Source organism: Nycticebus coucang, chromosome 4 (assembly GCF_027406575.1).
Source record: "Nycticebus coucang isolate mNycCou1 chromosome 4, mNycCou1.pri, whole genome shotgun sequence".
NCBI lineage: Eukaryota > Metazoa > Chordata > Mammalia > Primates > Lorisidae > Nycticebus > Nycticebus coucang.
The window spans coordinates 129,053,316-129,341,673 of NC_069783.1; the positions used below are offsets into that span (position 1 = coordinate 129,053,316).

Genomic DNA, 288,358 nt, shown 5'->3' on the forward strand with positions numbered 1-288,358 from the left:
GGTATACATATATCCCAACTTATTAATCCATTCATGGGTTCATGGGCACTTGGGGTTCTTCCATGACTTGGCAATTATGAACTGAGCTACAATGAACAATCTGGTACAATTATCTTTGTTGCAAAGTGATTTTTGATCTTTTGGATATTCACTTAGTAGAGGAATTGCAGGATCAAACAGTAGGTCTACTTTTAGATCCATGAGTAATCTCTAAACTTCTTTCTAAAAGGAACGTATTAGCTTGCATTCCCACCAGCAGTGCAGAAGTGTTCAACTATAGCCCAGGATGAAGGAGAGAAGTGTAGGGGGAGGACAGAGGAGGTGAGAGGTTTTATAGAGGGAAGGTAAATGGTAGGACCACACCTATGGAGTATATTGCAAGGATACAAGTCAAATCTATCAAGTATAGTACATAAACGTCTTAACACAATAATTAAGTAAATGAGGTGAAAGCTATATTAATTAGTTTGATGTAGGCACTCAAAATTGTATAAAAAATCAACACATTTTGCCCCATAAATACATAAGTGTGTTCATTACCTATGTGTATATGACTTAATAAAAGTAAAAAAATAAATAAATAAAAAATAAATGATCAATGTAACTCTCCACTTGGAGGCCCCATGATTCTCTTTAGGCTGTGTGATGTTCCTGATAGGTGAAGCAGAGAGATAACTCAAGTCTTTCAGAATACCCTGTCTGTCAGAAAATAATAAAATAAAAAATCAATAAAAATAAAATATAAATAATAAAATTATAAATCAATACAGTGTACCTCACAAATGCATAAATTTATAATTCATTACCTATGTGTATATGACTTAATAAAAGGGAAAAATAAATAAATAAAAAAGAAATGATCAATGTAACCCTCCACTTCGAGGCCCCATGATTCTCTCTACTTAGGCTGTGTGATGTTCCTGATAGGGTGAAGCAGAGAGATAACCTAAGTCTGTCAGAATAACCTGATGATTGAGGGGCAGAGCAAGATGGCAGACTGGAAGGATCATTGGACGGAGCTCTTTTAGTACAACTGGGGATTCAAAGAAAGCCACGCTGTAGCTGGCCTGAGATCCTTCTTGAAGCTTTGGCTCAGGGTATGTGCTGAGCTGTTGATGTACTGGATATAGTGCATGAACTGCAGCGGTGGAGTTCTGACATACTAGGCAAGTTTTTGCAGGTTGGTGGCAACAACCACCCCCTCTGCTGATGTTCAGGACATGAGGAAACCTTTTTGGAGTTTGCAGTTTTCAGGGGAAATCTTGTGTTTAATGGACAGCTTGGAAGAATGGGTACATCCTCAGAGTGTACAGTAGCCATATTTCAGCATTGGTTGGAGTGGACTTGCCATCAGTTTGGCAGCGGTGGAGACAGCCGTACTGGGAAGGTCTCAGAAGCCAGTGGCCATTGTGGGAAGGCTGGGAGAAGGTCTTGAGGGTGGGCCTCTTACTAGGGCCCTAAGACATGACCTTCTTAGTTCCACCTGCTGTGATCAGAACTCCACTAATGACAGGTCTCAGGGACTCCTGCACCCCACAGGAGCTGTTGGCAGTGGACACGGTGAGACTTGCCTCTGTAGGATTCCAGAGAGCTTTAAGATCCCAACTTGGTGAGATCGGAATGCTCAGGAGATGATCAGGTGATCATGGTGAAAAATTAAGGTGGGAAACTGGTCTATGCCTGGGAATTAGAGGGAGCTGACCAGTGGCGTTGTCCATCCCCTGAAGGTACAGCGCCACCTGGTGTCATTGCAGTCAATTCTAACACATACATAGTCCGACTAAAGTAGGACCCTTCTGCTATATGTATATACTTTTATATACGTACATTTATAATTATTTTTAATTATTTTTAATGTCTTCTTTTTTCTTGTCGTTATTAGTGTTGTTTTCTTTATTTTTCTTCTTATATTTGTTGCTGAGGTTGCTTATTATTGGTTATCAGAGCTTTCTTTTTAATTTTTATTTATTTATTTATTTATTTATTTTGCTAATTTCTTTGGTTGGATCTTTTCTAAACTTTCATTTTTTCTCTTGTCAAGAGCAAGGGATCCTGCTTTTTGTGCTTACAGTATTTTAGCCTTATCTATTGTCTGTCCCTATATCACTCCAGTACATTTTCTCTTTGGATAGAGATTCTTCTACCTTTCTCATCTCTCCCACATAAGTCGCTTCTGCAACAGTTACAAAATCCCCTCCATTTTTTTTGTCTTTCTCATTTCTTTCTTTATTCCTCTTCCTTTTCTCTCTTTTATTTGATGTAACAGTATTTTTAATTTCCTTTACCTATTCTTATTTTATGATTATTTATTTCTTATTTTGCTGAGAGCTGGAGTAACAAAGCTATGGTTTGGCAGGTAGGCCACAGCAGTAGTCTGGCTCAAGGAGGCCAAGATACTCTTCTATTTTGGCCCTAGGATGAAAGTATTGGCAAGATCACTCTGCAGAATTTTTTATTTCTTTTTCATCCTTACTCAATTTTTTCCTTCTTTTTTTTGCTCTTTTTATTTTATTTATTTTGGCAGAGTCTGGCTCTGCTTGGGCTGGTAGGGAGCACCTTATTTTGAGGAACCCACCCAGCACAGCTTCGCCTCTCAAAAAGCCTTGAGTTACCTCTGTTTTCAAAGAACAGTGCTGATGAATACCATTTTTTCAATCAAGCTGATACTCTCTTCCTATCCTCCTCTCTTCTTATTCAGTATTTTTCTGTTATTACCCTTAACTTTTTTCTTTTTCTTTTACTTTACTATTTCCTTCTTTTTTTGCTTATTCTTTCTTTTCCTCTTCTTTTTCCCTGCTCACTCTTTACCCTTCTCCTCCTTTTGTCCTCATATCAAGTAGCCTCTTCATCACCTAACCTTTGAGGCAAGGTAATTTGAATCCAAGGAGGAAGGGAGAAATAAAAAGGAGAATCAGGAGGTGAACAAGAAGGAAGAATATATGAGGAAGCACCAACATGAAAAGCCAACATAAACCACCTTTTTCAAAGGATCATGAGGCAGGTTTTACAGAAGACTCCTCCTACAAAGAATTAATGGAGATGATCAAAGGGGATTTAAAACATGGATGATGAAGACAATAAAAGGAATGGATTTGAAAATAGAAAGAACCAAAAGTCAGGTGAGACAAATGTAGAATATAGTACAAATAGGGCAGACTTTAGGGAAATGAATGAGACAATCAAAGAATGCAAATATTCAATAGAAAGTATCAAAAATAGATTAGGCCATGCAGAAGAAAGAACATCAGAGCTAGAGGATAAAGCATTCAAGTTAGCCCAGATAGTTACAGAGGCAGAAAAGAAGAGCGAGAAAGCAGAGCAGGCACTTTGAGAACCATGAGAATCCAGGAAGTGTTCAAACATATGAGTAATAGGAATCCCTGAAAGGGAAGAAGATCGTCCCAGAGATTGTCCCAAAGTATGGAAGCCCTACTGGAGACTATCAAAAATGAAAACAAGTTTTCTAAAGATACTGACAGACTTCTTTCAGATGGATATCAAACCGTGGGTCATCTCAACTCAAACAGAGCCTCTCCAGGACACATTATAATGATATTGTCCAAAGTCAAGAAGCTAGACAAATTTCTGCAAGCAGCCAGGAGTGTCAACTGATGTACAGGGCCAGAGCCATTAGGTAGACTGCAGACGTTTCACCTGAAACTTTCCAAGGCAGAAGAGTATGGTCATCCACCTTCAACATTCTTAAACACAACAGTTTACAGCATATAATTCTGTATCCTGCAAAAGTAAACTGGAAAATTGAAGACAGATCAAATCTTTTGCATATATAGAAACACTGAGGAAATTCAACACAACAAGGAAATTATTAGACCCTTTCTCAACACTGAACACCAAAACTGCCCACCACCAAAGTAAACACAGGGAAGCTAAAGGCCACAACGTAACTTCCACAATGGCACCAGGGATAAAACTACACAATAGAAGTTCTCATAACGAGATGAATAAAATTCTAAGACACATCAATACTCTCAATAAATGTGAGTGGATTGAATTCACCCACTGAAGAGGCCCAGGCTGGCTATTGGATAACAAAATCATAAGACATCCATATGCCGTCTCCATGAGACACACCTACCCTTGGGGGAAAAATCAAGACTCAGGGTCAAGGTATAGAAAATAGTAATTTAAGCAAATGGAAATCAGAAGAAAGGTGGGGTTGCAGTATTGTTCTCAGATACAAGTGGATTCAAAACAACTGTAGTTAAGAAAGACAAAGTTGGCACTTCATACTGATCAAAGGAACAATACAAAAGACATTTCAATTTTAAAATTTATGTACCTAACTTAAATGCTTCCAGATCTATGAAATGGACCTTGAAGGGTATGAGCAATATGATATCCCATAACCCCACAACAGCTGGGGACTTTAACACCCCTGTGACAGAAGGGGACTGGTCCTCTAAAAAGAAAGTAAACAAAGATACAAAGGAATTAAACATGACCCTAGAACAAATGAAATATTAGAAATATATAGAATATACCATCCCAAAGCAAAAGAATATCAATTTTTCTTATCAGCCCATGGCACATACTCCAAAAATAGATCACATCTTATAAATCAAACCTCAGCAAAATTAAAGGAATATAAATTATACCTTGTCACTTCTCAAAGCAAAAACTCAACTCCAATAAAAATGGTAATCCACATACAAAGGCATGGAAATTAAACAACCTTATGCTAAATGATAGTTGGATTCAAGAAGAGAGTAAATAAGAAATTGTCAAATTCCTGAAACACAACAACAATGAAGATACAAGTTACCAAAGCCAATAACTGCAAAAGCAGTCTTGAGAGCAAAATTTATCCCAGTAGATGCCTACATTTGAAAAACTGAGACTACATCAACATACTTACAAACCATCTTATGGAATAGGAAAAAGAACAGTCTAATCCTAATCTCAAGAGAAGAAAAGAAATAACCAGAATTAAATCAGAGATTAATAAAATGGAACACACAGACACACAAAAAAATCACAAAACTTATGAAACCAAAAGTTGTTTTTTTTTTTGAAGACATAAATAAAATAGATTAGCCAGACTAACTAGAAACAGAAAGTAAAATCTCTAGTAATCTATTTCAGAAAGAATAAAGGGGAAATAACAAATGCAACAAATTCTTCTCTGAATACTAGAAGAAAATCTATGTGCAGAAATTTTATAATGCAGAGGAAATGAATCAATACTTGGAATCACACCCTCTCCCTAGACTTAATCACGAAGAACTAGATCTCTAGAACAGACCAATTTCAAGCACTGACATCAAAGAAACAATAAAACCTCCCAAGAAAGAAATGCACTGGTCCAGATGGCTTCACACCAGAATCCTATCAAAGTTTCAAAGAAAAGCTTATACCCATACTGCAGAAGCCATTCCAAAAATTGACAAAGAAAAAAATCTTCCCCAAGATGTTCTACAAAGGAAACATCTCCCTGATGCCCAAACCAGGAAAAGCCCCAACTAAAAAGGAGAACTTCAGAACAATTTCACTCATGGATATAGATGCAAAAATTCTAGAAATGAAATCCTAGACAATAGATTCTAGCTTCTCATTAAAAAAGCCATACAACATGATTACATAGGTTTCATCCTAGGGATGCAAGGCTGGTTTAACGTATGCAAGTCCAGAAATGTAATTCACCATATCCGTAAAAGCAAAAATAAAGACTATATGACCCTTTCAATAGATGCAGAGAAAGCATTTAATAAAATTCAGCATGTTTTACTAATTAGAACTCTGAAAAATACAGGCATAGCTGGCACATTTCTTAAACTGATCGAAGTCATCTATAACAAACCCATAGCTAATATTATACTGAATGGAATACAAATGAAAACTTTTCCACTTAAGAACTGGAAAAAGACAAGGCCTCTTCTATCACTATTACTGTTCAACATAGTGTTGGAAGTTTTATCTGATAAAATGAGGCAAGAGAAGGAAATAAAGGGCATCCAAATGGGGGGCAGAAGAAGTCAAACTCTTCCTTTTTGCCAATGATATTATCTTATAATTAGAGAAACCCAAAGACTCAACCCCATGACCCCTGGAGGTAATAAAAATAAATAAAGTAAAATCTCAGGATATAAAATTGATGTCCACAAATCAGTAGCCTTTGTATACACCAATAACAGCCAAGATGAGAAGCTAATTAAGGACAAAATTCCCTTTATAGTAGCTTCAAAGAAAATGAGATACCTGGTCATACACATGACAAAACAGGTGAAGGACCTCTATAAAGAATATTATGAAATCCTAAGAACATAAATAGAAGAAGATACTAACAATTGCAAAAACATATCATGCTCCTAGCTGGGAAGATTCAAATTGTTAAAATGTCTATACTTCTCAAAGCAATCTACAGGGGCAATGAAATTCCCATTACAACTTCAACATCATACTTTCAAGATTTGGAAAAAGTAATTCTTCAGTTTGAACAGAACCAGAAAAAATCCCAATAGCTAAGGCAATTTTTAGTAAGAAAAACAAAGCTGGGGGCATCAGCCTTCTAGACTTTAGGCTGTACTATAAAGCCATAGTGATCAAAAGAGCATGGTACTAGCACAAAAATAGAGACATAGACATCTGGAACAGAGTAGAAAATCTTGAGATGTAAGTATCATCTTACTGCCACCTAATGTTTGATAAACCAAACAAGAACATACACTAGGGGAAAGAATCTCTATTCAACAAATGGTACTGAGTGAACTGGATAACCACATGTAAAAGAATGAAACTGGACCCGCAAGTTTCTCTACTCATGAAAATTGATTCAAGATGGATAAAAGATTTAAATCCAAGGCATGCAACAAAAATTCTTGAAGGAAGTATAGGCAAAACACTTAAAGTTATGGACCTGGGGAAAGGCTTCATGAAGAAGACCTCAGTGGTAAATGCAACTACAACAAAAATAAACGAGTGGGACTTAACTAAACTGAATAGCTTCTGTACAGCTAAGTAGACAATAACCAAAGCAAACAGACAACCATCAGAAGGGGAAAAGATACTTGCACACTATGAATCGGACAAAAGCTTGATAACTAGGGTCTATAGAGAACTCATATTAATCAATATATAAAGAGCCATCAATCCTCTAAGTCAATGGGCAAGAGAGATGAATAGAACCTTCTCTAAAGAAGATAGATGAATGGCTAACAGACATAAAAAAATGCTCATCATTCCTAGTCATAAAGCACAAGCAAATGAAAACTACCCAAGGATGTCAAGTAACCCTAGTTAGAAGGGCCCACGTCACAAAATCTCAAAGCTGCCAATGCTGGCATGGAAGTGGAGAGAAGGGAACCCTTTTACATTGCTGGTGGGACTGCAAACTAATACAACCTTTTTGGAAGGAAATATAGAGAATCCTCAAAGAACTCAAGCTAGACCTCCCATTTGATCCTGCAATCCATTACTGGGCATCTACACAGAAGGAAAAAATCATTTTATCATAAGGACATTTGCAGTAGACTGTTTATTGCAGTTCAGTTTACAATTAACAAATTGTCCAAACAGTCTAAATTTCCACCAACCCAGGAATGGATTAACAAGCTGTGGCATATGTATACCATGAAATACTCTTCAGCCACTAAAAAAGATGGGAGACTTCACATCGTTTATGTTAACCTGGATGGAGGTGGAACACATTCTTCTTAGTAAAGCATCAGAGCAATGGAGAAGCAAGAATCCTATGCACTCAATTCTGATCTGAGGACAAATGATGACCTAATACAATGTGGGGGGTGGAGTAATGGGGGAACAGAGAGTGGGAAGGAGGGAGGGTGATGGGGGGTCACAGTATATGACACATCTCTTGGGGGAAGTACACAATTATAAAAGGGACTTTACCTAACAAATGCAATCACTATAGCCTGGTTCTTTGTACCCTCAATGAATCCTCCACAATAAAAAATAATAATAATCTGATGATCTCAAATAGTGAAAAGCTTCCAGTCAAGACATTTCACAAAGACACCTGTCTAATTACTTCTACTCCTTACCATCATAATTACTATGTACTAAAAAACTTCCTTCTGTTTTTGTATAGACATGGTTAATGTCTATTCATTTGGACTTTATTTCCTTTCTTATTTCAAAGTATGAGTGGGTACAAATGTGTTTGTTTACATGGACTGCTTTTGTAAAGATTGAGTCCTGGCTATAGGTGTGCCCATCACCCAAATAGTGTTTACTGTACCCATTAGGTAGTTCTTTTACTTCCCCACTTACAGTCTCCCTTCTTGTTGATTTTACCTCAATTTTACGTTCTTTCAGATGTATTTTGCTTGTTCACATATTTAGCCACAGCCACATTCTAAGTTAACATGCCCTTTATATACACTTATGTCAGTAATCCTTTTAAATATTTTTATATTTACATCATGTAATACTTATTGTATTTCCAACTGTTAAGTGACACCTTAAGCACACTGAAGGTATAAGAAGGCTAAGGTAGTTGTCTGTAGAATCACTATCATTCTTTAAAAAAAAAAAAGGTACAAGACATTTTTGACATCCTTTGCTACTCTGACACTGCAAGTATATAAAAAATAATTGAGTGAGGAAATTGGAAGTATAATCATGAGTTGGAAAGATCAGCATATATGTAAAACATTGTATAGAATAGATATTACAATATAGAGGAAACGATAAAACCTTTATGTATAACTAGTTCAATAAACTAGCTTTAGCTTATTTTAGTTTTGCAAATGAGAAAAAATAGCTTTAATGCATGAACAACTCTAATCAAATTGTTTAAAAATTTCTGAGTCCAGTTTGGGGCCTTGCTCTTGAGACAGTCATTATTATGCCTAAATATATATATATATATATATATATGTATGTATATATATATATATTTTTTTTTTTTTTTGCAGTTTTTGGCCGGGGCTGGGTTTGAATCCACCACCTCTGGCATATGGGGCCGGCATCCTACTCCTCCGAGCCACAGGCATCACCCCATGCTGATTATTTTTAAGTATGTATTTAAGAACCTACCTTTAGGGATTTTTTACTTGAGATAAGGTAGCAATAGCAATTTCCCAAGTGGCAGTAAGGGTAACACAATGAAAATTTTTTCCTTCCATCATATAGCTCTGTTAGCTTTTTTATAGGCATTTTTTCTTTGTATTTCACTACATAACTACCCAAATTAAAATGTAACGCTATTCCACTTCTAGGTACACTGTTGACATTATGTGAACATAATGTTTTATAGTTGGGAGAAATCAAGAACCTAGAAAAGGAAAAACTCTTGATCTTTAATGTAGGTTTATGCTCTATGTAGTAATTTGTTGGGACTTGACCTTCCTCAGTAGTCTGAATGTTACCTCATCTGCCGTGGTCACATCTGAACCCTTCAGTTTATTAGTGACATAAAGGATCGCCACTAATAAAAATTTGTAACTGCACACATTAAGTCACAAACGGATGCTGCAGGAGTTTTTAGAGGCCACAGATGACATGGAGATAATGATTTACCGCCGAGTATGTAACTTCTTGGGTGCTTAACTAGGTTAAGGTATGTACAAACAATTGCAGATTAATCTCTATGTAAATAAAACAGCCTACTAGCAGAAGTTAGGGCAGGTATTGCAATGCTAAACTGGTATTAGTAGGTTTTCCTTATGCAGCTTTCAGTGTACCTGGGCAGTTCCCTCTTAAATGCTCAGTATACCACATCTGGAAAATCGCACTGAAATTTCTCTTTCAAAAAGGCCATCAGAAGATGTTACTGAGAGGTGTCCTGCGACCCCCTTGTACAGGTGCATGTCACTGCGCCTTGGGGGTGGTTACCTGGCCCCACCTGGCGCCGGGGACAATTTGTTCCAGGCGCAGGTGCATGCTGCTGCAACCACGCAGGCCCACTGTGGAGGGGACCAGCGCGCTGCCACCCCCACCTCGCCCAACGGCAGGGCGAGCCTGCTGGTTAGAGCCGCTCGGTGGGGTAGAAACCCTCACCTCAGCCTCAAGCTGTGGTCCTCGCATCTGGCGAACTCAAACTCGTTTACCCACCCCCTGTAAAAAGTATATATTAGTACCCTGTGTGGGGCCTCTTCATCTCCGCCATTTCCAAGAGTCTCCAGTCACAACCACTGCTATGGTAGCCGCAAAAAGCTACTGCACAACTCCTTTGGTTGGCAGTGTCAGCCTCATCATTTTCTGTGCTGCCTCATCCTTTTCGCGGTGAGTGACAACAGAGGAGAGGCGGTGACAGCCGGGTGGGGGGGGGAGACTGAGCATTGCGAAGGGAGGAGTTCCGACTTGCACGCCCCCCTGCCACCGCCCACTTGGTAGTTCCTCCTCCTCTGCCCTGCTGCTTGAGATGCGGAGGGGCAGGCGCTGGGGTGGGGGCAGGGCGGTCACGCTGCCCTTCGCATGCTCCCGGGAGTCACGTGCCCACGCCACAGCCAATGGCCTGGCAGCACTGTCCTGGGAGCCAGGAGGCTGTGGTGAGGGACAGACCGAGACCGGAGGTGTTTTCAGAGCCCCGCCCCATCAGCGTTACTGGCGGTTGCAGCGGCTAGGAAGACAAGGACGGCACTCTTCATGGGGTAAACCCTCCTCAGCTGGCTGCGCCTCGGGTCTGTGCGGGCGAGGGGGCTGTGGCGACAGGAGAGGAGGAAGGAGGGGCGTGGTTTGGAGCCTGTCCCCAGCGCCTGTGAGTAAACCCCCCCCCCACAGTTCTGCGCTGCTCCTGTTTCCCTCCCCAGAGCAAGGTAGGGGACACGCCTTAGCCACCCAGTCTGTCTGGCCAGCCTCGTGCTGAGGCGCCATCGGCCTGACGGTGACAGGCCTTAGTGGCCCCCCACGCGGGTCTGCCACGGCCCCGCTTGCAGCTGCCTCCTTCCCTGTGTTGGGAGGAGCTGGGGCTCAGGTGGGAGCCGCCAGCTGGGCGGGGGCGCGGGGCGGGCCCAAGCACCCTCGCAGCCGCTCGGGGGCTGAGCTGCTGCCGCCTCCCGGAACATGGCGCGGCTGGAGGAGGGTGTGCCTGCGAGTGTGCGCAGCCAGAGAGGGCGCCTACGGCGTGCGGGGCCGGACCGGCGAGGCGGGGGCGGGGGTGCGCTCCCGCCGCCAGTCTAGGTGCTGGCTAAGACGCCAGAGATTCAGCTGTGGCAGCTGGGAGGAGAGTGTGGTGGTAGCCGGGCTCCCGGGAGAGTCGCGGTTTCGAGCCTGTCCCCGGGCCTGGGAGGAGACCTCCGCAGTTCTGCGCTGCTCCAGTTTCCCTCCCCAGAGCAAAGTAGGGGAAGCGCCTTAGCCACCCAGCCCGGCCCTGGACGCGCCGTCTGGCCAGCCTCGTGCTGAGGCGCCGCTGGCCTGACAGTGACAGGCGTTAGTAGCCCCCAGTGCGGGTCTGCCACAGCCCGCCCACCGCCACCTCCTTCCGGGAGTCTGGAGCAGCCGCGGCTCAGGTGGGAGCCGCCAGCTGGGCGGGGGCGCTGGGCGGGGGGCGAGCGCCCCTCGTCGCCGCTCCGGGGGCTGAGCTGTTGCCGCCTCCCGGAACATGGCACTGCTGGAGGAGCGTGTGCCTGCGAGTGTGCGCGGCTGTTGAGGGCGCCTAGGGAGTGCGGCAGCCAGACCCAGCAAGGCGGGGCGCGCTCCCGCCGCCAGTCTAGGTGTCGGCGAGAATGCCGGAGACTCACCTGCGGCTGCTCAGGTCGGGAGTGTTGGAGGTAGCCGGGATCCAGGGATAGGCTTATGAAAGGGAGAAGAAATTGTTGCCTTACTAGTCTCACATCAAAAGGAGAGTGGCCGCGCTGTCTTAAATGCGGATGTGAGCTAACAATGCTGCATTGGGCAATCAGCTCTCCGCAGTGGTTTTTCTCCTGCCCCTGCAAGTGATGATGAGGCGTCAGGTTCTTAGATCTCATTTTGAGGAGTGATGTGGAATGACCCGTCCTTGAGAATCCCAAAGCGTTGAATAAAGGGTTGTACAAAGAGGTTACCGAAGCCCAGCAGCTGAAAGATGTTTTAATAATAACAGTAGGAAACTGTTTAGGATGGGAAGTTAACAATATTGGACTAGTTGGAATCGTAGGAAACAGTTAAAGCAGTGTAGTCACCAGGTTTGTAATTTCCACTGGGCAACCATGGCTAAACTGCTAACTGGAGTGAAACGTTTTGTAGATCCAGTGATATGTAACTCTTTGGGATTATCTCTAATATTGAAGTTGGAATGAACATGTTTTCTCAGTCTGTATTCCTTTTTTATTTTAAATTATGAAGGAAGGCTAATGAGTGAAATAGGTCTTTTAAGGTAAATAAACTGCTTATTTAAAACCTACTCAAGTAGGCCATTAAAAATCTCGGGCACCCATCTGTTTCAGTTTCTCAAATCATACAAAGGTTTTCTGGAGATTAGCTGAGAACTAGGAAAGCATGTACTCTATTGGTGCCAAATGACATAAAAGCAAAATGAGATAGTGTCAACTGTCTAAAATGAAATCCTTATATTTGTTGAGAAAAATCTTTAATTTGGGTTAAAAGAAAAAACATTTAAAGATTATAAATGTTTCCTGGGAGATTAAGACAGGGGAGGAAAGGTTTTACCTCTTAAGGATCTTGTATAGTTGACAGAAAGCACTGACGAAATTTCTAAAGCTCTACCGGCAGCTTGACTTAGGTCAGGCTTAACCATTTAAAGTTAATGTGTTCTATTTTAGAGACAGGCAAGATGTTAGGATGAAGGAAAACCAGAATGTTGAGTGTATTCGTGGAATGAAAATTAAACTACAGGATACCTTTAATATTCTCTATCCCATATAGTTTTTATAGTAGTTGTTAAGAATTAGTTTTTGTTGGACAGTTTCATGAACTAAGCAGAGCTGGGAAAGGAGAAATATCTGGTGTATTCCATACACACGCTATTCCATGAAGAATATTTGAGCAGAAGTAAAGAGAGCAAAAATCTTTAAATGGGGAAGGAACTTGGAGCTAAAAATATATTATGCAGTCTCTGGCATTGGTTCTTTATTATCTGAGGAAAAAAGCCTCAGTTTATTTGGAGCTGTGTCCAACTTGTGGAATGAATTTGAAAGGAAGATGTTTTTATTAAGTTGTCGATTTTACCCATTTTTCTGTAGAAGTAGGTCAGAAACATAACATTCTTCTGAGGTAGATTGGAGAACTGGTAGTTGAGATATTTGGAAAACACTTTGTTGGAACACATTTTGAAGAATAATGGTAAAAATATTTGTTTTTTTTTGGTATTAGTTGACCCATAAATTTTCTTTAAACTGTTATGTTTTAAGAGCACTTTTTCAAACTAAAAAGAATGGTTAGCGAGATTAGTCATTTCCATTATAGTCCCTATGAGATTTAGACTGTTTTCTGTGTATAAACTTAATAATATTGAGGTAACATCTGTTAGGTGTGAAGAATATATTTGATAATTAATTTTTTTTTTTTTTTTTATAAAGACAGAGTCTCACTGTACCGCCCTCGGTAGAGTGCCGTGGTGTCACACGGCTCACAGCAACCTTACAATAGGTTGCTTAGGAGAGCTATTAACACTGTTGTCTGACTTGGAATTTGTTACCAACAATAACTGGCAAAGTAGCCTATGTGCTTGTAATGGGTGCAATCTTGTAGATTTAGCCTTAGGCTGGAAGGGGCCTCTTATTTGCTAATCCATTTCCTTCATTTTACAGATGAGAAAATAAAGGCCTGATAAAGTGAAATCACTTACAGCTAGTATGTAGCGAAAGCAGTCTGTAGTTTAGCCTAGAGATTTCTTTTTGGGAAGATGCTTATTTGTTCCTTTCCTTAGAAGTAGCTTTATGGAGTTGTGGAAAGAACCCTGAAATATCAGTGTAAGTGAGAAGGCCAGGTTTTAAATTCTTGATTTGTCACTTCCTAACAGTAGTTTTTGGCATAACATGTTAACTTTCAGAACCTTGCTGCCTTTATCAACAAAAGAAATTTTCCTACATAATTTATAGTGTTGTTGGTTGGAACAAATGAGAAATCACACTGTAAACTGTAAACTTTTATGTAGATTAAAAAGCAGTGATATTTTAAAAATACAATTCTTATAACAGGGTGTGTAGATTCCTAAGTTTTTGCTTAGCCCTAGCTTTATTGTTTTCAGCATCTGCTATTTTAGCAGATAACTCCCTATAGATACATTTTCTGATCCCTACTTAGTTCTAATTTGAGTAAAGCTGCTTATGAACATTTTAAATATTGCAGTTAGAGCCTGACTTCCCCTGGAGAATATGAAGTTTCTTCATCTAGCATTTGAAAGCATTCTAGTATATATTTATGCATAATCTTCTTCTTTAACAGACAGTGGCTTTTTTGAAAGTAATAGTGAAAGTACCTTGGTAGCAATGTTAATTTGTCTCTTGTTAGTTTCCAGATATGGCAATAGCAGGAGGTAATTTCCTTTATAAAGTCAGCTTTGAATAGTTCATATTAAGGTTATCTGGTAGATCTAAAATATATAGAAATGTAAAATAGGGGTTGTGTTTGCTTTTGCTGTTTTAGAATCTTTTACGGCTTTAAATTGATAATACTAGAAACCAATATATCAATATTTTAGTATTGCATAGATTATCAGAGTTTATCTTTAAAAACAAAGGTCATGATAATCATAGATACTTGCTGAGTACTTAGAATATGCAGTACTCTGTTTTAAGTGAATTATTTTAGATAATTTTTTCTAACAATCCTGTAAAACAGATCAAATTATTCTAACATGGCAAAGGAGACACAGGCTGAACAGTTATGTGATGTGTACATATCAACATATTCATACAGCTAAATAAGTAACAGATGTAATTTCTCTTCTTAACCACTGCTGTGTTAAGCTAAACAGCTGGTTTTAAAGAGTTTTAAGGCAGTGTTTCTTAAATTTCAGACTTCATGAAAATATTTGCAGGCCAGCTATTCTACTTCATATGGGTGGTCAAAAAAGAAAAAGGAAAAGACCTTACGAGAGTCATGGAAGATAGACCAGCAAGGCTTTTTATGAGATGCTTATATATTTGTTGTGTTATTGTTTTTATATCATCAAAAGCAAATTATTTTCAGCAGCTAAAGAGTTATAGTTGTTAATATTGTAAGAGGCTATGCTAACATCACTTTGATATTCATGTCATTGTTCTAAAGAGACATACTTTGGGCGGCACCTGTGGCTCAAAGGAGTAGGGCACCGGCCCCATATGCCATAGGTGACGGGTTCAAATCCAGCCCTGCCAAAGACTGCAGAAAAGGAAATAAATAAATAAAAAATAAAGAGACGTACTTTAATTATAGGGGCTAAAGAAAAAAAGATAACTAACCAAAGTGATTTAGGACTTTATAAAGTAATAGATCCCAGCAATAAAACATTTGAGTTTGTTCAGGTTAGACAATATCATCCAAGACCAGCTTTTCTGATTAGTGAGACCCCCTAAAATTCTAAGAAATTTGAATTCAAACTGAAATTCTTTTTTTTTTTTTTTTTTTTTTTTGGCCGGGGCTGGGTTTGAACCCGCCACCTCTGGCATATGGGACCGGCACCCTACCAGCTGAGCCACAGGTGCCGCCCCCAAACTGAAATTCTTAGAAAATTTAGTTTAAACGTGGAAATGTTTCCAAATCGAGGCACATAAAGGAGGTAAATTATGAAGCTACAAACTTATAGGGTAGAAGTCACTTCTTTGTCTTTGTCTTGTAAAAATTCTAAAAATTGTGTTTTCTTTAGCCAATTCTTTAACATCTTTATTGCATTAAAATTGTTTCACAATATGTAGTAGTATACCTTTCTGGATATTGGTTTGTATTTAGTCCATAATTAAAGAAAATATGACAAATATTAGTACCCAACTATATTTCTGTTCTGTTTACCTCTTCTGTAACAAAGTAAGGTAGAAGTAAACATTAAAAACATTCTTCATACAGCCTTACTAATTAGTAGTAATGGGGAATGATGGTAAAGACAGTGACATGAGGAAGTTAAAATTTCACAGAATATTTTCTATCATAATTTGCACAAGAATATCAGAATTAATAATAGAACTTTGACTGGAATTCCAGTGTTCTATACTTACGTCTTGCAATCTTTCATTTAGAATAAATTCTTTCTACCAGAATTTAATTTTCATTACTTGGAAGTGACTTGGTGATCAAGGAAGAGAACTTCAGTTGAGCTTCTGTACACTAGGTACTGTTAGATACTTTAATATGTATCATTTTAATATATGATAAGAGCGTGTTACGTATCTAGTTAAGAAGGCACCGGCCCCATATGCCGAGGGTGGCGGGTTCAGACCCAGCCCCGGCCAAACTGCAACAGAAAAATAGCCGGGCGTTGTGGTGGGCGCCTGTAGTCCCAGCAGCTCGGGAGGCTGAGGCAAGAGAATCGCGTAAGCCCAAGAGTTAGAGGTTTCTGTGAGCCGTGTGACGCCACGGCACTCTACCCGAGGGCGGTACAGTGAGACTCTGTCTCTACAAAAAAAAAAAAAAAAAAGAAATACTTTAAAAATTGTCATCAGAATATTTCCAATGCTAGATGTTATTATTCAAGAACTAATTTTAAATTTATATATTATATAAACATTAAGTTGATTATGTTCAGAAATTTTTTCTCAAGATCAGCCCAGAGTTTAGCCTTCAGAAATTATCCTGTCTTCCAGTATTTATGAAAACATCTCAAGAAGGTAGCCGGGCATTGTGGCATGCGCCTGTAGTACCAGCTACTTGGGGGGCTGAGGCAAGAGAATTGCTTAAGCCCAAGAGTTTGAGGTTGCTGTGAGATGTGACGCCATGGTACTCTACCGAAGGCAACATGGTTGAGACTCTGTCTGTCGCAAAAAAAAAAAAAAAAAAAAAAAAAAACCTCAAGAATGAAGAATAGTATTCTTTAAACTGCAGTTGAACAGGAGCAAAAAAAAATACCTTTTTATCATGTTTCTATTATATTTGTCTTCATGTTATTGAAAGTAAACAAGAATTATTGACAGCAAATTGTCTTACTCATCATTCTTCCTTTTTTTTGTCATTTTTTTCTCCCTCATAACTCCTCCTACTCCTCCTCTTTCAGGTCTTAATGTTTTAGTGCTTCACAAACCCCCAGTCAAAATAGATCTGTGCTTACACATTTGTGTTAATTAAATTTAAATTTTGCCATTTTTATTTCACATTTTAGGGCTTTTACCTTTAATTGTCATATAAAGGTATGTGACTGTAGCTATAGAAATTTGAGTCATTTGCTAATATATGGGAAATAATTATTTGCATTTTCTCTTCTATGAATTGACACTTCATATCCTTTGGTCATTTTTTTCTCTTTGTTCCTTCTTACTCAAAATATCTAAAAGTAGCAATGAAGAATTTGAACAAATAACATTTTACGGTTTTTACATCGCAAAATTAATTATGCTATTGTTACAATAAAAAACATAAGTTAAAAAATAAATTTAATACTCCAGCTTCTTTTTGCATAATCCTTAGCGATTATTAATCTTTGCATGTTGCAAGTATTTTTTCTTACCTTTTTCTTTTGAATGACAACTTTTATAGCACCATTGCCACTTCACAAACCCTCGAAGGATTTGACTCTCTCCATGTACTACCTTATTGGGGTGATTGTTCTTTTAAATTCTTTCATAATTCCATTCACACTTACAGTCCAAGAGTTTCCCCTGCCTATTGCTTTTGTTGTATACTTAGATATTAGGGAGGAGGCAGCAGAAAACACTGAAAATCCTTTGAGCATAGAAGGAAACATGTAGTCTCACACTTTGAGTTAGTCATTATGAAGTCCTAATAGATGGTAGAGGCATAATTACAAATATTCTGTAGTAGATAATAGTTTTTCCACATAAATTTTCATTGGCTCCTTGCAGTTATCTTTGTAAAGTTTACCTTATTCTTGTTTTGCAGATGAGATTCCAGTTAAATAATTTAAAATTACACATACCTAGTGAGTGGTGTTTACTTGGGTCCTTTCCAAACTGAATCTTCAAAGGTGATTAAGAGAAGAAAGGATTAAATCGTGAGCAAATTTAAAACTTTTAGGGAACAATACATACATCATTATGATTATGAATTTTTATAGAAAGTGAGATATCTTGAATTGTCCAGTCTGAAAATATGATGGTGGCTAGGGCGTCAGCCACATACATCAGAGCTGGCGGCTTCAGACCTGGCCTGGCCCTGCCAAACAACAATGACAACTACAACAACAAAATAGCTGGTGTTGTGGTGGGCACCTGCAGTCCCAGCTACTTGGAAGGCTAAGGCAAGAGAATCGCTTAAGGCCACGAGTTGGAGGTTGCTGGAGCTGTGACACCATGGCACTCTACCGAGGGCGACATAAGAAGACTCTGTCTCAAAAAAAAAAAAAGTGATGGGCTTTTTTGAATTCAAAAGTAATTAGAATTTTTTGTCTTTTAATTTCTGAATTTTCCAGTTTTGCCACAATGCACAAGTATTATGTATATAATAAAGTTTTAAACACCTCATAATTAGCCATTGTTAAGGAATGTTCTGCACCCAGCACTGCATTTAGTTTTGTTGAGGCAGGTATGTGGGAAGGTATCAACAAAGACAATATTATAGTTTGTCTTATTAAGGTTTCATATTCAGGGTACAAAATATAGACATATAAGAGGGTAATAGTATTTTTTAATCATCCAAATTGCTTTTTAGTTGATATAGAAGGGAACCATGGTAAGCCCTGTGAAGACATGGATCATGTCTGTCTTTTTCTCTATTCCATCACATTGTGGATGGTCAGCACGGATTTATTAAATGAGAATGAGAATCATCTTGATGCCTATGACAGGAGAATGGTCTGTCATAGAGGATGAACTGGGAGAAGAGAAGGGTAGCAATTGAGAAGGGCCAGAATTACTAGGGTGCGGGACTTATGATGTAAATGAATTTCAAAGGTGGGAAATGATGTATTACAAATTTTCTTAGAAACTAATTCTGGAAGTTATATGGACTTTAAATTTCGAGATCATTGGTTCTTTGATTTTAAGGTTTTAGTGTCCAATTCCTTTTATTTTATTTTATTTTCGGAGACAGTTTTATGTTGTTGCCCTCGGTAGAGTGCTATGGCTCACAGCAACCTCCAGTTCTTGGGCTTGGGTGATTCTTTTACCTCAGCCTCCCAAGTAGCTGGAACTACAGGTGCCCACCACAATGCCCAGCTATTTTTTTTTGTTGTTGTTGTTGCAGTTTGGCTGGGGCTGAGTTTGAACCCACCACCCTCGGTATATGGGGCCAGTGCCCTACTCACTAAGCCATGGGTGTCGCCCTAGTTCCCAATTCTAAGCACATATCTGAAGAAGACTTCTCTTCTTGAATGCAGCTTAAAATCTGTTAGGAAGAGGTAATTTATTTATTTATTTATTTATTTATTTTTGAGTCTCAGGCTATCATCCTGGGTAGAGTGCTGTGGCATCACAGCTCACAGCAACCTCAGACTCTGGGGCTTAAGCGATTCTCTTGCCTCAGCCTCCCAAGTAACTGGGACTACAGGCACCTGCCACAATGCCTATTTTTTTGTTGCAGTTGTCATTGTTGTTTAGGAGGCCCGGGCCGGGTTCGAACCCACCAGCCTCAGTGTATGTGGGGCAGCGCCCATGGCTAAGTTGGTAGGGTGCCAGCCTCCCGAGCAGCTGGGACTACAGGCGCCCGCCACAACGCCTGGCTATTTTTTTTGTTGTTGCAGTTTGGCCGGGGCTGGGCTTGAACCTGCCACCCTCGGCATATGGGTCCAGCGCCCTACTCACTGAGCCACAGGCGCCGCCGGTAATTTCTTAAAACAAAGATCCATGAACTTCTGTGAATATTTTGAAGTAATACTGAAGATTTTAGGGGGTAAATATATATTCAGGGCAAAGGGCCTACATGTTTTGTGCTCTAAAAAATAGGTCTTTCCAAAAAAAAAGGATAAGAATCACTCACTAATTTGGAAATTTAAGTTCAGTTTTTGATGTAGAATTCTTGCAATCTTAAATTTCTTATAGCAGAAACAGTCATTTTCCTTTATCTATCTTATGTAAGGGAAATACATACATAGATTAAGCTGTTTTATATTTGCCTCCTCAGTCAGATTTGCTTTTCTTTCCCTAATTAAAAACAGTTTTGTGCTTATAAATCTGGAATTATTTTAAATATAAAACCAAATATACATTTAACTCTTTTAAGTTGGTGTTGGAGATTTCAGAATACTGACCTTTTCATGCTGCTCTGATCTGGTCCCTCACCTCTTAACCATATTTCTGCTTTGGCAGGAAAACAGTCTATAATTCAAAATTGCTCTGGCAGACAAGCGATCTGTGGCACATACTGCTTAAAACCACTTTAGAATGGAATGCCTTGGAATATACAGTTGTCATTAAATCTTGTGTGTATAGTAGGAAGTAGATTTACATTGGGGAATGGAGATACAAAAGTGACACAGCAGATCAAAAAAGTACTAAAGACCTGGTAGGAAGTCTGGTAGTGACTGTAATTGTAGGCCCTAATTGAAGCAGTGTTATAACTTACATGACAACATTGTTGGGTCCGGGTGGAAAAGGTGTGGTATACAAGTTAGAAACAGCTTAATACTTTCTTTATCATTGCTTTCTTGTAGGGTACTGAATTCAGCTGATTTAAAGAGTTAGGTAGAGTTTTTAGTTCATAGAGTTATTGTAGAGGCAGTGACTGTCATAAACTATGCTGGTTTTTAAAGAAAATTCATGATCTGTCCCAATATGGGTTATTTTATGTATCACTTTTAAAATTACTCCCATTATCTAAGCAATTACATATCCTTTCATTTAAGGCTAAATAGTGTGTTACTTATTTTTAAAGAAACCAGCCCAAGTGAAATAGGGCTCTGTTTCTTTCTTTTTTCTTTTTAATTTTTTTTTTTTTTTTTTTGTTAAATCACAGCTGTGTACATTAGTGCAATCAAGGGGTTCAATGTGCTGGTTTCATATACAATCTGAGATATTCTCATCAAACTGTTCAACATAGCCTTCATGGTCTTTTCTTAGTTATTGTATGTAGACATTTGTATTCTGCCATTCTAAGATGCACGGTAGGTGTGCCCCACCCATTAACCTCCTTGCACCCTAACCTCCCCCCTCTGTTCCCCTTCCTTGGCCCCTTTCCTCATAGTTTTGTGCTATACTTGGATTATAGCCTTCATGTGAAAGCTAGAATTTAGCTTCATAGTACGGCTGAGTAAACTGGATACTTTTTCTTCCGTTTCTGAGATGCTTTGCTAAGAAGAATATGTTCCAGCTCCATCATTGTAAACATGAAAGAGGTAAAGTCTCCATCTTTCTTTAAGGCTGCATGATATTCCATGGTATACATGTACCACAATTTGCTAGTCCGTTCGTGGGTCGATGGACACTTGGGCTTCTTCCATGACTTAGCAATTATGAATTGGGCTGCAATAAACTTTCTGGTATAGATGTCTTTGTTATATTGTGATTTTTGGTCTTCTGGGTATAAACCTAGTAAAGGAATTATAGGATCGAATGGCAGGTCTATTTTAGGTCTCTAAGTATTCTCCAAACATCCGTCCAGAGGGAGTATATTAGTGTGCATTCCCACCAGCAGTGTAGAAGTGTGCCCTTTTTTCCACATCCATGCCAACATCTCTGGTTTGGGGAATTTTGTTATGTGGGCTACTCTTACTGGGGTTAGGTGATATCTCAAAGTAGTTTTGATTTGCATTTCTCTGATGATTAAGGATGATGAGCTTTTTTTCATGTGTTTCTAGATTGTGCATCTGTCTTCTTTAGAGAAGTTTCTCTTCAAGTCCCTTGCCCACCCTGAGATGGGATCAGGTGTTCTTTTATTGCTAATATGTTTGAGTTCTCTGTGGATTCTGGTTATTAGACCTTTATCAGAGGTAGAACCTGCAAATGTTTTCTCCCATTCTGAGGCCTGTCTGCTTGCTTTACTCACTATGTTCTTGGCTGTGCAGAAGCTTTTTAGTTTGATCAGGTCCCAGTAGTGTATTTTTGATACTGCTTCAATTGCCTGGGGAGTCCTCCTCATAAAATATTCACCCAGGCCAATTCCTTCAAGAGTTTTCCCTGCACTTTCTTCAACTATTTTTATAGCTCCATGTCTTAAGTTTAAATCTTTTATCCAGTGAGAGTCTATCTTAGTTAATGGTGAAAGGTGTGGGTCCAGTTTCAATCTTCTACAGGTTTCCAGCCAGTTTACCCAGCACCATTTGTTAAATAGGAAATCTTTTCCCCATTGAGTGTTTTTAATTGGCTTGTCAAAGGTCAAATAATGGTAAGTAGCTGGATTCATCTCTTGGTTATCTATTCTGTTCCAGACATCTACTTCTCTGTTTTTGTGCCAGTACCATGCTGTTTTGATCACTATCGATTTATACTACAGTCTCGGGTCTGAAAGTGTGATTCGTCCTGCTTTATTTTTATTGCTGAGTAATGTTTTGATTATTCGAGGTTTTTTCAGATTCCATATAAAATGAAGTATTATTTTTTCAAGATCTTTAAAATATGACAATGGAGCTTTAATAGGAATTGCATTAAAATTGTATATTGCTTTGGGTAGTATGGACATTTTAACAACGTTGATTCTTCCCAGCCATGAGCATGGTATGATTTTCCATTTGTTAACATTTTCAGCTATTTCTTTTTTTAAAGTTTCATAGTTCTCTTTGTAGAGATCTTTCACATCATTTGTTAGCTATACTCCCAAATATTTCATCTTCTTTGGCACTACTGTGAAAGGAATAGAGACCTTAACTGTTTTTTCAGCTTGGTTATTGTTGGTATATATAAAAGCTACAGATTTATGGGTGTTGATTTTGTAGCCTGAGACATTGCTGTATTCCTTGATCACTTCTAAAAGTTTTGTAGTAGAATCCCTAGTGTTTTCCAGATATACGATCATATCATCTGCGAAGAGTGAAAGTTTGATCTCTTCTGACCCTATGTGGATACCCTTGATCGCCTTTTCTTCCCTAATTGCAATGTCTAAAACTTCCATTACAATGTTAAAGAGCAATGGAGACAATGGGCAACCTGGCCTGGTTCCTGATTTAAGTGGAAATTCTTTTAATTTAACTCCATTCAGTATGATATGGGCTGTGGGTTTGCTGTAGATGGCCTCTATTCGTTTAAGAAATGTCCCTTCTATACCAATTTTCTTAAGTGTTCTGATCATGAAGGGATGCTGGGTATTATCAAAAGCTTTTTCTGCATCAATTGAAAGAATCTTATGGTCCTTATTTTGTAGTTTGTTTATGTACTGAATTGCATTTGTAGATTTACGTATATTGAACCAGCCTTGAGATCCCGGGATAAATCCCACTTGGTCATGGTATGTAATTTTTTGATGTGTTGTTGGATTCTGTTAGGATCTTATGGAGTATTTTTGCATCAATATTCATTAGTGATTTTGGTCTATAATTTTCTTTTCTTGTTGGGTCTTTCCCCAGTTTGGGGATCAAGGTGATGTTTGCTTTGTAGAATGTGTTGGGTAATATTTTTTCTTCTTCTATATTTTGGAAGAGGTTCATATAGGTACTAGTTCTTCTTTAAAGGTTAGGTAGAATTCTGATGTAAAGCCATCTGGTCCTGGGCTTTTCTTTTTAGGGAGATTTTTGTTTAGTTATGCTGTTTCAGAACTTGATATAGGCCTGTTCAACATTTCCACTTCGTTCTGGCTAAGTCTTGGTAGGTGGCGTGCTTCCAGGTATTGGTTGATTTCTTTCAGATTTTCATATTTCTGAGAGTAGAGTTTCTTGTAGTATTCATTAAGGATTCTTGAATTTCTGGGGGTCTGTTATTATTTCATCATTACCATTTCTGATTGATGAAATTAGAGATTTTACTATTTTTTCCTGGTTAGGTTGGCCAAAGGTTTATCTATTTTATTGATCTTTTCAAAACACGAACTTTTGGATTTGTTGATGTGTTGTATAAATCTTTTGTTTTCAATTTCATTTAATTATGCTCTGATTATGGTTATTTCTGTTCTTCTGCTGGGTTTGGGGTTAGTGTTCTTCCTTCTCCAGTTGCTTGAGATGTCCCATTAAGTTATTAACTTCCTCTCTTTCCGTTTTCTTGAGGAAGGCTTGCAGTGCTATAAATTTCCCTCTTAGGACTGCCTTTGCAGTATCCCAGAGTTTCTGGTAATTTGTGTCTTGATTGTTGTTTTGTTCCAAAAATTTGGTGATTTCCTTCTTAATCTTGCCTATAACCCATCTGTCTTTCAGCATAAGGTTGTTTAGCTTTCATGTTGTTGTATGGGTATGCAGGTTCCTGTTGTTATTGAGTTCAACTTTTATTCCATGATGGTCTGAGAAGATGCAAAGCATAATTTCTATATTTTAGAATTTGCTGAGGTTAGATTTGTGGCCTAGGATGTGGTCGATTTTGGAGTATGTTCCGTGGGCTGATGAGAAGTATGTGTATTCAGTTTTGTTGGGATGAAATGGTCTGTAGATGTCTGTTAAGTCCAGATGTTGAATGGTTAAGTTTAAATCTAAGATTTCTCTGCTTAGCTTCTTTTTGGAGGATCTATCTAGCACTGCTAAAGGGGTGTTCAAATCTCCAACTACTGTGGAACTGCAGGAAATCAAGTTGCTCATGTCAGAGTTTCTCTTATAAATTGAGGTGCGTTCTGGTTGGGTGCATAAATATTAATAATTGAAATCTCATATTTAGTGTTACCTTTAACAAATATGAAGTGTTCTTCCTTATTCTTCCTTATTTTGGTTGGTTCAAAGCCTGTTGCATCTGCGAATAGGATTGCAACGCCTGCTTTTTTCTGCTTCCATTTGCCTGGAGTATAGATGACCATCCCTTCACCTTGAGTCTATATTTGTGTTTTAATGTAAGATGCAATTCTCATATGCAGCAGATATCTGGCTTGAGTTTTTGTATCCAGTCAGACAACCTGTGCCTCTTTAGAGGGCAATTTAAACCATTCACATTAATTGAGAATATTGATAAGCCTTTTGAGAGTCTGTGGACATTTTTAATCCTTTTGAGACTGTGGAAGTTGGAATTTGATCAAAATTTTCTGGGTGGGTTTACTTTTGTGGTGAAGGATTATGCTGGTCTTTATGGAAGATAGGTCTGAGAATATCCTGGAAAGCTGGTTTAGTTATGGCAAATTTCTTCAATATGTGAATGTCAATGAAGTATTTAATATGTCCGTCATAAATGAAACTCAGTTTAGCTGGGTATAGGATCCTGGGTTGAAAGTTATTTTGTTTTAGGAGATTAAAAATCAATGACCATCTTCTTCTAGCTTGAAAGTTTTCAGCAGAGAAATCTGCATTTATTCTAATATTCTTGCCCTTGTAGGTGATGGTTTTCTTTCGTCTGGCTGCTTTCAGAATTTTCTCCTTCATCTTAACTTCAGTGAAATTGAGTATGATGTGTCTGGGGGATGTCTTATTTGGGTTGAGTCGTGCTGGAGTTCTGGAACTGTCTGCTATCTGAATTTCAGAATTTCTTGGTATGTCTGAAAAGTTATCCTTCATAATCTCATGGAGAAGAGACTCTGTGCCTCGTGAAGCCACTTCGTTGCTTTCAGAGATCCCTATAAGGCGAATATTGGTTTTCTTCTAATTATCCCAGAGCTCTCTGAGACAGTGATCTGTTTTTGCCTTCCATTTCTTTTCCTCTTTGAGAGTTTGGGAGCATTCAAAAATTTTGTCTTCCATGTCAGAAATCCTTTCTTCTGCTTGTTCTATTCTGTTACTGAGGGATTGTACTGTGTTTCTCAGATCTTTGAGGGCTGCAACTTCCTGTCTCAATGTGTCAAAATCTTTGGTCATTTTTTCTTTGAGTTGGTTGAATTCTTGAGATATCTTTTTGGTTACTGCTTGGAATTCTAATTCGATCTTATTTGCTCTCCAGATTCTGAATTCGATTTCTGACATCTCATAACCCAATTTTTTTTTTTTGAGACAATCTTATTTTGTCATCTCTGGTTAAGTATCCTGGAGTCATTGCTGACAGCAACCTCAAACGCTTGGGCTCAAGTGATCATCTTACATCATCCTCCCAAGTAGCTGGGCTACAGGTGTCCAGCTATTTTTAGAGATAGGGTCTCACTCTTGCTCAGGGTAGTCTTGAACACCTGACTCAAGCAGTCCACCTGCCTCTGACTCCCGGAGTGCTAGGATTGCAGGCGTTGAGCCACCGTGCCTGGCCCACTATAACCCTATTTTATCATATAGGTTCACTTTTGTGGAATGTTGAATGTGATATACACATGCAAGGTCAGACAATTAAGTTTGCAAACTCGCCCACATATCTAATTGCTGAATGTCACTATTGTCACCAGGTAGCCAAAGGGAGTATTTTGACAATAGCACTTTTTCTAGGACAAGTTCACGAACTTAATTGTCTGATCCCATATAAGTAAAGCACATTGACCATTTATAAAATGTTTTTACCTAGTATAGTCTTTTGAATTATTTGCCATGCTCGTGTGGAACTTTTAAAATACATAAAAATTCCTTAAAGACTTTTAAAGAGCATTGTTTTAAGGATGTTGTTGAGGACAGCTTATTGTAAAGGATTGTGGATGCTTATGCTTTTGTCTACCTCTTTTGCATGCTGTTGGTTAAATTTTGTGATTTTTTTTTTTTTTTTTGTATAGTGCTCATTTCTTGGTGTAGAATGCAAACAATAGATTCTTGTGGGAAATTGTTACCAAATTGCTGCCAGAAGACACTGTTATGAAAATTAACCATTACTTTGGGAAAATATAATAAAGGAAGCATGTTCCCTTTTCATAGACTGAATTCTCAGTTGAATGTTTTTAAGTAGTTGGTGGGCGTTTTCATTTAATATTTCAGAAGCATGGCCATTTTGAAGCCTTTTTCACTATTTTTTCAAAGGCACTTTTAAAACGTGAAAGAATGAAACTGGCCTGTTTAAGTAGGAAATACATAACTGTTTATATCTGATGGTTCTTTTTTGCATGTGGGGAAATTGCAATAAATAAGTCTGTAATAAGTAAAGCTTTCATTTTTGCTTTCATAGAAAAGTATTTGGAGTGAAATTATTCTAAACTTCCTAGATTAGAATCAGAATTTTAGAAGGAGAGGAGATCTTAAATGTCATCTAATATAATTTTACTTTCAAGAAGAAGAAACACATAATGAGAACTGATGCAGGTCAACCGAATAGTCAGTGATAGATCTCAAAATAGAGTCTTAGATTTCAAGCTCCCAGATCAAATCACAGAGAAAAGTTATGGTTACTTTCCTAACTGAATGACCCTTATGGACCATTGAAATTGATTATTGTGATTTGGTATTTTATTCTAGTTGCCTTTTTTTGGCATATCAATTTTGGTAGAAGCATTTTTGCCCCTAAAATAGCTGCAACTGAGTGGAAGCTTGAACCAAAATAAAAGTTAGGAACTCCCATTCTTTGCTCACAGTTATCTCTTTAAGATGTAAAATTGTTTGGCAAAGTAGAGGGCAAAATTTGAATATTTTATATGCACCAGATACTCTGCTATGATTTCAGTTACTTCTCATAGCATTATGTGTTGAACTTTTATCATTTCATTACACAGGTATAATGAAATTAAGTAATATGGTGTTTACTGTGAAATACAGTTAACCTGAAGTGCATTTTTTTGTGGACTTCTGAACAAAATGGCAGACTGGAAAAGCTCCCTTCTTTTTCAAATACAGTAGAAACTCTGTAAGTTGACCGCCCAAGGGACTATAACAAACTGGTCAAGATAGGGAACTTCCATTGAGTACACATGGTGCATTTCTGTGTATGAAAATTAGGGTCAACTTAAGGAAGTAGTTAGTGTAGACAGTGATCAGCTGCAGAGAGAGGTTCTACCATATATGGAAATACTAGATAAAAATAAAGCTAAATGAGGGGCGGCGCCTGTGGCTCAAGGAGTAGGGTGCCGGTCTCATATGCCAGAGGTGGCAGGTTCAAACCTAGCCCCGGCCAAAAACCACAAAAACAAAACAAAAACAAAAAAAATAAAGCTAAATGTAATAAAAGAGTGATCTGCAGGTGTATGAAATGAGAAAGAACTCCTAGCAGAAAACAGAAATTGAGACTTTGTCCTGTAGGGAAAATACACACATTACTCCTAATTGTGTGAGTTTTCCTGTAGTGATGGCATCCACAGGCCCAGAAATGGCAGGGAGCTGAGACTGGTCTCCTTGAATGAAAACCCAGACCAGGAAGAGTGAATTATTCATATAAAGGCCATCTACCAGCCTTTGTTTATGTTCCCTGGATATATCTTCTTTCTTTTTGTTTTTAACGTTCTTTGTGTCTTTTTTAGGTCTCTTTTTTAAAAGAAGTATACTGCTGAATTCTGTTATCCACCCTCAGAGACTTTCTTAATTAGTGAGTTTTATTTATTGCTATAACACATGGAAATTGTTGACATTCTACTTAATACCTTTTAAAAATATTTTTTCTGCCTTTTGTAACATTGATTTTTTTTGTTTTCAAAGGCATATGTTTGATATATTGAATTGAGACCTATATTTCTATTAATTCTCCATAATCAGTTTCTTATGTGTATCTTTCCTATAAACCAGGTAAATCCTTTAAAGGACTTATTTTCCTCTGATCTCTACAATAGCCATGTACTGTAGAATTTAGTTCTGTATTGTTAGGGGTGTTCTTTTATCCATTTATCCTTTTTCTGTGTGTGTGAAATATACTTTGTGAGGTTACTTTACACTTAAATTTCACATATCACATAGTGTCCTTGCAGATTTCTTTCTTTTTTTTTTTTTCTTTTGCAGTTTTTGGCTGGGGTTGGGTTTGAACCTGCCACCTCTGGCATATGGGGCTGGTGCCCCACTCCTTTGAGCCACAGGCGCTGCTCAGATTTATTTCTATTCATATTGGAGTGTCTAGTCAAAAACAATTTTCAAACCTCCCAAGGCCTTTTCAATATCTTTAGTTAACCCTCCCTTTTAAAAAACTAATTAATTTTTATATTTTTTTTAGAAATTCTTGCTCTTCACCCAGGCTAGAGGGTAGTGGCCTGATCATAGTTCACTGTAACCTGAAACTCCCGGACTCAAGGGATCTACTCACCTCTGCCTCCCAAAGCACTGGGATTGCAGATGTGGGCCCACTATGCCTGGCAGCCTAGCTTAGTTTGGTTAATGATTTTGGTTTGAAATACTTTAACATTTTGAAAATGTTACTACATTGTTTTCTTTGGTGTTGCTTTGGGGAAATTTTAATGTCAGTTTGATTGCTTAGCCTATGTGTGTGACCTTATTTCCTCTCTAGAAGATTTTGAAATTTTTGTCTTTTTGAGTTTGACTGTAATATGTCTAAGTGTAGTTAATTTTTCACCTTGTTTGGCCCTTGGATTCATATTTATTCATTCCATAAATACTTAATTTATGAGAAACCTACTGTGTGCCAGGATGTTTTCGAGACATTTTGATCTGAGGACTTTAATCCTTCTTAACTTGTGGAAAGTTACTGATCATTTTTTCAAATTTTGTTTTCTCCGTTTTTTCTTTTTTCTTTCTTTCTTTCTTTTTTTTTTTTTTTAAGAGACAGAGTCTCACTCTGGTGTCCTCTGTAGAGTGCTGTGATGTCAAAACTCACAGCAGCCTCCAGCTCTTGGGCTTAGGTGATTCTCTTGCCTCAGCCTCCCGAGTAGCTGGGACTACAGGTGCCTGCCACAAAGCCTGGCTATTTTTTGTTGTGGTTTGGCCAGGGCAGGGTTCGAACCCGCCACCCTTGATATATGGGGCCAGTGCCCTACTCACTGAGCCATAGGTGCCACCCTATATTTTATCTTTTTGTGGGAATTCTTTTAAAATTTGTCATGTATAAGTTCTGTCTGTCTCCTTAATACAGGATGGACATAAAGTTCATGTGCAATTTAAATTGTAAACTACTAATTAGTAGAACTTTATGTCTACCTTGTATGTCTCCTTTTTAAAAAAATCCCTTCCTGATGCCTTCTGGGACTTTACTATTTGATCTTCTGGCTCACTATTTCATTCTTTGGTTTATTCTTTTATTTATCTAATCTGAAGAGTCTTTTATTTCAACCCTTATATGTTCACCCCTGTATTTCTTCTTCGTTCTTCTTTATAACTGTTTAGGCCTGCTGCATGCTACCAACCTTCTCTTTCTTTGATGATTTTATCCTAAGTGTTTTAAAAAAATTCTTCATGTGTCTATTCTGTTAAATTCTGCTTTGTATCATAGAGAGAATTTAGTTTGAGTTTTGATTTCATTCTCATTTCAGTGGGAAACCAATAAAAAAAATTTTAGGCAAGGCAGTGATACCATTGGATTTTTAGTTTTGAAGGACCATTCAGAGGCATGGTACCACAAGCATGTAGGCCCAGCTACTCAGGAGACTAAGGCAAAAGGATAGCTTTTGGACCCAGAAATTCAAGACCAACCTCAGCAACATAATTTGACCCTATTATAAAAATCACTCTGGCTGCTTCCTAAAAATGATGGAGTGTGTGTAAGAAGGAGGAGGGTAAGAATGTAAGTAGGGAGATCATTCGAGAATTGTTTGCAGTTGTCTAGTCAAGAGGTGATGTGATATGGATTAGGATAGTAGCAATTGAGGTAGGAGAATGTGAATTTAATTTGGAATACATTTTAGAGCTGGAATCACCATTTTTTTAATTCTTAAGTGATGGCTGGATGAAGGTGGTGCCATTTATTGAAATGGAAAAGATGGATGTGTGGATGTGGAGGAAAGGTTTGATGAGGAAAATCAAGAATTCTCTGTAGTCTTTTTTTTGGCTTGGTATGCCAGTAGACATCCCTGTGAAGATGTCAAGTAGGCATTTGAATATACAAATCTGGATTTATACATAAGGTCTAGGTCTAGAGACCACAGATTTATAAGTCAATAGCATGTTAAGTATTTCACACATTATTAACTGTCACGTGAGTTGTATATAAGTCATATGTGTCACCTCTCAAACACTGATCTCAAGGGAATTTTTTTTTTTTTTTTTTTTTTTAGTTTGGCAGTGTGTTAAACCCATGAGACCAGATTAGGTTTTCTAACTCACACATTTAGATAATATAAGTTAGGGAATAGAAAGGGGCCCATAAATAGTGCTGAGACGCTCCTAACATTTACAAGTTCTAAAGAAAAGAAGAGGTTAAAAAAAAAATGAAGCTGCTTTTTTCTTATTCTTTCTGTCATCTGCATAATTTTCAGCATACAAATGTACCATAATTTGTTTAACTATGCATAAATAAATATGTAGATTTCTCCAGTGTTTTGGACACATTAACAATACTTTCTTTGAATGTCTTTGAATATTATGTTTACATATCTGTACAAGTACACTTACGGGATAAATTTCTAGAGATTGAATTACTAGGGAAAAAGGCCGTGCATTTATATTTTGATGTTTCTTGTCAAATTTCTCTCTTAAGAGGATGTCCCAGTTGTCTTCCTGATGGGCAATATGTATAGGAAAACTCTTAATCTTTGTAATATTTTTTTTCTTTTCATCATAGCTCACAGCAACCTTGAACCTGGGCTCAAGTGATCCTCCTGGCTAAGTTTTTCTTTTTTTAGTAGAGGTAGGGTCTTGCTCTTGGTTCAGCTGATCTTGATTGAACTCCTGAGCTCAAGCAATCCACCCACCTCAGCCTCCCGGAGTTGCTAGCATTACAGACGTGAGCCACTGTGCCTGACATTTTGTCAGGCTTTTAAGTGAGAAGTCATGTTATAGTTTTAAAATTATAAATGATTGTGAATACTTCTATATGTTTACTCAGAATTTACATTTATTCTTTGAACTGCTTCTTTTCTACTAAGTTCTTTTTTTATTGGTTTATTATAACTCTGATTATTTTTCATATGTGTTGTAAGTATTTTCACTTTTAAATTCTGTTTATGATATTTGCATTATAGAAATTTTAGATTTTTTTCAAACTTAAAAAAATTGCAAGTAAGCATTTATATCACATTTTGGAATGTCCTTCAACATCTAAGTATTTTTTTCCCCAAGGACTTCCATAGTTTAATTTTTATTTATGTCTTTGACATAAAATAACAGATATCGCCATTGGTAGAGTGCAGTGGCATCACAACTCACAGCAACCTCAAAGTCTTGGGCACAAGTGATCCTCTTGCCTCAGCCTCCCAAGTAGCCTGGGACCACAGCCCCTGTCTCTAAAAATAAACTCTTGCTCAGGCAGGTATCTAACTCTTGATCTCAGGTGACCTACCGGTGTTAGCCTCTCACAGTGCTCTTTTACAGGCGTGAGCCACCATGCCTGCCCCTAACTTGTCAGAACTCTTAAATTAATTTGGTGAGAATTGTCAAGGTAATTTTGAAAAAGAAAAATGATGAAGAGGGTCTAAAATTAGTATTAGAAAATTGTATGATAAAAATATTGTAGTATTGTTGCAAGAATGGAAAGAAGAGTATAGTGGAATGAACTAGAAAGCCCAGAAAGAAATTTAGTTAGATAAAGGAGTAGGATTCTTTTTCTGATAAATGAATGAGAAGAATTAAACATTAGAAGAAGTTAAAAAAAGATTTAATATGTTTTTTGGAGAAGCTTTAAATGTAAAAGCAAAGGAAGGATTTGTAAAGAAAATTACAAGCATCCAAAATGTATTTGCATTATACACCCATATTCATAGCAGTATTCACAATAGCCAAAAGGGACCAATAACCCATTGTCCATCATGGATGAATAGAACAACAAAATGTGTTGTGTACATACAATGTAATATTACCCAGCTTTATAAAGGAAGGAAATTATGACACTTGCTACAACATGAGTCAAAACTTTGAAGTCCGTACGCTAAGTAAAATTAACCCAGTTACAAAAAGACAAATGTGGTGTGAATCCATTTAATATGTAGAACTTGTAGCTGTTTGGCTTAAAAAAAAGAGCCCTTAGCAAGTATTGATCCATGTAGCTCTTAGGGCACAGGTTGACATACAAGCAGCTTTTGTAGTAGCCATCAAGAGTGTTACACAAAGAATGGAAGAATATGAATAATTCTTAGTCACATGAAGATAATACCCAACTGTTTTCCATTTACAAAGTAGCTGTACCATTATGTATTTCCCCGCCAACCCCCCCTCCCCCGCACTACAGGAGAGCTCCAATTTTTCCACATTCTCACCAACACTTGGTCTTCTTAGTCCTTAATTCTGGTGGGTATATATAATAGCATGTCATTTTTTATTCTTTTTTTAAATTTATTTTTTACTGATGCATAATATTCATATATATTTGTGGGGTATGTGTGATATTTTCTTACATGAATAGAATGTATAATGATCAAGTCAGTGTATATAGTTATCGATTACCTCAAATATTTATCATTGCAATGTTTTTGGAGCATTTCAAGTCCTATCTCCTAGCTACATTGACATATACAATATATTGTTGTTAAACTATAGTCATTCTCTGCTAGAGAACATAAGAGTTCATTTCTTCTATCTAAGTGTATCAGTTAATCTCTCTTCATGGCTCCCTCGTCACCCCAGCCCCTCTTCACCACCTCTGGTATCTGTCCTGTCTTTCTACCCTTTCTCCCCATGAGATCAGCTTAATTTAGGTCTTACACACGAGTGAGTAAGCATCTCATTAGTTTTCCTGGTGACTGAAGGAGGATGAGCATCTTTTCCTGTACTTATTTGCCATTCACTATGTGTTCTTTGATGAACTGTTAAAATCTCTTACTCATTTTAAAATTGGATATCTTACTGGTTCATAAGAGTTATTTATATATTTGGGGCATAAATCCTTTATAAAGATATAATTTGCAAATATTTTCTCCTAGTATGGCTTGTTTTTCATTTTCTTTTTTTTTTTCTTTTAGAGACAGAGTATCACTTTATCGCCCTTGGTAGAGTGCTGTGGCGCCACAGCTCAGAGCAACCTCAAACTCTGGGGCTTTAAGCGATTCTCTTGTCTCAGCCTCCCAAGTAACTGGGACTACAGGCGCCCACCACAATGCCCAGCAATTTTTTGTTGCTGTTTGGCCGGGGCCGGGTTTGAACCTGCTACCCTTGGTATATGGGGCCCGTGCCCTATTTCCTGAGCAACAGGCACCGTCTTGCTTTTCATTTTTTTAACAGGGTCGTTTAAAGAGCAGAAGTTTTTATGAAGTCTTAATTTATCTATTTTTTTCCTTTTGTTCATAACCTACTTAAGAAATCTTTGGTTCAAGGCCCACTAAAATATTTTGTTTTCTGATAGAACTTGTATTGTTTTAGCTCTTATGTTTAGATGTATGATGTATTTTAAGATAATTTTTGTCCTTTTCTGTCTGGAATGAGGTAGAGGTCAAAGCTCCTGGGTTTTCTTTGTTTGTTTGTTTGTTTGTTTTGACATATGGATATATAGTTGTTAAAACAGCATTTGTTGAAAGGAGTATATGTATATCCTTTCCCCAATGAATTGTATTGACAGCTTTTTTGAAAATTAGGAATATATTGTGGATCCATTTCTGGACTTTTCATTTTGTTCCTTTAATCTGTAAGTCTTACTGCTAGTATATAGTGTCTTGCTCACTATATCTTCTAATTTGAGAGGAAATGATATTTTAATAACAGTGAGTATTCTGATCCAGGAAGATGGCTTATCTTTCCATATGGTTAGGTCATCTTTAATTTCCTTCAGTAGTGTTTTATATAGTCTAACATACATTTTGTTATAGTTAATCCCTAGTAATTTCTTATTTATGATGTTATTATAAGTCATTGGGGTTTTTTTGCGTTTATTTTGGTTTGTTTGTTTGTTTGTCTTTGAGACAAGAGTCTTTCTCCGTTTTCTGGGCTGAAATACAGTGGCATCATCATAGCTCACTACAACCTCAAACTGCTGGGCTCAAAGATCCTCTTTCATCAGCTTGTCAAATAGCTGGAACTGCAGGCACGTGTCATGAATCATGACCTTGGCTAAGTTTTCTATTTTTTTTTGTAGTGACGGAGGTCTCACAATGTTGCTCAGGCTGTTCTCAAACTCCTAGTGTCGGTCTTCCCACCTAGCCTCCAAAAGTGTTCGGATTAGAGGTGTGAAATAGTATTTTGTTGAGGTATTCTTTTTTAAAAAAATCATTATGAGGTACATTGGTCTTTAATTTCTTATAAAAGGCTTGCTCTGGGTATCAGGGTAAGATGGCCTCATTAAATGTGTTCTATCTTTTAGGGGAGGGTCGGGGAGAGTTTGTGTAGAATTGGCATTACTTCTTCCTTAAATACTTTGTAGCATTCACCTTGAAGCCATTTGGGCCCAAAGTTTTGTTTTTAAGTATGAATTTAATTTCTTTAATGAACAGGGCTATTGAGGTTTTCTTTTCTGTGAGCTTATGTTTTTATAGGATCTGTTGTGATGTTCCTCTTTCATTGCCAACATTCATAATGTAGGTCTTCTCATTTCTAATTGGCATGGCTAGAGATCTATCAATTTTGTTGACCTTTTTGAAGACCTGGTTTTTAGTTTCATTGAATTTTATTTTTTAGTTTAGAGATACTCTTGTTATCTTTTTATAATTGATTTTGTTTTAGTTTCTTTATTGTCAGAGGACAAACTTAGTTAAGTTTGTTTTATGACACAGGAAGTGGCCTATGTTGGGGAATATTCTTGTGTGCCCTTGATAAGAATGAGAATTGTGCTATTGCTGGATAGATTTTTCTGTAAATGTCAATTAGATCCAGTTGGTTGATATCATTTTTCAGTTCTTCTATGGCCTTGCTGATTTTCTGTCTTAACACGTAAGTAGTTGAAGTGAATAGATCCTTTTATCAGTGTCCCTCTTTGCTCTGAGGTCTGTTTCATCTGCATTAATGTAGCTACTCAAGTTTTTTTTTTTTTTTTTTTTTTTTTGTAGAGGCAGAGTCTCATTTTATAGCCCTCAGCAGAGTGCTGTGGCATCACATCTCACAGCAACCTCCAACTCCTGGATTTAGGCAATTCTCTTGCCTCAGCCTCCCGAGTAGCTGTGACTATAAGCACCCATGACAATGCTTGGCTATTTTCTGTTTGCAGTTTGGTTGGGGCTGGGTTTGAACCCGCCACCCTTGGTATGTGGGGTCAGCATCCTACCCACTGAACCACCGGCACTGCTCAAGATGTTTTTTTGATTAGTGCTTGCATAACATATTTTTTCAGTATTTTATTTTGACCTACCTATTATTATATTTGTATTATGTTTTATTTTTGGTCTTAATTTTTAAAACAGTCTTGACTCTTCTTTCATTTAAATATTCTTATTTTCCCCAATGCATAAGAGTGCAATAGTAAACCTACCTATTACTATATTTGAAGTGAATTTCTTGTTGGTATTTTTTTCCTCTTTTTGGCAATCTCTGTCTTTTGATTGGTGTATTTAAACCATTTGTATTTTATATAATTATTACTATCTTTAGGTTAGGCCTGTCATTTTGTTTTTATTCTTTCTGTTTTTCATTCCTCAGGTTTTCCTTTTTGCTTTCTATTTGTTTTTTTGTACATTTTAAAATACGAATTTAGGTAGTATAATTTTTATTATTTCTTTGTATAGTTAGTATAGTGGTTGCTATAGTGATTGTAGTATCCATCTTGGACCCAGAATAATTAAATGTTTATAATTGTTGATCAAAGTAGTATTTTTAGATTATAATTGTGGTTTTTATTATGTTAGTACTGAATGTTTTCTAGATAAAGTTACTGAAATATAAGGTCAGTTTTTCCTAACATAGTCTATTTTAACATAATACTCCCTTATAGTTTTCTCCCAGAATGTTATATGACACTCATTTAGTTCAGTAATTTGCTTTATCTGCAAAGGAGGTAATGTTTTATCTTCATAGTCTCACTTAGGCTGATGGCTATAGATAGGTAGCATACAGCTCACTTTTGCTTTTGATTCACTTTTTTAAATATATGACTTGTAACTTTAATAACTCTGCAAGCACTACACATGGCTAACTTTGAGGACAAATGCTGTGTTTAAATGATTCTGCTTTTATAGTACTAGTTGAAATAGTTGAATGGTCTCAAGGTAAGCTCTGCCCATTGGGTATGATATCAAAAATGTTTCTTAATTTCTTCAAGTCTATTTCCTCCTTAATGAAAAATTTTAATTATTAGAACTTTGGCATTTTTTTGTGTGTGTTACACATGTATTCTAATTTGGCTATATCCAGATTAATATAGTTTTGACAATTTACAAATTAGTTCAGTTCATTTAAAGGATTTTTGTTTTTGTTTCTATCAAAACCAAACAAATTTTAAAGCACTGGTAGAACAATTTGAAAAGCATGGCAAATTTTACTAATATACTGTTCCAGGTATCTGAGTTTTAATAATTCACATAGATACTAGAATGACTGCTTATTTAGATCTATGATAATCTGTTTTTAGGAAGTGTATAGTGTAAACTTGACATGCTTGTTGTGGCCCAAGTAATGCTCCCTTTGGCCAGCATCTTTAATCTTATTCAGCGGTATGCAGTAGAACTTTCTGAGATGACATAAAATGTGTATCTGCACTGTATAATATAGTAGCTACTTTAATTTTAATTAGTGTTTATGTTTAAATAGTCACATGTAGCTAATAGTCATCAGATAGCAACACAGGTCTAGCCTCACAATTTTCTCCTTTATGTCTAAAACCCCATCTTGGAATTTTTTCTGAATCTTTCAAGCATAAGCTTAATAATAATCATAAGCTTCTGAGAGAGTCCTTGACCTTTTTGTTTGTTTGTTTGTTTGTTTTTTTATTAAATCATAACTGTATACATTGATATGATCATGGGGCAAATGGTCTATGAAGCGAGTGTGTGAGTCCTTGACCTGTTAAGTCAGCTTGCAGAGTAGTAGAGAGAAGGTGAACACATTGGTAGGAAAATGGCACATGCAGTGGTAATTACAGTATGATATAAGTATTATATCAATGAATACGTACAGGAAGTGACTAATACCTGGAGATTTTCAGTGAAGGAAAAGAAACTACTCCGGGAATTTTAAGTAGGTAGTGTTTAAATACAGGGAATTAGGCCGGACTCTATGCCTCACGCCTGTAATCCTAGCACTTGGGAGGCCGAGGCAGGTGGATTGCCTGAGCTCACGGGTTCGAGACAAGCCAGAGTGAGACCCCATCTCTAAAAATAGCTGGGTGTTGTGGTGGGCACCTGTAGTTCCAGCTAACTTGGGAGGCTGAGATTAGGGAATCGCTTGAGCCTAAGAGTTTGAGGTTGCTGTGAGCTATGATGCTCAACAAAGTGAGGGCAACAAAGTGAGACTCTGTCTCAAGAAAAATAAATACAGGGAATTAGATGTTGTAAAATTACTATTCAGATCAAACAAGTACTTGGTTGAGTCTTCGGAAATGACTTCTAGACCAACATAGAACTACCAGTCAGTCTGTTAGGAACTCCCACCTCTGTATTTGTGCTGGAGAAAGAAACACTGTCACTGCATCCACTTCTACTGCTTTTGGATACCCAGAAAGCTGGAGATAATTACTAGTTTAGAGAGAGAAATAATTGAACTAATTGTGCTGTGTAAACTTAAGTAGAATCTATTGTATATATGTATATATGTGTGTGTATATATATATATACATACAAATACCCTTATATATGTGTTATGTGTATATACACACAAATAACCCTTATATATCCATTCTTTACAGATCCAGGATGAGAAGACTGATAAAAGAAGCAGCTAGCTGAACAGCTATAAGATGCCCAAATCTGTGTTCACAAAACCAATTCAGAGTGAAAATTCTGTCAGTGACAGCAATATGGGAGAGAAACCATATGGAAGAAAGGTATATGATTACACCAAAGATTTGTTGACTCTTTTTAAACTGGAAAAAGATTTTCAATTAAGTATTTTTTAGTAATTCCTCATAAAATAAAAAGCAGTATGGATGCCAGGTAAACTCAAATCATTTATCTAAGCCTTTTAGAAATAAATTAGATTCTGGGGATGTGATTGTTTTTTATTTCCTAAGGTGAGCACAATTAAGTAAACACAATTGTTAAGATTTCATAGTTATATAAGAAATAATGATGGCAGGGGTCAGGAGGGAACCAAAGACCTCATAGTCATTTGACATTTCTTTCCATTACAATTAGTGGCAAAATCCTATACACACTAGATACTCCATTTTCCCAGTCTGTAACATTGGATAAATTTATGTATGGTCTTCAACCTCAGTGTTTCCCTTTCTCTGCAGTAGAAGACAATATGCCTTCCAGAATAGAATTGTTGTGACAGTAAATTGGCTTATAATTGCACTTAATAACAATACTTGGCACATAGTAAATGCTCAGTAAATGTTAACAGTTTTTGTTACTGTTAGTCATTGCCAGTGACCTGTGATTCCGTCTTTTTATATCCTTCCTCATTCCTATTTAATTTAAATCTTCAAAATCTTTGTTTGGACTTTACTTTTTCCTTATCTAGTTAGTTTTATACATTATCTTTGGATTTTTCCCTTTGGTTTACTTTTTGTGAAGTCTTTTTTTAAAAGTCATATTCTTACTGAAGGAGGTGTGAGATGTTTCTGGTTTTATAACCATCATCACAATCCAGTTTTACAACAAGTAAGTCATCACTCCCAACCCAACTCCCTAAATCTGCTTTCAAAATCAAGAACTACTAGTTTTCTTTTCACAATGGGAAATTCTGTGTTCTTTTCAAAATTGGAAATTTTAGGATCACCGTGTAGTTTCTACAAAAATATCCTACTGTGATTTTAATAGGAAAAATCTTACTGAGTTTGTACCTTAAATCTGTAGATTATTTTGAGTAGTATTGCCATCTTATTATTGTCTTCCAATCCATGAACACAGAATATCTCTCCATTTATTTAGCTCTTTCATTTCCCTTAGCAATGCTCTGTAGTTTCCAGTGTACCAGTCTTATACTTCTATTGTTAAATTATTCAAAAGTATTTTATTCTTTTTAGTGCTATTCAGTAGTTTTTGGTATATTTACAAAATGATACGATCATAACCACAATTGATTCTAGACCATTTTCAACCCAGTATAAATGAATGAGAGAATATACAAGAATATGAAAGAAAGATACAGATAACACCTTAGTGTGATTCCCTCGGATGATCACAGGGAGTGTAATTCCAAAACTTCTATACCAGTGTAATAAACATATTAATGAAACTGTTGAGTACAGAGATGGTAGAAAGAAGAGAAGCAATTAATTCTACTTAAGAGGTTGAAGGATGACCTCAAAGTAGAATACTTAATCTGACTTTTCAAGAAAGAAGTATTTGACCATCAGGAAAGTAAAAGTAAAGGATAGTCTAAAGAAAAGAAACAGCAAATGAAAAACAGATGTGAGTCTGTTACAGTAGTGCCTGTGAAGTCAGGATGTGGCCTATAAAGGATGGAAACTAGGTAATGAGTCTGTGATATTATACATCATACGGGGCCAGTTCACCAGTACATTATGGCCTTGTGTGTTTTGCCAAGGATCTTGGAATTTATTCTGTGGTCAGTGAGGCAGAAGAGACAGACCATAGAAGAGACTAGTCAGAGTGACTTTTTTTTTTTTTTTTTTTTGGAGACAGAGTTTCTGTCATCCTGGGTAGAGTGCTGTGTTGTCAAAGGATGTGTATATATAGAGAGATCAGGATAAAGGTTTATTAAAACAAAGAGTAACAGAGAATTTCTAATGTACAGAAAGACATGAATATTCAGGTACAAGAAAGTCAAAGAATACCAAACAGATTCAGCCCAAATAAAACTACCTCAAGGCATATAATAGAAAAAAAAAAAATCTCACAATAACCCCAAACTCTTAGGATTGAGCAATCTTCTTGTCCGAGCCTCCCAAGTAGCTGGGACTACAGGCACCTACCACACTGCCTGGCTAGTTTTTCTATTTCTAATAGAGACAGGGTGTCCCTATTGTTCAGGCTGGGACTTTCTTTTTTTTCTTTTTTTTTTTTAATTTTAGCTTTTTTATTATTATTGGGGATTCATTGAGGGTACAATAAGCCAGGTTACACTGATTGCATTTGTTAGGTAAAGTCCCCCTTGCAATCATGTCTTCCCCCCAGAAGGTGTGGCACACACCAAGGCCCCACACACCTCCCTCTTTCCCTCTTTCTGCTTTTCCTCCCCTCCCCCCATAACCTTAATTGTCATTAATTGTCCTCATATCAAAATTGAGTACATAGGATTTATGCTTCTCCATTCTTGTGATGCTTTACTAAGAATAATGTCTTCCACTTCCATCCAGGTTAATACGAAGGATGTAAAGTCTCCATTTTTTTAAATAGCTGAATAGTATTCCATGGTATACATATACCACAGCTTGTTAATCCATTCCTGCGTTGGTGGGCATTTAGGCTGTTTCCACATTTTGGTGATTGTAAATTGAGCTGCAATAAACAGTCTAGTACAAGTGTCCTTATGATAAAAGGATTTTTTTCCTTCTGGGTAGATGCCCAGTAATGGGATTGCAGGATCAAATGGGAGGTCTAGCTTGAGTGCTTTGAGGTTTCTCTATACTTCCTTCCAGAAAGGTTGTACTAGTTTGCAGTCCCACCAGCAGTGTAAAAGTGTTCCTGTCTCTCCACATCCACGTCAGCATCTGCAGTTTTGAGATTTTGTGATGTGGGCCATTCTCACTGGGTTTAGATGGTATCTTAGGGTGGTTTTGATTTGCATTTCTTTAATATATAGGCATGATGAACATTTTTTCATATGTTTGTTAGCCATTCGTCTCTCGTCTTTAGAGAAAGTTCTATTCATGTCTCTTGCCCATTGATATATGGGATTGTTGGCTTTTTTCATGTGGATTAATTTGAGTTCTCTATAGATATTGAATAGGGAGTCTTTCTCCCAAGGTATGTTCTTGTTTGTTTTATTGAAGATTAGATGGTTGTAAGATGTTAGTTTCATTTCTTGGTTTTCTATTCGATTCCAAGTGTCTATGTCTCTATTTTAGTGCCAGTACCATGCTGTCTTGACCACTATGGCTTGGTAGTACAGACTAAAATCTGGTATGCTGATGACCCCAGCTTTATTTTTATTACTAAGAACTGCCTTAGGTATACAGGGTTTTTTTCTGGTTCCATACAAAACACAAAATCATTTTTTCCGAATCTTGAAAGTACTGTGTTGGTATTTTGATAGGAATGGCATTGAATAGGTAGATTGCTTTGGGAAGTATAGACATTTTAACAATGTTGATTCTTCCCATCCTTGAACATGGTATGTTCTTTCATTTGTTAATATCCTCTGCTATTTCCTTTCTGAGGATTTCATAATTTTCTTTTTTTTTTTCCTTTTTTTTTTTTTATTTTTTTGTTGCCGTTTGGCTGGGACTAGGTTTGAATCCGCCACCTTCGTTATATGGGGCCGGTGTCCTACTCACTCAGCCACAAGTGCCGCCCTACTTTTGGAATTCTTTTTTTTTTGGCTGGGGCTGGGTTTGAACCCGCCACCTCTGGCATATGGGACTGGCGCCCTACTCCTTGAGCCACAGGCACAGCCCCAACATAATTTTCTTTATAGAGGTCCTTCACCTCTCCTTCGTTAGGTATATTCCTAGGTATTTCATTTTCTTTGAAACTATGGTGAAGAGAGTTGTGTCCTTAATTAGCTTCTCATCTTCACTGTTATTGGCGTATACAAAGGCTACTTACTTGTGGACATTGATTTTATATCCTGAAACATTACTGTATTTTTTGATGACTTCTAGAAGTCTTGTGGTTGAGTGTTCGGGATTATCTAAGTATAAGATCATGTCGTCAGCAAGGAGGGAGAGTTTGACCTCCTCTGCTCCCACTTTGATGCCCTTTATTTCCTTGTCTTGCCTGAATGTATTGGCTAGAACTTCCAAGACAGTCTCACTCTGTCACCCATACTGGAGTGAAGTAGCATCATCATCACTACTACATCTCAAACACCTGTGCACAAGTGATCCTTCTAATAACTTACAGTTTTGTGTATTAAACTTATATTTTAGTTAACGTATTACATTGTAATTCTTTATCCAATTTAGGTTCTATTCTAGGTGATTTTGAGTGATATAATGTTTTCAAAGTAATTAATTCATTCGTAATTCTGTTAAGAATATTTACTAACTTGCAAATGAGGACTGTGAGAGAATGGTATTGTTATTTTTATTTTCATTACTCAAGTAGTATACCAGTACATTCTTACTGTAAAGAGTATTAACAGTAAAAGTATGCCAGGAACAATATAGAAATTCCCTTTAATTTCACATACGACAGTACCCTATCCCCAGTTTCTTTCTCTTCCCCAGAAATGTTAACAATTAGAGGTTATGCTTTCACTGCATTTTCATCATCCTATATATAAAATGAAGATATATTTAGATAACAGACTTTTCAAAAATGAAATTACTCACTTCTGTATTAGTCTGTAGTTCTGCAACTTTAGCTATTGATATCTTATAGATGTTCCTCCTATCTATAGGCAACATGGTAGTAAAAATCCATATAGAAACATCTTTGTATATAGATAATGAAAACCGTTACATAGAAGTGAAATTGCTAAATCAAAAGAGATGTATATTTAAATTTTTGAAATAGTGGCTGATGGCCAACCAAAAACCCTGTATAAACTCATACTATCATTAATAGTATATGAAAGAGCCGTTTTCCTCATACCTTCACTAAAACTAGGTATTATCAACTTATTAGTCTGAAAAGTATAAAAAGAAAAATCTTAATTTTGGATTTTTGTAATCAGTAGTGACAGTAAACATTTTTCTTGTGTTGATTATAAATTTATGCATATATTGTGAATTGTCAAATCCACTATTTTGCCTGTTTTCTTTTGGTTTGGTACAGTTTTTAACATGAGAGCCCTTCTTCATTTAGACTGTTTTATTTCTCTGTCAGATATGTAAAGATTTTCACTGTGGATTATTTTAAACTCTCGCTATAATATTATACTGTTGTTTTATATAATCATATCAATTGCTCTTTTCATTTGTGGGTTTTTGTTTGATATTTAAGAAAGCGTTCTATTGTAGCACTATATTTTTATATTTCTACTTTACAGATTTTATTTTTACATGTAGCCCTATTATACTATACCTGGAATTTATGTCTCTGGTATGAGGGGGGAAGGTGTGATAAATAAGACCTACTTTAAAGACAGATTAAGGGCTGGGCACATTGTGGCTCGTGCCTGAAATTACCCGCACTCTGGGAAGCCCATGTGGGTGGATCACTTGAACTCAGGAGTTTCTATTTCATTCCTCTTTTTTTTTTAGACAAGAGTCTCACTGTGGTGTCCTCAGTAGAGTGCTGAGGCATCAGTAGCTCACAACAACCTCAAAATCTTAAGCTTAAGCGACTCTTGCCTCAGCCTTCCAAGTAGCTGGGACTACAGGCAGCCACAGTTCAGGTCATTTTTGTCTGTTGCCTGCAGCCTTTTCAGCATTTTCAAATAGACTTGATGAGCTGTCCCACTGATACAAATTCATAATGAGCAATCCCTCTGGTATTAGTAAAGGTTAGCAACATAATTTTGACTCTTTATTTGGATTGACAGAACATCTGTGGTTGTGGTGAATTGGCTGATTTCTATTTTGCATTTGGACCCTTTGTTTTAGGATTGTTATTGGTACACCCATGTTTCATCACCTGTGATACCGTGGCCCAAAACATCATCTTGCCTCTCCAAAAGGTCTTGGTACACTTTGATTCTCTTTTGCTTTTGTTCATTGGTGAGCTCCTTCAGAACCATTTTTATACACCTCTTTCTCATGCCAAGAGTTTTGGTTAACATTTTCCTATTTCTCTGTCAATGTTTACTTGGTATCCTGTGCTTCTCACAGTCAGCTGATGATTTTGATCCACAATTGAACAGATTTTTGCAATGTTTTCATCAGTTCTCATCACTGGCCACCCTGACCTCTCTTCATCAGTGATGTTTTCTCTCCCCTCAGAAAAATGTTTAATCCATTTGTACACTGCTGTTTTCTATATGGCATTATTCCCATAAACTCAGACTAACATGTCCCTGATTTCATTTCTGCTCTTGCCAAGTTTAACAAATTTAATGTTTGTTCATTGTTCTAATTGAAGCTCTGACATTCTCACAATGCACAAACACACAAAAGCAATAATGAATACCACTCAGTGAGTCACCACCGCATATCAACACAGACACAGCTGTAAGATGTTGATGTACCAAGGTTATGTATGAAACTTTACTGAGCTATTTAATAACAGTACTGCCAACTGTAAGCTCACAGTCCCAGGTTCCCAAACTTAATTGTCAGACCTAGTATTTTCTTCTTTGTATTTTTTAATGTTTTCTAATATTTCTTTTGTGAACATGGTACCTTTTATTACAAAAGTAATTGAAATGATAATTTTTTTTTAGTTAAAATAAGTATTAAATTCAGAAAATATTGTATCAACAAAACAAAGACTTTAAAACAGAAGGGGTTTGTTTCCTGAAAGACTAATCAAGCTTATTAGTATTTCACCTCCTTTTACCAGTCTTTTTCATAGTTTAAATGATTATAAATTGTTGAGTTTATGTTTATTGGATAAACTTAAGTCGTTAATACTTCTGTCACATAATTTAGCCCAGTTGAAATACACTTGACCCTTGAACAACACAGGTTTGAACGGTGTGAATCCATTTATATGAAGAATTTTTTCAGTAAATATATGGAATTCTTTGAGATTTCCAACAATTTTTAAAAATTCAAACTATGTAGCCTAGAACTATTGAAAAAAAAGGAAGAGATATGTCATGAATGTATAAAATATGTGTAGATACTAGTCTATTTTATCATTTACTGCCATAAAATATACACAAATATATTATTAAAAAGTTAAAATTTATACAAATTTGAAGAGAAAGGATGTCTGCCTGAACAGGGTTTTTAATGTACATTAAAAGGGCCTTTTTCTGGAAAAAGTATTCCAGAAAGGACATTTATTAGTAAGGAAGGGAAGTGAGCGCCATTATTTGGGACATTAACGTATGAGCTAATTCTGCTGTTTCATGCAAATGCAATTAGGTTAATGATCAATATTTATCTATAAAGTATTTGCTAACTCCTCCTGACCTTGAAAGGACAAGGTGAACACCAGGGTCAGTCAGGAAGGCCTGAACAAGAACTCTTTTCTAGATTGGTTCCATCAGTGATTTGTCCCTGAAGTCAAAAAGTACCTTGCCAACAAGGAACTGTCTTTTAAAGTTCTTTTAATATTAGACAATGCCTGTGGCTAACCAGGATCACTTGATTGTAACACCAAAAGCATTAAAGTAGTCTACTTGCCCCCAAATACAATGTGTCTAAATCTGCTTCAAGATCAGAAGATAGAAGATCATTAGGATCTTTAAGGCTCATTACACATGATATTCCATGGAAAAGAAAACACTGATAGAACATTAGGAAAAGCCTGGAAAGATTATACCATTGAAAAGATGGTATTGTAATAGAAAAGGCTGTGAGAGGCCAGCATTGTGGGTAGTTCTAACACTTCAGGAGGCCATGGCAGGAGGATTGCTTGAGGCCAGAAGTTTGAGAAAATTCTGAGCAAGAGCAAGACCCTATCTTTACGAAAAAATAGAAAAATTAGCCAGATGTGGTAGTACCCATATGTAGTCTAGCTACTTGACTGGAGCCTGAGCCAGGAGGATCACTTGTGCACAAAAGTTTGAGGTTGCAGTGAGTTATGATAATGCCACTGTACTCTAGCCCAGGTGACAGAGCAAAAGCCTGTCTCAAAAGAAAAAAAAACAGGCTCAACACCTGTAGCTCAGTGGCTAGGATGCCAGCCACATACACCAGAGCTGTCGGGTTTGAATCCAGCCCAGGCCTGCCACACAACAATGACAACCACAAGCAAAAGAGCCGGGCGTTGTGGTGGGTGCCTGTAGTTCTAACTACTTGGGAGGCTGATGCAAGAGAATTGCTTAAGCCCAAGAGTTTGAGGTTGCTGTGAGCTGTGACACCACGGCACTCTACCAAAGGCAACATAGTGAGACTCTGTCTCAAAAACAAATAATAAAACCCCAAAACTTTGAAAGCCATCAAGTCCCAAACAGTAAATACCTGCTGAAGAAAACTGTATCTGAATGTTATGTATGACTTTCACAGTATTTACCTCAGAGCCTATCAAGGAAATCATGAGATGACAAAAAAGGTGGTGGGTCAAGGGTTTCAAGATGCGGATTTTGAGGAAATTTAAGAGTTAATGGACATAACAGAAGTATTAACAGAAGATGACTTGATGAGTGCTTCTGAACCATTACCAGGTGATGAGGAGGATTTAGAATAACAGTTCCGGAAACAAGTTGACAGTCTGGCAGAAGGGTTCCTCAAAATTTTTTTGACCTTTTTTTTTTTCTTAATGACATGGACCTTCCTATTTTACAGGCACTGGACTAAGGTAAATGGTGGAAGGAGGGTTGGTATCATATAGAAACAAACATTTTTAGAGATTGGAAAAGCAAAAAAGTGAAATTACCATGTATCTTTTGTAAAGTTACGCCAACTGTGCCTGTCTCACCCACCTTTTCTTCTAACTCCACCTCTTTCACCTCTGCTACCCCTGAGACAGCAAGACCAGCCCCTCTTCTCTCCTCATCCTACTGTGAAAATGTCAGGGATGAAGATCTGTGTGATGATCCATTTCCACTTAATGAATAGTAAACATACTTTTGGTTTCTTATGATTTTCTTGGTAACATTCTTTATCTTTATTGTAAGAATACAATATATAATACATATGAAATACAAGATATGTGTTAATCAACTGTTACTGGTTAAGCTTCTAGTCAGCATTTGGCTATTAGTAAAGCTTTGGGGGAGGCAAAGTTACATGTGGATTTTGAATTGCGTGAGGGTTGGTGCCCCTAACCCTCATGTTTTTCAAGGGTCAACTATAATACTATCTTGAACAATCCTTCAGTAAAGTTAATGTTTTTCTTAGATAACTTATTTTCAGTGGCTGCTGCTTTACTTATTTTTCCTCTTATATCATGTGAAATTTAGAATTCACATGTCACACGTAGGTTTGTATATGAAAAGCATGTAGCTTGAATTAGTGCAAGTGAATCATATGTCAAATTAATATTCTAACTTCAGGTTGGACACCACTGCATGAAGCTTGTAATGTTGGATATTACGATGTTGCTAAGATACTTATAGCTGCTGGAGCAGATGTTAACACACAGGGGTTAGATGATGACACTCCACTCCATGATTCTCCCAGTAGTGGGCACAGAGATACAAGTAGGATAGAAAAAACAGTATTTCACATTTTTTAAATAAAAATTCAACCCGTAGTTATTTTGTTCATTTTTTAGTCATATGATCTATGTCATAATTTCATTCATTGCTTAATCAACTCATCTATATTTTTTCTTCTACTTTCTAACTTATAACTCATAGTCAGATTTAGCCTTTTCATAAAATAATCTACTTAATTTGCTAATTGATTAAATATTTTGGAAAATTTTTCATTTCAAGACATTCCACTATCAGAGATACTGGTTAAAGTGTACTTTACATAAAATACACATTTAATGTCATGTTGCCTGTCTTTTAAAAGGCATTTTACTTTAATTGAGACAAAAATGGAATTTGGAGGGAAAATAGATAGAAGTTCAGTTCCGACCTGGCCAGTTTACTAGGGTGTGATCTTTTCTGAATCTCCATTGCCTCATCTTTAAATTAGATAATAAATAATACCTGTCAAAAGGGGATATTTTAAAGGGAAAAAAAAAAAGACACTCTACACATAAGCACATGTTGAAATCTAAAATGTTACAGCAGTGTCAAAGGTAAAATATCAAAAAGCTGCCTTTCTATTGCTGCATTTCAAATATACCAAAATATTTTTGAACTAAAATTTAGATAAAAATGCTTTATTTTTCCATGTTTGTCAATAAAAACGTTTTTATTTTGAGGGAAGAAAAATGTAATCTGTAGCTATTAATTTTCTGAAGTTGGTCCTTGCTTTCTATTGGACTGTCCTTTCGGCTTCCTGGGCAATTTATACAAGCCTACATGATAGCATATGCCCTGTCATTGTCTACTGATGCTCTTGTCTAGAGCCATGTTTCCTGCACTAGACTGCAAAAACCAGGCATATGGGCATTTTGTGTTGTACTGTGTTATTGACTCTGGAACTACTTGTCCCATAAGAAATGCTCAATAAATTTAGCATTACTATATGTGTTAGTAGTTGGAAAGATACATAGGTGGATGGATGAATGGATGACTGAGATGAATGTTAAAACTTAATCCATAAGGCTTGACAGCATACAGGGTACATTGCCGGTTTGTCTTAGTTTATCAGAAACTGATATATTTTCTGGCTATGATATTTTAAATACTATACCTTTTGCCCTCCCTTTTTATTTAACATTATTGATTATTTACCAAAGATGAGTCATTTTCTGTAAGTGTGATATATAAAGGTTTCCCGATTTTTCAGTATAATTTTAAGAATTATGCTTGTGACTAAGACATGGTTTCTATGAGTACATGTTTCTAAATATGCACATAATTGCAAAATATTTCCAGAAGCTGACCTTTGAGCTCATGCCTTTATAAGGACTCCATACTATTTCCAATCTCTTTCCAGAGGGAGAGTGGCATGCTGTTTTCAAGGGGCCTTTCCTTTTCCTCCTCCAGCATGCCTAGGATAGTAGGAGTCACAATTCACGAGCTTTGAGAGCTATTTTCTCCTTGTTCTTTTACATGTGCCTACAGAGGAGGGAAATGAGAGCTACCAAAAACTCATTTCTGCACACGTATGTCTGTTGTGTCTATTACATGGGTCACTACAAAAGTTTCCAGACACTGTTTTGTGGTCCTTATTTCACTACCAAGGAGCACTATTGACAGCATCCTTTCTGATTCATCTGTGTAAGTTTCAACTTGCTTGGATAACTGATACTGCTGACAGAGCTTCATTTGTTTGTGTCCATGTGAATTTTACATTTTTTAATTTTTATTGTATCTCAAAACTTTTGTAATGACTCATGGAAGAGCATCTGCCAGGATTTTTTCTCTTAGTAATAATCATGACAGCTTTATCCATAAAGTGTTTCTCAGATAGAAGAAGCAGAACGATAACAAATTTATCAGCTCTAAATTGTTTATACGATAAGAAGGGATCAACATAGCTCATTAAGAACCTAATTTTTGATCCACCATTTCCACATGCATAGTAGTAATTAATCATACACATGTTTATACTACCCTTATTCCTAATTCTATTTTAGATATCTTTTTGTCTTACTATTTTACCTAGTTTTAATTTATTGCCTGTTAAATTTTAAGCAACTTTTAAGTTGCCTTAAATCTTTTTTAGAATAATTGTTTGTATGTGTAAATAATCTGTAAAATGGTATATATTTTTTGCTAACATGTTTGAATCAACTGTACCTGACTTTTCATAGGCATGTAATATTAATTGATGACTTCCTGACGAGTGTAGAAAGCTATTAGCAATATCAAGATCCTTCATTTTGTTTTCTCATTTTAAGGCTAATGGAATGAGCCCCAAAATTTAGAAGTTGAACTCACAAAGATGTTCGGTATAGTATTATTTATAATGACTTAAAAGATTTTTGCCTTGGTTACTTCTCAAACCCCCTAAAATGACAGTAGGGGAAAATTTTAAAGGACATAGACTCACAAGGACAAGAAACAGAAAAAACATAAAACGATATCGGGTATCATCAGGGAAGGCTTCCTCCTTAGCACAGTGTCCCCAGGGCCTCATAATGGGGCCAGCTGTACAAAAGATGAGGCAGCCCAGAAAGAGCAAGGATCTCCTCTCAGCAGCCCTCTCAGTCCTGGGTCCCTCACACCAACTTCCCAGGAAATAAGCTGGCCAACATTCTCAGCAGAGAGGCTGTGGCCATGTTCCCAGTGTTACGTATGGGTGGGAGTAGGAAATGAGAGGATGTGGAGATGAAGGTGGGCCGGGAGGGGGAAGTTGGGAAGGTCGGGTATTCAAGTCATCTGGACCACTCTCACCTGCACCTGGACTCACTCCTGGCTTCTCTGCGGTAGCCATCTCCACTAATAAACGCCTTGCACCTCTCACAAGAGAATGAGGTGACACTGTATGGCTATTTCCACCATCCTTTAAAAAATTAAAACTCGGCAGCACCCATAGCTCAGTGGGTAGGTCAGCCACATACACCGAGGCTCACGGGTTCAAACCAATCCAGGGCCAGCTAAAATCAACAATGACAACTGCAACGAAAAATAGCCGGGCGTTATGGTGGCCTGGGTCCCAGCTACTTGGAAGGCTAAGGCAAGAGAATCGCTTAAGCCCAAGAGTTTGAGGTTGCTGTGAGCTGTGATGCCATGACACTCCACTGACAGTGACATAGTGAGACTCTGTCTCAAAAAAAAAAAAAAAAAATCAAAACTAAAAATTTTTTTCCTGAAAGTTTGGGCCAAAAACTTAGGTATGTGGTATATATGCAGGAGCACATTATACATCCAAAATACAGTAATTTGTTTTCTTTACACATTCTTACATTTTGAACTTTTCTATAATGATGGTCTAGAAAAAATCTTTATTATTCATTGTGAATCTTCACTCTTAAATACTTTGATTTGTTAGAAATTCCTGATTTATAGCATTGTGTTTTAAATGCATTTAACCCTTAATGGCCAATGCAATTAATATTCATCTATTTCATGTTACTCATTTAAAAGACATAACAAATGTATTTTCTAAGTACCAGAAAACACCAGAATTATGTATGAGGAATATGCAGATGAATAAAAACTTGATGCCATATGAATGTTACTGTATAGAATAAGGAAGGAAATGAGTTGTAATATGAATTTGTTTGATAGAACTCATCAGTGTCAATGGAAATAGACTAAAGATCAAAAACAAGAATAGATGGTTGGAAGGCAGAATCAGTAATGCTTGGCCACCTCTTTGATGTAGAGTATGAGTGAAAAGGAAGAATTGGTGATGACTCCCAGCTTTTTGGCTTTAGTGACAAGGCCAATTTTGATGCTAGTCATTGAGAATAGAAACAGATAAAATGTCAGGGTACACGTTTAATGAACTCTGTGTCCTATTGGCTTTAGGTTTTTTTATTAAAATACACATATAATCAATTGCTTATATCTAATGATCATTTGTTTGGATTTGGAGTTGAAGAGAGCTGAGAGCATAAGCAAGAGAATAAAAATGAATGAATGAGTTGCATAATTGTCAGTTCAGACAGAGTGTTTGCTCCAAAGAGATGCTGTATACCTCGGTGTGAGAAAATAAGAACAGTGCTATAGGGAAACCATCATTGAGTTAGATATGTATAGCTCTTAGAACCATTTCATAGGATTGTTGGTAGCAGAATTGGAGGTAGAAGAGTGAAGTGTCAATAGAAAATCACAGCTGCAAGGACAAACATCTTTTCAGGAGGTTGACTACGAAGAAAGGAAAGTTTAGCTAGCAGAGGGGGCTGTAAGTTTGAACACATTTTCTTGTTTTACCTATGTTTTATTTCTCTATCGCTATTATTTGTTTTAAGAAAAAAAGAGACATGAACCAGAAAGAATGGCTTCTTTATAGAATCAAAAATAATTAAAAAAAAAGGAAAATTTAAAATATGTTTAAAAATGTAGAAAGGAAGAAGATTAAAAAAAAAAACATACACAAAAAAAAACGGTGACCAACTAGGTAGATCCTGATTATGTAGAGTGAGAAGTGTGTATTATTTGGTGGGGAGGCTGAGTAATGGTTCACCCCTATAATTGCAGTACTTTGGGAGTTTGAGGCAGGAGGATCACTTTGAGACCAGGAGTTCAAGACCATCCTGGGCAGCATAGACCCCCATCTCCCATAAATTTTTAAAAATCATTTTGGCATGGTGGTGCACACCAGTATTCTCAGCCACTCAGGAGGCTGAGGTCAGAGTATCAGTTGAGCCCAGGAGTTCAAGGTTGCAGTGAGCTATAATGATGCCACTGTATTTCAGCCTGGGCAATAGAGCATAACTCCATCTCTAAAAACAAAAACAAATTAAATAATTTGGAGAAGGAAAGATGGCCTCTTTAAGAAAAATTTTGACATCTTGGATACAAAATTAGAGACCTATACAGGGCCAGTGAAAGTAAAGGGCCTTGAAGTTTACGTTTCATTATTTTTTATTTATTTATTATTATTATTATTTTTTTTTTTTTGTGAGAGATAGGGTTTCACTGTGTTGCCTAGGCTGATCTCAGACTTCTGGCCTCAACAATCCACCCACCTCGGGCTTCCAAAGTGCTGTGATTAGAGACGTGAGCAGCCTTGGCTGGCACTAAGCTTCATTAGTTCAAAGTAAATTCATACAAGTCAAAGATAGTTAAAATTCTGTGGGATGGAAAAGAGTAAAATTAAGAGCATTAGGAGTGATATTATCCTTAAGTAGACTAGAAATACTTCCTTTGATAGTCCTTTGAGAATATACATTTCAACAGCCCAGGGAGCTTTTTGCTATTGTTCATGGATTTATCAGAAGAACTTGGAACAGTACTTACTAATAGATACTCAGTAAATAATTGTTGATTTCTTTTTTTTTTTTTTTTTTGTGGTTTTTGGCCGGGGCTGGGTTTGAACCCGGCACCTCCGGCATATGGGACTGGCACCCTACTCCTTGAGCTACAGGCGCCGCCAATTGTTGATTTCTTGATGAAAGAAGAAGAGAAACAATGAGATTAACTGCTAAAATAGCCTAGTGTAAATTTTTATTTATTTATTTATTAAGATAGAATATTAACTCTCTCACCCTAGGTAAAGTGCCATAAGCATTATCGTAGCTTAGAGGAACCTCAAATTCCTGGGCCCAACCAATCATTCTGCCTCAGTTTCTCTACTTTTAGTAGAGCCAGAGTCTTGATCTTGCTTAGGCTGGTCTCCAACTCCTGAGTTCAAGCAGTCCACCCTCCTCAGCCTTCAAGAGTGCTAGAATTAACAGGTATGAGCCACCATACCTGGGCAGCCCAGTTTAAATTTTAAGAAAGAAATTCTTTGTAGTTTATAAGATTATCAGATTAGGGAATGTATGTCATTGAAAAGGGAATTTGAAAAGAATAGTAATGATTTAGACTAGACGCTACAAGGAATGGGCACAGAGTAGTTGAGAGTAGGAGGGTATTAGGAATGTTATTAAGAGAATGGTCAAAATGATACAATCTATGAAGAAACTAAATGTTCCTACTGTTTAATGTTTCAGATAGTGAAACTATTACTCCTTCACGGTGGAAATCCATTTCAAGCTAACAAACATGGGGAGCATCCACTGGATGTAGCAGAAACAGACGAGTTGGAGTGGCTTCTAAAAAGAGAGGTGCCTTTGTCTGATGATGATGAAAGTGACACAGGTTTGTTTCAGATAATCAACATTCAGCTGTTTGACATAGTAATTTATAGATTATTCCAGATTGGTTTAGGATAAATGAAATGTGTGAGGACGTTAGAATAATGCTGCTATTAGAGTAATACTTACCACATAGCCAAGAATGATGAAGTTATGTGTATTTATTTGCTACACATAACCTGTGTGAATGGAGTTACCAGGTCTGTCCTCTTCTTGTACTTTTCCCTATATATTTCTGAGCTATTGCTACATTCAAGCCCACTGTAGAGTCTTTCCCCATGCATCACTGTCATAGCTGCTACTCTGACTTCTTTATGGAGCTACTTACTAAACGCTTTATAACTTTTCTTGGCATTCGTGAGTCACCTTTGCAATTTTACTTTTGTGATTTAGGTGGTTGAATTCTAGTCATTGTTGTAGGATGGGGATAATTTTTTAAAAAAGAAAAATCTAAAACAATATTTTAGAAAGCTTTCAGTGTATTTGGATTTAAAGAAACATAAAAATACAACAGAAAAAAACTTCCTTGTGTTGAAGAAAGTCTTATTTATACAGATTGGAGTAGTTAACCATATTTTAGGCAAAAAATCAATGAAAAAGAATTTTATCAATCTTATAAATAGCCATGTCCTCACAAAATCTTAAAAATTCCTGTAGGTAGTTAGGAAATATTACTTTCATATTACATTATACATCAGAGAAAAAACAAACTATATTCATTTAAACTCAACCATTTCCATAAGACAACAGAACAACAACATGTTTAGTTTTGAGGTAGAAAGTTCTGGCCTTTAATTTTATTTTATATAGTACAGTTGAATTATCTTTGCATGTAAAGAACACACCTCCTGAATAAAAAACATCCTTATTGCCTTATTGAACAAAATGTTTGTTAATGTACTTTAACTGATTAAGAAATGATGCTAAATTATTAAACATGAATAAAGAAGCCATGGAATAAAAGTTCTGGCAGTGATCACTGACTGCAAGAGAGATGTCTAAAGAACTGGTAAATATTGTCAAATTGACTATAAATATTAGATGTTACATTAAAAGGGAAAAGTGAAAAAAGTAATAACCTGGAATTTAAATACCAAATGACACTAACAACATTTGAAGAGAGGTGGCAAGTATAGTAAAGTCATCTTTCAAATTGGGAAGGTTATATGGTAATGATTTTTCTGTGATAGTTGAAAAAATACCAATTAAAAATGCTTTAAGAAAGAAAAAGGTACCCATTTTGTTAACATTAGACAAAAAATTAAATCCAAAAAATATTCCATGGCAAAAGGATGATTTTATGATAATAAAGGTGATATAATACAAAACAAAGATAAAATTTTATTGTCTTATTTAACATCAGATAACACTGTCAAAATATGTAGAGCAAAATTTGTTAGAAATGTAAGGCAAAATTGACAAACACAATACTAATTGAAAACTTTTAATGGATTTTCCAGCATATATGATTCCTTATTAAACAGAAAGTCTCAAAATTGCAGACATTATCAGCATAACCATTAGTACTTATGATATGAAGCCAGAGTTTTGCCTTATTCAGTAAAAGCACATAGTTGTCATAAACTAATTAAGTAGGAATGAAAATGTACTGAGAAAATCAGGAGGAAAAAGCAAGAAAAGAAGAAAAGAGAAAAGTAAGATGTTAATAAAGAGTAAACTTTAATGATTTAGAAAAAATTTTTTCTAATATTTCTAAACAAAACAGCAGAATGAAAGCTCGAATCACTTGTCTGACAAGATTGAATAGACAGATGGCTAGCATATCTGATCAAGGAAAAAAGAATACAAATTCACAAACATCATTAGAGAGTAAGAAAATTGATAAAGCCACAAAATGTAAAAGATTCTGTTCTATTTCATTAGCACTGAAGAGCGAAACCACATCCCAAAACTATCCTAGCTTATTTGTTGTGAAGAAGAAAGTAGTGGACATTTGAAATCTCTTAACTTTTAGTGGGGACAAAATGTGTACTGATGCCGTGAAAATTCTTTTGACAGCATCCCCTTTAAAAACAGTCCTTCCTTTTAAAAACACAGGCGTTGGCTTCTATTGGGAACAGTAAGGAAGTATTTTGCTTTGGAAACAAATATGTTTTAGACTGTGCAGTATATTTATTTTTGAAATGAGTTATGTTGTCCTAAAATTAAGTTATATTTTCTTATACATCTTTTCATTTTTATAATTTCAAATTTAGTTTGTCTTATTTATTAAAGAAAAATCTAAAAGTGGGTGTTTAACTGGCTATTTTAAGAGTCTATGCTGTTTAAAGCAAAGTATAAATCAATGCTTTTCCAAATTAAAAGAAAATCTATATTAAGACAATTGCCATTCCTAATTTCCTTTGTATACTTAAATTTTCTTAAAGAGAAATTCATGTTAACTCAGAGGTTATCTAGCTGAATTATTTTCCAGATAATTGTAAGTATACTAGAATGCAATCATTAATAATAGTGGGTAATAAAGTGATGGTACTTCCTTGTTGGATTTGCTCTGCAGAGAACATTAAATTAGGGGAAAAAGAAAGATGCATTCCATGGACCAAGGAACAAGAGTGCTTGCTGATTCTGTCTATCTTCTGAACAGAAAGCCATTTGAATATAACTATAGCATAGAATGTGGAAGGTAGGGAACTTCTTTCTTTTGTTAAAAATTATTTTAATTTTACTAAAAGTTAGTAAATACAATAATAATTTGTAGGAAAATGTTACATACATGCTTTTTGTCCCATACTTCATATATAGTAGCATCTTAAATAAGTGATGAATTCTGAAGTGACCAGTGTAGTCCAGGAGTATACTATAAACCAGTATGCCTCCTAGATAGTATCATATTGTTTTGGTGTTTATTATTATTATTATTATTTGAGATAGAGCCTCAAGCTGTGGTGTCACAACTCAGCAACCTCCAACTCCTGGGTTTAAGCCGTTCTCTTACGTCAGCCTCCCAAGTAGCTGGGACTACAGGTGCCCGCCACAATGCCTGGCTATTTGTTGGTTGTAGTTGTCATTGTTGTTTAGCAGGCCTGAGCTGGATTTGAACCCGCCAGCTCTGGTGTATGTGGCTGGCGCCTTAGTGGCTTAAGCTACAGGTGCCGAGCCTGTTTTGTTGTTTAAAGTAAATGGTTGAGTAATTCATCTAGCCCCAAATTGGACTATTCATTAACTAATTTGATCCTCAAAATAAAGCTATAAATTTAAACTTACAGAAATGAAAATTTTCAAGCTTGAAAATCTTAGTAAATGTGGAATGTACAGGTCTTAGCAAAATAACTAAGAAAATGCCAGGAAGGCTATGTTAACTAGTGTGATAAAAATGTGTCAAACGGTCTATGAACCAAGTGTATGGTGCCCCATGATCATACTAATGTACACAGCTATGATTTAATAAAAAAAATAAAAAAATAAGAAAAAATACTTTACCAGGGAATGAATTGTGAGACTTTTTCCTAGTAAATCATAAGAATTAGAACTTATTTTCATCTTGAATTTATTCCTTAATCATAAATTTAGTGATTACTTATGAGTATTTTAGAAGCATCTTATTATACTTATGCAATGAACATTATTTTCTTTTTAAACCACTAATTAAAACTTATACATTAAAAAAAAATTGATGTATATCATAAATGTGAAGCAGTAAATTTAAATTTTTTTCTTGTGCCTCAGTTCCTAATTAAATACAGTTAATAGTGCTAACATCCACATTGTGACTTTCATTATGGTAAACTAGCATAAAATATATTTTCTTTCATTTGGTTTCAAAGTATTTTACAGGAAAAAATATAATTGAGATAATGTGAGGAGATTATCATTTTCTTGCACTCTCAAAGGTTTCTTTAATGTTATTATTATTATTATTATTATTTTGTAGAGACAGAGTCTCACCCTATCACCCTTGGTAGAGTGCCGTGGCATCACACAGCTCACAGCAACCTCCAAATCCTGGCCCTAGGTGATTCTCTTGCCTCAGCCTCTCAAGCAGCCAGGACTACAGGTGCCCGCCACAACACCCGGCTATTTTTTTGTTGCAGTTTGGCTGGGGCTGGGTTTGAACCCACCAACCTTGGTATATGGGGTCAGCTCCCTATCCACTGAGCCACAGGCAATGCCCTTATGTTAACTTTTTTATAAGTAATAAATTTGTGTGTATGTAGAGCCAGTATAATGTATATACCACACTTTGTAACAGGATAGAAAAATGGTTTTGAATTTGATATGGTTCAGAGTACTGTTCTCAAAGTAGGTATAAAATGAGAAAGAATTCTTAAGATGTATAAACGTTTCAGATTTTTATAATTACTGTTCCTACATTTTGTTCCATGTTTTTATTTTTCAAGTATGAAACAGTGAAAACTTTCTGAGTAATTGAAACCATTCTCTCAGGAATCTGATCCAGGCCTGAGCCTCCTTTCCTCCCCCTTCCTAGCAATCTTTCAGCTCCCAGGCAGGAGTTGAGAATCCCTTGGCTTTGCTTTAATGGCCAGGTTGCAGACCTGGCCTCTGATGTGTTTTAACATTACCTTTTGAATTCAAGGATTCTCCCCAGCCCTTCATAATTTCTTGTTTCCTATCAGATATTGGAATGATGGGAAATGGAAGCAGCAAATATGTATTATTTCCTAAAGTAATAATTAAGACAGGGTAATAGAGTGGAATTCAGGGTCAAAATAATTTCTTTTTATTAAGTCATAGACACATAGATCATGAATACATTTATGCTTTGTGGGGTACAATGTGTTGATTTTTTAATACAATTTGGAGTGCTTACATTAAACTAATTAATATAGTTTTCGCCTCGTTTACTTGACTATTGTGTTAAGACATTTGTGTTCTATATTTGATAGATTTGACTTGTATCCTGGCAATATGTTCCATAGTCAAAGGAAGTTTTGTTAATACATAGTATGTAAGACATATGTCAATATGTTTATAAACTGAATGGAAGTTGGGATTTGAGAGAAGTTATCAAGTAAGGACCTTTTGAGGTTTTAGAGTACGAACTTGTATTGGAAAGAAGTAGTCATCTTATCTCATCCATCTTTAAACAAATACTTCACATTGAGTATCCACCATGTGCAGGGTGTGAAGATGGAAAAGACACACCCTAGCCCAGGGTCTAGTGGTATGTATGTGTGTGTGTGTGTGTGTGTGGATGTTCAAGATTTATTATTAGTAAATCACAAGACACAATAAAAGTTGGAAAAGCAAGAAAGGAAGTTGGTTGTGCTCATCATTATGTTTCTGGTGGCTGGTAGGCATATGGTAATTCTATTTGAAGGAGAGGTGCTGCCTCCCAGCAGATCCTGCATAGTACAGGGTGTCCATAAAGTTTGTGTGCAATTAAAAATTTCCGACTATTTTAAATTGCACATGAACTTTATGGAAACCCTGTATTTTGCAAAAATATCCTCAGTAAACATTAATTCTCTCAGATATGTTTTTTTAGATTCCATAGATATTGTCAACTCCATTAGATAACATCTAATGAGTTTCCTTGAAAAATGTGCTTCATATATTTAATTAATGAAAGAAAAAACTGATTTTTTTCAAGATACTGTAAGTTCACATGAATTTTTAAGTTGTTTATTTGGAATATTAAAGCAGAGGAAAGGTAGGGAGGTAGAGAAAAAAGTAATTGTAGATTTTATTTTCCCAGAGGTAGAATGTCTCTGTTTTTTATAATTACATCCTCTGGGTTTTTAGAAGTTAATATTCCTTAAATTTTGATTATGTGTTCAAATTGCTTCACTGTACCCTTAGAGGTAGGAGATAAGGAAGTATAACTGTTACTTTATGTTTTTCTGAGTTAGGCATATGGGATCTGAGAGTCCTGTTAGTGTAAAGGTAAAAGATTAGGATATTATACTGTGTAGACCATGCATAATGCCCTAGGGCAGTGGTTCTCAATCTTCCTAATGCCACAAAGTGTTTTCATTGTTAAAAAGGGGTCGTGACCTGCAGGTTGAGAACCCCTGCCCTAGGGTAATGTGTGCTGCATTTTGAAGTTAATAAGACAGCAGTTTCTTGGTTTACATCAAGGTGGTGAGCAAGGTGATGCCTGGGGACAGATCCTGCCTGGCCAGCTGAGACTTGGAAGGCTCTGTCCCTCAACCCCCACACCACAGATCGTGAAGCATCTCACAGGTGTCCCTGTGGCTCAGATTTCTGCAGGAGAAGCCCAAAGCATGGCCTGACCCATCTCTGCAAACATTTACTCATGGGGAAAAAACAAATTTGGACAACTAGGCCTAGGATCACACTGAGAGTATGGAATGTATTCCCAGACTCATATTATCAACAAACAAGATTAGCAAAGATACATTATAATCAAACTGTCAAAAATAAAAGACAAAGAGAGGATCTTGAAAACGGCAAAAGAAAAGAAAGATTTCATGTATAAGCAAGTTCCAAAAATGCCAGCAACAGATTTCTCAGGAGGAAACTTACAGGCCAAGAGTGGTATATATCAAAGTGCTGAAAGAAAAAACCTGCCAAATGATACTTTACCTGGTAAAGCTGTCCTTCAGAAATGAAGGCGTAATAAAGACTTTCCCAAACAAAGTCTGAGGGAGTTCATCACCACCATATCTGCCTTACAAGATACGCTAAAGGGAGTTCTTCAAGTTGATAGAAATGGACGATACTTAGTTACATCAAAACATAAAGCTATATCCCAGTTATAACCTAAGAATAGGGAGAAAGGGGAAAGGGAGGGGAGGGAGCGGGAAGGAGGGGGATTAAGGGGATTACACCTGTGGTGCATCTTACAAGGGTATATGTGAATCCTAGTAAATGTGGAATGTAAAGGTCTTAGCAAAATAACTAAGAAAAATGCTACAAAAGCTATGTTAACTAATATGATGAAAATGTGTCAAACGATCTATGAACCAAGTGTATGGTGCCCCACGATCATACTAATGTACACAGCTATGGTTTAATAAAAATAAAAAATAATAATAATAAAAAAATAAAAAAAAACAAAAAAAAACTAAACAGTATACTGAAATTCAATCTGAATTATACACTTTGAAATGGTTAGTTTATGTTACGTGAATTATGTCTTAAAAATAAAAACTAGAATGCACCTATGGAAAAAAAAACATGAAAGTATAAAACTCACTGATAAAAGTGCACAAATTTAGAATACTTTAATCAACATAATCTAACGAATTTAATGCATTATTTATCAAAATTACAATGTCATTTTTCACAGAGCAAAAAGAAAAAAAAATCCGAAAAATCATATAAAACCACAAAAAAATAAAAAAAAAACCAAAGAGGCAAAACAATGTTGGCAATGGAACAAAACTGGAGACATCACACTACTTGACTTTAAAATACTATATATACCACAAACGTACAGTAATCAAAAGAATGGTACTGGCATAAAAATAGACACATAAACATATAAAGCCTAGAAATAAACCCTTGTATTTATAGTTAATTAATTTTTGAGAAAGATGTCAAGAACGTACAGTAAGAAATGGACAGCTTCTTCAATAAATGGTGTTGTGAACCCTGGATATCCAAATTCAGGAAAATGAAACTAGACACTTCTCCAACATCATATAAAAAAATCTGACCAGGCATGATGCTTCATGCTTATAATGCTAGCACTTAGGCAGGGGGTTGGGGGAGGGGGCAGAGAATCAGTTGAGCACAGGAATTCAAGACTGGCCTGAGCAAAACCAAGACTCAGTCTCTACAAAAAAAATAGAAAAATAGGCAGGCGTAGTAGCACATGCCTTTAGTCCTAGTTTCTTGGGAGGCTGAGGCAGGAGGATTGCTCAAGCCCAGGAGTTCCAGGTTGCAGTGAGCTGTGATGGTGGCACTCTAGCCCAGGAGTCAGAGCAAGACCCTCTTCCAGAAAAGAAAAAAAAATTGATCCTAGTATTCAACTCTGAGATCTTTCAGACAACACAGGTCATTTTAGGCTCAAATTCTGTAAACAGCATATGGTATCTTAAAATTTTATTTTAAATGCATTAAACTTAAATATCTTGAATTTATCAATACAACATTCAACTTTTATTATTCTGTTGTACTTTCTTAAACATATTGTAAGTCTAATGCTGAGTTTATCTAAAAATGTTTAACTGGATGTTTATGTTTTACAATTTTGAAAGACGACTTCTACCATCCAGTTCTGTGTGGTTTGAGAAGCCTGATGTTCTTCTATTTCCTATCCATTAGACATGATGTTTTCTCCCTCTTTGGAAACCTTTAGGTTCTTCCTTTCAAACTTGATGTTTTGAAATTTCTCAATATGATTTTGAGTGAGTCTATTTTTATTCATTGTAGTAAGAACCTGATGAGCTATTTCAGTATGGTGACCCATATTTTGCATTAGTTATTTTTGGTTAGTATTTTAAAACATTATGGAGATACAAATATTTTTGGTTACGTGGATCACTTTTGCCTGAGTCATGGTCATAAGTGTGCCACCATGTAGCTAGTGCTCACTGTTCCTGTTAGGTAGGTTTTTGTTCATCCCCTCATCCCCCAATCCTTGATTTCCATCAAGTTTTACTACCTCTAAGCCAGTGGTTCTCAACCTTCCTAATACCACGACCCTTTAATACAGTCCCTCATAGCCGGGCATTGTGGCGGGCACCTGTAGTCCCAGCTGCTCAGGAGGCTGAGGCGAGAGAATCGCGTAAGCCCAAGAGCTGGAGGTTGCTGTGAGCCGTGTGACGCCACGGCACTCTCCCTCGGGCGGTACAATGAGACTCTGTCTCTACAAAAAAAAATAAATAAATAAATAATACAGTCCCTCATGTTGTGGTGACCCAAAAACCATAAAATTATTTTTGTTGCTACTTCATTTCTGTAATTTTGCTACTGTTATGAATCGTAATGTAAAAATCTGATATGCAGGGTGTATTTTCATTGTTACAAAGGGGTCATGACCCACAGGTTGAGAACCGCTGCTCTAAGCACATTAGTGCTCTTCAGTTAGTTCCAATTTAATAGTGAGTACACATAGGTCTGTTTTTAAATCCTACATCCAATATATGACACTCAGGAGAAAGCATCCTAATTTTTCTAAAGCTCCCTCTGAGGCAGTGAGGTTACTACAACACTAAATTTGGTTTGTGTGAGAAGTTAAATGAAAAAAAAAAAAAAAAGTCTATGGATGGCAGCATTTGTCATGTGAAATGCTCCCCATATGGCCAATATTATTATTTGCACATTCACAATGTACAACTCGTTGTGTTGACATCTGTACATGTTATGGTATTGTCAAATCTAGCTATTTAAACATGTACTATCTCACACAAGTTGTGTGGAGAAAATACATAAAATCTACTCCCAGCAATTTTAAGTGTGAGATACATAGTTACTAATCATAATTCCCCTGAAATAAGTTGGAGAGATGTATAGAGGGGATGCTATCAGGAAGGCCACCAAGTACTTTGAGTGCTCCAGTTTTGCTAGACCAGGATCCCACATTGCAGGTGGTCCTTACGTCCCTCAGTGCCCTCCAATATGTGGCTGTTCCACATTTTCTCCTTGTCTTCTGTGACAATGCTGGTACTCATCCATGCCTCCCTCCCAGCCCTATTCTCTGACAGGTGTCCCATCAACTGACAAACAGGAAGTTTTTATGGATCTAGCTGAGGCTTAGCAATTAGGCCTAAGTAACGTTGCTAAGTACAGTGGCCTGTGACTTTATAGTAATTTTTTTCAAAAAGTCAGAAATGAGGTGTTGCCATGTAGCCAATCTTTTTATTGATTTATTTAACTCGCATAGATACAAAAAATTTAATATTTTGACAAAAAAGTTTCAAAAATTTAAGGGGGTACAAGTGTTTGTCTTACGTGGATACCTTGTATAAGTTTGAGTCAGAACATTTGGTATTCCCATCACCAGAATGTGTTCATTGTACCCAACAAGTTGTTTTTATCCCTCATTCTCCTACCCCTTCTTAGTTACCAATGTCCGTTACATTTTTTTATGGCCATGTGTACCCATCGTTTAGCTCTCACTTACATCACGCCCCTGTCAGAATGCCCACTATTAAAAATTCAAAAAAACAATAGATTCTAGTATGTATTCAAAGAGAAAGGAATGCTTATATACTGTTAGTAAGGCTGCAAATCAGTAAAACCTCTAAGGAAAACAGTGTGGAGAATCCTCAAAGAAATAAATGTAGACCTACCATTGGATCCAGCAATCCCACACTGCTGGGTATCTACCCAAAGGAAAAGAAGTCATTTTATAAAACAGACTCTGCACTTGAATGTTGATCACAGTTCAATCCAACATAGTCCCTGAGTACTAAGCACTTGCAGCTGCAGCCCTTCCTACACGGAAGAGAACTTGCCGGCTGGCACCGTCAGTCCAGCCTGCAGGCTGAGGTCAGCACCCTTGGCGACCCTGAGGCATTGCGGGGAGAACTAGGTCTGGCCACTGGCATGAGAGCTGCAGCTACCAGGTTCTCACCATGGGCATCCTGCAGAACTTCCAACGGTCTCTGCACTCCACCCCCTGTGAACACGTGCTGGGACGTGGTCCTGCCTTGCATACTTGTGCTCAATGGCTTTCTTGGCCATACTTGGTCTGAGGTGGGATCCGTGAGGTTGACTGACCATGTGGGCTTCCTGGATTGAGCACAGACTCCGAGGAGGTAAGGAGGCGGTGGAAAGCCAAGAGGCCAGGTGATACGCTGGCTTCTGCAGTGAAGAAAATTTGGGGGTTGGAGAGTAAGAAGATCTAGGAGTCTACAGGGAGACTCCACTCCCTGTGTCTTCTCTAGTCCCTATTACTGCGTCCACAAAATTATCTTAGAAAAATCCACGAAGCTGCCTTTGCTGGTGACGCAAAAAAAGTGGAGCAGATTCTTTCCTCTGTGAAAAAATGGTGTGGATGATACAGACAAGAAGAACAGGTACTAGAAAGGGAGAGGCTGATGCTGTGACTGGGCCAGCTGGGAGGTGGGGTACGGGGTATCCCCCTTCCCAGGGCAGCCTCCCTCCTGTCTCCCCTCATTCCTGGGCCAGCCCTCCCTCCTGGCTCCCCCCATTCCCAGGCCAGCCCTCCCTCCTGTCCCCTAGGGGACTGGGCTTTCCTCTCTCCCCAGGCACCTGGGACGGGGAAACTTTGGAGGGGGTTTTTTTATGAGCAAGAACTCAAAAGCAAAACTTAAAGCAGGTTTACAATCCATGCATCATTCCCCTTCTAGAGATTTTATTGACAATTGTAAAATGATACCACTAACAAAATTAAGTATATGCAGTGGTGGTGTTTTTTTTTTTTTTTTGTATTATTTATTCTTTTGTTTGTTCGTTCATCTGTTTGAGATAGAGTCTCACTTTGTCGCCCTGGGGTTGAGTACTGGGGCGTTATAGTTCACAGCAACTTCAAACTCCTGGGCTCCAGCAATCCTCTTGCCTCAGCCTCCTAAGTAGCTGGGACTACAGGTGGCTGCAACAATGCCCGGCTATTTTTAGAGATGGAGTCTTGCACTTGCTTAGGCTGGTCTCAAACTCCTGAGTTCAAGTGATCCACCTGCCTATGCTCCTGGAGTGCTAGGATTACAGGCATGAGCCATCGCACCGGACGCTTCAAAACACTATATTACAGAAAGACGAATAAAGAGAGATAATTTGGCCCAACTTCTGGGCTAAAACTTCTTCAGATAAAATTCAGTATCCATTTTATATCCATTTATGGCTGTGTATATAAACTCTTTATTGGCCTTATAAGGAAACTGAAGTGGGGAAGATGGTTTCATGTTTTTAAGTAGGAAGATTTGCTTTTTCTCAAAATGTGAACTTGTTTCTTTTACATAGACTAAATAAAACCCCAAAGTTTTAAAACTTTCTCAAAATGTGAACTTGTTTCTTTTACATAGACTAAATAAAACCCCAAAGTTTTAAAACTTTTGAGTCAACAGTTGTGAGGTCAATGAGAAAATTTTTGTAATGAAGTGAACAAATAGATGCCCTTCTAGATATCAAAATAGATTATTCACTCCCCAAAATTAATCATTTATTAACAGAGAAAAAAGATAAGTGAATGGAACAGAATAGAAAATCCAGAAACACCCAGATATATGTAAAAATGTAGAACTTGTTAATGATGACATTTCATGTTTGTAGGAAAAGATGAATTATTTGTAAATGAAATGCCTATTAACTGTTTAGAGAAAACCTAGATTTTTATATCACAAAATAAGTTCTTGATGAAATATAGATTAAAAATTTTCAACATACAAAATGACAAATGTACCAGAAGAAAACACAAATGCCTGTTTATACAGGTACATTTTTACAGTGACAAAGACCTTCCTAAGGATGATGTCAAAATCATTTCAAAAGATGTTTTAGCAAGATAAAAATGAAAACATCCCATGTGTAGAAAGAATTATTAAAAGAAAAGCCAACATCATTGCAAAATTCTTACAATGATATTTATGCACAATATATATCAGATAAAAACTCATTTTTACAGAGAATTCTTTGGAATTGGTAAGACAAGAGATCTAAAATTAGGCAAAGTACTTTTTTGCAGTTCTACAAGACATGTATGCACATAGAAAAAAAAATTATTCCTGGTTAGTGAAATAATTTAAATTAAAAGGAATAGAACTGTTTTCTCTCCACAGAGTTTGTGAGGATAAAGAGCAGTGGCATTAGGACTATTGCTTCAAGTTTAAGGTGTCGATAACTTTCCAAATAGATAATTTGGTGGCCAGCACCACATTACAAAAATATGTATATATGTATGTCCTTTACTCATCAGTTCAATTGTACTAAAATAGCTTTAGTAACTAATTAATGATACATACAATTTGTTTTTGTCAGCACTCCTTAAAATAGCAATGTATAAGAATCCATATAGTTGATTTTGTAGCTAAATTTCAGTGCATCCATTGGATGGAATAATAATAGGTAAACATCAAAGGGGGAAATAGACACAATATGATGTTGGTATGTGACAGTGTACTTTTGTATATCCAGTGAGAAAAGATCAATTTGATTAAACATAGACACAGACTGGTCTGGTGTTAGCCGAAAATATGTAAAAATGGGATCAAACTTTGTTACTTCCAGTCGTTTGTATTATAAGTGAATGTTTTTTCTTTTCTTTATATGATTTCTGCAATGAACATGTATAAAACGTCTAGTAAAAGTTTATTATTTATGAAATAATCCTTGGGGAGAGCAGAAATGTGATCTTGCACAGATAAAAATTTCTTTGTATTTAAATGTTTTTCTTTTTTTTTTTTTATTAAATCATAGCTGTGTACATTGATATAATCATGGGGCATCATTCACTAGTTTCACAGACCGTTTACCAAGTTTCACATATACCCTTGGAAGATGCACCACTGGTGTAATCCCACCAATCCCCTTCCCTCTTCCCACCTCCCACCTCCCTCCCCTCTCTTTCCCCCTTCCCCCTATTCTTAGGTTGTAACTGGGTTATAGCTTTCATGTGAAAACCCTAAATTATTTTCATAGTAGGGCTGAGTACATTGGGTACTTTTTGATCCATTCTTGAGATACTTTATTAAGAAGAATATGTTCCAGCACCATCTATGTAAACATGAAAGAGGTAAAGTCTCCATCTTTCTTTAAGGCTGCATGATATTCCATGGCTTTATATATACCACAATTTATTAATCCATTCGTGGATCGATGGGCACTTGGGCTTCTTCCATGACTTAGCAATTATGAATTGGACTGCAATAAACATTCTGGTACAAATATCTTTGTTATGATGTGATTTTTGGTCTTCTGGGTATATGCCCAGCAGAGGGATTACAGGATTGAATGGCAGATCTATTTTTAGATCTCTAAGTGTTCTCCATATCTCTTTCCAAAAGGAATGTATTAATTTGCATTCCCACCAGCAGTGCAAAAGTGTTCCCTTTTCTCCTCATCGGCGCCAACATCTCTGGTCTTGGGATTTTGTGATATAGGCTAGTCTCACTGGAGTTAGATGGTATCTCAAAGTACTTTTTGTGTGTGTGTGTGTTTTTTTTTTTGGCCGGGGCTGGGTTTGAACCCGCCACCTCTGGCATATGGGACTGGAGCCCTACTCCTTGAGCCACAGGCGCCACCCTCAAAGTAGTTTTGATTTGCATTTCTATGATGATTAAAGATGATGAGCATTTTTTCATATGTCTGAAGGCCACGCACCTGTCTTCTTCAGAGAAGTTTCTCTTCAAATACCTTGCCCAGCCTGCGATGGGATCCCTTGTTCTATTCTTGCTAATACATTTGAGTTCTCTGTGGATTCTGGTTATTAAACCTTTGTCAGAGACATAACCTGCAAATATCTTCTCCCATTCTGAGGGCTGTTTGCTTGCTTTACTTACTGTCTTCCTGGCTGTGCAGAAGCTTTTTCGTTTGATCAAGTCCCAGTAGTGTATTTTTGAAGCTGCTTCAATTGCCTGGGGGGGTCCTCCTCATAAAATACTCACCCAGACCGATTTCTTCAAGGGTTTTCCCTGCACTCTCTTCTAGTATTTTTATAGTTTCATGTCTTAAGTTTAAATCTTTGATCCAGTGAGAGTCTATCTTAGTTAATAGTGAAAGGTGTGGCTCCAGTTTCAGTCATCTACAGGTTGCCAGCCAGTTCACCCAGCACCATTTGTTAAATAGGGAATCTTTTCCCTACTGAATGTTTTTAATTGGCTTGTCAAAGATTAAATAACGGTAAGTAGCTGGATTGATCTCTTGGTTCTATATTCTGTTCCAGACATCTATCTCTCTGTTTTTGTGCCAATACCATGCTGTTTTGATCACTATCGATTTGTAGTATAGTCTGAGGTCTGGTAGCGTGATTCCTCCTGCTTTGTTTTTATTTCTGAGTAATGTCTTGGCTATTCGAGGTTTTTCCTGATTCCATATAAAACGAAGTATTTTTTTTCAAGATCTTTAAAGTATGACAGCAGAGCTTTAATGGGTATTGCATTGAAATTATATATTGCTTTGGGTAGTATGGACATTTTAACAATGTTGATTCTTCCCAGCCATGAGCATGGTATGTTTTTCCATTTGTTAATATTTTCAGCTATTTGTTTCCTTAGAGTTTCACTCTTTATAGAGATATTTCATGTCCTTTGTTAGATAAATTCCCAAATATTTCATCTTCTTTGGCACTACTGTGAATGGTATAGAGTTCTTAACTGTTTCTTCAACTTGACTATTGTTGGTATATATAAAGGCTACCGATTTATGAATGTTGATTTTGTAACCTGAGACAATGCTGTATTCCTTGATCACTTTTATGAGTTTTGTAGTAGAGTCCCTAGTGTTTTCCAGATATACTATCATATCATCTGCGAAGAGTGAAAGTTCGATCTCTTCTGACCCTATATGGATACCCTTGATCACCTTTTCTTCCCTAATTGTGGTGGCTAAAACTTCCATTACCATTTTAAAAAGCAATGGAGACAATGGCTGAAGAAGACAAGTGCGCGGCCTTCAGACATATGAGAAAATGATCATCATATTTAATCATCAGAGAAATGCAAATCAAAACTACTTTGAGATATCATCTAACTCCAGTGAGACTAGCCGATATCACAAAATCCCAAGACCAGAGATATTGGCATGGATGTGGAGAAAAGGGAACACTTTTGCACTGCTGGTGGGAATGCAAATTAATACATTCCTTTGGGAATTAGATATGGAGAATACTTGGAGATCTAAAAATAGATCTGCCATTCCATCCTGTAATTCCCCTACTGGGCATATACCCAGAAGACCAAAAATCACACCATAACAAAGATATTTGTACCAGAATGTTTATTGCAGCCCACTTCATAATTGCTAAGTCATGGAAAAAGCCCAAGTGCCCATTGATCTGCGAATGGATTAATAAATTGTGGTATATGCATACCATGGAATATTATGGAGCCTTAAAGAAAGATGGAGACTACCTCTTTCATGTTTACATGGATGAAGCTGGAACATATTCTTCTTAGTAAAGTATCTCAAGAATAGAAGAAAAAGTACACAGTGTACTCAGCCCTACTATGAAACTAATTTAGGGCTTTCACATGAAAGCTATAACCCAGTTACAACCTAAGAATAGTGGGAAAGGGGAAAGGGAGGGCAGGGAGGGGGAAGGTGGGTAGTGGGAGGGGGATTGGTGGGATTACAAGTGAAGCGCATCTTACAAGGCTATATGTGAAACTTGGTAAATGTGGAATGTAAGTGTCTTGGCACAGTAACTGAGAGAATGCCGGGAAGGCTATGTTAACCAGTGTGATGAAAGTGTTTCAAATGGTCTATGAAGCCTAGTGTATGATGCCCCATGATCATATCAATGTACACAGCTATGATTTAATAACAAAATAATAATAATAAATAACTAAATTTGACATGTACTCTTGCATTAGAGAGCTCTATATGGTACTTTTCGCCCTAAGAGTAAACATACATACAAGAGTGTCACAAGTAAGTTTGTAAACTCATCCTAGAAAAAGTGCTACATAACTTATTGTAATGAATATTGTTACAGTCATCTCCCCTTGGGAAGCTAGGCACGTATGTAGTACCTAGACCACGCTTCTAAGCAATTCTAGAACTTTTTCTGGAATGGCCATCAGAATTGGTTTCCTATGAGGTCTGATGATAAAGTTCACAAAATCATCCTAGAAAAAGTGCTACAGACCTCATTGATGAATTTCACTATGGTGACCTTTGTGGTACTTCACTTGCCCATATGGTAACCATAATGATATACAGCAATGAGGCATGTAGCATTTATTTTTTTTTTTATTACATCATAGCTGTGTACATTAATGCAATCATGGGCTACAATGTGCTGGTTTTATATACAATTTGAAACATTTTCATCAAACTGGTTAACATAGCCTTCATGGCATTTTCTTAGTTATTGTGTTCATTTATATTCTGCATTTAGTAAGTTTCACCTGTACCCATCTAAGATGCACCATAGGTGTGGTCCCACCAATTACTCTCCCTCCGCCCATTCTCCCCCGTCATTTCCCCTCCCTTGCCACTTTCCCCATATTCTTGTGCTGTAATAGGTTTATAGCTTTCATATAAAAGCTATAAATTAGTTCACAATAGGGCTGAGTACATTGGATACTTTCTCTTCCATTCTTGATATAATTTTCTAAGAAGAATATCTTTCAGCTCAATCCATGTAAACATGAAAGAGGTACAGTCTCTATCTTTCTTTAGGGTTCATAATATTCCATGGTGTACATATACCACAATTTATTGATCCATTCGAGGTTCGGTGGGCACTTGGGCTTCTTCCATGACTTAGCAATTATGAAGTGGGCTGCAATAAACATTCTGGTACAAATATCTTTGTTATAATGTGATTTTTGGTCTTCTGGGTATATGTCTAGTAGAGGAATTATAGGATTGAATGGCAGGTCTATTTTTACATCTCTAAGTGTGGCTAAAACTTTTATTACAATGTTAAAGAGCAATGAAGACAATGGGCAGCCTTGCCTGGTTCCTGATCTGAGTGGAAATTATTTCAATTTAACTGTATTCAATGCTATATTGGCTGTGGGTTTGCTGTCAATGGCCTCTGTCAGTTTAAGAAATGTCCCTTCTAAACCCATTTTCTTAAGTGTTCTGATCATGAAGGGATGATAGATATTATCAAAAGCTTTTTGTCCATCAATTTAGATAATGATATGGTCTTTGTTATTTAATTTGTTTATGTGCTGAATTATATTTATAGTTTTACGTATATTGAACCAGCTTTGACACACTGGGATAAAACTGACTTGGTCATGATGTATAACTTGTTTGATGTGTTGCTGGATTCTGTTTGCTAGGATCTTGTTGAATATTTTTACATCAATATTCATTAGTGATATTGGTCTATAAGTTGCTTTTCTTCTTTGGTCTTCTCCTGGTGTGGGGATCAAGGTGATGTTTGCTTCATAGACTGTGTTGGGTAGTATTCCTTGTTTTTCTATATTTTGGAAAAGGTTGAGTAATATAGCTACTAGTTACTTTTTAAAGGTTTGGTAGAATTCTGATGTAAGCCATCTGGTCCCAGGCTTTTCTGTTTTGGGAGATTTTTGTTTTTGTTTTTGTTTGTTTTGTTTGTTTTGTTTTTATTTATTTATTTATTTATTTTTATTAAATCATAGCTGTGTACATTAATGTGATCATAGGGCACCATACACTAGTTTCATAGACTGTTTGACACATTTTCATCACACTGGTTAACATAGCCTTCCTGGCATTTTCTTAGTTATTGTGCTAAGACATTTACATTCCACATGTACTAAGTTTCATATATAGCCTTGTTAGATGCACTGCAGAGATTTTGTATGGTTGATGCTATTTCAGAACTTGATATAGGCCTGTTGAACATTTCCACCTGATTCTGGCTAAGTCTTGGAAGGTGACGTAGTATTCCAAGCTTCCAAGTATTGGTCCATTTTCTTCAGATTTTCATGTTTCTGAGAATAAGGGGATTTTTTGAATTTCTGAGAAATTTTACTCTTTGTTTCCTGGTTAGGTTAGCCAAAGGTTTATCTATTTTATGACCTCTTCAAAAAACCAACTTTTTGATGTATTGATTTGTTGTATAATTCTTCTGGTTTCAATTTCATTTAATTCTGCTCTAACTTTGGTTAATTCTTTTCTTCTACTGGGTTTGGGGTTGGAATGTTCTTCATTTTCCAGTTGCTTGAGATGTCCCATTAAGTTGTTAACTTCCTCTCTTTTCATTCTCTTGAGGAAGGCTCACAGTGCTATATATTTTGCTCTTAGGACTGCATTTGCGGTATCCCAGAGGTTCTGATATTCGTGTCTTCATTGTCATTTTTTTCCTAAAATTTGGAAATTTCCTTCTTAATCTGATCTCTGATCCAGCTATCATTCAGCATAAGGTTATTTAACTTCCATGCTTTTGTATGAGTATGCAGATTCCTGTTGTTACTGTGTTCAACTTTTATTCCATGGTGTTCTGAGAAGATGCAAGGAATAATTTATATTCCTTTAAATTTACTGAGGTTAGACTTGTGACCTAAGATGTAATTGATTTCGGAGTATGTTCCGTGGGCTGATGAGAAGTATGTGTATTCAGTTTTGTTGGGATGAAATATTCTGTACATGTCTGCTAAATCCAAATGTTGGATGATTAGGTTTAAGTCTAAAATTTCTTTGCTCAGCTTCTTATTGGAGAATTTATCCAACACTGCCAAAGGAGTGTTGAAATCTCTGACAATTATGGAGCTGGAGAAAATCAAGTTGCTCATGTCTGTTAGAGTTTCTCTTATAAATTGAGGCACATTCTGGTTGGGTGCATAAATATTCATAATTGAAATATCATCATATTGAGTATTACTCTTAACAAATATGAAGTAACCATTCTCATCCTTCCTTACTTTTTATGGTTTAAAGCCTGTTGTGTCTGCAAATAGAATTACAACACCTGCTTTTTTCTGATTACCATTTGCCTGAATTATGGACAACTATCCATTCACCCTGAGTCTATATTTATCTTTTAAGTTAAGATGTGACACTTTTATGCAGCAAATATCTGAACTGAGTTTTTGTATCCAGTCAGCCACCATGTGCCTCTTTAGAGGACAGTTTAAGCCATTCACATTAATGGAGAATATTGATAAGTCTGTTAAAATTTTGAGTATCAAGTTTTATGAAAGTCCAGTGGACATTTTTAATCTTTTTGCCACCGTGGAAGTTGGAGTTTGATCAAAAGTTTCTGAGTGAGTTTACTTTTGTGGTAGAGGATTGGGCTTGTCATTATGAAGGATATATCTGAGAATATACTGAAGAGCTGGTTTGGTTATCACAAATTTCTTCAACATATGAATGTTGTTAAAGTATTTAATTTCTCCATCATAAATGAAATTCAGTTCACATGAATACAGGATATGGGGTTGAAAGTTATTTTGTTTTAGAAGATTAAAAGATGATGACCACTCTCTTCTGGCTTGAAAAGTTTCAGCAGGGAGATCTGCAGTCATTCTAATATTCTTCCCTTTTTTAGGTAGTGGCTTTTTTACATCTGGCTGCTTTCAGAATTTTCTTCTTCATATTAACTTTAGTGAAGTTTATTATGATGTTCCTGGTGGATGTCTTATTTGGGTTGAATCGTGCTGGGGTTCTGAAACTGTCTGCTCTCCGAATTTCAGAATCTCTTGGCATGTCTGGAAAAGTCTCTTTCATAATTTCATGGAGAAGGGCCTCTGTGTCTTGCAAAGGCACTCCATCGCTTTTAGGGATTCCAATGAGATGGATATTGACCTTCGTCTGATTATTCCAGAGGTCTTTGAGAGAATGATCCGTTTTTGCTCTCCATTTCTCTTTTTTAGAGTTTGGAACATTCAAATGCTTTGTCTTCAATTTCAGAAATCCTTTCTTCTGCTTGCTCCACTCTGTTACTGAGGGATTCTACTGTATTGTTCAGATCTTTGAGGACTGCAAATTGTTGCTTCAGTGCATCAAAATATTTGCTGGTTTTGTCTTTAAATTCATTCAATTCTTGAGACAACTTTAGAATCTCTCCTAGAATTTCTAATTCCAAATTTTGAATTGTTCCTCGATTTTCTAATTCCAAATTTTCCTTTATGCTATTAATCTTGTTTGCAATCCAAATTCTGAATTCAATTTCTGACATCTCAGCCAGCTGTTTATGAGTGGGATCTTCATTTACATCTGCCATATCTTTCCTTGGAGGGGGGTTGATCTATTCTGGTTATTCATGTTACCAGAGTTTTTCCACTGATTTCACCCCATGATTATTTTATACCGTTTGATTTCTTCTCTGGAACTTTGCCGAGGACCTGTACAGTTCTATGGCCTGAGAAACTGGGAACCTTTTTGGTGTGGTGGAACTAAGTCTCTCTGTCTTGTATTCACCTGGTCTCTGTCTGACATTAGTGAAACAGTTACTCTAGGTGGAAGTATCAGCTGTGGAGAAATACCAGCAATTAAGTCTCTCCACCCCCCACAGGCAACAATTGGAAAAGGAAAATCAAACCTTCCTACAACTGCACACCCAGGGCACCACTTGGATAGTCCTCAGGCGATTGGCTCAGTTCAAAAGGTCCAAGTAAATTGTCTTAATCAGCACCTTTCTCAGGTGGGAGAGTTTAAAAAGTCTCTGGCAACTAGATTGCAGGGGTTTGCTGACAACTCAAATATGACTTGCTCCAGTGCTCCATGACATCAGGAAGACCCATCCAGCAAATAGATTATTCAGACAAGGTTGATGCCTCCTTCCCCACCTTGCACCTCTGTCACATCCAGTCCCTGATAACCCCGCAGGGCTGTGACTTCGTTGCCTCCAGTGAGCATATACCCCAAGGGGGTGCACCTGCATGAATCCCAAGGATATCTATATCCAGCAGGGGGAGGTGAGGCCTGACAGCCTCGAGAGGCTGGGACTGTTCACTCAGTTTCAGCCCCACCCCTGATTGATGTTACTGACAGAACAGAACAGAACAACTTTGTGGGAATTTGTTTTTGTCCCTGCTAAATTCCCCTGCAGAAGAGAAGCTGTTTTGAGTTCCTCAGAACCTGGGCCTGAGGCCCTATCTGTGCCACCTTACAGTCTCAGCTGTAGTTTGTATTCGTAGCGCAGTTACCTGTCAGTTCCAGCCTCTGCTTGCTGTCCTTTGTTTAGGCTAAAGATCCCCTGGGGCCCAGGTGCATTTTAGGCTCATTAAAGCAGTCCTTTGGGTCAGCCCTTCCCTGGGAATCTCCTGGCTCTGCGCATGTGTTTTCAGTGTCCCCTCACTCCACCCATGCTGGTACCACCTCAGGCAAATCTGTTCCATGGTGGTTTCCACCTGAGAAGATGCCCAGCCTCCTCTGGTTGCCCAGAGAGACAGGGGGTGTGACTCCAGAATATCCAGGGCTGAGCCCTATTGTTGCCAAAAACGGCTGTTGCTGTGCACCTCGGGGCACTGCCATACCAGGATGGTTCCCTCTCAGCTAACCATCATCTCCTCACTTATATGCTGCAGAATCAGCACTGACCAGCTGCAGTCCTGGTCCTGTCCACACCCCTCAAGAAATCACTCAAGAATCTGGACTCCTAGGGGACAGGCCTCCAGACCTCAGAGTGAGAGTGGAGGGAAGTGCTGGGAGCTCAGAATTGCAGGTAGAGAATATGTACAATTTTATACAGTTTTGTGCCTGGCAGGAGATCACCATGGCACCCTAGTAGGGGAAGTAGGTTCAGTTTTTAGAGGGTCTCTCCCGTGGAGTATAATGGGAAGACTTTTAACTCTGCTTATTTGTTTGTGGGGTACTTTGAGCCATTCTCATGGGGGAGGGGACTCCCATCCACTTGGTGATATATTTTGTACCTTTGTTTGTATCCTCGGGGTCGCAGATCACCCAAGCAGGGTTGATGTGCATTCTTCAACCTTCTTTCTTGGCACAACTTCAATCCACCAGGTTACTTGCTAAATTCCTGGCCTTTAACTCTCCTTCTGGACTGGAGCCTCTGTGGAAAGCTGGCCTCTCTGTCAGCCGTCTTGTCTCTGCCCCCACATAAGCTCTTTTTTAGTGGCATTCTTTTCAGTTATAACTGACATACGATAACACACACCCATTTAAAGCATACTCTTCAATGGTTGCTTGTCTATTTAGAAAACTGTGCAGTCTGGGCGGCGCCTGTGGCTCAGTCAGTAAGGCGCCAGCCCCATATACTGAGGGTGACGGGTTCAAACCCGGCCCCGGCCAAACTGCAACCAAAAAATAGCCGGGCGTTGTGGCGGGCGCCTGTAGTCCCAGCTGCTCGGGAGGCTGAGGCAAGAGAATCGCTTAAGCCCAGGAGCTGGAGGTTGCTGTGAGCTGTGTGAGGCCACGGCACTCTACCGAGGGCCATAAAGTGAGACCCTGTCTCTACAAAAAAAAAAAAAAAAAAAGAAAGAAAACTGTGCAGTCATCATCTAAATAAAATTTTGGAATATTTTTATCATTGCTGAGGAAATATTGCACCCATTGAAAATCACATTTCATTTTCTCCTTTTTGCCCTTCCTTAGACAACTAATCTATTTTATGCCTCTATTTTTTATGCCTCTTTGTCTATTTTGGACAATTCTTACAAATGAAATCATATAATCATATGGTATGCTATCTTTTTTTACTTCCTTCTGTTAGTGTGTTTTAAAGGTATATTTATGTTGTCTCCAGGGTGATGAAACATCCTGTGAATGGGGTTTTGTATTTGCAAAGCATGCATCAAATAAGGGAGAAATATACAAAATGTATGAAACTCAAGTAACTCAATAGTGAGAAAACCAAATAACTCAATTAAACAATAGGCAAACAACCTAAAGAGACATTATTCAAAAGAAGACATACATTTATATACATTCCTGGAGCAAAAAAGGAAAAAAAAAAACAGTTCGGATGAAAGTCAAATCAAAAACTCATACCTAGAAATATACTTAATTGAGGAGATGAAAAATTTCTACAAAGAGAACTATAAAACAAGAAAAACATACCATGCCCATGGATTGATAGAATCAACATTGTTAAAATGTTCATATTACCCAAAGTGATTTAAGGATTCAATGCAATCTCCATGCAAATACCAATGTCATGTTTCACAGATCTAGAGAAAATAACTTCACACTTCATCTGGAACAAGAAAAAATCCTGAATAGCCAAATCATAAGCTAAAAAAACAAATCTGGAGGCATCAAGTTACCAGACTTCAAACTTTTCTGCAAGGCTCTAGTACCCCCCAAAACATGATAATGGTACAAAAATAGAGACATAGGCAATGGAACCAAATAGAGAGCCAAGATATAAAAGCTCTACCTACACCCAACCAATCTTTGATGTATACTAAAGAATAGAAGCCTTATTCAATAAATGGTGCTGGGAAAATTGAATAGCCCTGTGAACAATAATTAGCAGAACTTTGTCTCTCACAATTCACAAAAATTAATTGAAGTTGAGTAAAAGACCTAGATCTAAGACATGAAACTAAGAATTCTAGAAGAAAATGTAGAAAAAACTCTTCTAGATATCAGCCTAGGAAAATAATTTATAATTAAGACCCCAGTGACAATTACAACAACAACAAAAAACAAATATATGGGATTTGATTAAGTTAAAAAGCTTCCACACAGATAAGGAAATAAACACAGTACATAGACAACCTACAGAATGGGAGAAAATATTAGTAAACTATACATCCAATTAAGAGCTAATATCCAGAATCAACGAAGAACTCAAACAAATAATCAAGAAAAAAATAAAACTCCCATTACAAAGGGTGCAAAAGACATGAACAGTGGTTTTACAAAGAACATAGACATATGGCAAATAAACATGCAAAAGTGCTCAGTGTTACTTATCACCAGGGAAATGCAAATTAAAACCACATTGAGACATCACCTTATGCCTGTTGGTGGCTTTCCTTTTGAAGTCCAAAAACAATATATGATGCTGTGGATGCAGAGAGAAAGGAATGCTTATATGCTGTTGGTTGTTCTGGAAATTAGTACACTCTCCATGGAAAATAGTATGGATATTTCTCAAACAACTAAAAGTAGACCTTTCGTTTAATCCAGCAATCCAACTGTTGGGTATGTATGCAAAGGAAAACAAGTCAATTTATCACTCAAATTTTTATTGCAGCACAATTTACACAACAAAGATTTGGAATCAATCCAAATGCCCACTAATTCATGAGTGGATTAAACAAATATGGTATATGTATACAATTGAGTACTACTCAGCCACAAAAGTGGATGAATTAGTGCCTTTTTCAAAAATCTGGAAAGAATTGGAAATCATTCTCCTAAGTGATATATCTCAAGAATGGAATAACTAATACCATATGTATTCTCCAATAAATTGAAAGTAATGGATAGGCACACATATGCACAGAGCAATTAAAAGTCACTGGAAATTAAGCAAAGGGAAGGGGGAAAAGTAGGGGCAAAAAACTACCTAAAGGGTACAATGAACATTATTTTGTTGATGGGCACACTTACAGCTCTGAATCATGCCAGCTAACAAAAATACTTAACATTTTGAGATATTAAAAATATACATTTTAAAGTTTAAAAAATCACAAAGAGACAACAGGTATATGTGAAAAATCTCAGCATAAGTAATCATCCATGTGATAGAATGGCTATCACAAAAAAGAAAAGGGCAGCAATTATTGGTGTATTTGTGTGGTGGACAGATACTTGGATACTTGAAAACTGTTGGTACATTAGTGTGACCTTTATGAAAAAACAATACAGAGGTTGCACAAAAAATTAAAAAATAAATAAAAATAGAATAGCCATGTATTCCAGAAATCAAACTACGGACTATGACTCCCGATATGTTGGGAGATAATGTGCATTCCAATTTCCATGGCAGCATTAATCACAACATCCATGATATGGAAGGGAACTTTGTTCCATCATCTAGTAGAATAGCTGAAGAATATGTGGTATATACACAGTGGAATATTGTTCAGCCTTTTAGAAGAAAGAAAGCCTGTTTTTCCTACCACATTGATCAAGCTGGAGGACTATATGTAAAGTGAAATCAGGAAGTCATAGCCAACAATTACAACATGAAGTCTCCTTTACATGGAATCTGAAAGTGTCTAGCTCATAGAAGCAGACAGAAGAATGGTAGGTACTGTGGGGTTGTGAAATAGGAAATAAGAAATAAATTCAGGGGTGGTGCCTGTGTCTCAAAGGAGTAGGGTGCCAGCCCCATAAACCAGAGGTGGTGGGTTCAAACCCAGCCCTAGCCAAAAATGAGAGAGAGAGAGAGAGAATTTCAGGATATCTATTTTCCATTCTGATGAGTACAGTTGAAAACAATAAAATTTATTCTTGAAAGATAACATGAAAGGGGAAATATTAGCAAAACATATATCTGATAAGGGTCAAATTATCCAGAATATATGAAGAACTAATATAAGAAACTAATATAAGAAACAAAAATACAAAGAAGACAATTAAAATTGAACAGACTTGAAAAGCCATTTCTCCACAGAAGATACACAAACTGCTAATAAGCACTCTAACAGATGGTCAATTTTCCATTAGCAAAACACAACTCAAAAGGACAAATAGATGTTACTTCAAATCTACTAGGAAGATGTAGTCATTTTTTAAGAAAGAAAATAATAAGTATTGGAAAGAATATGAAGACATAAGCATGTTCCTAGCAGAACTATTCACAAGAATCTAGAGATGGAAATTACCTGACTATCCATTAATGAATAAATGGATAAACAACTTGGGTTTACTATATAGAGGAATATTACTCAGCCGTAAAATGGAATGTACCATGCTAACATTACCCAGTAAAACAGGCAAGAGGAAGGAAGAAAAGAAGGAAGGACAGTAAAGAATAAAGAAGGAAGGAGAGAAAGACAAAAATCACAAGAGTTGAAGCAACATCTCAGAGTTATCATAGGAATCAAATACATGTACTTACTGTAAAATCTAAATTCTAGCATTTATGTTGAAAATTCCATCACTTTCCCTTTATTTACATGGAAATGCAAAGACTTAGGAGTGCCAAATAACTTTAAAAAAGAAAAACAAAGTTGGAGAGTTATTGCTTCCTTATTTCATAAATACATGAAAGGGATACATGAAGCTTCATAAATCAAGACAGTGGATATTGACATACACTAAAGATAGACAAACAGATAAATTGAACAGAATAGAGAATCTAGACATATACCCATATTATAGAACTAATTAAATTTATTTTAATTATTTTTACATTTTTATTGTTTGGGATTCATTGAGGGTAAAAAGAAATAGATTACACTGATTGCATTTGTTAGATAAAGTCCCTCTTATAATTGTGACCCATCCCCAAGAGGTGTGCCATACACTGTGACCCCTCACATCTTGCTGTCCTCCCCTCTCCACACTTACTCATTCCCCTATCCCTCCCCTGTATTGGCTCATCTACTGCCTTCATATTAGAATTGAGTACATTGGATTCTTGCTTCTCCATTCTTATGATGCTTTACTAAGAATGTGTTACAACCCCTTCCAGGTTAATACAAAAACTGTAGTCTCAATCTCTTTTAGTGGCTGAATAGTATTCTATGGTATACATATACCACAGCTTGTCAATCTTTTTCTGGATTGGTAGACATTTAGTGTATTTTCACATTTTAGCGATTATAAATTGAGCTGTGATAAACAGTTAGGGCAAATGTCCTTATGATAGAAGGATTTCTTTTCTTCTCAGTAGATGGACTAGTAATGGGATTACAGGATCAAATGGGAGGCCTAGTTTGAGTTCTCTGAGGATTCTCCATACTTGGTTCCAAAAAGATTGTATTAGTTTGCAGTCCCACTAGCAGTGTAAAAGTATTTCCTTCTCTCCACATCTGCACCAGCATCTGCAGCTTTGAAACTGTGATGTGAAACATTCTCACTGGGGTTAGGTGATATATCAGAGTAGTTTTGATTTGTATTTCTCTGATCATTAGGAATGAAGAGCATTTTTCATGTGTTTATTAGCCATTCATCTGCCTTCTTTTGAAAAGGTTCTATTGATCTCTCTTGCCCAGTGATATATGAGATTGTTGGGTCTATTTTTGTTAATTAACTAGAGTTCTCTATAGATCCTAGTTATCAAGCTTTTGTTCAACACATAATATGCAAATATCTTTTCCCCTTATGAAGGAAGGTTATCAGTTTGCTTCGGTTGTAGTCTCCCTAGCTGTACAGAAGCTTTTCAGTATACTTAAATCCTTTTTTTTTTTAATTATTTTTGTTGTTGCAGTTGCAATGGAAGTCCTCATAAAATCTTTTCCCAGGCTGATATCTCCAAGTGTGCTCACCACACTTTTTCCAAATATTTTTATTGTTTCATGCCTTAGATTTAAATATTTTATGCATCTTGAATCAATTTTTGTAAGTGGTGAGAAGTGCAGGTCCAGTTTCAGTCTTTTACATGTGGTTATCCAGTTCTCCCAACACCATTTATTGAATAGGGATTCTTTCCCCCAGAGTATGTTCTTGCTTGGTTTACCAAAAACCTGGTGGCTGTAAAATTTTAGTTTCATCTCATGGCTTTCTATTGGGTTTCAAATGTCAATATCTCTATTTTTGTGCCAATACCATGCTACTTTGATCACTATGGACTTGTAATGTAGCCAAAAATCTGATAGTGTGATACTCCCAGCTTTGTTTTTATTATTAAGAGTTCCTTGGCTATATGAGGTTCCTTTTGGTTCCATACAAAACAAAGAATTGTTTTTCCAAATCTTGAAAATATGATGATGGAATTTTAGGGGATTGCATTGACTTGGTAGATTGTTTTTGGAAGTATAGACTTTTTTTTTTTTTTTTTTTTTTGTAGAGACAGAGTCTCACTTTATGGCCCTCCATAGAGTGCTGTGGCCTCACACAGCTCACAGCAACCTCCAACTCCTGGGCTCAAGCGATTCTCCTGCCTCAGCCTCCCAAGTAGCTGGGACTACAGGTGCCTGCCACAACACCCGGCTGTTTTTGGTTGCAGTTTGGCTGGGGCTGGGTTTGAACCCGCCACCCTCGGTATATGCCGGCGCCTTACCGACTGAGCCACAGGCGCTGCCCTGGAAGTATAGACATTGTAAATATGTTGACTCTTCCCAGCCATGACCATGGTATGGTCTTCCATTTGTTATTATTTTCTGCCATTTATTTTCTTAAGATTTTGTAATTTTCTTTGTAGAGGTCTTTCACCTCTTTTTTTAGGTATATTCCTGGGTATTTCATTTTCATTGTAGCTACTGTGAATGGAATTGTGCCCTTCCATTCACAGTAGCTTCTCATCTTGGCTGCTATTGGCATATACAAATGCTACTGATTTGCAAACATTGATTTTATATCCTGTGACATTGCTGTATTTTTTTCTCACTTGCAGAAGTCTTGTGTTTGAGTCTTTGGAGGTCTCTAAGTATAAGATCATCTCAGCAAACAGTGAGAATCTGATCCTCTGTACCATTTGGACACCCTTTATTTCTTCTCTTGCCTGATTGTATTGGCTAGAACTTCCCACACTATATTGAACAGTAGTTGCGATAGAGGACAACCTTGTCTGCTTCCAGTTCTAAGTGGAAAAGCTTTCAGTTTTACTCCATTCAGTAAAAGTTTAGCTGTAGGAGTGTCATAGATAGCCTTAATTAGTTTAAGAAATGTGCCTCCTATGCCTGTACTCTTCAGTGTTCTGATTAGAAAAGGTTGCTGGATTTTATTGAATGCTTTTTCTGCATCTATTGAGAAGATCATATCATCTTTGTTTTTGCTTCTGTTGATATGATGAATTACGTTTATGGACTTGCTTATGTTAAACCAGCCTTGCATCCCTGGGATAAAACCTACTTGACTGTGATGAATGATTTTTTTTAATGGGTAGCTTAATATGTTAGTTAGGATTTTATTGAGAATTTTTGCATCTTTATTCATTAGTAAAATTGGTCTGAAATTGTCCTTTTTAGTTGGATCTTTTCCTAGTTTTGGCATCAGGATGTTCGTTTCACAGAACATGTTGAGGACGATTCTTTTCTTCTCAATTTTTTGGAATAATTTTTGCAGTATGGGTATGAACTCTCCCTTGAAGGTTTGATAGAATTCTGATGTGAAGCCATCTGGACCAAGGAATTTATTTGTTGGGAGCTTTTTCTTGTTTCTTTGATCTCAGTTCTTGAAATTCATTTGTTCAAGAATGCCATTTCTTCTTGGTTAAGTCTAGGAAGAGGGTGTGATTCTAGGTATTAATTCATTTCCTCCAGATTGTCAAATTTCTGGGCATAGAGGTTTTTGTACTACTCAGAGACGATCTCTTGTATCTCTGTGGCATTGGCTGTTATTTCCCCTTTATCGTTTCTGATTGAGGTTATTTGAGATTTTACTTTTCTGTTTCTAGCTAATTTGGCCAGAGGTTTATCAATTTTATTTATTTTTTTCAAAAAACAACTATTTTTTTATTAAATCATAGCTGTGTACAATAATGCAATCATGAGGTACAATGTGCTGGTTCCATATACAGTCTGAAATATTTTCACAGAACTGGTTAACATAGCCTTCATGGCATTTTCTTAATTATTGTGTTCAAACCCTTATACTCTACACTTAGTAAACTTCACTTGCACCCTTCCAAGATGCAACTTTTTGTTTCATTAATTTTCTGAGTGATACTTTTGTTTTCAATTTCATGAATCTGATTTAATTTTGGCTGGCTCTTTCTTGCTTCTGCTGGGTCTGTAATTAGATTGTTCTTCTTTTTCCAATTCCATTAGAAGGTCCATGAGTTTGTTGATGCACTCTCTTTTTGCTTTTCCAATATAGGTATCTAATGCAATACATTTCCTCTTCTTTCTGTGGGGATAAACATTTTTGTTGGAGTTGAGTACCACCTTTATTGCCTTGTGTTCTGAGAAGATACATGGTATTATTTATATTCCTTTAATTTTGCTGAGATTTGATTTGTATCCTAGGATGTTGTTGATTTTGGAGGATGTACCATGGGCTGATGAGAAAAATGCGTATTTTTTATCTTTGGGATGGTGTGTTCTGTATATTTCTATTAATCACTTTTGTTCTAGGATCACATTTAAGTCCTTTGTTTCTTTGTTTAGTTCCTGTTTAGAATGTCTGTCCAGATCTGTGAGAGGGGTGTTAAAGTCCCCAGCTATTATGGTATTGTGGGATGTCATATTGCTCAGACTCTTCAAGATCTGTTTCATAAATGTGATAGCATTTAAGTTGGGTGCCTAAATATCTAAAATTGAAATGTCTTCTTGTCTCCTTTTACCACTATAAAGTGTCCAATTTTATCTTTCTTTAGTTGCTTTCATCCACTTGTATCTGAAAAGAAGATTACAGCCCCTCCTTTCTTCTGATTTCCATTTACTTGAAACACTGTTTTCCATTTCTGAACCCTGAGCCTTGATTTGTCCTTCAGGGAAAAGTGTGTCTCCTGGAGGCATATGGATTTTTTTTTTTTTTAATCCAGTCAGCCAGCCTGTGTCTCTTCAGTGGTGAATTCAGTCCACTGACATTTATGGAGAGAATTGATAAGTGTGATGGAATTTTATTCATCTTGTTATGAGAAAGTGTGTTGTGTATTTTATCTTTGTGTCACTGTGAAAAATATGTTTTCTCCTTTAGCTTCTGGGTGTTTACTTTGTTGGTGGTCCATTGTGATTGTCAATGTTGAGAATAGGTCTAAGTATTTCCTGTAGAGCTGGTCTTGTTGTGGCAAATTTCCTCAGAGCTTGTACATCATCAAAAGATTTGATTTCTCCATCAATTTTGCAGCTTAGTTTAGCAAGGTACAGAATTCTGGGCTGAAAAAAAATGTTTTAAGAATGGTAAAGGTGGATTATCATGCTCTTCTGGCTTGGAAGTTTTCCATTGAAAAGTCTTTTGTCACCCTATTGGCTCTGCCTCTGTAGGTCAGTTGACACTTACTGTTGGATGCTTGCAGATTTTTTTCTTTCATCTTGACTTTGGATAGGTTGACTACAGTGTGTTTTGGAGAGGCTCTGTTTAAGCTGAGACAAACTGGGGTTCGATATCCATTTGAAAGGAGTGTGTCAGTGTCTTTAGTAAAACTTGGTAAGTTTTCATTTAGGATAGTCTCCAGTAGGGATTCCATTCCTTTGGGACAATCTTCTGTCCCTTCAGGAATCACTATTATTCATATGTTTGAGTGCTTCCTGGAGTCTTGTAGTTCTCTAAGTGACTGTTCTGCTTTATCACTCTTCTTTTCTGCCTCTATAACTAATAGGTTAACTCAAAAACTTTGTCCTCTAGCTCTGAGGTTCTTTCTTCTCCATGGTCTAACCTGTTTTTGATACTTTCTACCACATCTTTACATTCCCTGATTGTCTCCTTCCTTAAACTCTGCCATATCCTTTCTGTATTGTACATATCTCTCATTCAACTTTTGGTTCTGTCTTTCCATTTTCTCATCCATTCCTTTTATTGTCTATATTTTAAATTCCCTTTCTGTAAAGTCCATTATTAATAGGTGGAGTCTTCTGCAGTAGATACCTCTCCAAGAACTCCCATTAGGGAGTTCCTCTGTTTTGCATTTTTATGTTGCACCAATTTTCTGTTGGTTCCTCCTCATGTGTTCTTTCTTCTTGTTCACTTTCTTGTCCTCCTTTTCCCTTCTCACTGCCTCCCTTCTTTCAAGTCCCCTTGTCTCAGAGCTTTGATCTTGAAATGGCCTCAGCCTGAGAAAACCCAAATTTTTCTCATGGCCAAATAAACAGAAATCCTTGTTCTTGATGATGATATTTTGCAATATGTCACCAGGACACCAGGTGATGCTATGGTTTTCTTAGGAGACAGAGAGCACCACCAGCAACCCCTATGTTCTTTATTCCAAACTTAGTTGCCTTCATTGATCGCCTGATTGTTTCTTCAGCATTCTCATCCTGCAAGGCTGGGATTTTAAAGCTCACAAGAACCTTTCAGGGGAGGTCTCACTGTGCCCCCTGACTTCAGTTCCTAAGGGGTACAGAGAGTCCCTTAGCCTGTCCCAGGAGTGGATTTATAATCCTTCCAGGTGGAATTAAGATGGCTGTACTTTAGGCACTTTCTAAGACCTTCTCATGACCTTCCCACAATGGGAGACCACTGGCCACTGAGACCTTCTCATTATGGCTGCCTCACCAGCCATCAAACCTATGGCAGATCCACTCCAATCAGTGTTCAAATGTAGTTACTATATGTTCAAGTCCCCCACCCTTCCAAGATTTCCACTCAATGCATAGTTCCCCCAACAATTGAAAAACCCTGAAAGTCTTCTTCCCTTCCACACCTTTGTGGGAGTCCAGCCGATCCAAGCTGATAGAAATCACCTGCCTAATTTATAACATTTCCACCACTTGGGATCATATGCTGTATCCAGCTCACTCCCTCCTGGCTGTGCTCCCTGAGCTATGACTCTGGATAATTTCCCCCACGCCAAGTATGGTTGGGTTTTCTCTTTTTCCCCAGTCATTTTCGTACAGCTCAGTTGAACAATTCTTTGGGTTCACTATCTTGCTCCACACCCATCATCACTGTTTTTATGAAAAGCAGTGCAGCAAACAAGAGTATGGACTCAGTGCAAGGTCATAGTCCATCTTAACTGAGGCTCTTTCTTGGAGAAATTGAAGAATGTGTGAAAACTCTCAAAGGCATTTTTTTTTTGTCTGTTTGTTTTTTGTTATTTTTTAAGGGAGAATATTTCTATTAGATGCAATAGAAATTGCATACTCAGCATACTTATTGATGGCTCTCATATTTATTATTTTTCTTATTTTTTTTTCCCCAGTGATGGAGGCCAGCAACATCTACCAAAAATGTTTATTAGGAATTGAAGGGGAAAGGTGATTAGAATAGAAATGATTGCCAGTTATACAGTTGGCTATGCCACTGACCATTTTTTCTCTTTTCTTTTATTATTTATTAAGTCATATACACATAGATCATTTACACATTAATCCATTTATGGAGTACAATGTTCTGCTTTTATATACAATTTGGAATGCTTAGATCAAATTTGTTAATATAGGGATTCACTTCAATTAATTATTATGTTAAGACATCTATATTCTATACTTAGATATGTAGGTATGTATTAGGTATGTATTCTATACATACCCTTGAAATATGCTCCATAGGTGTGGCCCCAACATTTACCCTTCCTCCATCAACCCTCCTCACTCCCCTCCCATCCCCCCATCTTCCCTTCTACATCCTGGTCTGTAGTTGTGATTTATCTTTCATACGAAAGTGCGAATGATTATAAATTGGTTTCATAAAAGTACTGAGAACATTGGATACTTTTTCTTCCATTCTTGAGATGCTTTACTAGGAACAATATGTTACAGCTCCATCCATGTAAATAAAAAGGAGGTAAAGTCTCCATCTTTTTTAAGGCTACGTAGTATTCCATGGTATACATATACCACAGTTTATTAATCAATTCATGGGTGGATTGACACTTGGTCTTCTTCCATGACTTGGCAATTATTAATTGAACTGCAGTGAACAATCTGGTGCAAATATCTTTGTTACATAGTGATTTTTTGTCTTTTGGATATACACCTAGTATAGGAATTGCAGGGTCAAATGGCAGGTCTACTTTTAGATCCCTAAGTGTTCTCCAATCTTCTTTCCAAAAGGAATGTATTAGCTTGCATTTCCCCCAAAAGTGCAGAAGTGTTCCCTTTTATCTAAATCCATATGTTTCTGACAAAGGTTTGATAACCAGAATCGATGGAGAAATCAAACTTATTAATAAGAAAAGAACAAATGATCCCATTTCATTGTGGGCAAGAGACTTGAACAGAATCTTCACTAAAGAAGAAAAGTGCATGGCCTACAGACATATAAAAACTGCTCATCATCTTTAATCATCAGTGAAATGCAAATCAAAACCACTTTGAGATATCATCTAATTCCAGTAAGAGCAGCCCACATAACAAAATCTCAAAGGCATGCTTTTAGAATTATTTTCATACATGTAAAGCAACAAGCAGAATTCTGATAGAGGAAGACTACAGCTTTCAGTATTGTCATTTTTATTACATTTATTTCATAAATAGCAAGAGCACATATAAATTAAAGAAGAATAGTAACAGGAAAGAGGATAATTTTTCAGAAAACTGCACCAGTATCCAATATGAAATCCTTTTGTCAAGTTATAAATCTCAGGAATGGCTCTATGAAAACTTACTAAAATTAGCACTTTAAGGCCCAGTTATAGAGGAGAGATATTAAATTACTGAGTCATTTGTTTAACAAAAACAAAAATGTAAAAAAGCAGAGAACTGGTTGCTTTGGCAAAAAAACAAAAGAACCATATCATTAAAAGGAGAAACACAACAAGGATATGGAAATTCACATTTGCTTTTGAGGACCACAATGTCCACTGAGTTCTGGACCAGTGATCTGTGTGTCACAGGCAAGAGGCTGTTCTGATGAGAAGTCTTCCCAGGGCCCCCTTCACATGCTTATTTCTCAGGCTGTAGATGAAGGGATTCAGCATGGGGGTGACCACTGTGTACATCACTGAGGCAATAGAAGTTCTCTGGGAAGAATTTGTCCCAGAAGAACTCAGGTAGACCCCAAGTCCTGTTCCATAGAGCAAGCAGACCACACAGAGGTGAGACCCACAGGTGGAAAATGCTTTATACTTGCCTGCCATGGATGACAACCTCATTAAGGAGGAGAATATCTGAGAATAAGAGAATAGGATCCTCACGACAGGAAACACACCCAGAAACACATTTGACACATACAATATGATGGTATCAACGAGGGGATCAGAGCAGGTCATCTTGAGGAGATGAGCCATTTCACAGACGAAATGTGGAATTTCAGTGCCTACAGAGGTCAGTCTTGTGATCAGTAGAACATGAACCATGGCAACCAGAGACATGATGAAAAAAGGCATCAGAACCAGGAGGCCACAGAGCTAGGGGTTCATGATGACCGTATAGTGAAGAGGGTGGCAGATGGCTACAAACCAGTCATAGACCATCACAGTCAGCAGGAAATTATCCAGTCCACCAAACATCATTACAAAATACATCTGAGTGAGGCATCCTATGTAGTAGATGTCTTTGCTTTACATTTGGATGTTCACTAACATCTTTGGAATCGTGGTGGAGGTAAAACAGATGTCAGCCAAGGAAAGGATGGAAAGGAATAAGTACATGGGGGTGTGCAGGTGAGAGTCAGAGCATATGGGCAGGATTACAAGCAGATTCCCGAGCATTGTGACCAGGTACATGGATTGGAACAGCCCAGAGGGAAGGGGCTGCAGTTCAGGATCTTCTGAGAGGCCCATGAGGAGGAATTGTGATACTTCTGTGTGTTTTTCTGCTTCCATGTAGCTAGTAGTGTGTCTGTCAGGGAGGAAGATAAATGGAACATTTTATAAAATGCCAGGTTACACCTTGGCTACTTATCACAGTATAATGATTCTTCACAGTCAGAAGAGTCTTTTCAAAGACTGTATTCACTTTGTTGAGCAGGCGGCCACTTGTATTTGAAATGTGAAGAATTGCTCAGACTTCCTTCCAATTAGCAGCAATCCCTCTATTTTCTCATCTATTCACTAGATTTGATTCTCATATTAAACCTCTTGTCATTAACCGATTTCTTCCTTGATAGAATCTTTCAAGTTATTGCAGACATAGCCCATCTTTTTTTTTTTTTTTCATAATCCATTTTTTCAGAATCCTTTTATTCTACTGGGTCTCCAGTAGTGATTATCACATGGATTTTCAACTCACTCCTTTTTCTGTGATGTGACATTTCCTATTGATATGAAAGTAACCTCTTAGGATCTTGTTATTTTTCTAAATATATGATCATTAGTATACCTCATGTGTGAGGTTTAAGACTAGTTTTTTGTACAAATAATCTCAATAAATAATACTTGTCATTGTCATTATTAAAGTTTTCTTTTTAGTAAAATTATTTTAGATATGTTAAGTTTTCCATCATACAGGATAATAATAATGAACAAAAAGTTTTAATTAGTCAGTCTTTCTAGAGATAAATATTTATACAACAGTATACTAAGGAGTGACCTGAGAAAGTTATTTAAACTATTATCTGCAGGTACCTCACCTCTATAGTAGGAGCAGTAAATATATCCAATATCCATCAAAGAATGAAATTAAACACGGTGGGATAGTTATCATTTTTCTATTCTGGTTACTGAATCTTACATTATTAACATAACAATAAATCTGCTGTTCATGCCTATGTTTTATATCAAGACCCCATATACAAGAATCAACCATCAGGATGTATTTCCTCACTGTTCCAATGCCTTCAGGATGTAATTCTGATCATTCTGAAAATATCAGGTCAGGTCTCTTACCTGTTTTGATTGCCATATAGTACTTGTAAGTAGTGAAGATCCTTATATCTCCTTCTTTCAGAATATGCACACCAAGTGAATTCTCCAAAGAAGAAAAAATGAGTAGACCATATACATAAAAGGAGGGAATTAAAGCACACAAACAAATTGAAATAAAATACAAGGTATATGTCAGAAGTTTTGCTCATATGGATATTCTCTCAGTAGGATATGTATTAGAATCAGCAAAGTTAGTCACCAACATATATAACTGATAGATTCAATTGAAGGTTTCCAAAATGTGTATAAATTTAATCATCTAGAAAAACCAAAAGCCAAATTTGATATTTTAAAGTAATTTTTACATCTTGATGATAGAACAATATTCTGTGTTACATGTTATGACTCATAGAGTGGGTCACTAAATTAAAAGCAGAAAAAAAATCATGAAGAAAAATTTAGATGGGAATGTTGTGAAGGCAGGAATTCTCTGATATATGTATATATGATCTGAAAGAGGAAGTGTGGGTCAGAGTTAATCAAGGGAGTAAGGACAGAATAAACTTTCTAGGCAAGAGAACAGGATGCTACACACATATGGTTCAGTGAGTATTGTAGTGGGAATTTGAGGGTGAGTGAAATGGAGAGCAAAGGATGAGTGTCATGAGGGCAGAGGTGTGAGGCCCACAGCAGAGTATCCTGTGATATCTCTTAAAGTTAATTTCATGTTGATAATTTTATGTTTCTTTGAAGTCTGAGGCTGTGACAGTTTTTTCTCATTATTTTTCTTTCCAGGCATGTTGATACACTTTGTGCCTGTCATGTTGTCAGGGCTCAACAAATACAAATCTTGCATGTGTAATAATGAGTGAGACCAAATGTGTAAAAACAACATGAACAGAAATCTTGAACCTCATTACATGCCTGAATATAGATTCAAAGTGGAGTTTTAAGGTTAAATAAAATACATTCATTTTCATTTTATAGGACTAATAAATAATGAGCAGGTAACACTTTAGTAAGGGGAACGAAGTTTGTCTTATAATGTTTGTTAACATAGAATAGCACACATTTTCATCACAATGGTTAACATGGCCTTCTCAAATGGTCTATGAAGCGAGTGTATGATGCCCCATGTTCATATCAATGTATACAGTTATGATTTAATAAAAAAAATAAAATAAAATAAAGAATAGCACACATACAGGTTCATAAGTAGATTCACAATCACAAGGAAAAAAATGTGTTTGAGTATATGGAATAACCATTTCTGCAGTTAGCAGGAAGGGCAGAGAATCTTCAGACATACACAAAAGTACACAGGCAACTTCTGAACCAAGTAAAGAATGGTGATTTAAAACCCACAGGTAACATTATATCCTACATTAACAGAACAATTGTGCAACATTTATGATTAGGGAAACGCGGACTACTTTAAATTATATTACTCAGTATTCTCCCAGACATTTAAAGAGATTGGTGAATGGTCAAAGGAAAGTGGCCTGAGTGCCAAGTGTCAAAAATAAGTATATTATTTCCATCATATTTTGCACACTTTAATAAAAACTGATGATGACAACATATAGGAACTATTCAGTGATTTTAGTAATAGGGAAGTAAATTTAAAAATGTGATCAAATTAAAAACAGCACATCCAATACCTGGTGAATAAGAGATCCTTAAACAGTAGTTAATGAATGAATGTTTGGATCAAGGAAATCTAGCAGGAACCTACAATGTTTAGGAGACAGGAGAAGCTCTAAAGACTGTCCAGGAAATGATACATTCTAGAAATGGCCATTTCTAGCTCTTACTAGAAAGAGATTCTATTATCAATTCCATAAAGAAAGAACAGGAAACTGAAGAAGAGTGGGAAAAGACCAGTCTCAAAGTATCTTATCTTCTAAGGATAGAGATTGTACCCTCATAGATTAAATACCTGCAGAACTGTCCCCATCTCATTGCTGTAAAGGCAAAGCCTGTGCCCACTTTTCTTTCGTTTTTCTCCACCAGCCCCCCTGCTCACACTGACTCTCTCTGCTGGTGTCACTGAAGATTTATTTTTCTCTAAAGTCTTTCCCTGGGAAGCCCTCCTGAGTTTTCACAAAATCAGAAATCAAAGAATTACAGGTGGGGGCCAGCAGGGGCATGTTTAACATTTCTTGTGTCTCAAGAGTTGCATTCCCAGAGTGACTCATTAAATGAATTGTTCTATTGTCTCTGCACTCTGCAAACCGTTTGGCTCCCTTAGGATACAAAGGTGACAGCAGAATTCAAAGTTTCCAGTCAATTTTGTGTCTACAAAGACTGTAATAGAGAAAGCTGGATGTATTTCCCCTAAGGAGTAACTCTTCTTCCTTTGGTTTTATTTAAAAGTCACAAGGTTTCCCCTAAGAAAAGTTTAATTTCTATAAGCAACAAAACTCAGGAATCATCTCTCTGTTATGCTATGCTTTGGAAAAGGTTATGTAATATAGGTACTGGTTCCTCTTTGAAGGTTTGGTAGAATTGTGATCTGAAATCATCTGGTCCCGGACTTTTATTTTTTGAGAGATTTTGTATTCTTGATGTTATTTCAGCACTGGATATAGGTCTATTCCAAATTTGTAATTTTTTCTACTTGAATGTAGGAAGGTGGCAGATTTCCTTCAGATTTTCATATTTCTGAGAATGGAGTTTTTTGTCATGAACATTGAGGATTTTTTAATTTCTGTGGTATCTATTCTTATGTCCCATTTATCATTTCTGATTGACATTATTAGAGACTTTACTTTTCTATTTCTGGTCAGGCTAGCCAAGGATTTATGAATTTAATTAATCGTTCCTAAAAGCAGCTTTCCATTTCATTGATCTTCTGAATGATTCTTTTGTTTTCAATTTCATTTAACACAGCTCTAATTTTCATTATTTCTTTTCTTCTGCTGGATTTTGGCTTGGATTTTTCTTCCTTTTCCTGTTGCTTGAAATGACCCTTTATGTTGTTGAATTTCTCACTTTCTGTTTTCTTGATGAAGGCTTCTAAGTTATAAATTACTCCTCTAAGACCTGTCTTTGCAGTATCTCACAGGTTTTGCTATTTTGTGTCTCCATTATTATTTTGTTTCAAAACTCTGATGATTTCCTTCTTTGTCTCATGTTTGACTCAGGTATCATTCATCCTAAATTATTTTCTATTTTGTTTGAGTATAAAGACTTCTGCTGTTGAGTTCAATTTTTATTCTGCAGTGGTCTGAGAAGACACAAGGAATAATTTCTATTCTTTCAAATACGTTGAAGTTAGATTTTTGTCCTAAAATATGATCAGTTTTGGAGGATGATCTGTGGGCTGAGGAGAAGAATGTATATTCAGTTTTATTAGAATGAAATGTTCTCTAAATGTCTGTTAAGTCCATTTGTTCTAATGTCAAGTTTAAGTCCATTATTTCTTTGATAAATTTCTTCTTGGAGAATTTATCCAGAACTGCCAAACGAGTGTTAAAATCTCCAACTATTATAATGCAGGAAAATATCAAAATTTTCATATCTGTTTTATAAATTGAAGAGCATTTAGGTAGAACACACAAATGTTAATTATTCAAATCGCTTCATGTTGCTTGTTTCCCTTGACAAATACACAGTGACAAATACATAGTGCTTGTCTTTCCTTATCTTTGTTTGTTTAAATCCTATTATATCTGCAAATAAAATTTCTATCCCTGTTTCATTCTGATTTCCATTTACTTGTATTAGAGATGCTTATCCCTTCACCCTGGATCTTGTTTTATACTGTAAGGTAAGATGAGTCTCTTGTAGGAAACAGATACCTGGCTTGAGTTTTTTTATCCTTTAGACAACCTGTGTCTCTCAGAGGAGAATATAAGCCATTCACATTAATTGACAGAATTTGTAAGTGTTGTAGTGTTTTGGCTGTCCTGTTTTTCGAAGGTCCACTGCATATTTTTTAACACTTTCACCAATGTAGAATTAAGGTTTTTTGTTTAAATTCTCAGTGACTTTACTTTGCTGGTAAACCTTTGTGCCTGTAATTGTGGGAAATGGGTCTGAGTATTTCCTGGGGACTTGGTTTAGTTTTGGCAAATTTCTCAAAATGTTGATGTGTCAGATATTTGATTTATCCATCACAAATAAATCTCAGTTTAGCTAGATACAGGATCCTAGGCTGAAAGTTGTATTTTTTTAGAAGGTTGAAGAAGATGACCATCCTCTTCTAGCCCGAGATATTTCAGCTAAAATATATGTGGACATCCTAATATTTCTCCCTTTGTAGGTAATGTTTTTCTTATGTCTGGCTGCTTGCAGGATTTTCTTCTTCATATTAACTCTGGCAACCTTGATTACAATGTGTCTAGGAGATATTTTGTTTGAATTGAGTTGTGCTGGGGGTTGTGAAACTATCTACTATCTGATTTTCTGTAGGTCTTATAATGCTTCAGAAATTCTCCTCCATAATATCTTGGAGTAGAACATCTGTGCCTTTAGGACCATCCTCTTCTCTTTCAGGAATCCCTACAATTCAGATGTTTGAACTTTTGGAATGATCCTACAACTCTCACAGTTAATGTTCTGCTCTTGTTTTCCTTTTTTCTGCCTCTTTTAATGCTTGGTATTATTTAAAACCCTTGTATTCAATTTCAGAAATTCTTTCTTCTGCTTGCTCAACTCTACTGTATTTTGAAGCTCCTTGAATAACTTTTTCACTTCCTTGAGCTCTGCTATCTCTTTCACCACAGCCACACGGTTAATTGTCCATCCTTCCATCAGGTGGCTGATGCAACCTTACATGGCTCAAGAAGTGCTTACCTGTTTTTCCAATCATCTTCTATGACTTAGGAAACCAAAAAAAAATTCATGTTTCTTGTTTTTTTCCTCCATGTCCTCCCATGCCTGTCTCCACTCTTCTTTTCATTTATGTTCAAAGCCCTTGACCAGATGGCCTTGCCACCTTAACCCACTTTTTCTTGTACACAAATTGGATGACCAGATCTCCTGCTTGCAATTCCAGTCATATTAGATACAGTTCATGTGTCTTTCATTCCAAGGATACCAAGGATGTTTATAATGAATATGTGGTTCAATTTTGGCTTTATCAACACTCCATACCAATCTATCTATAAGTCAAAGTCAAAAATTTTTATCCTCTGTATTACTGGTACAGGATACCTCTTGACCCCAACAGAAAATAGGTTCAGACTAAAATAGCAATGTTGATTTAGTAATAGTGGATGATTCTAACATCTGCACTATCTGGTCATGTGGCTCACACACACCTCAGTTTGATATCTAATGGACCATTAACTCCATATAACAGTACTATATATATCTGAATTTATGACTTAGTAAAATCAGTCATTAGTGCATAAGTGCACTAATTAGTGCATAGTCCACTAATTCATTTCAGAATTAGAATGGGCAGTATGGCCATGAAACCAGTCTTGTAATGGTATGTTTTGGAAATGAGGTTACTGGGTACCCTGTGGTTAAACACCTCACATCTATATGACTCAGTAACAAACCAGGAACTAGTTCTCCATGACATATGAGCATTCTTTTTTTTTTCATTATTATTATTTTTTTATTGTTGGGGATTCATTGAGGGTACAATAAGCCAGGTTACACTGATTGCAATTGTTAGGTAAAGTCCCTCTTGCAATCATGTCTTGCCCCCATAAAGTGTGACACACACTAAGGCCCCACCCCCCCATTCTTTATGGAGAGAATAGCCTTGTTATAGAATCCCTGGAGTCTGTATTGTGATTCTTCTCCTAAGACATTCCATAGATATACATTGAAGGTGTTTTCTCCCATGTCATTTAATATCATAGATCTGGAATTTAATATGACCCATGCAATAGGGGTGTATCACAGCAGAAGTGGAGACAGTTCTGGCATGCAGTTGATTCATCTAGGCACTGATGATAGTCTGTTTCTCAATTTTGACAATAAATGGTGAAATGTGGCAGCCATAATATGAAAAGAAAATGATGTAATGACCAGGATCAGAACACTGAGGGATGAAGAACAAGCTCCACCTACTGTGTCAATCATACCCACTAGCAGAGGTTATGCAGGGCTGAGTGGCATTGAGAGCAGACAGTGGAGGATGAAGACCATATTTCAGTGTGATCTTGAGATGATCTTCAGGAGAAGAGGCTAAATTCTGACCTATTGTCAGTGCTCTAAGAAGTATTTCATCCTATTGACCTTTCTTCCCTAAATAATGACCATGAAGTTGCCACTCCCTGAACTTACATGAAGAAGTACATCCAAATGGCCAAAGGGGTGGAGTGTAATGAATGCTGTGCTGCATAGTCCACTAATCCATCTCAGAATTAGAATGGGTGGTATGGTCATCTGACAGCCTTCAGCCTTTACCTTCTTAGAGAATATACTTCAGCTAAAGGAGACTGCTTCACCCAGGGTCACAACACTCAGAGGTCTGTGGGAACTGTTACACCCCACACTGTATTGTCACTTCTGCAAACACCAGGCTAGCAGAGACCCGAAGCACTAAGTTCCCATGTGGCTTTCTGGAACTAACATTATGCAAGGACCCTTCTACTTCCAACCTTTTTTGTGTGTGTGTGGAACTATGTATTCTGTATAACCAATTTGCACTATATTATGATATTTATTTGATTCACAGTATATATAATTTTTTGAAAAACGTGGGCCTGGTATTTCCTCACTGTTCCAGTGCCTTCATTTATTATACACATTCTCTTTGAAATTAATCACGTCTCCATGTATTCAATTTAAACACTTTCTGTAAAGCCATTCAATGTATTTTATAATGTGTTTACAGTATGCTTTATCTTTCCTCTTTCCATCTCTGAAAAACTATATAGTTTGTTTATATTTCTATTCTATATTTCATTAGTATTCACTATTCAACTCACTCTAGCTAAATTATTATTTCCCATCTTTCTCATTAGAGGTGATAAATGAAGCCCTAATATCAACAAATGTTCCTCTGTCTCCAGCAAATGTCAAAGATTTTCCTGTGCACCTTTTGTTAGTCATTTCAACAGAAGAAAAAGCTATCCAATTTGCTTCCCTCAAGAAGAACTTCTTTTAAAAATTTATGTCAGATTATTATGAGGGTATGAATGATTATGTTATATTTTTTAGATGTTATGTAAAGTTCAAGTTATAGTTGAGACTTTCACCCAGGCTACAGTATATCCTTCAGTTATCTCTCAACACATCAGTCCTCCTCCCTCCTCTCTCCCCCGACCCTTCTCTCCCTTATCCCTCCATTTGAGTTTAATTGTGTTTTTCTCTTCTAAAGGTATGCAGTTGTTTATCTATTGATTTCATATTAGTATTGAATACAATAGAAATAGATGCTCTAGTCCAGAGTCTATTGGGCAAGAGACCAGAAACTCCATTTTTTGTAGTTGTTCTTACTCCTCAGCAAGCATTAGAACCTGCAGGACTTGTTAAAGACCAATGCATGGATGCCCATCCAATGCAGTTTCTGATGCAGTAGATCTGGGTCAGGGCCAAGGCTTGCTTTCCTAACAAGTTCCTGCTGCTGCTCAGGCAGAGACCATATTTAGAGAATCATTTTTGTAGAATTCATGTGTATTTCAGGGCTTGTACTCTTTTTATTTTTAAATCATAGCTGTGTACATTAGTGTAATCAAGGGGTAAAATGTGCTGGTTTCATATACAATCTGAAATATTCTCATCAAACTGTTCAACATAGCCTTCATGGCATTTTATTAGTTATTGTATGCAGACATTTGTATTCTGCATTTAGTAAGTTTCACCTGTACCCATTCTAAGATGCACGGCAGGTGTAGCCCCACCCAATACCCTCCCTCCACCCAACCTCCCCCCTCCCTTCCCCTCCCTTAGCCCTTCCCCATATTCTTGTGCTATAGTTGGGTTATAGCCTTCATGTAAAAGCTATAAATTAGCTTCATAGTAGGGCTGAGTACATTGGATACTTTTTCTTCCATTCCTGAGATACTTTGCTAAGAAGAATAAGTTCCATCTCCATCCAGGTAAACATGAAAGAGGTAAAGTCTCCATCTTTCTTTAAGGCTGCGTAATATTCCATAGTATACATGTACCACAATTTGCTAGTCCATTCATGGATTGATGGGCTCTTGGGCTTCTTCCATGACTTAGCAATTATGAATTGGGCTACAATAAACATTCTGGTACAGATGTCTCTGTTATATTGTGATTTTTGGTCTTCTGGGTATAAACCTAGTAAAGGAATTATAGGATCAAATGGCAGGTCTATTTTTAGGTCTCTAAGTATTCTCCAAACATCCTTCCAGAAGGAACGTATTAGTGTGCATTCCCACCAGCATGTAGAAGTGTGCCCTTTTCTCCACATCCACGCCATACACACCCTGCCAGTCTGGTGTCCTGTGGCCTGGTCAGTCTCTCTGCACACACCCTGCCTGTCCGGCTTCCTGTGGCCTGGTCAGTCCCTCTGTATACACCCTGCCTGTCTGGTGTCCTGTGGCCTGGTCAGTCCCTCTGTACACACACTGCCTGTCTGGTGTTTCATGGCCTGATCAGTCCCTCTGTAGACACCCTGCCTGTCTGGTGTCCTGTGGCCTGGTCAGTCCCTCTGTAGACAACCTGCCTGTCTGGCATCTTGTGTCCTGGTCAGTCCCTCTGTAGACACTCCACCTGTCTGGTGTCCTGTGGCCTGATCAGTCCCTCTGTACACACCCTGCCTGTCTGGCATCTTGTGGCCTGGTCAGTCCCTCTGTAGACACTCCACCTGTCTGGTGTCCTGTGGCCTGATCAGTCCCTCTGTGCACACCCTGCCTGTCTGGCATCTTGTGGCCTGGTCAGTCCCTCTGTAGACACTCCACCTGTCTGGTGTCCTGTGGCCTGATCAGTCCCTCTGTACACACCCTGCCTGTCTGGCATCTTGTGTCCTGGTCAGTCCCTCTGTAGACACTCCACCTGTCTGGTGTCCTGTGGCCTGATCAGTCCCTCTGTACACACCCTGCCTGTCTGGCATCTTGTGTCCTGGTCAGTCCCTCTGTAGACACTCCACCTGTCTGGTGTCCTGTGGCCTGATCAGTCCCTCTGTACACACCCTGCCTGTCTGGCATCTTGTGTCCTGGTCAGTCCCTCTGTAGACACTCCACCTGTCTGGTGTCCTGTGGCCTGATCAGTCCCTCTGTACACACCCTGCCTGTCTGGCATCTTGTGGCCTGGTCAGTCCCTCTGTAGACACTCCACCTGTCTGGTGTCCTGTGGCCTGATCAGTCCCTCTGTACACACCCTGCCTGTCTGGCATCTTGTGGCCTGGTCAGTCTCTCTGTAGATACCTCATCTGTCTGCTGTCATATGGCACTGCTACTTTTTGTTGCTGTCGCTGTTCTTGGTTTTTAGCTTGCATTTACCTGATACCTTTCTTGCCCTTTCATTTTAAGTGTTCTTGTAAATCATATTTTTGAGTTTTGCTTTTTTTAACCCTGTTGTCTGGTCTATTTCTAATGTGAGCATTCAGCCTGTCTTGATTCAGTGACATGTGAAGCGCTTGATCTGCTCCTGTGCTTGTTGCTTCCTGGTTGCTGCGTGTCACTTGTGCTGCCGTCCATGCCGTCCCTGCAGCTGTCCCTGCTGCGTGTCCTGGTGCTGCCGTCCCTGCTGCTGTCCCTTCTGCATGTGACTTGTGCTGCTGTCCTGCCGTCCCTGCTGAGTGTCCCTGTGCTGCTGTCCCTGACGTGTGAAGCGCTTGATCTGCTCCTGTGCTTGTTGCTTCCTGGTTGCTGCATGCCATCCCTGCTCCCATCCCTGTTGAGTGTCCCGGTGCTGCTGTTCCTGCCTTTCAGCTTCACTTGTTCTGCTCTGATCAGCCTATTACTCATCATTTCTCTCTCACTCTCCTGTTCCACAAAGGGTTATCTTCCCTTCCCCATTCTCATAATTAGGAACATTTTCCTTCAGTATTTATTTGTTTCTTTACCATCTTTATCACCAAGATGCACTATTTCCATCACTAATTTGCTCTATTTCCCCTTCTTCTGCCCCTACCCCCAATCCAGTAAGATATGATCTTTGTAATACTCTATCCCCTCTCTTGGTTTGGGCCAGTTTAGTGTTTTTAGTTCTAGACTCTTACTAGTACCTTAGAGTGGCCACACCCTCCCCCCAAGTGCAAGAGCCCTTAACAGCCATCAGGGTGCAATTTGCCTTCACGTTTTCTCTCCACTCCAACCATGCTCAGTGGGAGTCAGTTCCTCTGTAGACTGGCATCCTGTGGCCTGGTCAGTCCCTTCCTCACATCTGTCACTGGATGGACTACACCAGTAGTGGACTTTTAGCTTCTGGCTTATGCTCAAGCATCCCTCCTCGGTCCTTACTGTGGAGCGAGATCCTGGCACATCTCAGTGCCGTAAACATTACCCTGTCTCTGTTCCCCGTTGCAAACGAGGTGCTAGGGGCTGCCAGACTCTTCTCCCTCCTGGGGAGGTTGTTCTGTGCCTGCTGCAGAGCCCAGGGCCTCATCTGTGGGTACAGCCCCTCCTCAGAGCCCCCTTCTTCCATCTGTCCATTGCTTTCATCTCCTCTCCTTGGTCTTCTGCTCATCCGCTTGGTCTGGCCTTGTCCTTGTGAGTTCTCCCTCATGGTCTCCTATAGACTTGAGATGTTCTTGTGCTTCATCTTCCAGGCTTCTAGCTTGGGTTTTAAGAGTGACCTTCCTATTCTTTTATCTGCTGAATGGTTTTAGAAGGGAATTTATTTTTTTTCTCAAAAGCACCTTTCTCATTCTCTCTTTTAGTTAGTTTCACTTTGATCTGTTTGGTGCTATACCTAAATTCCTGGGACCTTGTCAACTTTCCCTCCTGGATTTCCAGTAGAGCTCCAGCCTTCACCTCTGGCTGGACTCAGAAGTTGTCAGATCAAGATGGGCTTGGGGCTCAGAGGGAGGAAAGGAAGCCATACTTGGGTTTTCAGGTGCTCAGAGCTGCATGGTGACTTTGGCTGCCCTCCCTTGGTGCCAAGGACTGCTATGTCCCAGGCGCAGGCCACATGTCAAGTGGGTTGAGCCCTAATGAACTAGGCCCTTTGTTGTTTCACTCAATCTTCATAGTCCTGTGAGGTTAGGGTTTTCTGCGTGAAATCTCCAGGCTGTGTGCTGTGTGCAGGGTCACATACCCAGGTGAGGGGTTCCTTGGTGTCCTCTGCTGGTGAGTCAAAGCTGGGCTTGAAGGAAAGCACATTTTTCTGGTCTGTCGTCTCACTGGCCTCTGGAACGGCTGCTGAGGGCAGGGATGGTCTTGGCCACTCTGTTTCTGTTCCCCGTCCAGGCCTGGCATGGAATGCCTATGTAGGGGGCAGAATAGAAAGAACTCAAATGTTTGCATGCAGTCATGCCTTGTTCTCATGAAAGCTCAATTCATTGTCATTCATAGGTTAGTTTCAGTCTTGATTTTCCCCTACCTGGAAAATATTTTTTTTCTTGAAATAATGTTGTTTTTTTTTTTTCATTAAAAAATATGTGCTGATTAAACTAAACTTGGAAAATGCAAAAGACTGAAAAGCAGAAGTGCGGTCCCTTTGTGATTTCCCCACCTGAACATGGCTCTGGACATAGACGTCTCCCCACTTGCTACAGAGGGTAATAGCAAAGAGCTGAGCCGGGGCCGCTGTCCACGGCAGACTCAGCCACACAGGGGCTGCCTACTGGGAAATGCTGTCCTGGGTATCTGCACCCAGCCCAGAATGCACTAGTGGCCCAGGATATACTGGCAGGATGCTGGCCTGACTTTCCCCATTTCCTCAACAAATGGCCCATGCCACATGGCTCTGTGGCTCTGAGGACACTGGCTGGTCTGCCTGTGAGTTTGCTGGGTCTGTCCCAGAGTGTGAGTGTGAGTTGAGTGGTTATGCTGGCTCCCTGCAGGCAGGACAGAATAGTCCTGCTATCTGGTGCCCCTGCACTGGTGCTCCATCGCACGTGGTCACACCAAGGAACTTCTGTGGCTCAGGGACCCCATGGAAGGTGTGGTTTTGTGCAAATATGGTGACAAGGGAGGGTGTGTGCTATGTGGGTACAGGCAGATGAGTGCGTGGGACATAGCTGGCCAGACACAGAAGGCAGCATTCTCACTAGGCCTTTGTTGTGGCAGGCACCGACTAGCTCTTACTGTACAGCTGGGGACTCCCTTGGAGGACTTGCTGCCTCCTCACTGCCAGGTGCAGTGGCCATGGGGGTCTGCATGCTCCTTTCCCCCTTCCATGGGTGGCTATGCATGTGCTGAGGACATGTCATGTGGCTTCTGGCTGGCCTTCAGAGTGAGCTGAGTCAGGGCTGAGCATGAGTGTAACTTTGATGTTCCAAGTCACTGCAAGTGTCGGGGGCTATGAGTGCATGGCTCAGTCTGTGGCCCTGTGTGGCTTTGTCCCACATGGCCTGCTCTGTGCGTCTGCCCCCTCTGCACCCTGCTCTGCTCCTCTGAGGATGAGTGCATATGCATGGCCGTGGTGGGTCACCTCTGACTAAGTGACTACTTCCAGTGAGGTCTGGATGTGGATGGCGTGAGGCTCTGTCTTGGCTTTACAGAAAGAGGGCTGTGGGGATGGCGTTCTGTGCATTTGCATCCCAAGCACTAAGAATCCACCCTTAGGGCCCTGCAAGGACACCCACAACTGGCTTGTGGTCTCCTTTGGACCCTCTTGCTGGGCCCGAGGCCACCTATGACAGTGTCTCCCTGTGTGTCTGACACAGCTGCTCAGCTTGTGGACGTGTCCCCCTGAAGGCCTCAGAGTCTGTCTTCTCCAGCCCGCTGATTCTCCATTGTGCTGAGTGCCTGGGTGTGCACACGCACACATGACATGCGCAGAGATTCTCACAGCGATACACTCACACACCCTGTGTCTTCACACAGGGTTTGCACCCCGAGAGGCCCTTGGCTGGGCACAGCTGTCTGTGTCATGGACACAGTGGCCAGCCCATGCTGCACACGTCGGGCAGTTCCTGCACAGGCTGCTGCAGGGACATGGCCAGCCCTAGAGGCACACACAGCATCCCAGGCACGATGGAGGCCCTGTCCCACTCACCATGCTTTGCCAGAAGCCTTGCCATCACATGGTAACACAGGCATGTGGCCCCTGTCCTCTCAGAGCTCAGGGGCTTTTACGGGAGCTGGGCACAGAGTGGGTCAGTAAGCAGACACAGTGACAGGGGCAGTTTAGTGAAGACCACTGCGAGTGGAGCCAAGGACCCACTTTTGAATGAAGCTCCTGGAGCAGGAGTTCAGTGAGGATGCTGGACCAGCTGTGACAAGAGGGAGCTAAGGGAGACATCCCCCTCCCAGGCAGCCATGAGGGGCTGGGCAGAGCAGAAGGGAGAGTGTGTGGAAATGCAAGGAGGCCACATGGTTGGATGTGAGGAGGGGAGAGCTGCAGGCATTGGATCAGAGTAGGGCTTGAGGCTTGGTGGGCAGAAGGCATGGGCCACATGTGCACAGTGAACTTGGCTGTGCCCTAGGAAATTGGGTAAGAACAGGTGGCCCCTAGCTGTGAACCCTGAGCCACTGGGAGAGAGGGAGGGCCAGGTGCTGCAGAATTCCTCAGCCAAACTGATGAGGTGGGATTTGGGGAGATTTATGTCTTGGAGGTGCAGAAAGCTCGGGATACCTGCAGACAGTGGCAGGGTGCTGGGACCAGAGACAGTGGCAGTGGATCATCTAGGCCCAGTCCAACACTCCCATCTGGCACCCAGTAACCGTGGAGATCACTGAGGCCTTCGGCTCCCTCACTAGCAAGATGGGGGCCACAGAGATAATCAGCATAAGTATCTGTGACTGGCTGGGCTAGGGGCCAGTGTCCTCAAGCGTGTGTCTGTGAGAGTGTGCCATGGGAGTGTCAGGTGTGTGTCCTGAGGCCTGCTGGTCCCCCACACCCTCAGCAAGTCCCCTGTCCCCCAGGATCTCCCTTCGCCCGTGCCAGCCTCAAGAGTGGGAAGACGGAGAGCTCATCATACTTCCGGAGGAAGGAGAAGCTGTTCCGGTTCTTCATCCAGCGTGTGGTGAAGGCTCAGAGCTTCTACTGGGCGGTGCTGTGTGTGGTGGCCCTGAACACGCTGTGTGTGGCCATGGTGCACTACAACCAGCCACAGCGTCTCACCACGGCACTGTGTATGTATCTGGCTGGGCCCCTTCTGCTCATGGGCAACTTGGACGTCTCCTGCCCCTTTCTACCTGGGATCCCTCACAGGATCCCTGTGTTGCCCAGACTGTCCCACAGACATGGGCAGCCCCCTGGGGCTCTGCTGGAGGCTAGAATGTGTCTGGGACCTGAGGTGGCCTCCCCATCCCTGGGCTGCCCAGGTCCTGTGAACCTCTATTCCTCAGCATACTGTGAAATGGGACGAGAGGCCTGGGCCCCCAGGGGAGAAGGTATATGGGGTGGCCAGGGCCAGGCCAGAGAGACCTTTATCCTCCTTTGGAGGGCTTAGACCTACAGATTAGGGCCTCAGTGCCATGCTCCTTCCTGCCACAAGGCTGTTGCCCCTGCCCTGGGCACCTGTTCTGGTTGCTGTCTTTGGGGTTATTTCCATTTTCTTATGTGATTGGTTGGCCCTGGATGCATCCCTGCCCCCTGTGACTGGAGCCTTGCAATGGGTAACAGGGATTGAAGTCATGACCTGTCTTGGCCCTGGCCATAGCCCCAGGGATGAGAGAGGAAGATGACTGGGGGGTGGGGACCTTGGTCCCAGTGCCAGCCCTCCACACGTGGGACTCTGTGGCCTGTAGAGTCGTCCAGCTCTGTTGTCTTCCTCACAAAGAGGATTAAAGACAAAAAACTCACCTGAGGCTGTGGCTCACACCTGTAATCCTAGTGCTCTGGGAGGCTAAGGTGGGAGGATCATCTGAGCTCAAGGATTCGAGATCAGCCTGAGCAAAAGCGAGACCCCATCTCTACTAAAAAGAGAAAAACTAGCTGGTTGTTATGTCAGGCACCTGTAATCTCATCTACTCAGGAGGCTGAGGCTGTAGAATCACTTGGGCCCCAGAGTTTGAGGTTGCTGTGAGCTGTGATGATGCCATGGCACTCTACCCAGGGCGACAGAGTGAGACCACAAAACACAAAGAACCCACTGATGTCTTCTGTCCTGTGGTTAGTGCTTCAGTCTCTCCATTCTCCAGGGGTCAGCTGTGCTCACCCTGCTTGGCGTCTGCAGCTGAGCTGGGGATGGGGCACTACTGGGACTCCCACATGGGCCTTGCTCTCTCTTGAGGGCCCTGTGTGCCTGAAGCCACCTAGGCTGCCCCAGGAGAGCCTATTCTGACTTCAGAGAAGAATGGTCCTGGCCTCCAGCCCTGTCTGAGTGTTCTGCTGTGTTGATGGGCTGGCCCAGACTCTCTCCAGGGGCCACTGACCCAGCCTCCACCTGCAGGGTTTTCACAAACTAGAGAGACAAGGCTTATAGGCCTAGGAAGACATGGGTAGGATCCTAGGCCACAGTTCCCCAGACTTGGTACTGAAATCTCTTCCTGCTCTAATAGGAAAAGGGGACAGAAGGATCCAGGGAGCTTCTGGAAGGCACCCTGGCTCCCATTCCCAGGAGGGTGATGTCCAAGGAGGGATGTATGCTGAATACCTTCTCTGGCTCCTAATTCAGGAGTCCTGGGGCCCATAGTTTGCTATCTTGGAACTTTGCTTAGCACTGGGTTCAGGGTTTTGCTTGAGTTCTCAGCTCAAGCAAAGGTGAATGTGGTGGGGCTTCCTCCCAACCCAGCTAGCCAGGCCCATCCTTCTGTGAGAGGACCCCAGCAGTGCCCAGGTTTGGGAGCAGGTGGCTGCACAGTCTGGCCACACATCCCACATGCAGAGAACAGGCTGGAAGTGCCGAGTGCTGGAACCTGCACTTACTGCTCGGTCATCTCCATGGTTTCCAGCTTCACTTGTATTACAGGGGGACAGTGGCTGGAGGTGGGTGGGCATTTGCTGTGACTGAGCGTCTCTGTCCTTCACCACACATGAGCCTAAAGGAGGCTGACTCAAAGGGCAGGGTGTATTGGCCTGAGGCGGGTTTCCTGCGGTGCCTGTCCCAAGGCTGCAACTTTGTAGGTGTGGACCCTGGCTGCCTGTCCTCTAGGACCCACCCTCGGTGCATTACCAGTGTTTCAAAACCAAGGTGTAAATGGTGAGGCAGGAGAGCTATTGGCCCAGCTGCCTCATGAGCTCCCTGAGGCCTCACACAGCTCATGAGATAGACCTGGCACAGCACCTGTTGTTTTGGAGCTAAGCCCTGTTCTGGTGATCTGCCTGAGGGTCTGCGGGTGTCCTTGCCTCTGATATCAGCCCCTTCCTTGGCTTCTTCAGGGAGGCTATTGGCCTTGGTATCCTTGCATGCCTGGCTGGGGTGCCTGGTGATTTCTGGCTCAGGGGCTAGGCTGGCTGTGGGCAACTTGTTCCTGGTAGCCCGGCTGTCCATGTTCTCGGCCACAGTGAGGGGAGTCTGTGTGCATGGTGCTCCTGACTGAAGCCACCAGGCTGATACAGCCCTCAAAACAGCTGTGGGTGCAGGCGGGCTTCAGGGTGCTCCTCCACTGGTTGTTTCACGAGCAGCTTTATTTGCTTACAGTCCTCTCTTGACAGAGACCCTGGCATTCGGAGCTCTGGGCAGGTTGGGATGGCATGTACCAGATGACAGGACCTCAGCTTGCCCTTTGCGCCCTCCCATGGCCTTGTTCTCTATGGGGCCTTGCCCTAGGTTTTGGCTCCTCTCCTGGCCTCTGCCACCTAGCCCCAGGCCATGGCGCCTTTGGCCTCTTGTATGCAGTACCTGGCTCCTGGTGTGGCCAGTGATGAGCCTGGCTGTCCTCTGCCATCTATGGCCTTGTATATCTTCTGGAGTAACTGCTTTCTCTCTCTCTCTGCCTCCCTCCTCCTACATGGGCTGGGCTGGAGTGTCTATGTGCCTTGAAGTCCCCACACAGCCCCTGGTCCCAGAGTGGCTTCTCCCAAAGCCTAAGGAGGGCTGCAGGTGAACTCCTGGGACGAGGCTACCCCCACTTTTGACATACTTGCAGGAGCCCCTTGTCTCACTGGCGTTGCGAAGGACAGTGTCCCTGAGCCCCCAGTGGGTGCTACCTTCTGGGATCATGGCAACGAACAGGCCTAGGGTGCCTAAGTGGCAAGGAGCTCCACCAAGCAGGCAGATGCACAAACAAAGTGAAATTCAGAATGCTGCAGTGGGCCAGAGGGGCCTCCGAATGTCCCAATGGGCAGACAGAAAATGTGGCCCAGTTTCTCCTCCTTGGATTAGGCCTTTGCCCCACAGCCCCAGAACCTCTTGTGAGGGAAGGAGAACCCTCCCAGAGCTTGTCTCTGAGCCTGTCTCAGGAGCCTCCTTCCAAGCCCGCCCTCTGAGTCCCCAGCATAGGAAGCTTACCCCCACTCTGCGCCAGGCATCTCTCCAGCCCCTCTCAATCTGTCCTTCTTGTCCTGGGCTGAGATTTCAGAGCATGGGGGCTGCAGACCAGACCTGGCAGGCCCAGAGCTCTGGTGTTCTGCAGTCTGGGCTGCATCCAGGCTGGGAGGAGGCCTTGCAGTAATCCTCTCTTGTCTGACTTCCCCTAGACTTTGCGGAGTTTGTTTTCCTGGGTCTCTTCCTCACAGAGATGTCCCTGAAGATGTACGGCCTGGGACCCAGAAGCTACTTCCGGTCCTCCTTCAACTGCTTTGACTTTGGGGTGAGTAAGATGCTCATTAGGGACACCTTCTGGGGCCCTGGTGTATGAGCCCATCCTTACTGAGTGCCCAGATCCATCACATGACACAGCCCACCTCACATACCCAGGGAGGGCTGGGGTCTGTGGTCCCATGAGTCAGGAAGGCCTAATTAAAGACAGAGCAGTCCATGGAGGTGACAGAGGGAGGTCTGGCCTGGCCTGACTGGGTGGGGGGGGGGGTGCTGGCTGCAGCTGCTGTTCATGTCAGAGGTTGCCCTCTTCCCTCCGACCTGTCTTTAGATGTTCAGAGTAGCGGCAGTCTCTGCACTCCTTCCGTGCCTGGGGTGTAGGTAACCTGCGGAGGCCTCAATCTCTCTATGGTAGAGCCCAGTGGGGCTGTGCTTTTGGCCTGTGGCTGTGGCCCTGGGCAGGCTGGGCACATGCACGGACCCTTCTGGGAGAGGAAGATTGGGCCATGGTGGCTGTGTCCTACTTGGGGTAGGTATAGGGTGAGCCTGGCCTACATTTCGTTGCCAGCCCATGGACAAGGAGCTGACACAACTTGCTAAGCTGAGACCAGGGTGCAGGGCCTGGCAATCCTGAGCTGGGGGCCATGGGATGCAGCAGGGTTGACATCTGCCAGGGCTGCATTCTAACCTGTGGGAGGCGCTGAGTGGCAAGTAGAGGTGCCAACCCCAAGGAAGGACTTAGTGCTCTACAGAGTCTGCAGTAACCGGGGGATAGGGGGGAGGACCTGGACCCACATAGAAGTAAAACTTCAGCTTGGAAATTCAGTTTAACTTAAACTTCTTTCTCGTGGGCACCCACATTCCTACAATAGAGAGGACGTTGTCCATGACTGTTACATCCTCACGACTCTCATGGTATATATGACTGGCCCAGGGCTGTCCATCTGGTCTGCCTGGGTGCCTGTGCTCAGCCCTGCTCTCTGCCCTCAGGGACTGGGCTGTGCACCATGCAATGTGTCCGATTTCTGGGAAGGACTGGGTGGTGGCAGCTAAGGGTGAGCTCTGGGGTGAGCATGTCTGTGACTTTGACAGTTGGCTGGGAAAACACCAGCTCTTCTTACCCTTTGCCTTGGTCACAAAGAAAAGCTAAGTAAGTGCCACAGGCAGAGGGAACCCAAGAGATGGAGAGGTTTCAGGACACGTTAATATTTTATTTTTTTAATTTAATTTTATTTTTTGAGACAGAGTCTCAAGCTGTTGCCCTGGGTAGAGTGCCATGGCATCACAGCTCACAGCAACTTCAAACTCTTGGGCCCAAGCAATTCTTCTGCCTCAGCCTCCCTAGTAGCTGGGAGCACAGGCGCCTGCCACAAGGCCCAGCGATTTTTTGGTTGTAGTTGTCATTGTTGTTTGGCGGGCCCAGGCTGGATTAGAACCTACCAGCTCCAATGTATGTGGCTGGCATCCTAACTGCTTGAGCTACAGGCACCGAGCCAGGGCATGTTAATATTTTAAATGCATTTTGATTTGATCTGAACTAATCGGTCCCAGGACATGGAGATAATTTGCACATGTGCTAACACAGTATTTTAAAACTTAGCAGCTTAAACTATGAAAATCTATTATCCCATGTTTCTATGGATTAGGAACCTAGTCATGATGGAACTGGGTACCTGGGGCTCAGGGTCCCTCAGGAGGTTTTGGTGTAATTGAAGGCCAGGGAGGCCATCAACCTGAGGCTGGATGTGGGCTGCAGAGTTTGCTTTCATGCTCATGCATGTGGCTGCCTTGGCCCTGGCCCGGGGCCTCTCACAGCATGTGAGCTTGTGGTTGGAGAGGGAACTGGGAGTGCTCAGGACAGGAGCAATATGAGCCCAGTTTCAGAAGTGGTGCCTGTTTTGCTATATTCTCTTTGTTAGGAGCGAGCCACAGGGCCCAGTAGCAATGGAGGTACTTAGGAACGTGACTCACACAGGGCATGAGCACAGAGGGGAGGGTCTCTGGGGACTCTTCTAGGGCCTGCCTGCCTCAGCCTGCTGTCTGGTCCCTAATGGACATGCCTCCCAGATTCCCCAGGTTCTCATCATATCAGCTCCAGGCCTAGAATCTCGTCAGCCAGGCCCTGGTGTGGTGAGGCTCCATGGGCCTAGCTCCCTAAGTGCAATGCCTCCAACTCTGCCAACCTGTGTGGCTAAAGAGGTGAGTTCTCTGCCTCCCATGCCCATGGCACAGCAGTAGGCACAAGGTACCTGCTGTAGATGTTCCTGTTTGAAAAGGGGACAAGGGGAGGCACAGCTGGTCCACAGCAATGCTGAAACCCAGCTGGCCGGTGCTGGGAGTTCTGAGAAGCCCTCTGGGCCCTTGTTTCTACCCTCCCAGGCCAGTTAAATTATACCCTAATGTTATAGTAGTCATCCCAAGCTAGAGAATTCAAGGTCATGCTTGTGGCTGTTGACAGGCCTCAAAAGATCAGCTTTCAGGCTCATAGACGAGGTTATTGGCAGGGCTCAGGTCCAAGTCACTGGTCCTCTCCAGAGTTTGCTGGGCATGCTCATAACACAGCTCTTTCCCAATCTGGGAGTCAGGAAAGAGACCTGGGCAGGAACCACAGCTCTTTGTGACCTAATCTCAGATGTGGGATCTAATTACTTTTGCTGTATTCTCTTTGGCACTGCCCTCAAGGGGTGGGATGGCACATGGGTGTGAGCATGGTGCTGGGTTGCTGGGGGCCATCTCTGAGGCCACGCCCTGTGTAAATCAGTGGGTCCAATTTTGAGGAATAGTGAAAAACAGGAGCTGCTGGAAGACTGAAGACAAGAAGGAAGGATATTTAGAGAACTCCAGTCTTAAACCCTGGGTAAGCTACTAGATAATTTGCTGGTGTTGAAAAAAGTTGGTGTGATCACCAAGAACAAATTTTGGCCAGTTTGCCCAGGTTGTTGTGTGGGTAGGGTTATCACAGGTGCTGTAGTATTGGCACACCTGGATGTTGGCAGGACATGTGATATTCTCTGAATGGTGTGTTTTGGGGCAAGATAGAGGTGTGTAGCAGATGCCTATGCATTTGGGGTGACTGGCACAGATGGTGCACCTGCCATTCCTAGACATCGGGCAGTGGATTAGTGCTATCCTGCCCACATCCAGTTACCATTGTCTTGGTGACTTGGCAAGAAAATTGATGTTAGGAGGCAGAGCAAGATGGCGGCCGAGTAACAGCTTCCTTGCATCTGGGCACCGTAAGTCTGGAGAGATAGTATTCCAGGCATCTCTGGCTGGTGGGATCTGCCTATCATCACCCCTGCGAGGATACAGGGAGTCAGCGAGAGACTTCTGGACCCCAAGAGGAGGACTAAAACAGGGGAAAAAACGTCTAAACCCGCCCGCAACTTCCACAGGCACGAGAACTTAAAGAGCAAGAGGAAATGAAAGGAAAATTAGGGCAAGGAAACAGATAAAAGAAATCACTCATGAGGAAGAATCAGCAGAAAACTCCAGGCAACATGAAGAACCAGTCCAGAACAACCCCGCCAAGGGACCATGAGGAAGCTACTGCAGAGGATTCCACCTATACAGAAATGTTAGGAATGACAGAAAGGGAATTTAGAATACACATGTTGAAAACAATGAAAGAAATGATGGAAACAATGAAGGAAACTGCTAATAAAGTGGAAAATAACCAAAAGGAAATTCAAAAACAGAATCAAATAAGAGATGAACGATATGAAGAATATAAAAAGGATACAGCAGAGCTGAAGGAACTGAAACAGTCAATTAGGGAACTTAAAGATGCAATGGAAAGTATCAGCAACAGGTTAGACCATGCAGAAGAAAGAATTTCAGAGGTAGAAGACAAAGTTCTTGAGATAACTCAGATAGTAAAAGAGGCAGAAAAGAAGAGAGAGAAAGCAGAATGTTCACTGTCAGAATTATGGGACTTTATGAAGCGTTCCAACATACGAGTTATAGGAATTCCAGAAGGGGAAGAAGAATGCCCCAGAGGAATGGAAGCCATACTAGAGAATATTATAAAAGAAAATTTCCCAAATATCACCAAAGATTCTGACACACTGCTTTCAGAGGGCTATCGGACCCCAGCTCGCCTCAACTCTAACCGAGTTTCTCCAAGACACATTGTGATGAACCTGTCCAAAGTCAAGCAAAAGAAAAGATTCTGCAAGCTGCCAGGAGTAAGCGCCAATTGACCTACAGGGGCAAATGCATCAGAGTGACCACAGACTTCTCTAATGAAACTTTCTAAGCAAGAAGACAATGGTCATCTACCTTTAATCTACTTAAACAGAACAATTTCCAGTCCAGAATTCTGTACCCAGCTAAGCTAAGCTTAAAAATTGACAGAGAAGGGTGGCGCCTGTGGCTCAAGGAGTAGGGCGCCGGTCCCACATGCCAGAGGTGGCGGGTTCAAACCCAGCCCGGCCAAAAAAAAAAAAAAATTGACGGAGAAATCAAATCATTTATGGATATACAAACATTGAGGAAATTCGCCACAACAAGACCAGCTCTACAGGAAGTACTTCAACCTGTTCTGCACACTGACCACCACAATGAATCAGCAGCAACATAAGAACTCAGAAATTAAAGGAAAGAACCTAACCTCCACACTGATGCAAAAGATAAAACTAAGCAATGGACTCTCAACAAATAAGATGAATAGAATACTACCACACTTATCAGTTATCTCAATAAATGTTAATGGCTTTCATTCGCCACCGAAGAGTCATAGATTGGTTGACTGGATTAAAAAACACAAGCCATCCATTTGCTGTCTGCAAGAAACACACCTGGCTTCAAAACACAAATTAAAGCTCCGAGTCAAGGGTTGGAAGACAAATTTTCAGGCAAATGGCATTCAGAAGAAAAGAGGAGTACAATCTTATTTTCAGGTACATGTGGATTTAAAGCAACTAAAGTCGAAAGAGACAAAGATAGTCACTTTATATTGGTCAAGGGAAAAATACAACAAGAAAACATTTCAATTCTAAATATTTATGCACCCAATTTAAATGCTCCCAGATTCTTGAAACAGACCTTACTCAGTCTGAGCAATATGATATCTGATAATACCATAATAAGAGGGGACTTTAACACTCCTCTTACAGAACTGGACAGATCCTCTAAACAGAAATTAAACAAAGATATAAGAGATTTAAATGAGACCCTAGAACAACTGTGCTTGATAGACGCATATAGAACACTCCATCCCAAAGATAAAGAATATACATTCTTGTCATCACCCCATGGAATATTCTCCAAAATTGATCATATCCTGTGACACAAAACAAATCTCAACAGAATCAAAGGAATTGAAATTTTACCTTGTATCTTCTCAGACCATAAGGCACTAAAGGTGGAACTCAACTCTAACAAAAATGCTTGACTCCACCCAAAGGCATGGAAATTAAAAATCTTCTGTTGAATAACAGATGGGTGCAGGAAGAAATAAAACAGGAAATCATTAACTTCCTTGAGCATAACAACAATGAAGACACAAGCTACCAAAACCTGTAGGATACTGCAAAAGCAGTTTTGAGAGGAAAATTCATTGCTTTAGATGCATACATTCGAAAAACAGAAAGAGAGCACATCAACGACCTCAGAAGAGATCTTACGGAATTGGAAAAAGAAGAACAATCTAAGCCTAAACTCAGTAAAAGAAAAGAAATATCGAAAATCAAATCAGAGATCAATGAAATTGAAAACAAACGAATCATTCAGAAAATTAATGAAATAAGGAGTTGGTTTTTTGAAAAAATAAATAAAATAGATAAACCATTGGCCAGACTGATGAGGAATAGAAAAGTAAAATCTCTAGTAACCTCAATCAGAAATGATAAAGGGGAAATAACAACTGATCCCACAGAGATACAAGAGATCATCTCTGAATACTACCAGAAACTCTATGCCCAGAAATTTGACAATGTGAAGGAAATGGATCAATATTTGGAATCACACCCTCTCCTTAGACTCAACCAGGAAGAAATAGAGCTCCTGAACACCAATTTCAAGCACTGAGATCAAAGAAACAATAAAAAATCTTCCAACCAAAAAATGCCCTGGTCCAGATGGCTTCACTCCAGAATTCTATCAAACCTTCAAGGAAGAGCTTATTCCTGTACTGCAGAAATTATTCCAAAAAATTGAGGAAGAAGGACTCTTCCCCCAACACATTCTATGAAGCAAACATCACCCTGATACCAAAACCAGAGGAGAATTTCAGACCAATCTCACTCATGAATATAGATGCAAAAATTCTCAACAAAATCCTAGCCAATAGATTACAGCTTATCATCAAAAAAGTCATTCATCATGATCAAGTAGGCTTCATCCCAGGGATGCAAGGCTGGTTTAACATACGCAAGTCCATAAACGTTATCCACCATATTAACAGAGACAAAAATAAAGACCACATGATCCTCTCAATAGATGCAGAAAAAGCATTTGATAAAATGCAGCATCCTTTTCTAATTAGAGCACTGAAGAGTGTAGGCATAGGTGGCACATTTCTAAAACTGATTGAAGCTATCTATGACAAACCCACAGCCAATATTTTACTGAATGGAGTAAAAGTGAAAGATTTTCCTCTTAGAACTGGAACCAGACAAGGTTGTCCTCTGTCACCTTTACTATTCAACGTAGTGCTGGAAGTTCTAGCCAATACAATTAGGCAAGACAAGGAAATAAAGGGAATCCAAATGGGAGCAGAGGAGGTCAAACTCTCCCTCTTTGCTGAGGACATGATCTTATACTTAGAGAACCCCAAAGACTCAACCACAAGACTCCTAGAAGTCATCAAAAAATACAGTAATGTTTCAGGATATAAAATCAATGTCCACAAGTCAGTAGCCTTTGTGTACACCAATAACAGTCAAGATGAGAAGCTAATTAAGGACACAACTCCCTTCACCATAGTTTCAAAGAAAATGAAATACCTAGGAATATACCTAACGAAGGAGGTGAAGGACCTCTATAAAGAAAACTATGAAATCCTCAGAAAGGAAGTAGCAGAGGATATTAACAAATGGAAGAACACACCATGCTCATGGACGGGAAGAATCAACATTGTTAAAATGTCTACACTTCCCAAAGGAATCTACCTATTCAATGCCATTCCTATCAAAATACCAACATTGTACTTTCAAGATTTGGAAAAAGTGATTCTGCGTTTTGTATGGAAACAGAAAAAACCCCATATAGCTAAGGCAGTTCTTAGTAACAAAAATAAAGCTGGGGGCATCAGCCTACCAGATTTTAGTCTGTACTACAAAGCCATAGTGCTCAAGACAGCATGGTACTGGCACAAAAACAGAGACATAGACACTTGGAATCAAATTGAAAACCAAGAAATGAAACTAACATCTTACAACCACCTAATCTTTGATAAACCAAACAAGAACATACCTTGGGGGAAAGATTCCCTATTCAATAAATGGTGTTGGGAGAACTGGATGTCTACATGTAAAAGACTGAAACTGGACCCACACCTTTCCGCACTCACAAAAATTGATTCAAGATAGATAAAGGACTTTCATTTAAGGCATGAAACAATAAAAATCCTCCAAGAAAGCATAAGAAAAACACTTTAAGATATTGGCCTGGGGAAATACTTCATGAAGAAGACTGCCATGGCAATTGCAACAACAAAAAGAAACAAATGGGACTTCATTAAACTGAAAAGCTTCTGTACAGGTAAGGAGACAATAACCAAAGCAAAGAGACAGCCTACACAATGGGAAAGGATATTTGCATATTTTCAATCAGACAAAAACTTGATAACTAGGATCTATAGAGAACTCAAATTAATCCGCATGAAAAAAACCAATAATCCCGTATATCAATGGGCAAGAGACATGAATAGAACTTTCTCTAAAGATGACAGATGAATGGCTAACAAACACATGAAAAAATGTTCATCATCTCTATATATTAGAGAAATGCAAATCAAGACAACCCTGAGATATCATCTAACCCCAGTGAGAATGGCCCACATCACAAAATCTCAAAACTGCAGATGCTGGCGTGGATGTGGAGAGAAGGGAACACTTTTACACTGCTGGTGGGACTGCAAACTAGTACAACCTTTCTGGAAGGAAGTATGGAGAAACCTCAAAGCACTCAAGCTAGACCTCCCATTTGATCCTGCAATCCCATTACTGGGCATCTACCCAGAAGGAAAGAAATCCTTTTATCATAAGGACACTTGTACTAGACTGTTTATTGCAGCTCAATTTACAATCGCCAAAATGTGGAAACAGCCTAAATGCCCACCAACCCAGGAATGGATTAACAAGCTGTGGTATATGTATACCATGGAATACTATTCAGCCATTAAAAAAAATGGAGACTTTACATCCTTCGTATTAACCTGGATGGAAGTGGAAGACATTATTCTTAGTAAAGCATCACAAGAATGGAGAAGCATGAATCCTATGTACTCAATTTTGATATGAGGACAATTAATGACAATTAAGGTTATGGGGGGGGAAGCAGATGGAGGGAGGGGGGTGGGGCCTTGGTGTTTGTCACACTTTAAGGGGGCAAGACATGATTGCAAGAGGGACTTTACCTAATAATTACAATCAGTGTAACCTGGCTTATTGTACCCTCAATGAATCCCCAACAATAAAAAAAAAAAAACAGAAACTTACCAGGGAAAGTAGATGTGAACAGACAAATCATAGTGTATGAACCCCCAGGAGAAATATAAGGAATTGTTATCACAATCAAAAAAAAAAAAAAAGAATATTGATGTTAGGCTTACCGGATTTCCAGTTGATGTGAAATTGGTAGAAGTGACTGAAATTTTAGAAAATATGTGCACCAAATGTGGAGACAGAATTCAAGAAGTTTGTGCTTAACACTGATTGCAGGAGCGTGAGTAAAAGGAAACGAGTCACACTACAAAGTGGACATGGGTCCTCAGTGCTGACCTTGAGCCACGGGGTGCAATGCCCTCGGGAGTGACCTGTTTGAGTCCCTTGTGTGGCCCATACAAAAGGAAAGTGATGAGGGTCTGCTGTGTTCCAGCCCCCTGATCTGCCCCGAGTCCTTTGCAATAGGCATGATAGGACAGCCCTTCTCCCAGTCCATTCATGGCCAATGGGGGAGGCTTCCCCCTGCTCACAGACCCCAGCACTACCAGTCCCTGTGGTGCCCTGTCCACCACCCAGATGTCAGGCTTATCGTAACCAGCTCCAGGGGCACATGTGGCTCCTGGTCATTGGGACAAGGAAGAACTCACGATGTAGTTTATGAAACTGAATATTTTAGAAGTCTTGGGGAAACAGACTGCCAGTCTATGAGGAATGGCCTGATGGGCCTGTCTGGAATGATTTGCTGGCTACAGAGCTGTGATGAGGCACAGAGCTCAGAGGTGCCAGGAAACCACAGGTGGCCTTGGTCCATGTCTGTCTCCCTGGTGGGTCTGGGAGGAGTGGGAGGGTAGGTCCTGGGGCTGGGGCCTCCTGGAGGCAGGCTGAGCATGAGGCTGCGCCTCCTCTGGCCTGGTGTGGGGGAGTGTGCAGGTGAGTGTATGGCTGTGTTCAGGCGAGTGTGCAGGGGAATATGCGGCTGAGTGCAGCTGAGTTTGAAGCCAAGTGTGCAGGTGAGTGTGTGGCCGAGTGTGCAGCTGGGTGTGTGGCTGAGTGGTCGAGTGTGCAGGTGAGTGTGTGAGTGAGTGTACAGCAAAGTATGCAGCTGAGTGCTGAGTGAATGAGTGTACAAGTGAGTGTTTGGCCGAGTGTGGCTGAGTGTATAGCGAGTGTGCAGTTGAGTGTGCAAATGTGTGGTCAAGTGTACAGGTGAGTGTGCAGATTGTGTGGCTGAGTACAGCCAAATGTGTAGCTGATTGTGCAGACAGTGTGTGAATGTGCAGATGAGTGTGTGGCCGAGTGTGTAGCTGAGTGTGCGAGTGAGCGTGCGAGTGAGTGTGCAGGCCCTGGAGGCACTGAGGTGACCCCATGCTGTTGTAGGTGATTGTGGGCAGCATCTTTGAGGTGGTCTGGGCGGCCATCAAGCCAGGAGCCTCCTTCGGCATCAGCGTGCTGCGGGCGCTGCACCTGCTGCGGATCTTCAAAGTCACCAAGTATGTCTGTGCTCCTGCCGTGAGGCTGGCCCCCTGTGGTGTGTTTTTGGGCGTTCATGGTACCTAGAGCACTTTGGGGGGCTTCCACTGGTTTCCAGACAAAGGCTGGTTGTAGAGCAGTCCCCGTTGGGCACCTTGCACCGTTGGGGCCTCCTGGATGGGTCTCCTTGCTACCTGCTCTTTTCTCAGCCCTTGTCAGCCTGCTTGCCCCCTGCAGTCTGTATCCTGTGCCCTCCTGATGCAGCCAGACCCTTCCTCCCAGCCCTCAAAAGTGACTTTGCTTTGCAGTCAGTAGAGCCAGTGTCCTTGTCATTGTGCTTGTGTCCTTCCCTGCAGCCCACCCCTGGGGAGGGCAGGGAGTTTTCACCATAACCTCTGACCCAACATGGTCTTTTCTGTCGAGCCAATCTGGCACACCCCAGCCCAGTGACGAGACAGTGACAAGACCATGTCTTCATTCGTATCCTGCTTCATCTGTTCTGCACCAATGCCCAGGTTCCAGCCTCTCACAGAGAACAGGCCCAGCCGCCTGGACCCAGCTTCTCTGGCAGCCTCAACTCCTCCCCTCACAGCCTTTCTGCCAGGACCCTCTCATCCAGAGCTACCAAAGCTGCTGAGGGTATGGATGCTGATAGCAGCTGAGGGACAGTGCTTGCCAGCGGCTGTGGCCAGTTTCTAGCTCTGCCCACACGTTCTCACAGGGCATGGCTGCCCTCCAGGTGCCCAGTGTCGCCCCTGCTCCCTAGGGAGATGCACCTCTGCATGTGCCCTGGAGTCTGTGGCCCAGGGCAGGATGCGATTCTGCCAGGGAGGGGCTGGGGCTTCCACAGTGCTGGTGGGAAGAGTCTCATCAGAAGCAAGGGCTGCTGTGGACTCAGCATTTTGGCCACAGCAGGGCCCCATGCTGCTATGGGGTCACTACCCACTGCATTTCTGGGGCCTGCACCCCACACAGCCAGACCACAGCAGAGTTGCAGCAGTTGGCACAGTTGTGTATAGCCTGAGACAGTGTCCTCCTGGGCTAGACCAAAATCCTGGTGGTATTTTCCTGTCCATTAAAAACCCAAGCACAGGCCCATCTGAGGGTGTGAAGGTGTAACACAGAGAGCCCATCTAGCTGTGTCTGCAGACTCCTACAGAGTCTTTTGGGCCATGTGTCCAGGCCTCCTTCCCTGCCATGTGCTGCTGATGGGACCTCCAGGGAGTGAACGTAGGCCTGCCTCCACCCAGCCTTGGGGCCTGGCATCTTGGGCTCTGTTTTCTCACAGGAGCGGTGACTAACCCTTATCCTGGGGCAGGTAGGCCTAGACCCCTGCCAGTCCCAGACTTTTCCAGGCCATCTTCCCTTAACCCTCAGGTGCCTTCTAAGAGAATCCATAGGGAAGGGCTGGATGTCTGGGGTGGGCCCAGCAGTGCTCAAAGACAGTGTGAGCACAGGGGGCAATGGTGTCTGTCCTGTAGGCTTTCCATTCCAGAGTGATTGGGTGGCACATGCAGAGGTGGGTCTCCCTGGGGAGCAGGGGCAACACGGGGCACCTGGAGGGCAGCCGTGCCCTGTGAGCACGTGTGGGCAGTACTAGAGACTGACCACAGCCATTGACAGGCACAGTCCCTCAGCTGCTGTCAGCATCCAGACCCTCAGCAGCCTTGGTGGCGCTGGATGAGAGCAAGGATGTCAGAGAGGAGCTGAGGCTGTCAGAGAAGCAGGGTCCAGGTGGCCGGGCCTGTTCTCTGTGAGAGGCTGGAGCCTGGGCATTGATGCTGATCCCAGGGCTTGCAAAAGACTTCGCTGAGAGACCATGCCAACTCTCATCTGGTCCTACTGCGGTTCTCATGCGCTGGCCTGGGCACTTGGCAGCTGGCTGGTGTTGGCATTGAGGAGAGGAGGGCAGGGTGGGTATCTGGGACTGCACTTGGCCTTGGCTGCCTGATGAGTGGTGCGATCACTCTCTAAACTGCATGACAGTGGAGGGCATTGGGAGAATGAAGATGAGTCCAGCACTCGACATGTTTACTCTGCCAGCCCTGGGGGCCCTAGCAGTGAAGTTGGAGTAGCAGGTCTGGGACCCCAGAGGGAGCCTTCGCTGTCTATCTAGGTGTGGGGCCCTCAGGTTTGCAGTTTGCAGAAGCCATGGGTGTAATGCCAAAAGCCCAGCTATGCGTGGGCCAGGAGGCCGAGCTGGGCACAGCATAGGACTCAGACACAGCCTGCCGCAGGTACTGGAGCTCGCTGCGCAACCTGGTGGTGTCCCTGCTCAACTCCATGAAGTCCATCGTCAGCCTCCTCTTCTTACTCTTCCTGTTCATCGTGGTCTTCGCTCTGCTGGGGATGCAGCTATTTGGGGGACAGTAAGTGGGTGCAGGAGGGGAGCAACACTCTTGGGGTCCCCCTGGGGAGGCAGTGCTCAGAGCAGACAGTGCTGCCCAGGCCTCTTCCACCTGCCTGCCTCTCCTGGAGAGCAGCCCTGGTGCCTGGGATGAGCACGTCGCCACCACTGCTCCTAGCTCCTGATGGGCCGTGCTTCCTAACACTGCTTGTTTTTCTCAGGTTCAACTTTCAAGATGAGACTCCAACAACCAACTTTGACACGTTCCCTGCAGCCATCCTCACTGTCTTCCAGGTATGGCCCCGTGCACTCCTACCATGCTCAGCCCTCACTCTGTAGTCTTCCTCTGCTCCCCATAAAGCCCAGACAGAACCTTCCACAAGCAGAAGACGAGTGTGGGCAGGTCTCAGTGTGTGGGTCTCCAGTCCCCAAGACCTGGCCCTCATGGTGAGAGTGCCGGCACTGTGCTGTTGTCCTATGGGGCAAGTGTAATTCCCTGGGGACTCACCTGGGCTTTAAGAGACTAATTTTCCTCTTGACCCCTGTGAAACACTCCCAATGTCTCAGGCCCTAGGACATCCCCAGTTCTCTTTTGTGTCTGGAAACGTGCCCACCACAGCTCCTGGGGAAAAGGGCCAATCTCCTGTATGACTAAGCTTCGATGGCCCAAACAACCTCTGCTCTCTTGGAGGGTTCCCTTTTGAGGACTTTCGGACTGTGGCCCCCAAAATACTCCCAGTGTTGGCCTCACTGATAGGACCATTGCATGCCTTTCTGTTTCATGAAACCTACTTGACAAGGCAGGCTGTGCTCTTGTCCACAAATACTCCCAGCAGGCCTTGCATGCTCCAGGCTGGAGGCTTAGCTTGGTGCCCAGTCTCTGGGGCTGCTGGCCCCAATCCTGGCCAAAGCTGGTACCCATAACGTGTGAGAGAAGGGTGGGAGTCTTCCCAGAAAATGGTTCAGACTGAGCTGGGTGATTGGCTGCCAGAGCAGCTCAGGCCTAGGGATTTTCACCTGCAGTCCCTACCATGTGCCCTAGGGTTGGGCCCTGTGGCCTTAGCTCTGAGTCATGGTCCAGCAGACTTTTGTGCGACAGCCCTCTTAGCCCCTCATGTCCATCCTTCCTCGCTGCCCTTCCCCGTCCTCTGACCTTCTTCCCCAACTGACGCATTGGAAGCCTGGACTTGCTCACAGGCCAGCAACTTACAAACTTTGGTCTCCCAGATGTTTCTGAGCACTTAGTGGGTGACAGCATCTATGTTGGCCTCTGGGGACCGTGGTCTCCAAGCCGGAGCCTCCAGCGGGTATGGCCATAGCCTTTCCTGAGAGCATGGTCTGCTCAGTGATGGGAAGGGCCCAGGCCGAGTGCCAGGCAGGAGAGATGGGAAAGTGCACGTCCAGACAAGGCAGCATGGTAGGAGTGAGTCTGGTATGGATGGGTGTGTGGGGGCTCCAGGCTGGGGGCCAAGGTGTCCAACCCAGAGACTGTGCCTAGCAGGAGCTGCCACAGGTGTCCTAAGCAGGGAGGTAGCAGGGTGGTGGTCAGAGCCCTATTTGTGTTTGCTACAAGAAGGGACCTGAGCACGGTGAGGAGAGGCCAGCAGTAGGAGAAAGGAAGGTTCTTCTAATCAGACGATTCTTTGAAAACAGCAACAAGATAATAAATACGTAGAAAGTGAAAGGACCTAGCCAAGCAAAAAACAGTCTCTGTGGATTAGAAACGGAGCAGAAATGTACCATGGTGAGAGGTGGCAGAGACCCAGGCACTGGGATGCGGCATGGGAAGAGGCAGGTGGGCCGGTGTGTGCACCCAGCCTCAGAGGCTTGTGAGTGGCTCAGCCTTCTTGAGCCCTGGGGAAGGTGCTCACCCTTGTAAGGAGGCTGAGGAGACAGGACGACTGTGGAGCAGGCAGGGTGGGCTGCTGGGATGCGCCCTGCTTCTGCTGGCTTGGAGTAGGGGTGAGGAGTGTGGGGAGGAGCAACTTAAACTCTGCAGCTGGGAACCTGCAGACAACAGCAGGGTAGGAACTGACACCACAGAGGGGACCAACAACATCCCCCATCAGAAGTTGAGACCATGCCCAGAGAGAAGGAAATAACAGCAAATATAGCTTTAAACTGAATATGCTTCAGATTCTCCAAGGGGTAAAAGGAGAACCCATATAACATACACACTTGAGAAAAAAAGGCAGTTAAGAGCACAGAATAGGTTAATTTAAAAAAGAACTAACTAGAGAACCTAGAAATGAAAAATAGAGCTATTTAAATTAAGAAACAAAAGGCGGAGTGGACACTGGATGTGATCTGAGTAGGGGAGTTAGAGCTAAGCCAGCTGCAGGCTGGGTGCTAGGAGGAAGCAGGAGACAGCCCAGGGCACAGGGCAGGGGTGGGCGCCTTTCAGGGCAAGCCCTGGTGTAATCTCTCAGAAGGTCATTTAAGGCAAACAGAAATAACTCTAGACCAGTGGTTCTTAACCTTCCTGATACCGCAATGTATTTTCATTGTTAAAAAGGGGTTGTGACCCACAGGTTGAGAACCGCTGTTCTAGACCCAGATACATTATGATAAACAGATGGTCTTAAAAGCTACCTTCAACGAACAGATTACCTACAAAAAAATGACTTCTTGTGAGCAAGCAATGCCGGAGGTCTTGAGAAATCACCTTGAAATGTCAGGTGTAGCCACTGTTAGCCTGGAACTCTGAACCCAGTAAGCCATCAATTGTGAAGCATGACCCCCAGATCAGGGGTCCTCAAACTATGACCCGTGGGCCACATGTGGCAGTGTGATTGTATTTGTTTCTGTTTTGTTTTTTTACTTCAAAATAAGATATGTGCGGTGTGCATAGGAATTTGTTCATAGTCTTTTGTTTAAAACTATAGTCCGGCCCTCCAATGGTCTGAGGGACAGTGAACTGGCCCCCTGTTTAAAAAGTTTGCAGACCCCTGTTCCAGATTATTGCTGAAAACACTACAAATGTTCATATAATTGGTAAGGTAGATGACTTAGAAGAAAGAAATATGTTAAATTAACTAAAAAAGAAATAGGGAACCTGAACCATTTCAGAAATTGAATAATTTAAAAGTCTTCTACCTAAGCTACTAATTTCAGATCGTTTTATAGATGAAGTCTATTAAATGTTTAAGAAGTTATTCCAATTTTATTTAAAGCACTCCAGAAAATATAAAAAGGAAGCACCCCACTTAATTTTTTTAGAGTCCCACTTATTTTATGAGGCTAGAATATCATTGATATGTTAAAAACAAGTAAGGATAATACCAGAAAAGAAGAATATAGATCCCTGTCACAAATATAGAGGCAAAAACATCCAGAGGAAATCATCCCTGCTCAAGTTAACTTAGGTAACTTAATTATCCACTAATTTAATTTATCATATTCACAGATTAAGGTAGAAAACACCCTGGATGACAGAAAAAGCAAAAGGTCAGTGAACAACGTTAATGATTTGAGGGATGAAGCAAGAGTGGCAGTTTGTTAACTGCTGAAACTGGGTGATGGACATGTAGGGTTCCCTGTACGCTGGACTTTGTGTGTGTCTCAAATGTCCACAATAACTTTTTTGTAAAAAAAAAATATATATATATGATAAAAAATAACACTTCTTCCAAATAAAAACTCTTAGCAGATTATGCTAGTATCAATGGTCTTTTGTGCAGTAGAATAAGAAAAAATAAAATAAAAATTCTCGAAATTAGCAAAGAGGAAAGAATGTCATTATTTACAGATGAAATCTTTATATATGCTGAAAACCCAAAGTGCTATCCTTGCAGATGGTGTGGGACAGTGTGTTTATCCATATAGAAAAGCATGAAGTTGGCTTCTTACCTTGTGCCAGATACGACAATCAGTTCTAGCTGGATTAAGAGTGAGCATGAAGAGAAACGTAAATTTTTAGAAGTACTCTGTTATTAATTCAGAGCAGAAAAGCTCTTTTTAAAGAAAACAAAAACACAGGTCATAAAGGAAATAATAATCATAATAATAATTTAGTAACAAATATGATACTAAAATAATTTCTGTCCATCAAAAGACACCATAAAAAGGTTTAAAAAAATAGAGAAGACATTTCCAGTGTTAGTGAATTAGCAACACATGGTCAATTTCCAGAATGTATCAAAAAATTTCACAAATTAAGACAAAAAGACAATGTAGTAGGAAAAGGCAAAGGGTGCAAACCAGCAACTCCAGGGAGAGGAGGTGGAGTGGAAACCCACAGAACTGTGCTCGCCTTTCTTGTAGTCAAGAAAGTGCAAATTAACACACAATGAGATAGCCTTTCCACTGGTCAGCTTAGCCACATTTAAGGGTTTAAAAATGTCAAATTTTACAGAAGATGTGGAGAAATGGCGATTCTGTTATGCTGTTGGTGGGTTCGTACAAACAGTCTGGAAAGTAATTTCATAATATCCAATCCACTGGAATCTGTACATAGGCAGTTCCTGTTCTTTGCTCTAGATACAGGGGTCCTCAAACTTTTTAAACAGGGGGCCAATTCACTGTCCCTCAGACTGTTGGAGGGCTGGACTACATAAAAAAAAAAAAAAACTGGGCGGCACCTGTGGCTCAGTGAGTAGGGCACCGGCCCCACATACCGAGGGTGGAGGGTTCGAACCCAGCCCCGGCCAAACTGCAACAGCCGGGCGTTGTGGTGGGTGCCTGTAGTCCCAGCTACTCGGGAGGCTGAGACAAGAGAATCACGTAAGCCCAAGAGCTGGAGGTTGCTGTGAGCCATGTGACGCCACGGCACTCTAATGAGGGCAGTAAAGTGAGACTCTGTCTCTACAAAAAAAAAAAAAAAAAACTATGAAGAAATTCCTATGCACACTGCACATATCTTATTTTGAAGTAAAAAAATGAAATGGGAACAAATACAATCACACTGCCTCATGTGGCCCACGGGACGCAGTTTGAGGACCCCTGCCAAAGTTTCTTGCCCAGGTGCACAAAGAAACTTGTGAAGGCCATAGCAGCAGCATTATCTGTAGTAACAAAGGTCTGGAAAGCATCTGACTATTCGTCATTGGGGATGGATGAGAGGCATGTCATCTTTGGGCAGCATAGAGTTATAACTAGCTCAGAGCTGTGTGGACTAGTGTGGACACATCTTACAAGGGCCATGACCGGCCCAGAGCTGCGTGGAAAAGCATGGATGCATCTCACAAGGGCAATGACTGGCACAGAGCTGTGTGGAAAAGCGTGGATGCATCTCACAAGGGGAATGACTTGGCCAAGAGCTTTGTGGAAAAGCATGGATGCATCTCACAAGGGCAACGACTGGCCCAGAGCTGTGTGGAAAAGCGTGGACACATCTCACAAGAGTAATGACCCACCTAGAGCTGCATGGACCAGCGTGGACACATGTCCCAAGGGCAATGACTGCCCCAGAGCTATGTAGACCAGCATGGATGTGTCTCACAGGAGTAATGACCAGCCCAGAGCTTCATGGACCAGCATGGACACATCTCACAAGGGCAGTGACCAGCCCAGAGCTGTGTGGACTAGGGTGGATGCATCGCAGAAGGCTAATGCCTGGCCCAAAGCTGTGTGTACCAGCGTGGACGCATCTCACAAGAGTAATGACCTGCCTAGAGCTGCGTGGACCAGTGTGGACAGGTCTCACATGGGCAATGACTGGCCCAGAGATGGGTGGAAAAGCGTGGATGCATCTCACAAGGGCAATGACTGGCCCAGAGCTGCATGGACACATCTCACAAGGGCAATGACCAGCCCAGAGCTGTGTGGACCAAGGTGGATGCATCGCTTAAGGCTAATGACTGGCCGAGAGCTGCATGGACCAGTGTGGATGCATCTCACAAGGCTAGTGACTGGCCCAGAGCTGTGTGGACCAGCATGGACACATTTCATAAATAATGTTGGACAAAACAATGCAAGTTTCAGAATAATGTATAGCATATGTTACTGTTAAAATAAGGACGAGAACCATGCAAAACATTATTATGTGTTTATGGTGTATATGCAGTAATAGTCTAAAAACTTGCATGGGAGTGATAAACATGAAATTCAGGACACTGTTTACACAGGGCAGGTGTTGTGGGAGATGGGGAGAATGAGAGGAATGGGATTGGGAAGTTTTAGGTAAGGAAATTCAGCAATATTTTGATCTTTTATTTTTTAAGCTGGATAGTGAGTATACAAATGTTTCTTAAATTATTCATTGTACTTTTCTAAGTGTTTAAAATATTACGCAATTAAAAATAGAGGGTGTCATGGCTTGGCACTTGTAGCTGCTCCAGGTGTCTGGAGCATAAACCAGAGCTGGTGGGTTCTAATCCAGCACAGGCCTGCTAAACAACAATGACAACTACAACCAAAAAATAGCTGGGCATTGTGATGGGCGCCTATAGTCCCAGCTCTGGGTAGGCTGAGGCAGGAGAATTGCTTGAGCGCAGGAGTTGGAAGTTACTGTGAGCTATGATACCACTGCACTCTACCCAGGGCAACAGCTTGAGGCTCTGTCTCAAAAAAAAAAAAAAAAAAGGTGGGGTGGGGGCAGGTGTTGTGGCTCATTCTTGTAATCCTAGCACTTTGGGAGGCTGAGGTGAAGGATTACTTGAGGCTAGGAGTTTGAGGTTGCAGTGAGCTGTGATGATTCCACTGTACTATAGCCAGGGTAACAGGTTGAGACCTTGTCTCAAAAAAATAAATAAGGAGCCGGGCATTGTGGTGGGCACCTGTAGTCCCAGCTACTCGGGAGGCTGAGGCAGGAGAATCGCCTAAGCCCAGGAGTTGGAGATTGCTGTGAGCTGTGTGATGCCATGGCACTCTACCGAGGGCAATAAAGTGAAACTCTGTCTCTACAAAAATAAATAAATAAATAAGGAATACAAGAAAATAAACTAAGTAAACACTGACCAAAAGAAAGCTTGTGTATTAATATCATCCAAAATAGGAGTTAAGGTTAAAAAAAAATTAGGAAAAATAAAGAGGCTTATTATGTAATGGTAAAAGGAAGATTCTATCAAGAATGTAGTGCAGGCATGAATTCGCATGACTGAACAACATAGTCTTAAAATATATTGAATAAAATCTGACAGACTTAAAAGGAGAAAGAAGCACTTTACCATTTGTAAGAAATTTATAACATATCTGTAGAACTGGAGGATAAACTGAGAGGGTGTGAATGCATCAACACAGTGAGTGTGAACCTGCTGGTACTTATCAACCTGAAACCAATAGCAAGCAGAGGAGTCGTTATTAAGGACACCTGGAGCAGACACAGAACTCGACCATTTGTTAGTTCATCCAGGAAATTTCTACAAATATTAAATAATTGCTATCCTGCACAGTGTATCCTTGGTATAATTTAAATAGACACAGTCAGTGAAGTCATTTAAAATCTTCGATATTTATGGGAAGATTGGGTAGGTCAGTGGGGTAATCGTAATGGCCAATACAAAATATTTACAACTAAATAATATTGAAACAACAGGATGGGCCGGGCACGGTGGCTCACACCTGTAATCCCACCTCTCTGGGAGGCCGAGGCCAGCAGATCGCTTGAGCTAGAAGTTTGAGACCAGCTTGAGCAAGAGTGAGACCCTGTCTCTACTAGAAATAGAAAAACCAGGCTTGGCGCTCGTAGTATAGTGGTTACGGAGCTGGCCACATGCACCGAGGCTGGTGAGTTCGAACCTGACCTGGTGCTGCTAAAGAACAATGACAACTGCAACAACAACAACAAAAAAAAATAGCTGGGTGTCATGGCAGGTGTCTGTAGTCCCAGCTACTTGGGAGGCTGAGGCAGAAGGATTGCTTGAGCCAGAGTCTGAGGTTGTTGTGATCTACGATGATGCCACTCTACCGAGGATGACAAAGTGAGACTCTGTCTCAAACCAAAAAGTATAGGATGAACCTGAAACAGTATTTAGAAGAAAATTTATAATCTTAATTGTAATTATCAAAAATAGAAGAAAAAACAAAACAAGTACTCATTTAAAGAAACTAGAAAAAAGGATAACAAACCAAAGAAACATTGAAATTAGAAAATAATGAAGGTAAAGCAGACATTTATGGCACAGATAACTAAAACAGCAAGATAACAAAACCATAAAAATCATATTCTTACGAAGACGAATGAAGTAGATAATTTTATAGCAAGGGTGACCAAGAAAGAAAATACATAAAAATAATCCCAAAGAAAGTCATAACTATAGAAAAAGAAGATATTTTTCAAAATTCCATTGTCAGAATACTTTGTCAACTTTCTGCCAATGCATTTGCGAACTTTGTTAAAAAATACATTTTATAGCTCAGTGAGGCGCTCCTCCAGCAGGCAGGCAGCATGGTGGCTGTGGAGACGCGGATGTGCGAAACAGACGGCTGCAGCAGTGAGGCCAAGCTCCAGTGTCCCAATTGCATCAAGCTGGGCATCTAGGGCTCGTACTTCTGCTCGCAGGAATGTTGTAAAGGAAGTTGGGCTACTCACAAGTTACTACATAAGAAAGCAAAAGATGAAAAGGCAAAGAGAGAAGTACCTTCCTGGACTGTAGAAGGTGATATTAACAGTGACCCATGGGCAGGTTATCGGTATATTGGTAAACTCAGACCACATTATCCACTGATTCCAACAAGGCCAGTGCCAAGTTATATACAAAGACCAGATTATGCTGATCATCCCTTAGGAATGTCTGAATCTGAACAGGCACATAAAGGTACTTCGCAAATTACTCTCATCTGAAGATATAGAAGGGATGAGACTTGTATGTAAGCTCACTAGAGAAGTTTTGGATATTGCTGCTGGGATGATTAAACCAGGTGTAACTACTGAAGAAATAGATCATGCTGTACATTTAGCATGCATCGCAAGAAATTGCAATCCTTCTCCCCTGAATTATTATGATTTCCCAAAATCTTGTTGTACCTCAGTAAATGAAGTCATCTGCGATGGAATTCCAGACAGACGGCCCTTGCAAGAAGGTGATATTGTTAATGTGGACATTACTCTTTATCGCAATGGTTATCATGGAGACCTGAATGAGACATTTTTTGTTGGAGACGTGGTTGAGCGCAGAAACTCGTTCAGACCATGTATGAGTGCCTGATGCAAGCCATTGATGCAGTCAAACCTGGTGTTTGATACAGAGAATTGGGAAACATTATTCAGAAGTATGCCCAAGCAAATGGGTTTTCAGTTGTTCAAAGCTATTGTGGGCATGGAATCCACAAACTTTTTCGTACAGCCCCCAATGTACCCCACTATGCCAAAAATAAAGCAGTTGGAGTGATGAAGTCAGGCCATGTGTTTACAATTGAGCCAATGATTTGTGAAGGTGGATGGCAGGGTGAAACCTGGCCAGATGGTTGGACTGCGGTGACAAGGGATGGAAAGCGGTCTGCTCAGTTTGAGCACACCCTGTTGGTCATGGACACTGGCTGTGAAATCCTAACCCAGCGACTTAATAACGCGCGGCTTCACTTCATGTCCCAATTTTAATTTCTCACAAGATGGCACATCTAAATGATATCGTCTTCCTGTACTATGCATTTTGTTGCGATTACAGAGAAGTGGAATCTTTTTTATCACTTGTTTTGTTTTGACTATAGATAAGGAAGGACTACAGCATTTGATGTGTGTCCTCAAGAACTTGTCTTGGGTCTGAAAAAGCTGAGAAGAATAAAGGACACATTGCTCAACTCTTCAATGCCTACCCTCCTCCCCACCTCCCCTTCTCTTTCTGTGCACCGCTTTTCTCATTGGCCCTTTGAGCACTTTTACTTAAATCTGCTTCTAGTTGCTTTTATCACTGCCTACGAACCGGCTGTCAAGAGCCAGCTGCTTTTCAGGTGATTGATGGAGATGAGAATCCTTAAACCTTTAGCAATATGTGTTGCACCAGATTTTTAAAATTATCTGTATGGAAATATATATGTATATGTTTTAAATTCCATATACATAATCAACCAAACATGATGTGACCTGGGGTTTGTGTTTGGTTCTGCTCTGACAGGGTTATGTGCTGTCATACATGGACCCCTAGTTTGTAGTGATTTAATTCCTGGTTGGGAATTGGCTTCTCCCCTACCCCAAACTGATTATTTACACTTGTTAATTGTGAGTAGGTAAGACTCACTCAGTGAGACTTTCTCTAGTGTGCGTTCGTGTGTGTCAGTGAATGAATGTGATAAAATTCACTTTGGAAAAGGTTATTAGGCTTTTTAAAGTCTAGTTTTTGGCGAAAGCATAAAAAAAGAAAAAACACAGCTATGTTCCATGTGGTGGCTGGCTGTTGTAGGACATGAGAATTTTGTAATACATTGCTATTTCAGACCTCTGCTTGGTCAGAAATGGGAGGGGGAAAGACCCTCTTCCCTTCTCTATTTTATTTCAAGGACATACCTTGGAGGTACTCAGAGAAGGGTGAGGTCACTCTGTGGAGGATGCTAGGGAGCAAGTTCTACGGGATCTCCAGCTTTGAACACAGTGTGTCAAGTGGGCTGTCAGATTCTAACCTGTAGTAGACCTGACAGTGATGAGAAAGGAACTTCTTTGTACTGTAACTTTGCAGCAGAGATGCAGCTGTCCCTTGGTGTGCTGAAAACACACCTCATCTTTATGCAGTTGGGAGCCACATTACATGTAGAAATGACCTCAGCTGCCCAATATCTGTGTTCCTTTCAACCATTGTCCAAATAGGAGTGTATCCTATGAAAACATATCAGATCATAAAGTCATTGTTATTAGAGTGTACTTGATTACTTAAATCTGATGACTTTCTTGTAATATAATTTGATACCACTGACATTAAACTTATAAGAGACCATCTTTCCCAGAGTGCCTCAGACCATATTGCTTTAAAGTAATTATAATAATGTTTTCATTACTTTTATTATTTTAATGATTTAGTAAAGTGACCGAATCTGGTATAGACTTTTGGGAGTATGTGTGTGAAGTTTTTATCAAACTGTAATATTTGTGAATGGAATGCCTTGCAATATGAATGTTAATATAATGTGTAAAGGGAGATTAAAAAGTTTGAATGATTATCCTAAAAAAATAAATTTTATAGGAAAATATATTAAATTAGCTCAAGAAGAATAAAAACCCTAGACATCTCATAGCCTTTAAAGCAGTGGCTCTCAACCCGTGGGTCACGACCCCTTTGGGGGTCGAACAACCCTTTCACAGGGTTCGCCTAAGACCATCCTGCATATCAGATATTTACATTACGATTCATAACAGTAGCAAAATTACAGTTATGAAGTAGCAACGAAAATAATTTTATGGTTGGGGATCACAATGACATGAAGAACTGTATTAAAAGGTTGCAGCATTAGGAAGGTTGAGAACCACTGCTTTGAAGAAACTGAATCAATAGTCCACACTGTCTTTCTGGCTGTCTTTTTGCCTCCTGCCCTGAGCGTAGTCAGTTGTAAAGTAACTGTTACCAAACCTTTAATGAACAGATTACTATTTCACTCAAACAATTTTAGGGAATGGAATAAATTATTTCATGATTCTAGTAGAACCTTGACACCAAGGCCATGCAAGGGCAACATAAAGCAAGTCAAACGCAGACCAGAACATGAGCTCTGTGAGGCAAGGTCTTTGTCTGTTTTGTCCACTGACCATCTTAAGCACCTGAATGCTGGCTGACACAGCAGGTATTTTAAATATCAGCTCAGTGAAAAAATAGGTAATACAAATAATCCAAAATAAAATATTTAGAAATCAAATTCAACTGTATGTAGTATGTATGTATGGGTATGAGTATAAAGAAGGTACCAAAAAATGGATGCACATTCTAAGAAAGGAAAAAACTATTAAAATAATAATATATGTGAATAACCAAAGATGAATACAATTCACATTTGAGTACCTCTCAAAATTGCAGAAGTCAAATGTGACTTGAGTATTACAATTTTAATACAGTATTTTTCTTAAAATATGTGTACACATTTTTGGTACTGTCTGTAAACATACATACAGAACTACATACCTAAACTGTGTTCATCCCAGTAATATAAGAATTATTGAAGTAATTCCTTATTTCTAAGGAATTCCTTATTTCTACAGGTTAAAGGAGAAAAATAATCATGTCATTAGATGTAGTAAGGTGACAAATTGGTAAAAGTCAACTTTTATTTTTTTTTTTTTGATTCTTAAGGTTTTTTTATTAAATCATAATTGTATACATTGATATGATCATGGGGCATCATACACTCGCTTCATAAACCATTTGACACATTTTTATCACAGTGGTTAACATAGCCTTTCCGGCGTTATCTCAGTTACTGTGCCAAAACATTTACATTCTACATTTACCAAGTTTCGCAAATACCCCTGTAAGATGCACCACAGGTGTGATCCCACCGATCCCCCTCCCTCTACCCACCCCCCCCTTTCCCACTATAACCCAGATTCTTAAGGTTTTTACCCTGGTTTAGCCACTCCAGACACACTCTCTTTTAATAAAATTGTTAGAGTCAACAAAAATTATTAGGTATCTTCGTGTGAGACGGCCCTGAGAACACAACATTGTTCAGGACTGGGAAGCCTGAAGTTGTTTGTGATTTGCGGCAACTCTCCCTTCTCCAGTCCCTACAGTGCAGGTGTCTACTTCCTCCCCAGGAGCTAAGGACCCAGCACTACAGCTCCTGAATTTGACCATCCAATAGATGGGGACAAAAGAGGGAAGAGAGCAGCCAATGGGCACCCGTGACAAGCGGATGAAATTAGGTGTTAGAAGTAACATATGTTTCTGATGCGTACTGATTTTACTGTCATCACCTAGGATAAGAGTTCTACGTAGGAAACCAGTCCTTCTAACCACACGCTTAACCCAGGGAACAGAGAAGTGAATCTATTTATGGATGTGAAAGACCTCTGCAGTCTTACTGGGTTTTGCTCATCCCTCTCAAAAAAACACAACCTCTTCTAAGTAAGACTTCTCTTTCAAAGACATCCATCACTTGTTTCTTGGTTGATTTTTTTTTTTAATGTCATAAATGTTTATTCTAACTGAAGGAATTACCCATGTAACTGCCACTATCAATTCTGACTTACTAGCAAAATCTCACTTAAATTGATAAAGTTCTTCAACCCCAAGGTTTTTAAGGAGCATGAATCTTTTAAAAATAGTATTTAAAGTTATTGTTTCACGTTTGGTCTAACGAGGCATAAGCTGAGATGGCTTAAGTATCTCTTACAGACGTCCAAGCCAACTTTCCTTTTCCATTACAGGTCATGGGCTTCATCAACCTAGTCCTTGACTTGCAGCTAAAAAAGGTAAAAAGTCTGTGTGAAGTGACAGAAAGGCACACCTATTGATGCCACAGGCAAGGAATCAAAGCTGAGGAACAGTAACGGTCTCCACAGGAGTACTGTAAAAGTGATCCTGCAGTCAGGACACTCCAGGGAATGAGCGCTGAATTAGCTGAGCACATTCTGGCCGTAACGCTGACAGATTCAGTCTGAGGAACTCTGTTGGCAGAGATGTCATTCTCCAATTCTCTTTTACAGAAAAGAAAGCAGAATTCAAGTCTTCATAAAAGCGATTAGCGGCCTTTCCGTTTCTTCATTTTTCCTCCAGCCACCTTGTTCCTGACACCTAGAGCACCCTCTGTGTCATCATTGTCCCCAGCATCCTCTCGCGTGCGTTTCTTCTTTTCTCCATGTTCCCTTAACTCCATTCGGGCAAATCTTTGGGCTTCAGTCACACGTTCTGTCAACATCATAACCTCATCATCCTGTGTTGGAAAGACAGGAAGTTTCTTCCCAATTAAGTGTTCTATGCGTTGGAAGAGCTCCACATCATACTGTGTGACAAAAGTAATAGCCTTTCCAGAGCGCCCAGCTCTAGCTGTTCAACCTACTCAATGGATATAATCTTTGGAATGTGTAGGAATGTCAAAGTTGACAACTACATCCACGTGGGGTATGTCCAAACCTCGGCTTGCAACGTCGGTCGCTAGAAGAATGGAACGAGCCTTTGCCTTAAATTTATTAAGGGATCCCAAGCGCTTACTCTGACTCATCTGTCCATGGAGGGGGATGGCAGTGAATCCAAGATTTCGGAGTAGCAAAGCTGTTCTCTGAGTATTGTTACAGGTGCTACAGAATATCATAAAGGAGTTTCCAGCCAATTCATTTAAAATATAGACCAGGTAGGTATCCTTGAATTTAGAAGGAATAAAAAGATAGTATTGCTGTAATTTCTCAACTGTCTGGTATTTAGAGGAAACAGCACATTTCACAGGATTCTTCAGAGCTGCTCGCTGAAGCTTTTGCACCTTCTTGGTCATGGTAGCAGAGTAGAGAAATGTTTTCCGATCTCGGGGAATCACTTTGAGGATCTTGTCAACCTCTGTCTCAAAATCCATGTTCAATATTCGATCAGCTTCATCCATGACCAAGTATTTGAGAGCTCTTAAGTTGAAGCCTTTTGTATTTTCCAGATGGTCAATTAGTCGACCAGGAGTTGCTATTATTATATGTGGTTTTTTTGCCAGGGCCAGAGATTGAGACATTGAATCAATTCCACCCACAATCACAGCACACTGCACTCCAATAGAGGACCCCAGGGCTTCAAACTGCTCTGAGATCTGAAAAGCCAGCTCGCGAGTGGGAGTGAGAACGAGAGCAAATAAACGCTGGGGTGTCTCCAGCAGCGCATTCAGAATGGGCAAAGCAAAAGCCCCTGTTTTTCCAGAGCCGGTTTCTGCTAGCCCAATGATATCACGACCTTGTAAGGCCAAAGGAATAGCTTTGATCTGTATCTTGGTGGGCTTTGCCCATCCCAACTGGTCACAAGCTTCACACAATACATCTGTTACACCCAATTCTTTAAATGTTTTAATTTCCTCCTCCTCCACTGCCGGCTGGGGGTCTCCATGCTCCTCGGGGGCAGCCATCTTGTCCGTGGGTGTCCGGAAGTGCGTCACCCAAAGTCAACTTTTATTTATGGTAAAAATAGCATATTAAGAATTAATAGAACTGTTCTTTAATTTGATGAAGAGTATCTACAAAAATCCACAGCTAGGGTGGATGAGAGCCGGTGGGAATGGGTTTCTTTTTTGAGGGGATGAAAATTGTTCTGAGATTGAGTGTGATAATGGTGGCACATATTTGAGGATTTACTAAGAAACCATTAAGGGGCGGTGCCTGTGGCTCAAGAGGTAGGGCACTGGCCCCATATACCACCGGTGGTGGGTTCAAACCTGGCCTGACCAGAAAAAAACAACATTAAGTTATACACTTTAAATGGGTGATTTATATTTCAATAAAGCTATTATTTAAAGGAGACTATCACAAGCATAATAGATAGTAGTAAAATACTAGAAGTATTATTGAAAGGAAAACAAGGATGTTCAGTCCTCAGACAATTGAAACAATCAATGTAGGTAAGAAAAAGAAAGAGGTAGAAAGCCGGGAAAGGAATAGAAAAAATTGTCGTTATTTGCAAATGATGTGCTTATTTACACAGAAAATCCAAGAAAACGTATTAGAAATAATAGAATTCAGCAGTGTGGCTGGACACATGATCACTGTATAAAAATTCCATTTTTAAACCTGAAAACCACTAAAAGTGCCTATCAGAAGGAAAATGGATAAGTGTGGCTGGGCCTGGTGGCTCACACCTGTAACCCTAGCACTCTGGGAGGCTGAGGTGAGTGGATTGCTTGGGCTCAGGAGTTTGAGACCAGCCTGAGCACAAAAAGTGAGACCCCATCTCTAAAAATATCCAGGCGTTGTGGGGGGAAACGGTAGTTCCAGCTACTAGAGAGGCTCAGGCAAGAGAATTACTTGACCCTTAGAGTTTGAGATTGCTGTGAGCTATGATGCCATGACATTCTACCCAGGGTGTTAAAGTAGGAGTCTGTCTCAAAAAAAAAAAAAAGGGAGAGAGATAAGTGAATTTGCAGTGGTTTACACAAATAAGTAGATTTAATGCACGTTGACACGGATACACTTTAAAGAAATAATATTGAATAGAAATAGCAAGATGAGGAATAACGTATACTTGTGTCCTTGCAGTGTGTGCCTGCCACACACTGTACTCTGTCTGTTAGATGTGTGTGTATGTGCGTGTGTGGTGTATTATGGAGCTATGAAGACTTGGGCCCATTCATCCAACAAAGGACATATATCCAGAATATACAAGGAACTCAAACAACTCAACAGCAAAACCCCAAATAATACCAGTAAAAAGTGGGCAAAGGACCTAAACAGATATTTCCCAGAAGATAACGTACAAATGGCCAACAAGTACATAAAAAAAAACCTTTCAACATCACTAATCATCAGGAAAATGGAAATCAAAACCACAATCAGATGTTAAATCACCCCAATTATTAATAGAACAGATATTACCAAAAAGACAAAAAATAACAAATGCTGGCAAGGATGCAGAAAAAAGGGAACTCTTACCTGTTGTTGGGAATGTAAAGAAGTGATAGTGTTTCAGGTAATGGGTACCCTAAGTGCCCTGATTTGATCATTACACATACATGCACCAAAATGTCACATGTGCCCCATGAATATGCACAAATATTACATAACCATGGAAACAAAACCAAGTTGAAAGTGGGGAGGGGGGAGAAGTGTCTGACCCAATGTATGACTGAAGTCGCCTGTAGGGCCATAGGAATGCAGCAGAATGTTAAGTTTCATTTGTGATTTTATTCTCTTGTACGTCTCCGAAGACAAAAGAGACATGGGTTTGCGGATGGGGCAAGGATGGCATTTAGTTAGGCTGTGAGGGCGGGGCTGCTAGGCGCAGGTGGCCCAAGCTGGAGGGTCACAGGCCCTGCTTCTGTCATGGGGCTTTGAGGAGGCCACTCCCCATGCTGAACCTTAGACTCAGCTATGGGCAGTGACCAGGGCAGCTCTGCTTCCTCCCTTTGCTGTCCTCCTTGCTTTTGCCCTTTCATTTCTGGCAGAAAACCTAGTGTGTTTTCATCTTTTACAACCCAACTCAGCAACAAGGCTCCTCTGGAAGTTTTTCTGGAGGACACTGGGCTGCCCAGACCTTTGGCAGCACCATCTTGTAGAGGCCTGTGGGTGTGTGGGGAGGCCACAGGTGCAGGGGTGCATGCGGGGGGTGCGTGAGGGGTGCAGTACATGGGGCATGTGGCTGTATGGGGCCGAGCTGCTCTCTGCCCACAGATCCTGACTGGAGAGGACTGGAATGCAGTGATGTATTTGAATCGCAAGGTGAGGTCAGCAAAGGCATGTTCTCGTCCTTTTACTTCATCGTCCTGACACTGTTTGGAAACTGTGTCCTTCTGTGGGGCTCGGCACAGGTGGGCTGGACATGGGTGGCTCACTGGGCAGGTAAGGCTTTGAGGAAGGGGGGTTGTGGCCAGTTTCCTGATCACCCTTATTTAATCAAGTAATTAAGTTTTATCACTGGGCTTAAGAAAGAAAATATTCTCCTGCTGAAATGTAACCCTTGCTGGGAAGTATCAGAAGTTTCTTGTTGAGGACAATATGGGGCTGTTTCAGGAACTCATGTTGGAGGTTAGGTCAGGGGTCTGGGAGCCCAGCAGCTGGGAAGCTGCTTCTGGGGCAGGGCCCTGCTGGGCAAAGGGTCAGGCAGGAACAGTCCAGGAGGAGGGACTGCAGGGCTCATAAGGCCGGTGCAAGTGTAGCCACAGGGCAGCTGAGGTGGGACATGGAGGTAGAGGAGGCCTGTCTCTGGTTCTCAAACATACCTGGGCATCAGAGTCCCCAGATCCAATGGGGCCAGCCACCTGGGCCTGAGGACATTCATGTTCTAACGGGCTCCTGATCTGGGGACCCCACTTTGAGAACTGCTGTGAGAGAATGTCCTTTGGAGCCCTAAAGAAAGGTCTGAGCTAAAGACAAATGTCTGTGAGTTGTGCTCTCACAGCTGCCCCCCATCTTCTCGAACACACTTGGCCACTTTATCCTGTAAGGAGCTTCCATCCTTTAGACCCTGTTTCTCTTTGTTTCTGTCTCCCAACTCCTCATCCCTTGTTCCATCTCCTTGGATTGACTTAGCAGGGACGAGTGTAGCCATAGGGTGTTCCTTCAGGTCACAGGACAAGTCCTGAGCCTTCTAGCCTTCCAAGAAGCTGAGCCCAGGCTAGGAAGCGGGGGCAGGTGTGGAGCTCGAGGGCAGCATTAGCTCTGGAAGTGGGAAGCCTGGGGGGCTGGTGTGGCAGGGATCAAGGAAATGATGCCACAGCTGTCAGAGAGAGACAGAGGCTGCAGTGCTAGCCTCAGCCTGGGAATGGTTGGTGTCCAGAGGAAGTGCCACTGCCTGAGACAGAGCCAGCCCAGCTGCTCACCACAGCTGAGTTTGACCTTGACACCCAGGCCAGGCACGCTGGCTATAGGATGTGCCACTGCCCCCATCTAATTGGAGTTTTTCCTGCTGTGCCATTGTGTCCCTCTGGCTGGGTCTCAAGGACCACAGCCCATAGTCCTGCATTCTGGGCATGGAAAGGGCTTGGAGGGTGGCCATGGCTGTGGTCTGTGCCTATAGGTGACATGCTTGGGGTTGCCCTGGCCTCACTGTCCTGTTCTGTGGACTCTGCAGGACACTTAGAAGTTGTGCCTGTGAGGCTGTGCTTGGGGATGTGGGCTCCCCTGAGGGCCTGCCCTTCAGGGATCATTGCTGCAGGCCTCATGCAGAGCCATCTGTCACTCAGGCCTGGCACACGAGGCTCTTTCATAGGGCAGAGCCACTGAGAAAACAACCACAGCCTGGGCAGGAGTGAGTCCCTAGGCCTGTAGTGAAACAGACTCACTTATAGGGAGTACAGGGTCCTGGTGGGGGCTCTGGCTGTGTCTGAGTCATTGTGGTTGTCAGGACTGGGAGAGGGGCTGCTGTCATCAGCTGGGTGGAGTCCAGGGACAAGGGATGTTCAGCTTATACATCAGCAATGGTAACATAGGAGGGCACCCCGAGATGCCCGGGATTGGTAGGAGCTATGTCCAGTTGTCAGAGAGGCTGGGCTATATCACAGGGGATGTTTCTGAAGAATTGCTTCTGGCAGTGAGTGAGCTTGTGTGAGAAGGGGGCTTCTGAGAGGAATGTCAGCAAGATGGCTGGCTAAATAACACCTGCAGCCATCCTTGTGTCAAAAAAGGACCAAGGCAATGAATAAACTGCTAAGATTATTTGACTGGAGTGTGTAAGGGAAGATGTTGGAGTGCTATGAAGTCCAGGAGGATAGCATGGAGGTACCCAGCCTTTGCAGCACTGTTTCCCCAGCTGGAGGAGAAAAGATGAGCTGAGGATACCCACTAGCCCCACTGCCACTGCAAACACCTGCAGTCCTTACTGCTGGACAACCCTGCAGTCTTTATGAGCTCCCAGCCCAATGTGGGGAGCTGCCAGGAATTCACATAGCTATTTTGCCTGTGATTAGGAGCTAAAGTGTACACTCCCTACCCTGTGCATCTGCTGGGAGCCAAGCTGCTGTAGCACTGTACCCTCGTGAGACCAGAGCCCTCCTTGTAGCACACCCTGCTCTGGGGGCCAATAGTCACTGAACCTGTACAGCATTGGGGCTCTATCTTCATTATGCCAAGCACATGTGGGTGACTGAACACCACTACCCCAACTGCATGGAGCTTGGGTCCAAGATGAGCTGAGACTCTGATCTTGCACAGAAAACCAACCTTCACCACTGCACTTACAGTCAAAGGGATAGTTAGTCCTGCCCAGGCTGAACCTGTTCTTGAGCCTGCCAAATGACTTTGTGCCCTCCAATAAGCAGGAGAGGCACCTCACCTGTCCAGTAACCGTGAGCTCTCAGTATGGGCCTTAGAAACAGTCCCACAGGCTGTCCCTGGCAAGTGCACCCAAGACCAGCCAAGCAGCCAGGAGCCCATTTCCTGGACCTGCCTCTGGTAGGCATGTTTCCAGGCCAACTGAGTATTCTTGAGAAAACAGCCCACAGGTCACTCCCCACAGAAAAGCTTCGAGGACAGCCAGAGAGCTATATGTCTACATCCTGAGCATAAGAAGCAGCCTTGTGGGCCTCCCCTGGCAGATGTGACCTCAAGCTGGCTGAGCAGCTGTGTGCTTGTTTCCTGAGCCAGAATAGTAGTTCCATAGGCCACCCACAGCAGACATGTGCCTAGGCCAGCTAAGAAGCCATGTGATCATGTCCTGGGCCCTGTTCTCATACCAAAAACCAGATAAGGACACAACAAAATTACTACAGCCTGGTAGCCCTAGTGAACATAGTTGCAAAGATCTTCAATAAAACTCTAGCAAACTGAATCCAAGAATACATAAAAGAGGTAATAACAACAATGAAGTGGGATTTATCCCAGGACTGCAAGGATGGTTCAACACACACAAATGAATAAATGCTGTACTTCACATCAATAAGAGGAAGGACAAAAACCATCTCATAATCTCAATAGATACAGAAAAAGCTTTTGATAAAATTTGGCATCCCTTCATGATGAATTAGGTATAGAAGGAAAGTGTCTTAACCAGGTCATGTATGACAAACCACAAGACAAGGATGCCCACTCTCAGCACTCTCAGTCAACATAGTACTGGAAGTCCTAGGCAGAGCAATTAGGAAAGAGAGAAAGGGCATCCAAATTGTAAAGGAGGGAATCAACTTGTCCCTCTTTGTAGATGGCATGATCTTATATGTAGAAAAACCTAAAGACTGCCAAAATGCTCTTAGAACTGATGAATTCAGTAATGTTGCTAGATATGAAATTAATATACAAAAATCAGTATTTCTATATATAAACAATGAACTAGCTGAAAAAGAAAATAGGCATTCCCATTTACAAAAGCTACAAAAAATGTAAAATACCTAGGAGGAATTTAACTAAGGAAGTGTCAGGTCTCTTAAAGGAAAACTACTAAACACCAATGAAAGAAATTGAAGAGGACACAAACTTTGGAAAGACGTGCTATGTTCATGGAGCAGAAGAATGAATATTCTTGAAGTGGAAATACTACCCAAAGCAATCTAGAGTCAATGCAGTCCCTATCAAAATACCAATGACATTCTTCACATAGAAATAGAAATAAGATCCTAAAATTTCTATGAAACCATGAAAGACCCTAAATATCCAAAGTAGTCATGAGCAAAAAGAACAAAACTGGAGCATCACACTCTGAGACCATGTAGTAACCAAAACAGCATGGTACTAGCATAAAAACAGATGCATAGACCAATGAAACAAAATCAAGAATCCAGCAATCCATGTACCTATGCCAACCGATTTTTACAGAGATGCTAGGAGCACTGAGTGGGGAAAGGACAGTCTCTTCAACAAGTGGTTCTGGAGAAACTGGACATACACATGCAGAAGAATGAAATTAGACTCCTAACTCTCACCCTATACAAAAACTAAAATAGATGAAAGACCTGAATAGAAGAGTCCAAATTATAAAATACCAGAAGAAAATGTAGGGGAAACATCTCAGGATGTTGGTCTGGGAAAAGATTTTATGAATAAGACCTCAAAAGCACAGGCAAAAAAGCAAAAATATACAAATTAGATTATTTTGAACTAGAAAGCTTTTGCACAGCAAAGGAAACAATCAACAGTGAAAATCTACAGAGTGAGAGAAAATACAAAGTATTTCTCTAACAAGGGATTAATATTCAGAATACATAAAGAAAAAAAAATCTCCAAACTCCAGCAGGGATGTCCTAACTTTTGTTTTTTAACACACATTGGAAAAAGAGTTGTCTTGGGCCACATATTAAAAACACAAACACTAATGAAAGCTGATGAACAAAACAAGTTGTGCATAAATTTGCAATACCCAACATCACAGATTAGCAAAACAGCCCTCAAATAATCTGCATGTGGACTACAGGCCATAGGCTGGACACCCCTGCAAAACTTTTTTTTATCATTTTTTTCAAATGACTAATGGCAGACTAAAACGAGTTAAAAATGATTGAATCAGAACATCTAATAAATGGCAGTTTATTACTCCAACAGTTATTTTTGCCATACTGATAAAGACTTTCATGGAATCCTTCATTTTCAGCCATTTAAAACAAGTTATTTTCTCTTCCTTTGGAGAAAATAAAGCTTTGGCCACAAGATCTGAAAACCACACACTTACTTGAATATTGTTAATCACCTGGGCTTAAAACATTACTCCAGCAACATTGTTTTTCCTTTTTGTTGCTCTTGCCATTGGTATTGTTAAGGCCACACAGAATGGCTGCTGAAAGAAAACCCCACTCTTTGGCACCACAGGTGGGAATCTGTTAATCCTTAGTCAGTTTGATCCAAACTAAAAAGTTCAAAGCAAAATAGTTTCACAGATAAACCTGATAGAACAGTAGTTTCCATCTCAGTGTTAAAATGCATGGTGATGCCTGTTGAAATGGTCTTTTTGTAAACCATTTTGGTTTACACTCACCTTTATTATGTATTCTTGTAATCTCCCACAAACAATTTTCCCAAAGGAATTAATTTCTTCATTTTCCATGTAATGATTCATTATTCATGCCATCTTTTCTCTTCAAAGAACATAAACTGGCCAAATTGGGGGAAAAGGAGGCCAGGCTAGAAAGGCTAGTGTCATCTTTCAAAAAAACGTCACAGACAGATAGATCCTCACTCCAAGATCTGTGCAGTTGGTTCAACTCTCTCTTCCTCTCCTCCCTATGAAATCCATCTCTGTGTTACCCTCTTGAAGGACAGAGCCCATGCAACTTCAGAAAAACATTTCAGATTGTTTAGAGTGCAAACCCTTTTCTATTTTGGGGCAAAAGAGGAAAGGCTGGTATGCCAGCCATGTATCTGATTCTGTGACCCACCCACACTTATGTCAGGGGCAGTCTAGTTTCAGGACAGTGGCTGTGATCACAACTCAGCAGATGGAGATCAGCTAAGAGGACTTGTGAGTAGGGAGACCGTTCAGCACTGGCATTGTAGCGCAGCCCCAATTTTAGAAAGTGTTATGCTTTTTCAATAAAAAAAGAATTATTAAACATAAACAAAGAAGGTGGCTTCAAGCAATAGAAGAGTTACTTTTGCAAAGAAAACACAGTAACTCAGCTCAGTGACTGAATAAAGGCTTTGTCCCAGAGGGGTCCAAGAAAGAGGTAGCCCACTCCAGGCCTGTGCTGTGCAGGACTTACCTCTGTAACTTCTCATTTCTAAAGGGTTGTGCAGCAACGCCAGCTCTTGGGGGTCAGTTTTAGGTGGGATGTGGTACTGGCCACTCAGATTGTGTTGTCTCCCATCCTCTGGGTTTCAGATGTTATTCCTGGTGCTCTAGAAGAGGGCACTTCAGGAAACAGAAAAGGAAAAGAGAAGACAAAATTGAGCAGGTAGGTGTCTCTGAACCTAGGAGCAGGAGCTGGGGATGTGCTGGTCACAGATGCATTTTCATGTTTATATCCTGTCTTAGGTGGTCTCTGCTCACGGGGCCTACAAGGTGGTGGAGCCCTATCTCGAGCCTGTGAGAGCAACTCTTTGTTGGTAAGGCTTCTCACACTGACCAGGAAGTGGTGGGGGCTGCATGCCCTCTTAGGAGGCAAAGGCAGCATGGCCCCGGAGTCAGCCCTGACACACTGGTTTGTGGGGAGGGGCCTTAGAGGAGGCTGGGTGACAGGAGGCTGTGTGAGGGAGGAATGGGCAGAGAAGCTAGTGCTGAGGAGAGGCCAGGGAGCTGGAGGAACGATAGGGCCTGAGGGGGCTTGTGGGTTTATGGAATGGAGGCTGGAGCTGGTTAGGATCTGGGGGGGATGTGGGCTCTTGTTTTTCATGGGTAGCCATAGTATGACTGTGGGGTGGTGTGGAGACAGAGGCCCCTTCCTTAGCTGGAACCAACCAGACACTCTGCTGAATGTCTTCCTGGCCATTGCTGTGGACAACCTTACCAATGCCCAGGAGCTGACCAAGGTAGGCAGGGACACCTGCAGACTGTATGCAGGGAGGTCTGGGGGTCAGCACATGCCACTGTGGATGAGGGGGCCAGGTTGTGTCCAGGAGCATTTCCTTGATTTCCTGGGCAGGCAGACCTAGGCTGCTCAGAGGGGAGGGGATTTGAGCTAAGGAAGCATGGACTGACATCGGGCCTGGAGGGCAGATGAGTTTCTTACACAGGAAGAGTGGCTGGAGCAGTCAGGGTGGGGTGTTGGGAGCCTGACGGGGGTGCGGCCTGAAGAGACCCACACTACATCCATCAGTGTGGGTGTGTGAGTTGGGGGCATCCCCTGAAGAAGAGATGATCCAAGAGGTGGGTCCTAGGGAGTTCCCTGCTCAGAGGACCCCAAAGTACAGAGTGGGGTCACCTGTTGTCCTCAAAGCTGAGCCTGGCTGGGGGCCCCGTGTCAGTGCCTGTGCCCAGTGGGACAGCTGCTGCCTCAGGCAAAGCCCAGTGGGTGCCATTTGGTATTAATCTCTCAGCCCTTAGCCTGCTGGGATGTACTTGTACACATTTCCCTCTGTGATTTCTCTCCAGATGATAGCCCCCTACCTGGCCACCTGCCCTGCCCAGCCCTAGACACTGTGGCCCGGCTACCTTCTGTCTTAGCCTCAAGCTTGTGCTTTCACTTGAGCCCTGGCTCCCAGAGGGAGGCTGCTGCTGTCTGGCTTGGCACATACCCATTGCAGACATCTGTGTGCATGTAGGTCAAACACGCACCTGTTTGTGTGTGTGTTTACCTTCTGTGAGTGTAGCATCCCTAGAGGGATGTCTGCATTTGCTTGCACAGGGGCACATCTTTGTGTCTGACACTGTGCACGTGCTCGATCCAATGCTTCCCAAATCTCAATGCCCTCTTCTCTGGGGCTGAGGGAGGCAGCTGTTTCACTGCTTCCCAAAGTGTGTGCTGTGCAGTGTCTGCTCCACCCCAGCTCTGGGAGCTGCCTGCCACCACCCTGTGCCTCCCTTTGCTTCTGTTCAGGCTTCCTGCCCACGCCCAAAACTGGCCCATGGCTGTGCCTGTGGATGTAAACTTCTCCCTGGCTCTGGCCTCTTACTTCCACCCATTTCTGTCATCAGCGTAGGCCAGGGCTGAGGCTCGCCATCCAGGCGTGATCAGAGAAGGGCTTAAGCCCCAAGTTGTCTTGGAGCAGGGCCCTGCTGCAATGCTGAAGCTCCAGTCTTCTCCAATTCTACTGTGAATGAGGACACATGAGTGAGCCTGCGCTCACACACAGCCCTCAGTGGTGGTCCCCTTTGGAGAACCACCCTAATTTAGATTGCTGGGGTTTGTGTTTGTCTAGGGGTGTTCTCTGGGCTGATCAAGAGCCCCAGAGGACAGGAGTTGGCTCTTTCTTTCCTTTGTCGGCTCACAAATGGTTATTTATTTTTTGAAGGGGGAATAAATTCAAGTCAAATTTATGTGTAGACCTTTCAGGGGAGTTGGGAATACTCCTTGGACTGACTAGCTATATCCCTTGCCCTGCGAGCTGTGAACTAGGAGGAAGCCAGATCTTAGGGGGTGGCCTGGAGGTGGATGCTCTGTGGTTTAGACCTGCCTGGAGTTTGAAAGTCCCTTTATGGCAGGAAGTGCAGAGGCAGCTAACAGGGTATTTAATTTTGCCATTATTGTGCCCCTAAAAGCAAATTCAAGGACATTTTGAGGAATGTGTGGAATGTTAACCCTCAACGGAGCCAGGAGGGCATCCAGACAGATGACATGGAGGTCTTAGCTTCCCTTCCAGGGCCTGTGGACTCAGCTCTGAGCTCTTTCTCTAGAACCCAGGACAGAGCATGTTGGTTTTGTTCAGGGATGTGGCTCAGGGTCAGTGAGTCTGTCTAGCTAGTTGTCCACTGCCCTTCCCAGGAAGGGGCAGAGACAGGGCAGCATGTCTGTGCATGTCTGCATCCGTCTGCACACACATGCGTGTGCCTGACCCCATGGTATAAGCCAGGTGGCCCTCAGGTGTTGGGGAGAGAGGAAGAGTCTCTCACAGTAAAAACTGGGGCAAATACACAGATATGACTGATACATCTAGGCAGGAGAGTTCAAAGGTGGCACATGGTCCTGTTGGACATATTCCTGATAATGGCTCTTATGGGCTTTACTGGGCCCATACCCAGCCACAGGCAAAGCTCTGCCCCTTGTCCTTGCTCACAGCTTTTTAGGAGAGGACGACTCTGTTCAAGTGTGACAGGTGCTCCTGGAAGGGCAGGTGGGACAAAAGGAGGGACATATTTGCATTTGTTAGGTTGAGGTGCTGTGGTGCAAACAAGCAGAAATGTCCTAGCAGCAGGTGGGTACCTGGGCTGGAATGCAGGAGTCAGGCTGGGTATGGGGACACCTACGTGTCAGCACCCTGGGAGCTAGTACTGAGGCAAAAATCTGGGGTCGCAGGTCACAGACGTAGAAAGAGGAGGCCCTTAGCATGCCAGAGCATGTGTGGAAGGGGCACTCAGTACAGAGTTGCTGGTGGGCCAGAGGAACACGGGCTGGCTAGGCTGCCCCACAGTACAGAGGGCGGGAACACTATGGTGGCTTCAGGAGGAAGAGCTGACAACACTGGGGTGGCTGCAACACTCCGGGGGGACCTGGAAATTTCTCTTTATTCAAACAGGATGAAGAGGAGATGGAAGAAGCAGCCAACCACAAGCTTGCTCTTCAAAAGGCCAAAGAAGTGGCCGAAGTCAGCCCCATGTCTGCTGCAAACATCTCCATTGCCGAATAAGGCTCTCAGGAGTGGATAGTAGGGGCGGCTGTCATTGCTGCAGGGCCTCCTGGCTGGGCACCAGGGCAACCCATCTAGAGGCATATGAGAGCCTCGGAGCTGCAGTGAGAGGGAATGGTCCCTCCCTTGTAGCATCCCCAGAGCAAAGGAGGCACCCATGGAGCCTCTGGGGCCTTCTCTCCACTTGGGCAGGGGCAGGGTGTGGCTAGGTACAGCCCTCCTGCAGTGGATGGGATTGTCTCAGCCATGGGCTCTTCTCCCTGACAGTCTCAGGGTGCTCCAGGGCCCCTTCCTGTTTGGAGCCTGAGAGTCAGTCAAAGGTAGGAGTCAACATGCTGATTTATACACAGCTTTTCAGAAATGTATCCTGTGAGCTGAGAGATTCTAGGTGGTATCTTAGCCCAGGATACTTCATGCACTTTCCAAAAATGTCTCTGTAAATGTTTGGTATTGGGACAGAGGTCAAGGATGCTCCTGTGGGGAAAACTGGTCATCCTGCAGTTTGGCTGAATCTTAGGCACATTGCAGAAGGTACTTGGGGCTTTGGAGTTTGGGCAAAGTGACCAGACCAGGGCTAGAGCTTGGGAACAGAGGCAGGAAAGTCAGGTCCATGTCTTAGTCATACTGTGGGCCACAGGAGAGTAGAAATGCTCCCCAGCAGCTTGCTCTCTGGGCTAGGCTGGGTCTAACCCGGCAGTGGCTAGCTTGGTCTGGAGCACACCCACCCCACCACACCCCCTGTTGCCCATGCTGGTCAGCGGGCCCCTGCTTTTTAGCTGACCACTCTCCCTGGCTGTGGCACTATGGCCACAGACGAGGAGGTAACGTGGGTGTCTGCACTGCTAAGTAAGCAAGTTGGCGCGTGGACAAGTGCGTGAGAGTGTAAGCCTGTATGAGAGTTGCACAATGAACATGTGTGCATGCGTACACCCATAGCAACCCTATTCCTGCCTGGAGGTCACCAGGGAGATAACATTTGCAGAGGACCCGTCTCTGGCCTTTGGGGGAGAAGCAGCTAGAAGAGGTTGTAGCCCCTTGGGGGACTGAGAAGGGATGGGAGAGGCCCACAGTGGAGCAGGGCAGGCATGGACATGGTGGGCATCACGCAGGCATTGCTGGGGGCTCACAGCTCAGCTGTCTAGTTGTTGTGATGTTTCATTGTCTGGCCAATTCATTTATCTGGTCAGTTAGTGGATTTAACTTGGTTACTTGGTCCTAGAGTTGCTGTGAGGAGGCTTCCAAAGCTCAGCAGACCTCTCTGTCCCCTCCCATGCTGTGAGCCTTGCACACTGGGGTGTCTGCTGTCAACAGGGCAGCAGATGCTTGGCTTGTCCAGCTCATGGTGCTCCTGTTGGCACTGGCCTTTTCTGCTGTTCCTTGTCCCTGGCTCTACCTCCTGCCTCCTCCTTCTGTCTCCTCTGTGGAGAGTCCACTCCTGACTGAAGTCAGAAAAGAGGATATTGTGGTTCGGGGCACAGCCATGGAGAGTGCGTCAGCCTGCCAAAAAAGGAGGTCTGGACACTCCTCCTCTGCCACCCCCGTCCTCATTTGGAGATACAACTATGTGGGAACGAGGCTGTTGTCTGACATCCTCACATGCAAGGTACAGGCAACACCAGTTGTTGGCCCAAGTGCCATGCTGATTCCTAAGTGGGAAAAGGGCTTCTTTTCTCCTGAGGGGCATATGGGTCCAGAGCTGGGTGTCACTGTGTCCCAGCCTTCACAGTCAGGAGGGTGTGGCCGGCCCAGGGCAGCCTGGGGTGTGTCCAGACATCAGCCCTGTGTTTCCCATTCTTGGGTCAACATGGTTTCCTCAGGCTCTTCCTGGGTGGGATGCAGCTGTGGGCCTTCATCCCTAAAGCTGGATCCTCAGTATACTGTCCATGACTGTCAGTCTGGTTCAACCACAAGGGACCCTGTAAGGTCCTCCCTCTGGGGATGAGGAGGACCCCTGTACGGGCATGGTGTGGCCCTGGGCAGGCAGGTGGGGGTGAGAGGGTGCTGCTCTTGCTTGCTCCGAGAGCGGAGAGCAGTGTCACCGATTGCTCCCACTCCTGCTGTCTCTCGTTACGGAGGGACAGTGGGACAGGCAGTGGCCGCTACTCCCTGTGTTCCTTTCTACGCCTTGGAGCTATCAGGCTGATGTGGGAGCAGCACCCCTGAACTGGCCCTTGCTCTGTGCCTGCTACCAAGCTGTGTATGTAGCTGTGGCAGGGCTGTGGGGTGTTCTGAGAGGTGCCATGGGTGCTGAGAGGACCCACAGTGTCCTTGGGGTTTGACATTTCTGGGTGATGCACTGTCTAGCTTGACACAGATGGTGTCAGAGTCCTGCCATGGACAGTGCTGGAGGTCAGGTGCGGCTATGAGTGCCTTTGGCCTCAGGTGACAACTGCGCCAGACTCCTGGGAAGGAGGGGACACTAAGCTCCTTGTCACCTCCTGGTTCCCTCTGGTGTTACCCTTCCTCACTCAGGTTTCTGAACACTTTCTCTCATCACTGATGCACACAGACTCACTTTCAGACATACACACACAGAAGCACACAGAGACACACACTCAGACTCACACTCAAATATGCACACATAGACACACACACTCTCAGACTCACACACGGACACACACATAGACACATTGACTCACTCTCAGACTCACACACATGGATGCACACAGAGACACACTGACTCACTCTCAGACTCACACATGGACACACACATAGACACACTGACTTACACATGGATGCACACATAGACACACTGACTCACTCTCAGACTCGCACACATAAACACACTGACTCTCAGACTCACACACACGGACGCACACATAGATACACAGACTCACTCACATGAATGCACACATAGACACACTGACTCACTCTCAGACTCGCACACACATGGATGCACACAGACACACTGACTCTCAGACTCACACACATGGGTGAACACAGACACACTGACTCACTCACACATGGACACACACATAGACACACTGGCTCACTCTCAGACTCGCGCACACACGGACGCACACAGACACACTGACTCAGACTCACACACATGGATGCACACAGACACACTGACTCACGCATGGGCACACACATAGACACACTCACTCTCAGACTCGCACAGACACGGACGCACACATAGACACACTGACTTACTCACACATGGACACACATATAGACAGACTCACTCTCAGATTCATACTCTCACGGACACAACATAGACACACTGACTCAGACTCACACACATGGATGCACTGACTCACTCTCAGACTCACACACACACGGATGCACACATAGACACACTGACTCACTCTCAGACTCATACACACACGGACGCACACATAGACACACTGACTCACTCTCAGACTCACACACGATGCACACATAGACACACTGACTCAGACTCACATGGATGCACTGACTCACTGTCAGACTTGCACAGACATGGATGCACACATAGACACACTGACTTACACATGGACACACATATAGACTCACTCTCAGATTCATACTCTCACGGACACACACATAGACACACTGACTCACTCTCAAACTCACTTGATGCACACATAGACACACTCAGACTCACACACATGGACGCACTGACTCACTCTCAGACTTGCACACACGGACACACACATAGACACACTGACTCACTCTCAAACTCACATGATGCACACATAGACACACTTACTCTCAGACTCACACACATGGACGCACTGACTCATTCTCAGACTCGCACACACACGGACACACACATAGACACTCACTCTCAAACTCACATGATGCACACATAGACGCACTTACTCTCAGACTCACACGCATGGACGCACTGACTCACTCTCAGACTCGCACACACATGGACGCACACATAGACACACTGACTCACTCTCAGACTTACACTCATGGATGCACACTTAGACACACAAACTCTCACACATGGACGCACACATAGACACACAGACTCACTCTCAGACTCGCATACACACGGTCGCACACATAGACACACTGCCTCACTCTCAAACTCACTCACATATGGACGTGCACTTAGACACACAGACTCATACATGGACGCACACATAGACACGCAGACCCACTCTCAGACTCACACAATAGGGTCCCTTGTGGTTGAACCAGACTGACAGACTCACACACAGACACACACACTCACTCACAGACTCACACGCACACAGACTCACACACACAGACTGAACCTCAAACTGCCACACACACAGTAACTCACACACATAGTCTCACAGATTCACACACAGGCTAAGACACATACTGACACCCTCACATACAGACTCACACACAAACTTAAGCACAGGCTTACTCAGACTCACACACAGACTCTCACCCTTACACACAGAATCACACATGTTGACACACGCGTATTTCCACTCAGAGTCATATCTCTCACACATACTCATATACTCACAATGTCACACATTTGCTGATAGTCATACTCATGATCTTATATACATTAAGATGCTCATACCTGCACTTAGAATCTTACATACTCTCACACATTTTCACACAATCTTACACACTCATTTTCTCACACTCACTGGTACAAGCCTGTTGACACCCGGAGCCTGTGGGCAGGTGAGCTGCTTCGAGCTCCTTGTAAATGTGGAAAGAGCCTGGCCTTGAGCAAGCACAGCTAGAAACCTCCCTGGTCTTGACCGGCCCAGGGAAGTTAGTGTGAAGGGAAATGGCTATAAAGAGGTCTTGGTTTCTTTTTCTTGGTATTGTGAAAACATCTAGAAGTCACTTGCAAATGGGTGGAGTGACTCCCAAAGGGAAGGTGGTTGGTAATGTAACCTGATTGATCCCTGGAAGGTCTTTCAGAACTGGAAGCACCTGTATTACAGCCTGGACACCAAGAGGCTGCAGTGGGCAGCATGCTGCTGAGCAGGACCAGGCACTCCCTAGGAAGGCAGGGTAGTTCAGCAGTACCCCAGGGACTCAGTGCCCTGCCTCTGGCACCCGCCTACTCTGCTCCTTCTCGAAGGCCAGGAGATTGTGTGGTCAGCCTGCCCAGGTCTACAGCAGTGCGGGGAGGGCTCTTTGGAATTGAAGAAGCATTGCTGGCTCTTTTCAACCCGCTGTCCTCCCAGGGGCAATGTGCATTCTGGCAGTGTGCATGGTGGATGGCCCCCGAGATAACAGCTTCTTATCTTCTAGCTATCATGATTTTTCCTGTGTTCACATTTGAGCACACTTGGGATTGGTTCTCAACTACTCTTTTACCCCGAGGTCTTGGCTGATGTCTTCTGATGGATGCATACCTGGCCTCCAGCACAGGTGTACGTGGCAGCCTGTGCCTGCACGGATGCGACTCGTGGGTGTTGCTAGTGTCTCTCAGGACTTTCTCTCTGGTTTTCTCACTTCTGTTTTGTTTTGTTTTTTTGCATGTGCAGTTTTGTAAAGCAAACTCGAGTTACTGTATCTCGCAGCTCATCTGTCTCCAGCGTAAACTCACCGTGAGTTGCTCTGCTACAATATTCCATCCATGGCTTCATGAAAAATACATGCAAACACCTTCCCTCCACTCCTAATTCTGCTTCCCCACCTCAAATCATTTGCTTTGTGGGGCAGCTCCAGGAAATACTTCTGCAGCCTGGGCAGGGAAAGGTGGGCTCGCTCCCTCACACCCCCAGGTCCTGCTTACAGGGTCACACTTCTGTGAGCTTAGCCCCTCTTCCTTTCCTTCTGGTCTCTTGTCTTTTTGTCTGCTGTCTGGTTGTGTGCAGTCTTGCTGGTGTCTTAAGCATATCTGCTTTTCCTGGGTGCCATGGGCTCAGGTGTCCTTGTGTTCCCATGAAGTCAGGCCCTATGGGAAAGGATACCAGAGAGGGTTCTTTATGGGCTCTCTGGAGACATTCATGGGCCCCCAGCCCTCTTACTTGGGAAGGAACATGTCTGTGATCCTCAGGAAGTCCTTGTACTGGAGAAAAGTAGAACAGCTGTCCATGAGTAAAACTCTGGTCGACTAGTCAGAGCCCAAGTAAGAGCCTTCAAAACCTCTAGGGGAACAGCAGCCCTACTGGCCTACCTGTCTTTGGGCAGCTCCTTCTGGGAAGTGCTTACAGGTGGTTGTCTCTATGGGATTCCTCTTGAAGGTAAGGTTAGGCCCTGCAGGTAAGGGGTCCCTGAAGTGGCCAGGTGTGTTCTCTGCACACTGGTGGTGGTGAGGCTTCGGGTGTCCCTGCCTCAAGCTTCCTTGTAGGCAGTCAGCATAGAGCTGGGTTCAGGCTTCCCATGAGAATTGATTATCTCTAGCTAGCTGATGTCTTATGGGGTAAGAAAGCACATTGCATTCTAAATAACTAATCCACATTGTGGAATAAGATGCAGATGTTGATACTGATGGTGTCACAGCTAGACTGCTTTACACTGTCAGCAGGTCTATCTGATCTCAACCTAGAGACCTCAATTCAGGGCTGCAGAGAATTGAGCTCTTTTCTGAGTCCTGCCAACATCCATAGCACCTGGGGTGAGTATGGCTGAGCTGTCCTTCATGGAACAGCTGGGTTGTGCCTACAAGCTAGGGTCATTATGGGAGCTGGTTCTCTGTGTGATTTCTAAAACAGCCCTTTTAAATAAGGACTTTGCCTGTATGTCAGTGCAGTTTATGTGGTAAGCTGAGCAAGGGCGGAGACATCGACCAGAGTAAGTGCAGGCTAACTCAGATACCAGCAAGGAGAAATTGGGTACACAGATTCGGACTTAGGGGACATATCCAGAGAGGAATTCAGTGGTACTGGCTGAATTGTAAGCAGATGCAGATAGTCTCTGTGACAGCAGGGCCCAGAGTGGCAGATCAGAAGGAGCAGGCTGGGCAGAGGAACTGCACTGGGGCCAAAGTGGGTGGGTGGGCAGTGGCCCTTGCACAGGCTGCTTAGTGTCTCACTCTGGGTAGTCACGAGTGAGACCTGTTAGCCCAGTAGCACCCTTCAGTCCAAAGACAGCTTGGCCTGTCTGGGTACTTCAGCTTGTTCCTAGGAGAGAAAGAACCACATCTGAGGGCCAGTACAGGGCAGAGTTGTGCAGTCAGCAGCCCATCCCCACCTGCCCACACAGACCTGAGTGCCCAGCTTCTGTGTGTCTCTCGTCTTCATTGCCTGTCTTTTCTGACAGAGAACTGTGATGCCGGTCACTAAGATGTTGGCTTCATCTGAACAGGCTGAACCGCTGCTGACTAAATGGCTTAGAGTGCAGGCCCATTTAGGGCTGCTGGACTGATTGAGAAGCTTAAGGCGGTGACCAACCATCAGCCCTCACAGGGATCCTGTGCCTGCTGACTGCCCCTCATGTCTGTCTTTCACTTTACACGTTCAGCATTATTGAGACTCGAGTCTCCCTGGGAGCAGGTGGGTCCTCTGTGGGCCTGTCTCAGGGTACCCTTGGGAGTTGGGCTTCCACACTGGGGCATAGGTGAGGGCCGTGGGCAGCAGCCAAAATGTGGGTTGGAGGTGGGCCCTGTGGGCAGTCCTGCTTGGCCCCTGCCTGAGCTTTTGCTTTCATACTTATAACCCCTGGGAACTGCTCACCACACTGCAGCTAGACTTCTGCAAAGGGACAGGACTTCTTGTCAGCTAACTTGGATGGGCTGGAACTGGGCTTTTCCCATGCCTGGCCATCTGTGTCTGCAGATCAGAGTTGTGCTTAGCAGCTTAGGACCTGGAACTGGTGGCTAGCTTGGGCCTACATAGGCTGTACCTGCATCTGTGCTGTTAGAGCAGGTGTTGTCGGGAGAAGATTCACATCTCCTTTTGATGCTTTTGGCCCTTTGCCCTTGCATGTGTCTGATCCTGGATCTCTCAGCAACTCAGTGTGGGACCCTCAGCAAGTCATGTCCTTTCTCTAGACTCAGTATCTTCGGTGAAATGGGACAAGGGTAGCACCTGACTCTTGGGGGTTTGTAATGGCTGAAGGAAGTGGGCACTGAGCCCAGAGTACTGTGTGGCTGTTTTAAAGAAATAGATGCCGTGGCCATCAGCATTGGTGGTGCTACCGCCACTGCCAAGGCCATCCAGAAGCCTCCAGAGGCTGAAGGATCAGACTCTGGCCCCAGATGAGGTTTTTGGTTGGCAAAGTAGGGCTGGAATCACCTACTTTGGTGGTCTTATTCATCAAAGAGCCCATGATGCAAAGGGCTTCCCATGCACCCTGGGTTGTGGAGTCCCATGTGTGACATGTGGACAGGGGAGGTGTCTGGGCCTATGAAGCTGAGGATGGGTCAAGGCCTTTGGTAGCCAATGCAGTGAGGGTTGAGTCTGGACCACCAGCCACCTCTGGTGCTGGTGGACACTAAGGGCTGTATTCTGGCTCTGCTCCTGGTGGAGGGAAGGGCTGTCCATGGAGCCAAGAGAGAAGAGGACATGGTGACCACAGAGGGGCTGTCTCTGGCCCCAGACCTGACTTCTGGGCTCCTGGGTATGCAGCCAATTGTCATTTGCCTGGCTGGGGCTGACCCTTTGGGGAGTAAGGCTCTGTTCAGATGCCCCCTCTGTTCCTGTTGGCCCTGCATCAGTGTCACCCTCTTTCCCTGATCCCTTGCAGAGACTCTTTCTCCTGGCTGGTAGCTTTGCTCCTGAGGAGAGGTAGCCATGTGTCTAGCCCCTCCACTGGAGCAGAGGCAGCTCCCCAGGGAGATGCCTGACTCCCATCTCTCCCTTAGTCCTGCCCATTTCTGTGAGGCCCTTCTCTCCAGAGCTTGGCCTTGCCTTGCCGGCCAGCTGCCCACTGGCCCCAGAAGCCTTTCTACCAAGCCTTGCTGGAGTCTAGCATTTCTAACGCCCTGCACTCCTTGACCTCCAGGCCCTGCCCAGTCCTGGGGACCCCCCAGCATCCTCCTGACATGTGGGTGCAGTCACAGTCTGCAGCCTGAGGGACGCTGTGGGGGCAGGGCCCTGAATTCCATCCCCCACCTCCCCTGTGATCCTTTCTGCTTCCACCATAAGGGATCTTGAGGTTTACTATAAGCCCTGCTCCTCTCCTCCTTCCTGCGCGCCCACTCTGCCATCCCTCCATTGCTGTGTGTCCATCTGTGGCTTCCCCACGACAGAGGTGGGCTGGGCGCCGGCAGGGCCCAGCTCACCGCCCATCTTCCCGCAGCAGGCAGCAGAACTCGGCCAAGGCACACTCGTTGTGGGAGCAGCGGGCCAGCCAGCTGAGGCTGCAGAACCTGAGAGCCAGCTGCGAGGCGCTGTACAGCGAGCTGGACCCCGAGGAGCGGCTGCGCTTCGCCACCACTCGTCACTTGCGGCCCCACATGAAGACACACCTGGACCGGCCACTGGTTGTGGAGCCGGGCCGGGATGGCCCGCGGGCACCCCCAGGGGGCAAGGCCCGACCCGAGGCCACCGAGGGCGCCGACACGCAGCGCAGGCACCACCGGCACTGAGACAGGGACAAGGCCCCTGTGGCGGCCTCCGGGGGCAGGGGAACCGGACAGAGTGGACGCCCCGAGGGCGGACAGCGGGGAGCCCAGTGCCAGTGAGGAGCGGGTGCGGCCCGACCGCAGCCACAGCAAGGAAGCCGCAGGCCCTCCGAAGGCGCGGGGCGAGCGTGGCCGGGGGCCGGGCCCCGAGGGCGGCCAGCGCCACCACTGGCACGGCTCCCCGGAGGAGGCGGCCGACAGGGAGCCCCGGCGCCACCGCGCGCATCGGCACGCGTGCAACCAGGGCAAGGAGGGCGCCGCATCCACGGCCAAAGGCGAGCGGCGCTTGCGACACCGGGGTGGCCCCCGGGAAGCGGACAGTGGGGAGGAGCCAGCGAGGCGGCACCGGGGGCGGCACAAGTCGCTTCCCGTGCAGGACGCTGCCACGAAGGAGGCCGCTGAGAAGGAAGCCGAGGTCGCCGAAGTGGACAAGGAGAAGGAGCTCCGGAACCACCAGCCCAAGTGAGTGAGCAGTCAGGGGTGGGCCTGGGGGAGAGGTCCACGGGGTCAGGAGCGGGAGCTCTCCTGCCCTGCAGGGTGACCGGAGATGCTTGAGGCTGCTTGGCAAGAGTATCTGGCTTTGTTTGAAGGCACACTTAAGGCAAGAAGGTCTGGGGGGAGCTGCTGAGACTGGTTTGGGATACACTGACTTTGGAGCAACAAAGTGGCCTATTAAGAAGAGAGATGGGGCCCACTGTGGAAGGAGAAGCAGGAGCGCCTGAGAAGGCTGTCAGGCTAGAGTGCCAGTGCAGACCCCCCAGCCCCCTTCAGGTAGCCAGGTCTGCTCCCTGGCTGGGGAGAGCCTGAGATAGCAGCAGCCTGCCAGTGGACACCAGCCGTCTCAGGCTTGCTGACTGGCAGCCAGAACATTTCACTTGGATTGCAGCACAGACTAGCCCAGCTCCAGGCTGTTTGTATATACAGAGCTCCTGGACTGAGCCTTCTGCCCAGTGGGGCACCTGGTGGCGGGTGGCTGGTTAGGGAGAGGTCTTACTCCAGACATCTTCACTCTCCACACAATTCTGTTGGTATGCACGAGGGCAGTCCAGAAACTATCCAGCTAGGCAGGTCCGTGTTTTCTCTACTGCGTGGCTGAATACTTTCTGGACAGACTTTGCTTTCTGGACATACTTTGCCAGCTGTGCCAGCTCTGTACCCAGGGCTTACAGATGTCAGCCTCATCCCTACGTTTCAAATCTAAAGACACAGAGATGTACACAGGATGATAACAACGATGCAAAAAAGCCAGAGTAGAAGAGGAGATACTCAGAAATGTACTTGGTCTAGAGAGAGGTTTAAGGAACTGGGTTTTGTAGAATGAATAGGAGTTTGGAGCAGTGCCAGATTCTGATGTACATTTTTGGTTGCAGGGAGCTGCACTGTGACCTGGAGGCCAGTGGGACAATGGGTGTGGGCCCTGTGCACACACTGCCTAGCACCTGTCTCCAGAAGGTGGAGGAGCAACCAGAGGACGCAGATAATCAACGAAATGTCACTCGGATGGGCAGTCACCCCTCAGACCCAAGCACCACTGTACACATCCCAGTGACTCTGACGGGCCCTCCTGGGAAGACAACCGTGGTTCCCCATGAGTATCTCCCTATACCGGTAGGGCAGGGTCCACCTTGTGCAGGTCCAGCTATCCCCATGCCTCCTGCTTGGCATCTAGTTGGGTACACAGAGTGCCTCTGACTCGTTCTCCAGCTACAGAGAAAGTCCTTTGCTGTCAGCATCTGTCACTTGTTATCCCTTTGACTTCTAGTGCCCCAGAATAACTAAGGGTAAGCTCCATTCTCCTTCCCTCAAAAATATTTGCAAGTTGCCAGCTAAGTGCCAGGCATTGTTTTAGAGTGTGAGGAACACAGGAGGAGGGAGTCTGTCTTGCCAGGAAGATAGACCACAAAGTGGTCACAATTCTTTTTAGTTGCTGAGAAGCTGCTAAAGAGTATGGCTGTAGCCTTGCCTGGTAGGTGAGGAGGAAAAGATTCTCCGTAGCCCTTCTTCCAGCTGTTCACATGCCTGTATAGCCCCTACCCTGAAGTTTCTCTCAGGCCTTTGCACGGTTGCTGTCTTTCTTCTTGCTCTGTCACGTGCCCTGAGGGCACGTGTGAATGAGATGTCATTTCTGGGCCTGTACAATGGCTCATACCTGCAACCCCAGCACTCTGGGAGGACGAGGTGGAAGGATCACTTGAGTTCAGGAGTTTGAGACCATCCTGAGCAAGAGTGATACCTCATCTCTACTAAAATTAGATGGGAGGCTGAGGCAGTATCTCTTGAATCCAAGAGGTTGCTGGGAGCTGTAACGACACCACTGCATCCTAGCCTGGGCAACAGACTGAGACTCTGTTTCCATTAAAAAAAAAAAAAAAAAAAGCCTTTTCTGTCTTCAAGTCAATGTAGTAGGCAGAGACCTGAAGGCAACAGTCACAGCTACTCACACAGTGGACACAGTGCATGGTCATTTCATGAGCATCCAAGAGGAGCTGTCCCCTCTAAGTACAAAAGAAACGTTCCAACTGGGTAGGAGAGAGGCTATAGTAGCAGGATTCACACTGAGTGCCAGATGAAGCATTTAGTTCTCAAGCAGATGGGGTAAACCCAGTCAGGTGCCTCCACACACACACACACACGTTTGCAGATGCACTGGCACAATGAGACACATGTGCCTGTTGTCTCTTACTCAGGGGCTCTCGCCTGGGCCTGTGGACCAGTGCATGATCCCAGGCATAACCAAGGATGGCCACAGGCTCTAGCTGCTCCATCTTCCCTTTTTGTTTGCGTCCTTAATTCATTGTCTGGGTTACTTCCTTTGGGCACAAGAGTCTTTGTCTTTCCTGCTGCCTTCTCTGATTCTCTCTGGATTAGCTTGAGGGCCAGCCCGGGTCTCCACCTGGCTTCTATCCACAGGAATCCAGATGCGACCCCTGCCCACTTTCTCTATTTCTTTTCCACCACCCTTGCTGGTAACCACAGATCTTTTACTGTCTCCATATATTTGCCTTTTCCAGAATGTCATTAGATTGTAATCAAATAGTATGTAGCTTTTTCAGATGGGCTTCTTTCACTTGCCAGTATGCTTGTTCTTCTGTCTTTTTGTGGCTTGATAGCAATTTTTTTTTTTTTAGCATTGAGTTAATATTTTGTTGTCTGGATGTACCATAGTTTGTTTACTCATTTATCTATTGAAGGACATCTTGATTGCTTCCAGTTTTCAGCTATTATGAATAAAATTGCTATAAACATTTATGTTCAAGTTTATTTGTGGACGTAAGTTTTCAGCTCACATATGTAAATCCCTAAGTGCATGACTGTTGGGTTGTATGGTAAAACTGTATTTCTCTTTATAAGAAACTGACAGACTTTCTGTGAAGTGTCTGCACCATTTTGTATTTTCACCGGTGATCAATAAGATTTCCCATCATTCCATATCCTCGCCAATACTGGGTGTCAGTGTTTTGGGTTTTGGCTGTTCTAATTAGGCATGTAGTAGTATCTTGTTTAATGTGAGATTCCATGCTACATATGTGCATCTTTTCATATGCTTGCCACCTGTTATGATCCTCTTTGATGAGGTTCCTATTCAGATCTTTTGTCCATCTGGTTGTTTATTTTCTAATTGTTGAGTTTTAAGAGTTTTTTGTATGTTTTGGATGCAAATCTTTTAGCATATATGTGTTCTTGAAGGATATTTTCCTAGTTTGTGACCTGCGTTTTCATTCTCATGATGTCTGGTATTTGGTTGTTAATGTTGAGGAATGTGGTTTAATCTGGTCTGTGTTATTACGTCTGCTCGAAGCAGAAATCAAGGCTTTTTATATGATATTTATATAATAATAATGTATCCTACTGAATCCTCATATTGTTTATTAGTTTTAATGTTGATTCTCTTTGTTTTCTCCGAGTATATTATCAAAAGAAATCTACAAATATAGTTCTAACTCTTCCTTTCTAAGTCTCAGGTCTCTCATTATTTTTTGGTCTGATTTTACTGTCAGATAACAATGGAGTTTTAGTGGCTTTGCTTGTGCTATTTCTGCCTACATTAAGTGAGATTCTAGTTTGGGGCCTGAAGGGTATATATGTGTATGTAAAATCGTGTTATGGTAACCATTCATTCCTAGTTCAGTAAGTGTTTTTATCTGGAGTAGATGTTAAATTTTGTTGAAGACCCTTTCAGCATCCATAGAGAGCATGTCTTTTCTCTCTTAAAATATAGAGGTTTATAGTAATTAATTTCCCAATATAAAACTATCTTTATAATCAGAATAAACCCAATTTGGTTTATTGATGTCGTATTTATTTTTAGTGTGCTGTTGGATTCCATTTAATATTTTATGTAGGATTTGGGGTTGACTTTTTTTTTTTTTAGAGACAGAGTTTCACTTTGTCACCCTCAATAGAGTGCCATGGTGTCACAGCTCACAGCAACCTCCAGCTCTTGGGCTTAGGCGATTCTCTTGCCTCAGTCTCCCGAGTAGCTGGGACTACAGGCGCCCACCACAACGCCCAGCTATTTCCCAGCTATTTTTTTTGTTGTTGTTGTTGCAGTTTGGCTGGGGCCAGGTTTGAACCCGCCACCCTTGGTAGATGGGGCCGGCGCCCTACTCACAGAGCCACATGCGCTACCCTTGGGTTGATATTTTTAAGTGAGATATGTTCATTAGCTTTCTTATATTGCACTCAAATATCGTAACGTTTAGAAATCAATCCCATATAGTTATCTCTTGCTTAACTTCACTGCTCCATTCCTAAAAATCAAATGTTCTGAAAAGGTGTCTCATTTTCATAATTTAAAATGGTAAAAAGTTATAATAGGTTACATGTTAACTAAAAATCCCCAATGTAAATTATAATTAAAGCACTATTAAACAACGAAAAGTAACAAACTATCATACTAGGACATAACATGTTTAGCATATTTTTTCCTGATCCCCAATTAAAGTACCTGTTTATAAACCATTACTTGGACACCTCATTTATTAAAACTTAGGGTTTTCAAAAACATCCACACATGATTCTGATCATCTACCAACTGAATTTGGAAGCTTGCCTGAGGATTTTTCCCACATTATTTTGTTAAAAACATTATACTGAGTTTTGGGGTTGTATACATTTTTCCTACATAAGCATTAGCCAAAAAGTCCATCATTGGAAAAGAGATTTATAAGCTTTGAAATTTAGAGCTGTAATGAGAGATATACACTATATGTGTTTTCCTGAAGTAGGGACATTATAAAACTTGAAGGCAGTCTACTGGGAAATCTCACCTGAGGAGTTAATCTGTGAGATGTTCATGTTCTTGCCTCATAAAAAGAAGTAGGATATTTTCTTCCTGTGCTCTGGAGTAGTTCAAGTAGCATTGGAATTATTTGGGTTTTAGATATTTGGTAGAATTCCCTTGTGTTCTTAAAAATTGATTTGATCTAGGTTTCCCAGTTTATTTATATAGAAGTTTGAGTGGCTTCAGTTTTGTTTTTAGTTTCTCTCTGTTTCAGTGCGTTTTCTCCCTTGTCATTTTTATCCTTTGTGTTTTCCTTTTTTTAAAAAAAGTGAACTATTCATTATATACTTTTTTCATAAAAAGAAAGCCAGCCTTTTAATTTATTAGTACTACTGTGGTCTTGTTGTTAAAATCATTACTTCCCTTTATTGTTATTATTATTTCCCTCTAGCTTTCTGTTGTTTTACTTTGTTGTTCGTTTTCTAGCTTCTTGAGTTGGATATTTTATTTTATTATATGATTATTTAAAGTTATGAATTTGCCTGATTACTAATTTAATTGTAGATTACAATTCTGATTTGGCTTCTTTTATCAAACTTTAAAAGAAAAGTTGTTTTTTTTTTGGCTGGGGCCGGGTTTGAACCCGCCACTTCCAGTATATGGGGCAGGCGCCCTACTCCTTGAGCCACAGGCGCCACCCAAAAGAAAAGTTTTAGAAGTAATTTTGGCATATATTTCCTCTAGATATACGTTTGTGGATTCTTTGGGATTTTGTATGTGGATAATAAGGTCATCTGCAAATGAACAGTTTTGGTTTTGTCCATTTCCACATGTGCCTTTGTTCCCCTCCCTTCCATGGGGCATGTCTGGGGTCAGCTGTGGGGAGTGACGTCCCGCCTTAGGGGGCATGCAGTTTCCCACCTAAGTTTTTGGGTGTTTTTTTTTTCTGCTAAACTGAACATTTATTTATTTTTTTTAATTAATATTAAATCAGCTGTGTACATTAGTGCGATCATAGGGCACCATACACTGGTTTTATAAACAGTTTGACACATTTTCATCACACTGGTTAACATAGCCTTCCTGACATTTTCTCAGTTACTGTATTAGGACAATTATATTCTACATTTACTAAGTTTCACATGTACCCTTGTAAGATGCACCCATGTGGGATTACACCTGCAGGGCATCTTACATGGCTGTTGTTTTTGTAGGTGTTCTTTACCAACTAGAGGAAGTTCCTCTTTATTCCTGACTTTTTTTTTTTTTGAGAGTTTTTAATACATTTGATATGGCCATGGTTTGTTTTTTCCTTTTTTTTCCTGTGAGTAAGGTAGTTTGTATTGATTGGTGTTCAGATATCAAACCAGCCTGAACCCTGGGATAAACCCTACTGGTTATTTGTGTATAATTTTTCCTGTATATTGCTGAATTCTATTTGCTAATATTTAGTTAGGAGTTTTGCTGCTATATTCATGATGGATATTGGTTTGTAATTTTCTTTTTTGTGCTGTCTTTGGTTTTAGTATCAGAGTAATACTGATTTATAAAATGGTTTGAATTGTCTTTGTCTGATTTGGGAATCAGAGTAATATTGGATTCCTAAAATGTTCTGAGTTGAATGGAATTGTTCCTTCTGTTTTTTTGGAGGAGATGCTGTTGAACTCATGTTAATTCTTCTTTAAATGTTTGGTAGAATTTGCCAATGAAACATTTCTTTTTTGAAAGTTTTAAGCTACAAATTCACTTTTCTTAATAGGTATAGATAGGGCTGTTGGGTGAGTTGTGCCCAGTAGTCTGTGCTTTTTGAGGAATTGGTCCATTTAATTTATCTAATTAATGTGTATAGTTTGTAATATTTTGTTAATGTCCTTTTGATGTCAGCATGATCTGTAGTGGCAGCTGCTGCCTCACTTCTGATATTGGTAATGTGTTGCCCTTTCTCTTTTATTTTTGTCAGACTTGCTAGAATTTTGTTAATTTTACTGATCTTTTCAAAGAACCAGATTTTCTCTACTGTTTTTCTGTTTTTCAGTTTCTTTTGATTTCTTTTCCTTACTGCTCTCCTCTTTCTGTTTGCTTTGGGCTTAAAACTCCTTTTTAGTTTCTAAAGGTGGGAGCTTAGATTTGACTCTTTTCTTCTTTCCTATTGCAAACATTTAGTTCCATGAGTATCCCTCTTGGCATTGCTTCAATTGCGTCCCACAGGTTTTCATATTATATATTTTCACTACTGTTCACTTCCACTTAAAAAATTTCCCTTGGGACTTCTTTTTGTCTCTTGGATTATTTAGAAGCATGTTGTTTGGTTTGTAAGCATTTGGGGGGATTTTCCTGTTTTTCTGTTATTGACTTTTAGTTTGATGATTACTTTGTGGTCAGTGAACACATCCTGTATTATTTTATTTCTTTTAGTTTGTTAAGGTCTGTTTCATGGCTAGGGCATGTCTTGATCTGTGTTCTGTTGAGTGTTTGGGAAGAGTGTGCATCCCACATTAACTGGACACAGCGACAGTGAGGCGCTCTTGGCTGGTTGTGTTACTGGTGTCTGTGTGTGCTCACTTTCTGTCTTGATCTGTCAGTTGTTGTGAAGGGGTGTTCAGGTCTCCAGCTATGAAGGTGGTTTTATCTATTTCCCTTAAGTTTTGTTTCATGTATTTACAGTTCTGCTGTTGGGTGCATACACATTTAAGGTTTCTGTATCTTCTTGGTGGATCAGCCCTTTAATCATTGTATAATATCTTTCTCTGTACCTTGTAGTTTTCTTTGATCTGAAGTCTGTCTGATATAAATATTCTTTCAATTAATGTTTACATGGTCTGTTTTTAAACTTAATTTCAACCTCGCTATTGAGATATATTTGAAGTGAGTTTCTTTTCTTTCTTTCCTTTTTTTTTTTTTGTTGTTGCAGTTGTCATTGTTGTTTAGCTGGCCCAGGCCAGGTTCAGACCTGTCAGCCTGGGTGTATGTGGCTGGCACCCTACCCACTGAGCTATGGGCGCTGCCCAGAAGTGAGTTTCTTATAGATAGGATAGTAGATCATGTTTTTAATCCACTCTGTCACTTCCATCTTTTATTTCACACATTTAAACCACTTATATATTATTTGTTTGTTTATTTACTTCAGTAATAGGGCCTCACTGTGTTGCCTATGCTGGAATAGTGATCACTGCTTACTGTAGCTTCAAACTTCTAGGCTCAGGCGATCTTCCCACTTCAGCGTCCAGAGTACCTGGGACTGTGGGAGCATACCACCATGCCTAGCTAATTTTTTCTTTTTTTTCTTCCTTTTAGAGATAGGGGTCTCACTATGTAACCCAGGCTAGTCACAGACTCCTGGTCTCAAGTGATTCTCCTGCTTCAGCCTCCCAAGTAGCTGACATTATAGGTGCGCACCACCGTGCCCAGCTACTGTTTCCATTTAATGTAATTATTGATATATTAGAGCTTACGTCTGCTATTTTATTTCTTGTTTTCCATTTCTCTAGTTTCCTTTACTTCTCTTCATGTGGGTTACTTGAACATATTTTACAGATCTATTTTAATTTATCTATAGTATTTTTGAGTGTATCTCTCTTATAGGTTTTTTAGTTGTTGCCCTAGGTGTTACATTTTATATACATAATTTACCCTACATAGTGGTGTTGTCATTTTACCAGTTCACATGAAATATAAAAACTTCACCTCTCTTTACATCTCTTTTCTGCCCCCATTTATAATATAAATGTCTTAAATTTTTCCTCTGCATACAATGAGAACCACTTCAGAGTGTGTTATAATTTTTGCTTCAGTTGTCAAACATAACTCATAATTATAAAACTCAAGAGAAGAAAAGTGTGTTGTATTTACCCATATTTTTATTCCTGTTATTCTTTTTTCCTTTCTGCTATTCCAATATTTCTTCTTTCATAATTTATTTTCTGTTTAGAGGATTTTCTTTTAGACATTCTTTTAGGGTAGGTCTGCAGGTTACAGATTCTTTTAGTTTTCCTTCATCCGAGAGTATCTTGATTTTCCCTTCATTCCTGAAGGATATTTTCATTGGGTATAGATTTCTGGGTTGACAGTTCTTTTTTTTTCAGCCCTTGAAGAAAACGTGTGCCTCTTCCTTCTGACCTCCATGGTTTCTGATGAGAAATCCACTGTCATTCGAATTGTTTTCTTCCTATAGGTAAAATGTTGTTTCTCTCTCACTGCTTTCAAGGTTTTTTTTATTTGTCTTTATATTTCAGAATTTGATTATGATGTGTTTTGGCGTGAGTTTCTTTAAGTTTATCCTGTTTGGGGTTCACTCAACTTCTTGAATCTGTAAGTTTATGTCTTTTGCCAAATATGGAAAGTTTTCATCTTTTATTTCTTTGAATAATACTTCTTCATCTTTGCCCCTTTCTCTTTTTGTTCAAGGACTCTGATGAAGTGAATGTTACATCTTTTGTTACAGAAAAGATGAATACAGGCCCCTGAGATTCTTCACTTTTTTCAGTCTATTTTCTCTCTGTTGTTCATATTGGATAATTTCTATTGTTCTATCTTCCAGTTCACTGATTCTTTCCTCTGTGCCCTCCATTCTGCTGTTGAGCCTATCTATTGAGTTTTTAATTTCAGTTATTGTGTTTTCTGTTCCAAAGTTTCCATTTGGTTCTTCATATCTTCTGTTTCTTTGCTGAGATTTTCTATTTTTCATTTGTTTTAAGTGTGTGTTTTAATTATCTGTTAAGCATTTTTATGATGGCTGCTTTAAAAATCTTCGTCAGTTAATTCTAACATTTATATCACCTTGGTGTCTTGTGATTGCCTTTCTCATTTAAGTGGAGATTTTCCTGGTTCTTGGTGTGACGAGTGAATTTTGATTGAAACCTAGATACTTTGGTATTATGTTGCAAGTCTCTGAGTCTTGTTTAAATTCCCTGCTTTAGCTGGTCTGCTGTTCTTTCACTGCAGCAAGGGCAGTGTTGGGAGTTGCCCGATTATTGCTGGATGGGGTGGATGAATTTGACCTCCATCAACACTGGGTGGTAGGGAGGTCTTTGTTACCATTGGGCTCCCCGGGATGCCACTCTCTCAGTTGGACTGTGAGAGGTAGAAGTGCCTTGTTACTGCCACCAGTGTGGCTGCCACCCACATAGCAGGGTTGGCCTCATTCCCTCCAGGTAGTGGGGAGGGTGCTGGCTTTCCACTAGGATGTGCTGTCCTAAGTAGGGAGAAGATGGGTCATTAATGCTGGTTGCTCCCCACAAGGCCCTCTGGCATTGTGTAGGTCAGGGTCTTGCTATCACAGGGCAGGAATAGAAGTCCCTGCTCCCTTGAGACCAGAGACTTGGCTTTCCTGAAACCAAATGGTGAGGGTGGAATTCTAGGCTCCGCACTCAGTCTCTGTTGAGGTAAGTGGAGGTTGCAGTGTCCCTGTGGAGCTTGGCTGTGGTGCCATGGTCATTGTCTGTGAGTGCTCTGTCTTGCTAGCCTTCCCCTTCCTAGTCCATTCACTAAGGAGATCTGATTTTGTTGTTGTTGTTGCAGTTTGGCCGGGGCTGAGTTTGAACCAGCTACTCTTGGTATATGGGGGCAGCGCTCTACCCACTGAGACACAGGCGCCACCCAAGAGAGCTGATTTTTTTTTTTTTTACTTTTACAAATTTGTGCTTGTTGGTATTTCTGAGTTGCCAGCTTCTCTGGCACCAAGTTGAGGGTGTATGGGGCATAAAAGAAAACAAAGAAAAGAAAAACTTTCTGTTGCATTGTTCCTCAGGTCCCAAGGTTCCTGGCCAATCTGCCACCTTCTTTACACCTTTCAGAACTTTCTCATATTTGCCTTGTATGTGATATCCAAGAATCATATACAGAGTAGCACCCTTGCCCAAGGGTTCACATTCCTAGGTTTCAGTTACCTGAGGTCCACTGCAATCTGAAAATGAACATTATTAAGTAAAATGAGGGTTACTTGAGCACAAGCACTATGATACCATTTCAGCTTACACGATAGCTAATGATTAGAGGTGATTGGGGGCAGAATGGAGTAGGATGGCATGAGATTTCATCATACTACTTAGAATAGTGGGCAATATAATACTTGTAAATTGTTTATTTCTGTAATTTTCCATTTATATCACAGTGCCTATGATTCACCTCACTCGATCCTATTTCATAGGCATTTTATCATCTTACATCATCATAAGAAGGATGAGAATAATACAATGAGATATTTTGACAGAGACCACATTTGCATAGTTTTTATTACAGGATATTGTTATAATTTTATTATAAATTGATATTAACCTCTTACTGTGCCTAATTTATAAGTTAAACTTTATCATATGTATGTATAAATAGGAAAAAACAGTATTTTGAGGGTTCAGTCCTATCTAAGATTTTGGTCATGCCCTGGGGGTCTTGGAATGTAGTCCCCAAGGGTAAATGGGGATGACTGTATTTGCTGTGCTTAGCAGAGTGGATGAGGCAGTACTGTTGTCTTCAGAAGCTGAAGTCTTGAGTTAATTTTTATATGTAATGTGAGATAAGGATTGAAAGGGTTTTTTTCCCCCCCTCTAATGGATGTCCAATCATTCCATTACCATTTTTTTAAAGGATTATCATTTTCCCATTTTATTATTTTTGGCACTTTTGTCAAAAATCAATTGATAAGTATTATTTTATTTCAGGAAAAAATTCTGAGATTATTGTTACAATTGTTAGTTCCATTATGCTGTATTATTTTTGTATTTCAGACATTCCAGTTGTGCAAACTTTGGCTCTCTGTTGCCTGTCTTGTCTATAACTTTATTTCTGATCCTTTGGATAGCTCATTTCATAGTATCCTCTTGGCTCATCTCACACCTATCTTCCTTTTCTGTTGATAAACTTTCAGTCCTATCTGTTCTCCCTTGGACTCCTTGTTCTTTCTGAGATAATTTTGTCTTTCTCTTTAATTTTCTTTCTGAGATGATTTCGTCTTCTTTAATTTCTCTTTAGTGCTCATCCCACATCTTCTAGTTGTCCTTCCATTTTATTTTGAGCTTTTGAATCTGATTTGTAGTAATCTTTCCTATTAGCACTGCTTGTTCAATTATATTTAATTCATATTGAAAAGTTATATTAGTTTTCCTCTACTTTACAGGGGGGTGTTTTGTAAAATTTTGTTAGCTGAAAAGTTTTTATCCTTCCTTTCTACTTTCTTCTTATAGAAGCTTTTTCACATAATGATAAACTGTGTAAATTTTCCTGGACCAGCAATTACATGTGACTTTGTGGAGGGTAGGGTAGAGGTCTGGGTAACTTACTTGCTTTCTAGTTCAAGAATATCCTCCTTTGGGGAAGGGAGTAGAGTCTTACTCTGTTGTTGTTATTTCCACACTTACATGCAGGCTAAAGCTTATGGTTTCTTGTTTCTCATATACTACAGGGATAGACTGTGGATAATTTTGTTCTTTCTCTATATTGAGAAATAGAGGGTATGGGGAGAAATTTGAGTGTAGGTAACTGCCATTATCTACAGGCACTAGTTTCTTACTATCTTTTTATTTTCTGCTGGATTTGTAGTATGGCCACTTATAATTGCCTTCTTACCTTTTCCCCCTCCCTCCTTCACTTGAAAAACTCTTTTCCCCTAATAATTTGTCAATTTAAACAGTTTACCAGCATCTCAATCTTTGTCTTTCTTGATCTTTTCTGTTGCATCTTTGTTTTCTGTTTCATTAATTCTTGTTCTAATTTATTATTTCCTTTATTCTACTTACTTTATCCATACTGTAATATTCTTTCTCCAATTCTTTATTTGAATATTTAGCTCATGGAATTTGAGGTGTGTTTAAAGCTTTAATTTTCACTTTGAGAATTATTTTAATTGCATATTATAAACTTTGAAATATTGGTTTCTTGTTTTAAGTCTTTTTTCCAAGTGTGATTATGATTTCTTAATTGATTTATGTGTTATTTATAAGTATGGTTTTGAATTTCCAGTTGACAGGTTTTTCTATGTTGATTTTTTCTCCCTTATTTTTGCTGTTGATTTCATTATTCCCTCTCATCTTTCATCACTTCTATTTCAGATCATCCAGTTGTTTTTTTTTTTTTTCTTTCTTTCTTTTTCCCTTTTGCTTGAAGAACATCTTTCCTAACTTTGTTTAGATTGAGTGGTGGTAAGTTCTCTCATTTTGCCTGAGTGGTCTTTGCCACTGTTATTAATTCTACTTCACATGGAATTCTAGTTTGCTATTTTCTCTCAGGATATTGAGACCGTTCCACTGTCTTCTGCCTCTGTTGATTCCTTTGAGAAGCCAGTTGTCAGTCTGAATTGTTTCTCCTTTTTATGGCTGTGTCTTCTCTCTGTAGCTGCTTCAATAAACCATATTTATTGTGGAAGTTGAAATACATGGGGAGGCAGAGACAAGGGCAAGTGGCTTCTGCCTTCAGCAGCTGCCCACGCTTTGCCAATCTTGTTCACTTACACTTTCTCTTGCTTTCTTGTGTATCATTTTTAGGTATAAATATGCCAGTAAGCATCTTTAATAATTAATAGCCACAGTAGCTCTTTCTCTTTTTTTTCTTCTGAGACAAGGTCTCTCTCTGTTGCTCAGGCTGGAGTGCAATGCTGCAGCCTCCAAATCCTGAGCTCAAGGGGTCCTTCTGCCTTGGCCTCCCAAAGTATGGGGATTTCAGCCCTGAGCCACTGCACCCGGCCATTTTGTTATTATACTTTACAATATTGGTAATGGTTCTTTGCTAACAACCAATCTATTCTAGGTTCAAACTTTACTGGCTATCTCAAAAATAACATTTTACAGATGGTTTGTTTGAATAAGAGTCCAAACAAGGTTTACTCCTTTGACTTGCTTCATTTTGAAAACGTCTCTTTTATGTTATGATGATTTTCTCTTTTCTTTATGCCATTTGTTTGTTGAAAAAACATACCATTTGTCCTGTATAATTTCTCACATTGTTAATTTGGTTGACTGCATCGTGGTGTCATTTAGTAAATTCCTCTGTCCTCACTATATTCTGCTACTGGTAATTAGACCTAGGACAGAGCTGCTGAGCTGTGGCACCACTGAAATTCTGTTGTTGGCAGCTGTCCTGAGCGTCTCAGGGTGTGTAACAGCAGCCTGGTCTGCACTCACCAGATGCCCCAGATGGTACCAAAGTCACCCATTTGTGAAGCGCAGATCTAGAGACTTGGTTAGAAAGAATTGAGGCCATTTCTTTTGTAAGCATCATAGGTGGTATTGTGCACTTGCTGTTGTGTTTGAAATGTGCAGCATAGTATAAAAACAACCTAGAATATTACTAACCATCTATTATGTAGTATGTACATTTCTAAAATAGTGACTATGTGCTTCTCAATTTCTTTTGTAAGAGCTTATTTCTTGCTTTCTTTAAAAAACTTTCTACTGGGGCGGCACCTGTGGCTCAAAGGAGTAGGGTGCCAGCCCCATATGCCAGAGGTGGCAGGTTCAAACCCAGCCCCGGCCAAAAACTGCAAAAAAAAAAAAAAAAAATAGGGCGGTGCCTGTGGCTCAAAGGAGTAGGGCATCGGCCCCATATGCTGGAGGTGGCAGGTTCAAACCCAGCCCTGGCCAAAAACTGCAAAAAAAAAATAATAATAATAAATAAAATAAAAAAATAAATAAAAATAAAATACTTTCTACTGAAATATATATAAGCAGTTATCTTCTTTTTCTTTTTTTTTTTTTTGTGACAGAGTTTCACTATGTCGCCTTTGGTAGAGTGCTATGGAGTCACAGACCGCAGCAACCTCAATTCCTGAGCTCAAGCAATCCTGCTCCTTCAGCTTCCCAAGTAGCTGGAACTACAGAGGAACTACACCACAACATCTGCCTAGTTTTTTCATTTTTAGTAGAGATGGGGTCTCACTCTTGCTCAGACTTGTCTCCAACTCCCGAGCTCAAGGAATCCTCCTGCCTCGGCCTCCCAGAGTGCTGGGGTTACAGGTGTGAGCCACCGTGCCTGGCCAGTCCCCTTTAATTCTAGTGATTTTTGTCTCAATGTGAATATGGCTCCCTGAGCTTTTTTATTTTAGGTAAGCATTTGCCAAGTATATATTTTTCCATCTTTTGACTTTCAGCCTTTATGTGGCCTTGTATTTTGGGCTTATTGTTTGGAAACTACGTATTTTATAACTGTTATTTTATAAAATCTTGCTGAATCTTTGTCATTTAATTGCCCAATTTAGTCTCCTCATAATTATTATGACTAGTAATTTACTTGGACTTTCTTCATCCATCTTAGATTATGACATTTACTCCATTTTTCATATGCTTTTTCCTTCCTTTTTAATACTAACTGATTTTGATTGTTTATTTGCTTACATGTCCCACTTTGCCTTCTCCTGGTTTAAAAACTATAGATTCTATTTCTGTTTTTTTAGTGATTAAATTTGTAATTTTACCTGTATTCACAGTAAAAATCTATAATCGTTAACTTCCCTTTTAATAATACTAAGACCTTAGAATAGTAACTTAGTCCCATTTTTCCCAACTTCTTTGTTACTGTTGTATAGCATTCCAGCTCTTTTTTAAAAATTCTGCACAGTAGAGGGCGGCGCATGTGGCTCAGTGAGTGGGGCGCCAGCCCCATATGCCGAGGATGGCGGATTCAAACCCAGCCCCGGCCAAACTGCAACAACAAAAAAAATAGCCGGCGTTGTGGCGGGCGCCTGTAGTCCCAGCTGCTCGGAAGGCTGACGCAAGAGAATCGCTTACGCCCAAGAGTTAGAGGTTGCTGTGAGCCGTGTGATGCCACGGCACTCTACCCAAGGGCGGTACAGTGAGACTATGTCTCTACAAAAAAAAAAAAAAATTCTGCACAGTAGATATTATTATTGCTTTGTACATGATAGAGACCATGTTTATTTAGATTTGCCAGTTTTATTTTATTTTTTTTATTATTTTTTTTTTATTAAACCATAGCTGTGTACATTAGTATGATCATGGGGCACCATACACTTGGTTCATATATCGTTTGACACATTTTCATCACATTAGTTAACATAGCTTTTGTAGCATTTTCTTAGTTATTTTGCTAAGACCTTTACATTCCACATTTACTAGGATTCACATATACCCTTGTAAGATGCACCGCAGGTGTAATCCCATTAGTCCCCCTTCTTCTGCCTCCCTCCCCCCTCCCTCCCCTCCCTCTCCCCTTTCTCCCTATTCTTAGGTTATAACTGGGATATAGCTTTCATGTGAAGGTCCTACATTAGTTTCATAATAAGGGGAGTACATTGGGTACTTTTTCTTCCATTCTTGAGACACTTTACTAAGAAGAATATGTTCCAGCTCCATCCATGTAAACATGAAAGAGGTAAAGTCTCCATCTTTCTTTAAGGCTGCATAATATTCCATGGTGTACATATACCACAATTTATTAATCCATTCGTGGATCGATGGGCACTTGGGCTTTTTCCATGACTTAGCAATTATGAATAGGGCTGCAATAAATATTCTGATACAAATATCTTTGTTATGGTGTGATTTTTGGTCTTCTGGGTATATGCCCAGTAGGGGGATTACAGGATTGAATGGCAGATCTATTTTTAGATCTTTAAGTGTTCTTCATATCTCTTTCCAAAAGGAATGTATTAATTTGCATTCCCACCAGCAGTGCAAAAGTGTTCCCTTTTCTCCACATCCACGCCAACATCTCTGGTCTTGGGATTTTGTGATATAGGCTAGTCTCACTGGAGTTAGATGATATATCAAAGTCGTTTTGATTTGCATTTCTCCGATGATTAAAGATGATGAGCATTTTTTCATATGTCTGAAGGCCATGCGCCTTTCTTCTTCAGAGAAGTTTCTCTTCAAGTCCCTTGCCCAGCCTGCGATGGGATCCCTTGTTCTTTTCTTGCTAATGCGTTTGAGTTCTCTGTGGATTCTGGTTATTAAACCCTTGTCGGAGACATAACCTGCAAATATCTTCTCCCATTCTGAAGGCTGTTTTCTTGCTTTACTTACTGTGTTCTTGGCTGTGCAGAAGCTTTTTAGTTTGATCAAGTCCCAATAGTGTATTTTTGAAGCAGCTTCAATTGCCCGGGGGGTCTTTCTCATAAAAAACTCGCCCAACCCAATTTCTTCAAGGGTTTTCCCTACACTCTCTTCTAGTATTTTTATAGTTTCATGTCTTAGGTTTAAATCTTTAATCCAGTGAGAGTCTATCTTGGTTAATGGTGAGAGGTGTGGGTCCAGTTTCAGTCTTCTACAGGTTGCCAGCCAGTTCACCCAGCACCATTTGTTAAATAGGGAATCTTTTCCCCACTGAATGTTTTTAATTGGCTTGTCAAAGATTAAATACCAGTAAGTAGCTGGATTCATCTCTTGGTTCTCTATTCTGTTCCAGACATCTACTTCTCTGTTTTTGTGCCAGTACCATGCTGTTTTGATCACTATCGATTTGTAGTATAGTCTGAGGTCTGGTAGCGTGATTCCTCCTGCTTTGTTTTTATTTTTGAGTAATGTCTTGGCTATTCGAGGTTTTTTCTGATTCCATATAAAACGAAGAATTATTTTTTCAAGATCTTTAAAGTATGACAGTGGAGCTTTAATAGGGATTGCATTGAAATTATATATTGCTTTGGGTAGTATGGACATTTTAACAATGTTGATTCTTCCTAACCATGAGCAAGCTTTTGATAACATCCAACATCCATTCATGATTAGAACACTTAAGAAAATTGGTATAGAAGGGACATTTCTTAAACTGATAGAGGCCATCTACAGCAAACCCACAGCCAATATCATATTGAATGGAGTTAAATTGGAATCATTTCCACTTAGATCTGGAACCAGACAAGGCTGCCCATTGTCTCCATTGCTCTTTAACATTGTAATGGAAGTTTTAGCCACCGCAATTAGGGAAGAAAAGGCGATCAAGGGTATCCACATAGGGTCAGAAGAGATCAAACTTTCACTCTTCGCAGATGATATGATTGTATATCTGGAAAATACTAGGGACTCTACTACAAAACTCTTAGAAGTGATTAAGGAATACAGCAGTGTCTCAGGTTACAAAATCAACATTCATAAATCGGTAGCCTTTATATATACCAACAATAGTCAAGTTGAAAAAACAATTAAGGACTCTATCCCCTTCACAGTAGTGCCAAAGAAGATGAAATACTTGGGAGTTTATCTAACAAAGGACGTGAAAGATCTATATAAGGAGAACTATGAAACTCTAAGAAAAGAGATAGCTGAGAATGTTAACAAATGGAAAAGATTTGCCAGTTTTAGATTTCTCACTGCTCTTTGGCTTACCTTTTAGTCTTACAGCTCAAACCTCCATTTGCTATGATTCTCTTTCTTCCTGAAGTTCAGACAGTCCTGTGTGACCTGACACGTGCACTCCCAAAAATGCCTTGCACTAGAAATCGTAGAGGTGTAGGAAGAGTAGAGTTGGGCCCAATGACTCAAGAGTTGTTTAACTCTTTAACCAGAAACTAAAAAACTGGAATGGTCCTGATAAAAAATAATAGCAAAGTTTAATTTATTTTGTGTGTGTGTGTGTGTGTAGAGACAGAGTCTCACTGTACCGCCCTCGGGTAGAGTGCCGTGGCACCACACGGCTCACAGCAACCTCTTAACTCTTGGGCTTACGCGATTCTCTTGCCTCAGCCTCCCGAGCAGCTGGGACTACAGGTGCCCGCCACAATGCCCGGCTATTTTTTGGTTGCAGTTTGGCCGGGGCTGGGTTTGAACCCGCCACCCTCGGCATATGGGGCTGGCGCCCTACTCACTGAGCCATAGGCGCCGCCCGCGAAGTTTAATTTCTATTAGCATTTATGGTCAGTGTCAAAATTTCTGCAGCCTTAAACGCTGAGACTCAACCCTGTTTTCCTGTGAGATGAGGATCCTGGTGGGCATTTGCTTTCAAGGAACAGCCTGGCTCAGTGCCATAGCTCAGTGGTTAGGGTGCCAGCCACATACACCAAGGCTGGTGGGTTCCAGCCTGGCCCGGGGTCTGCTAAACAATGACAACTGCAACCAAAAAGTAGCCAGGTGTTGTAGTGGGTGCCTGTAGTCCCAGCTACTTGGGAGGCTGAGGCAAGAGAGTCACTTGGGCCCAAGAGTTTGAGGTTGCTGTGAGCTGTGACATCACAGTACTCTACAGAGAGTGACAAAATAAGACTCTGTCAATAAAAAAAAGAAAGTTCAGCCTTGGCCTGAACTCACATAGCTGTGATGTGAAGGAAATTCTTGAGTCCCAATTGGGTCTTTTCTCCTGTTGTGCGTTGCTGTTATTGTGAAAGAAGTGTGGCTTTAAATAATAAGTATTCCTTACTTTAAAGGTGATATGTAGATATCCAAGCCCTTTGTGCTGCTTCTAGAACTCATGATGGTAATGCTGAATGTTTGCTGTCTAGTCTTCCATTGCCATGTGTCTGGGTACCCAGTGCCCATCTGCAGCTGTCTCTGTCTTACTGGTGCAGGAGCTGGGTCCACCATTATCCTCCCAGAGCCTCCCCTTATAAGCATAAATAATATAAATGGGTACAGGATTCTGGCCACAGCTGTAGGCAGACTCAGCCTAAAATAAATCCCTGATTGAATTAAAGTGATAAATCCTTCATCCTATCTGCCTAATAGACAAAAGGGTACTTTCACTGGTGGAAGACATTATCTGGTATCATTTATATACCACGTGCAGCATGCAATAAAAAATTATGAGACATGCAAACAAGCAGGACAAAAGAAGTGTAATAAAACAAAAAGTATGGTCTAACAGCCCTTCTGAGGTCACAGCTAACGTTTTGGTGTTATTTCTCTCCTTGCATGGGTGTTATTTTCTACAGGTGGGGCTCATGTAGGGTATATAAGTATGTGGCCTGCCTTTTTTTTTCTTTTAACTTACCATGTCATAAATTTCCTCTTACATCTCTGAAGTCATTTTAAATTTAATCAATTTATTTATAGAAATGGGGTTCTCATTATGTTTCCCAGGCTAGACTTAAACTTGAGGTCTCAAGTGACCTTCCTCCCACATTGCTGGGACAACAGGTGTGAGTTTTTTTGTTTTCTTTTTTTTTGTAGAGACAGAGTCTCAGTGTACCACCCTCGGGTAGAGTGCCATAACGTCACACGGCTCACAGCAACCTATAACTCTTGGGCTTACGTGATTCTCTTTGCCTCAGCCTCCCAAGCAGCTGGGACTACAGGCACCCGCCACAACACCTGGCTATTTTTGTTGTTGTTGTTGCAGTTTGGCTGGGGCTGGGTTTGAACCTGCCACCCTCAGCATATGGGGCCCGCGCCCTACTTACTGAGCCACAGGTGCTGCCCAGGTGTAAGCTTTTTTAATATTAATAGTGTGGTGCTTCATATAAACATTTCATATTTTACTTAGTCAAACTATGGTTATATGTTTCATAACTTTTGTTACTGTAAAAGAACTTATAACAAAGTAAATACAGATTGCTGTGTGTATGCTTGATTGCCTTAGCGGATAATGTCTTAGATATTAATAGAGTATTTTAAGCTTTAATTAAGTATTGTCAGATTTATTTCTCAGAGGTCTGTGTATTTAATAATTTATGTTTTCAGCAGAGAAATTTGATGATACCCATTTCATAAGTGGTCACTATAAAAATGCCTATGCCTGTGGGTAGGGGAGCTGGCTGCCTGGTGCCATGTCAGCTGTTCTCACATGCCACACAAGGCTCTTTTTTCTGGCCCAGCTATTCTCTGCAGGACTTCAGAGTGGTCAGTGGCCAAGGAGGGCTTGGAGCTTGTTCTCTACAGCAGGCTGTAGGGATAAGCACCTTCATTTTTGTTCTTAATATCCTCTTTGCTTTTATGTTTCTTTAAAGAATTAAAAAGGAGATACAGCAGGTGGGGGGGGCTCCAAGTCACTGTACTATCTTCTTTGGTGTCCCTGAGGTCTTAGGAACTCTGTCACCCACAAGAGTTGAAGTATATGTTAGGATAATTAAAGATGCAGAGTTGTGAGCAAAATGCATGAATAGCAGGCTTTATCTGACATATCAGGTTATGGCCATCTCAGTCCTGGGCAGTTTGGTTTGTGGGAACAAAACTGGGCAGGGCTGGAGTACTCATTCAGCAAGCAGAGGGTGGGCCTGGGGGAGGTCGGGTGCTGAGTGGGGGCCAAGTGAGGACCAATAAGGACCCAAGGAAGAGCGAGCTGTGAGCAGAGACTGGTCAGCAAATCCTTCCTGGGTCAGTGGGTCCTTCTGACCTCCCTATCATTGTGGGCCCTTATCTAGAATCCTGAGGGAGAAAATGCCAGGTCAGTTCAGACTGGACAATGATGGTCAGGGAGCTCCTGTGGGCTTCTGAATCAGGGCCAGCCCTGCCTGTCCAATTTCACTGCTCCAAGCGTCCTGTAGAGGCCGTGGGGAGGCCTGGCTGGCTTTGCTCCTTTTGGAGAATGCACAGCCTAGTGGGCAGCAGTGGGCTTGAATCTGTTCCCACCCCAGCCCTGCCAAATCAAGATGCAAGGAGGGGCCGGCCTATCAGAGTCTCTGCACACACAGCTCAGGGACTTGGTTGTGGCTGTGGCCTGCCGTCATCCCCTCAGCCATGTCTGTGAAGCCTGCCTGGCCAGGCCTTCCTGGTGGAGAGATCATGTGATGTGGGCTGTGTGCACACCACACCCTTACCTGGTGGCTCTGTACTCTCACAGGTGGTAACGTGGACCCGGAGAGCCAAGTGGAGGGGAAGAAGGAGGTGGAAGCCAATGACGTGATGAGGAGCGGCCCCCGACCCATTGTGCCATATAGCTCCATGTTCTGCTTAAGCCCCACCAACCTGTGAGTCCCTCGTTGCCCCGGCATGTGGCTGTCCCTCTTTTCCATTCATCATGACCTGCAGAGACACAGGAACCAGCATGGCCTGTAGGTGCCCTGAGGGCGCAATTGCACCCTATGCTACGTGAGCTTCTTTGGTCACTGCCATAGTCCCTTGAGACACATGCCCATGACTTTTCATGTAGATGAGGACACAGACGGTTCTGTGCTACGTGCCCTGATATAGCAGTCTTGGTGATGCAGGGTTTGAACCCAGCAGCTGTAGAGCTGCTGCTCAGCCCTGCATGCTCAGCCCTACATGCTCACTCTCCTCTGCACACATGGGCCCATCTCCCTGTGTGCACACAGGTTTCATGCACCCCCTTCCATTGCACCTGTCACCCGCATGTGTATGCATGCATGCAGTATCTGTTTACTTGTTCACCTGTGTGCTTTCCCATGTCTGTCCGGCATGCATTTGCCATCCACTCATCAGTCTGGTGCTCTCATCGGTCCAACTAAAGTCCACATGGTAGACAGCACTCTAGGCACTGGAGGTGCTCAGGACCAAGGCACTGTCCTTGCTGAGCCTATGTGCCTGTGGGAGTGACAGACACCAGGCACAACAAATAAGTAAAAGACGTAATAAGACGTCCAACAGTGCATAGTGCAGGAGGAAGCACAAAATGGGGTGGAGATGCTGTCCAGGTACTAAGTTAGATGGAAGGTTGGGAGTGGAAGGGAGGGTGTACAGGGGGAGCAGGGGATGTAGACAGGCAGTCCAAGGGCAGCAAAGGCAGGTTGGCCTATACCCCGTTTGTTGCTGGTCTGCCCGGCCACTCCTGTCCCAGCAGCCAGTGGTGTCTGCACATGACTCTCCAGCACCCAATCTCCCTGCCTCCTCCCTCTCTGTTACAGCTCAGCACGTGCAGAGGCATGGTCCCTGCCACAAGGGGCAGGGAACATCCAGTAAGTTCAGCATGAAAATATCTCAATGGAGAGATGCTGGCATTGGGGAGCAGGTGGATTGTTAGTAAAGCTCTCCTAGCAGAAGAGGCACCTGTGCCAAAACCCGAAGGGCAGAAGCTCTGGGGCGGAGAAAGGATGTAGGAGGTAGTGGGCTAGGACAGAGGGTGGACATGGGAGGCAGCAGGCTGCAGGCAGTATGGGCAGCGCCAAGATGAGAAGCGCTTGACTGCTGGCATCCTTTGGGGATGGACAGCACTGAGAGGTGGACATGCTCGACCTGCACCTCAGCAAGATCCTTCAATGGGGAGAATGGACAGAGATGCCGGGTGGTTGAAGTGTTAGGAAGAAATGGTGGTGGTTTGACTGGAGTAGTCAGAATGGAGAGGTTTGGAAGTCAGTTCTTGGGAGAAATTTTGGAGGCATAATCTCAGAATTTGATGATACTTGTACTATGTGGGAGAGGAGGGGTTGTTAAGGACAGCACCAATCTCTGCTGGATGCTGGGCAGAAGGTAGTGTGCTCACCAAGACTAGCAGTGCTGCTGAGGGTCTGGATGAGAAAACCTAAGGCAACTGGAGACATCTTGTAGCCAAGTAGCCCGGAGTCTAAGTGGTAGAAACCCAGACACAGGCTGCTGAATTAGAAGGAAAAGTGTCTCTTTTAAGGAGGGAGAAATGCCATGGAGTGAAGAATTAGCAGGCTGTTGGTAGACCTGGGGGGCAGATCCATGGGTGTGAGGGTAGGAGCCAGGTGAGGATAAAAAGATGTGCATGGGCTCCCTCCAGAGAAGAGAGAGAAGGGGGTCTTTGGATGGAAGGTCTTGGGATGTCAATGTTAGAGGAGAGACTGGAAGGGCTAGAGGGGCAGAGAGTGTGCCTGGGATGCAGGAGGTAGAGGTGGTGCTCCTAGAGCATGTTCCTTGTGTTGGCACGAGAGACAGTCCACTCCACCTAGCCCATCTATTGCTGCCCCTTCTGTCCGCTACTCAGAGATTGGCTTTCCAACCCCCTGAGCACTTGTCCGCACCAGTCTCCTATTTCTGTCCACACTGTTTGCTGCTGTTTTCCTGCCAGAATGGGACTTCCTGAGGTGGAGGACTTGCCTGCCCTGTTGCTTACTATGTCCCCCAGAGTTCAGCACAGGCTGGCAGAGCAGATGCTCAGTAATGTTGCATGAGTGAGTGCAGGTGAGCAAGTGGGCTTGTGTTCCTGGCGGCCCTGGGAAGGTTCCTAGGCCAGGAGAGGCCTGCCGTCTGCCAGAATGCTAGTGCTGACATCCATCCTCTCTAGACAGCAGCCAGGTGGACACAAGTGGTTATGCTGTATGGAAGTGTGGCCTGTGAGCTGTAGCCTGTGAGCTGTGGGCTGTGCAGCCTTCCCACTCCTTGTCCTGGGCTGCCCTCATGAGTACCTCAGCCACCATTGTCACCGGGCTGCTGTGCCAGGAGAAGTGGAGAAGGCTCTGGTGCCTGTAGCTGAGCCAAGTGTGCCCAGCTTGCTCACAGCCTCCATGCTTTATCCCCACAGGCTGCGGTGCCTCTGCCACTACATAGTGACCATGCGCTACTTCGAGATGGTCATCCTCGTGGTCATTGCCCTGAGTAGCATTGCTCTGGCTGCAGAGGACCCTGTGCGGACAGACTCTCCCAGGAACAATGTGAGTGGCAGAGGGGCTGGCTTCTCCCCTAACATCCTCCCTCTCTGCTATGTCTCCTCCTCAGGGGTGCAGGGCCCAACGTCTGAAGGCAGGAGTAGCAGGAGTTGGGGCTACAGCCAGGGGACTAGCCCAAAGGGATGGATGCATGTCTGAGCCCTGCCTCCTAATGCCCAAGCCCACAGCTCCCAGATTGGCTGTCTGCCCAGTGACTCAGAGGAGCTCAGAGCCCCTGCAGCAGCCCTGGCTCAGGCCCCAGCTTGGTGTTTGGAATAACCTTCCTTTTGGTTTCAGGCTCTGAAGTACATGGACTACATCTTCACAGGTGTCTTCACCTTTGAGATGGTGATAAAGGTGAGCTGTGTGGCCATCCCAGCTACCTGGTGTTTTGCTCATCTTCCCATATGAGATGGGGCTAAGGCTGGGGGTTAAGCCACATTTCTGGTAGCCTCTGGTGAGGGTGCACAGTGGGCGGGTAAGCAGTGAGTATATGCATACGTGTGTGAGGACATGAGAGCACCTGCTGCATGCATATGGGGTGTGTTTTGAGAACAAGAGGCTTCGTCATTCATTGAGGACCCCTTGTGCAGGATCGCCTCCCCAGCAGTGCCTGGGTCCCTGCTGCACTCCACTCCTGGAACAGGACACTTTGGGTTCAGCTCCTTCCCTAGGGCTGCTGTGTGACAGGAGGCCAAGAAGCCTGGAGAGAGCTGGGGGACCATGGGAAGTAGGCAGTGAAGATACAAATTTAAAAGGGGTCTGGCATTTGCCTGGTAACAGGCTCAGGGTCTGCCGCCTCACTGCAGCCTTCATTTCTGTCTCTACGTGTGGATATGAGTGTTCCCTTATCAGTGTCTGACAGGCATGTGCTCAGCGTGGTTGGATGTGCACATGTGTGTGTACACCTGTGACTTCAGCATGTGTGCCCAGTGCATACTCTCAGGGTGGCACTCGGCACATCATCATGTTTTATAAATGAGGAAACTGAGGCTACAGAGGTCCTGGCACCTGTTCCAAGTCCCCACACAGGGAGTGGCAGAGCCAGGCCACAAATGAAAGTCCTATAACCTGGACCAGCTGCTCTTCCTGCTGCATTGAGCCGGCCCTCTGAAGGTGTGGCAGAGCATGGCCCTGCAGAGCACACGGTGGCAGACCCTCCCAGTCTCATTCAGGCTTCAGGGTGGCAGGGAGCCCAGGCAGGGTGCCAGGCTGTCATGAACTGTGACACTGGGGTCAGTGACCTTGAGTCCCTTAGAGGGTATGACCTGGACTGTGACCTCTGCCCTGGGAGGGCATGTGAGCATGTTCCGAGGCTGCAATGAGGTCACAGATGTGCGAACCTTTGCTGAGAGGGAGTGACCCTGTGACACCAGGACCTGGCTCTACCTCTTTTCTGGAACATTATATTCGCTAATGTGTGTTTCTCACCTGAAGATGATTGACTTGGGACTGCTCCTTCACCCTGGAGCCTACTTCCGGGACCTGTGGAACATTCTGGACTTCATTGTGGTCAGTGGGGCCCTGGTGGTGTTTGCCTTCTCATAAGTAACCATATTGGCTCTGGTCTGGCTGCGTGCAGCCCCCAGAACCGTGGTACAATCGTGTTAGGGTGGCCAAGGAGAAGACCTTGAGTGTAGGGGCATGGGGTGATGTCTGTGGGCCATATGGAACTGGTCCAGCTTCCTGGAGCTGGGCTCTATGGGGCCAGGGGACCTGAGGGGACCCGAGGCCTGTCTGTCCCTGACGTCCCACAGGTACCCGGTGGTTCTAGGACTGGGTGCAGCCCCACAGGGCCCATACGAGCAGCTTTACCTGAGGTGAGCATCTGGGCCAGTGCTGTTCCCAGCCAGAGTTGGAGGTCATCTTACCCTCTTGGGGTATTGGGGTGTTCCTTCTGCCTCCTTTGTGGGAATACTCCCCCTACTGGAGTGGGGCCTAGAGAGAACTCTGTCAGGCCTTGTGTGGAGAGTGTCAGGGCCTGGGGGGACCTGGTGGGTGCAGAGGGCAGCTGTGAAGTGAGAGCCAGAGACAGGGAAGGCCCCTGACAGTCGATAGGCAACACTGGGGGCTTTGTCTTCTCTGAGCCTACTGGGAAGGCTGCACCTGCACAAAGGCCCCTCCTATCCTGCCAGTGTCACTGACTCTGCTCTCTTTGCCTCCTTGTTGCTGGACTTGGAAGGAGCACCATGGGGTAATGCTTCTCTCTCTCTCCCCCATGCGTCTGGCATCACAGCTCCAATGGCCTCTCTCCAGACCATTTCATCACCAGCCTCGCCTCCTGCTCACCCACATTCCCCATCTGGGCTGCATGCTGCTAGGAGCCATGTACCCAAGCCCAGTGTTTCTGTCATGCCTTGGGTTGGGGCCTAGGGCTGGACATGGTCAGCCCTTGCTGCGGCATTTCCTAGAGATCAAGGTGTCCTGGTCACGTGCTAGAGGCTGAGAATATCAGCTGGAAGGCAGTGAGGTGGCAACTTCCAGCGGTAGCCATAGGCCCCAGGATGTTGGACCTCTTAAGCTGCTTCCTCTGAGACTCCTTTCTTGAAGTGCAGCTTCCTCCCCACTCCTTCCTGACCACATCAGTGCCCAGCCATACCCAGCTTCCCCTCTGGGTGTCTTAATGAACCCTCCTTCCATGGTAAAGGGAACGAGAACTTTGCCAGGGTGTTGGGAGGGTCCTGCAATGAGGACAGTGAAGCCAGGGATGCTGGACAGTCCCAGCAGGAGGAGAGAGGTGAGACCCGGCCAGGTGGCTTCAGAGGAAGAGAATGGGAGGGAGCCCTGAGCTGGCTATTCTGCATGGATGCCAGAGGGCTGCTCCTCCCAGACAGGCAGTGTGGCCTTCCTCCTGCTCTGCCCCACCCCAAGCCAGCGTCTGTCCTCCCTTCTCTGTCTGGCAGAGGAGGGTGGTTTGAGAGCAGGTTCAGGGGCTTCTGCAGTGATGGAAATAGCCAACTTAGAGGGGCTGGGCTTTGCCCACCTGAAAACTCAGCATTGCAGGGGAGTTTAATTGGACTCTGGGGTGTAGGCTGCTGCTGGGGCAGCAGAGGACTGGGTATCCAGACTCTCCAGCCCCATGAAGGCCTGAGACACTCTGCCCACCCAACCCAGTGGGCCCAGGAAGACCCCTAAGGATAGGACCACACACACCCATGCAGGCCATTGCCCACTGAGTAAAAGAAGCCAGAGCCCCAGGTATGAATGAAGACCCACTCCATCCTGTCCACTCCTGCCCCCATGGACTAAGGGCTTTATGCTTCTGATAATAGGCTCTCCATGAAGCCTGGCCTGGCCTCGCCTCAGGTGGAGTTGGTAGGAGGTCAGTAGGTTGGCCCCCAGTGCCTGCTAGGCCCAGTTCCTGGGGCCCTGGCAAGCAGAGGCAGTACCTAGGTCTGCTCTGGCTTTTCCTGCGAGAGTCCCTGATGTGGGCACATGAACCCTGGACTTCGGAGCTTGTTTCTAGTGCCTGAGTTTTCTTTTCCCTGACTTTCTCCCTGCTCCCCTCTGTGTGAGTTTCCCTGTCCACTGCTCTGTCTGTGGCTCCCTCCCTCCTTCCTCGCTCTTGGTTTATGTATGTAACGTCTCTTTCTTACTTTCCTTCCCCACTTCCCTCTTCTTTTCTGTCAGCTTTTTGTCATCTGCAATAGTGTTAGGGTGGCCAAGGAGAACTGTAGGAAGAGGCCAGACACGGCCCCCTTACCTCCCTCTGCCAGGACTGAGAAAGCAGGGGAAAAGCCCTTCCAGAATGTTGCGGTACTAAAGGGCTACAGTACTGATACAGGCCCCCTGTCCTCTGCTCCTGGAAGCTGGCTCGGGGTGGCTGTCAGAGTGTGGTTGAGGGAACTCTGGGCTCTCCCTGTGCCCCAGGTGCTGCTGTCCTGGTGCTGGTCCCAGCCTGGCCCCTGTCCTCAGATGAGGCCCCAGGCAGGCAACCATGGGAAGAGCCAAGTGGCCTGTGGTACCTGCAGGGCAAGGCCTCCCTGCTTCTGGATACAGAGGGGTGTGAGCCAGACCCTGGGGGGCTGCATGGGTGCCACTCACAACTCCACCTGTCTGCATCTGTGGTTTCTCCCTTCTAGAGGATCCAAAGGGAAAGACATCAACACCATCAAGTCCCTAAGAGTTCTGCGCGTCTTACGGCCCCTCAAGACCATCAAACGGCTCCCCAAGCTCAAGGTTAGAGCCTGGACCTGGGGCTTGAAGGGTGTGCTGTGCGTGTATGCACACGTGTGTGCATATATGAGCATGCATTTACGTATGTCTACTCAAATCATACACCTACATGAAGAAGATGGGCTCACTTAGCTGCAAAACCTTACCCAAGTAGACCTTGTTCCCAACATTCCCCTTCGTTAGCCCAGCAGGACCAAGGGTTTTCTTCAGTAGCCACAGTGTAGGGCTGAAGGGGATGTCCAGAGAGGTGGAGGATCATGGAGGGGAGATGATGCTAGGACACAGGCTCCAGGAAGGTTAGGATTCAGGAGATGGGCATGGCTGAGGTTGTGGACAGAGGATGAGTGTAGCCCAAACATTTGGAATTGTGCTAAAATCTAATCTTGATGGAGTGTGTGCTGGGCACTGTGCTAAGTACTCATTTAATCCTCCAAATTTTTTGTGCTAGTTCCTGTTATTAATAGCTTAGAAAAGCAAGCCATGGAGCATTAAGCAATGTAGGAGCAGAGAAAAGTTTGCTTAGAACGCGTGAGCCCCTTGGGCGCCGCGGGCTGTAGAGGACGCACGGTACCTCGGCGTGGCCGGCGACTGCTCCTGGGCGTTGTGGCTGTGATAGAACGCACAGCTCCTCAGCGCCGCCCTTTGCGAGGGGACCAGGCCTGGCGACCACCTCAGCGCGACGCCCTCAGGACACCGGGGTTCTGCGATTCCAACCCTGAGTGCGACCTTCCTGTCCCAGCCCTGCCTGCCCAGGGGCAGCTGGTGTTCAGAGAACCGGGAGGGGGAGGTTCTGGGTTGAAAATGGAGAGTGCGCTGTGTCCGAGGTCCTCACACACCGGGCACAGAGGCCACTGGGGTTCGGGCTGGCTCGGGCTCGGCTTGGCATGATGGGTGATGGGGATGGTGGCTGTAGAATGAAGAACGTTCTGTCCCCTGGAGTGAGGGCTGGGTTCGTTCCTGACTTTGCCTCATGGTTGATGTCTGGGGGGCCTGCGGCATGAAGAGAGTTCAGGCCCCTCAGGTCAGGGCTCCGTTTTGGATGATAATTTGGTTCAGGTGAACCTGTGGGATAGAGGGTTTGGGTCCCTAGGTGTGGCTAAAGTTAGGGTCCTTTTTGGGTGGTAATTATGGTCAGAGAGACCTGCAAGATAAAGTTTAGGGGCGTAGGGTGAAGGTTAGGGTTAGAGATCCAGGAGGGGGTCTCCGTATGGAAAATGGAAACAGAGACCACACTGTCCACCACACCGAGGTCCTCCACACATGGGTTGCAGTGTCCGCTGGTGTGACATCCACTTAGTGGCTTTTCCACACTGAAGTGACATCAGACTGTTGGTTCCCCAGCTGTGCTGACCTGGATTTGGGTCAGGCTTGGCCTTTGCAACGAAGTTTGATGTCATCTCTGCTTTCCTGACAGGGTGTTGACAAGATTGTTTGTAAAAGTTGTTACTTACTGGTGCTGGTGACAGATGCCGGTAGTCCCAGCTACTGGGGTGGAGGCTACGGCAGGAGGATCGCTTGAGCCCAAGTTTGAAGTTGCTGTGAGCCATGGCACCAGAGCACTCTACCCAGGGTGACAAAATAAGACTCTGTCTCAAAAAAAAAAAAAGTCTTTTACTTCCAATTATTTTATACTTCTAGGGAACTCAAAATAGCAGCACAACGTGTTCTTTATCCTGCCTTTCATTTGCTATGTGAGATTGGCCACTGCATAAAGTACTATCAGGTGTTGGACCCAAAGCAGAGACATTGTCCTAGGTGGCAGCCGTTGACTCCCAAATCGGGAAATATCCAGTTCCTATCTGACAGTTCAATCCTGGGGCTCACTTCGCTTCATCACCTGCGGCTGCTCAGGGAGGTGCAAGTCCCAGCAGTCTGCGTACACCTGCTTCTCAGGCTTGTTAGTGCCACTTGCTTTGCAACTGTTGCTTTGCCATTTGCTCCTGTGCATGAGTGTGGCTGTTGTTGGACTAATGAGTCTGTCATTTAAATTAAATAATGGAAGAGTGGATAAGAGATAAAATATTATATTTTTATTTATAGAAAAGTCAGTAATTTCAAACAGCAAGGATGTCTTTTTAAAGAGCTGTTCTTCTGGGGAGGGTGTTTGGAAGTTACTTTTTTATATATAGTAAAAGTAGAAGTAATGTTATTAACTAGCATAGTATATATTAAGTAGATCTCTTTGCCTATAGAGCCTAAGGTTAAAAAAATTGTTTTTGTTGTTTTGGGTGGTGCCTGTGGCTCAAAGGAGCAGGGTACCGGCCCCATATACCAGAGGTGGTGGGTTCAAACCGGGCCCCAGCCAAAAAAAAGAAAAAGAAAAGAAAAAAATGCAAAAAAAATTTTTTGTTGTTGTGTTTTTAAAGTGGTTATATTTCTAAAGTATTTTTATTTAGACTAAATTTATAGTTAATATTTTATTGCATGTATAGAGTGTCCTTTGTCTTTGGTATTATGGAGTCTACCAACTCTATGATAGTAGAGTTTGGAAGTGAACACATCATTTTTAGATAATGGCATGTAGGCTTATCTGATTTCATCAGGGCTTGTCTAGTAGTGTCTAGTATGTAGTGGTTATTTAGGATAACAGCGTCCATTATCGTTTTTTAGTTTTGTTTCTGGGTTTGTATGTATGAATTTTGGGGATTTTTTGACATGGGAGCAATGGCTATGATTTCACGTATTAATTTTGGGATCATTAGGTATTTTAGTTTGAAATTAATACAATGAACAAAGAGACAGGAGGGCAGGCATGTTTTGTATATAGTAATATAGATAGTAATAGGAGTAACAGGAGGAGCCCCCTTCCCAATGTGGTTATTGTGTTAGGACCATCGTGTTTGTATTTTAGTGTTAAAGAATTTTTTCTTTTGAGTGATGTTTTGGATTATATTATTAATAGTTTGTATTTTTAATTGACTGGGCATCATTAAACAAAATAATATGTATCTTTGAAATTTTGTCATTTATGGTTATAACTTAGTAAGGTGTTGTTTAGTGTACTTTGATCTTTTAAGTTTTTTAAAGTGGTCTTCATTTTGTATTAACAGTGTTTCTAGCTTGAGAAGTAGTATTTAAGCTTTTGTACAGGCCAAGTGGCTAATCTGAATATTAAGACTTATAGTCATAGCAGGCATTATAAAATGGTTAAGAAGACATATTTGGTAGAAATGAATGGGTGTCTATGACTATGGCAGGTGTTGGGGAGATGTAGTTTTTGAGTATATTTATTAGGTGTGTCTGGTGAGTGTTGTACGTTTTTGTATATGGTTTATGAAAGGTACAAGATGTGTAATAGTGTAGGGACCTCAACTGTTAAATAAAATTTGATATATTTATTATTAGGTGAATTAAATAACTTTATACATTTTTATCTTGATGGGAGGGTAGAATGTCTATCTTTTGAGTAATTGTTACAGTCTCAGTTAATTAAGAAGATAGAGGGATGTATTGTTCTAACTGGAGTTTGCTGTCCTTTTCTCTCTGTTGTGGTCCACGAATCCCAGTCATTGACTGTTTTAAACATTTCTTGATGAAAAGGGGGCAGTGCGAATAGTGGGCTCTGTAATCAGTTCTGTGAGGGCAGAAGTGGATATTTGTTTAGAGCAGTGGTTTTCAACCTTCTTTATCTCGTGGTGCACATGAATCTATATTTAAACTTTTGTGGCACACTTAAATTATGTTGATCAGAAAAAGAGTAAAAAAAAATTGTGCTTTGAACTTCTTTTGAAAAATAATGAAATTTAAAAATTATCATGGCACACCTAAGATCCTCTCATGGCACAGCTGTGTGCCATGGTGAAGTGGTTGACAATCACTGGTCTAGTGGTTGTGTTTATATAGGCATATGTTTTGTTTTTGTAAATGCAGATGTCTTGTGGTGACTAGTATTTGTAAGTGGAAGTCTCTAAAGTGTAGATTGTGGTTGAAAGGGACAGTGAACTGGTCCCCTCTTTAACAAGTTTGACGATCCCTGAAACAGAAATCGTTTTACCACAGAGATATGTGCACCAGAATGTTTATTCCAGCCCAATTCTTAACTGCCAAGTGGTGAAAGCAACTGAAATGCTCATCAACCCACATGTGGATGAACAAATTGTGGTATATGTATACTATGGAATACATTTCATCCATAAATATTTGCTTCAGGTGAACCTTGGGATAGAGGGTTTGGGTACCTAGGTGTGGCTAAAGTTAGGGTCCTGTTTGGGTGTTAATTATGGTCAGAGAGGCCTGCAAGATAAAGTTTAGGGGCGTAGGGTGAAGGTTAGGGTTAGAGATCCAGGAGGGGGTCTCCGTATGGAAAATGGAAACGGAGACCACATTGTCCACCACACCGAGGTCCTCCACACATGGGTTGCAGTGTCCGCTGGTGTGACATCCACTTAGTGGCTTTTCCACACTGAAGTGACATCAGACTGTTGGTTCCCCAGCTGTGCTGACCTGGATTTGGGTCAGGCTTGGCCTTTGCAACGAAGTTTGATGTCATCTCTGCTTTCCTGACAGGGTGTTGACAAGATTGTTTGTAAAAGTTGTTACTTACTGGTGCTGGTGACAGATGCCGGTAGTCCCAGCTACTGGGGTGGAGGCTACGGCAGGAGGATCGCTTGAGCCCGAGTTTGAGGTTGCTGTGAGCCATGGCACCAGAGCACTCTACCCAGGGTGACAAAATAAGACTCTGTCTCAAAAAAAAAAAAGTCTTTTACTTCCAATTATTTTATACTTCTAGGGAACTCAAAATAGCAGCACAACGTGTTCTTTATCCTGCCTTTCATTTGCTATGTGAGATTGGCCACTGCATAAAGTACTATCAGGTGTTGGACCCAAAGCAGAGACATTGTCCTAGGTGGCGGCCGTTGACTCCCAAATCGGGAAATATCCAGTTCCTATCTGACAGTTCAATCCTGGGGCTCACTTCGCTTCATCACCTGCGGCTGCTCAGGGAGGTGCAAGTCCTAGCAGTCTGCGTACACCTGCTTCTCAGGCTTGTCAGTGCCACTTGCTTTGCAACTGTTGCTTTGTCATTTGTTCCTGTGCGTGAGTGTGGCTGTTGTTGGACTAATGAGTCTGTCATTTAAATTAAATAATGGAAGAGTGGATAAGAGATAAAATATTATATTTTTATTTATAGAAAAGTCAGTAATTTCAAACAGCAAGGATGTCTTTTTAAAGAGCTGTTCTTCTGGGGAGGGTGTTTGGAAGTTACTTTTTTATATATAGTAAAAGTAGAAGTAATGTTATTAACTAGCATAGTATATATTAAGTAGATCTCTTTGCCTATAGAGCCTAAGGTTAAAAAAATTGTTTTTGTTGTTTTGGGTGGTGCCTGTGGCTCAAAGGAGCAGGGTACCGGCCCCATATACCAGAGGTGGTGGGTTCAAACCGGGCCCCAGCCAAAAAAAAGAAAAAGAAAAGAAAAAAATGCAAAAAAAATTTTTTGTTGTTGTGTTTTTAAAGTGGTTATATTTCTAAAGTATTTTTATTTAGACTAAATTTATAGTTAATATTTTATTGCATGTATAGAGTGTCCTTTGTCTTTGGTATTATGAAGTCTACCAACTCTATGATAGTAGAGTTTGGAAGTGAATACATCGTTTTTAGATAATGGCATGTAGGCTTATCTGATTTCATCAGGGCTTGTCTAGTAGTGTCTAGTATGTAGTGGTTATTTAGGATAACAGCATCCATTATCGTTTTTTAGTTTTGTTTCTGGGTTTGTATGTATGGATTTTGGGGATTTTTTGACATGGAACCCTAACCCTAACCCCTAACCCCAACCCCAACCCCAAACCTAACAATAACACTATCCTAACCCTAACCCTAACCCCTAACCCTAACCCTAACCCCAACCACAACCACAACCCTAACTCCTAACCCCTAACCCTAACCCTAACCCCAAACATAACCCTAACCCTAACCCTAAACACTAACCCTAAACCCTAAACCCTAACCCTAAGCCCTAGCCCTAACCCCAACACCAACCCCAACCCTAACCCCTAACCCCTAACCCTAACCCCTAACCCTAAACCTAAACCCTAACCCTAACCCAAACCCTAAACCCTAACAATAACCCTAACCCCTGACCCTAACCATAACCCAATCCTAACCCTAGCCCTAGCCCTAACCCTAAGCCCTAAGCCCTAAACCCTAGCCCTAAGCCCTAACCCCAGCCCCAACGCCAACCCCAACCCTAACCCCTAAACCCTAACACCTAATCCTAACCCTTACCCTAACCCTAACCCCAAACCCCAAACCTAACCTTAGCCCTAACCCTAGCCCTAACACTAATCCCTAGCCCTAACCCTTACCATTAACCCTAACCCTAACCCTATCCTAACCCAACCCTACCCTACCCTAAACCTAACCCTAACCCCAACCCTAACCCCAACCCCTAACCCTAACCCTAACCCTACCCTAATCCTATCCTAACCCAACCCTAACCCTAACCCATAAACCCTAACCCTAGCCCTAGCCCTAACCCTAGACCTAACCCTAACCCTACCCCTAGCCCTAGCCCTAACCCTAACCCTAAACCTAGCCCTAACCCTAACCCCTAACCCCTAACCCCAACCCCAACCCTTACACTAACCCTAACCCCAACCCCAACCCTAAACCTTAACCCTAACCCCAACCCCAACCCTAACCCCTAACCCTAACCCTAACCAAACCCTAACCCTAACCCCAACCCCAGCCCCAACCCTAGCCCTAGCCCTAACCCTAACCCCTAACCCTAACCCTAACCCTAACCCCCTAACCCTAACCCTAACACCCTAACCCTAACCCCCAACCCTAAGCCTAAACCCTAACACTAACCCTAACCCTAAACCTAGCAAAAGCCCTAACCCTAACCGTAGCCCTAGCCCTAGCGCTAACCCTAACCCTAGCCCTAGCCCTAACCCTAACCCCTAACCCTAACCCCTAACCCCTAACCCTAACCCTACCCTAACCCTAGCCCTAGCCCTAACCCTAACCCCAACCCGAACCCTAACCCTAAACCCTAACCCCAACCCCAACCCTAACCCCTAACCCTAACCCTAACCCTAACCCCAACACCAACCCCAGCCCTAACCCTAACCCCAACCCCTAACCCTAAACCTAACCCTATCCCTACCCTAACCCTAACTCTTCTTCTCCCTAACACTAACCCTAATCCTAACCCCTAACCCTAACCCAACCCCAACCCTAACCCTAACCCTAATCCCTAACCCTAACCCCAACCCTACCCCTAACTCTAACTCAATAACAACAGGAATCTGCATACACATACAAAAACATGGAAGCTAAACAACCTTATGCTGAAGGTTAGATGGGTTATAGATGAGATTAAGAAGGAAATCACCAAATTTTTGGAACAAAACAACAATGAAGACCAAATTATCAGAAAATCTGGGATAATGCAAAGGCAGTCCTAAGAGGGAATTTTATAGCACTGCAAGCCTTCCTCAAGAAAACCGAAAGAGAGGAAGTTAATAACTTAATGGGACATCTCAAGCAACTGGAGAAAGAAGAACATTCCAACCCCAAACCCAGCAGAAGAAAATAAATAACGAAAATCAGAGCAGAATTAAACAAAATTGGAAACAAAAGAATTATACAACAGATCAATAAATCCAAAAGTTGTTTTTTGGAAAAGATCGATAAAATAGATAAAAGATCAATAAAATAGTTAACCTAACCAGGAAAAAAAGAGTAAAATCTCTAATTTCATCAATCATAAATAGTAACGATGAAATAACAAAAGACCCCTCAGAAATTCAAAAAATCCTTTACGAATACTACAAGAAACTTTACTCTCAGAAATCTGAAAATCTGAAAGAAATTGACCAATACCTGGAAGTATGCCACCTACCAAGACTTAGCCAGAATGAAGTGGAAATATTGAACAGGCCTATATCAAGTTCTGAAATAACATCAACTATACAAAATCTCCCTAAAACGAGAAGCCCAGGACCAGATGGTTTTACGTCAGAATTCTACCAAACCTTTAAAGAAGAACTAGTACCTATATTACTAAACCTTTTCCAAAATATAGAAAAAGAAGGAATATTACCCAGCACATTCTACAAAGCAAACATCACCTTGATGCCCAAGGAAAGACCCAACAAGAAAAGAAAATTATAGACCAATATCACTAATGAATATTGATGCTAAAATACTCAATAAGATCCTAACAAACAGAATCCGACAACACATCAAAAAAATACACCATGACTAAATGGGATTTTTCCCAGGGTCTCAAGGCTCATTCAATATATGTAAATCTATAAATGTAATTCAGCACATAAAGAAACTTAAAAATAAAGACTATATGATTCTCGCAAGACATGATTGCAAGAGGGACTTTACCTAACAATTGCAATCAGTGTAACTGGCTTATTGTACCCTCAATGAATCCCCAACAATAAAAAAAAAAAAAGACTATATGATTCTCTCAATTGATGCAGAAAAAGCTTTTGATAATATCCAGCATCCCTTCATGATCAGAACACTTAAGAAAATTGGTATAGAAGGGACATTTCTTTTTTTTTTTTTTTTTTGTAGAGACAGAGTCTCACTGTACCGCCCTTGGGTAGAGTGCCGTGGCATCACACGGCTCACAGCAACCTCTAACTCTTGGGCTTACACGATTCTCTTGCCTCAGCCTCCCAAGCAGCTGGGACTACAGGCGCCTGCCACAACGCCCGGCTATTTTTTGTTGTTGTTGTTGTTGTTGCAGTTTGGCTGGGGCTGGGTTTGAACCCGCCACCCTCGGCATATGGGGCCGGCGCCCTACTCACTGAGCCACAGGCGCCGCCCCAGAAGGGACATTTCTTAAACTGATAGAGGCCATCTACAGCAAACCCACAGCCAATATCGTATTGAATGGAGTTAAATTGAAATCATTTCCACTTAGATCAGGAACAAGGCAAGGTTGCCCATTGTCTCCATTGCTCTTTAACATTGTAATGGAAGTTTTAGCCACTGCAATTAGGGAAGAAAAGACAATCAAGGGTATCCACATAGGGTCAGAAGAGATCAAACTTTCACTCTTCGCAGATGATATGATTGTATATCTGGAAAACACTAAGGATTCTACTACAAAACTTTTAGAAGTGATCAAGGAATACAGCAACGTCTCAGGCTACAAAATCAACACCCATAAATCTGTAGCCTTTATATATACCAACAATAACCAAGCCAAAAAAACAGTCGAGGACTCTATTCCTTACACAGTAGTGCCAAAGAAGATGAAATATTTGGGACTATACCTAACAAAGGACGTGAAATATCTCTACAAAGAGAACTATGAAACTTTAAGAAAAGAAATAGCCGAAGATGTTAACAGATGGAAAAACATGGCTGGGAAGAATCAACGTTGTTAAAATGTCTATACTACCCAAAGCAATATATAATTTTAATGCAATTCCTATTAAAGCTCCATTGTCATATTTTAAAGATCTTGAAAAAATAATACTTCCTTTTGTACGGAATCAGAAAAAACCTCGAAAAGCCAAAACATTACTCAGCAATAAAAACAAAGCAGGAGGAATCACGCTACCAGACCTGAGACTGTACTATAAATCGATAGTGATCAAAACAGCATGGTACTGGCACAAAAACAGAGAAGTAGATGTCTGGAACAAAATAGAGAACCAAGAGATGAATCCAGCAAACTTACCAGTATTTGATCTTTGACAAGCCATTTAAAAACATTCATTGGGGGCGGCGCCTGTGGCTCAGTCGGTAAGGCGCCAGCCCCATTTACCGAGGGTGGCGGATTCAAACCCGGCCCCGGCTGAACTGCAACCAAAAAATAGCCGGGCGTTGTGGCGGGCACCTGTAGTCCCGGCTACTCGGAAGGCTGAGGCAAGAGAATCGCTTAAGCCCAGGAGTTGGAGGTTGCTGTGAGCTGTGTGAGGCCACGGCGCTCTACTGAGGGCCATAAAGTGAGACTCTGTCTCTACAAAAAAAAATAAATAAATAAAAATTAATAATAAAAAAAACCAAACATTCATTGGGGAAAATATTCTCTATTTAACAAATGGTGCTGGGTGAACTGGCTGGTGATCTGTAAAAGACTGAAACTGGACCCACACCTTTCACCATTAACTAAGATAGACTCTCACTGGATAAAAGATTTAAACTTAAGACATGAAACTAAAAATACTTAAAGTGCAGGGAAAACTCTTGGAGGAATTGGCCTGAGTGAATATTTTATGAGAAGGACTCCCCAGGCAATTGAAGCAGTATCAAAAATACATTACTGGGACCTGATCAAACTAAAAAGCTTCTGCACAGCCAAGAACATAGTAAGTAAAGCAAGCAGACAGCCCTCAGAATGGGAGAAAATATTTGCAGGTTATACCTGTGATAAAGGTTTAATAACCAGAATCCACAGAGAACTCAAATGTATTAGCAAGAAAAGAACAAGTGATCCCATCTCAGGGTGGGCAAGGGACTTGAAGAGAAACTAAAGAAGACAGACGCATGATCTGCAAACACATGAAAAAAATCTCATCATCCTTAATCATCAGAGAAATGCAAATCAAAACTACTTTGAGATATCACCTGACCCCAGTAAGAGTAGCCCACATAATGAAATCTCAAAACCAGAGATGTTGGCGTGGATGTGGAGAAAAGGGCACACTTCTACACTGCTGGTGGGAATGCACACTATATATGTCCCTTCTGGAAGGATGTTTGGAGAATACTTAGAGACCTAAAAATAGACCTGCCATTCAATCCTATAATTCCTTTACTAGGTTTATACCCAGAAGACCAAAAATCACAATATAACAAAGATATCTGTACCAGAATGTTTATTGCAGCCCAATTCATAATTGCTAAATCACGGAAGAAGCCCAAGTGCCCATCGACCCACGAATGGACTAGCAAATTATGGTACATGTATACCATGGAATATTATGCAGCCTTAAAGAAAGATGGAAACTTTACCTCTTTCATGTTTACATGGATGGAGCTGGAACATATTCTTCTTAGCAAAGTATCTCAGGAATGGAAGAAAAAACATCCAATGTACTCAGCCCTACTATGAAGCTAATTTATAGCTTTCACATGAAGGCTATAACCCAACTATAGCACAAGAATATGGGGAAAGGGCCAAGGAAGGGAAAGAGAGGGGGGAGGTTAGGGTGGAGGGAGAGTAATGGGTGGGGTCACACCTATGGTGTATCTTAGAATGGGTACAGGCAAAACTTACTAAATGCAGAATATAAATGTCTACATACAATAACTAAGAAAATGCCATGAAGGCTACATTGAACAGTTTGATGAGAGTATTTCAGATTATATATGAAACCAGCACATTGTACCCCTTGATTGCACTTATGTACACAGCTATGATTTAACAATTAAAAAAAAAAAAAAACATGATCTAGTGCTTAGCCTACCTCAGGACATGCTAGTTGTCATTATCAACACTATTTTACAGATGCTGTTTCCAAGAAATGTATCTACCCCCTAAGGGTAAAACAAGACTCAAGGAGAAAGGATGGAAAACAATATTCCAGGAAAATGGAAATCAGAAAAAAAAGAAGAAGTTTCAATCTTATTTGAAGATGCAATTGGCTTTAAATCAACAAAATTAAGGAAAGACAAGGATAGACACTACCTACTGGTCAAGGGAAGCATACAACATGAAGAGATCTCAATCGTTAACATTTATCCACCTATCCCAAATGATCCCAGATACATAAAACAAATCCTAAATGATCTGAACAATATCTTCTAGCTCCATAATAGTTCATTTCAACCCCTTTGACACAATCGGACAGATCCTCCAAGCAGAAACTAAACAAAGAGGTAATGGATTTAAACATGACCCTAAAACAAATGAACTTAAGACCTATACAGAACATTTAATCCTAATAAAACTGAGTACAAATTCTTCTCATAGACCCATGGATCATCCTCTGAAATTGATCATGTCTTAGGGCACAAATATAACCTCATCAAATTCAAAAGAATAGAAATTATTCAGGCGGCACCTGTGGCTCAAGGAGTAGGGTGCCGGTCCCATATGCCAGAGGTGGTGTGTTCAAACCTAGCCCCGGCCAAAATAAAAAAAAAAAAAGAAAGAAATTATTCCTTGTATCTTCTTGGACCATCACAGAATAAAAGTTGAACTCAACCACAACAGAAATCTTCATACTCAAATAAATTCATGGAAACTAAATAACTTTATGCTGAATGACAGCTGGATTAGGATGATATTAAAAATAATATCATTAGATTTCTCAAACAAAATGATAATGAAGCCACAAGCTATCACAACCTGTGGGATACTGCAAAAGCAGTCATAAGAGGGAAATTATAGCATTAGGTGCCTCCATCCAGAAAACAGAAAGAGAACAAATCAACAACCTAATAGACCATGTCAAGCAATTGGAAAAGGAAGAACAATCCAACCCCAAACATAGCAGAAAAAGAAATTAAAATCAGAGCAGAATTAAATGAAATCAAGAACACAAGAGTCATTTGGAAGGCTGGCAAAGCAAAAAGTTGGTTCTTTGAAAAGATTAATAAGATCAATAAACTCTTGGCCAGAATAATCAGAAATAGAAAGGTAAGATCTCTAATATCCTTAATCAGAAACAAAAAAAGAAGAAATAACAACAGATACCACAGAAATATAAAAAATCCTCAACAATTACCACAAAAAAACTCTGTGCCCAGAAATTTGAAAATGTAGAGGAAATGGACCTGAAAACACACTACCTTCTTAAACTCAACCTGAAAGAGCTATAAATTTTAAACAGACCTATATCAGGCACCAAAATTGCATCAACAATACAAAATCTTCCAAAAGAGAAAATCCCTGCACCAGATGATTTCACACCAGAATTTTACCAAGCCTTTAAAGAGGAACTAGTATCTATATTGCATAACCTATTCCAAAACACAGAGAAGGAAGGAATACTTCCCAACACATTCTATGAAGCAAATATCACCCTGGTTCCAAAACCAGGAAAGGACTCAACAAAAAAGGAAAGCTATAGGCCATTATCATTAATGAATATCAATACAAAAAATATTTCATAAGATCCTAGCAAACAAAATACACCTACACATTAAAAAATATATAAATGTTGATCAAGTGGGTTTTATCCCAAGGATGTTAGGTTGGTTCAACATACATAAATCTAAAATACATAATTCACTACATAAATAAAAACAAAAACCATATGATTCTCTCAATTAATGCAAAAAATTTATAAAAATACAGCATACTTTTCTGATAACAACAGTTAAGAAAATAAGTGAGACATTTCTTAAACCGACAGAGGCCATCTGTGACAAACCCACAGTCAATATCATATTGAATGGAGTAAAACCGAAAGCATTTCCACTTAGAACTGGAACCAGACAATGATGCCCACTATTGCCACTGGCAGTCAGCATAGTACTGGAAGTCCTAGCAACACAATCAGTCAAAAGAAGGATATCAAGGTTATTCAAATGGGGGTGGAGAAGGCCAAACTCTCACTCTTCATGGATGACATAATCTTATACCTGGAAAACCCCAGGGACTCAACCAAAAGCTCTGAGAAATGATCGAGAAATATAGTAACATCTTGGGATACAAAGTCAATGTTCAGAAATCAGTAGCCTTCACATACGCCAATAAGTCATGCTGAGAATCAAAGCAACAATAACTCCAGAGAAAATGAAATACCTGGGAATATGTATAACAAAGGATGTGAAGGATCTCTATAAAGAGAACTATGAAACCCTGAGAAAAGAAATAGCAAAAGGTATTAACAAATGGAAGAACATACCATGCTTATAGCTGGGAGAATCAACATCATTAAATGTCCATACTACCCAAAGTGATCTACAGATTTAATGCAATCTCCATCAAAACATCAATATCATACTTTAAAGAACTTGAAAAAATAGTTCACTCAACATGGACCCAGAAAAAAACCTCAATAGTCAATATAATTTTAATAAATAAAAACAGGGCGGCGCCTATGGCTCAGTCGGTAAGGCACCGGCCCCATATACCGAGGGTGGCGGGTTCAAACCCGGCCCCAGCCAAACTGCAACCAAAAAATAGCCGGGTGTTGTGGCGGGCGCCTGTAGTCCCAGCTGCTTGGGAGGCTGAGGCAAGAGAATCGCTTAAGCCCAGGAGTTGGAGGTTGCTGTGAGCTGTGTGAGGCCATGGCACTCTACAGAGGGCCATAAAGTGAGACTCTGTCTCTACAAAAAAAAAATAATAAATAAATAAAAACAAATGTTGGCTCAGTGCCCATAACTAAGTGGTTAGGGTGCCGGCCACATGCACTGGGGCTGGTGGGTTCAAACCCGGCCAGGGCCTGCTAAAAAACAATGATAACAATAACAAAAAATAGCCAGGCATTGTGGCAGGCACCTATAGTCCCAGCAGCTGGAAGGCTGAGGCAAGAGAATCACTTAAGCCCAAGAGTTTGAGGTTGCTGTGAGCTGTAATGCCATGGCACTCTACCAAGGGCGACATAGTAAGACCCTGTCTCAAAAAAAAAGAAAAATGTGGTGGCATCATGTTACCAGACCTTAAGTTACACTACAAGTCTATAGTGATCAAAACAGCATGGTCCCAGCACAAAACTAGAGACACAGATCCATGGAATGTAATAAGAACCTAGAGATAAACCCAGCCACATCTTGCCATCTGATCTTTGATAAGTCAAAATAAAGCATGCACTGGGGAAAATCATCCTTATGTAATAAGTGGTGCTGGGAGAACTGGTTAGCCATGTGTACAAGACTGAAATCGGACCTGCACCTCTCACCACTGAATAAGAGATTTAAATTTAATACACAAAAGGATAAAAATTCTAAAAGAAAGTGTGAAGAAAATTCCTGACCAAAATTGGCCTGGGAAAAGATTTTATAGAGAAGACCCCCTTAGTAATTATAGCAACACCAAAAATAAATGGGACATAATCAAACTAAAAAGCTTCTGCATAGCTAAGGGTAAAAACTAAAGCAAACATCCTTCAAAATGGGAGACGATATTCCTTGCTATATATCCAACAAAGGGATGATGACTAGAATCTACAGAGAACTCAAATTAATCAACAAGTAAAGTGTAAACAATCCTGGCTCGGCGCCTGTGGCTCAAGCAGCTAAGGCGCCAGCCCCATACACCTGAGCTGGCAGGTTTGAATCCAGCCTGGGTCTGCCAAACAACAATGACAGCTACAACTAAAAAATAGCCAGGCGTTGTGGCGGGTGCCTGTAGTCCCAGCTACTTGGGAGGCAGAGGCAGAAAAATCGCTTGAGCCCAGGAGTTGGAGGTTGCTGTGAGCTGTGAAGCCATAGCACTCTACCCAGGGCAACAGCTTGAGGCTCTGTCTCAAAAAAAAAAAAAAAAGTGTAAACAATCCCATTTACAAGTGGGCAAGAGACTTGAACAGAAACTTCTGTGAAGATGACAGCTGATGCTCAAGCACAAGAACAAGCTCATTGTCCCTAATCATCACAGAAATACAAATCAAAACCACTCTGAGATAGCACCTAACTCCAGTGAGATTAGCCCACATCACAAAATCCTGACTGTGCAGATACTGGTGTGGATATGGAGAGAAGGAAACACTTTTTACACTATTAGGAGAACTGCAAAGTAATACAACCTTTATGGGAAAAAGTATTAAAAATTCTCCAAGAACTAAAAGTTGACTTCCAATTTGATCCTGCATTCCCACTCCTAGGTATCTACAATGAAGAAAAGAAAATCATTTTACCACAAGGACATTTGCACTAGAATGTTATTGCAGATCAATTCACTACTGCCAAGATGTGGAAGCACCCCAAGTACTCATCAACCCATGAATGGATTAACAAACTGTGGTATATGTATACCATGGAGTATTATTCAGTCATAAGAAAAGATGGAGACTTTACATCTTTTGTGTTTACCTGGACAGAGTTAAAACACATTCTTCTTAGTAAAGTATCACAAGAATGGAAAAGTAAATATCTATAGGTGAAAGGGCTATATGCCTCTGGCCAAAAAAGCTGTTTGAGAGGGAGCAGTGAAAAGACTTTGTGCAGGCATACTTGTGAGAAACTGAGCAGAATCCCATATGGCCAGGTTGGTTGCGGGCATAAAAACCCCCTGACTTAAGGCCCACATGGGAGCAGAGACTTGCAAATGAGTTTTTGTATGTCTCAAGAATTTCCTGACTATGTCTTGCTTAAAGATTAAAGTAACTGCCTCCAAACCATGAGGCCAGTAAGGCAGGTATTCAATCTATCTTTTTCCCCCAGAGCCTCAGGCTTTATCAGATAAGAGCAAAGAAGTAACGGCTAACAACACGTTCTCCATTAAGTCATCTATTTTTAGGAGGATTAAGCTAGATCAAGAGTTATCAGTTAATCTGGTTAAACCTTGCCCATAAGGATAGCTTTAGATACTGTTTAGTAAAATGGTTATCAGTTAATCTGGTTTATCCCTGGGCCTGTAAGTACCAGGCAGTAAGAGGTCTGGGGCCAAGGTTTAAGTCATGTGTTTATTAAGTTATGTGCCTATATAAGCTGGGAAGAAATAAATAGCCACTCTTTGTTCTATACCATTTCGACTGTAGGTCTATAGTCTGCATCAATGATCACACATAAGGGACTTCACACAACAAATATCTAATGTATTCAATATTTATATGAAACCAATATATAAACAACTACATACCACACGAAAGAAAAACCCAAATATAGTCTAGAAAGTGGAAGGATTGGGAAGGAAGAGGGGAGAGAAAAAGAGGCAGGGTGATTGACAGGCTCTCACCTAATATGCACAATGGGAGGGTGTACAGCATGCCACCTGGGTGAAGAGCTGGACTACAATTTGAACTTTCCTTAGGAAAAAAAAATAACCTAAACATTTGTACCTTCATATTAATCAGATATTTTAAAAAAGAAAGGCGGTGCATGCCTGTAATCTCAGCTATTTGGGAGGCTGAGCAAGAGGATCATTTGAGCCCAAGAGTTTGAGGTTGCTCTGAGTGATGCCATGGCATTCTACCAGGATAACAGAGTGAGACTCTGTCTTGGAAAAAAAAAAAGTTGTTGACGCCTGTGGCTCAGTCGGTAGGGCGCCGGCCCCATATACCGAGGGTGGCGGGTTCAAACCCGGCCCCGGCCAAACTGCAACCAAAAAATAGCCGGGCGTTGTGGCGGGCGACTGTAGTCCCAGCTGCTCGGGAGGCTGAGGCAAGAGAATCGCTTAAGCCCAAGAGTTAGAGGTTGCTGTGAGCTGTGTGAGGCCACGGCACTCTACCGGGGGCCATAAAGTGAGACTCTGTCTCTACAAAAAAAAAAAAAATTAAATAAAAAAAAAAAAAGTTGTTGAATTTGGTTCCCTAGTATTTTTTTTTTTCTTTTTTTTTGTAGAGACAGAGTCTCACTGTACCGCCCTCGGGTAGAGTGCCGTGGTGTCACACGGCTCACAGCAACCTCTAACTCTTGGGCTTGCCGATTCTCTTGCCTCAGCCTCCCAAGCAGCTGGGACTACAGGCGCCCGCCACAACGCCCGGCTATTTTTTTTGTTGCAGTTTGGCCGGGGCCGGGTTTGAACCCGCCACCCTCGGCATATGGGGCCGACGCCCTACTCACTGAGCCACAGGCACCGCCCCTAGTATTTTGTTGAAAAATTTTGCATCTATGTTCATCAGAGATAGTGGCCTATAATTTTCTTTCTTGCATCTTTGGGTTTTGGTATCAAGTTAATACAGACCTCATAGGAGGAGTCCTGCCTTCTTGATTTTTTGGAATAGTTTGAGGAATAGTGTAAGTTCTTCTTTGAATGTTTCATAGAATTCAGCTGTGAAGCCCTTCGGTCCTAGGCTTTTCTTAAATGGGAGACTTACCACTGCTTCTATCTCATTATTTGGTTTTGGTTTGTTCAGTTTTCGGTCTCTTCCCAATTCAATCTTGGTAGGTTGTATGTGTCCAGAAATGTGTCCATTTCTCACAGGTTTTACAATGTATTGAAATGTGGTTGCTCACAGAGCCTCTAATGGTCCTTGGTGTTCCTGCAGTGTCAGTTGTAATGTCTCCTTTTTCATCTCTGATTTTATCTATTTGGGTTGTCCATATTTTTTTCCTAGTCTGGTTAAAGATTTGTCAATTTTATTTATCTTTTCAGAAAAACATCTTTTGTATTTTTGTTTCAATTTAATTTATTTCTGCTCTGACCTTTAATATTTCTTTTCTTCTACTAATTTTAGGTTTGGTTTGCTCTTGTTTCCCTAGCTCTTGGAGGTGCATCATTCGATTTTTTATTTGAAGCTATTCTTTTTTTGATGTAGGCACTTACTGCCAAAAACTTTCCTTTTATTAGTTGTTTTACTGTATCCCATAGCTTTTGATATGTTGTTTTTTCATTCCATTTGTTTCAAGACGGTTTATAATTTTCTTCTTAATCTCTTCATTGACCCACCAGTTTATTTGGGAGCATATTGTTTAATTTTCCCATGTTTGTATATCTCCCATTGTTCCTCTTATTGTAGATTTCCAGTTTTATTCCATTGTGTTCAGGGAAAATACTTGGTAAGACTTTGACTTTTATGAATTTTTTACCCCAGGACTTTTTCTGAAAGTGTCTCAGTTTATCCTGAGGGAAATGTTGATGATTGGGTCACAGGGCCTGACACCCAGGTACTCTAGCCCTCTCAGGACTGGAGCACACAAGGTTCGGCGGGGTGCGGTCCAGCTGTCATTGACACTGGTTCACTTGGTCAATACCTTGCACACAGACTATTTCATGCCTCGTAAGTCAGCCCAGATAGAGCATGGTGGGAACACCACTCTGCCTTGGGTCTGTCCGAGCTGTTAGCCCCAGTTCAGACCTTTGGGACCAGCATGTGAGTTGCCAGGGCCCCTAGGTGAGCAGGAAGAGGCCGAACACACAGGGACCCCACGCCCGTGGGGTGGGTGGGTGAGGTTGGGAGCTTTCCCATTCCGGGCCAGCCCTGAGTAGGTCAGCAGTGGCAGGGAGGGTGAAGAGGCGGGATGGTTGCATGCCAGTATGTTTGCAGTACAGTACAGGAGAGAGTGACCAGAACAGGGGTGAGCAGAGCGGCAGGCTGTGTTTGGAGAGAGGCAAACGGCAAAAGGAGAACAAAGTGGCTGGCTGTAGAGTGAGGCAGAAGCCTACAGGATGCAGTATTCTTAAGTGGTCTTCCATCTGAGTCCTATCACTGCAGAACCCGCTTCACATGGGAGAAGAGGAGATAGCACGCATTCAGTTGGGTGCGGCAAGGGGGCTCTAAGAGACCCCGCCACTACCGGCGCCGCTGCCTCCAGAGCACAGCCCGCCTCCCCGCTTGCGTTCACAGTGTGATCCCGCCACCCTGGCCTCCGAGGGTCCCTGGCACCCCGCTCCTGAGCTACCTAGAGCTGGCCCCTGCCCACTGGCCTCCGCCTCCAGACCATAACCTCTGCATATTGCATCCTGCTTCCTCTGCACGCTCCGGGCGGCCAGCCCGCTGCTGGCAGAGGCCTCTGTACCAACCCTGATCTTGAGGCCTGCACTATCCCAGGGCTGGCAATCTCTGCCTGAAAACAGAAGGCAGAGGACGGCTTAAGAAATGGATGAAGACACCACACCTACGGTGCATTTTACAAGAATATGTGTTAAATTTACTAAGTGTAGAATATAAATGTCTTAACACAATAACTGAGAAAATGTGAAGGCTATGTTAACCAGTTTGATGAAAATATTTCAAATAGTATATAAAATCAGTACATTGTACCCCATGATTGCATTAATGTACACAGCTATGATTTAATTTTAAAAAAGGAAAAGAAATGGATGAAGACTGAGACATAAAGGATATTAGAAACCAAGAAGGGGGGAGGGGATAAAAACTGACTTATTGGGTACAATGAAGGCTTTTCTGGTGATGGGCACCCAAAAGTCCTGACTTCAGCATTATACAGGATATCCTTATAGCAAAAACACTTGTACTCCCTTAATATTTTGAAATTTAAAATAATAATAATCTTAAGAAGAAAAGAAAGAAACGGGTGAAGAGACCAGCTCTGTCGTCACAGTGCTGGGGTCTCCGCAGTGCTAAGTGATTTGTCTGATTATACGCTGTTACCAGCTATACTCCGCCCCTCCCCAGGCCCGGCCTCCTCGCTCCCCACCCCTCTTCCCCGCCGGAGTCACTGTGGAAGAACCCAGGGAAGTACAACATTTCTTCTTTTAATAGGTCTTACTTTATAAGCATGTTTAGGGTAGAGGAGAGAGAGAGAGAGACATTCTGGTCCCACTCGCAGTCATAACATTGCGCTCTGGATTCCACCGAGTTGGGGAAGAGCCCAGAGAGACCTCGGGAGAGGATCCAGCAGCCCCGCCCCGGCCCCGCCCGGGGCAACGCCAGGCAGGTGCGGCTGTGGCAGCAGAAGGGGATTTGCATAATTTTTCGTGAGATCCCTGCGACCACTGTTCCCCCGAAGAACAGCTGCCGGAGAACAGACTCTCCACAGGACTCCTGGGCTGCGCCGGCCGGTTCTAATGAACACATTAGCCAACCCCAGACTGCACCGCTGTACCATATATACACCCAAAGGAATCCAGCTTGAACCAGTAACCTATTAATGTGGGCGGGGGTGGAAGAGTCACTTTTTATTCCATTATTTCGGAGTGGAGAAGGTCTCCCTAAATCACAAAGCGAAGCCCAGTAGCTATCAGGGAAGGATTGAGAAACTTGACCATACAAAGTCCAAACAAGATTTATCATTGATACAGCACAAGTATGTAAGTGACGAATTAATGACTAAAATAATAGTCATTAACAGTAGCCTCGTTAAAAAAAAAAAAAAAAATCCCGGGCGTCGCCTGTGGCTCAGTCGGTAAGGCGCCGGCCCCACATACCGAGGGTGGCGGATTCAAACCCAGCCCTGGCTGAACTGCAAACCAAAACATAGCCGGGCGTTGTAGCGGGCGCCTGTAGTCCCAGCTACTCGGGAGGCTGAGGCAAGAGAATCGCTTCAGCCCAGGAGTTGGAGGTTGCTGTGAGCTGTGTGATGCCACGGCACTCTACCGAGGGCGATAAAGTGAGACTCTGTCTCTACAAAAAAAAAAAAAAAAATCCCAGTGCACCCATACAATGCAATGTTTGTGGGGGTTTTAAAAATAAGGTGAATGTTGTGAAGAACTGTTAAATGAAATATACTGTCACTTCACTCATACAAACATTAACTGGAAATTGGGCTCATATTTAAAAGACAAAACTATAAAATTTTAGGAGAATATTCTAAAAGAAAAATTGGGACCTAAAGCTAGGCAAAGGTTTCAGATTTGATACCAAAAGATTGACCCATAAAAAATATGGATAAGTCAGAATTCATCAAAATTAGAAATCCAGGGCTCTATGAAAGACTTTAAGAGGACAAAATGATAGATCATTCTGATCTGACACAAATCAGAATAAAATGAAGGCATTCTTTGGAGATGTGGTGGTGGTTCATTTCCAGACCATCACAATAAAAGAAAATATTGAAATAAAGTCGGTCACACAAATTCCCAGTGCATATAAATTTATGTTAACACTATCCTTCAGTCTATTAAGTCTGTAATAGCATGGTGTCAAAAAATGTACATACTTTGAAAATTCTTTATTGCTAAACAAAAATGCTAACAACCATCTGAGCTCTCAGCTGGTCCTAATCTTTTTGCTGGTGGAGGCTCTAAAAGCTAACGGCTGCTCATTGATCAGGATGGTGGTGACTGAGGGTTGGGGTGGCTGTGGCAATTTCTGAAAATAAGACAATAATGAAGTTTGTCACATTGATTGACTCTTCCTCACAAAAGATTTGCTGTTTGACAGCATTTTACCCACTGAACTCTTTCAAAATTGAAGTCAGTCCTCTCAAACCCCGCTTCTGCTTTATCACTAAGTTTATGTACTATGCTCCGAGCTTTGAACAATGTTCAGAGCATCTTCAGGGGTAGATTCCATCTAAAAAACAAACAAACAAAAAAACCCTACTTTCTATGTTCACTCACAAGAAACAACTCCTTATCTGTTTAAGTCATGTCTTTTTGAGAACGAACCTTTAGCATTATTATAGCCTTCATTCCTGATAATTTTCCTTGCTATCCAGCCACTATCATGCCTTCCCAGGTAGCTATCTCAGAAGCAAGACAGCTGGCGTCACCCTCCTGGCCAAGGATCTTCCTAACGCCACCTTGTGAGAGGATTCAAGGCAGAATCTGGGCTGTATAGCGGACCATGTTTCCTGCTGTTCCAGGGTCATGACTGTGGTGTCCTGAAGCTGCCACACTCACAGGGAGAGGACAGTGATAACCCTGAACCTGGCAGAATCTGCAAGCAATGCCTGTATGCCATATTTAGGACCAAAGGCTATCTGGAGAGGCTGTTCATCACAGGGTAGTGACCCCACAGTCAAGGATCCAGGCTGTGAAGGGCTCAAAGCCAGGAAGATGAATCCTCAAGTCTTTCAGCACTTTAATGAGAACCTTAATTATGGGTGACTGAGAAGAATTCTCAAACCAGTGGGCATGAGGGATGACTGCCAAGGCACTCTGCAATGCCAATGGAGTTGTGGGTCCAGTTTTTGGAGACTGGGTGGCAGGGAGCTTCATACCTCATCAAAACTGTGGCAGGAGGTGATGGGAAACTGTCTCATGAGACAGAAAGGGTGTCAGGGTTGGGCTCAGAGCAGCCTGGTGTCCTGGGAGGAGCACAGGCACACTGCCAAGACTCACAGCAGTTGTGGCACACACCATTGCATGGCCCGTGTGTATCCAGCAGGGCTTCACAGCACAGCTGCTTCACCACATACACAGAAACATGAAGAGGCATACCCCACACACAAACACAGGCCCACCCAATGAAGCCCCAGAGACACGCACAGGCCCCCACCCCTTCATATCACAGGGTCAGCTGTGCTTACCCAGCAACACTCAGAGACAGGGCACACACTAGTCACCACACCCAGCCTGAGGTGTCACAAGCCAGCTTGGAGGACTTGGGGAGCCAAGTGAAGATGACTAGGGAGACAGTGGCTCCAGAGTGAAGGCTCACAATGGACACCTCCCAACTCAGCCTGCCAGGTGGCCTTACCATAACCCCCATCCAGGGGACATGCACCCCCACTGCACTTCTGCACACCAGTGCTCCATTCTGGAGGACATCTCCCAGGGAAACAGTGCCCATGCCGCCTATCCCTGGTATTCCTCCTTCCATATCAGGCCCTTCCCAGTGACCCAGAGGTGGCCCAGGAATTCCCATGCCTGAATAACACATTGTCTGTGTCAATAAGAAATCTTTTATCTAAGGAATGGGAGCCCCCTTTAATTATTAGGCCCAAAGGAGCACAGGAATGCAAAAGCAGTCACATCTCACTGCCTCTTTGAGCTAAATAATTAGCTCTTGAAGCCACTGACTACATGGGCCGTAGGCTAACTGATACCAAGAGGCCATAAAATGCCATACACTGGACACCATAATTCATACCCCATTGTTATACCTGAAGCAGTGGAATAGAGAAACGCCAGCACACTGAGTTCAAATTAAGCAAGGGTCCTTTACTGATTGGCTGGTCTGAAAGCAGGATTATGCCTCAAAGTCTCTTGACCCCTAGAAGCAGGGGTGGAAACCTTTTATAAGGAGCTTTCGGTAGGGGAGGAGGCGTCCTTAACACAAGCCGAATTTCACAAGAGCCAACACTGGTAAGGAGAGTGCCTATAAGGGGACAATGGGGTTTCACAGGATTTTGCAGTTATTACTAAACTCTTTCAGCTGAGCTTCCTGTTTTACAGGGGGAGTGTTTAAAGCCTTTAGTAAGATGGAGTTAGGGCATAACACTATAGCTCAATGAAGCATATCCAATCGCTAATTAATGCTATCTCTGTAAGCCAATAAGAATTCCTGTCCAACAACTTTGTATCAGCCCATTCCTGTCCCTCTTTGCCTTGAAAAATTTGCTGTGTCAAAAGGCCAGATGAAGCATTCCTCAAGGCAATGTGGAATTGTATCCTGGACAGCTTTCCTCATCCTCAGCCCAAGTCAACTCTCTACACTAATTTTGCCTTAGTTTCATTTAAGTGTGACTGTCAATTCACACAAGGGAGGGGTGCTGCTGGGGTGGGGAAGCTAGTCCAGGTCAGACAAGAGGGTGAAAGGGCCTTCCTGTCACCAGCTGGCCATAGCACATATCCTTATTGCATCAGGCTTCACTTCACACCGGTTTTAACACAGATGCCCTTTACCGACAGAGGGGCTGAATGCAGAGAGTACAGGTGAAAGGTGAACCTAAAGCGAAAGTCTTCAGGCAGGTGTCTCCACCCAGCTGCTGGTAGCCCTCCCACAGCCTCCCAGCTGGCTCCTGCAGCACCACCACCCCCACCTAAGCCAACGCTGCAGGCTTCGCCCCCAGAAGCTCCAGAGTCACACGTCAGAGTGCCCCCTCCAGGGGACTTGCAAGGCAGTTACAAGGGGTGTTTCGGGTTCTAGGTGGTGGCCTGAGCGCTTGTCATTATTCATTCCTGGTTTCTGATCAGAAGGGATCACAGGGACACTGGGGCACGGACAGCAGCCAGCTCTGGCTACTGAGGAAACAGACTCCTGGAGACAACTGAAGACCACGGAGAACTTCAGTGTGACCCCACGTAGCTTGAGAACCCGCCCACCTCCCTTTGTCAACCTCTCCTAGTGGAAGCAGGGTCACCTAACACAGTCCCCCCAATCAGCATGGCAGCTAAAGAGTGTCTTGTGAAATGCAAATCAGATTGGGTCTGTGCCCCCAAACCCTCCGGAGATTCCAACTGCTCTGAGAACAAGCCCCTTGCAGCCTCTGCAACGTGTGGCCCTGGCCTTGACTGTCAGCAGGACTTTGCACCTGCCGTTCCTTCTACCAGAACCCCGCCTGTTTATGGCTGTTTGTAGCCAGGTCAACTCCAGCCAGCTAGAAGCCCCTCAAGGTGGGACCCTCAACGCCCAGCAAAGCAGCAGGCAGGGGCACCCAGCTGGTGGCAGTACCTAGGGCATAGGAGAACTGGGAGCATGCAGTCTGGCTTCGGGGTCTAGGATGTGGTATGAGAAGTACCAGGTGATCACGGCAGCCTCAAATGGGGACCCAGTGCCCGACTGTCCTGGCCAAGCAGCTCCAGGCGTTGTCCTTAGCCAGCTTCAGCGTCCAACTCAGGACACAGTGCCACCCAGGGCTAGGCTTAGACCGTGAGCGGCCCGTGAATCGCTCCTCAGTGGAACCGCGGGCGGACAGGGACCACAGAGCCCCACCAGGGAGCGCCCGCAGGTCCAGGACTCCATCCGCGCAGGCTTGGTGCGGGCGTGTACGTGTGTGCACTGGGGGGGGGGCGGGGGGAGGAGGCGTGTCTTTCTTAAATCCCGCGATATCGAGACTATGGAGTATGGTCTTAAAGTTGCGCGGACGGAGAAACAAGGCAGGTGTGGGGTGAGGCAGCAATTCCCTGGGGGCCTCTGCCAAGGGCTGTAGGGAGTTTTGCTCTGAACCACGCACGAAGCTGTGAGCTTGGAGGAAAGGGCGAGGGGGCGGGCTGAAAGACTTACAAAGGAGCAGGGTCGAGCGGCGCTCAGAACTGTCGTTAACAGGGCGGGGCGCCGCAGCGAGCCTGGCGTAAGGGGGCGGGGCGCGCCGTGCAGCCGGAGGCGGGCGGGCGCCATGGAGCGCTACGCCGGCGCCTTGGAGGAGGCGGGGGACGGGGCCCGGCAGCAGGAGCGGCACTACCAGCTGCTTTCCGCGCTGCAGAGCCTAGTCAAGGAGCTGCCCAGGTACGCGGGCGGGGAGGGGCGGGCAGGCGGCGGGCCCGGGTGGACTCGGGCGGCCCGCGCTCACCGCGCCGTCCTACCCACAGTTCCTTCCAGCAGCGCCTGTCCTACACCACGCTCAGCGACCTGGCCTTGGCACTTCTCGACGGCACGGTGTTCGAGATTGTGCAGGGGCTGCTAGAGATTCAGCATCTCACCGAGAAGAGCCTTTACAACCAGCGGCTGCGCCTGCAGAACGAGCACCGAGGTGCGCGGGGGCGGCGGGTCGGCTCGCAGGCCGGGCCCTTCCCTGGACGGTGCTGGGAAGAGATCCCTAAGGCTGACCGGATCGAGGGAGGGCGCAGTGCCTTGCACAGTGTTTTTTGTTTGCTTGTTTTTGGTAACAGATGGGCTGAACCACTATCATTTTATCTGTTGCACAGTCCCGTTCTTGGCTTGACATCCAGAAACTCCCTATTCAGGCTTCCCTGTGTCCCCATCCCCTTCCAGGCGGGATGACGCAAGGCCTCTGTGTTTGGTCCGCCCACAGGCAGACCCTGTGGTGGCCTTTGTTTTTTTTGTAGAGACAGAGTCTCACTTTATGGCCCTCGGTAGAGTGCGGTGGCCTCACACAGCTCACAGCAACCTCCAACTCCTGGGCTGAAGCGATTCTCTTGCCTCAGCCTCCCGAGTAGCTGAGACTACAGGCGCCCGCCACAACGCCCGGCTATTTTTTGGTTGCATTTTGGCCGGGGCCGTGTTTGAACCCGCCACCCTCGGTATATGGGGCCAGCGCTCTACCGACTGAGCCACAGGCGCCACCCCTGTGGTGGCCTTTGACAGAAGTGCCCTGCCCCCGTGGTCTTTTGACAGCTCAGTGTCTGGCACCACCCTTTAGGATCAGATCCCTCTCGTGGCACCACACCAGTTGCACATCACATTCTTGAACACCGTCCCGTGGCACCCTCCTGTACTAAAGAGCTCTACTTGAGCACTAGGGTTGGTCCCTCCAGGACAGCCCCCTTCCTGCAGATTATTGGAGAAATCTCCCCCTGCATTATCAGATTTCCACATTTATTTTATTTTTCACTTACTTTAAAAGTTGAAACATTTAGGAAAGTGGAAGGAATGAGATAATGAATACCCTGTGCTCTCAAGATTGAATGATTAACATTTGCAAAAGTCCTTTCTATCCCTACATAACATGCAACTTCAGCAGGAGTCTTCAGCATTCCTCCACACCAGGGTTTTCAGCCCTTCACTCCCCACACTGTTGACATCTGCAGCTGGATGAGTCTTTATAGTGAGATACGGTCCTGTGCACTGTGGGATGACAGTGGCACCTTCCCTTAGTCATGACAACCAAAACTCACTCCAGACAACCCTGGGGTCACCCTTGGCCTTGTTTTGTGAGCGAGTGTTCTAGAACAAGAACACACCACAGCCACAAAGGGTAGCCTCCTGAGAAATACTTTAGGGCGTCTCCTGACCCTCAGTGCAGGGCCACTTTCCGTATAGGTTCATGCATTGCAGTTAGACTCTTTGGTCTCTCGCTTCTAGAACAGTCCTTGGCATTTATTGTGGCATTGATTTTTTCAGGAGTCCAGGCACCTCACTGGACAAGAGTCTGATTAGATGCAGGTTGAATGTCAAAAAAATTTCTCAAGATGCCAGCCCCTTCCTCATAGGGCAGGGAACATCCGTCTGTCCCAGGATTAGTGTCTTTCTCTTAGGAGTGGATGTTGGATTTTATCAGATCCTTTTTCTGCATCTGTTGAGATGATCACAATGAATCATCACTGTGGTGAATTACAAAGACTTATCTCCCATACTACTTGGTCATAATGTATTATCATTTTTATATATGCTGGATTTGATTTGCTAAGATATTGTTAAGAATTTTTTTCTGTGTTCATGACAGATATTGGTCTGTAGTTTTCTTGTAAAATCTTAGGTTTGGGTATCAGGGTACTGCTGCCTCACAGGACAAGTCAGGAAGTGTTCTCTCTTCAGTTTTGCAGAAGAGTGTGGGTAAGATTGCTGTTAGTTCTTACATCAGTGTTTAGGCAATTGTCTTTTTCTACATTTCTGCTGAGGTGTAAGGTGTTCACAGCTCACAAACCTGAAGGAGGCAGCCTATTCTTTTTAGTGCTCATTCTCTGCTGTTTTGGGCCAGCAGGGGGAACACCTCCTGCTTTCTGGTATGGGAAGGTGCTTCTTGTCCGTTCTTTCTCCACCTTGGTCATGGAATTGGCCATTTCTCCAGGGAGCCCTGGTTCCCCTTAGTGGGGGAGTCTTTGATACTCTAGACCCTTTGCTTGTCCTTCAAGAGGCTCAGGTCAGGTCCTGGTGCCACTGGCAGCTCTCTGCTTTTCCCGGTGATTTAGCAAGTGATTGGCTTCTGCCACCTTCTTTGCATTCCGTGGCCATTACTCAGGCCAAGCCCTTTGTGCCCGGGGAGCTGGAACTGTTCTCTTATTGGCATTTGGCTGCCTACCCAGTGGAACCTGGCAGTCAACTTGGGCCTTGTAGCAACGTTTGATGAATGGAGTGAAGGAGACCAATTTCTCTGCATTTGTTTCCTCACACCCTGCCTCTCCTTATAAATCTTGCAACCAGATAACTTGGGGTTCTCTCTTTTGTCCCTCTACTGTGGAGGGACATTGAATATGATAAATGCCATCGTCCAGATATGTACAGAATGCCAAGAGGCAGGAGATTGGGGAAGGCTGTAGGCACAGCAGGTACCAGGCTGCCTTCAGGGAACCTCAGGGACCCTCCTGAGAAGAGCCGCAAGGTGAGGTCTCTTCCTAGGAACAGAGTATTGGGTTTTGTGGGGGATTTATGGCCAGGACCCCTCCTTCCTGGGAGATCTACCTATTTGACACCATTTGTCCAGGGCGTTGACTGTGGGGTATTGCATATTCAAGTTTTGTGACAGTGGTTTCTTTTCATCTGTGATACTGTCTTCCTGTGTCCATTCCTGTCAGACTGGACAGTTGGCACACGTGTATGTTTATGGCACACTTCAGCAGGGACCCCAGGTGTGCCCCTCTCAGAGCCCCATGTTTCCCTGCACAGAGCATGTGTAGGTACCCCAGGCCTACCCCAGTCTTGGGCCTTCCAGTCTGTGCCTGTCCCCCTCTGGCTGCTGTGTGGGGGCTAGGAGGTGATCTGGGGGTTGTCTGTCCACCCTAAAGGCCCATGCTTGGCACACTGACCCTCTCCTTCTGCTCCTTTCTCAGGCCTTTCCTCAAGTGGTCTTGGACACTTGAGTGGCTGTCTCAAGGGTGATGGGGCAGGGTACACCCAGGACTGCTGGCCTGTGACTATGTGGGTCCAGAAGCCTCCAGACTGCAGCTTCCCTCACATAGATCTTCTGAGCCCAGCCGTAGCTCTGGTCCCATCCCAACAGCCTTCCCTACCCTGCACCTTCCCTTGCCCTGGGTGTGAGCAAGCCTGGGGGTATGAGGGGCCCAGATGAGGGCAGGTGCTGTGCCCAGCCTCCCAGTGCTGGGCTTCCCCACCCTTTGGCCCTGGCTGCTCAGTGGTGGGGGTCAGGCACTGGATGAGGTGTGCCCTGTTCTCTTCCCAGTGCTCAGGCAGGCACTGCGGCAAAGGCACCAGGACGCCCAGCAAATCTGCCGGCCCCACAGCCAGCCAGTGCTCCAGGCAGCCCAGCAGCGGGAACTGGAGGTACAGGGCTTACAGAGGCCCTACACACAGGGCCAAAGGGACTCAGGGTGGCTGTTCTATGCTCTTCCAGGGAGCTAGGTGGGGAATGAAGGAACCCTGTGAGTCTCTTGCTCAACAGGACAGCAGTTCTGCATGGGAAGAGGGGGCACATTGTGCCTGGTAGCCTTAGAGGGTGCAAGGGCAGTGGGGGTGACAGAGCCAGCCAGCAAGGAAGAGGCCCATCCTTCTCCCAGGGAGCTTAGGAACAACCAACAAGCCATGGGGATGATGCCTGGGAGATGCGTGAGGTGCTACAATGTGCGGGGAGCCCCTGGAGCCCTACAGGGCTTGGCTAAACAGCAGGGATAGGCGCACATGGGCATGTCTGAGTACATGTGGGTGCCCTGGGACCCGATGCCCCTAGGGATGAGGAGGAACTGGGGGAGCAGGCAGAAGCATGTGTTTGGGGCACTGGTCAGGGGCTGAACCTAAGCTGCCCCCTCCCCTGCTGTGGCAGGCCATGGAGCACCGGATCCGAGAGGAGCAACGGGCTATGGACCGCAAGATTGTCCTGGAGCTGGACCGAAAGGTGGCTGACCAGCAGAGCACACTTGAAAAGGCAGGGGTGGCAGGCTTCTACGTGACCACCAACCCACAGGTCAGCACCCAGGTCTGCCTGTCCCCAGCCCAAGTGTTACTAGTCCCCAAAGGCCCAATCCCATCTAGGTTTTACTCCTGGTCCCAGGCCAGGGTGTGATGGAAATGAGGTTCCCAGAGGGGTTTCTACTCCCATGGAAGCCAGGCCCGCTGTGCCCTTTAGTGTCTCATCTTGCATGCCACTCCCAGTGTACCAAGCCAGCCCTACTGGGGGTGGAGGCCCTGGTTCCCCCCGTTTTGGTGGGCCATACACAGGCTGCATTGGGACCCACTGCCTGGCACCTACCTCTGGGCCAGGGCAGAAGGGGGCTGGCCACTACACAGCCCTCACGGGGCCCTCTGCATGTCAGGAACTGATGCTGCAGATGAACCTGCTGGAGCTCATCCGTAAGCTGCAGCAGAGGGGCTGCCAAGCGGGTAAGGCAGCCCTGTGACAGCACCCTGCACCCACCCGCTGCCCAGCGGCATGATGGGCAGCAGGGCACTGAGTGGAATATGTCTTCCTAACATCTGCTGCCTGCAGGGGTTAGCCTTCTGAGGAGAGCCTGGTGGACCCTGGCTGTTCCTGTCACCTCCCTCTATCTGGGTTTTTCTTTCCTAACTCTAGGATGGTCTCATAAAAGGAAGGTACACCCAGCCTGCTCACTGTCTACCCCAAGACTGGGCAGGGAGTAGGAAGGGAGTTCTAGCACTTTCTCATACCAAGGGGCACATCCTGACCCTACAGGGCCCAAGTGCTTGTTCTGGACTCAAACCTTTCCTTGGCTGTGACAGCTCCCATACGAAGGGACACTTAAGTCCTAAGCCCGAGGTGACTCAGAGAAATAAAGATGCCTTGTGTTCTGCACGTGGCTGTGTGACTGCTCTATGGTTTCTCCTGCCACCGGTTTGGGCCCTCATATGGTATGTGTACGTCCACGACCCACGGTGTGGCACCCCCCATGCCTTCCTGCTGCAGCAGAGGCCTCTGCCTGGGGCTCCCCTCCCAGGCCATATGCCCAGCTTCACCACCATCCTCGTCCCTACAGAGACTGAGCACCTCCTGGCCTCCCCTGGGGCTGGAAAGCATAGAGAAGACAGGGAGTGGACACCCGCCTCGGGCTTGGTCCAGGGCCTGTCAGAGTGGCAGAAGCCCCAGGCGCATGGCTGAGGTGAAGGCCCCAGGGCAGCAGGAAGGGTCTGAGGGGAAGCCCACTAGAGCTGTGCTGGGCCTGCCCTGAGAGCGCGGCCTAGGCATCACAGGTGTCCTGTCTGTGCTAGTCTTAGCCCCTCCTGGATTATGGAGTCAGGGATAGGGTGTGTCCAGCATCCTGGGTGGCCGAGTCTACATTAGACCTGGCCTCCAGAGACAGATGGTGCCAGAGAGGGCAGAGCCTAAGGGCCCTTTCCAAGGCACCCCCTTCCTGCCGCCCAGAGCCGACCCCAGGTGACATCACCGCAGTGAACAGTCAAAGGCCCTTGGCTACAAGAATAGTGGTTTACTGACCAGGCAGGCCTCTGCAGCCTAGCCACTGGCCACCCAAAGGGCTCAGGTTGTGGGCTGGCCCCCAGTAGACTGTCCTCTGGGTCCAAAGACATGGGGTCACAGAGGTGGGGAGGTCCCAGCAGTTCACAGTGGCTTAGCTGGGTATCAGATTTGGCCCAGGCTGAGTGCCCACATCCTGGGCAGGGCCCCTCTCCCACAGGTCTGAAGTCTTGGGCGTAAACGGGAATCCGCAAGGTTGGGGTTGGGCTGCAGCTGCGGTGACAGCTTAGGGACCACTCAGGCCCCACCCCCAAGTTCCAGCTTAGCTTGAGGGTGCTGCGAGGACATAGTGAGGGTATGTGGAGACCAAGGGCAGTGGCCGTGGCCAGGGTGCTAGGCTGGGCGGTGGAAGAGGCTCCCAGTAAGGATCCGTCGCTTCAGCTCCTGCCACAGCAGCTGCCGTTCCCGCCAGGCGCCCTTCATCAGGCTGCTGTTCTCTAGGGCACGGCGGGACAGATAGGGCAGCACCTCCATCACGGGGCCATAGGGCACGTACTTGTACACAGGGAAGCCCGCCTGGCCTGCATGCATTCACAGAGCATGAGTCCCAGCCCAGCACCCACCCTCCACCCACCCACCCAGGGAACACCCAGCTCACCCAGAGGGAAGCTGATCTGGTCACACATGCCTAGCAGCTGTCCAAAGTACACCTGCCGGTCAGCAGGATGCAGGCCCAGCTCCTTCATCCTGCGAACAGGTGAAGCTGGGCAGGTGAGGTATGGCCCCAGAACACTATACCCTGGTACAGGGGTTATAGAGCCCCCATCTTAGCACCAAGTCTCTCCTGCTACACCCAGGCCCCTCAATTGCATGCTCTGGCCTTCATCCTCTGTGGTTTAGGGCTAGGGTCTGGGCTCTGCCTACTCCCTCCTTTCAGCAGGGCTCTGCTGAGCTCTACCTGAAGAGGCCTCAGCCCATAGCCAGCAAGGTGCCCCCTTCCCCAACCACCTTCCATACCAACTCCCCACATCCTCCACCTCCTTCTTGGGAAGTACCATCCCTCCTGGTGCCCTGGCCCAAGAGGCAGACTGGCCAGCAGCCTCTTGTCTGGGGCAGCTCCAGGGCTCTGCCTGGTACCTGGTCCCCTGCCTGCCCCCAACCCATCCTTCCTTTACTGGCTGCTTCTCTGCCCATATCCAAGCTGCTCTGTCCACACGGCAGTAAAGTGGCCCTGAGTGGTGACCACTCTGAAGTGAGACGTGCTGCGAGTTAAATATTTTGAATATTTGGGGCTAATTAAAATGTGTTACTGAAATTAATTTTATATTTTTAACAAAGCTACTAAATTTAAAATTACAGATTTCAGGGCTTGATACATCTACATGTTTATGATTCCCATGTCTTCCCCTTCAGGCTTCCACATCCAGGTATCCAGACTTGGCGTGTCTGCACCAGTACTTGGGACCCTACCCCTGGGCATGTTCAGCCAGGTCCTCACCCCACCCAGAAGCCTGGCAGACAAAGCCTGTGCTTCCTCTCCTACCTCAGGGCCCACCCTCTACTGTTCTCATCCCAGTCTCTTCCCCACCCCAGACCCCAGCCCAGGCTCCCTGGAGGAGGGTCAGCCACAGACCCTTTCTCTCCATCTCCAGTCGCACATCAGAGCTGCCTAGTCCAAAGGAGGAACCTGTCTCTGCCACATCACCATGGTCCTCAATTTGTCTTTCTCTGCCACTGGCCCATGAACCACCAAGAGAGCCAGGCTATTCCTGTCCTGCTGCCTCCCCTGCAGGAGCCCACAGCTCTGCCACATGACCATGGCTCTGGGCCTCACAGCTGGGCTTGGCCTCCTGACATCCTTTGGCCTACAGGAAGGTAAGAGGCCTGACAGCATGATGCCAGCAGTGCTTGTCCTCTCTGGGGCTTCCAGCAGCCTGAGACTACCGTGTGACCAAGCCCAGACTGCCTGTGGGGCCCTGGACAGGGGATTAAATCCCCTTCACTGCCTCATTTGTGAATGAGGTCATTAGGACCCACCAGACCCCAGGTGACCACAGGCACGGGAGAGACCCAGGCAAGGCCAGCCCACCACCAACCCGCAGAGCACACTGCTGTTCAAGCCTCTGAGTTTGGGGCTGGTTTGTTACTCAGCCAAAAGCCAACCCAGGCTATTTGACTGAGGTGCCTAGATGTGTGGTATGGTGGCCTGAGCAGAAGACAGAGCAGCCATCACCATCAGGAACCCAGAACCACCTCCCCGGGAGAGATGACCCAGCTGCCCAGGGCTTCCCAGCAGCCAAGAGCAGGGACACAGACCCGTGGCCTGCAGGCACCAATCCTCAGTGTTGGTAGAGTCCAGCATGGGGCCCTACAGGATACAGGGAAAGGGAGAGCCCAGCTTCCACTGGGGAGAAAGGGAAGCTGGGCTCAAGGAAGGAGGCACAGCTGTGGCAACATAGTAGAGACAGGCTTGGGTTGGGGTAAGATGTACAAGTCAGAAGAGAAGAGAAGCCTGCTGCAGGGAGGCTGGACTGTGTGCCCGGCACGCTGGCTCACACCTATAATCATATATGTGGGAGCCCAAAGCAGATGGATCACTTGAGTGCAGGAGTTCCCGACCAGCCTGAGCAAGAGCGAGACCCCATCTCTACTAAAATTAGAAAAATTAGCCAGGCATTATGATGGGCATCTGTAGTCCCAGCTACTCGGGAGACTGAGGCAAGAGGATCACTTGAGCCCAAGAGTTTGAGGTTGCTATGAGCTGTGATGACTAAAAATAGCCTTCTTGCTCCCATGAGCTTGCCAGCCTGCCCAGGGCCTGCAGGGCACCGAGGCCACCACACCAGCTCATTCCACAAGACCTTCCCCCAGACACTGCCCACCCTGGGCTGCCTTACATTGCCCTCAGCCAGAGACCCCACCAGCACAGGCAGCCTACCTACACAACGTGAAGCGTATGGTGTCTTCATTGTGGGAGGCCACCATCACCTGAGCCTTGGCACTGTGCTTCAGCTCCTGTAGCACGTAGTCCAGGCACCTGTGGGCAGTGCCACGTAAGCCTGGCCCCTTGCTGCTGGCCCCATGGGACAGGAGGTCTCAAGCGGGCTCCAGGCCTGTCCAGCAAACTGGCACCCACCCTCGCTGCCCAGTTTCAGGAGGGACAAGAGCAGCGTCCATCCCCTCCTCTGTCCTTCATGAAAAAGAATGACCACCAATAACAATCAAGCATCATCTGGGAGTGGGCAGTTCAGGGAGAGGGGCAAGCCAGGTTACAATGTCCCTGTATCAAACGTGCTGTGACTACAGGGCCCAGCAGGGCCCAGCGGGGCCCAGCCTGGACCTGCCCGTGCTCCTGACACATGCAGCTCCATTTATGGAAAGGACTTCTGCAGTCACCCCTGGACCCATGAGAAAACACAGGAAGGCAGGTCCCAGAGGCCTGGAGGGGTGGCATCCCTGCACCCCAGGGAGACTGAACAGCATCACCCTCCCTCGTGCATCAAGGACATCATCTCTCCCTGGAAAGTTCCATTTCCAGGAGTGTGCGAGAGCTGTGTCCTCAGACACAGAGAATCCCTGACAGCACATGTGTGACAGAGGAGAACAGGGTGCTAGGGAGTCCCTGTTATAATAACCAGGCTGAAAACCAAAGATCGCAGATGCCCTGTTATAATAACCAGGCTGAAAACCAAAGATCGCAGATGCCCTGTTATAATAACCAGGCTGAAAACCAAAGATCCCACAAGCCCCAGACGCCCCATGCTGGCGGTTAAGAGCATCATGGGGATCCAGACGGAGGGTTAAATGAAAAATGCAAGGGGCAGAGGACAGGGTGCACGACATGTGCATGATGGGGCCACCATGCGCAGGTGGCACGGGTATGCAGGGTGGGCTGTGGAGAGGGAGAGGGAGCCAGCGAGGGATGCCAGGGGTCTCTGGTTTTACAACATGCATACACACCTCTAAGAGAAAAAAGCTCAGGGTCGGTCTGCCTGTGCCTCGTAGAAAGATCACCCAGATACTAGAGCAATAAAAGTGGGTGCAGAACAGCTGACGCAACACATGAATTGAAAAGGAAACAGGCTGGCTATGGTGTGGGGGTCTAGGTGCCCATGCACGTCTCTCGTTATTTAAATGCCAGGGGACTGTGGCCAGTTTTGTTCAGTAGCCTTTTCTATATTTAAAAAAGAAAAACCTTAATGATGTGGAAAAACTGACACAAAAGCAGAGGAACTATCAGTCCTGGCCTCAGAACGCACACAACTCCTAGTCCTGCTAGAGGTTTCTGGCCTGGGGTGTCAGGTCAACAGCACATCCCTGAGGCCCTCCCTCAGTCTGTCCTTCATGCCCTGCTCTGGGAGCCTGGGGCAGGAAGGCCACACACCTGTGGTACATGGTGTTGGTGGCCTCGTACGTGGGGTTGATGGGGTCCTCATAGCCAATCTCTGCTGCACGGGTGCGCTCCTGAGCCATGTATGCCCCCCGCACCAGCTTGGCCCCAAAACACCAGCCCTCTCGGCGAGCCAGCTCCACGTCCAAAGTCACATTGTCATAGGCATCCTGTGGAGCCAGGGCCGAAATTCGCAGGTGCTGAGCCAGGGTAACAGCAGGAGGGGGCTTCCTGGGGCCATGTGCTCCCAGGTATAGTCACAACTAGGGACACTTGGGCTTGGACAGCAGCTGTCTAGAGGAGGTATGGCTCAGGAGCTAGAGCATATGTGGGTAAGGATGGGCCTCTGAACTCTGTCCTTAAGGAGCAATAAGAGTGAACCTCTGTAGCCTCCTGTATGGCCTAGGGATACCCTTGTGTGGCATGGCCCTGTGAAGGAAGATAGCCCTGTGTGGAGGCAGCCCTGTGCAGGGGAAGCTCTGTAAGGGGGAGGACAGTCCTGTGGGTGCGCAGCCCTCTAGGGGGATGGCCTTGTGGGGGAGGCCAGTTCTCTGGAGGTGGTGGCCCAGGGGGCAGGTACCAGCCATCACTGTATGCTCCAGACTCTTGGGCTGACTGGGACAGGGTACACGCCCAGGCCACCTGCCTGGACTGCCCCAACAGGTGGGCCCTCAGAGCTCGGGATGGTAGCAGCTCAATGCCCTCAGGCTGAAACTCGCCTGGGCTCCATGAGGACATGAAGAATCCTGGGTGTGGCTCCTGGGGAAAGGCCCAGAACCTTCATTAAATTCTTAAGAGGGTTCTGAACTGAAACCAAGCTGGAGGAAATGATGAGGAAGCCTTCAAGTATGGAGTGCCAGGCACGTCAAGCGGACCTTTGAACGCTCCTTTGTCTTCCTCCCATTCCCTATCTGCTCTCGGCTCCAAGAAGGTAAGGCATAGGTGCTGGGCAGGGGCCTTCTTCCTGGACACCAGGGCCCTGCCAGGGCCAGCTCTGCACAGAGGACCCGGGGGAAGGCCCACTCCTTCTCATTCATCCCCCAGCCTAGGCAGACAGGCTGGATGAGGCCCCCACCCCAACCCCTGCATGCAGGAGGGCTGAGCCAGCCCCAGAGGGCAGGGCAGGCTGACCTTGAGGTAGCACTGGTACGTGTTGAAGATAAGTGGCCTGTCCACATTGAACTTGCGCTGCATTTCCAGTGTCAGGCGGCTGATGGCTGGCTGGAAGTAGGTCTGCTCGGCATCCACCATCAGCCGCACACCCATCTCCCTGGCTTTCTGAGAGGTGCAGGGGTGTGTTTGTGGCCCAAGCAAAGCAGGCGCCCTCCCCTCTGTGCAAGTCCCAGGGCCCTCGGGGCCCCAGCCTCCCACCCACGCAGGGCTGGCTCACGTTGGCCAGCATGTCCATCCGCTGCAGCATCCTCGTCATCTGCAGCTCCTCCTCCTCGGTGAACTGGGACAGCAGGGGTTCTAGCTGTCCTGTCTGAGAGCATAGCACATGGTCAGGGCACAGACAGCAAGGGCTGGGAGATCCCACCCTGAGGCCCAAGCTACACCTCTTTCAACAGTGCCACCCCAGCCCACAGGTACCCTCACACCCTCCATACAATGTGGCACAAGGTCCAGCCAGGCCTCCTCACCACCACTATCTGCACATGAAGGTCAGTGCCCTGTCCCAGGCTGGCTGAACACAGTAACCTGGTACCCTAGCACCTTGCAGCCAGCCAGCACACTGCCCTATGCACGGGGCCTGGCAGCACCAGGAGGGAGCTTGGTGCCCGTGCCAGGCCTGAGCCCCAAAACATGTGCTCTCACAATCTCCCCAGGTCCCTAAGAGGCCCTGCCACCGTGGGGAGGACCCCTTTGGCTTCTGTAGAACACTCAGAAGTAAAGTAAGGAAGTAAACTCAGTCCAACCAGAAGGGCTTAGCTCGGAGCAGGAAGAACCTGTGGCTATGGGCTGGAGGAATGGCCCTACAGCATGTACTGACACATATGAGGGCACCCACCAGGACAATGCCTTCAAGAAGCGGGTGCTCAGTGTGGCAGGCACCCACCCTGCAGGGCCCAGGAAGCATCAGGGCCTTCTGCAGCCCCGTGCCAGCCCCAGCAGCCTTGCCTCACTGGACACAGATGTTATCTCTCCCTCCCTTGCCACACACATGCTAAAGTGTCCAACAGCCGGTACCCTGCAGCAGGGCTACACCCCTGGGTTAGTGGCTCAAAATTCAAGCTGAGCCTTAGTCGGCTGAGGCTGGAAGTGTCATGGAAAGCTGCACTTGCAGGATGTTTTCTGAAGGTGATTCTTCAGATCCCACCCAGGCGGTGGTTTCAAATAGCCCATGATTCCCAGGTACCCTCCTAGGAGCAGGCTCCTCTCCCCCCTGAATATAGGCTGGCCCAGCAACTCACTTCTAACACATGTACTTCGACAGAAGTAACACCACGTGACTTCTGAGGTGACACTGGACAAAGTAACCAGCTTCTGCCTGGCTCTCTCTCATCTCAGGGGACACTTGCCCTTGGAACTCAGCTGCCATGTTGGCAGGAAGCCCAAGCCGGCAGCCAGAACCAACCTTCTGAGGTGCAATTAGGGCACTTCAGGGAGGACCCTAGCCCTGCCAATCTGAGTACAGCTGCCTAGGAGAACCAGAGCAAGTATCGTCCATCCAAGCCCTATCAACCCTTAAACCATGAGGGGAAAATAAAGTAGCCTCTGAGGTTTGAAGAGACCCAACACACACAGGATAGATGATTCAGGGATGGTCCCCAGACATCCTCTCCTTGTGGTACAAAGCCGCACGTGGGTCTCTGTCCTACCAAGCACTCCGTGGACACTAGTGGGTTTGTCTTCTTTCTCCTGGGCCATGGGGGTGTCTGAGGGGCCCATGGTCTTGGTCATGCTGAGTTCCCAAGGTGGATCACAGGATACCCACATGGCAAGATGAATTCTCACCTCAGCCCAGCACTCTGCCAGTGAGGGGACACGTTACCTGTGTGTTGGGAACCACCAGGTGCTGGGAGAGCTTGGTCCTGCTGTCGATGAGGCCACTCCAGTCCAGCAAGTCCACAGTGCTGGAGGACAAGGCATGTCAGCAGAGAGGCGGTAGGCAGCTCTACCCTGAGCATTAGGATCGGTTGGGGGACCTAGGCCCAAAACCAGCCCATTCCCCAAAAGAGCACCCTAAACCCAACCACCACAAAAACCACCTCAGTGTTCAGTTTTTTTGTTTTTTTCTCAGTGTTGTTTTTAAGAAAGAAAATGTAATCATTGTTCTTCCTTTAAAAAAAATTAAAACCAGAACACAAACGTTCCTGCATCTAGATGACAGTAAAAATGTTGGACACACTAGGCAATCTGGGCCGGTGGGGCTCAGGAGGGAGCCCAGCACAAAGACCACACATGGCCTCTGAGGGGCAGGGTAGCAGGTAGCAGGGCAGCCCAAAGGTGAGGGGGCGGCTCCCTACTCGACTGTGGGCCCCTGGTGACCTTGGTCCCAGCCTCTGGTCCTGAGGATGAAGTGAAGGGCTCTGATCCTTCACCTGCCACCATGAGCCCTAGAGAGGACGAGGCATGACACTCTTGCTCTGAGACCCACATAATTCCTTAAGAAACCCTCTGTGGCTTTGGGGCTGGCCTGGCATCCATGCTGCCCAGCCCAGCCCAGCCCAGCCCAGCCCAACCTAACCCAGGGGCTCTCGGCTCCCTGTCAAGTCTTGACCTGTGTGTCTCAGGGGAGTGGTTCCTTCAGCACATTCGCCAGTGAGGCCCACCCTCCCAAGCAGGCAGCCAGATTGAGAGATGCTACTGGGGCTTGGCTGGAACTCTGGCTGAACCAGATGCTCCCTTCTTGGCCGGGGGGCTGTTCTCACCCAGACACGCCCAGAGTCTCCACTGTGAACCAGTCCTGGATCTCTGCCCTGGGCGCGATGCCCATCTTGGCGATGCTTTCCTTGAGGAATGAGAAGGCCTGGGTCAGCCCCATTCACTCACGTTTCATCACCCGTCCCCCGACACTTGCTCATGGTGCCATGTATGTGGTACTGTTAAGGAGAGCAGAACCCCCTTCTGGCTTCATTTCTGCGACATAGACAGGTCTATTCCTGCCCATGTGCTCATGCGAGGCCCTTCCCTGCAGCTCCAAACTCCCTGCTCCCTGCAGGGCCAGCTCCCCGTGCTTCCCCCTCCGCACCTCTTCCATCTGTATTCAGCCTCAAGTCCTGTCCAGAGTACCTCAAACCTCCCCCTCCTCCCAGACAACTCCAGTGATGGTGCAGTAAGCCACACGCCCAGCCCTGCAAAAGAGCCAGAAACCTCCTAGCACCACTGTTTTGCCACTTCCCCTGGGTGCCCATCAACAGCCTCCAGGGAGGGGAGGGTTGCCTCACCTGCAGCGCAGCCACCTCCAGCTTCGTGTCCTTGGCAGCCAGCCCCACCTGCCCTTGCTCTGCAGCCATTTGGTGAAAGAAGCGTCTCCATTTGGTCAGCACATCTGAGAACTGCAGCTGCGAACACAGGCCTGAGAGCCTTCTGGGGCACATACCCATTGCCCAGCCCGGCCCTGCACCCAACACAGCACTTGCACCCCGCTCAAGCCTCCACAGCATCTGCACATGTGCTTGCAAAGCACCAGCTTCAGCAGGTGGAAGCTTCTGGCACTTACCAGAAACTGGGGTCTCCCCAACGCAGTGAGCTTAATGGCTGAGAAACCGTCCTCACAGGCAGAGCCTGTCAGAAGCCACAGGAATTGCCGTGAAGACACAGGAGGGGGAAGAGGGTGGGTGAGGAAGGGCAGGAGCCCAGATAGGGCAGATGTGAAGGCCTCAGACCTTTCCCAAGGCCCCTAGGGGTGGGAAGGGGCAAGTTTTGTTTGCCATAGGTGAGCGAAGAGTTGCCTGCTGGTGCCAAGTAGCCCCAACAGGTCCCCTGCCTCGGTTTATTTCCCTGTACCAGCATCACTACAGCAGCCCCCTGGGCAGGGGGGCACAGGACTCAGAGATGCTGAGCATAGCGCAGGCAAAGGCACTTGCTTCTGGTGGCCCTCCCCTCTGTCTGCCCCCTCCCCCTGGGAGACAAGGCAGTGGCCAGGAGAAGACGCCCCTCACGCTGAGGCTCCAGCCTGGTTAGGAGCCTAAACCATTCAGAAGGTGTGGGACCCACTGCCTCTCATGGGAGGGCTGCTGGGCTGGAACAGGCTTCATAGGTCTGGTGTGCTTCTAACAGAGGACACTGGGCTTCAGGTAGCTTGGACTTCACTTGTCCCCTGCAGCAGGCGCTCCCCCAACCCAATGGGGCCCCAGATGCTGTGCCAGCGAGGGATTCCCTGCTAGAGGACAGGGCACCAGCTCCCTGAAGGGAAACTCAACCCTGGGGACTATGGACAGCTCAGCCAGCTGACACAGGCCAACTTCCTACAGCTCCATCCTGGCACAAAGCCCAGGAGAAAGCATAGGGTAGGGCAGGAGGCGTCTTCGGAGGCAGCCAGGCCCCTCAGGAAGGAGGTAGACCAGCACCACCCAGTATGACCAGAGCTCACCTCCGTCACTGAGGGCCCAGGAGCCTGCCAGCCAGGAGGGGGCCTCACCTGAGGCTTCGATGCAGCGCAGGAAGGTCTCCATGTGGCTGTCACACTTGGCCTCGTTGGCATAGAAATAGGTGCGGGCGCTAATGACACCATCCCTGCGGTCTCCGAAAGCCCGGTGAGCCTGGTACTGCTTCTCCCTCTTACTTGTCCCTGGGAAGGTGCACACGTCCTGGGCTCAGACACAGGCTCTGCGCTGCAGTCCCCACACCCCTCCTGGCACACACACCAACACCCCTGGGTCCCCTGCCCAGCCTGCCCATCTTCCTATTCCCGTCCCCATCTCCTTCTCCAAACTCCAGACACCATGGCTAAGCCTCCTCCTGGGGCAGATGGAGCCAGGAGGGCAAAGCCTTGTCAGAGGCCTGGTCCACCAGGAATACCAGAAGAAGGCAGAGAGCATCCTTCACCAGGTGCCATAGGCGTATCAGAGCCCAGAGATGCGGGGCCTACTTATGCTTGACTCCCAGGGTGTGCACCAGGGTACACTATTCCTGAACTGCCGTCTGTCACTCACCACTGCCATCCCTCTCTGCAGCTGAGGTACAGGACCTGCCAGGAGAAGGGAGAGAGCAAAGGTTAGGGTCACAGCATCTGGGCTACAGTTGATAAGCACATTCCCATCTTGGCCCTTGTGGACAGCTGGCTTCAAGACACAGCCCCACCCAGGCCTGAGGCAGAACCACCTGAGCAGAAGGGGCGGTAGTTTACAGGGCCCCTGAGGAAGTCCTCAGAAAGCTTGGGGTCCTCAGTACTAGCCAAGTGCGTGCAACAGGTATTCCAAGGAAAAGATGGGGACACAGAGCCCATCAGGGCTAAGAGAAACAAAGGCCCAGGCCCAAAATCCACCAGAAGGCTCCTTGCTCTCTGATGACACCTGCTCCCACTGCTAAGGTCAGCCCAGTCCTGCCCTCCAGGCAGCCCCCTCTTGTATTCTGGCCCCTGAGGCCAATTTTCCAAGCAGTAACCAGAAACATTCTTTTAAAATGCAGATCACATCTCACCCTCTTATCTGGTTTAAACCCTTCATTGGGTTCCCATCATGCCCCAGGCACAGCCTGAATCCTCATTAGGACTGGTTGGTGAGGCCAGGCTCTGCCATCAGGCCAGGCTGCTACAGCCTCTACCACCCCTGCACCCCAGCTAGAGCCACAGCAGATACCATCCTCCTCCTCATGGAGGCAGATATCTTCCTCGGCTCAGTTTGGGAGCTGTGCCATTTGGGACAGAACCGTGTCCATGAAGTCTATTCAAAAGAAGGGGCAGCTCCTCCAACCTTGACCCCTCCAGCAGCTTTGTACGTCATGTGACTTTGCATTTAAAGCCTTACTAAGTTGGTTACCACAGAGAGAACTCAGTTACCTGGCCAGCAGAGGCCAGAGCCTCAGACTCCAACAGGAAGGACAGCGATGAATGAACTTGGCATTAGAAGCCTCGGCATCAGGGGCCCTGGCTGCTGCTTTTTGACTTCACAGCCTCTCAGAGAAAGTCCTGGGCCATTGAGCCACTGCCAGGAAGACCTCCCTCCCTGTTCAGCTCCCAGGGAACCTCAGGTCCTTTATCTGGGGACTCTGAGCCAGGTGCCCAGTCAGGACCTAAAAGTCTCACGACCAGGCATGGCCTGCCCTGGCTTCCCAACTGCTACCATACTCACAAGGCCAAACCCACCCAGCCACTGGGGACAGGAACTGGCAGACAGCAGGGTAGGGTGACCCATCACTGTGTGACAAGAGAGAAGGCAAGCCCCGTGTGACCTGCATCCCATGGGGGAGCTTTCTGGGCCCTCCCAAGGTCCCTGTCTTGGAACCATGAGACCAGTCACAGGGACAGCTTCAGGCCCTAAGCCAAGGCCAGGTACAATCAGGCAAAAGCCATCCCAGGAGGGACCCACTGCACACACTAAGGCAGGGAGGCGACCAGATGCTTCGTGGAGCAGAAACCCACATGGTAAGGACAGCAGATACAGGCCTCAGGACCTGCAAGACCAGAGGGAAAGGCTTGGCCCTGAAACTTCCCAGCCCACATTTCAGACAACACAGGCAACTGCCTGTAGGAGGCCAACTGCCTTCCAGGGGACAGGTCATCTCAGAAGCCCTCAGCATTCCCATAGCTGGTTCATCCATCCATCCTTGTAGGCCCAAAGCAGGGCCACTCTCTTTCTTGCTCCCACATGCTCAGCCACGTGAAACAGCCCAAGGCCACCACTATTTCCATCCAGGAACCTCCTGGGCTTTAGAAACAGGCAAGCAGAGTAATCAAGCTAACTGCCCAGCATCTACAGTGGTCAGGAGTGACCAGGTCTCAGAGCAGAAGCCATTAGGCAGAGACAGGGCCACACTCCCACCAGGTCTAGCTGGTGAGTCACGAGGCTGTTCCCAGGTGGCCCAGGGTTATGTTCCCATGGAGGGTGGGAGTAGAGCCTACAGCCTGTGCACAGAGGGGACAGGTAAAGACTCCTGGCTTTCCACACCCAGGATGTTGCCTTCACAGGGAAGCTGCAGCATTTGACATGGGTGGGCAAAGGATTCTAGAGGTGGAAGGATGAATGGGCACACTGGGGCCCTGAACAGGGATGAGTACCACATTCTGATGCTCCCTAGGCCCCGATCCTAATGCTGCCTTGACCAGATGACCAGAACACAGTGCACAGAATGGCACAGGTACACACAGACACTTCACACAGAGGCTGTCGGAACATGGGAAAAAACAGTGCAATGAGGTTGGGGGGGTCCCTCTGGGCAGCTGTGGCCTGGTGCCTGCTTGAAACAAATGGGACTGAGGGGAACCACCCCTGCCTTCCCATCCCCTCATTCAAGGTCAGACACTGCACATATTCCAGGAAAGCTGCTGGCCAGCCTGGTGACCAGGGCCCAGGCCCCTCCAGCCAGCCCTGAACTTACACAGCCAAATGCCTGCTGTCTATGCTGCCCAAGGATCACAACATCACCATCAGGAAGACACCCTGGCCCCTTGCTCCATGGGCCTCCTCTCCTGGTGTGTGACCAGGCCCCGGCCTCTGCATTCTCACAGACCTCCGGCAAGCACAGCCCACCCTTCCTCAAGGTGGCACACCCACCAGCCTCCTGTCACTTCCTCCTCCCTTGGCCAGACACACAGATACCTCTATCCTTCCTGTGCTGCTCATAGGCCTGGCATCCCCCAGTAACCTTAATTTGGGGTGGTGGCCTCTGCTCTTTTCCTAGAGTCAACTCTATGGACCTTGGGATAGAAACGTGGTGAGAGAGATGAATCTCTGGGCCTCACTGAGGATACTTGAAACAGATCCCCACACTGGGGTCTGCATGGCTGGTCCACCAGTGAACCAGGTGAGCCCCACCACAGTGTGGACATGGAACCCACACTTGTAAGCCCAGCTCTGCCTTCATGGTCCAGGCGGATGGGAAGGGATGGCCACGCCAGTCTCATAACCCCAGCAGGGCTCCTGCAGACTGCAGCTGCCAGAAGCAGAGTAGCCTGGGGAGGCACAGCCTTGGCCAGGCAAAGGCAAGTAGAGTGGGGAGTGGGGGCGTAAATGAGGGCAGGCCTCTGTCAGGGTGCAGGCTGGCCCACCTCTAAACTTCCCTGTGGGGCAGGGAGGAAGCCAGGCAGGGCCCTGGGAAAGGAGTCTCTTCTGAAAGTGAAAACCCCATTGTGAAACCAACAAGCACTCAGCTGAATACACACAGCCCATTAGTTATTCAACAGGGGCCCTGCTAGGAACACTGGGGTCCTCAGGCTGGGGCACCCCGCCTTCAAAATAGCCAAATGCAGGGCAGGCCCCTCTGCCCAATCCTCCCCTGCTGGCCTGCTTTAGTAAGAAGCTGGGACATTCTGTCCCCAGGGCTGGAGGCCTCATGTGACTACTTTTCCCTCCACACCCAAGCCAGCCAGCTGGGAGGGGCAAAGTAAATACCAAGCCTAACAGGGTCCACTGTGAGGTACCCAAGCCTCACGTGCATCTGGCCCAGCTGCTATCAGGGCACCAAATCCCAGTGAGGGCCTGGCCTGAAGGCAAACAGGCAACAGCATAGACTTACCAAATAAAGTGACATCCTGTCTAGCATCTGCCTGTCATTCTCTCCTGCTGACAGGAGGAGCTGGTCCCCCGTCCTGCCTACACTCACTGCCCAGGGAAGGGGCCCAGCAGCTGGTTGATGACCTTGGGAGGAAACTCAGGCCCGCCTGTGATGTCGCTCCTGGGTGCACCTCCCTTCTCCATGGATACCCAGGGAGGGGTGGGGCCTGGGAGGCTCCACGCCTATCTGCAAGGAGGAAACTATCTCAGGGCAGGCTGGGCCTGGCAAGTCGGGGCAATTCCACCCATGGTAAGGAATCCCTCCAGCAAAGAGGAAGGAGGACAGAGCAGGGAGCCAGATTGGCCTCCTGCAGGGGGTGGCAAACATCTGTGTGGGCGGCCACCTTTCACTTGTTCTCAGCTCCTCTGCCACAACTACTCTGCTCCCGCCAAAATGAACTTCACACAATTTTCATATACCACAAAGTAGTACTTCTGTTTTGATTTCTTTCAACCATTTGAAATTGGGAAAACTATTCTCAAACCACACAAGACCAGGTGGGGAGCCAGACAAAGCTGGGGACTGCAGTTTGCCTGATCCCAACCCTCAATCCTGCTCAGGCCTCAAGCACACCTGAGAGCCCAGAGTTGTCACAGGCATGATAACAATGCAGGAACTCAGGCAGAAGCCAGGAGGGCCGTTGGCAAGGGGCTGATCATACTCTCCCCACTTTCACCTCAGCCCAGCCCAGGCTGAAGCCCAGCAGTGGACATGGCCCCATCAATCCTCAACAGCCCTGGGGTGATTTGGGGTCACCACCACCATGCCTGTAGCCTTGGGGCAGGCCTTACTCCATCTCCTTGCGCTCAGCCTCCTCGGTGCTCAGATCCTCCTCCACAGCATAGTCCAGGATGGAGCCAACACCGAAGGCCCTGTTGTGCTGGATCAGGGGCCGAATAGACTCCTGGTCCTCGCCAGCCACAAACTGCCCATAGAAGGTCATCTTCATGAGCTTATCAAACAGCCTTTGCCCCAGGAGTTTCCTGGTGATGTGGAGCAGCTGAAAGACAAAGGGGAGCAGCTGAAAGACAAAGGGAAGCAGCTGTCCAGGGCTGCCCTGGCCTCCCCTTCCCCACGGGACACTCCTGCTTTCCCTGACCCCAACACTTCACTCCAACCACAGGGCCTCAACGTGATCTCCTGGGGCAGACTCAGCTCACACCATCAACTTTTTGGCGAAGGCCACCAAAGCAGCTGTCTTCTGTACACACGGCAGCCGTCGACCGTATCAGCCTCCACCGAGAGCAGGGCCCCATCCCTGCCACCACGAGCACATTGTTCCGGCCTAAATAACACCCCAATAGGGCCCACTCACAGGTTGTCCCCACCATACACAGGGCTGCTGCCTGACCAATGCTTGGAGGGTAAAGAGCCTCCCTGGGGTCAGCACTGGGTGTTTTCCAAACATTCTCTGTAACCGCACTTCAGCAGTTCCACTGGGAAGAAGGCAGATCTGACGAGACTTTGTAGAATTCAAGTGCCCGGAATTTTCATATTTGGTTCATTCTTATTCCAAGTCCCTAAAACAGTGAGGCTGGCATGAGGCCAGCCCTCAAGTGGCTGCTAAACAAGGAACACACACAAAACCTGGTCTGAATGCGAAATCAGGAGTGGAGTGCAGTGGGCCCAGTGGAGAACTGTGAGTCCAGGAACCGTCTGCATGGGCCTATGAGATGACTGCCCACCTCAGGGCCAGTGGAGATGTGGCATGTCCTCCAGGGTGGTCAGCCACATGGACAGATGTGCCCCTGAGGAAGACACTGCCCAGAAATCACCCAGCTCTTTCCCCCAATCACTTCACCGCATGGTTCATTCAAGTGTCCAGAGCTGCTGCTGCCAGGAGCAGTCCTCATGACCGGAAACAAATGGAGGAAACAAACCAGGAGCTTGTACCCTGCAGGAGGTGCCCCAAACAGGAGCGCCTTCACATGACTCGAAAGGGGAGGAGGGAGGAAAGCCCACAAGTTGAGGAGGGACAGGCTAAACTGGGGAGATTTGTGGGGAAGTGCAGCCAGACAGAAGAAACAGTGACAGCAGGAGCCTGAGGGGCTAGGATGGCAACTTGAAGCTTGAAGCACACCCCACCCTGTGTGGAAGCCCCCATGTCCACCTCCCACACCCCCACTCGGCCACAAAACAGGAGGAAACGAGGGATTCTCAAGTCTGATGGATACTAGAACCACTCTGTCATAGAGAGCATCTCTTGGGACCAGGGTTTCAGGAACAACCTCTAGTCTAAGCCAAAGAAAGCATCAGTGAGTCAAACACCTTCCTCCACAAGCTAGTCCCCAGCAACCCAGAGCTGGCCCATGGGCAGGTGTGGCCTGCTGCCTTCTTCCTTAACTGCACGGAGGACAGAGCCCGTGGAAGTGCCTCTCAACTGCCCTTGTGTGTGGCACCTGGAAGCCCCAGGGACTGGGGTTTCCCAGGCAGCCTCTGCCCAGCATCTGACTATATTGAATTTTGTTCTTCCATAAAGAGGATTAGTAACTGGCAAGTAAGCATGCCAATGCTGGGGACACAGGCAGCCCTCCAGGTCTCACTGAGCAGCCTTTTCCCTGCCAGGCAGAACCCAGGAAAGGATGGGTCTTGGACACATCAAAGGTCATCCAAGTAGCAGGTGGGACAGAAATGGGGAATTGAAAACCATCATTCAGCTCTAGAAAAGAGCTCTTGACCTCATTCACACCAGCGGTAATGACGCCCTCAGAAACACACAAGGAAGGGCAGGTGACTGCCTGAAGCAGGGACCAGTGAACTTCCTGCGCAGAGCTAGGCCATCACTAGGTGACTAACTGCTCCCCGCTGCCACAGCCAGTGCTCAATGAAGGGGCAGCAGCCAGGCTGCACTGGCTCCAGGAACACTTTATTCCAAAGTCAGGACAGGTAGGACCTGGAGGGGCCATGCCTGGAAGCTCCTGGCACATGGCTGCAGAAGCACATAATCTGGCTGGCAATTTTAGAGCAGGCTCCAAAGTGTAAAACCATCCTGGTGTCATGTGTCCCAGTGAGATACCACTGAAACCAAAGAAGCCCCACCTGTTCTCCCAATGGGGATCTTTTGAGGATGCAGGAACTTGTATCTGCGTGTGAGTCTTTCACATGTTTCTACTACCCCCCCACCCCCCCCGCCCCAGGGAACCACTATACCCTTGCTCTTGTCCTCTCTTCTGCTACGGCTCACACCCAAGCATAGCACTGCTGTCAGGTAAAGTCTGGACTTCCTGGAACCTCCTTATGAAGGCCTGCTTTCAGGCAAGTGCAAGCTCCAACAGAGTCCCTCATAGTACCCATCCAAGGCTGCAGCTCAAACCTCAGCTCCCACAGCCTGACATTCCTCCAGGTAGGATTGATGGCCCAGACTTCCCCAGCCACAACCTCATAAACCCTGTTTGTGGAGGAATTTTTTGCTGTAGGTCAAAGGGTGAGGCTGCCCCCAGGACCAGATTCTGGTGAGCAGCTCACATGCTCACAGCCTGACCCAGGCCGGATGCTTCCAGCACCAGGTGCTGAGGCCACTAACACCTGTGAGGCCATCAGCAATGACAACAACACAGACCCTACAAAGGGGTTCCCGGAGCACAGGCTGGACCTGAAGGGAGTCTGAGAGAATTTGTCACCGGATGCTCTATCTCTTCCAGTTACCCATAGTCCCCTCCCTGAGCCCCAGCACTTGCCCAGGCAGCACTCCAAAGGCAGTGGAGCCAACACATCCTTCCCACGGTTAGCATCAAGGTGCTGGGACTCACTTCCCCCAGCAGGCTGGATACCAAACCCCATGCCCCAGCTCTGCTGGCTACTCTGTGAGATGACTGGTTTTGAATCTGGGGAAGAAAGCTCAGCACTTAGCCTAGAGAAGTTTGGCCTGGTTTCTCATCCTGACTCCCTCCTAGGCAGCCACAGAGTAGGCATGGCTCCTGCTCTGCTGGCCCCTGTCCCACCTGGCAGCCACCCAATGCACCTGTCCTTGCCCTCCACAGAGGTCCTAGTATTGGCTGTTCCCTCCCCTGGCATTTCTGCCTCCGATGCCTCACCCTCTCTATTGCAACATCACCAGGACCTGCTGCTATTTCCTAGACGCTGGTACTCCCCAGAGAGTCCTCATTACCTCCCCTTCCCACCCAGGTTCCTTTACCAGGAATGTCTCTTCTCACCCGCCTGCTCCCTTGGCCTGGCTCTCCACAGGCAGGACTTGACCTCCGAAATCTGCACAAACACAGAGATTGGCCTCCCAAAGGCCTCCAGCTGCTCAGTCCAGTCCTTCTTCCATTGCCATCCTCCCTACTCTGGCCACCATCTGTCCTGGGCTCCAAAGCTAACAGTGAATCTCCCCTGGGATTCGAACAAATATCTCCACCGGTCTCACAGCCACCTGACTTTGAGTGTGCGGACTTCTCTCCTCACCTCTCACCACCAAACTAACCTGTGACTTTTCCCAAGTGGCCAAGACGGGCAGGCTGCCAATGTCAGCACAGTCTTACGGACAAAGCAATAGCACCAGACTCCAGCACCAACAACTTGACCCCTGAAAACTCTTCCCAGGGTCACCTCAACATACCTAATTCCCCTACTGTGGTCTTCTGCATGTCACTCCTGTAAAGCCCTTACATTTTTTTTTTTTTTTTTGTAGAGACAGTCTCACTGTACCGCCCTCGGGTAGAGTGCCGTGGAGTCACACGGCTCACAGCAACCTCTAACTCTTGGGCTTACACGATTCTCTTGCCTCAGCCTCCGGAGCAGCTGGGACTACAGGCGCCCGCCACAACGCCCGGCTATTTTTGTTGTTGTTGTTGTTGCAGGTTGGCTGGGGCTGGGTTTGAACCCGCCACCCTCGGCATATGGGGCTGGCGCCCTACTCACTGAGCCACAGGCGCCGCCCAAGCCCTTACATATTTTAAAGTTACCAAGTGCAAGTTTAAGGTTGGCCATTTGAGCGTCTTCCCCTCTATCCCGAACGCTGTCCAGAGTGGCTGTGCCTGGTGAGCAGTTGAGTCTCGGCCTGGAGAGCTCTGGGGTCCCAGGCCCTGAAACCTTGAAAGCCCCAAACTTCTCTAGGGGCAACATGAAAGACTAAGTTATAAATTCTAGGTGACAACTCTGTACTCCAAATGATATATTCCTTAAAACTTAAAACAGTTTTTGGTTTAGTTGGTAGTAGTAACTGACAAGAAAATCCCCAAGATCGGAAAGTGAATGCAGAAAACGCCTCCCTTCCTGGCTCCCAAACTACAGGTGATTCTCAACAGACCTCGGCTTTACAACTGCAAACTCCATAACGTCTCCCTGGACCGGCAGAGGACCCCTAGCGCCTACCCACTGCGCACCTGCTCGTGGCGCGCCAACAGCGCGGGCGAGGCGCACAGGCGCAACACCAGCAGGCTGCGCGCCAGCTCCCAACTACGCCGGCTGCGGTACGCTTCCTGCGCGTTGCTGAAGTCCACAGAGGGCACCGACGGCCGTACGGTCTCGGCCACCCCGCATCCCGACACAGCCCGTTGGCCTGCAGCGGACTGCTCGCGAGCCGCCGGCGCCGTGGACAGTGGGGCAAGGCGGGGGAGGCCGGGGCGTAGGGCTGACCAGACACGCTTCAGAGCCATGGCGGGGACGCTAGGCGCGCCCGGGCCGCTTAAGTACGGACCTCTGGCCCGGCCCCGCCCCGAGTCCCCGCCCCAGTGTTCTAGTCACGCTCCTCCTCAGGAGGCCCCGCCCCGCACCCGAGCCACGCCCAGAGTAGGCGCAGTCCAGCTCTAGGCCTCGCTCTCCGCGGTGGCCGCCCTCCATCCCAGGATCCGCACCTTCTGTCCAGGAGGCCCCACCCCGCCCCGAGCCGCGCCCCCCTGCCCAGAGCCGCGCACCGTCCTCAAGAGACCCTGCCCCAGGACCCGCGCCTACTTCCGGGAGGCCCCGCCCGCGCTCCGAGCCGCGCCTTCTCGTGGCGGGGGTGGGTGCCGCCCCACGGGCTGCGCAGAACGGTGTGTGGAAGGCAGGCCTTGCCTACCGGGCAGTGCCGGGGCGGGAGCGGGGCTTTAGCGGCCGGGGGCAGCTCCCCACCTCCGCCCTCACCCCTGAGACCCTGTCTCACCCGGAGCCCCGCCTTTCCCATAGGAGACCCCCTTGGGATGTGGGTCCGAAACCAGGTGTGAGGTTTCCTAGGTGGTCAAGCTAGCCAGGTGGGTCCAGAGCCCATCAGTCAGCGCCACCACACACCTCCACACCTGGGTTTCTCCCTTGAGGTTGAGCCGCGTGGGCGCGCCACTCAGGCCCACTGAATAAGAGTCCAGTGCTAGAAGGTGGTTCCTCTGCTCTCGTTTACAGGGTCGTTTGGGAACCATCATCTCCCTCCCTTCCACCTCTCAGGGCCTTGCACAATGCTGGGCTTCTCCTGTCCTCTCACCTATAGGGCAAGCGCGGACCCCAGGCGTCCCTTGGCATCTGTGCAGCCTGTGGTTCCCTTCTCTACTTCTCCACCGCAGGTCTCCTGGGCCACTCCACCTCCCCATAATCCCCACCTCAGTGCTGCCTGGGAGGGCTGAGTAAAGTCATCTGTTTTGCCCCTTCCCTCAGGCCACCCTCTCCTCCTAAGGTCTTTTTCACTCTGCATCCCTGCCTCAGATACTCTTCACAGGTGTCACCTGTTGGAGGGACCTGCCCTCACAGCCCACCAGGGCACATCCCTCCCCCTCATTCACCCTTCTCACATCTCCTCCTTCTCCACTGCCCATGACACTCCTGCACCTCCACAGATGCATGGTCTCACTGTGGGTGCCTCCCCAACACCTCACCCACCTGGCCTCCCCTTCCCCACCCCATCCCCATGCGTCTTGGTGGAAAAGCCGGCTGGCTGTTCAGCAGTGATGACATTTGAGGTCCAATTATCAGCATCTCTGGCTTCCACCCACCAGAAAGTAGTAGCATGCTAGCATACACATACACACACGTAGTTGTGACAACAAAAACATCTGCAGACATTGTCCCCCTGGGGGACACCACCACCACTGTTCCAGGTTGAGAGAGGCTTCCTGACTGGGCCATGGTTTTTCTGCCCCTCTTCCTCCTGCTGCAATTAGGGAGGAAAAGCCAGAGACAAAAGGGGAAGGTGAGTCAAACCTCAGAGGTGAGAACTCAGGGGTCCCTCCTGCAGCTCAGAAACTTTGGTGAGCTGGAGAGGGGCCAGCCTTGGCAGATGGCTGTAGCCACCAGAGTCTTCCCTTCCCTCCTCCTGGTGGCCACAGCCCACACTCTCCAGAGCTCTCTCCTGTGCTGGTCCTTCTGCTGGCCCCAGCTGAGCCCCGGCTGTATGCACACTACTGTCCTGCATGCATCCCTCCCTGCACCCCTGTGTTTCCTTCCTTCTCCTCAGGCTCAGCTGGGTGGGTACCTCCCCTGGCAGGCCCTCCCTGACCCATGGGGCTGGCCTAGACACCTGAGTGGCTGCAACTCCCTCCCCTCACCTCCCCTCTTCTTGCACCTCCAGCTGGTGACTTTGATGGCTGTGTCCCAGACACACTGGTACCTTAATGTATATTCAGTGAATGAAGGGAAGAATTGGCCTGGGAGTTGATGTGGGAGGTTTGGCCCCAGGCTCTAAGCTGGTGACTATGAATTAGAGACATTTCCCCAGGCCCTGCCCTGGAACCTGAGTCAGCCTGGACCACACCTGGCCCTTGCCTAGAACCCAGGAGCCAGAGCCAGATTGTCAGGACTCTGCAGATAGGACTGAGGCCAAGACTTATTGGCTTCCTGATGACTTTGCTCTGTCTCTCCACAAAGACACAACTTTGATGTGTCCTCTCCCCTGGTGGGCATGCCATGCTGGCCTGAGCTGCGTCCCCCCAGGTCCCCAGCCCTCAGCCTCCACCCAGGTGCTGTGGGCCAGGAGAAAGAGCACTGCTGAGGTAGACATACACTCTGGCAATATGCTTGTGACAAGCTCACCCTGACCCTGAGCCTCTCCACCAGGAGTCAATTCTGTGACAGCCCATTTTCTAGATAAACTTGTAATCTTATCTGCCTCTGCCCCAGAGCCCTCCTCTCATGCATTCATGTTGGGGGCAGCTGTGTCATCTCTCACTGAGCTTGTGATGGAGAAGGCTGTTGGCCCACCATGTAACACACACACCTCTGGCAAAACAACAGCCAGCTCACTGGCTTACCACCACATCATTTGTCCTCTAACATGACAAATGCCAGACAAGGTCTGAGACTTCACCCCTTTTCCAGCTCAGGAAACAACAGAGCAGAGTCTACACCAGAACACACCTGGAAAGAGCACAGCGAGGCCATGGTGAAACTCACAGGCAGAGTGGCTGTTGTCATGTCGTCACCTGTGGGGACCCAGTTTGGCTCCAGCAATGCTGCCACACAGGACTGTCCTTAGGGTGTTCTCAGGCCTGTTGTGTGTGGGGGAGGATCACACTGGGTTCCTCAACCCATGTCTTACAGTAAAACTTTTACTCTGCAACCTGTGGCTCAGAAGCAAAGGGTTTGGAAGTGACATCCAAGAATACAGCAGAGCAGGAAGCTCAAGAGCCTGTCCACCCACTGGAAGACAACTAAACTGTGAGGAACTCTCTGAAACAATTACTGTAGAACTCTGGAGTCTAGTAGGGGACTACACTTGTCAAGGGGCCAGCTTGATGAAGAGGCTGGCTAGTTTCTGCCTTAATGGGGACCACCCATTCCGCATCCCAGCAGAGCAGAGCAAGCCCTGATTCACAGCAACCGTGTAGCCGGAGCGTGCAAACGACCTGACATCCTGGACTGCTGGCCTGGAGTCACCAAGGGGGTGGATAAACAAAGTCCATCTGTATGATGTAGCACTATTCAGCCATAAAAAAGAAATAAAGTATTAATGTGTGCTATGATGTGGATGAACGTCAGGTGGGTGCTGGGAGTGGGGGATGAGACACATCGGGGTGACTGCTAACAGCATGGAGTTTCTGCAGGTTTGGACTTGCAATGAAACTGGAGAGTGGTGATGTTTACTCAATCTTGTGAGTATACTAGAAGCCATTCATGCCCTTGAACTGGGAGGATTGTATGGTATGTGAATTGTCTGTCAATAAAGCTTCTATGTTAAAGAATAAAGCAAAGGACTCAAAGTTACAACATTTACTTCAAGAAAGCCTATGGCCCAGCACAGGGGCTGCCAGGTGCAGGTCTGCAGAGAGAGGGTGTGAGAAGCAGGGGTGCATGGTTTCCCTGGAGGGGCTGCTCACCTCCAGACTGTGGCTGCCCACCTGAGAGAGTGCCTGCAGAGCCTGGCCTCAGAGTCCCCAGATGGCTGTCACTTATTTCACAGGTGCTCTATAAACTCTAGGAAGCTGGTCCTGGGCTCAGCAGGGCACCACCCACCACACAACCACCCTGTGCCGGGGGCGGGGGGGCAGAGCCAGAGGGTCCCAGTTAGATTGAGGGGGCCTGTCCTTAAGGAGGTTGGCACTGCAGTAGGGGATGGACTATTGTTTCCCAGCTTAGGAGACTGGGGCGGATCCGACAGGACCAAGCTTGGGCATGTGGCGGGGCTCAGCCACCACTCACCCCCCATTGTTGGGCCAGTCACCAGGGCCAGTGGCTCTGAAGGAAGAAGTAGGCATGAGACAGACCTTCAAGGGTAGAAGGACCACAATGCTGCCCACTGAGGCCCCTCAGGGCATTCAGATAGCTCCTCAGAACACCTCCCATGTCCCCTCTTTCCCTGACATGCAGCAAAATATTTGTTTCTACTTCAGCCATGGACATGACTTGGGAACTCAGTCAAAGTTATTTTTTGCCATGTGTCTCTTACCTGTCTGTATTTCCTAAAATACTTGTTTGTCTGCCCAAGTTGTGGCTGCCTATTCCCTCTGATTTGTTACATTTTGCTTCTTGCTGTGTGCTAACTTCTACTGATATATTTGCTCTGTCTGCAGGCAGAGGAATTAATTCACATTTGTTTAATTTGAGGCTTATCTTCCCCTTATCAACATGCACCAAACTTGGTCTGGTATTTGCTCCCTGGGGATGTAAATTCCCTCATTGCAAAGTTACTCTTTTATCCACGCCACTCCAGCATTCATAGATCCTACTCAAGTTCTATTTAGCTATGTCATTTTATTTATTTTTATCTTGGAGCTAGTAAATATGATTGCATTTCCTGAAGTTAAGGTTGTCTGCTAGATCCCAGGACACATCACTATGTTTACCTGAATGCAACCAGGCCTCACCACTTTAGATAACCATTTCAATTCATGTCAGAGGAAAGGTACTCAGATTCCACTCCTGCCCTCCCACCACAGATTCTTTACTTGTAAAATTAGGCAACCATGGCATTCACAACCTTCCTGCGGGTGGCTGGTGCCTGTGTAGGCAAGATAAGGTCCTAAGAGACCTCACTGGAGGCCTGACAGGTGACAGGCAGGATCTCAGAGGCAGGGCCATTCCAGGACTTTGGTCTCCCTGCAGCCCCTCCCTGGGGGACGCATAAACATACTCTGTGAGTCTGGGGCCTGCACCCTTCATAGCTGGGTGGGATGTCAGATCTGTGGGGTTCTGTGGGTTAACCATGTGCCAGATACTTGGTGACTCCAGGCCAGCAGCCCAGGATGGTCTCCCCACCACTCCCGGCCTGCTGCACCCTCTCTCTCCAGCACATCTGAGGCAGCACGTATGTCTGCAATGTACGCGGTGCCCAAGTGACGTTCCCCCTCTGGGAGCAGTGACTGGCCATCAGTAAGGCCCAAGGCCTCAGGTCAGGACATAGCAGGATGCCAAGATGGGCATCTCTCTACTTGGGCTCCAGGACAGCAGGGTCCCTGGGAGGGCAAGGTAGGACGGGTTCTTACTACTTTACCTAATTCTGTCTACTTTGGGCTTCTTATCTCAACAAGCATGTGTGGCTTTTGAGATTTTGAAAAGAAAATTTTTTAAGTGCTTAAATAATAGCCCTAGAAAGAAAAAGCCAAATAGTGGCTTCTGGCGGACATCCATGATGGGCTGGCCTAAGGCAGGGTTATGTGACAGACTCTCTTGGCTTGCAACACTGGTGGAAATGGCTCTGTCTCTGCCAGGTGCCACAGCAAGGGTTACAGCCTCAGTGTTGGCTGTGCCTCCTGGGCCCCCAATCAGGGACTAGGGGCTTCCCAGAGGAGGTGACGGCTGAGCTGAGCTAAGGTGGACCCTGCCCAGGTGAGGAAGAACCAGGGCCATGAAGCCACAGTGAGATTTTGGCCCAAGGGAATAAGACCAGCACCTCAACATACCCCCATGCCTTCCCCCACTCAGTCAAGGGAGTGTCCCAGGCAGTTGGCAGCTTCTACTTCTGACCTGGATGCCCGAATTCCCCCTGACCACCACCACCCCAACCCCCGCCCCATCAACACAAAGAAGGGGGTTCAGACTCTGCTGGCACCATCGGTCCCAGCTCCTGGATCTGGAGTGCCGAGCCACAGTCTCTACTGGGGTTCTGGGCATAGGAACATTAGAGCTCTCAGCTGGCCCCACCTAAGTATATCAGAATTACAGTGAAGACTTCCACAGGAGTCACCAAGGCAAGTTCCCTTGGGTGGGGACAGGGACAGACAGGCCTGACACAACTGAGACTTCTGTGTGTCCTGCTAACCCAGGGCCTCTTAAGGGCTTCCAGCCTCAGCAGGGACCATCTTTGTTGGATAGGGTGGGAGGCATTTCAGCTCCAGACCCCAGCGGGTGGTTGCCCAGGGGCACAGTAGAGGTAGGCCTACCTGATTCTCTGGGCTGGCCCTTCTGAGCCCCCAACCTCTGATCTCCAAAGCAGTGGCCAGAGCCAAGGTTCCTGCTAAGGAGTGCACATGAATCTCCACCATGGGGGTCGACAGGCTCAGAGCACCATGAGGTGTGCCAAGGTGACAGATGGCACCCACTTGGATATTAGCAACTGGACATATGTTCCTGACACACAAGGAGGGAAGAGATCACATGGCAAAGCCATATGCCCATGTAGGCCACATGTGTATGGGAGCAAGGACACCAGGATGAAGGCAGGACTCAGACTTGGGAGGACTCTGGTTTTTTTATGGTATTGTTTTGTATCAGTTGGTCTTCTAGGAAGAGTTGCTGTCAGTTTTTACAAAAGCAATGACACTGTAACATAACCCTACAGCTTATTCTGTGATATCTAATACTCAGGGCCTCCAGAGATGTGCCCTCCCAGGGGCATACCCACAATGGTCACTCCCAGCCAGCTTCTCCAGGGCTCCTTTGCCAGGAGTTTTGGCTGGTGTTGGCCACATCTGGTGCTGGCCAGGAATGTCTCCAGAGATGTTTTAGGGCTTCATCTCCTCTCTCTGGTAGCAGCTCAGATGGAGTCAAGGAGGAGCCCATCCTCCCAGCCAGGGAAGTTCAGAGCCAGTGGTCAGGCACCCGCACAGCTCTGTTGCTGCCCTGGGGGCAGGCTCTGACGCAGGTAGAAGCCGCTTCTGCTGTGTCTGTGGTCATCCCTTTGCCCAGCATTGATTTTCCTTCCTTGTTCTAACCAGGCTTTGTTGTTAGTACTCGCCGTACCCTCAGGTGTTGACCTTGGCCTCCTGGGCTCAAGCGGTACTCAAGGCTGACATTCCCCAGAACATCCTGCCACCCTGCAAACAACAGGCATGGGTGACCTGGCCTGTGGTCATCATCCTGGCTGCGTGGGGCCCTGTGACCTCAGCCACCCTGAGAGGTGGCTGCCAGGCGAGGTTGGGGCTAAGAAATGGCCTTGAGCCATGTCAGACCCTGTCACCACAGACAGCTGCACATGGGCCTTCCCCACCTCTGCTCAATGTTTAAACCCACATGTATCCGTGTGGGAGCCAGTGAGAATGAGTGGGGTGGGGAGTTGTGGCATGCTAGGGACCCTTTCCCCAGGAGGGATGCACTGGTATGCAGATGCCACGGAGAGCCCAGAGGCCACTGGAGTAGTCTACCTCCCCATGAGGAAGCAGCAGGTGAGGCAAGGGAGACAGGAGAGCAGATGAAGGAGAAGCAAGGGAACACGATGGGGGTCCCTGCTCCCTCTGTGGGGTAGGGGCTAAGCCTGGGGAATGAGGGATGCCTACCCAGATGAGCCCCTGCCAATTCCCCAAGACCAAGAAAGGTCTGGGGGTGGGGGGTGTCCAAGGGTAGGACAGGGCCCTGGTCCCTCCTCCAGGGCAATAAGGAAGTCAGCTGGGGACATGCTATGAATGAAGACCACTCCTTTGGAAAGAGCTCGTTTCATCCCTGATGCTAAAACTGGTGGTTAGCACGGGGAAAGTTGGTGAGGACAACCAGGTCTGACTTCCCAGCACCCAAGACAGGAAGCCAGAGCAGAGATTTGGGCACGTTTCTTTCAGGTGGCTTTTCCATGCAGGTGTGACACAGATGTGCACACACACTACACCCATGCAGACATGCACACACCCACATATGCACAAGCATAGACACGTGCAGGACATTTGCACTGCCCTGTGGTGTGTCCTCAGGGTGCACACCCGCACTGAGAGGAAGGCATGTCCACACCTCTGCACACACCTGAAGCCACTCTGTCTCTGCAGCCCTCCATGAATTTCCTGGGAGGAGCATTCCCATCTCACTGAGAGTTCCTCATGGTGCTTTCCCCTGGGCCTTTCCTTCCTGTCACCAGCCACATACTATCTCATGTGCCCCCAATGCTCCCTTCCAGCACCTGTCTGTGTCCTCACAGGGCCTGAATGATGAGGAATGAGCCTGGGACAGCCCAGGACAAGTGGCAATGGCCGAGTGAGTTCTTGGGACACCAGACAGCCCAAGCTGGGCTTGGGGCTCTAGATGGGCCCTGAGGCCCTGGGAAGAGTCGGTAGACACCCTCAGCACTTGTCTCGCCAGCAGCCTGCCAGGGCTGGTGGAGTCAGGGCAGCATCAACTGGAGACAACCCAACACTGCTAAAGTGCAGGATGGGCAACTGGAGACACCCCAACACTGCCAGAGTGCAGGGTGGGCTCCAGGTGATGCTCTAGAGGGACAGGAGTGGGGAGGGATGGGGAAGGGAGCTGAGGACCCCAAGCGCTTCTCATCACATAGTATCCATCCTGCTCCCATTTCACACACCAGGAGCTCTGGGACCCAGCACACTCTCCAGCCACAGCGGGGAAGCTGAGGTCTGCACCAGACCCTCATGTCCAACCTCAGCCTCCCAGGTCCACGGTACCCTGGCCTGCCAGCCACAACCCCACCACACTTCTCTTAGGGCTCCACTCTTGTGGGCTAAGCCCTGGGGGTACCCAGCTAGGCTTGCCTGGCCCCATCCTGGTGCATATCTCACTCTCAGCACACACCTATGTCCCATGGCTGTGGCTCCTGACCTCAACTGTCATTAAGATGAATGGAATTAATTTTGAGTGTCCAGAACTCTGTGGCACACACAGAGAGATCCACCAAAAATGGGCTTTCCCCCAGTCCTGCCTGTGAGCCCCATGGTAGAAGGGGCTAGGGGATCAGGACTCCATTTAGGGTGTAGCTGGGGACATAAGACAGGAAGCAGGTGGGGCCTTCCCTTAGCCTCTTCTCAGATGCCCCAAGGGCCTTGATGGGGAACCACAGTGAGAAAACCGAGCACAGGGTCTCCTGTCCCTCAGGCCATGGCCATTCCAGGGCCCTCCTATAGGTGCCTCTCTGAGGGGCACTCTGTCTCCACTTGCTGTATGACCATAGACAGCTGTTCAACCTCTCTAAGCCCCTCTTTCTACAGACCCCAGACTCCCACCAGATACAGTCCTTTGAGAGCCACTAGCTGGGACAAGGTTGGGCACAGGGATAGACATAGGCTCCCACCCCTGCAGACCCCCTCAGATGGATGGGATATCACCCTGCCCTGGCTCCTAGGGGCTCTGAGGGTCCAGCCCGCACATGAGCAGGAGTCCTGTCCCCGCAAGTGGCTGGCCTGCAGGACAGAGTAGGACAGCAGAGGGCAGCACAGGACCATGTGTACTGCGCTCACAGTACTCACTGGGTGCCTGGCCTCATCCCACCTCCCAGACACTCCAGACCTGGCCAGGCACCACAGAGAGAGCCAGGCCTCACTCCTTACTCCTAACCTCAGCCCCTTCAGGCCCCTGTCCCTGCACCTCTGCACCGGCCCTCTCTCACATCCCCCTCCTGCATACCTTCCTGGCACAGCTGGAGACTGCACACAGGCTCTGGAGGACAGGGTGAGGCTCTGTCTAGCACCTTCTGGGTGGTGCTCAAGATGAATGACCTCCAGGGGCTATAAAGTGTGTTTGTGCCAGCCCTGCACCACACACACCCTGCACACACCTCCAGCAATACGGAGACCCATGTCGGCAGGCCATCATCTACAAATGCGGACACAGGACAGGCCCTTCCAGGGGCCCCCTCCATAGTGAGGACACCACATCACAGGGTGAGATCCAGGCACAGCCCCCAGGACTGGCCATGCTGGGCCAGGTCTAAGCATCCTCAGAAGCCAAACTTTCCCCATAGAGTCCCCACAAAGGTGGTCACAGTCTATGCCCATGCAAGGCTACCTGGAGCCCAGCACTTGAGGGCTGCAGAGCCTCATGGCCCTGGCCAGTGGTCATTTCCTTCATGTTCTCAGGGGGCTCCTCACAGAGGCCACTGACTCCTGCTCCTTCTTATCAGCCAGACTTTGTCAGCTCCAGGTGGTATCATGGAACTTGCCACTGAGACGCCAGTATCTTGCCTATAAGTAGGGTCCCCCTCCAAAACTGAGGAGGCCAACAGTCCTCACCCCAACCTGCCTCCTCTAGACTCACTCCTGTGCTGGCTCACTAGCCTCACTCCATCTGGCCAGCCAGGGATAGCACCCTTCATTCTCCCCCACTGGCTCCACCTCCCAACCCCATCACTAGGTCCTAAGCCTGCCCTACACAGAAGCTCCCAGCTGCCCCCTGCACCCACCCACTCCTGAGAAACCTCCTGGGATGACCCCCTGTTACCTTAAGGACCAGCCCAGGCACCCAGCTGGGCCCAACCCACTCCCACAGTGAGGTGGTCTTAGCTCACTAGTACAGATATGTCCCTGACACAGTGGCTGGTCAGGAATGAGCAGAACCCAGGCTGACCAGGTAATTGTGACCAGGCCCAGGCGCCATGATAGTCCAGGCTGGTGCCCAAGGGAGGAGCTCAGGGTGGCTGAGGGACAATCAGGGTGACAGGTGCTGACGGGGGCTCCCAGAGGGTGGGGTAGGCCCTAGGGCAGCACCACTGAGGGAACCCGCAGGGCAGAGCTGAGCCCTGAGTACGCAGCCTCTGAAACTCACCCTCTGGGACTTTTCTCACTTATACAAGCCTGGAAGTCCCTTTCACCATGTCACAGATTGTGGTGGGTTTTCTGAGCCTTAGAGCCACAGACTCACTGTGTGTCTTCTCTGCCCTCATCCTGCCCCATCCTGGCCAGGCTCTTTTTTGAATGCTGGTCACTTACATCTGTCCTGTATTGGGGTGACAATTTGCCTTTCAGCAGTGAGCTGGAGGGGGAACAGAGCTAGGTGTGCCTGATCCACAGCCTTTGCCTCGCTCTGGACAACTCTCTCAGTGGACCATGTGGGAAGGAGACCTGAGCACCCCAAGAAAGCCATGCTCTCCCCAGAGGACAGACAGGCTGGGGGTGCCACTCCCTAACCCCAGGACTTGAAGATGGTGGTCCCTATGTGTAAGAAAAGAGGGGAGGTTTCTGGGAGGCTTCTGGGAGGCAGAGGAAGGGGGGTGGGGAGGAACCAACTTCACTTGTAGGGTCCTGAGGCAACTGCAGGACACCTCAGCACCAGCCTTCCTCCCTTGATTACCCCCCCAAATTCCACTTCCCTCAGCAGACATATGGGGGCTCCCAACTAGGGGCGGGATTAGGCAGGCCATTGAGTCCCTGAGTTCCGGTGGGGTCGATGCACCCCAGAGCTCCGCTGCATGTTAAAAGCCTGTCTTTCCAATTACCTGTAGCCAGCTTGCCCTGGGGATAATTGGCTCCCTGTGGCTCCTGCGTGGCCTGTGCCTCCAGAGGAAGCAGCAAGGAACAGTCTTGGAACGAGCACGTTGGTGCAGGACTCCGACACACTTGGTGTTCCCTAGGTCCCAGCATTGGTCCCCCAGACAGGCCCCTCCAGGGGGCAGTCGGTGGGCAGGTGGAAGGAACACTCCCTGGGACATGCTCCCTGGAGGTCATGGTACCCAAGAGAATCCTTTGTCCTCAACCCAAACCCTCAGGTCAGACTATAGGGAGACTCCAACCAGCCCCTATACCTACCCTATCCTCACAGCCCAGGAGCTCCCGCAGGCCCGGTATGCCCACTGCTCCTCTCAACTCCATGCCCCTGTCCTCAGGTGCACCAGGAAAAGAGGGGAGGCCTCAACATGCACCTGTGTGGCACCAGGTTCAAGGCTAGAAGGATGCTGGGCCCTAAGGTGGCCTTCACTGGATCTCAAATGATTTTGAGAAGCTAGCAAAACCCTCCTAGGGACCCCAAGCTTGCCTGCCTCCTCGGAGCTCAGGTATAACACCACCCTGGGCATCTGTAAGGAGCTCCTTCGCCAAGCCCAACTTGAAAATGCCCACACCACCCCCCACATCACCCGGCTCCCCAAGAACACCAAGTGGCCTGTTCTTGCTAAGCGCAGGCCTGGCATCCCAGTGGGGTGGGACCGGCTGATTTGCACTACATGCCCCAGGGCACAGGCCAGGCCAGGCAGGGGCTACTACATCTTAGGTGAGCTCGGTGGGGACCCATCTGGACTGGCTTTGCTGAGCTCCTCTCTGGCACATGGCATTTTCAAGGACAGGGGCATTTTGTAACAGGCAAGGCAACTGAGGAAAGGAAGCACCTTCCTACCCACTGTCAGAGCTGCCACCGACACTGCAGACTCAGAGCAAGGGCCTTGTGTCCTGGCCTTGCCCTCCCAGGCTATGTGTCCCCTCCTATCCAGCCACTGGGCTTCCTAGACCCCCTATTGCCACTGTCCTGGGAGGCAGCCCCCACTGCACCCCCCTCTATGGCACCCTCTGAGTAGGCCACCAAGAGGGCACTAAGGCCCCAGCTAGCATAGCCCTGCCTGTCCCCTCCCAGGAGGCTGCAGCTTGGTGGCCACCATCTCCCCACCATTGGGAGTGTCCTGCAGCAGGGTGGCTAGGGGAGGGTGAGGAGGATGCATGGAGACCCCTGGCAAGCCTGTCTCTGACAGCCACTAGTAAGGCTGGGGAGACACGTGTGTCCTCACAGACATGGCATTCTAGGGCTGTGGCCATGCCAGGGGATAGTCTGCCCACACAGGGGCCAATGGGGCATGGCAGGTACTAGGGGGCTCAAAGGTGCCCTGACCATACATGTGGGTGGGCAGGGTCTGGCCTCATGGGTAGTCTGGGAAACTCCACATCAGGCCAGCCTAGCTGGAACACTGACTGCCTCTCCCAGCTGTTTGACCCCAGCTGTTTTCTCATCTCTAGAATGAAGTTGAATGGGAAGAAGTGAGAGGATGAGGCATCCCACCCACTCTGGCAAGAGAAGGTGTCCAGGTGGGGTGGGAGAGGGCCCATGGAACCAGGGGGGAGCATGTGGCAGCCATGACAGAGCTTGTCTAGGCTGGAGTCCCAAAATGGGGGGCAGTGGCCATAGCCAGGATGTGCCACTTGAATGTGGTAGGGTGTCAAGGACCATCACCCAGGCTCCTTGGGCCAGGGGTCCCATCTTTGGAAAGGAGGGGCCAGGGCAGTTCCAGAACTGTATCAATGGAGAGGCTACCTGCTCACCTCAGCCAGCTCCCTCCCAACGTACCCATGGCCTCTGGCCTATGTGAGAGTGTCTCCTCTCACTCCTGCCCAGTCCCCTAGAGCCCTCCCTCCCCTGACTCAGGCTCAGCTGAAGACAAAACTGACCCAGTGGACAGTGCAAGGACGGGGCAGACAAGCTCAGTGGGGCAAAGTGAGCTCAAACTCAGCCTGTGAGTCTTGGGCTCCAGGATCCCTGGGTCTTAAGAGGCTCGCAGGTTCCCAGGAGAGAGTGTCTTCCCAGTGGCTCCCAGCCATAAACGCCTGGCTCCTCACTGACATCTAGGGCATAGTTCCACCCCACCTGGGCTCAAACCACAGCACACTCGCAATGCAGGTGCACTGCCTTGTTGGTTTTGAATTTCCAGTGCACTCCTAGAATTTCACAAATCCTGCCCCAATTTGGATATTTTCCAGGAAAGGAGATGTGGGTTGGGAGGGGGGCAGGGCTGGAGGTAGGTGAGTCTTTTTCTCGCTCACTCTCTCCTTTCAACCTGGCTCAAAGATTTTAAAAAGTGAAATAAAATTTCCACACTGCTGCCAGGTCTGGGTCAGAAGTCCCCCCATTGTGGTGCCACAGGTGGCATCTCCTGTGTTTGGGGGGCTCAGGTAACAGGTATAAGCACAGAGGGGAGGCTGGGAATGGAAACCAGGAGCACCCTGTGCACAGCAGGTGGGACCCCCGACTCCTGGGCCCAAGCCCCCGGCCCCAGTCCAAGATGAGGAGCCATGGCCAGATGGCCTGGGGAGATGCCTGAACTAGATGGGCCCTGCTGCTCAAGCGTCCACCTTCTTGCCTGGCCTGCCTCAGGGCTTTTGCACCTGTGGCTCTTTCTGCTCCCATCTGGCTCCTTCTAGCTGCCTCTCCCACAAGGAGAGCTCCTGGAAGCACCCCTGCCGAGTTCCATTTCTGCAGGGCTGGTTCAGGTGCCATTTCCTTCCTCCTCGTCCAGCAAGCTCTCAGCATGCCCCCTGCCTGGGTGCACACTCCATGGAGACTGGGGCATTGTGGATGGTGGGGGGTCCTTCTCTCCCGGGGTCCTCTGAGGTCGCTGCTCAGCCGGGGTGCCCCAACTCTGCCCTCCTTTTGCACACACGCTATCCTTCTGGCCAGGCCAGGTGGGTCAGTGGTGTGCAGTGTGGGTGCTGCTCAGGGGCCCAAGCTATGGGGCAGGGGGCATGGCCTCAAGACTATGGCCTGGCCATGAGCGTGGGTGCAGTCTGTCTCCTGATGCTCCCTCCCCATAAATAAAAGATTCCCTTCCTCTTTCCAGCCTTGCGCAGCCGCTTGCTTGCTGGCCCAGCCCTTTGTGCCCACATGTTGCCATGGAGATGGGCGATTCAAAGGCCTGGCACTTCAAGGCTTCCCTCCTCTCCTGGCAGGCTGGGGTGGGGGTAGCTGAGATGGTTGCCCAAGCCCGGCGGTGCTGCCTCCTCCTTTCCTCCATCCAGCCAAATGCAGCCCCTGCCAGGGCCAGTGTGGGTGGCTGACTCTCAGCTCCACCCTGAGAACAGGTGTGCTTTTGCAGGGACTTAATTCAAAGTTTGGTATAATGAAGGAAACTGAGGTAGGTCTGGGCCTTGGGGAGAACTAGCTCCCCTTGGTCACCCTATTGCACAGAGGGCACTGACAAGTAGGCTGGCACTTCTCACTTCCCTTGCTGAGCCAAATCACCACCATCTGAGGGCTGCTTCCTGCTGGGGGCAGGCAGGGTCCTTGAGGGTCCAGGGTGTGGCCCTAGAGAGATGTGGCCCTTCCCCTCTGCCAGCACGGGATGGCCCGGGGCTGGCAGCTGGGATTTGGGACGCACTGCATGGGGTGCCTAATCCAGAGACAGAGCCTATCCCCTCGGAGCTGTGTGCCTTGCAGGTTGGTGCTGTCTCTAAGTCACTGTCAAGGGCGTCGTGGGGTCTGTGAGGCTCCTTTGCTCCCTTTTGTCATGTGTACTTCTCATACTTTTAATCTCCCGCAATCTACCCTTTAATCATCTTCTCAGATTCACGCCACTGGAAAAATCCACAGCAGAATTTTCTAGTTGCAGCACCTCCCCCCACCTATCCTGGCATGGAGGAGGGAGAGGCAACTGTCTGGGCACTTGGACAGGTCCGTGACTACTCTGGGCCTCAGTGTCCTCGCCTATATAATGGAAATGATGATCCACTGCCTGGCAGGAGTTTCCTCTATGGGGCTAGGACACCCAAGTTAGCCCTGTTGACATCTGGGAGCTCATGTCCACCATGTCTGGGGCACAGGGCTCTGTTCTGAGCCCAAGAACAGGGCACCCCACTTCTTTGGGTAGACCCTGCCCCCTTGCTCCAGCCCAGGACCCTGGTGGGGTTGACCAATCCCAGACCTGCTCCCCAGTCCCAGGGAAAGCCTGGCACTTGGCTAGGCCCCCTGGGGGCTTACTGGGAGTTGCAGGGTGGAGGGAGGGGAGCCAGGAAGAGGCAGCAGAGCTGTTTGCACCCCAGGCTATCTCCTTGGGGCCTGGCCTTAAGCCCACCCTCCCTAAACTGGGCCCCTGCCCCATCTCAGCAGCCTGGCCCAGGGTACCCCTCTCTCTCCTAGGCTGCGTGGATAATAGCCTTGTCCTGACATCCCCGGCAAGAGAGGGGTAAGAACACAAACACGATTGTGCAGGCAGGGCCAGTTGGCAGGGTTAAGCACAGCCTCAGGTAGCCCTCCCCATCACATCTGCCTCCTAGGGGGAGTTCTCCTTTCTGGAAGGGTTCTCCAGGGCTCTTTTCAGTGGAAGGGTCTCCTGTCACCAAATGCCGTGATGCCCCAGAAGAAGCCCTCAAGCTCAGGTGTGAGGTGTCCAAAGATCAAGCTGGCCCAATTCCCAGCCAGGCTTGGGCCTCCTTGAGGTGCTGCCCAGTGGTGTCTTGGGTCAGAAAGTAGGAGATTTAGTAGACAGGTGGGCCTCAGGCTGGGTCAGGGCTTGGGCTCTCCAGGCGGGAGGCATAGTGTGTGTCAACCACCAGCTCCCCAGCCAAGGATGAGTCTTTAGATTGTTGGACTGAGCCACTTGGGCTTCATACAGTGTGAGTCTCCAGGCAGCCAGTCCAGCTGGGCCCCAGGACTTGTCAGGGCAATGGGGGGATGGGACTGCCTATAGGCCTCAGTCAGGGCAGACTCCCAGAGCCCGCCACACACAGATTATTAACAGAGCTGGGCCCTCCCCACTTCCTCATTCCCAGCACTTCTGGGGGATGTGAGCTACCAGATGTCACCAGGGCTAACTTGGGTGTCCCAGCCCTATAGAGGAAACTCCTATACCAGGCAGAGCTCCACTTGGCCCCCCACTGGCCAAGTGCTACTGCCCACCATGTCCTGCAATCAAGTTAGATGACGGCTGTCTTATCTATAGGGCCCCACCAAAGCACCCCAGCCACTTAGCCAGGAGTTCAGGTGCCAGCACAGGACTCTGTCCTGGCCTGCCATACCTTCAGACCAGGGTGTCCCCCACCATACTCTGCTTTTTGCCAAAGAGCAGAAGGAGGCCAGGGAGGCAAGAAACTCAAACACAGCCACATGGGAGAGGACCAGCTGGGTCTGAGCCCTCTACCCCTGACCTCCCAAGAGTTCCAACAGGCCAAGCCCATGTACACACTGGGTACCATGGGGGCAAGGCCGACCTTGGCCCACAGGGAAGGGAGGCCAGGCCAGGTCCATGGTGTAGGGGAGCCCTTGGCAGAGCCACTCAGAGCAGGACAGAGAGAACAACCCACTAGGAATCTCACTACCAGGGAGAGCTCTTCAGAGAGGGCCAGGCCAGGCCATTGATCTGTGAGGAGAAGACCACCAGTCAGCCTGAGAAGGGGCAGGCTGGGTCCTGCTGCTTGGTTCCATATACCCTGGATTTTGATAACAAGTCTGTCTTTTTTTATAAAATAAACTTTTAAATTTTAGAACAGTTTTATATTTGCAGGAAAATTGAGAAGACAATACGGAAAGCTACATACACCGCACGCCCAGGTCCCTGCTGCCAGCATCTGACATCAGTGCGGGAGCTAGGACTGCAGCCTCCCCACCAACCAGAGTCCAGGCTCTACTCCTGCTGCCTCAGTTCTCACTGGGGCTCATTTTTCCCTTCCGGGATCTGACTCGTGGTCATCAGAACACCCTCAAAACAAGGGGACACAGACCTGAATTTGGTCATCTGGGTCTCTGGCTTCTCCCTCACCCAAGATGCCCTATCCTGGCCCCTAGGCATTCGGAGCCTTTCCCAGGAGTCATGCTCTAGGGGTGAAAATAGGTGGTGCCCTTCCCCTCCTTATTTGTGGGGAACCAGAGACACCCTCTGGGGTCTGGGGGTCCCACACTATGATGTGGGGTGGCTGCCATATCAGCCACGCCATGCCCACCACCCAGCAGGCAGGTGACGGGGCCTTTCCCATTCAGGTCTAGTCAGGCACTGTCAGGCTCCATGTCTCCACCTAGACTGTGAGGCTCCATATGGGGCCTCCCTATCTTAGAGCCCGGTGGGGCAGAGCTGGGGGAAAGGCTTGTAACCCAGGGCCCATGGAGCAGCCTCAGGTGCAAAACGTTTTGAGGCAACTACCCCAACTCTAACACCAGGCCTCACCCCCTACTTTCTCCCACCAACTGCCACTCTGACTCCCTTGGCCCCACACACACACTCCTTCCACTCCTTCCCACTCAAGAATGCTTCTCTCTGTACATCTCCTTCATCCCACCCTCCCCATTCCCATGCATTCTCCTTGTTAGGAAGTGGTTCTCACTTCCTTTCACCATCAGGGAAATTGAGTCTGGGAAAGCAAAGAGACAGCCAGAGCCATGCCTATGGTTTGCTGGTGGCCTGCGACAGATGGAGATGGCTGTGGGGAGACAGCATGGAGTGGGCACGGATGGCCATGGCCACTGACCAGAGGTAGTGAATCAGTGGTTGAGGCCTGGGGACAAAGTGAGGCCCCTGTGTTCCACCTCACCCTGAGGAACCTGGGGCTGCTCCTGAGAAGCAAGACAAGAGGCTAATGACAGCAGGCCTCTGCTAACAGGGCAATGATAGAAACAAAGTGGGGAATGAGTGCTAGGAGTACTTGGCACCAGACCCAGTAGTGGGCTGGTCTTGAGAACCTGCCCACAGCCACATCAGCTGTGGCAGCAAAATGGATGGGTGTCAGTTGTTTTATTTTAAAGCACACTTTTATTCGCTATTTTCAACAGATCCCCTCTCCTTTCCCATCTCCAGCTACCTGACAGCCCCAAGGTACCTGTGGTATCCCCAGCACCCAAGGGAATTCCCCACCTTGACAAAGGCTGCCCCCCTCCCCCGCCCGTGGGTGAGGGGAACTGCCTCACACTGGAACTTAAATTTGCACCTTTCTTATTTCTTGCGAAGTTTGACAGCTTTATCTCTTGTCTTTGCCCATTTTTCTCTTCAGCGGTTGGCCTTTTCCTTACCGATTTGTATATATAGAAACCAAAAACATCCCTCTGTGAGATGAGTTGCCAATATTCGTACACTTTGTTGTTTATCTTTTTGTTTTGGTTTTTTCCTTCCACACATCTTCCTTTTATTTTGAACATATCCATCTTTTACTTTATGGCTTCTGGGTTTTATATTATTCTTAGAATGATTTCAAGATTATGGATTTTTTTTTTATTCTTTCATGGTCTCAGTTTTACTTTTTAAATATTTGGTCCATTTGGAACTTACTTTAGTGTCAAGGAGTGAGTTAGGAATCTGAGTTTCCCCCACATGCCAATTTTGTTATCCTAAAGCCAGATATTGATTGTGTGTTCAGAATTACTTACTGAATATTTCACCTTTTCTTTCCAGATTCCCTCCCCCTCCCCAATAACTGCATTTGCATCTCTTTGTGGACTTTCCAGTCATCTGTCTAAGGGCTGTGTGATGACCCTGATCTTAGAACACAATTTGGTTAGGGCACTTTTATTATTTTATGTGAACTTCAGAATTGGTTCAACAGGCCTCCTGATTCATTTATAAAGAACAAGCAGTCAGAGCTTCAGCCAGGCTGGAGAATAGGCCGAATGTCTCTACACTGGGTCCATCACATTGTCTTGTGGCCTTGACTCTTGCTCTCTGGGTCAACCATATCCAGTGGATGGAGTACATGGCTCAGTGCTGTCTGCAAGGTTGGACTTGGTTCTGCCTGTGGCCATGGAGTAGAAGACTGTCCCAAGGGAATGGCCAATGCAGAAGCCCTTCTTTCTGGATGTCCTCACTTACTTATGAGAGGGGAGGTAGTCCAGGCCAAGCTGGGAGGCTCTGCAGGCTCTGCACACTTGTGCCTCAATAGAACTGGCCTGGCCCTGCAGAACTGGCCCCAGAGGCCCCATGGCCAAGTAGTCCCAGGAAGACAGGGCTGTCCAGGAGGGGAGCTACACCTGTCGCAGGCACTGTGGCCACTCTGCTGAGCCTCCAAACACTTAGCTGAGAATCCAGAACAATGAGAGCCTCTAAGAAAACTGAGCCTCAGGCAGGCTGGTTGGAGAGGGGCAGCTGGGAGCCCAGGACCCAGGACACAGGCAACTCAGGTAGCCTGTTCTCAGCCATACCCCCAGGACCCTGGCTCACTCCCTGGGAGAGCTTTGCCCTGATGGCTGGATGGTTTGGTGGGGTAGGGGCACCAAGCAGAAGGTGGGGTCTGGGCAGACATCAGATGTCCTGATGCAGGCTGGAAGAAGTGCCTCTGAGGCTGGCAGCAAACCTCGGCCAGCCTGGACTGTCAGCAGGAATTCTAGCTAAAAATACCACAGTCTCAGAGGCCCGCCAGCTGCTGCAGCCTCCTCAGAGCCCCCCTCCTCACACAAGGCACCGCCTATGTGCCCCTCAATCTCCCTCCAAAGAGGTCGGTGACAGGGCCCATTGGACAACACAGAAAACTCAGGTCCTGTGCCCATTGTGTCCCAGCCCCAATCTGGTCTCCGGGGTGGTCTACAAAGACCTCTGTCTCACCACTGGCAAGGGCTGGCCCCACCCTGCTCCTTGCCGGTGACCCAAGAAGGGGTGAGGTGAGACTCAGTCTGGAATAAGCTCAGGTAAGGGTGAGGGATCTTCTGCCCCCACCATGCAAAGCTTCCTATCTGTAGCTCTTGGGGGCAGAGGCACTTGCTAGGGTGCAGAGACCCAAGGGCTTGGTCTGAGTCACCCAGGCAGAATGTGGGGTGCCAGGGAGGTGCTAGATGTGCCCTGCCCAATCATCCCTATGGGCTTCCACAAATACATTCCCTTTGTTCTGGGGTGGCTAGCTGAGGGACCTGCAGCAAGGCCCTCCTTCCTGGGACTCAGCTTCTTCACCTGTACACTGTCAGGATGGGGGCAGTGAGGTCACTGTAGGGATAAGGGGAGTAAAGCTGGAGCCAGATTCCTAGAGGGTCTGTTGAATGACAAAATGACTGAGGAAGCAATCAGATAAAGGCAGTGAGAGGAGGCAGTGCCTCCATGCTGTTCCTTCTGTGGGACCACTGAGCTCTGAGTCAGGCTGGCCCTTCTGTGTCCTGGGCAGGGCACCAATGAAGTGAGCCCTTAGCTTCTCCTTCTGGGAAATGGAGCAAATCTGTATGCTCTGTGGATTGTGGGGTCCAAAAAGAGGGGTACAAGGGCCCAAGGAGCCCTGAGAAAAGCAAGGCAGGGCACTGGCCTGCCAAGGCATCCAGAACAAAGAACAGGCCTGAACTGGTCTGGAAGGAGACCCCTCACTCTAGCCCCAGGATGTGTCTTCAAGGCCTGCCCTGCCCCCACCTCTGTCCACTCCAGCTGACAGCTGTGGCTGTGCCCAGGCCTGCCTTCCCTGGCTTGTTGGGAACTCACAAGCACACTCAGCAGAGCCCCTCCCCGCACCACGACCCGATTTTGACTGCCCGCTGGGCTCCTGGTGTGAACAGCATCTCCCAATTTAGCTGTCACTGACAGGTGGGTGGCTCTAGAAGGATCTGCATTCCCTGAAGGGGTGGGGGAGGGGCAGGAAGCCACAGCAATGATGCCTTTGGGCACAGCCCAGGGACCCCCGCCTTGGAATCTGCCTATATACCAGACTTTGGGCCCTCAGAGACCAGAAGTGTCCGATTCATGCCCACCCCCAATCCAGGCTGGCCTCCCCAGACAGAAGCCACCAACTCAGGTGCACCAGTTGGGAGAGGACCCTGAACACACCACTGGTGACCAGAGTGCCCCATACTCATCCCAATTAGGGACTCTCCCCTTCCTCTGGGAACCAAGAGAAGGTAATAGAGCCAGCTGTGGAACCCAAAGCCCAGCACTGGGTGTCCCACCCAGCCTGAGTCTCCTCCACTGTCCTGGTCCAGGTTCCCATCCTGTAGATGGACCACAGGGGATCTGGTCCAGGGTTGGGGAGGCAGAGGTGAGAGCCATCAATGTGAAATTCTCACTCTGGCCTTCAGGGGGTGGGAGGTGCACGTGGCCTGGCAGGCGCTGTGCCCAGTGTGGCAGAATTCAGGATACCCTCTGTAAAAGAAGGCCCTGATCAGTGCAGAGGGTGGAGGCATTTGAAGATGGGCTAGCTCAGTGGGATGCTCGGGGACACTGCCAGGGGCTGGGCTCCTGGCCCCTTCCCTGTACCAGCCCTGGTTGCTGCTGTGTGTGGCTTTGATGAATAAGAGATGAGGAAGCAGATTAATTATGGCTTAATATGCACCAAAGTTGGGCAGAGGAACTCGTCAAATGGGAGCCCTCAGGGGGCACAGAGCTACTGAGGAAAGGCCAGGATACCCTCTGCAGCCCCGAGGGTAGGTGAGGGTGAGAGGCTTCTGGAGGAAGCAGGGGCTGCCAGGGTAAGAAGTATCCAAGAAGGGCTTCCAGGACATGTGTCCACCCAAGCCCTTCCCAGATCTCCATTTCCTATCTGGAAAATAGTGGTGGCAGTGGTGTCTATAGCACAGGACCAAATGAGACTACATACTTAGCAGGCTTGGCATAGAGTCCTCTCAGGCCTTGGGCACACAGCTGCCCTCTGTGGTGACAGCAGATGGCAGGCCGGCACCCCCCAGCTCCCTGGCACTAGGACCACATCCCCAGCCACCCACACAGAGTGCAGGGAAGGGCCAGTCACATTGGCATACTTGTGCAGCAGGCACACATTCGCCACATGACCTTCGAGCCTCATCCCAGTCTCTCCTCACATTTTCCTGGAGTGGTCCGGGATGTATGCACCAAAGACCAAGTTCCCTTGCTCCCCCACCCCTCATAGGAGGACACTGAAGGCCTGGATGCCTGTGGGGACCACACAGGGATGCCTGAGCAAAGCCATGACAGGTCTGTCTCTCCAGGATGGAAAGAAGCCTCCTCACACCCTTAAAGGCAGCAGCCTTCCAAGGAGGTAAGCCATGTTCCTGCTGTCCTGGACTGGCCACAGTAGAGTGTCGCTTTACCCCAAGCTGGGTTCTGAGTGGACATGAAGGTCTAAGCAAAAGTCCTGCACTGCCATGTCGGGGCTCCACAAGTCCTCTTAGGAGACAGGAGAGGTGGGTAGAGGAGAGACAGTGGCCAGCTGACCACACCCAGAGGCATCAGTGTCTGCCTCATTCCAGTGCTGCACCCAGCTCAGAGAGTCTAAGGGCTAGGCCAGGTCACATAACCAGGTGGGGCCCTCTTAGCCTTCAGGCTGGTTGTGGAGGCTGAGTCCTGGGTGCAGCTGGGAGGTGAGGGGTCCCGTGGCAGCCTAAGGCCTCCCTGAAGCACACAGAGGGTAGAGAGGACTGACAGGAAGCTAGGGCCCAGGGTGTGGGGATTAGGACCAATTCAGGCAGAAGCCAGTGTAGTCCTATGGCCCAGCCCTAGGCTGGGCATGACAGGCCTGTCCAGTCTCCAGCTCACTCCTGATCCCCAGAGCCATGTGTCTTAAAAGCTTGGTAGCTCAATCTGCTCAGCCAAATGGCCTGTCCTCTCAGCACCCTGGCTGGACTTCCCAGGAACTGAGTGGTGTAGACCCCTATGAAATAGGAGGTCGTGGCCAGGTTCTGCCCACAGGATCTCTGGGTCCTTCCACAGGGTTAGTCCACAGAGCTGGCTGTGTCCCTCAACAAGAAGCTCCAGCCCTATCTAGCCCTCCCTATTGGCCTCTAGCCAACTGTCAGCTGCCCACCCTCCCTTGCCTGTTGGGTCCTGGGGTGACGCCTCCATGACCACCTGCCTAGAGAGTTCTCCATCCCCCATGCTCCACCCCCTGCCCCCCAAGAACCTCCTCAGCACTGGCCTGGACCTATCCATCCCAGCCAACACCCTGAAGTAGAGCCCAACCTCCAGCAGCAAGGGCGCTGGCCAAGGTGCTGACCGTGAGCACAGGAAACTGGCACTGTCAGCTCCCTCTGCAGGCCTGGGCCCTGCTCCCACTTCACAGACCTGTGGGCAGGTGGAGGCCCAGGTCCCAGCCTAAAACAACCTGGAACAGCCAGGCTTGGCTGCTGGAGAGAGCTCCAGTGCCAGAATCCTCCACGCACCACTGGTTTCTTATTCACTCCCATGCCACCCTGACCCAGCTGCTCTAGAAGGGGTGGAGTTACAACCTTCAGCCATGGTGGGCTGGGTCACTGATCATGAAAGCCCCCCATGCCCAGTCAGCAGGAAAGGGTCCTCTCAAGTCCCCTCTGCAGCACAGGGCAGCCTAAGATTGGGGCTTGGACCACACCAGCCCTGTTCTCAAACTGATGGCCAAACAATCTCTCTCCTGGACAAGCTTGGGAGAGAGCAGGAAGAGCTCAGGTCCTAGTCTGCGGGCTGACAGGCACTACAGGAAGGATGCTGGTTTCAGGGTCAGGCTTCGGCTTCTCTCTGCCTTTGTGAGCACAGCCTCAGGTTCCTCATTTGTGCAATGGGTGACAGAACTCCTGTGTGGCTGCAGGAGACTAACTGAGCCACCAGGGGCCCAGCTGGTGGCCCTCTGCAGCCAGAACCCACTGAAGAGGCAGTAGTGGGTGTACACCCTGCCCCTTCAAGAGCTAGGGGCAGAATGCCTGGGGGTTCTGGGCTCCATCTTATCTCCCATGTGCCTGAGAATTGAGTGCACTCCACAATGGCCCAGAAAACCAAGGCTGAACAAGTGCGGCAGGGACAAAGCAGGCAGAGGTGTGGTCAGGGACACAGAGCAGCAGCCAGAGGAGTCTGGGCAGTGTAGCCTTCACACCAGGTCAGAGGACCAGTCCAGCATGGCACAGCCCTACCAGGCTGCCTGCCATCCCATGCTTGGATGGGAGTTGGAGCTCTGGAGATTCATCCTGCTTTCCTGGGTGAGGTGGGTGGGCCACCAGCCCTGAGCTCTGCTCATCTCCCTTAGTTTATCTCCCTTCATGGTTGGGGCCATATCTAGGAAGAGGCAGAGTATACAGAGTGGCCCAGTCACCAGGTCTCTCTGCTTCCTGTTACCAGATGAGGCAAACAAGTCTCCAGCCACAGGAAGGAGCCAGGATCTGACCTCAGGCTGGCCCACGGGCTTCCTTGGGTCTGGGTCCTCCAGCCTGGCACCAACTCCACCAGCTTTCATCCACATGGTCCCCTCACTTGCAGGGTGGGTTTGAGGAGGCTGGGGCTGACCTGGCTCCCAGTGCTCTACCCCTGTCAGGGCAACCTACAGGACACCAGCCTGGCAGTGGTCTGCAGACCCCAGGATGCACCAGGAGCTCATCTGTGAGGCTGGGTAGATCCTCCCAGCAAGACAGAGAGCTGTGACACCCAGACTTGTGTTTGTGAGGGTGTGGTTGTCACTGGAGTCCCTCAATTGTCACTGGGGGCTGGCTTAGTGGAGAGTGGGGGACACTAAGCAGGTGGGCTTGGGGAGGGTCTTCTAGGTTTGGATGCACAGAAGGGAAGAGGCAGGGGACACCTGAGGGATTAAGAGTAGGATGAGGATCTGGGTCCGATCCCAGTCCTGGGATGGTACAGAGAGGGGTGCAAGGGTGGGTGGGCACCCTGGAACTTTCTCAAACCTTGAGCCTCCTTTTACTTACTGAAAAATGGAGGCGGTCCCACTCTGGAAAAGGGCTGCTGTAGGGGGCTAAAGGATCAAGAATTTAGCGGGGCAAGTAAGGGGTAAGTCCAGACAGAGGCCTGGGGCACTCCTCCCATCCCCAGGCCTCGGGACAAAGCCCTCGCGAGTTCTGGCCCACCAAGGCCGCCACGCCCTCCAGCGCGCTGCTCCAGCCCCGGCCGCCATCCCCGTGGCCGCCTGCAGGGGCCGCCGCCTCTTCAGGAATGCGCCGCCTTTGTCTGGGGCGGCGCGGCGCCTGAGCTGCGGCCGGTGAGCGCCCCCTGCGGCCCGGCCGGCACCCCAGCCCGCGCCGCCGCCGCCCCCGCCCCCGCCCCCGCCCCAGCCCCGGCCCGGGCCCAGTCGCCCGCCGCCCTCGCCCGGCCCTGGCCCAGGTGAGCGCCCCGCCCGCCGCAGGCCCCGCCCTGCCCCGCCCCCGCCCCGCCCCGGCCGGCGGGGGGACCCGGCGGCTTCCTCGCGCGTCAAACCACATGATCCCATAAAACATTCATCCGCTCTCGGTCCGCGCCTGGAGCGCCCCGCTAGTCCGCGCCGCCGCCCTGGTCCTACGCGCCCGCGGCCCAAGCCCAGCCCAAGCCGGGCGGAGCTGAGCGCGCCGAGCCTCGTCCCGCGGCCGGGCCGGGGCCGGGCCGGAGCGGCGGCGCCTGGATGCGGACCCGGCCGCGGGGAGACGGGCGCCCGCCCCGAAGCGACTTTCGGTCCCCAACGCGCCCCGCCCGACCCCTACGATGAAGAGGGCGTCCGCTGGAGGTGAGTGACGGCGCCGCGCCCGAGCCCGGCCGACGGGGATAGGGGTCAAGGGGGTGGCTCGCCCCCTGCCCTCCAGCTCAGGGCCCGTCCGAGCTGCCGAGGCTAGGGGAGTGGTGCTGGGTGGCCGGGAGGGCCACCGCAGTGCTGCGCCGGGTTGGGGCCGCGGGCGCTCCGGCCCCGGGAGGGCGGAGCCGGCGGCAGCAGGAAAAGTTGCCGCTTCCCGGGAAAGTTGACTGCGACGGTGGAGCCAAAGATGATGGTTCGGGTTCCCTAAGGCCGGGCCAGGTCCGCTGGTGGGAGCAGCGGGCTGGAAGGGCGGCGTCTGGCTTCGGGGTGCCCCGGCTGCGAAGGGGTTAATGAGCGGGGTTTGCAGAAACGCGGGTACCCAGGAGAGGCAGGGGGGTAGGGGTGTCGGGCGCCTCCACTCCCGCCTCTCCCCGACTTGGCCCAGAACCTCCTGTTTCTCTGAGGTCAGGCCGCAGCGGGATGAATGGGGGCGTTGGCAGCAGTAAAGGGCGTGAGGGAGAGGGGTGTCCCAGCGCCGCCTTCCTAGGGCGGCGGTGAGAGGAGGCAGCAACGCACCCCCATCAGCAGCCTGCGAGCCCCTGAGGGGTGCAAAGGGCGGTGGGGCTCACAGCATCCTCTCCCTGGCGGCCCTCCTGGGACCCCTCCCCCAACCTGGCCTGAGGTCCCGGAAGTGGAGGCGAGGGAGGGTGGGCTCCCGGGTGAGTAGGCTTCCCTGCCTGGAGGCGCTCCCCAGGTGCCCTCCAGCTGCCCTGCTCGTGTCCACCGTGCCGCAGGCTGCACACGTTTCTTTGCACGTGCACGTGTCTACACAGGCTGCACACTTGCACAGGCATGTGCACGTGCACACCACGGCTGCCCCAGCGTGCACATGCACACACACTGCGGCTGCACACACGGACTGTGAGGGTGCACATGCCTCTCCTCGCCCCCGCCTGCCCACCCACGGCCGTGCACACGCATGCAGCATGCCTGCCTGCCTGCCATGGTCTCCACCCTTAGCATATGCTGGGGCCTTTAAGGAAACCCACTCCCACACCCACATGCTCATGTGTTGGGAGAGGCTCGGGGCAGCTGGGTCTGCAGACAAGGGCGAGTCACCCTTAGTGCCACTTCTGTCTACCTACCTTGTGTCCTGGGCATCTTCCCCTTCATGCCCTGTGGGGTGTGTGTGTGTGTGTGTATGTGTAAAAGTTCACATGCATCTGCACGTGTGTGTCTGTACGCGTGACCAGGTGTGCCTGTGGGACAAAGTGCCTATGTCTCTTTGCCTCTGGGAGTGTGTGCCCAGGCAGGCTGTGGCCGAATATGGAGCAGGGACCCTGGAACATGTATTGGGGGTTTCTGGAGAGCCCCCACCACAGGGTGTGAGGAGTGTGGGGAGTGGTAGCCGATGGTAGGCTGGAACCAGCCTGGGTGGGGAAGACCCATTTCAAACCTGAGATAGGCAGACCGGACCCTGGGCACACTTGGCTGCCACTGCAGCTCAGCTGACTGGAACAGGTGACTCAGAGGGGCCCTTGGTTTCTCCATGGTTTCTCCTTGCTCCAGCACCTTGGTTTCTCCATGTCAAGGACCTCTTTGATGAGGGGCTCCTTAGTGGTCTCACTCACCTCAGGTTGTGTGGGGCACTGAGCAGGGGTACGTTGTGCCAGGTGAGGGATAAGGATCCAGCTAACCCACTTGAACTCTGGGGAAGACCCCAGGCTGGGACTCAAGGGTGGCCAACATCTCCTGCTGTCCCAGCCATCATCACTGTCATTCAGAGAATGACAGGCTGGTCATCCTTGCAGGGCATGTGGGTAAAAAACATGCCAATAATGGAGGGGCGGCCAGAGGACTGGTGCCTGGGATGGGGTAAGCAGTAGGGCTGGCCACTGCTTTTCTCTGAACTTCAGTCTCCCTTTCTACAAAACAGGCACTGTCCTGGTCCTGCTCCAGTGAGGTGAGGAGGAAATGAGCCCCTGGGTGGAAGGGGACCACACTGGGTGGAAGACAACATTTTGACTCCATCTAACAGAGCAGAACTAGGGCTTAGATTTGGGTCTAGGCTCAGCCACCTGCTGGTGATGTGACTTTGGGTGACAAGTCACCTCTCCCTGCCTCAATCTTCCTCACCAGTGGCATGGGCCTGTTGGGGACACTTCAAGGCTGCGCCCCTGTGGAGTTGGCTCAGCTTTCCCCATGGAGTTCTGACTGTAATGCTTCTGCTTTCAGAATGCCCCAAACACCTCCACCCACCCCACTCCTTGGGGAGGTCTCTGGAACCCTAACACTGCCGCCTGGGCCCCTCCCTCCAACCTATTCGCAGAAGGGGCAGTTAAAGCCCCTAGAGGGAGGCGACTGGGCCAGGGCCACAGGCAAGCAGAGCAGGAGGATGGCGGGTGGGAGCAGGGAGGTTGTGAAGGGGTGTTTCCCAAGCTGGGCAGCTTCCCCACCCTGACCCTTGCCACCTGAGGGACCTGCAGGACCCAGAGCTTCAGTTTCCTTATGGCAGGATCCTTCTGTGGGAACTGGCCCTCTTCCTGTGGTCATGCAGTGAGAAGAAGGAAAGACGCATGCAGAGGGTGTCCAGGCCAGCAGGTCTCAGCAAGGAGAGGGCTGGGCTTGTGGAGGGTTTGGAGAGGCCCCCAGCAAGGAAGGCCAGGGACCATGGAGGGTAGAGGAAGGTCCTGAGAGGCTGGGGGCTGATCCTCCAGGGGCCCAGGGTTTGTTTGCTTTTGTTGCTAGTGACAGACTATCTGTGAGGGGCAAGGTTGCCCACAGACGGCACAGCCCCCAGAGCCATGCCTTCTGTGTTCCTGCCCAGGGCTTGAATTTGTGGCTTTGTGAAATGGACGCCTATGGGCAGCCAGTTCAGCACAAGGAATGTCAGGCTGGCGAGGCTAGGATGGGCAGGAGGCAGAGGGAGCCCTCCTGCTGTCCTGGCTTGTGGCCTGGAAAGTCCCCCTGGGAGCCTCAGTCTGTGCATCCAAGAAAAGGGTCAGGAGAAGGGAGCACAGGAAGGAGTTCCAGGGTGACCCACTGGGCATGTGAACAGTGTGTGTGATGGAACACATGGCCCATGTGTGAGCAGTGACACATCCTGGCCTTTTGGCCTTGGCTGGGTTTACCAAGGACTTTTGGCACTTGGTAGTACCAGGTGAATGAGTTAATACGGCTCTGCCCCCAGCCCACTGAACCCTGATCTCTGACTCGCAGGCATCCAGAGGGTCAGGCAGTGCCCCTGCCCTACAGCCTGGCTGCACCCACACCCCAGCCAAGGTCACTGGTGCCTTCCAGCAGCCAAATCCCAGGTGCCGCATTTGCTCACAGCCATCCATTCACTCACTCATTTGTTCCTGGCTTGTGAGACCCTAACCTGAGCCAGGCAAGTCAAGGGGTGTAAAAAAAAAAAAAAAATGAAGGAAAATAACAGTCAAGGGAGAAGATCGCTGCCATCTCATGTTTCTAGGATTAAAAGCTTTAAAGTACTGTTGATTAATAGAGTGACCTGGGGCAAGACAGGCTGGGAGGTGTCCCACCCCTATACTCTTCCCCCAGCCCCCACATCTTTCTGCTTGGTCCCAGGGCCCAGCTGGGTCTCACCATACCAGGCGTTTTGTGCTGCAATTTCTTCTTTTTTCACTGTATTTTAAACATTTTGCACATTGGAAACTATTCTTGTGCATCATAGGTTTACTGGTGTGTGTGGAATCCCTTCCTGAGGCTGCACCATAATTTATCTATCCAGACCTGCATTGGCTTCCATACTGTCCACAGCCGAGCAGCTGGGCTGGAGAGATGCAGGCATACCCACCCCAAGCACGTCCCAACTGGCACCTGCCAGGCCTGGGGGCTAGTCTTGTGCCCCTGCCCTAACTCTTGGGCCAACGTCTGGGGACAGGGCACAGGGCCAGATCCTGGACCCCTTGCTGTCATATGGGGGCTTTGACAAACATGGGCCAGTTGGGTGGGCCACTGAGTTGAGTGGGATTTGCTTCTAGCCATCAACCAAGATTCCAGCTCTGAGGATGGCTGTTAGGGCAGCGATCACTGCTTCTCTATTGCCTCTCTTCACACTGTATCTGGACTCCCTGGCCATGACCTGCTGGGGGGTGATGATGGTGTTGTCCCACAGCTGTGTTTCATTTGATGGAGGCAGACCATGGCCCTGGGGACCTGCTGGCACACCTCAGGGAGTGGCCTTGGGGAGCTGCTGAGCCTGTTGGCCCAGGCAGGCCTGACAGGCAGTGAGCCCCTCCCCCAGCATGTGGAGCTGATCTAGGATGTTGAGGTCTCAGGAGCTGACCAACCCTTGTTCACAGCAGCCTGCCAGTGCTCCCAGCTCCCTGGTCAGCCCCCTGGTATTCTTAGCTGGCTGCCTTGACTTGTATTCCATGGAATTGCAGGTCCTTGAAATGTTGCTGGGTATCGAATAAGAATTTTAGGGTCAAATTTGGAACCCACTGGATTAAATGATGTCATTGGAGCTCCTTTACTGTGGGTCCTCCATCCAAGACACCTCCCTAACATGCCTCCAGCTGAGCCCCGCCTGCCTGAACTCCCCCATGCCTGCCCCCAGACAAAGCCTCAGCCCCTCCTTTCTCAGGGCCTAGGCCAGAGGGTCTTGTGTAAGCACCTTCCCCTCTGCCCTCACCAGGGATCCCCCACCCCTTAGGGCCTCAGTTGTGGAATGGGGTGAGCAGTGCCCTGTTTGATACATTTGAGGGCCTGGTGTGCCCAGGAACCTATTTTAGGAAACTGGGGCTGAGGTCCTTCAGAAGGCCAGAGGGAGAGATCTTTGGGCCCCCAGTAAGGGCCGCAGGATGGGTGAACTGTCCCACACAAACTCTGTACCCTCAAGGCACCTAGCGGGCAGAGGGACCACTGCTTCTCCCAGCAGTGTGAGGCAATGTGCAAATTTAACCTTTGGATTTATGACTCTATTTCTTTGCAGCAAATGTCACGGGAAATGTCAGGCCAAGGCTGAAGCTGGGCAAGGGGCCCATTGAGGAAGGGATGGGTCTGAGCAGGCTGGAGTGCCAAGGAGCTCAGGCTGGAGTGGGGGTCCAGACCCTCACCTCTTCCCAGGAGCCCTCTCAGATTGCCCCTTTGCCTGCCTGGATCCCCAGCACTGTGTCTTCAATTTGTCCTGACCGTTGTGACCTTGTTGAGATGTTTTGTTTATTTGCCTCCTGCTGGGGCCCAGATGGGGCTAGTGTGGGAATCTGCCGGAAGTGGTGTCCCTGGGTCAGTGCCCTCTGGGTGGGAAAATGTTCCCAGTCCTCAGTATGTGGGGTGTGGCACTCTGGATGTTGCAGATAGGGGCTGAGTGCAGGGCCAGGGTGAGGGAAGGGCTGGCCTGTGGCAGCCCCAGGCCCGGGAGCAGGCCCCTCCCTGCACAAAGTAGGTGCTCAGTGAGAAAGGCAATGAGTGGATATGGAAGGTGGAGGTGGATTCCAGCTGGGAGTCCACGGCCCCTAGACTTATGTGGCCCTGTCCTCTCCTGGTGCCAGATCCTCTTCTGAAGCCACAGCCTGGCACTGACCCCTAGGTCCTGGCGGCTAGTCAGTGACTGGTGACTGCCATAAGCTGGGCTTGAGCGAGGTGGAGAGTGGGCAGACTGCCTGTCTCTCCCATCTTTCTCCCCTGCACATTCAGCTCCCTCTCCTGGGTGTCTCAGGGCCTCCTGGATTCAGCATCTGCCAGCATTGTGTCCTCTGTCCCCAACTTCAAAGCCTGTGTCCCAACCTCCTTCCTCTACCCATCCCCAAAGGCAAGTTCAGTGACCAGGCTGTCCCTCTCCCCCTACATCGGTCTATCCCTCCCTAAGGGCTGCCTTAGACAGGCCCTCAGCCATGGCCACCACCCCACCCTCACCCCAGATGCTTGCCTGTCGCCTCATCCTCCATCCAGGACACCTCCCTAACATGCCTCCAGCCGAGCCCCGCCTGCCTGAACTCCCCCATGGTTGCTCCCAAACAAAGCCTCAGCCTCTCCATTCTCAGGGCCTAGGCCAGAGGGTCTTGTGTAAGCACCTTCCCCTCTGCCCTCACCAGGGAGCCCCCACCCCTCAGATTCTAGTGCCTGTCCCTTCCCCATCTCCACATGCTCCACACAGCCTGACTGAGACAGCTGCTCTGCTTAGGGGCTCCAGAGCTGGCCATGTGCCTAGCAGGGCACCACTCTCTGAGCCTCCCTACACATCCATGGATGTTGTGAAGCTGGAATGGACAGAGGGTGAGCAGCCCTCAGGCCTGGCAATGTGGGAGCTTGATTTGGGCAAGCTGGAGGCTCCTGTTGGTCCCGGCTTCTAGGGCCCCTTCACGCTCTCACCCAAACTAGCTATGGAAACAAGGGCTGGTGATAGGGCTTCAGGGCCTGAGGGTGAGATGGGCCCTCACGTCACAGGGCCTCCCAGACTGCCAGGGCCTTCCTGCCTACCCTGCTTTAGGGGTATCTGGAGTAGAACCTAGGCAGGCAGTAGAGAAGGGCATCAGGGCCCTGCCGAGCTCCCTAGAGCAGTGGTCCCTACTGGACCTCAAGATACAGAGGAGGGGCTGCTGTCAGGGGCTGCCCCTCCCTCAAGAGTCCTTGTGCCCTGAGGGTCCTGCTCAGTCATCCCTAGGAGAGGCAGCTACATATTCATTTATACCATGAGCCCAAGTGGCCATGGTGGGATGGGAGTCCAGCATACAGGCTGCAGGCAAGGCTGGCAGCTGAGGTGTCCTGAGGGAAGGGTGAGTCCGTGTGCAGGGAGGGGGATTCCACTTCTCAGCAAGGAGCCTGAGGCACAGTTAAGGTCTCTGGGCAGAAGCTTGGCCATAGGACCTTTGTACTGACTTGGAAATTTGTTGTTTGGAGGCTTCTGTCTTGTCAGTCTGCACTGGCCTCTGGTGTGTTGGGAGGGACCCATGTTTCTGTCCATTCCGTAGGTGGGGTGAGGCCCAGGTAGTGGGAGGGCAGGTCATCTGCCTCCAGTGTGGCCTTCACCCCAGATGCACCTCCCTCCCCACTTCCCTCAGAAAATGTGGCTAGATGGGCAGTGCCTGTGGCTCAAAGGGGTAGGGCGCTGGCCCCATATGCTGGAGGTGGCAGGTTCAAACCCAGCCCCAGCCGCAAAAAAAAAAAAAAATGTGGCTGGAAGCAGAAATCCATAGAAAGGTCAGTTGGCAGGGATTGGGCAACGCCGCTCACCCAGGCCTGGACAGCCACCAGTATGGCAGCTGAGGGAGGGCATGGAGCTGGCCCAAGGTCATGTAGGATGTGCCCTTCCAGCTCTCCTGGCCCCTCCTGCCTCCACACTACACCCACCAGGAACCTGGGAGTCTACCCTGGTGTTCCTTCATGGAACCCAGCCAAGTTTCTCCCACACAATCTCCACTCTCCATTTCCCATCGTCTGCCCTAGTTGAAGCCTCCCAGCTCCCCTGGACAGATCCAGCCCCTCATCTTCAGAAAACACAGAGCTGGCAGGTGTTGCCCTTACCACACCCCCAACCCCTCGGGTCCTTGGAGCTTCCTGAGAAGGCCTGAGCCTGTTCAGAACTGGCCTCTTAGGATCTCCTTTGGGCCAGCAGTGCAGCCTCCTAGGAGCCACCTGAGGCAGCAGCATTGTTACCCTGACCTGGAGCACCCATCACCCCCCTGCAGGAGCTCTGGAGGCTGCAGGTGAAGCCACAGTGCCCCCTGGCAGGGTTAGAGGGCACCAAGATGCACACACCAGGGTTGGGGAAGCCCTGGGCATGTCCCGTGGGAAGGGCTCCCAAGGGGTAGTTGCTTCTTCCTCTGGTCTCTCAGCAAACTCTTCTAGGCCTCAGTTCCAGGCCAGCCCCATGTTGAGCAGCAGGGTCAGTGAGGCTCTTGTGACATGCTCACACTGGCAAGGTCTCCTAGGTCCCAGGAAGATGCCCCAAAGCCCATGAGGTCCCTGGGAGTGCTAGTATGGCTCCTGGGGGAGTGAAGGATCCTGAGGCCTGCACCCCCATGTGGTCCCCACTGAGGGCACACTGGCCCTAGGCCTTAAAGAGGAGCCGGTGCTGCTGGCCTGGGCGGACAGCAGTGTGGGGAAGGGGGCTGGCAGCCGGAGTCTGAGAAGCAGAAGCCGTCATGAGGCAGGTGGGGCCGCCCTGGTCAGGGCAGGGCAGAGGGAGGAGGGGGGCAGGGGAATGTGTGGGTGCCCAGAGGGCAGCAGAGGGACAGACGGAGGCTGTGGGGTAAATGGTGGCTGCCCCGTTAGCCCCAGTGAGAGGCCCGCCCACAGCTCTGGTGCTCCTGGCTGCCTGACACATGGTCCCTGCACACAGGGCCATGTCCAGGCTGTCTTTTATCTCCCAGGCTTGGCCCCAATTTATGTCAGGCAGAGGCTGACACAGGGACAGGTGCGACAAGTGTCTGGCTTCCTGTTCAAAAATTGGCAAAAGAAAAACTCTCCCCATAAAGACATTCAATCTACATACCTCCTGAATGTCACTGTGAGGACACGTCATGGCCCAGACAGATGGCAGCTCTAATGGACTCCATTCTTCACCTGCTGCCAGAGCAACAGCCAGCCCCCAGGGTGGCCTGAGGTGGGCACTGGGTGGTGGGTGCTGCTGGGGCATCAACTCCCCTGCAGAGCAGTCTCTGATGCCCTGCCCTATCCCCACGCCTGCCCTGCTCAACAGGGACTCCAGGAGCAGGTAGCCCAGACATCAGAGGCTCTGGGGTCTCAGGACTTCCATCCTCCTAGCTGTGGGGGTGGTATACGCCTGACACCAGCCTGGGCACATGGCAAGAGCCCCTCTGCACCTCCACTTTGTGGCTGAAGCATTGCCTCCCCCAGAAAGCCACCCTGACTCCCTACCTGGAGGTGCTGTGAATATCCCCTGCAGGTTGGGTGATGTGGGCATGGCCATCTTCATCACCCACATCCAGGTCTCGGCTGTGATAAGAACACTGGGATGGGGCAGAGTGTGCAGCACATTGCAGCCAGAGGGGCTGCAGGCATGCACACTTGCAGCCCCAGTGCCTGCTTCCTGCCAGGCAGCCCTATGTTCTTCATCCCTGCCTTGCATGGGCCACCCCACCTGTCTCTCAGCCCTGCTTTGCCTGGGGCCACAATAGTAAACCAGCAAGCCTTTGGGGGCTGGGCTTTCTCCTCTGTAGAGTAGGGCCAGGGGTCCTTTTGGGAGGTGATGTGAGGTGCTTCCCCAAGGAGAGGCCCAAGTACAGGCTGCCCCATCCTGGATGGGTGGGCCAGGTGTCTCCTGTGCACCACCACCCTAAACACAGCTTTTGTCATCTCTATTTTCCCTGGAGGGAGTGAGTCCTGAGAGGCTAGGAAACTGCCTGAGGCCCCACCCTGACAGAGCCACAGCCTCAAACCCTGACCTATTCTTCAGAGCTGCCCTGCAGGGACCCCAGGGTGAAGGGACTCTTGGAGAGAGTTCCTCTCCTGAGTCAGTGCAAGAGAACAAACAGAACCAACCAAACACACTCTTGATTTTATGTTCATGGTAGAAAACCTGAAAAAATACACCAAAGTTTAGTTCAGGCTGCCGTAACAAAGGATTGGGTGCCTCTAGCAACAGAAACTTATTTTCTCATGGTTCTGGAGGCTGGAAGTCCAAGGTCAGGGTGCCAGCATGGTTGGGTTCTGGTGAGGGCTCCTTCCTCTGTTGCAGGCAGCGGCCTCCCCACAACACACACAGTTGGGGAGGGGAAGAGAGTGTGAGGGGTGCACTCTGAGATCTCTGGTGTCTCTTCCTCTTCTAGGCCATGAATCCCTTTGTGAGGGCCCCACCCTTACAACCCTATCTAACCCTACTCACCTCCCAAAGGCCCCACCTTTAAATACCATCACATTGGGGGTTAGGGCTTCAACACATGAATTTGGGGACTCACACACGTTTAGTCACAACAGAAGTGAATCCACTCATGGTGCCCCTCAAAGAACCAGCCCTTGGCCCTGGGAAGCTGTAGCCATGCCATGGATTCCTCACCTCCCTCGCCGGGAACATCAGTACCCTGAGGGCTTGGGTGCTGAGGTGCTCCTGGGGGTGGATATACTCAGGGAATGCTGCCTCCACAGCTCCACAGAGCCTGCCGCTTGCCCTTAGTGGTGAGCATTTATTGCATTCACATGACATTATGGAGTGCCTACTGTATGCTGGTCAGCACCCATGGTTCTGCCTCTGTGGAACTGACAGTCCAGAGGACTGAGCACAACATAAACCATGTCGAGGCCTGCTTGGATGGCAGTGTGGGTGTGGGGTGGAATAGGCACCCTTGCAGTGGACAGAAGGTGGAGAGGTGTCAAGGGGACCCTGGAGTGAGCCCACCCAAGAGCCCTTCCTAGACCCAACCCTCAGATTTCACAAATGAGAGACCCAGCAGTGCCTGAGCTGGGCTAAGGGGCAGGCCTGGGGAGTGACCCAGGCTCACTACCTGCTGCAACGACAGTGGGCGATGGGGAGCGGGGGGGCAGGGCTGGCTGTCTAGCTGGCTAACTGTTGGGCTGCAGGGCTCTAAATATGCATGAATGGGAAGAGGTGGGGAGGCCCTGACCCTCTGTGTTCAGCTGGGGGAGGAAGGGGTAACAGGGGTGCTGTGAAATCATTAGATTTTTAGGACAAGAGAAAATGCTTCTGCAGGCTTGACAAACCAAAGCCATGGAGGCCAACTGATTGCCGGGATGAAAGATCAGGCTTTGGGGGTCACATTGGGGCTGTGTGCATCAGGGCCTTTGGATGCCCCCTAACCCCTGATGGCCCTGTGGTGGCCCCCAGTGCAATCTTGGACTCTGGGGAGTCTGTGGCCTGAGCTTAGTGGGGTAGGTCCTGGACAGAAGTGCTGAGAAAATGAGACCAGGGGTGCCCACCTCCCCCCAAGGCAGCCCACTCCCTTCCACTGCCCCCTCACTCCCACCCCTGGTGGCACATCCGCCTCAGGAAGTAGCCGAAATACACTGACCTCCTTTTCTGGGAGACAGTGGCGCCTAGGCCTGCCACCCTCATGGGTGAGAAGCTGCCAACAATTTCCATCCCAAATTGATTTCAAATAAGGAAGAGTTATCACACACAATCATATAGGAATAATTTATCACTCGTTAATAAAAGAGCAATTACTTATTCACGTCACCCCTGCCTGCACTCCACAGGTTCAGTTGTGCAGAAACGAGTTGGGGGCTCTCAGAAGCTGAAAGAAGCACATTTGTGCTCAGCCATGGTCAGGGCCCAGAGGCTGAGAACTGACTCCAGTGCAAGGGAGGGTCTGCTGGCCACCTGGGGCGGGGACTCGGATCTGTGACCAGGGAGGGCACAGGAGCAGGTGGGAATGAGGAAGGGCAAGTGGGGGCTTCCTTAGGTGTGAGGGGCTGGGCCAGTAAGGTGAGGAGCGTGGCTGCCTGGCCAGCAGTGGAAGGCTTGAGCACAGAGGTAGACTTTTAGGCCAGAGCTGGTGCAGGATTGCAGAGACTTCTGAAGCCAAGAGCCCAGAGTGTCCTGGGTGGCCCAGATACATCCTCAGCCACCCTTGGCTGAGCAGGGGGCTGGTGTTTGAGGCCCCGTGCCTGTGCCAGACGCCAGACACCCGGCTATGCATCCAGGTGCTTCCTGAGCTCACCGTCCCTGCTTCTCCTCCCGCACCTCAGAGACACCTGCTTCTAACCCACATTTGTCTCCACCTTCTGCAAGATACATTTTCCTTTTTTTTCTTTTTATTTATCTCTGTTTCTGAGATTTCAGTGCCAAACATGCAGCTGTTTTTCAAAACAGTAGCATTTTGGTTAACACTATCTTATGGAAGGTTAAAACCTGCACCCAGCCCTCCGAGGCCAGTCTGGAGGCTCAGCTCGCTCTGCCCCACCTTCCATCCTCCACAGAGACAGCCGCTGTTGCCCATTCACTAGTTTTGCCAGTGGTCACCTTCCCATTTCTGCGGTCCCCACCCCAGCTCTGTCCTCTCTGGCACATACCCCATCATGGTCGTCTTGATGCCCATCAGCTAAATTCACAGCTGGGGCCTCCCAACCCAGGTCACATAAATGCTCTTCACCGTCCCACACAGGGTGGGGGTGACCTCCTCTCTCTTGCAGGGCTTTTTGTTTTGGGGGGTTTGCCATGCTCCTGGCCTTACTCCTCCCCACATTGGGGCTTCTGTCGAGGTCTCCTTCCCCTGCCCCATGTGACTTCCTCCTACCTGCTGGCTTTGCTGCCTGGCCCCACGCTTCCTCTTCCCGGGTTTACTGCACCCTTATTCTGGCTGACACACAACCACAACTCACACCCTAAGGAAGGCATGGTGAAGTCTTTCCAGGAACCCACCTATGTTTACAAGCCGGTTCAGACAGGACTGAATGGGTCCGGAATTCCAAGTGGAAATTAGTTTCCCCTCGGAATTTTTCAACTTGTTGCAGTTTTGTGGTCTCCTGTCATTCCATGTGCTGTGGGGAAGCCTACTGTCTCCTTGCAGCTCCACAGCCGATAGCCACAGCTTTCCCTATAGCTTCAGGCCTCTACAGATCCCCAGGCCCTGAAATTGCCCCGTGAATGCCCAGTGGAGGGCTATGTTCTCAGCTCTGGGAAATTTTCTGGTATTATTTCTTTGCTGACTTTTTTCTCCTCTATTTTCTTCTGTTTTCTCTTTCTAAAACTCCCCTAAGACAGATGTTCAACCTATATTTGTCTTCTGAATCTCATTCATTTTTTTTTTCATTCTCTTTTTGTTTTTCTTTCTGGAAGATTTCCTTGACCTTGTTTTCCAATCCCTGTATTGATTTTTTTTTTAATTTTAGCAATTCTATTTTTAATTTCTAGGCATTCTTTCTTGTTCTCTAATGGATCCTAGTTCATAGCACCCTGTTCTTGTTTTAAATCGCTTTCCATCGCTAGGAAGCCACTAATTAGATTTTTCTCCTAATTTTTTTCTTTTCTCCACACCATCTTCCTATAGAGCAGTGGGTCTCGACCTTCCTAATGCCGTGACCCTTTAATACCATAACATGAGGAACCGTATTAAAGGGTCACGGCATTAGGAAAGTCGAGAACCACTGCTATATGGTTGTTTTCCCTCTTTACCTACACTGGCGATGATGACGTTTTCCAGACGTCTGGTGGTCACTGGTTTTCTGGGCACTTTTACAAGGAAGCTGATTATGAACTCTGGTGAGATGGGGCTTGTCTTCTGGTCATTGGGCAGGGGCCACCCTGAGTACTCCTGGATGCTAGTGCTGGATACTCTTTTCTCTGGGTGTTTCTCCAGGGAACAGGCCTGCTGCCGTGTTCCCCGCCCCCCAAGAAATGTGCTCCACGTCACCACTGTCTTAGTGGGTCTTGGGAAGGGGATAAACATGTCTCTCATACAGATTCTGTGTTGGTTGGTAGGTGGGCAGGCAGGGAACCACCAGCATCGTATGGGAAGCTGCAGCAACTGTGAGGTGAGTGGGGCTGCGCAGGGCCCAGGCCTGTCTATGAACCTCCTTTTTCTGCTGAGGCTGAGGGTGGTGGAGCTCGTGGGGAAGCAGATCAAGATATATTTGTAGCATAGCCTGGCCACCATCCCTCCTCCGGCCCAGACTCGGCCAGGCTCCTGCCTGCAGTATCTTCTGGACAAAGCAAGGGCTGGCTATCAGGCCAGCCCAGAGTAGCTTTGAGGCTGTTGGAGCTGAGGGATCTGCATGGCTCCAGATGCCACATCTGAACTGCGCCTCATGTCCCTGGGCTATTCACCTGAGACAGGCCGACTAGGGTCAGACACACAGGCCTCTGGAGAGGCCATAGAGCTGGGTTTCCAGGCTGGAGGCACCTCTGGGGTCCTGGGAGAAACGGCACATCATTCCTCTCATATCGTTTGTTGGAGATATAGAGGGGGCTGGCAGATTCTCTAACTACTCCAGGAGTGGGGTGGAGGCCACATCTGAGCTGCAGGGCCCAGCTCCAAGGCCCAGACTCAGCCGACCCAGGAAAGGAGGCCTGGGTGAACGTTGAAGTGCTGTGGGAGCCAGGGAGGCCAGGTGTCTGCCCCTCCCCTTGTGTCATCCCTAGACTCGGTCTGCTCTGGCACTGAAGTGACCAGAGGTCTTGGGGGCCTTGATTGTGTGCCCTGTCCCCTGGCCTTGCTGGTGCCCTTGTCTGAGGAGTTGGTTTGATGGTCACACCCTCATTACACTGTGGTAGGGTATGTCACAGGGATGTTATGAAACTCTCAGGAATAAGGAAAGTCCCATCTCTCTTCCCCTCCCTTGCTGCTGGGCCCAGTATGAGGTTGGGGTATAATGGTGGACTAATGGGGACTCCATTGGAGACAGATGCTCATCAAAGGAGCCATGCTGGAATGGAGCATCTTTGGGCAGAAGCCCTGCCTAGGGATTTCTGGCATCCTCTCAGCACTGGCCACTGCTCACATACTGCTGTGGCTCCCATTCTTGTCTAAGGCTGCCTGCACCCCCCGGGGGGACTCCAGGTCAGCCCCAGGTGCCCTCTATCCAGGCGTCTTACATATAGCTGGTGTGATTATGATGATGATAGTGTTGGTAGTGATGGTTACAATGGCAGCGATGGTTATAGTGATGGTGATAATGATGGTGATGGTGGAGGTGGTAGTAATGGTTCAATGATGTTGATGGTGGTGATGGTGGTGATAGTAATGGTGATGTTGATGGTGGTGATGATGGTGATGACGGTGGTGATGATGATGTTGGTGATATTGATGGTGATGATGATGGTGATGTGGTAATGGTGACAATGATGGTAATGATGGTGTTGGTGGTGATGGTTACAATGGTGATGATGATGATGGTGATGATTATGGTAATGACAGTGATTATGGGAATATGATAGTGATGATGACAAGGACAGAAAATGCCTCCATTGCTCACTTTCACCTTCATAGTCCTGGCCGTGGGTCTGCAGAAGCAGCCAGGTTTGAGGCCACTGAGGGAGGTTCGCCGAGGCACCGCTCTCCAGTCCTCTCTCCTTTCCTTGATGGAATCTTCTAACCTCTAGTGTGTCTTTGTTCTTAACTGAGGATCCTGTCAGCAAAAGCCAGAATCTTGCCTGTATCCCCTCCTTCCAGGCCCTGCCAAGCCCAGGGAGGCAGCTTGATGTTAGTGGGTCAGCAGGCCACCACAGTGTGACCTGGCCAGAGCCCCTGACATGTGGTGCAGAGAGAGATCTCCCAAGCCCTGTAGTGTCCTGGGGAAGTTGGTTGGCATGGCACAGAGACCCTCTTACCTCAGTTAAACCACCACCCACCTGAAGACCACCTCCCCTAGATTTATCTACCCTGAAGCACCATCAGGGTCTTCCCTTTCCAAGCCGGACTGTCATCCAGCACCTCCTCCTCCGTCCCTTTGCTCCTTACAAACAGTTTCATTCTCTTTTTGGAGAGGAAGTTTGAGACAGGGTCTCACTATGTTTCCCAGACCCGTCTCAATTCCTGGAATCAAGCAACCCTCCCTCCTCAGCCTTCTGAATAGCTGGGACTACGGGCATGATCCACCACTGCACCTGGCTTCCTTGTGTTTTTGTAAGTTTTTCTCTCTTATGCATGTTTGATTATGAGCCTCCTGACAGCCTCTTTAGCAAATTGATTGGTTTTCTTTTAACCAACAGAGTATTTCGGAGTCCCCTTCTCTCCACACCCCCACCCCCACTCCTCATGTGATGCTGATGTTGCCTTGGTCTCCTTGGAGCTAACCCTGCACTGAGAGACCACTGGGCTCTATTTACCTAGACCCACCCAGGACAGTGGTCTGTCTTCTCAGACCCTTGGTTTCCTTTACATTAGGTGGGGGTTCAAGTGACCACAGCTGGGGCTGTCATGAGGGTGAAGGTGGCAACACCCACCTGCAGCAGGCTCTCACAAACCAGGCTGGCAAACTGTTTCTATAAAACATGTGATACTGAATAATTCCAGCTCTGTGGGCCACACAGTGTGTCATAACAATTCAACTCTGCCATTGTAGCAGGAAAGCAGCCTGAGACAACGTACGAGCACACAGGTGCGGCTGTCTGCCACAAACACATCCTTCATAGAAGCAGAGCAGTCTGGGGCCAGTTTGCCAGGTGTCAGTAGATATGGAGGTGCAAAGCCTGTCGGCTGTGGCGGGGATTCTGCTGTGGCCTCTGGCCAGGGGCAACTCCAATAGAATGTCCCAGGCTGAGGAGGGCCATTTGCTTTTTGGTGGATCCCTCATCCCCTGGAGGGCAGGATGATCCCACTGGCCCTCCTGCCGTCCCTGGCCTCTTCTAGTCCCACCAGGATTTCCTGTGGCCTGGACAGGCACTTCCCACAGCTCAGTTTCAAAGGTGAAGGGCTGCGCTAAACCTAGGACAGCTCAGGTGGGGTCCTGTCCAGCTACTGTCCTCCTGACTGAGGCTGGGCTGAGCTGAGCTGCTGCAAGGCTCGCACGTGTCTCTTCACGGCAGAATGAATTCTGCACAGGCAGAGGCTGCCCGCCTGCCTTGTTGGTCATGTTTTACAAGTGCTGAAGGTGAGAGGACACGTGGGGCTGCACGTGCCTATCTTCCTCCACCCAGACCTGGCTTCTGGGAGGGCCGTGTCACAGCTACCCTGTGGCCCACACCCATCCCAGCCAAGACCCAAGTGTGTCTGGGATTCCTATAACATGCTCCCGAAGTCTGCACTTGTGTGCTCAACCTGCCTTTTCGAGGCTGACACTCTGGGCCTCACAGGCAGTGGTCAGCTTTGTGTAAGCAGCAGATCTGAGAAGTGGGGGTGGTGAGGGCTGGGGCTCAAGTTAGGGTGCTTGCCTTGGGAATGGATGTGGGGCCTGAAGCAGGACAGAACCCAGCACTGTGGGCCCTGCGGGGCTGCGTACTTCAGCCTAGGCAGGGACAGGGAGGGTGGATGGGTATGGGGGCAGGTACTGTGCCCAGGCCTGGCATAGGGCGTGGCCCCTCCCTGAGCCCGCCAGGGCAGGGGCATGTCGGCCACTGGCCACTTCCTCATTAGCATCCTCTGGGGACTCAAGCCCACACTGGCCGCCGGATTGAATTAGCCGCAGAATCGAGATAAACCCAATGTGGAGACAAAATTCTCCAGATAATTAGGCAGCAGTGTTTGTTGGTGACCTGATGGAGCAGGGAGGAGGGGGAGTGGGCTCTGGCCTCCTATGTGGCCTTTATGGCCTGACCACCCCCAACAGCACCTGCCATGCAGCAGGGTGGCCACCCATGTTAAGTGTGTCTGCAGTACTCGGCACAGCACCTGGCTGAGGGCTGAAGGGGGAGGTGAGTGGATAGCCCTAGGGTGAGCCTGCCATCCAGGGCCTCCAGTTCTTCAGCTGGGTCAGTACTGTCCCCTGCCAGCCTTCCAGTAGCTTGGAAGGTGGCCCCTTTGGGGGTGCTGTGCTGACTGGGAACTTTGGGGGGAATAGAGCTCAGGTTAGGCATTAGGGAGCTAATCCTTTATTGCCCAGCAAGGCCTTTTAACACCCCAATGCCAAGGTGCTGCGAATCCTCCTTGCCCTAGGGCTGTGAACAAGTGGCTTCCCCCAACCAAGCCTCATTTTCCTCATCTGTAAAAATGTATCAGTAAACTTGACCACCCCCCAGTAGAATTCTTCAGACTGAGAGGCCCCTGGACTGCTGGCTCTAGGTCTGCCAGCATTTCACTGTCTCAGGGTGAGCCCAGACTCATGAGGCTGGGACAGGCCCAGGTGGACAGGGGCAAGGTGAAGAGCTAGAGGGCCAGAGGCAGCACCAGTCATGGTTAAGAGGCCAGTGGCTCTGTCCCAGTCACAGGGTGGCTTCAGTTTCCCCCACCCCTGCATGAGGCTGGGCCTGGAGCCAGCCCAGGTGCAGCACCCTCCCATGTGGTAGGCGTCCTTGCCCTTTGGCAACTTGGCCTGCCATCCTGGGCCCAGCCAGGGCAGTGGGAGCTGGTGGCTACAGCCACAAGCCACTCAGGGCCCCTTGAGGGTTGCCCCCAGGGAGCTGCTGCCACCCTCATTTCCCCAGCACCTACAGACCCAGAAGGGACAGGAAGTACATGGGAACAGCGCTGACCCTGCACGTGACTGTGAGCTGGAGGACGGACACCGGGCGGGTGTGCGTGTGAGAAGTGAGTGAGGACAGGCGGACAGATGGACGGGGGGTGGGTGAGTCAGCTATGGAAGGCCAGCAGGAGTGGGGAGCAGGTGCCGGGAGGGGTGCCCTGACCCTCTGTGGCGTGGGGATAGCACGGGCCCACCACCCCCGCCCAGAGTTATTTCTGGCTTTGGTGTGCTGAGCTATGGCCTCCTGTTCTGCCTCGTAACTGTGGTCTGTGACGTGGCCGCTTCACGGGGACATGGCTGGTGTGTCAGAGCTGAATGACGTCCCAGCTGTGCTCTGGCTGTTCATCTCCGCTACCCAAAGCCTCTGCCCCAGCCCTGGGGACAGCAGCTCAGAGCTTCCCTGGAGGTGCCCTCCAGGGAGAGCCAAACACCCCACACCTGTCTTCACGAGCAGCCTGGCCCCCAACACCTTCCTGCCTGCCCTCCTTCCTGCCCAGGCCATGGACCTTTGTGCTTGGGCTGGACGCACCTCATGGCCCCTCTAGACCTTACTGTGGCTCCTTCCTTGGCCCAGGGCACGGCAAAGCAGGGCTTCACACTCACTCCAGTGCCTCGGCTTTCTAATCTGTAATATAGTGCTGCTAGGACCCTCCCGACAGCCCCATGGGGTGGATGTCCTGCTGCTCCACTGCAGGTGGAGGCACTGAGGCTGAGGGCATGGAGCTGGCGAAGGATGAGGGCTAGTGCTCTGAGTCTCCAAGGCTGCCTTCCCTGTGCCATCCGTCTCTTAGCCTCTCCAAGTAGGAGCAGGGGTGTCTCTGGGGGACAGAGTGCAGGGCCCCAGGAGCTGTGGGAACTGGGGAAGACAGCAAAGATGGCCATCCCATACAGGACCTGGCTCTTGTTCCAGCTCTGTGGGTTGCTGGTGTGAGCTGCTGACCTCAGCAGCCACCGGCCTGCCTGCTGGCTCCTATGGCTGGCGGGCAGGTCCCCAGAGCCTCCCGCCCCACTTCCTGCAAGCCCCTCCCCTTTTCTGCTCTTCCCCTCCTCACCACCCTCCCCTAAAGTACCTCACAGCACCCTTTGCTCACAATGCTGCCTGCACTGGGGGAATGTGCCCACACCTGCGTACCCACCCATCATCCTGGGCCCTTAGCCTCATGGTCCAGGTCCTGTTCCCCGGGGAAAACTCCAAGCCTTCCAAGCAGAGCTGGCCAGCCCTTGTGTCCCTCCTGGCTTCCAAGACAGGCCTAGACTGAGACTGGAACCTCATGCTATGCCCCAGCCCTGACTGCCAGTGGGGCCGTCCTTTGGGAGTGCCCTGGAGGAGACACTGAAGCAGAGGAACAAGAATCAGCCTTTGTGTGGAGCTTGGAGGCGAGGCCCAAGCTAGGGAGAGCCAATGGGGCTGAGCAGGGTCAGGTGGGCACAGGGTGGGCAGCTAATGCTGGGGTGGGGGAAAGTGTGCTCTGACTGCTTTCCCTGTGGGAGCGGGGGCTGTGGAAAGGCTGTTTGCTCACCATATATGTGTGGTAGGGGATGAGCTCACACTCAGAATGGGGACCCAAATGATACTAGGTGAGAGTGGAAGGTGGGGCTTTGGCAGGGGTGGTCAGGCCCATCTCTAAAAGGAGGACAGAGTTGCCGGTCAGCTGGGGACAGAGAAAATGAACATGGAGGCAGACCTGCAGCCCAGAGTGGCCTTGTGGCCCAGGGCTGCAGAGGCCAGGGAACAGGTTAGGGCAAGGGCCAGAGAGACTTTCCAGGCAGATCCAGCCTCTGGGGTATGGTCAGGGGACACTCTCCCATGACCCAGCTGAATCTCTCTTGTCCCCAGGGCCCCTGCTCTGAGTACAAACCTATGCTGCAAAGTTGGGTTTGATTATCTCATAAAAAGATGCCCCCCTCCTGCTCGCTCTGCGGAGGGGTTGCCATGGAGACCAACGGGCAGGCCCCAAGGGGGCCAGGTTGGAGCCAATTACAGCAGCTGCAGCGGGAGAGAGCCCACCTCGCCCAACTCTCAGAAGTTGTTTCTGAAAAGCAGTCTTCTCTGCGGGAATAGAGTCATCCGTGCCTTTGCTCCTGATTCCTTTTTCCTGGCAGTGCTGAGTGCCAGGTGGCTGCCCCCCACATGCCCCTGCCCACTGAGGCTCCATCTTGGAGCCTAGCCTGGGGCATACTTAGAATGGACACAGCAGTCTTGAGATAGAGGAGAGCCCAAAGCACAGACTCAGTTCTGGGGGAATCAGCGGAGCCCCAGCACCAGGCCACTCCCAGCCCACGCCTTCAGGCATAGGAGCCACTTGGTCTTGATGTGCTGGGTAAGGTTATCAAATGTAGTGGGTATCCCGTCTTGGTGTGGTTGGTGATGAGGCAGTGCTGTCCTAAGCCTGCCCACAGTGCCTGGGTCCTGCCCACCCAACCTAGGTCCTTCTGAGATCCAAGAGCAGGAAATGTTTATATATAGCACAGGAACAGCAGGTGAGGGCCTGGGGGGAGCTGGCATGATCTGGCACCACCTTCCCAGGGGGTGCATAAGAAGGAGTGGCAAGGATGGCAGCAATTTACATCAAACATTAGGCCGTGGCCTCCCTCACGGCTCACCTGGGGAGGGGAGCCCAGGCACTGGGGGCTCCGGGCTGGGCGTTCCCTGTTAAAGCCTCATCCTGGGGCTGCCATTCCCTAGCAGCCAAAAAATGTGGCTGCCTGAAGGGTGGCAGAAAAGGCCCTCAGGCTGTGGGGAGCGGAGTCTTTAGGACTTGGGGACCAGAGTCTGAGAGGACATTCATGCCTGGTAACCACTGCATCTGCAGGCACTGGGATTGGGATGTCTGCACTGGCCCAAGCAGACAGGATTCAGTGGGGCAGGGGACCAGGGTCACAGTTCTGGGTGGGGGGAGCTGGCATACTGTCCTCTCCTTCCTCCCACCTGGCTCCAACCCCAGCACTTACCCTCATCTCTGCAGAATCCTGCTCTTAGCCAGCTGCCAGGGAAGGTATTAGCTGTCAACGAAGGTGTTAGCTGTCAACGAAGGTGTTAGCTGATAAGCCCTAACCCTCCCATGGGGTTCACATTTTAATAGACTCACTCCTGAAGGCAGAAAGAACCTTCAGCTTTGGGGAGGAGGATAGAGGGGGTGGATGCTGAGGGGCAGTGAGGCTTACTGCTGGGGCCTGTGGCCCTGCTCCTGAGACCAGGTCTGGACGCACCATCCCAGCAAGGGCCCATTGCTGATACAGGTACTGGGTGAAGCCAGGTGTGTCTGGCCCCCCAGTGGAGGAGGAGAAGCACCTACCAAGAGACTGTTGCTGCTGAGGGTACATCTGGGTGGGAGTGGTGAGGACAGCTCAGTAGTACAGGGATTGGCTGAGGAGGAGAGAGCTCCTCCCGGGGTGGAGATGGAGAGAGAATGAGGCCAGGGGGCGGAGGCTTCAGGAGGCACCCCTGCCAAGTCAGGAAGAGCCTGGAAGGACGTGTGGGGAAGGGGAGTGCACCTCTTCCCAAGCCAGGACCCACATGCCCTCCTCCCTGGTTGTGCACACTCCTGTTTATGGGGTAGCTGGGGTGGTGGTGGTGGGACCCCAGCCCCATTGTTTCCCAACCCCTGTTGATGTGGGGACCACCTGGGGCCCATAAAGGGTTAGGGGGCCCTCTGTGTTCACTGGAGTCCCAAGAGGTGACTACAGCTGTGAGCACTACCAGTCTCGGGAGGTGACACAGTGGACCAACCCTGAGTGTGTGTGAGCACCAGGAGGCGAAGGGAATCTGCAGCAGGGCTTCCTGAGGTGGAGCATGTGGCTCCCAAGGCACATTACAGGCCCACATCATCCATGTGGCATGTGGAGCAGGGGTCCCAATCCCCCCAATCCTCAGAGGTCCCAGCCCCAGCGTCTCCTAAGGCCCATTTCCAGGGGCCTAGTCTCCAGCATGCCCCCGGGTCTCTTGGGGATCTCTGCCAGCTAACCCTCCTGTCCTCTGCCTGCAGGGAGCCGGCTGCTGGCATGGGTGCTGTGGCTGCAGGCCTGGCACGTGGCAGCCCCGTGCCCAGGTGCCTGTGTGTGCTACAATGAGCCCAAGGTGACAACAAGTTGCCCCCAGCAGGGCCTGCAAACTGTGCCCGCAGGCATCCCAGCCTCCAGCCAGCGCATCTTCCTGCACGGCAACGGCATCTCACATGTGCCAGCTGCCAGCTTCCGTGCCTGCCGCAACCTCACCATCCTGTGGCTGCACTCGAATGCACTGGTCCAGATTGATGCCGCGGCCTTCGCCGGCTTGGCCCTCCTGGAGCAGCTGGACCTCAGCGACAACTCTCAGCTCCGAGTCGTGGACCCTACCACATTCCACGGCCTGGGCCGCCTGCACACACTGCACCTGGACCGCTGCGGCCTGCAGGAGCTGGGCCCCGGCCTGTTCCACGGCCTGGCTGCCCTGCAGTACCTCTACCTGCAAGACAATGGGCTGCAAGCGCTGCCTGATGACTCCTTCCGTGACCTGGGCAACCTGACACACCTCTTCCTGCACGGCAACCGCATCCCCAGTGTGCCCGAGCGCGCCTTCCGGGGCCTGCACAGCCTCGACCGCCTCCTGCTACACCAGAACCGTGTGGCCCACGTGCATCCACACGCCTTCCGCGACCTTGGCCGCCTCATGACACTGTACCTGTTTGCCAACAACCTGTCCACACTGCCTGCGGAGGCCCTGGCACCCCTGCGCTCTCTACAGTACCTGCGGCTCAACGACAATCCCTGGGTGTGTGACTGCCGAGCGCGCCCACTCTGGGCCTGGCTGCAGAAGTTCCGGGGCTCCTCGTCTGAGCTGCCCTGCAGCCTGCCCCCACGTCTGGCTGGCCGTGACCTCAAGCGCCTGGCAGTGGGAGACCTGGAGGGCTGTGCTGTGGCCGCCCGGCCTTCCCGTCCCATCCGGACAGGAGGACTCACAGATGAGGAGCTGCTGGGACTGCCCAAGTGCTGCCAGCCGAACGCTGCAGACAAGAACTTGGTACTAGAGCCTGGGAGGCCAGCCTCTGCTGGCAATGCACTGAAGGGGCGTGTGCCACCTGGAGACAGCCCACCCGGCAATGGCTCAGGCCCTCGGCACATCAACGACTCCCCTTTTGGGACTCTTCCCAGCTCAGCTGAGCCCCCACTGACTGCTCTACAGCCTGAGGGCTCAGAGCCACCAGGCTTCCCCACCTCCGGCCCTCGGCGGAGGCCGGGTTGTTCCCGAAAGAACCGTACCCGAAGCCACTGCCGTCTGGGCCAGGCAGGCAGTGGGGGCACCAGGGCAGGCGACTCAGAGAGCTCAGGTGCTCTGCCCACCTTGGCCTACAGCCTTGTGCCCCTGGGCCTTGCGCTGGTGCTGTGGACAGTGCTTGGGCCCTGCTGACCCCCAGGCATGAGAGTGCTCAGCAACCAGGTGTGTGTACATATGGGGTCTCCCTCCACACCGCCAGCCAGCCGGCCGGGTAGCAGGCACCACGGGACAGGACAGGCCCTCCCCGCTGGACATCTCCCGTCCACCGCCCCCATCTCTACCCATCATGTTTACAGGGTTTGGTGGCAGCGTTTGTTCCAGAACGCTGCCTCCCACCCGGATCGCGGTATATAGAGATATGCATTTTATTTTACTTGTGTAAAAATATCGGACAACGTGGAATAAAGAGCTCTTTTCTTAAGCTATGGCCTCTCGGGCCGAGGGTGTTGTAGGTGGTGAGAAGTGGGAGTGAGTGCTAGGGGGAACAGGCACTACTCCCCTAGTCACGAGGCCAGAGGAAAAGGGAAGTCACACGGCCACACAGACAGCTTGGACACACAGGGCAGTGTGGTGCCCTGCCATCCCAGCCATGCAGACTCAGCTTGCTCCAAGGGGGAGGACTGAGCCTAGGCAGCTCCCCGAGAGCTGGGCTGACAAAGCATGTACCCACAGGTCTGGACAGAGCAGCCTTTGTGGACACGTCCCCCTTCCCCAGCCAGACCCACCTGGATGGCCCCCAGGAGGAGGCTGAGGGCAGTGAAGTACAAAAGGACCCTGCTCCTACCACTGGGGCGTGGGCAGGAGTGGGTGGCCCTGAAGGGCTGTTGGGGCACTGCTGCCCATGGTTGCAGGCCACTCCCACAGCCGCAGCCTCAGCCCCTGTGGGTGTGCCCAGGGCAGCCCCACACCACACCCCCGACGCAGGCCCTCGTGGATCTGCATGCTCTACATGCACGTATGCACACAATACATGCAAACTGGAAAGTGCAGGGACCACGCGGACACACACATGCATGACGCATGTGCTGGCAAGTGGCATGTGCAGCACAGGTAAAAATATGCATAGGCACGCTTTCTGGAGGCCTGGGCTGGGAGGACTTGGAGACAAAGGGAAGGGCCACGTGGCCAGGAAGCCATCCCAGGGAAGAGCCTCCCCCACCCCAGGACAGGGGCTGAGGAGGGGGAGAGGGAGAAGCACATGGTGACGTGGGGGAGAGAGTGGGGGAGCATTGCTGCAGAGCCAGATGGCTGTGGGGGTGGTGGGGCTCCACAGCCGGGGGAGGGGCATGAGCTTGGCAGCCAAGGCCCCCACTCCCCTCCCAGCCTGCCTTGGTTTGAGGCTCAAACCAAGGCTGACTCAAGATGCCATGGTCCTATCTGGTCCCCTTACCCATGCTCAGCAGGAGCCTCCACCTGTGCCCTCTCCTCTTCCCAGACACCCCTGTGCCTGTGTGCCCCAAGGCTGCTGGGGCTGAGTGCTGCCAACTCCTCCACCCGCACTTTGCCCTCTGCACACCTGAGCTCCAGGGCTCACAGCTGCTCCTTGGGGCTGACAAGAGCCAGTTCCTATGGGGTGCTGTTTACCCCATCTAGTCTCCCCCCAAAGCTTCTCTGGACCTGGGAGACCCCACCACTCCCCTTCAGCAGCCCCAGCAGAGGCAGCTCTGTACAGCATGATGTTGAGGCAGTGGCCCACCTGCACAGCACCCTCAGCACTGCATGCCCCCGCCCGCTCTGCGACCCCACAGCCAAGTCCAGGAGTCTGCTAGCCTGCGCCTGGGTGCTGATGGGCAGATGTTTCTTTATCCAGTTGCCGCCAAGCAGCCCCTGCTGTGCCCAGGAAGACACAGCTAAACTTGCTAGATCTGGGGTAAGGGGCAGGGCTCTGAACTGAGGCAGGGTCTCTTGCATAGAAGCCACAGATACGTGGGAAGAGCCTGGAGACCTTTCTGAGCTACTCATCTGCAATGGCCTTAAGTGTCCTCAATGACT

The 288,358-nt window shown here is 46.0% G+C and overlaps 5 protein-coding genes and 2 pseudogenes across 11 annotated transcripts; 4 read left to right on the plus strand and 3 right to left on the minus strand.

The window, feature by feature from the left end:
* Window positions 1–89,215: 89,215 nt before the first annotated feature.
* On the minus strand, window positions 89,216–90,151 carry LOC128584498 (olfactory receptor 7D4-like; annotated as a pseudogene).
* A 10,557-nt stretch (window positions 90,152–100,708) lies between these two features.
* LOC128584415 (voltage-dependent N-type calcium channel subunit alpha-1B-like) lies at window positions 100,709–208,413 on the plus strand. The gene is given in 20 exon segments (XM_053589384.1): window positions 100,709–100,838; window positions 104,841–104,912; window positions 105,046–105,255; window positions 108,707–108,819; window positions 118,754–118,866; window positions 121,084–121,215; window positions 121,415–121,487; window positions 138,343–138,376; window positions 138,379–138,453; window positions 144,992–145,059; window positions 147,703–147,824; window positions 156,934–157,237; window positions 157,239–157,720; window positions 158,629–158,843; window positions 179,127–179,256; window positions 181,728–181,857; window positions 182,149–182,208; window positions 183,289–183,395; window positions 185,934–186,030; window positions 208,270–208,413. Coding segments are annotated over 20 exon segments (2,811 nt in total).
* LOC128584497 (methionine aminopeptidase 1-like) lies at window positions 129,520–130,692 on the plus strand (annotated as a pseudogene).
* Window positions 134,683–136,110, minus strand: LOC128584496 (probable ATP-dependent RNA helicase DDX47). The gene is given in 1 exon segment (XM_053589416.1): window positions 134,683–136,110. A coding segment is annotated over 1 exon segment (1,356 nt). The 5' UTR covers window positions 136,089–136,110; the 3' UTR covers window positions 134,683–134,732.
* Window positions 208,414–211,419: 3,006 nt separating the features above from the next.
* On the plus strand, window positions 211,420–216,951 carry DGCR6L (DiGeorge syndrome critical region gene 6 like). 2 transcript variants are annotated; one of them, XM_053587661.1, is made up of 5 exons: window positions 211,426–211,796; window positions 211,880–212,040; window positions 215,368–215,468; window positions 215,965–216,105; window positions 216,455–216,951. In XM_053587661.1, exons 1-5 carry the CDS (start codon window positions 211,687–211,689, stop codon window positions 216,536–216,538), a joined length of 597 nt encoding a protein of 198 aa, XP_053443636.1. In that variant the 5' UTR covers window positions 211,426–211,686; the 3' UTR covers window positions 216,539–216,951. The 2 variants fall into 2 exon arrangements, with proteins under 2 accessions (XP_053443635.1, XP_053443636.1); XM_053587660.1 differs by having other exon boundaries at window positions 211,420–211,796; window positions 215,965–216,951.
* Window positions 216,952–217,567: 616 nt separating this feature from the next.
* Window positions 217,568–237,237, minus strand: PRODH (proline dehydrogenase 1). 6 transcript variants are annotated; one of them, XR_008379462.1, is made up of 15 exons: window positions 236,941–237,237; window positions 232,408–232,616; window positions 228,058–228,092; window positions 227,544–227,693; window positions 226,623–226,687; window positions 226,348–226,464; window positions 225,832–225,911; window positions 224,952–225,033; window positions 223,350–223,442; window positions 223,091–223,237; window positions 221,954–222,129; window positions 221,530–221,590; window positions 220,508–220,606; window positions 218,228–218,316; window positions 218,017–218,066 (listed from the first exon to the last, which is right to left on the minus strand). XR_008379462.1 is itself a non-coding variant. In XM_053587659.1 (14 exons), the coding sequence occupies exons 1-14, from the start codon at window positions 237,211–237,213 to the stop codon at window positions 217,963–217,965; spliced, it is 1,719 nt and encodes a 572-aa protein (XP_053443634.1). In that variant the 5' UTR covers window positions 237,214–237,237; the 3' UTR covers window positions 217,568–217,962. The 6 variants fall into 6 exon arrangements, 2 of the variants coding, with proteins under 2 accessions (XP_053443634.1, XP_053443633.1); XR_008379461.1 differs by lacking the exon at window positions 218,017–218,066 and adding an exon at window positions 218,101–218,150; XR_008379463.1 differs by lacking the exon at window positions 218,017–218,066 and adding an exon at window positions 218,132–218,150 and having other exon boundaries at window positions 220,512–220,606.
* Window positions 237,238–262,829: 25,592 nt separating this feature from the next.
* On the plus strand, window positions 262,830–286,787 carry RTN4R (reticulon 4 receptor). Its single transcript, XM_053588690.1, has 2 exons — window positions 262,830–263,106; window positions 285,099–286,787. Exons 1-2 carry the CDS (start codon window positions 263,085–263,087, stop codon window positions 286,496–286,498), a joined length of 1,422 nt encoding a protein of 473 aa, XP_053444665.1. The 5' UTR covers window positions 262,830–263,084; the 3' UTR covers window positions 286,499–286,787.
* The last annotated feature ends 1,571 nt before the right edge of the window (window positions 286,788–288,358 follow it).

Coding starts and splice junctions, on each gene's coding strand:
- DGCR6L (XM_053587660.1), top strand. CDS start 211,687: ATGGAGCGCTACGCCGGCGCCTTGGAGGAGGCGGGGGACGGGGCCCGG. Junction 211,797..211,879: donor CTAGTCAAGGAGCTGCCCAG/GTACGCGGGCGG, acceptor TCCTACCCACAG/TTCCTTCCAGCAGCGCCTGT. Junction 212,041..215,367: donor CCTGCAGAACGAGCACCGAG/GTGCGCGGGGGC, acceptor TTCTCTTCCCAG/TGCTCAGGCAGGCACTGCGG.
- PRODH (XM_053587658.1), bottom strand. CDS start 237,213: ATGGCTCTGAAGCGTGTCTGGTCAGCCCTACGCCCCGGCCTCCCCCGC. Junction 218,317..220,507: donor ATACGCTTCACGTTGTGTAG/GTAGGCTGCCTG, acceptor ACCTGTTCGCAG/GATGAAGGAGCTGGGCCTGC. Junction 218,151..218,227: donor CCAGATCAGCTTCCCTCTGG/GTGAGCTGGGTG, acceptor GAATGCATGCAG/GCCAGGCGGGCTTCCCTGTG.
- RTN4R (XM_053588690.1), top strand. CDS start 263,085: ATGAAGAGGGCGTCCGCTGGAG. Junction 263,107..285,098: donor GAAGAGGGCGTCCGCTGGAG/GTGAGTGACGGC, acceptor CTCTGCCTGCAG/GGAGCCGGCTGCTGGCATGG.